At 38.6% G+C, this 288358-nt stretch overlaps 1 protein-coding gene and 1 long non-coding RNA gene across 2 annotated transcripts; both read left to right on the top strand.

The window, feature by feature from the left end:
- The first annotated feature begins 90329 nt into the window (after positions 1 to 90329).
- On the top strand, positions 90330 to 231746 carry LOC140595296 (uncharacterized). The gene is made up of 3 exons (XR_011996793.1): positions 90330 to 90433; positions 152891 to 152951; positions 222970 to 231746. It is a non-coding gene; the product is annotated as an uncharacterized lncRNA (long non-coding RNA).
- A 21447-nt stretch (positions 231747 to 253193) lies between these two features.
- Positions 253194 to 281549, top strand: RGMB (repulsive guidance molecule BMP co-receptor b). The gene is made up of 5 exons (XM_072736694.1): positions 253194 to 253328; positions 254300 to 254375; positions 257539 to 257819; positions 263166 to 263674; positions 278453 to 281549. Exons 2-5 carry the CDS (start codon positions 254371 to 254373, stop codon positions 279119 to 279121), a joined length of 1464 nt encoding a protein of 487 aa, XP_072592795.1. The 5' UTR covers positions 253194 to 253328; positions 254300 to 254370; the 3' UTR covers positions 279122 to 281549.
- Positions 281550 to 288358: the final 6809 nt, after the last annotated feature.

The raw sequence follows: 288358 nt of genomic DNA, 5'->3' as shown, positions 1-288358 counted from the left end.
GAAGGCAAAGACTTAATGGATTGACCCAGCCTGGTGCCCCTGATATGAGAGATTTTTAACAGGAGAAAACAAATAGAGATGGAAAAAAGAGGATGTGCAAATAAGGATAGAAATAGGAACAAAGATAGGGAAAGGCAGCAAACTGTGAAAGTTAGTGGCCTGGTTTTATCTTATTTCTTTAGCTAATTGTTTTGAGGAATACTTGGGATTATGCAAACAAAGCATTTACAGATGAATGGAAGATGTTCTTCTAACCATCCTAGAAATAGAACCAAGAAATAGATATAATTACCAGAGTACAAAGCATCACAATGCCAATGACATAGGTATACATTGTTTAACATGCATATTGACTACAGACAATTATCTTTACTCCCCACCCCCACCCCCACCCCGCCGCCACAACAACTTTAAAATGACAGTAAATAAATTTTAAAAAGAAAGTGGACAAAACAATGTAAAACATATTAGACAAGAAATTGCAACAAATTTTTGCAGGGCAGGGGAAGGTCATGAAACAGACACAAAATTGAGAAAACCTCAGAAATACTATTGAGAATAAGCTGGTATCAGCCACAGAATGCTCAGGACTTGAAGGTATCAAATACACTGAGAATGGATAAGAGTTAGGTCTGAAAATAGTCATGAAAAGCCTGAATAAAAACATGTTTGGGCTTCTATTTTTTTTCCTCCACCCCTACTGGATTATTTATGCTAAACACTACCATCTTGCTCCCCAAAGCGTAGAGTTCCAGCAAATGGTGGGAGGGAGGAATGAGATTTAAGGAAGAGGAGGAAATGATTAAGTAAGGTATAAATGAACAGTGGGACTCTCACCTCCTTACCTGTGCACCAGAACCTAGCCCTCACAGCTAGACACTACCCTGATACATGAGACTAGTGGCATTGCTCACTAGAAAAAAATGAGCAGGTCCAGGTTAAAAACAAATATGAAAACCACAGGTAGATTTATTTGGAGATAAACCTCAGTTAAAAAAAAGCTGATCTTTATTACAGAGATGCCCACTTTTGAAATTTTTTTTTTTTTTTTTTTTTTTTTTTTTTTTTATTTTATGATAGTCACAGAGAGAGAGAGAGGCAGAGACATAGGCAGAGGGAGAAGCAGGCTCCATGCACCGGGAGCCTGATGTGGGATTCGATCCCGGGTCTCCAGGATCGCGCCCTGGGCCAAAGGCAGGCGCCAAACCGCTGCGCCACCCAGGGATCCCTTTTTTTTTTTAAATTTTTTTTTTTTTTTTTTTTTTTATGATAGTCACAGAGAGAGAGAGAGGCAGAGACATAGGCAGAGGGAGAAGCAGGCGAGATGCCCACTTTTGATAAGCACCATTGGCACATTCAAAGCTTACTATATGTTTCCTTACATTTACATATGAATAAGGGGATATGAATTACCAGAGATGTGACCCAAACTTCCACATATAAGACAGAATAAGAAAAGACACAAAAATAAAATATCAAGAAGAAACCAAGACAATGTAAGAAACAAAAGAACATTTCAGAACTTTACAATTAATATTGTGAGATAATACAAGATATTATATCCATTTTAAAAAGATGTTAGGGGGTCTACCTGGTGCAGCTGTTAGAGCATGCAACTCTTAATCTCAGGGTTGTGAGTTCAAGCCCCAAGGTGGGCATGGAGCCTACTTAAAACAAACAAACAAAATAATAATAAAAAATAAATAAAAAGATCTTATTAAAAATAGGAAAAATTCAGAGAACAAAAAAGAGCTTTTGAAAATTTTTGTAGTATATCTAATATTTAAAAATTGATTTCTAAAAATCAAGAACATTTTTGAGAAAATCAGGCAAGAACTCAAATAGATGGAAATATGGAAAGAAAGGATAAGCAAATAAGAGGACCATTTTAGGAACCATTTTACTAGGTTCCATCCAACCAATGGAAGTTCCTCAAAAAGAAAACAAAACAAAAAATGGAGGGGAAAATTTTTTTTTCCTAAAATAGTATAAGCACAGATAAGAAAATTTTCTAAAGCATAAAGACATTAGACTCCAGATTGAAAGGGCTCACTAAGTGTTAGCACAATGCATTAAGAAAGCCCCTAATTAAAAGATATAACTGTGAAGTTTTGACACCAAAATTGGGAAAAGAATTTAAGAGCCTCCACATCCATAACAGTCTCCTACAAAGGATTTGGGAATCAAAATGGCACCAAATTTGAACTGCAAAGCCTGAGGTTAAAAGATAATGGAGTAATGCATTTGAAAATTAGAAGGAGTATTATTTTCAGGTTAGAATTTAACCAAAAGATCAGTCAAGTGAGAGTACAGAATCAAGATATTTGCTGACATGTAAAATATTTCTACTGTAAACGATTAAGAATCCTTTCTTAGGAAGTACACTGTCAAAAGGGTAGAAATCAAAACAAAAGAGATGCAATTCCAAAAAAAATAGGCAACATACAAACGGGAGGGAAACACACTCCTGGGTAATAGCAGTGCAACAAATGTTGAAAGCAACAATTTCAGATTTAAATAGAAGGAGAGAGAGCTCTGTGAGAGAGGGCTTTGAGATAGGAGGCAATGATTAACCTCTGAACAAAGAAATCATTGTTCAAAAAGGAAAATATGAGAAGAAAATGCTATAAAGGATAGTATAGGATCACTTGACAAAATTGGAATATGAACTGTATTTACTGTAGAGAAATTGAAAATTTATGTTCACACAAAAAAACCTGTATTAAAATACTCATAGATGCTTTATTTGTCATAAATGTACTTTACCCAAATGTACTTTAACAAGTAAATACATAAACTGTGGTTTATTCATACAATAGAATCTTATTCAATAATAAAAAGAGAAAAGTATTGGTAGACACAGCAGCTGGTATGGTTCTCAAGAGCGTTATGCTCAGGGAAAAACCCAATCCCAAAAGATTATATCATGTATGATTCCATTTATAAAACATTTTTTTGTTGCACTTCTCAAATTAACCTTGGTAGATGTTACATTCATAATATACTGGAAGAAAAGTTGCTCGGTTATTAAGCATCTGCCTTTGGCTTGGGTCGTGATCTCAGCTTCCTGGGACAGAGTCCAATGGCGGGTTGTCCACTCAGCGGGGAGTCTGCTTCTACCTCTCCTGCTCCTCTCCCTCATTCCTGTTCTCTCTCTCTCTCTCAAATAAATATATAAAATATTTTTTTAAAAAATAAATAAGATCTTTTAAAAAATAAAAGAGGGGCACCTGAATGGCTCAGTGGATGAGCATCTGCCTTTGGCTTAGGGCGTGATCCTGAGTCCAAGGATCAAGTCCCACATCAGGTTCCCTGTGAGGAGCCTGCTTCTCCCTCTATGTCTCTGCCTCTCTCTCTTTGTCTACATGAATAAATAAATAAAATCTTTAAAAATAAGAAAATAAAAAATAAAAATAATGAAACAAAAATAAAATAAAATATTGGAAGAAAAGTTAGTAATCCATGTTGTTTTATACTTTTTAAAGTTTTTGGTTCCAGTTAGTTAACACAGCATTATATTACAGGTATACAAAATAGTGACCCAACAGTTCTATACATCACCCACTGCTTGCTACCAGTGCTCTCTTTAATCCCCATCCCCTGTCTAACCCATGACTCCATCCTCCTGCCCTCTGGTAACCATCAGTTTGTTCTCTATAATTTAGAGTCTATTTTTTTATTTCTCTCTCATTTTTTACCTTCGCTTGTTTCTTTTGTTTTTTAAATTCCACATACGAGTGAAATCATATGGCATTTTTGTCTTTGACTATTTTGCTAGTATTCTCTAGTTACATCCATATTGTTGAAAATGTCAAGATTTCATTGTTTTTTTACGGCTGAGTAATATTCCATTGAGTGTGTTTTGTGTGTGTGTGTGTGTGTGTGTGTGTTTGTGTACGTGCATGTGTTTATACCATTTTTCTTTATCCATTCAGAAATCAATGAACACTTGGGCTGCTTCCATACTTTGGCTATTATTGATAATGCTGCTACAAAAAGAGCTACATGTATCCCTTTGAATTTGTGTTTTTGTATTCTTTGGGTAAATAGCATGATTACTGGTCGTAGGGTAATTCTATTTTTAACTTTTTGAGGAAACTCCATGCTGGTTTCCATGGTAGCTGCACCACTTTGCATTCCCACCAACAGTGTAAGAACATTCACCTTTCTCCATATCCTTGCCAATACCTGTTGTTTTTTGTGTTGTTGACGTTAGCCATTCTGACAGGTGTAAGGGGATAGTTCATTGTGGTTTTCAGTTGCATTTCCCTGATGGTAAGTGATGATGAGCACTTTTCATGTATCTGTTGACCATCTGGATGTCTTTTTTTAGAGAAATGTCTTTTGATGACTTCTGCTCCTCTTTTAATGGAATTATTTGTGTTTCAGGTGTTGAGTTTTATAAGTTCTTTATTTTGGATACTAACTCTTTATCAGATATGTTATTTGCAGATATCATCTCCCATTCTGTAGGTTGCCTTTTAGTTTTATTGATTGTTTTCTTCACTGTGCAGAAGCTTTTAATTTTGACAAAGTCTCAATAGTTTGTTTTTGCTTTTGTTTTCCTTGCCTCAGAAGATATATCTAGAAAAAAGTTGCTATGGCCACTGACGAAGAAGTTACTGCCTATGTTCTCCTCTAGGATTTTTATGGTTTCAGGTCTCACATTTATGTCTTTAATCCATTTTAAATTTATGTTTGTGTATGATATGAGAGTGATCCAGTTTCATTATTTTGCATTTGGCTGTCTAGTTTTCCCAAAGCCATGTGTTGAAGAGACCAACTTTTTCCCATTGCATATTTTTTCCTGCTTTGTCAAAGATTAACTGACTGTATAATTTAAGGGTTTTTTTTTTTTCTGAATTTTCAATTCTGTTCCATTGACCTATGTGTCTATTTTTGTGATAGTACCATACCTTTTGATTACTACAGCTTTGTAATATAACTTGAAGTCTAGAATTGCGATGCTTTCAACTTTGCTTTTCTTTTTCAAGATTGCTTTGGCTATTCAGGGTCTTCTGTGGTTCCATACAAAATTTAGGATTATTTGTTCTACTTCTGTGAAAAAATGCTGTTGGTGATTTGACAGGAACTGCATTAAGTATGTAGATTGCTTTAGGTAATATAAACATTTTAACAATATTTTTCTTCCAATTCATGAGCATGGAATGTCTTTCCATTCCTTTTTGTTGTCTTCAGTTCCTTTCATTGTTTTCAAAGTACACAGGTCTTCCACCTCTTTGGTTAGATTTATTTCTAGGTAACTTATTATTTTCGGTGCAATTATAGATGAGATTGTTTTCTTAATTTCTTTCTACTCCTTTATTACTGGTGCACAAAAATACAACAGATTTCTGTACATTGATCTTGTATCCTGAAACTTTACTGACTTATAATACTTTCTTGAAATGACAAAACTATAGAAATAGAGAACAGATTAGTGGTCACCAAAGATTAGGACTAATTAGGACAAATTAAACTTTAAATTAGCATCAGAATTCTACCCATAATTACCAAATCAATATTGAAATAGATGCCATTAAGTACGCAAACACTAACAGAATTTCAGTTACAAAATTTGGAGGGAAAAAAATCTTAATAATGTACAGAAATATTGACAAATTTAAGCTAGAATTAGCTCTAGGACATTTTATTTTTATCTTAAAAGGATGGATAACTAGAGATCAGCAGAAATGCTGTTAAAACCGCTATTTGCCTAAAGTTGCTCATATTAATGAAAAAAAGATTAATAGTCTCTAAGTGTGGGTAAGAGTGTGGTAATAGTCTCTAAGTGTGGCTAAGAGTGTGGGTATAAGGGCTAACATGAGAGAGTTTTGGGGAGTTGATAGAACTAGTTCTGTATTTTGATGTGGGGGTAGTTACATATATCTATAAAAGGGGATAAAATTTCATAAAATAATACACAAGTATACATGTCAAAGCTAAGTTAAGGTCTATAGTTAATAGTAAATAATAAATAGTTTTAAACATTGTTCAATTCCTTGGTTTAATTATTATTTAGATGTTAGTGGTAAGTAAGATACTGTCATTGGACAAAGCTGAAAGACTAGAACACAGACACTATACAATTTTTGAAACTTGTATGTGAGTCTAAAATTATTTTCATAACAAAAATTTTAAAAAAATACTCCTCCAAAAGACTTTTCCCAGAGATTCTGATTCAGTAGGACTGAAGAGAGGAATAGGAATTTGTATTTTTGCAAGTTCACCAACTGGTTCTCATGAGCTGTTGTCACATTTGAAATACCCTCATAAAATGTATGATGTCCTCAAAAGTTCCTTTGGCAATGAAGACAACAGCAAGTACTATACAACAGTTCCTATAATGCCTCTTATTGCAAACTGAAGTTATCACACCAAAAGACAAATAACAAATCCACGAGGGGCCAAAATAGTGTACATCACATCCCTGTGACATGGCTGATTTCCAGATAGCCACTGAATGAAGATTAGACAGCTTCAAATCTTTCAAGCAACATTCAATAAGCATTATTTTCCTACATTTAAATGTCTCATAAGATGTTTCATGATGCCGATTAAATACAGATGAACCTGATTTGATGTTACACTAAATGGAGAGGAAGGGTGACATTCTTTTAAGAGTACTACAGAAGATCCCTACTTGAAGAGTAGACCTCCCACCTTCAAACACAAGTAGGCTAAAGAAAAATATGTAAAAAGACCAATATTTTAATAAAATCTAAGTAGAATTAAATGAGTAATTGAGGCCTAAAGCATTATCTTTTAATTACAAGGGGTCTATAATGTGGTTTATCTAAGTATCAGACGAGTTCAATGGGAAAGGTCTATAATGTGGTAAAGTCTCAACACTTCTATACTGCTTAGTTAACATCAACTTTTATCATTTTACTACCATGAGATTTTTATTCTGAGAATGACTAAAGTCTAAATATTTTCTCCCAGTTATTTTGTCAATATAAAAATTAGATGGCTAATATTAGTAATGATCTCTTGACATTTTCTCTAAGCATATATATTGTAAGGAAAGAAGACAACTAACCTTCAATAGACCCATTTTTTTAGCATCTCTCCTATATATCAGTTACTATGTTAGATACTGAGATTAAAAAATGAATAGTATATTGTTTCTTTCCTTAAGAAGTTGGTGTCTACTGGAATGAGGAAAAAGTAAACCAACAACTGAATATATTGATTGATTGTGGTATAGGTAGTTTTTGATCTGATTTTTGAAAGCTGAATAGGATCTAGCTACATGATGAAAAGATAGAACATCATGGGAAGAGAGAAGGGTTTAAGCAAATGCATAGAATAATTCAGTATATAATGTGTTCAGGTAACAGTGACTCTATCTAAGGTAAATGACACATTTGGGTATAGGATTGTGAGCGGCCAGATAAGTACCTGAAGCCAGGTCATGGTGAGGATCTTTCTCATGGTAGTCTGGCCACCTTGAAAGTATTCAAGTATTTTGAAAAGAGCTTCCAAGTAGTAGTGTTGACACTGGATTATAGTACGATTAAGTAAAAGGCAAAGAGAAAAATGAAATTATTGGGATGCCTGGGTGGCTTAGTGCTGGAGCATTTGCCTTTGTTCAGGAAATGATCCTGGAGTCCTGGGATTGAGTCCCACATCGAGCTACCTGCATAGAGCCTGCTTCTCCCTCTGCCTGTGTCTCTGCCTTTCTCTGTGTGTCTCTCATGAATAGATAAATAAAAGCTTAAAAAAAAAAGAAAAATGAAATTATTGAACTAAGAAAATGGTTTGGGGTGCAGAAGAATTATCCATTATGATTATTTCCATTGTCATCACAACTTATACTGGTTTTTGCACATTGGAAAGCCACTCATTTTTAAAGCAGCTGAAACAGTCAAAATCCCAAAAGTTGATTACATTTTACCTATAAATATATAGTCAAACCATCTATATACAATAATTTGAAGAAAATTTTAAAACTTTCATGTGTAGCCAAATCTCTTTTAAAAGAAAAACAAGTGTCCTTTGGATTGGAAACACCATCTGGATCACTTCAAACCAACCAGGTACTAAATGCAGCACTGAAAAGCCTGAAGTCTGAAATATATAAACAACAACCACAAAAAAACCTTAAAAGAGATTTCAGATCTTTAAAAAATTCCCTCCAGTAAGGCAGGTTGGCATTTCCTACACTGCACCTGCGTACATTAAAATGTCCTGTGACTTCCTAGAAGGGATATTGTGAAGATTAACAAGATCATGTTATTTAAAGCTCTTTGAGTTCCTCAGAGTGAAGCTCTGTGAGTTCAGGTGTAACATTCATTTTTCACTAAATAGTCATTTGAATCCCAGTTACAAGTAATATCAGAGTGAAGCAGACCCAACTTCCTTTCAAAGATCTTACTACCTACATGAAATAGATAAATAAAATTCAGTAGAGGCTTAGTAGAGGCTTAATTAATGTTTGAATTATTGAGCAAGAACTGTGTTAAATAACTGCATCACATTACTTATAGGTGTCTTGAAAGACTCTTAATCATACAGAAAAAAATGTTTTACCCATGTGAGGATAATGGAGGAATTTCCTCATTGATTATTTAGGTTGAGGGAAGGAAGGAGTAATATTGTAGGTAAGAAGAAATGTAGATTGAAAAATTAACTTTTTAAAGTATGGGCAAACCAAATTTATTTATTTAATCAACTTAAGCAGTCAGTAATATGTATCCAATGCTCCTTGATGCTGGGTATTCTGAGAAATTATAAAAAGTAGTCAATTCAACAAAATAATCAGAGTCATTTTGTTTTTTGAAGAGACTTAATTTTATTGATGAAGACATTGTAATGACATAGGTGCATTCACAATGTAAATATTACCTGGTGTTTGCCAATAATACTGTCCATGAGGTCTATGCCAAAGGCTGTTAAAAGTGAAGATCTGCCCTTTTTTTTCACTTCCATTAATTCATTCAAACAACATTTATTGATTATTACCTGAAACAAATTCTTTTGTAAATGGGCTAACATGGCCTGCATTGTAATTCCTTTGTTCATTCAAACATTTATTAGTACCCACACACAAGGGCAAATACAAAATAAAATAAGCTGTAGTCAATGTCCTTAAGGTCCTTTTTCAATAGTAGTAGAGTCAGATATGTAAATATATAACAAATTCATCTTATATGTAAGGTAGAGTAGTAATTAAGATGTATAAATAATTTAATGAAAGCTAAACGCTAAGTCAAGAGTTCTCAAACCTCAGGACATTTTGGAATCACTGGATTTTTTTTCTTTAAATACAATGCACAGCCCCTCCTTCTTCCAATTCTGTTTTAATTGGGCTAGAATGAAAAACTAGAGTTTTTTTTTGTTTTTGTTTTTTTTTTAAGATCTACTAATTCTAATGTGTGTCCAGAGTTGAGGCGAACCTAATTGTTTGCTTAAAAGATTAGGAAGAGACAGGTAAAATGCAGTGTTGAAATGGATATAGCTCCTGGGAAATCCTATGGGAGACAAGGGAGATAACTAAGTATAGCTATTACCTAAATTGAATGAAATATGGTAGATCTACTATAATGATTCAGAGGAAGATAGAAGGTCCACTAATAATATCCATATAATATCCTCTTAGTCCGTGAGCCCTAAACTAGGACCAGATTCAACCAAAACCTATGTGAATGTTTACTCTTGGTGTCTCAATTTCCCAATTCTTCTAATTCTTCAAGCTCATAACTAATCAAACCCTCCAGGGAAAGCTTCTGCTACATGTTATTTTTGAAATTAGAGTGATCATGTAAAATGTTACATTCAAGGGACTACATTTAAAAGCAAACAAATTCCAGGCATCATGAAGAAGACAGTGGAGATTCTCAGGGTATCATCAATGGCCGTAGGCTTCGAAGTACCAGAAGGCAATAATAGTCTACGCTGACAGCATATCCCATCAGGAACTAAGTTCTACAATTTGGAGTTCTCACTCGGTTTTCCTTAGTAAAAAAACAAAAATAAATAAAATTAAAACACAGGACTGTCTCTATGTAATAGTTTTTCAAAAAGTTCAACTTCCACGTGTTTGTGAGCATTAGATTTACCATGTCTACGGCAATGATGAGAATACAAATCAGGTAAAAGGTGATCTTTTATTGAGCCAAGCAAAGAGAGGCTTAACATAAATAAAACCTCAGGACCAAAATGTACTATATTGAAATTCTCAATCATGAATTACCTAGAAAAGCCTGAGACCAAAATTTTACAGCCTTATAAAAATATTTTCTCAGTAGCATCACACCTTCATGAAATAATTTAAAGCATGCCTCGTAGGTTGGATTCAGCACAGTTGGAGAAAAAGAATCATATAAATGAATAGGTGAGTTTCTCCACCAGTAGGTTTTACACATTCACCGCCCCCTTCACTACTCTTTTTGAAGCTTGCCTTGGATTCAAAAGATGGCTCTGTTTAAGATTCTCTAATTGATAAGCATAAATACATCTTTAGAATGCACATAAAATTTATACACCTTGAATTGTCATCAAACACCCATAATGTCATTTTTCTAATTTAAATATGCTGTGTTCCAACCTTGAGTTAATAAGGTATTTTCTTACTGTTTGGGGTGTTTGAGCAAGATGTGGGATTATGTAAAAATGTACAGATAAAATTTAAGAAGCGTTTTTTATAGCTAACATGCATGAGTAGTCAAAAGAAGTCTTTTAAGTTTTATTCACAGAAGAGATAATAAGGATACACACTTTTTTTTCCTTTTTGATTTTCTAAAAATGGCAAGGGAGATCATTGTATGTTTGTTCTTGGGTCATATTATTTGTCATTGGCCCCCGTGAGGTATTTAGTTTTTATTCCTCATCTGTTGCTATAAACCTCTCAATTTGTTGTTTTGGGTTTTTGCTTGTTTGTTTGTTTTTGTATCACTCATACAACCCCTACTTAGTAGTATGGCACCATCACTACCAAAGGAGAAACTGGAAGGCTGGAAGTCTGTTCTCTAAGCAGTTATGATCACAGAAATCTCCAAGTAACTCAATGCTGCTGTATGAGGAGTCCCATTTGGTGACCTGAAACAGTCTTCTATTTAGCAGAAATGTCAATTCCTTGAAAACACTCAGGGAATAATAGTAATAAGATACAGTGCAATTAGATATGTGAGACATCTTTTTTCACTAGGCTAAATCTAAGCTAGAAAGACTATGTGACTGCAACAAAAAAAAGACAAAACATGGCAAGGACACTTGGTCCCACTTTAGCGCTTTCGATTTCATTACTATACAAAAATAGAGATTACCATCAAAGGTGGCATCTTCTGAAACAAAGGACAGAAGTCGACATCTTCTCGAGCAGGAGGCAATGTCAATATGGTATCTCAACCCCTCTTTTGACGATGGCAAAAGTATTTTCTCAAGCAGCTGCTGAAATACATTTTGCTGAATTTTCACAAAGAACACGATGGTTTCCCTTCCCTGACAACACTCTTTTTTTTTATTTTTTATTTTTTTATGATAGTTACACAGAGAGAGAGAGAGAGAGGCAGAGACACAGGCAGAGGGAGAAGCAGGCTCCATGCACCGGGAGCCCGACGTGGGATTCGATCCCGGGTCTCCAGGATCGCGCCCTGGGCCAAAGGCAGGTGCCAAACCGCCGCGCCACCCAGGGATCCCCCTGACAACACTCTTACATGTGGCTGGCTTTCATCCTTTGTCTTGTCATCTGTGCCCAAGCAACAGTCCAATCCCTCAAATTAATCTTTGTATCCAAAGGGGAATCACAAGGCAGGTAGACACAGGCGTTCCAAGTCATATATTATATTAAAGATTACAAAGATAAGAAAAGCTATATAGCTTACTTAATCTATTTGGGTTGCTATAACAAAATATCACAGACTGGGTGGCTTAGAAGCAACACAAATTTATTCCTCGCAGTTTTAGATGCCAGAGGGTGGAGGATTCCAGAATGGTAGTGTGAGGACCCTTTTTCAGGTCCCAAACTTTTCATTGTATCTCTTTGGGGTGGAAGGAGTGAGAAGTTTCTGGTCTTTTCTGTAAGAGAAGGATATTCATGAAGGCCCCACACTCATGACCTCCCAAGGGTCCCACCCACTGTCTCTTGGGGGTTATGGTTTCAGCACATGAATTTGGAGGGACACAAATCTTCAGACCATAGCCCTATGGCTTCTTAAAGGTTTGGGCTTTCCCTGGCTTTAGTAATAGAAAATGTGTGTCTAATAAAATAGCAGATACAAGATATTTTATATATCCAGGATTGGGTTGGGTTTTTGTTTTGTTTTGTTTTTGCAATCCTAGTGAACAACATTGCCTTGGGTAAGTATGTAGCTTATGTATATAAAATATAAGAAATGAACTGAAAATCCAGTACATCAATTTCATGACAGAGATTGTCTTTGGGAAGGAAGGGAAACTGATAGAATGACAGGGAGTTGTTATAGGAGCCTGGCTAAATTTTTAATGTCTTTTTCTCTAAAAGGTGATGGGGCAAATGTAACTAGAGGTATGTTTTAATATTGCATGTTATGATGGGTGTTTCTTTTTTCTGTATCTTAAGATCTAAAAAAAAACCTAAGAAAACAAGACTATTAGCTGATCACATGTCCATTGTGCTGTCTCTTTTTAAAGGATTTGCATGCAATTAAAACACCCATCCTTGCTGTCCAATTAGCAGTTGCATCAAAGAAATTTTCATTGGGCATTAATCAATTCAAGATCACAATTTTAATGTCACTAGTCATCTGCTTTTAAATAAATACATTAATATTCAAATTCATGTGTAAGTGCCCCATATATCTGATTAACTGGAAGTTAGGCAAGCCTTAATATATGCAGAACACCATTCATGTGCTCTAAAAGCAAATGAAGAAGCTGGAATAAATATATTATGAGTTATATGTGTCTGTCTTTTATGGAAATGAAGAAAAATTCCCTCAGGAAGAACCCAGATACTTGGCTGTTTTTATATTTTACAAGTTATAGTGCAAAGAAGTACTGTACCTGGCAAAGCATCAGTAAGGATAAGAATGAGTACATTCATTTATAATAATAAGTTATGAATAACATTTATATTACATATATGCATCACACATAGTAAGTACATGTGTATAGAATTTCTTTGAGTTCTGTGTTGTTTATAAGAACTTTCCAAAAAGGATCCCAAAATTATTGATGACTGTTTACTTTCAGCCCATGAATCATTTCCTGAAGATATTTTACAATTGTGATTCAGCTGGGCTTTTAACTTACTTATTTATTTTTTTGATTCCTTTTTTAAAAGTCACCATTTCTGTATTCAGATTATTCACAGGTTTGGCCCATCTCATGGGGTAACCACCAGACACATCTGTTGAATTCTTCCAAAACGATGATAGCAACAATAGTGCACTTACAAAATAAAGGCCAGAGAGCGAGTCTTTTCAAAACACAACAGGGAAAATCACCCGAAATGAGAGAAATGAGATAACCAGCAGATGCTCCAGAATATGGAAGTCATCTGTAAGCATTTAGTGGGATGGAGAATGCTCAAACAGTTCCCCATTTGCCAGACGCCCGAAATAGAGACAGATGAGCTATTTCTCTGAACTTCGACAACAGCGCCAGCTGAAAAAGCAGACCCTTTCTGCCAAGGGTCACTTGTTGAAACTGTTGATTGTAAATCAGGGTTCTCCTTTTGGACTTATGGTACCCAGAAAAATACAACCAAAATGTTCATATGTGCAGCTTACCTGGGGCAGGAAGATGATCATCCTCGGTGGCTGAAGGTCTGTGGGGGTGGGGACAAATGGTTTACATGTCTTGAACAAAGATACCTTTTACAAAACCCACATGTTGTACACACTGTTTCTTACCTTTCCTTGACGAGTAAGAAATGTTCCCAAACAAAATAACCCACATTTCAACTGCAATGGTAAATAGTGGTAAGGATATTTAGGTCTGGAAATAGTCATGAAAAGGCCCTTTATGTATTTTTTTCTCCCTAAAATAATAGCTGCTGCATTACACCGTGTCTTTTAACCTGTTTTAGAAGAAAGGAATGCCTTTGTGTGAAGTATATTATTTGGAATCCTTTTCCTCATATTGTTTAGATCATGAGTCTGTTTTTTTGCACTTGCTCCCAGGGTGTCTGAAACATTTAAAAATAACAGTGGGTAGTCAGAACTGCTCGTGCTGGCAGTGGATGCCTTACAGTTTGCCATCATATAAATGTCAATTTTGTTTTCATTTATAGAGCTAAGCAGAGATAAATCCCAGTAGCACTGAAAGAGGTCTCTAGATTTCATAGTTTGCTTCATTTCTGTGTGTGGCCTGACCACTCAACCCCAAGCCTCTCTGTTCTTCTCCATCCTGTTTAAACTCCATTACTCTTTTCCTTTAATTTTTCCAGCTCTCTCAAGAGGCTAGGGGGATCTCTAGTATGGAGAGGATATATTCTAGGTCAGTGGTTCTCATGCTGTGGTCCCAAGACTAGCAGCATTGCTTGAGAACTGTTAAAAATACATATTCCTTATATCTCACCTATTGAAACAGAAACTCTGGAGTTGAGGTCCAATAATCTGTGTTATTAAGCCCTCCAGATCATTCCAATGCAAACCAAAAAATTTTTGAGAAAAACTAGTCTACACCACAATGCAAAATTTCCCCTAGGAACTCTGCTAACCGTCACCTTTGGAACACTCCACCAATTTTCCCCACAGAATTCCCCATATGAAAACCTGAACATTTTCAGAGGCCCTTTTTGCATCTAAACTATACTGGTCTCAAAGTATAAGAGGAGTGCCATTTCAATTAAACCTGGTGTCAATTTTTGGAGTAGGTAGTGCTGGTTTAATTTGCATTAAGAATTTCGGCCAGATCAGAAAACTAGATCAGCTAAACTATAGCCCCAGTACCTTCTAAAAATAACACACTTTCATTTTTCCTCTCCACTAATGTATACCAAAAGGGAGAGTTTAAAGCCTTGCAGAATAGGACGGCCAGCTGTGCAGAAGACAGGCACTCCAGTTGGTTGATGAATGGATTATACCTGCCAGTGAAGTATCCTTATTGGCAGATAAAAATAACTGATTGATTATCTTCCTTACTGGGCTTTGACTGTACTATTCAACTGAATGAGGCTTTACAGGATTTTTTTAGGTTATATTCCAAAAGAATGGTTGGTCAAAATATGCAACTGAGGAACTGCAAAGTCAGAGCTTTATGACACTTAACTAAAAACTGGTAACACTACAAACACAAAGAAAACATTAAAAGGGATTTTATGAAGTGATGAAGTTTAGGAATCACCTCAGAATAAAAGTATTGAACATATATCAAGAAAAGAGATGACTGTCTACTTTGTTGTTGTGCCTCTCAAAGGTATTGTTAAGGTCTGTGGAAAATATGTCCTCAATGTCACTTACACATAATCTTCACAAGACCCACTTCCTAAGATCCATTCCCATGTAGAAATTACATTCTTTTTTTGTCCTCCACTCAGCCTGTAGCCCAGGTAAGTGCCCTGCCCATACCACCTCTGTAACCTCTGGAAGCCAGGTCAAGAAAGATTGCTTCCTAGGGGAAAGACTAGAGTAAAGACTGGGCTAAGGAAATGTCTAGAGGTGGAGAAGGGCTCAGTCATCAAAATCAATCAGCAGTTCCTTGGTTTCCAAAATGGAAACAAGATTTACTATTTATTTATTTATTTATTTATTTATTTATTTATTTATGAGAGAGAGAGAGAGTGGTGGTGGAGCAGAGGGAGAGGGAGAGGAGCCCAAAATGAGGATTGATTCCCAGGATCCTAGGATCATGACCTAAGCTGCTTAACCAACTGAACCACCCAGGTGGCCAACAAGATATACTCTTTATTCAAGAAACTTCACCATCAAGTATTGTAGCAATGTATTTCAAAATGAAAATCCCATTTCATTCTGTATTTCTCATTTCTTAAGGGTTGAGAAGACCAGACTGTTACTTGGCACTGCCCAGATGCTAGCTGAATTCTACAGTTGGTGGTCCAAAGGTAAGTTCACACCCTCTCACGACTCAGACCCACAGGCTCAAGTTGTTTGCTCAGGAATCCCTGAAACTTTCTTAGCAGGAGCCAGCCATGCAGCCAAAAGAATTTCCAGGCTTCCAAGATGATTGGAATATAATATACAGTGTTTCAGCACTGAAATGATGCCCTTAATTATTGAAAATATACTTGAATGCCTGCTATTTGTAAAGATAACCTTAATGCACTGAAAAAGTAAGAAATGCATAAGAACATTCCTGTCCATTTTGACAATAATTTGCCCCTCAACTGGAAACAACAAGCCAATTGGAATGAAATGGCATTGGGATGCTACAAAGGAGTGCAGTCACTTCAAGTCAGGGTGTTAAGTGCCACTGTTTTGCACCCCGTCCACTTTCTATACCCTTCAACTCTCTGAAAGAAGAAAGTATGCTACAGAAACTCTGTTATCTGTAGACCTTGGAGACATTAATGAAACATGAACAAATACAACAGGCATTAAAAAAAAAAATAGGGACTGCCTCATGTTTCAATTACTTTTGACAAAATAGTCTATGCCACACTCTGCTCAGAAATAAGGTCTTTGTTGCAAATACAGAAACATTCCATCCTAATGATTAATCTGAATAGTCATAGAAAGGGGAAAATTCACAGGGAATAATTCATATCCTTCTCTTCTAATACTAGAGGTAAATCAAATATCACAGAAATTCTGCTTCTAAATAAAAAAGTGAAAGTATTTAGCATTCTAATTGTGGTCTTTTTTTTTTAATGATATTTTTTCTCTTCACCTCTGTAACTCGATCCAAAATTCAGAACATTTATACACACACATACACACACACACAATGTATATAGTATGTATATAGTACACATAGTATTTGGTTGCATTTTAGCAACTAAAATCCCTTTTGTGAAATGAACTTTTCTCAGTATGACACTACATCCCCTAGCAATACACCATGGTGTTTCCAGAACATAACAGTATGTTCTGAACTTAGAGCTATGTGAACAAATTCACACTCAGGAAAACCAGCAAAGTACCTGGCTTGCTTCCAGTTTCACTTTCCTCATTGTTTTGCAGAAATGAAGAGCAATTTTGTGGTTGAAAATGAAAATGTCTTTTCCCAACTGTGATCAGCTCTTCTGACCTGGCAGATATGATTTCAAGCCTGTGTCTTTCAGGCCTTGAAATCTGCTTCAAAACAATTTCTGCTCAAGAGGACATTCTCGGGAAGTTTTAATGCATCTCAAATCCTGGCCTACATTTTCTGCTTGATCTTACCTTGCTTTCTTGCATATGCAACTTATTAGAGTATCATAAGTTCTCTTTTATCCCAAGGCTTCCCAAGAAGAAACATACTATCGAAGGATGTGACTTTGGGCCATTTCAGGATGCACAGGTAAGCGTTAAGATTAATCAGCTCTTTAAGTCAAGTACCTCTGGGGCTAGGCTCAATACAACATGGTCCTCGAATAACATATAATTTAGACAGTTCAACTAAGGTCAAAATAAAAAATCCTGATTGGCACCAAAGCTGTTCTTTTGTTTCTTTTACATGTTTTATTTTATTGTCACAAAATAGGGGGCTATATAGGGGAAAGCCACTCTTGGATTACAGTAAAAATTTTTAACAAATTATGTAATCACTTTGACTGATTTCACATTAAATATTTACAAGGCAAGGTAGTTATGTAAAAACAAACGTAACTAAACTTTGGAGAATTAGCTACTAGAATCTCACTGGTGAACTGAACTATTTTACGCTGGTATTATATAAGTAACCTCAAAAAGAGAAAAATAAACAATAGATAAAAGTTACTGGATGGAAGTGTTTTTTTTTTTTTTCTTTAACATGTAGAAATGGAGGAGTGAATTAGTTAAGAGTTCTATGAAAAATGATATAAATATGAATTTAAATTAGTGATAATGCTTTAACCTCTAGTGTTCTAAAAATGTTAACATTATTTCAGTTTTAACAATTACAGATGGAGTTAAGTACACATCTTAAATTCAATTCCATTGACTAGAATTTGAATTTGAAGTTTTCCCAAATCTCTAAAGTTTGAAATCATTCAAAATATATTATATCTTGCAAACTAAACAAAATAAATCAAAATCTATAAATTTTCAAGAGTTTAGGATGAATAAGGTAACAAAAAATTTGCCCCTCTCCCACCATCTCCCTTTTCTTTATATGCCTCTCTCTGCTGGTTTCACCCCTTTCAGTGCTTTATTTATTTATTTATTGAAGTACAAAATTCATAGTGGGTTTTCATTTCTATTTTCATTGGCTTCTCTGGTATCTTAAAAAAAATCCCTTAAAAGGGATATCTTACCAGGGCATGCCTGGGTGGCTCAGAGGTTGACCATCTGCCTTTGGCTGGGGTTATAATCCCAGGGTCCTGCATCGGGCTACCTGCATGGAGCCTGCTTCTCCCTCTGCCTGTGTCTCTGCCTCTCTCTCTGTGTCTCTCATGAATAAATAAATAAAAACTTTTTTTTTCTTAAACAAGGGGCATCTTACCAATTTCAGAGGCTGAGCACTTTGTATTGCCTTCCTACTCCCCCAAATTCATTAATATCATTAAGTACCTTGAGAAATGAAGAGGTAAATTGTGCTGTTATAAATCCAAACACATTATTAAAATCCATTAGATTCTGCTCCTATTAAAAAGGATACAACTGTTAGTTAAATAATTTAAGGAACTGAGGTTGAGTTGTATTAAAATATGCTGAAAATTGTAATAGAATCTATTGGCTTTCTGAAAGAAGGAAGAGCTTGCTTAGGCCTCTTGACTCTCACCTTGATTAGCATATATATCACTGCTGGGCAATGTATGCAACCTACAGAATTTAGCAAAATTTTACCTTGTAGAATAAAGTAGAATCTGGAAGAGAAATAGTGCCTATGAATTTTCTTGCTTTTTATATTATGGAAAACTCAGCCATAATAGGTCCCTCTGCAGTCAGAACAGCCACAAGCGTAAGATGGGAAGAAAGGTTGTATGTCAATCATCTCTCTCCTGTCTTTCCTAAAATGTCAGAAAATTATAGAAATGTGAAGCCAAAAGGGATGTTGAAGATGACCTAATTGAGTTACATTGTTTAAAAAATTATGAGAATATGATCTGCATAAATTAATTGACTTATCCAAGGTCATACAACTACCCTATGAGAAACAGAAATCTCGAGTGACTCAACTGTTCTACCTTATAGAAGCAGAGTAGGACACTTCCCAGCTTAGAGCCAAAGACAGAGAAAATCTAGATGTACTATTTCAACGGGAAATGATGCTTTCAGTCTGTTTCACATCTCCTTCATGACTACCTCAGCTCTTCCAATTGGCAGAAATAGCAAAGCAAGAAGGAACACAAGTCTATTTCTTTGGTCAAAGTTTTTAACTTCTAATTCAAATAATGGTTTCCCTCTCTAGCCTAAAAGTTAAAATTTAAGTTTGTTGTTAATTTAAAAGTAATGGAAAATATAACTTTGTTTCTTGCAATATCTAAACTTCTTACGCAAGACTTATAGCCTCAGAGATAAATTACCAGTGGCTAGATATGTTAGTAGTCTATAAAGTCAAAGAGCTTCACAACAGGATGTTGGGCAGACAAAACCTAAAGAATGTAGCTTTCTTCATTTATTGCATATCATGTATCACATCACAGATGAAGATATTCACTCTGAAGTCAAAGGGTAAAATAATAATACTAATACCTACTACATGCTCAATTTCTATGTTGGGCAGAAGATGAGAGGATGAGTAAGGAACAGACCCTCCCTTCAGAGAGTTTATTGTTGAACAGATGAGACATGATGACATGCACACAAATGACCACAGTACAGAATATGTCACTTTCATTTAAAAAAAAAAAAAAAAAAGATTCTAAAGAGACCTGAAAGATACAGCTTTCTAGGGAACAGGAAAAGCATTACGAATTAAGTGGCCTATGAGATAAAACTTGGAAGTTCCCAAAGGCCTGGGACTGGTAGGGGAGATGGCCACCTCAGACTCTCTCCTATGTTGTCATTTCCCACCTCTGGCCTTTGTTCATGATGTTTATTCTTTAGAGATACCTGCCCTCACCTCCTCCATTGTTTGTGGAGTAGATGGGTGGATGCTTTTCAAGGGCGAACAGCTTTAGAAATGCAAATAACTACTTGCCAAGGGTTAAATCCCTGTCTGCCCTTAGTGGACCTCCTACCACCACCACCAACAGGGCCTAACAAAGCGCTGCACAAAAAGCAGCTGATTTACTCAGTCACTCCTAGATGTTTTCCTGACGATCTATTAAGTGTGAGACCTGTTCTAAGTTAAAGAAAGGATATACACAAAATTAATGTGGTCCTTAAGCAGTTGCAACAGTATCATAAATATGATAACAGTGCACAGGATGGTAATGGTGGTACAAGGCAAGGACACCTCTCCAGATTAGGAGGGTCAAGAGAGTTTTCCAGAGAGAGAATCACCAAGGATGATTAGGAGTTGGTAGGTGCCTTCATGCAGCAGAGGCTTGGAACTGCCACTCCTCAGGAAGCATGTGTTTTTGCAGTGAGGCAGTGAGCAGTGGGAACCTCAGGCAGAGTGATGCTGCTTAACACTTGCAAGTGAAGATCTCACAAATGCAGTGGGGTTATGAGTTTACTGACCTAAGGTCAAAGGAAAGGGAGAGGGAGCTGAAGCTTTCCTAGGCTCTGTGAAAAGAGGGACTGCCATTGAGATTAGAGGCAGGGAATTTATTAAATAAAGGGGAAGGGACCTGAGATCAAGGATGGGGGGATTGCAGCTTTTGAAGCTCTCTCATTGCTAATTATAACCCGAGGTCAATCCATCAGAAGTCAGAACAGATAACGCTTCAAACAGATAGGATTTGTTTTCATGCAAATATCTCTTGAAATGCAAACTAAAGGGGAAAAGAGTGTAAGAAAACACAGCATGAAAGACAGCAGAGTTCAGCAGCAATTTCTTTTCTTTTTCTTTTTCTTTTTTTTTTTTACTGTCTTTTTTTTAGCAATTTCTTTATGCTCAAAAAAAAAAAAAAGGGGGTGGGGGCAACCCTGCAAAGAGAAAAACAACTGTACAGCAGGTTGCAAAGTATGTTCCCTGTAGATTACGTTCATCAACAACTCTTTAAATTCCATCTTTCGAAACATTACTCTTAATTCTGTCTTTTATATCATTGCTCTCTCAAAGAGAATAGACCTTACAAACATCTTCACTTTATAATTTTAGCAGAACAGGGACTTAGAGCCCACCAATGCAAAGGAAATATTCCTTAAATAACAGAATGACGGCTCTGTGAAAACTCTATGCGGTGTCCTGGTTATAGAGCTTGGACAAGAAAAAAAAAAAAGTATATTTAAAGATAGGGTACTTGACTCCAAAAATGGTGCTGTACGACCGAATATTGTGGGCTGAGGAAATGTGTTTTGTTCTGTTCTGTTTAATTCTGAGGTTAAAAGCAGTAGTCAAACCATGACAGCGAGGAGCTTTCTGCTCTGTTATATTACAGCTCACTTATTTCCCTCCAAATATTAAACAATGCCAAAAAAACTTTTAGTTATTTGGGATGCGATCCATTTTCATTTCACTCTTGTCCTTTTTTGGTTGTGAGATGACAGTTTAATATTCCAGGCTCCAAACCAGAGCTTGGCAAATGGATTAAAAAAAAAAAAAAGTTAAATGCCGTAGGGAAGAAAAAAGGTATGCAATTAATTTTCCACAAGAAACTGTGAAGCTGGTGCTAAAGATGACTATGTTGATTATCTATTTACCTCATACAACTCTTGAAATCTTTCAGAATACCAGAGCATGAAAGTAATTTTACTGAAGTCAGTGAACTGACTTGGTTTTATAGTATAAAAATTCACATTTATTATCTTCCACTTCAGTATTTTTTTAAAAAGTTGATATGTAATCATGTGAAATTAACTGCATTTTAATGCAATGATTAAAAACCAAAGTTCAAGAACAGAGTTGAGTTTAAATCTCACTTGTGACTCATAAGCTGTGTCACTTTGGGAATGTTACTTAACCTCTGTTGGCTTTAGTTGGATCATCTTTAAAAGTGATATTAATAATTCTAAATTCATTGTGCTTTTCTGAGGATTAAGTAATATAAAACAGAGCTGATGCATATGAAAGAATGGATACATTATGAGCGCTTAGTAAATAAGAGCTCTTATTATTATTGTTATTGGATGAATGTTCTTGTCCTGAAGATTTAGAAGTTTCCTTGACCAGAGTCACCTTTTAGTTCACATATCATAGTTTTTTAGGTATTTCTGTACATTATCCCATTGCAAATCAGTGTCAGTCCAAATATGTGAATAACATCATAACTGGCTCCAAGAACGAAATACAACATTTTACTCAAATGATGGCTTTTTGAATATACCTTAAGAGCTGGAAGTTGGTCACTCAGCCCACGCTCAGAAATTGCCCTCTCATAATCCTGTATGCACATTTCAATAAATCAAACAGAAAAAACTCATTTTCCCGTTGCCTTGCTTAACACCAAACATGGTAGGGAACATAGCCTGTTAGTGACTAAGTAGCTTCAAGGCTTTCTTTCAAATCCTAGTTTAAAAAAAAAAAAATGACTATAGCTGGGAGAAATTCCATTTCTGAAAATGCTATGTACTGTTGATACACTTACCTTTTACTTATGGAAATATTAAGTAAGTTTTTGAACTACATTCTGGGTGTCATGGCCTTGGAAAATATGTCTAAGATGATCCTCTCATGGTTGTTTCATTCAACATCAATTGGGACATCTTTTTTATGTTTCTGACCCTTGCGTAGCTCTAGGGCTATAGCAAGGATTGAAATGTTGCTCCTGACTTATAGAGCTTACTGTCAGAATTGGGATAGGACCCTATGGGGCGGGGGGGGGGGGGGGGTTAAGGGGGGGGAATGACGACACACAACTAGAAACTAATAGGCATTGCTAATGTAGTGTATATAATACATTCTATAAAGGAGAAGATGTAAGATAATATAAGAATACATTTGCATTTGATATCTGGCAGGATGTTGAATAATGGCCAGGCTTTAATGAACCAGTCAATGTACATTAGTTGAGAACTGATGTTAGTGGGAACAGATAGTTTGACAGTGGGAAAATGTAGAAAAATAACTCTCATCATTTCTACTGGCCCTTGTCCTTGGTCACATCAGGTAAGCAAAAATCCGAACAGAAATTGCAGTCTTTTTAAGCAAATGTGGCTTTAGGCTGGGTTTCCGAATACCTTTACTCTCTTACAGGTTGTCATCTTTAAATCCTTTCTGTGTAATCAAATACCACAATGATGTTGAGACTCTATTATGAAATAAGGAAAATAAATTATTGTAACCCAGAGCCTCAGTCCCCCAAAACTTTTGGTTGTAATTTACTAACAGAGTCTAGTTAAATCCCAAACATGAAATCAAGTCCTCAGCACCAGGGGAAATGGAGAACTCTTGACTAGCTGAATATTCACCATCTCTAACAACAGATTTTTAAGGAAAATATGTCAAATCCTATTCAGCATTAACTTAGTGCTAGCTCTTTGGAACTTGTGACACCATTTGTTTGATCCAAGTTAGTTTCTTAGCTTCTGGTCATCTATAACTATCTAAGTCCATCCTTGACAATTAATTTTTAAAAAGTACTTATGAGATGGACGGGATGCTGTTGCCTGGCTGGCTCAGTAGGTAGAGATGCAACTCTTGATTTCAGGGTCATGAGTTTGAACTCCAAGTGTGGCATAGTTCACTAAAAGAAGAAAAAAAAAGATTGGGTGGGGGGAGAAATCTTAATTATGCTGCTGATCTTTTCCCTAAAGTGCTCTATATAGATAGGTCAAGAAGCTATTCACACAAGTGGAGACTTACTAATGATATCCTTACAATTCTTTCATTAAAACTAGAGAATAGTTCTAACCCCCACCCCCTGCTGCCCCTTGGTTCCTGTGAACTTTCCGATCCCAATCAATGGGAAGAGGTCTTGGCTTATTGACTAATTGCCCTTTATCTGTTATGACAGGAAGGGAAATTATGCACATTATGTAATTTGGTGTATTTGACAGATAATTTTATTTCAATTTAGAACATCTAGCCAATGACAAGGGCTGAAATAAAGGTGAAGTGGTTATGAAATTGATGAATATCTAAAAAATATATATATATATATATATATTATATATATACACACACACATACTCAAAGTATAATCTCCTTAAACAACTTTAAATCTTCTCAGAAATAGGGTAATAGTGAAGTTGCAAGAAAAATTTATACAGAAAATCACACCTACAAACACAAGCACACACACATGCTTGGTGAAGGGCCTAAACTGGGTATGAGAAAAGTAGGAAAAATTAAAGAAGCAGTTACTATTTGTTAAAGCCTCAAGTAAGAAGCCCTCGTAAAGTCCATTACATGAGGGACAAAATATGCAGTACAATGACTAAAATTAACAAGAGTAAGTCTTTAAAATATTTATTAGTAGAAGAGGGCAGTGAAATATGTGGAAGCCCAAAGAACTTAATTTTATTTTCACAAAGGTCCATTTAAAATGAAAGCTTGAAAAACTCTATCTACAGCCATACCATTCTGAACATGCCTGGTCTCTAAAACTGAAAGCTTACTTTGACCTCAACATATTTTTCCACTTTTGTGCAATATTTAGAAAAGGAAAATAAACAATTTTATTTAATAGAGTTACAAAGTACCCTTAAAATACCTTCATAGTTTAAAGGCAGTGTTTGTTTAGATCAAATCAGAGAGTGTAAGTGGGATACATTTTGGGACACATATGAGTCCAAATGATTTGAAAGCTGCAACATTAGAACTGTACCAAAGAGGAAACTAATGCCAGAGGTGCCAGATGCTTATGTATTGGTTCAGCATCAAGGCACCCGTGCGTTACAAGATTATACACAAATGAGATTAATCCAATGTGCCATTTAAATTTCAACCATATTCTAAAAAGCACAAGCACTCAAGAATTTACCTAGTTGTTACCAGAAGGAATATCAATTAAGGACTTAAGATATTTGTTGCTCCTGAGCTAGTTTGAAAAAGAGGGAATTGAGAGTACTCAGGATGAGATTTATTTTTTCATCAACAAATATTCATTTCCTATTAATTTCCAACAGTTTACTTGATGGTAGGGCCTACAGCTGTGATGCTGTGATGCCCAAACATGTTTCTGCCTTCATGGAACCAAAAGTCTCATTTAAGTCTTTAGTAGCACTATGTATATATACACACACACATACACACACACACATTAGATGTGTGTGTAAGTGTATGTGTGGGTAAACCTTAATGCTTTGACTATGAAACTATATCTTATTGGGTGAGTTGGAATTAGAGAATGGCAGTTACTCGAGTTTTGTTTTGTTTTGTTTTAATTAGAAAGTTCGACTTTTTGAAGCCAAATACCATGTGCATGACACTGTGCTAAACTGTAAAGGAACGTTCACCCAAATCAATAAACAAAAAAAGATATATTTTTTGATTGGTTACTCATTAATATAAGTGGGAACCTCCTTTGCTTGCACAAGAAGTAGCTTTTAAAATATTGAACATTAATATATATCATGAATATGTGGCTCCTGGGATAGAGAGGGTCAGAATCTGATGAGAAGGACTAATAACAGAATATGGAAGGAAGGATAAATTTTCCCTAAATGTTCAGGGAAGTTCTCCCAAAGATGCATAGTTTTGGCTGAGATTTAAAAGATGAATTCAGAACCCCATGCGTAAAAAATTAAATAGAATTCTAGGCAGAGCATGGAGGACATCCATAACATAGAGATCCGAAAACTGTGTGTGGCATGACTGAGAAAAGACTAATTGAAGAGAAGAATACAGGGAGAGAGAAAAGAAATGTTTTAGAAATAGTTTCAAGGATAGATTTAAAATAGAATGACAAGCTGAGGAATATGAAAAATGTCCCGGGTTAGGGACAATGAATGCCTCACCTTGGGTCTGAGACTAGTAAACCCTCAACAACATATTTGTGCATGAATGAAAAAAATTGATGTGATTCAGTGACAGTGGAGATAGATTTAAGAGTCATTACTTAAAATAAAACTTACATGATTTGAGAAGAATATGATGCAGGAGGTAAATGAGCAATAGGAAAAAGCAATGACTCGAGGGTTTCAAGATGAGCTAAGAGGGTAGGTTGTGTTGCCATTAACTGAGATGTGGAACTAGGGTGAGAAAGTGGTTATAGTGGATGGTAAGAGGGTAAGATGTTGACATCTGACAGCATATTGAGCTTAGGCTGATACATTTATAAAGATGTACTACACTAGGTAAGACGTCAGTATCTGAAGGTTAGAAAAGAACTTATAGCAGGAGAAAGAGTTGGATAACATCTGAGTTTAGTTGAGGTACAGAGTGTTTGAGATTATATCAGAAAGCAGGGCAGCCTGGTGGCTCAGTGGTTTAGCGCTGCCTTAGGCGCAGGGCGTGATCCTGGAGATCAGAGATCCAGTCCCATGTCCGGCTCCCTGCATGGAGCCTGCTTCTCCCTCTGCCTGTGTCTCTACCTCTCTCTCTCTATCTCTCTCTCTCTCTCTCTCTTGAATAAATAAAATCTTAAAAAAAAAAAAAGAAAAGAAAAGAAAAAGAAAGCAGTATAGCATTAAAAAAAAAAAAAAAAAGATGACTGTCACAGGATGGGTGCCCAAGGAAGCAGGCTCTGAGATGGAGATTGGCAAGAATGATGTTTATTAGGGAATATGGTTGGGATCAACACTTTGGGAAAAAGGAAAAGCCAAGGTGGAATACAGTTTCAACACAAACTTCAGCTAATCCTCCAAGGTTTTCTGAAGGTGATATGACCCTTTACAGTTGCCCCAAGATGGAGCAGAGACTGGGCCTCCCACCTCCGTACCAATCAGCCTTTGGAAATGGCTGCCCATGGAACTAGGCATGATCTCTGGCTAGGTCACCCTCTTCACCTGAGGTAACTGCTAAGAGTGCTAATAGTGGAGGTCTGTGTTCTGGCAGTGCACCTAGCAGCAGGAGTTACAGTTATTTCTTACCCAAAAGGTGTTCTTGGTGGTATATCACATATCTGCCAGGATGGGTAAGCACAAAATATTGTAGGAAAGCCTATATTGAAAGAAGTAGATGGCGAAGGGTAAAATAGAGCAAGGGTTTCTGGAGGTGTAAGAACAGTGGGATACAGGTGGACTTTGGAAGCCAAGACTCAAGAAGGAAAGGAAACACAACAGATATAATATCTGCAGAAAGTTTAACTTTAAAGGACATTAGATTTGGCACAAAAATGATTATTTTTTTAATGTTACTAAGTACTAGGGGAGAAAATAGAAGAAAATTGAGAACTGTGTTTGGCCAAAAGTGATCATTGTTGAAATCAGAGAAACAAAGAGGGGAAGTCAATATGCTAAAGAAGGAAATAACAGGCAGCAAAAGAACGTGCTCTCTTTCTATTCCGAAATTCACCTGCCATTACTAATCTCCTATTCTGATCTGATTTCATCCGACACAAGAAATAAAAATGCTAAAACCTAGAGAAGCAGATTAATTAAATTGGCTCAGCAATATGTTCATTTCATATGAGAAAGCTATCTAATAAAAAGAGTTTTCTTTACTCCTGTGAATTTGCTGGTAACAGTCTCCCTTGAAAGGTTCCAAGTTATGTTTCACTAAAGATGTTCAAGAAATGCTTTCCTAGATATCCACTTAGAGTCCTAAAATTCTCCAAGCAACTTTATGGTCTGATAAACTTCAAGCTATTTTCCAGATTAAGCCTTGGATAGAGTGAATGCCTTTGTCTGGTTGGAAGCCCAGTTCTATGGAAAGTATAAATAAATACCCTTATTTAAAGTCACATAGAGCTTTTCAGCATTCTTGACAGCATAGTGCTAAAAAATTTTTTTAAAAAGCCCAAATGTCTTCAAGAAAGATAAAAGACAAAGAAACATCTATTGACCAATGATTATGCTCAAGACACTTTTTCAGGTGTTTGTATACAATATGCCATTTGTCTTCACTCCAATTCCGTGAGCTATTCCCTGTCTTATAAATAACCTTCCTGTGTTTCAGTTTTCTAAATAACATGCTCAATGTTACATAATCTATAAGGAATAGAACTAGGATTTATTAAATGTCTGAATGATTGATTATTTCATTCATTCAACAAGTATTATTAGACATCTGTTTTTTGCATTATCGGAACTCAAATCTGATAGCAAAGCTCATCTCCTAAATTTTTATCTTCATGATTATTTTCATTATTTTATGTACTTATTTTTATACATCATAACGTTTTAGAAACACATTCTAAAAAATCCAGCGCAGCTATCTGCAGTGGTAACTCCGGTTACATAAATAAAAACGACTTCGGTGGCCACCATCCCTCCACAAGATGCAGTTGTTCCGTAATGCACGTTGGGAGACACCAAGAACAGTGCCTGGAAGTGGTGAAGACTAAGCCATATTGTTTTTAAAGTGACTTCTGCGGCATAAAATAGTCACTCTTTATTTAGCAAAATTGGTAAGGTTTTTTTTCCTCCTTTTTAAAACAATTTTTTTTCAATTAAAAAAATTAGAGTAAATCATGGTATACTAGAAAAAGATAAACCATCCAAGAGAAAACAGAACTATCTCTCTCATTTTCCTACCTATTGGCTATAGAACTGTGACAAAGTAAAAAGTGTTTTAGCACTGAGTATTTATATTCTACTCGTTTAAATTATTGGAGCATTCACGTAGGGCCTGTTAAATTAATTAAACAAAGTGGCCAGTAGACTAAGATGGTTTTAATATGTTAGTAGCCTACATAAGCAAACAAAAACCTAAGTCTATAAATGCCTCAAGTTTAAAAAAATCAGAACCTAAGGACAACCAGTCACAAATAGCCAAATAAGCTTTTCCAAATAATGTCACCTCTTAAGCTGTGACAAAGGCAATCAAATAATGCTATTACTTTGCTTACACATCTTCTATAGACAAGTCTTATGCCTAGCTCCTGAAGATGGAGGGCTCCTGACCACTTCCACTTGAGTGATGTCCCATTCCAGTCAATTTTTGTTCAAATACACTAAAAAAGTTTATATGCCTCAATTTATCTTTTATCAGCTGAATAGTCTCTAATTAAATTCTCTTTTATACTTACATGTTGAGTAACAAAAGCCTATTTCTATTTTAATGTCTATGTAGTAAAACTATATATCTGTCTAGATAATGACGCTTTTTAAAACATATTATTTAGAACCAAATCTGAAGAATGAATTGCTAAAGGAAAATATGTTGTATTTCCAAAGTAGGATTTTGGTATCACTTATTGCAGATGGAAATGAGTTAGCAAAGTCTATTCCTTTTATTTTATTTTATTTTATTTTATTTTATTTTATTTTATTTTATTTATTATTTGAGAGAGAGAAAGAGCATGCACACAGGCATGAGCAAAGGGAGGGGCATAGGGAAAGGGAGAAGCAGACTCATGTGGGGCTTGATCCCAGGATCCAGAGATCACAACCAGAGCTGAAGGCAGACATTTAAATGGCTAAGCTCCCCAGGCAGAGTTAGCAAAGTCTATTCTTTTTTTTTTTTTTTTAAGATTTATTTATTTATTATTGAGAGATACAGAGAAAGAGAGGGGACTGGGTAGAGACACACACAGGCAGAGGGAGAAGCAGGCTCCACGCAGGGAGCCCGATGTGGAACTTGTTCCAGGTCTCCAGGGTGCCCCCCTGGGCTGAAGGCAGGTGCTAAACCGCTGAGCCACTCAGGGATCCCCGCGAAGTCTATTCTTAATAATCTTTATGTAGAAATGTTTGACCTCTGGATATTTATATAGTACAAATAAATTGATAAGTTAATACAATATCTATTTTTGGACAATATGTGGTACATTGAACTCTATTGTTCACCAATGATCTTTTCAGTAACCCCTGAATACATGAAGGTTAATTCCAATAATTGAGAATATTTAAAAAAGAAGAAAGAAAGAAAGAAAGAAAGAAAGAAAGAAAGAAAGAAAGAAAGAAAGAAAGAAAGAATTCTTATGGAAAGAAAGATGAATGTATAATTCTGCATAAACCTGAATTCTCACAAACATTTATATGTTTGTCTACTTTGGATAATATATGAGAATTGACTAGTGTGGATGACTGATTTAGCAAACTAATAGGTTGTACTTATGTTTACACTTTAATCTGCTGATTATCTGTTTTCTTCATAAAAGCTTAAAGTTTTGGTGCTTCGTAAAGGTAAACCAGGAGCACTTGAGTACGAAATAGATTAAGGATTCATCCTATAAATGAAGAGCTATATTTATGCTCAATGTTTTTCCCCAGGAAATGAGAAATATTTGTAGAAATTGGGAAAAAAGTTCTTGAATCTGTCCAATTTGACATAGACAATCTGTCACCAGTACTTACTCTAGGAAGGTAAGCATATCTGATCAGTGCAGCTCTTTCACTATTTTATGTGTAGGCTGACAAGTAGAGGAGGTGACCTCATACAGCTAAAAATTAAAATATATGTATTCTTCTGCAAGGAGTGGTGGTTAGCATTCAATGCATGATTTTTTATAGAGCTAGTAAGTACTAAATGAGGGTTCAAAAGGAGACATTCTAGTAAATAATACTATATGTTTGACAATGTAGACCTAGGACAATCAAATATATATTTATATATTTTGTATCTTTGTGTGTATATGTGTATATATATATATATATATATATATATATATATATATATATATTTGTTTTTTAGAGAAAGGACATGACCAGGGGTAAGGAAAGGGGAGGAGGGAGAGAGAGAATCTTAAGCAGCTTCCAAGCTCAGCACAGAGCCCAATGCAGGGCTTGATCTCAGGATACATGACCTGAGCCCATATCAAGAGTCAGATGCTTAACTGACTCAGCTACCTAGGTGCCCCATAGGACAATTATATTTTAAAAGGGTAAAGAGAATGGGGAGAACAAATGAAAAAAACAATAATTGCTTTTATAAATAATGTTATTGGTAACAGTATCAGAATTATCACCTTGAGACAATAATGTATATGATATAGAATAAAATAAATGAGAAATTGTGGGATACTCTAAGATCCCTTCAGAATTAGTGTTTCCAAGGAGAATATGAAAAGCTAACAGACGGAAAACAGATTAAGTTTTCTTAACAGTAAATAGTTAAACAGATTAAGTAAAACAGATTAAGTAAAAGCTGTATTCTAAAATTTGTATAGCAGATATTGGTATGAGTTCATGAGATATTTTATCTTTAATATGCACTTACATAATATACAAATTATATACATATATGTTCCTGTATGTAATATATACAAAATGTATTGGGCAGCCCACGTGGCTCAGCAGTTTAGCATAGCCTTTGGCCCAGGGCGTGATCCTGGAGCCCCGGGATCAAGTCCCGCATAGGGCTCCCTGCATGGAGCCTGCTTCTCCCTCTGCCTATGTCTCTGCCTCTCTCTCTCTCTCTCTGTGTCTCTCATGAATAAATAAAATCTTTTGAAAAATGTATTAACTGTCCACTAAAAACCTCTAGAAACACTGATCTATCCAATTACAATGAGCAAACCAAACATTGTATGCCTCCCAATAAAAAAAGAGAATACTCATCTGTCATCTTGCCAAAGGATCAAATTTGGGGTAGATTTGGGATATATGTTATGAGCTATGCAAGCTTTTACATGCAATGTGCTACTTAAGTGGAAGAACATAGTAACCATCTGAAAATATACTGAAGGCTTTATCAAACTAGAATAAATATTTGAGGGTCATTTTTATGGTGTGGTAGTTGAAACAATAAGAATTAATGAGTTGTATATTAAGAGAAATAGCAGAGGTCTAAGGTATGAACCATTAGAAATGATCAAGAATCAAAACATGGAGGTGGTTGGGGGGATATCTGAAATAAATAAAGGGGATTAAGAATACAGTTTTTGTAATGAGCACTGAGTAATATATAGAAATATGGAATCATTATATTGTACACCTGAAACTAATAAAACACTATGTTAATTATACTTCAAGAAAAATAAATAAGCAAAACAGAATGTTAAAAAGAAAAATAAAAAAAACAAAAAAAAATTAAAAAAAGAATCAAAACATAAACAATAATAAAGAAAACACATTGCACATCTCAGAGAAGGAGTAAGAGAAGTAAAAAGACATAGGGGTTACATAAGGACAAAGTTTAAAGAAGCAAACTTCAAGAGGCATCAGTTTTCAGCCAAAGACCTAAACATTCAAGATGTAGTCATCACTTCCATAGCCTTATTGTAGTGAAATGTTCATAATAAGTGCACCTTAAAATTGCTAAAACCAAACAAAAAATATCAGAAACTTCACCTGCGCTTTAAATATAAATGACCACAAAAATAAAACCTTTGCAAATGTACATTGTGCAATTATTAACGTTCTCACTTTCCAAAGGAGAAAGCTGACACACACAGCTATCAAGCGACTTTGCAAATCCAAGTTGAGAGTGAACCCAGTTTTTGAAAAATTATTAGCATCAGAGCCTTTTCAGACCATCCGATCTCTATGATTTCACATTTGGACTAAAATGTTAAAGAATCCTCTTATGTGTATTTATCAGTTATCACTGTCTACTTAGGAAGAGATTGCAAATTCATAGCCTGGTTCTATGTTTGGAGGAAACGTAGAATAAGCATCATAGCAAGATGGACAACAGAGGGTGCCCTCCACTTTGTGCATAGGATGCATTGACTAATCATTTCCTGAATCATTACTAAGTGATGCTTCATAAAATTCTTGGCATCTGAGTGTTTTAAACTGCAACAGATGTGAAATGGTGAGTAATATACTTCCGTATTTTTCTCCCTAAAGGCAGTTGAAATTCAAATCATCAAAGTCAAAGTAAAGGCAAACTGACTATATTTAATTAAATGTTGATGCCAATGGAAAGCCTTATACAATATCTGGAGATGTTAACAAAGAAAACCTTGCAAAATGAAGTCAGGAGCTACTTGGTGTTAACTGATTTCCAAGTCAACAGAGAAGGGCACAAGTAGTAGGCAAACTTCCATGCTGATAGTTAACAACTGACTTCCAGGGAAATGTCATTCTTAAATAGTGCCTTTGCTAATTGCTTATTTTAGATTTTTCCGCTGAGCAGAATTACAGATTCCTCCTACAATTTCCTAGGAAAACATTTACTTAAACCCTCCTTGACTTTTCTGTGCAATAACAATAAAAGGCATCACCTTCTGGTACTTAAGTTGAACAAAATGCTTTCAGCAAAGTCATTCTATATTTGCAATAAACTAATTTCACACAAAGGTTCAAAGTCCTCACGTATGGAAAAAGTAACCTATGCTTTGGCAACAGATGCTTTTACAAGCAAAATGAAGCATAGAATCCACAGGTTTCAAATGAAGAACTTAACTGAAAATAATGTGAACAGCTGGCAAACTTTCTGATTTCCCCAAGAGGCACATGCTGAGAAGGCCATTGCAGTGTTTCTGCCAACCCTTCTAACCTTCCTACCACGACCACCAGGCTTCTCACACACATGCTAACCAAGAACTGGAATCTAAAACTTACTAGACTCTCTGACCAAGACCTGATATTTTGGGAGCTCCCTCAGGACTCTTGTTAACAGTTTTCCTGTCCAACCATGTGAATTTAATATTATCGATTATTTCAACAAGACCATTTATACCTCCAGTCCTTTTCCTTTATATTCAAAATCAAACAATGAATTTCTATTTTGTTATTTTTCAGATCCTCCCAGACATATAGCTCTATATACCAGTGATATAAGGAACTCTCCAGGAAATAGAGCAGAGGTTCTCAACCTTTCCATGGATAGGATTTTCTTTTCAATATCAAAAACTGCAGACTCTGCTTAGGATAATAGTTATATTTTTATTATCAGGTGTTGAGGACTTATAATGATGACAAAACATTATAAGGATCCAGTATCATGTTTAATGATTTATATTTCATCTAAAATATCAACATCTGCATGTATTTGAAAAGATATTTATTTCATAATAATGAGATTTATTTTTTAAAATATTTTTATTTATTCATAAGAGACACAGAGAGAGAGAGGCAGAGACACAGGCAAAGCAAGAAGCAGGCTCGCCACAAAGAGCCCAATGTGGGATTCAATCCCAGACCCTGGGATCACGCCCTGAGCCAAAGGCAGGCGCTCAACCACTGAGCCACCCAGGCATCCCGATAATGAGATTTATATCCAAATGTTCACAAATATTATAAAATATAAAAAAGATTTTGAAAATATTATAAAATATAACTCTACCCTCTAATTTTACTTTTCCCATTCTTTTCTTGAGAACACCAGTACTATTTTCCAGAGGATTCATTTTTTTCTTAAAGGTCTTTCTTGTATCAGTAGAAGATTCAATAGGGCGTTACAGTCAGAAGTAAGGCTGTTTCCTCACTCAAGTTCAGTGGCTTCATCACACGTATTACAGACCTAGGCGGAAAAGGCCAGATGATCCTTTAAGCTCCTCCAAACATGCTACTTCTCCCATCATCTCACTAATTGCAAGTAATAATATGCATCATTCACATCCTAGATGCAACCAAGTTCTCTTGATCCACTCAATCCATCTCCAAGTTATGCCTATGACTACTTTCCAGTCAAGCCCCTGGCTTCTCTCCTGAATAATTACTGAGTCGTCTTCCTATTCCTCAGCGTAGGCTAAATTCAGTTGCAGATCCCAATGCACATGAGTCCTGCGCCTCTACCCTTCTTACCTCCTGCAGCTAGTCTTAGCTACCTTGTTGATCATTGAAGACTCAGCAAATGTAACTTCCACTGTGAAGTTGCCTTAGTATCTCTAAAAGTATTTGCACTCATGGAATCTCTTGGATTGTAGTTTGCACGTAACACAGGGCAGGAACTGTATAATAATTAGTATAATCTATTCGATACACGTCCTTCAATGTTTGCCAGCAAATGTCTCCTAGCTTTTAATAGCTCTCTCAGATTGTACAAAATCAAGTTCAAGGAACTTAGGTCAAAACCTTTAATAAATGGCTCCAATCTATTTTTTCCATTCACATCACTCTACCATTGGCCAATAGCTGCCTACACTTTGCCAGTAGTTACCAGACATTTTAGTCATATGACTTTATTTGCTGTCTTTCAAATGTTTATTTTTTTTATTTTCACAGAACGCTATCATAATTTGGTTTATATATTTCCTATGATATATTTACTGATCCTTATACAACTTAGTCCTCTGAGCTTTCTCTTGAGATATTCCTCATACTTTTAACACAATTAAAATATTACTTCTTTCGTAGAAACATCTTTAATTTACCAGTCAGAATTTATTGTTTTTTTTTTCTTCTGTGTCTTAGAATACTTCACGTACACTTCATTTAAAGAAGAAAATACAGAGAAGTCTGCGCCTTGCTGTGGTAACAAATAGAGGCTGAAATCTCAGCAGTTAGCCCAGTAAAGTTGATTTCTTGCTTTATAAAACCTAATGTAAGTCTGGTAACTTCCCAGGGTAGCTGTTCTCCATCAAATGACTTCATTAGTCACTGGGCTGTTTCCAGATTGTGTGTCTGCTAAGGCAACATGAGGCTTCCTCAATCATTTCAAGAGGGGAGAAGAAACTGGAAGGCCGTGGAGGAACTTTTGATGCCCAACCCAAAGTGACATGTTCAGAATCCAGGGGCAAAATTAGGCACGGGATCCAACGTAATGCAAATAGGCATACAAGAGAGAATAATGGGATATTATTGAGCACTCATATTAAGTACCAGAGACACTTACTTGCTTTACAGGTACTGATGGATTCACTTGTCTTCCTTTGCTAGACTGTGAGTTCCTTGAGGGAAAAGGAATTATCTTTTCATTTCAATACCCCAGAACTTCTACCAGTACCATGCTTTGAGAATGACATCAGAATTATTGTTAGAGCTGAATTAAATCACAAGGGAAAGAAGGCTGTGTTTAATCTCTGAGGAGAAGAAACAAAATCTGTTTTTGAGATGCCTGGGTGGCTCAGTGGTTGGGCATCTCTGCCTTTGGCTCCAGGCATGATCCTGGAGTTCTAGGACCAAGTCCCACACTGAGTTCCTCCCTCTGCCTGTGTCTCTGCCTCTCTCTGTATGTCTCTCATGAATAAAAAAATAAAATCTTAAAAAAAAATTGCTCACATGATAGATTCTCTCTCTCATATGCAGAGCGGGGTTAACAAATAACATCCCCTTCCATTCCATTTTGAGCATCAAACATTCTGTTTTAAAGAATAGCAGAAGTTACTATGTGAATTATAATGGTTTTGTTACTTTCTGAATATTTAGATTCCATAGATATTTATACTGCATGAGAGGTTCAAGATATGAACTGTATAGCTCCTATAGAAAGAAGGCTTCAGAGAAGTCACCTACAAGCTACTACATGGCCAGCTTGATTGAGAAGTTTACCCTTATTTTAAAAAATAGCAGTTATATAAACTCATAGATAAACTCATATGAACTACATAAAAAGTCCAACTTATCCAAATTAAATGCAGAGGTGTTTTAATGTCTATCCACTGAATCTACCTCTGTATCACATATTAAAATCTAAAAATTATGATGATTAAGAAGTGATAAAATAGTGTTTCAAGATTGCTAAAAAGATAATAACATATAGTATAGGAGAAAGTGCCCCGAATTAAAAATTGGATGACTCAATTGTTTAATCTAAAACCCATCACAGTAGCTTGTTTATAAAATAAGTATGTGGTGTTTAAGGTCACTTCTTAACCACCAATCTGTAACAATAGGAACTATCACTTATTGAACCTCTATTATACTATTACTAACGTTTAATTTTTAATATAGAAATTTGTAGAGCAGCCTGGGTGGCTCAGCAGTTTAGCGCCTGCCTTCAGCCCAGGGCGTGATCCTGGAGACCCTGGATCGAGTCCCACGTCGGTCTCCCTGCATGGAGCCTGCTTTTCCCTCTGCCTGTGTCTCTGCACCCACCCCCACTTCTGTGTGTCTCTCACGATTAAATAAAATTTAAAAAAAATTGTATAGGTGCCAGGCATTTTTATAGGTGCTATACATATTTCATTTATTCCTTTCACAAACCCTTAAGGTAGATACTACTATTATCTCCATTTTACAAATGAGGAAATTGAGGCACACAGACTTCAAGCAATTTGTTGTTCAAGGTTACATGGCTACCGTTAGATTAAAACTCCATCTGAACAATGTCTGTACTCCTGACCACTATGCTTCACTTTCTTGCTAAGTGCCTCACCATATTATTTCATTTAATATTAAATGTTGTGGTGGTTTCAACTGCAAGTACTAGAGCACCAACTAAAACTGACTTAAACAATATGCATATGTATTATCTCATATAAAATAACTTTTCCAAAATAACTTTTCCAGGGTAGTAATGTTATCAAAGTTTCAGCCTGTCCATCACTCTGCTCTACTATACTCTGTGGGTCATCACAGTTGGAGATGACCATACCAAGCAAAGAAGACCAGCATGTTTGTCCATTAATATATTTTGGAGGGGAGATGACACTTCCCAGAAGAAACTCTTATATTTCCCTTAAGTGACCAGGGCTGGTTTGACCAAAGGAGGGCAGAGAATATGAGAATTTGGTATTTGGAAACTGGAGGAGAGACAGATTCTGATAGAAAATGTGTTGTGAAAGAAAAAGAGAGCATGTGCACTGTGGAAGGAGGCAAGCTGGAGAGGATGATAGGATAGCTATGGGTAAGTAAATATTACTACCTTATTTTATAATTGAGAAAGCAGACTTCAAGAAGTAAAAAACATGCACCAAGTTAGTGAATTGTTACGAGACAGAGTTAGATTTAAATCCAGAGGGTAGTTGGCAGTGTGAACTCCAAACATTATCCTACACTGATGCCTTATTAACCTGTAGCCTTTGCCATGATGTTTGCATTTATCTAATTTACTGGTGATTGCTGCTTTGGTTTGTAACTTGGCATCTTTATAATATATTCCGCTTCCTCTTCTCACAGAAGGCATCTTAGCTTTGATTATTACAGGAAACTTAGGCTACATTTTGTCAATATGCCATTCTATGTTATGGCTCTTGGTGTTTTTTAGTCCTGAAATCATATCTTGTGGTAATTCAGAGAAGATCAGATACAAGATCAAGCTACTTTTTGCCTGTGTAAACAGGACTGATATATCCTTTTAATTTTAAAAGAACACTGTATGAACATGAAACAGCATAGATGGTTAAAACAAGCTTTTTTATTTGTTTTTTTAAATCACATTAAAAAGTTATGTCATAAGCTTGTCATCTTACCTTAGAATTTAAGTGCTTTTTTCAAACATATTGTTACATAATTAGAATCATAGTTTATATTAACACTTGGTATCCCTATTTTTGCTTAATGTCACAATAAAAATAATATGCTTGCCATATGCACTTCAATCAAATGAAATAATGCAAATGAAATGCAAATAATCATTTAAATATGCAATACTTCATCAATTAGATGCATTTACTTAATTACTCCCTAGTGTTGGACACTCTGAGTTTTCCATCATTTTGCTATTACAAGTGATGTGTGACACACGTCTCTGGGCATATTTTTGTATTATTTTCTTAGACCAGATTCCCAGAAGTAGAATGACTAAAAACAAGAACATCAAGGTTGTTTTGTTGTTTTTCTGGGGAGGTCTTCATGGATTCTATCAAATTACTTTCAGAAAAGATGGGTCAGTATACAGTGTGATTAGTAATGTATGGGAGCACTAATTTTCCTGTGCTTTCATCCTCAGTGTGATATGTATTTCTAGGCTGATACATTAAAATAAGCTTTCATTTGGTGATGCCAGAAAGAACTATAGCATTCTGCTTGTGGCTCATAGTTTAGGGGAGACAAAATAAACACAAATATCAATAAAACACTTGTGGATAGAGGTCTTATGTAATGAGAGAAACATGTTCTGATTATTGTGGATGCTCATAAAGGGAAATAGTACTTGAAATACCTCTTTAAAGAGGGAAGAGAAGAAAGGTGGGTGAAAAAGGTATGGAAATTCTGGGTGTGATCAAGAGTACAGAGGGTTGAAATGCCAGGGCATATGGTGAGATATGCAGCTTGAAGTTACAGGAGAATGAGGTGGAAGTCAGAGAATGGGAGAAAGAATCCTAGTAAAGTAGAAAGCATAAGATTTTGGACAACATTATGTGACATAATAGGAAGCTGAGGTCTAATCCCGCAGATTATGGGAAACCACTGTGTGGTTTTAACAAAGGGGTGGATGCAATACAAACTTAAAAAAAAAAACAAAACAAAACTGTGTTTCAATGAGGAGCCTAGAACAGTAGTGTCAGCATTACCTGGGAACATAGAAATGCAAATTTGTGGGTCCCACAGGACTTACTCAGTAAAAACTCCAAGAGAGGGACCTAACATTCTATATTTTAATAAGCACGCCAAATGAGTCTGATGTCCAATAAATAATAAAGTTTGGGAACTAGTGCCTTAAACTGACATTCTGACAGCTAGGTAGGAGGTGGCTTTAATGGGGTGAGGTTGAGTGCAGGAAGGCCAATTAGGAGGCTGCCACAAAAGTTGAGTGGAAAAATAATGTGTCCTGATCTTGATCAGTGAGATTGAAACTAATCAGATTTAAATGAGTTTATGTTGGAAAAAGTAGACAGATTGAGAAATTTCGGCTATGGATCAGATATATGAATCATAAAGGGACAGGCTGAAGAAGAAACGTTCTTTAAGAAAAAGAAAAGATACAGTCAGGGAGGTAGGAAAAGGAAAGAGGAGGTTAAGAGCTACGGAAGCCAAAGCAGTAGAGAGCTTTGAGAGAGTCAGATGGAGAATAGTAATCCAAAAATATAAAGACTCAAAAGCATATATTAGGTTTTTCAATCAGGGCACTATTTTTAACCTTAGAGCAAGCAACACAGTATAGTCATAAAGATAGAATTAGACTGAAGGAAGCTGAAGAGGAAATGAGATTTGAAAGAATGCAAGAAATTTTGGTATCGTATTATGTTGGAGAATGCTGAATGTAAAAAAATAAATAAATAAAAGTTAGCTTTGAGGTTGGTAAATATTTTCTGCAAAGACCAGATAGTAATATTTTTGGCTTGTGGGCACATGATCTCTATGGCAAAGATGCAACAGTACTATTGTAGGGCAAAGAGCATCCACAGGCAATATATATCTATGAATGTGCATGGCTCTTCCCAACAAAACTTTTATAAAAACAGGCAGTCTGCTGGTGATGCATAATTTGCCAGTCCCTGCTGGGGTTCACTGCAGAAAGTGAACAGGCAGAGAGTGATAACACCTGTCATAAAAAGGCAAAGTTTAGATGCTTGCTGTCAGAATGAAGGAAAGTTTTATTTTTCTTCTTTTTTTGGTTTGCTTTTGTTGGTTTTAAGATGGAAGCATAATGCACATATTTATAGGCTGGAAGGAAAGAGTATGTAGAAATGAAGATATTGGAGGATACACTAACTCTTTTATTTAACTAGATTAACTGAAGTGCTACTATGTTCCAAGCATTATTCTAGGTACTGAGAATAAATAAGAGACAAGGTCATTGCTCTCAAGGAAGTAAAAAAAATAAATAAATAAAGTCAACAAATAACACATAAATAAGGCATACCAGATGATAATAATTACCATGAAAAACAATAAAACAGGTAATGTGATGGAGAAAGCCAGCTGGATTATTTTAGGTTTACAATAGGAAAGTCTTCTCTCAGGCAAATGTAGTTAAGCCTTGACATGAATGACTAGAAAATGGAGTAGGGAGAGGTGGTAACTAGTAAGAAAATACCTAACAAGGCAGAAGAAGAGGGGCCAAAATGACAAACTGAATTTTAATGGCGAAGACTACTTATCCTATTAGACAAAGAATAATGGAAAGGCTGAGAGCATTTAAGAGCAGAGATGGAGACAGTGAGAGGTTGAAGATTCATCATGAGATTTCATGATGAACCAAAAGACAAAGTTATCCAACTAGAGTGGTTAGGACGGAGTCAAATAAAAGGTTTGAGTTGATTAGTGAATAATTAGGTGGTGAAGAAAAGGAAATTCACTAGACTCAAATAAAGAATGGGTTGTGGCAGTAAAGGTCCACCCTTATTGGATACATCTATGCAAAACACTGCCTGTAGGAGTGCTGCCAACACTTTCAGGAAGAGAGATGTGTGGCATGTTCTGTAGAGCATGTGGTATACTTCAGACACACTTAGCCCTGCCCAGAGAACTGCATCCATGTCACATTCAAAGATTCAATTGTACAAGGTACAAATTTCCCAGGGTGATAAGCTCACTCAAGAGACTATATTTCAAGAAATGCATTCAAATACTACAAATTATGGAGGCAATTTACATCACCTAGCTTGGCCATTCATAGTTATTAAAAGACAATGCAATTGAGGCCCTATTTAATATTTTTTTTAAAAATACTGGAAGCTGTTGTGGTTCACTGCAGCATTGTCATGGAATGGAGAGAATAATAACATCTGATATAAAAAGGACATACTAGAAAGCTCACAAAATCTAAGAAAGGGGGAAATCAGAATAGGTTCAAAGTCTGGCAAATAGGATAAAGTGGGAAAGCAGGCCTTAGCCAATGGCAGTGAATGTAGCGTTTCATACTCTAAACTTTAGGGTGTCTTTGGGTAGAAAGAAGACACAAACCCTGACAAATGGAACTGAATTTTTTAGCTAAGTGAACCTTGAGAGTTGACCCTAGGTTGTAGCATCCTAAAAATTTTAATTCCAAGAAAATCAAGGTTGAGATTTTATTTTTCCAACTGTTAGCTTGGAAGGAGTTGAAAAGAAAATCCTAGAGATTAATTCTGAGGAAATAAAACTTTGGGCATAGCATCAAAATAAGCCAACAGTCTCATCAATTAAAGGAGAGAAGGGGAATTCAGAAACTGAGCTAAAAAGAAGTAAGACACAAAGAAAAAAATTTTGAGGGGAAGGTGGTAAAATATAAAAGTCACTTCCTGTTCCAGTGAGAGTAGAGCCATTATGGATTTTTCTGGAATGTTTGAAGTTTTGATGTTACTAGGAATACAGCCCTGACTGCATGAGTGGATCCAGGATGCATCCCAACCTCTCAAACATGCTGGGGTCACCGCCCAAGGAATATTTTTACTCCTGGTCATAGAGAAGCCAGAATTTATTTTTAAACCCGACTAGCACATTGAATAAGAGCTACCCCTATACTGTTTTCGTGGTTCCTCCAGTGTCTAGGATTAAAGCCAATGGTTCTGCTACAAAAAATGGATATGAGACCAGGACAAGGTAGTGAATGACAATCAATCACAATGATCACATATTAAGACAGAATTAATTAGGTAAGAATTTCTATTACATCTAGGATTTTCTCTTACTCTATTGAGATTTCCTGCCTATTCTGGACTATTGATGATATATCAAATTGATTCATGTATCAAAAGGACACATTAGGGAAGCCTGGGTGACTCAGTGGTTGAGTGTCTGCCTTTGGCTCAGGTCGTGATCCTGGGGTCCTGGGATGGAGTCCCTCATCGGGCTCCTGGCAGGGAGCCTACTTCTCCCTCTGCCTGTGTCTCTGCCTCTCTCTCCATATCTCTCATGAATAAATAAATAAAATCTTTTTTAAAAAGGACACAATTAAAAATCCTATATAGTCATACAGCATTGATGCAATAGGTCAGTGTATCTAAAATGTATTCAATGGAGTATTGGTACCATGAGATATTAGTGGATATAATGAACAAAAGGATTCTGTGATCAAAATCCATGGGAACCACTAGGTTTAATAAAATTAAACACTTCCATTATTGTAGGACTTTTCAGAGCCGTTGATATGCCAATTTTATCCTGGCTTTCCAAAGGAGGTACATAGAATAGAGTACTTATTGCTATCATTTGACCATGGGACACATTTTGTAAGTGTGGTTAATGGAATTAGTTTTTCATAAAACATATTTTATTAAAATCTTTTACATTGAAGGGGGAAAAAGACATTTAAAATGTATTCCAGTATCACCTTCTTTTCTATAGTGTCAGTGTATTGCTCATTCAAGACAAAAAATCCTAGAGAAAACTTTGCACCTCAACAGAGATATATACAAGGTGTCTGTAAAAGCCTTATTAATAACAACCTTAAAGTCCATCAACAGGAGAATGGACAAATATATTTTGATATATTCACACAAAGAAAAACTATACGGCAAGGAATATCACCTCACACAGAAACACAGGTGAATCTTAAAAACACAACATTTGGTCAAAAAAGTCATGTTTCAGAAAACCATCTTTGTAAAACCATCTTTATAAGATCTGAATATTAATAAAATTAAATACTCTAGGTTAGGATACCTAATTAAATGATAAAACTATTTTTTAAGAAACAAGGGGATTGTAAACACAAATTTAGGGTGGCTAGGGGAGGCAAGGGCATTGAATAAAAAAGGAACACACAGATAGATACAACAATAATGATAAGCCCTAGTTATTATTGGGGAATTATTCATGGGTATTCATTTTATTTTTATATTTCTTAATACACATATGTGTTGCTGTTGCATGTATCAAATATATAATACAATTGCAATTTTAAAAAGCATATATTAAGCACTCAGTAAATATTTGTCTAATGATCAAAGTTATTAAGCCAATAGGGGTAACAAAGCAATAGAGCAGCCAACTAGACTGTTAAGGTGATTACTGATGACCAATGTCCAGAAAGATGTTAAGATCACAGAAGTCTTTGGATGGGCTATAGGATGGTAGGACCTAAAAACACCCAGTAAATTTGGGCAGCCCAGGTGGCTCAGTGGTTTAGTGCCACCTTCAGCCCAGGGCCTGATCCTGGAGACCTGGGATTGAGTCCCATGTCGGGCTCCCTGCATGGAGCCTGCTTCTCCCTCTGCCTGTGTCTCTGCCTCTCTCTCTCTCTCTGTGTGTGTCTCTCATGAATAAATAGATAAAATCTTTAGAAAAAAAACTGTAAATTTTCTAGGATCCCCCAAAATGGAAGACTCAGATAAAGACCTGGAATATTTAAATAAAATTAAGAAAAGTGATATTTCATACAAACCTAGATTCATTGGCCAATATTCTTATTTGACACATGTTTTACTTTTTAAAATAGTCAACTACCGTAGAGCAAATCATTTACCCAGTGATATAAGGTAATAAATCTGACAATAGAATCCCAATATTGGAGTGCTTTCTGAATGTCAACTTTTGCATCATTGTGGTCCATTATGATAAGATAAATTACTGTTTGGATCATTGAATCTTTTCTCCTTTTTGTACGATGGAGATATGTTCAGCCACAAAAAGCTTGTGATGCTGAGACTCCAGCTGTTTACTCAAAGAACCAGAAACCACAGCAGAACTAAATCATAAACAAAGTAAGGACAACGCTTTTGCTATTGCAAGCATCAAGACTTCCAAAAATGTGTTTTTTAAAATTAAGATATAATTGACATATAACATTATATTAGCTTCAGGTATTGGACATATTTCAATAAACATTTATATAGTGAAATAATCACCACATTAAGTCTAGTTAATATCCCTCACCAAACATATTTACAAGAAACCTTTTTGTTGTGGGAAGAACTTTTAAGATCGACTCTCTTAGCAGCTTTCAACGTGAATAGATCTTGAAGGTATTATGCTAAGTGAAATAAGTCAGTCAGAGAAGATAAATATCATGATCTTACTTACTGTGGAATCTTAAAAAAAAAAAAAAAAGTGTTTGGGATCCCTGGGTGGCACAGGGGTTTAGCGCCTGCCTTTAGCCCAGGGCGCGATCCTGGAGACCGGGTATCGAATCCCACGTCGGGCTCCCGGTGCATGGAGCCTGCTTCTCCCTCTGCCTGTGTCTCTGCCTCTCTCTCTCTCTCTCTGTGACTATCATAAATAAATTTAAAAAATTAAAAAAAAAAGTGTTATTCAGTAAGTTGGAAACCTCAGTATTCAGGCTTCCTACCATAGAGGTTCTTTTTTTTTTTTTTTTTTATCATTTTATTTATTTATTTGAGAGAGAGAGAGAGCAGGAGTAGTGGGGAGGGGCAGAGGGAAAGAAAGAAGCAGACTCCCCACTGAGCACAAAGGCTGGCACTGGGCTCAATCCCAGGATCCTGGGATCATGATCTGAACAGAAGGGAGTTGCTTAACTGAGTCACCCAGGTGCCCTCTATAATGGTTCTTAAAATGTGCTCTCCTAGACCAGTAACATCAGCGTCACCTGGGAAATTGTTAGAAATGTAAATTCTTAGGCTTCACTACAGACCTACTGAATCAGAAAATATGAAGACAGAGCCCACCAATCTCTGTTTTATCAAGCCCTTCAGTTATTTCTGACATTCATAAGGTTTCAGTTCTTCTGACCTAAAATAAATGAGAAATCCTCACATAAAAAATAACACTTCATTGGTTAGATTATTATTTTAGGTAGGGTACCTCAGTGGTTCATTTATCTATCTATATATTTTTTTAATTTCTTAATTAAGAGTTTGTACAGAATGGCTTCCATCCCAGCAATGACTCAAAGTTTAATCTGTCCCTTACATATTTTGCCAACCAAACACGAGGGTATGATGTGAGCTTCCCAGGAACCCCTGGGGAGTATCCTACAGAGAAGGGTAAAGTAGAATTTTAAAACAAATTTAACAATAAATTCAAATGCTTGCATGAGTTTTTCCAAAATTTCAGATCTTCTGGGTGGAGGGGAAAATATCTCATTGTTGTGCTTCCCCAAGAGGCTAATGTGAGTGTGAAATTTTCTTTTAATTGTTAATGTTCAGGGTGGGCTATCTACGAGAGAACTGGGTTAGTCTGGGGATGAAGATGAGACTAGCTCAATGTGGTGCATTCTCCTCTCAAAAACATGGAATATTATCCAAAGCAAATACAGACATTTAAGTTTCTTCCATGTGTAAAAGAGATCTCCTTCTTCCTCAAGGAGCCTTGGGTTTGCAGAATAATTTATATAGAAAATTAGGAATTCCATGGGGAAAGGATACACATAATTTACAATAAAGGGAGAATATGGAAAAAAATTCTTGCCCAGGAAAGTTGACTTCAAGGGATCTATAAACAAGGGTTCCTAGCACACTTGAGAAACTATTTTAAGTTTTAAGAAGTTCTCAAAAGTTCCAAGGAACTCAGAAGTTCTAAAGCAAGGACATGAGAAAGAAGCATAGTGTTTGGAAGTATACGAGAGGTAGCAAGAAGGAAGTACAGAATAGTGAGTAGAAAATAAACAAGCGATTTGACAATTAATTATGTATTACTTTAAGACATCTTCCTACGTTTAAATCTGTTGTTCTTGACTATGTTATTGTTTAGTGTCAGTGGGTGCTTGTGCTTTGTTTTCCCACTAAGCTAATAGGCAAAGACAACACTGCCATAGAAATGATCTTTACTTTCCATCACAAGACACTCAGAAAAAGTTGTAGTCAAGTGAATCTTTGCAAATCAAATTATAGTGTTCCATAGCTAAAATGCTATAACTGAGCAATAAATTCCTGTACAGTCTCAACATCAGATACATCATAGGCCTTAAGTTCAGAGATATGATTATCAGCCTCACTGATTCTTATTAGAACTGCCATTTTCTGCAACTTGAAAACATCATTCTTATTGCAGTCTATTTGAATAAGCCCTCTGGAGTTAAATAGCATGCTGGTCCCAGATGATTTAGAAGGCCATAAAACTGTAGGACATTAGAACTAGAAGCTTAAAATCCATCTTATGTAATGCATCCATTGTGCTGATGAAGAAACTGAGACTGCCAAAGTCATACAGTTACCTGAAAAAGCTGGAATTTAAGAACAGATTTTGTGACTCATATCCAGTAAAAACAAAGCCTCTCCCCTCTCTTCTCCGTCATGGCTTTTGCTACTCTCCACCTTTCTCACTATATTCTGGCCACAGTATAATGGCTAGATTGCAAGGGCAGGTGTCCCTAGAGAACCATCAGAAGCCCAGTAGACCTTTATGACCTAGCTTCAGAACTCATAAAGCACCACTTCCACCATAATCATCAAAATTAAAGAAAACAGGGCCAACTCATGAAAGAAATGTCATAGTCACATTAAAAGAAGAGCATAAGGGATAGGAGATGCTGTTGTGATCATCTTTAGAAAACACAATCTGCTGCAGATTGAACGCATATGTCTAATTTTGTTCCCTCTCAAAATTTCACTTGAACGATAATAAATTGATTCCCCACCCAAGGCATAAACCTACCGGCACAGGGAAAATGAAAAAAAGAAGCAAAAGCAACAAAATTTTAGAAGCTGGAAAGCAGATGTTCAACTGGCAAAAGACTTAAGAGAACCCAGAAAATTGAGTCTTAAACTAGCAATGGAGAAAGCTTCAAACTCATCAGATTTCTAACAGAATTTCCCAAGGGCTAAATATATAGTAGCATCAGATACCATTATAAGTGAGTAGAAAGAAAGAGCTAGAATAAGGGGGATTTTAAGTGCAGTCACATTTCTAGATTCCCCTTCCCGGATCTGGGCAGCCAAATGCCTGCACCTCATAAATCTTGCCCAACAGTGGAGGCATGTTCTCTTAAAGGAATGAAACAGGGAGGGTTTAAGACACCTTTCAGGGTTGAAGACAAAGGTAATATGATAAAAGAAAAAGAGGAGTCAAGTATGAACACTGATGACTATGACCTCCAGCTCTCCTTTCCTAGTTGGTTTCCTGATAATGAGTAGCTAAGCCCCCATCCTCTAGACAAAGAACTAGAAACACTTTATCTGGGTATCTGATCCCTTGAGGATATTATATCTAGAGATCATAAAACAAAAAGCTCAGCTACATCATCCTACTGTGATGTTCACAGATGACATAATCCACTCATGTCTCAGAACTTCCAATTAATTTTTTTGGTACTTTAGAATGACCAGATATCTGAAGGAAGCCTGCCACAGGAAAAGTAGGAAAAAATAGAAAAAGCAGTTTGGAAGAAACAGACGGCGTAAAGAGGAGAGAATTTTAAAGATAAATGTTTTATTAATATCCAGTGAGATGTAAGAGGAGATATTTCAACTGTGGGAAAAAAAGAACAGAATGTTATAATAAAAGAAACATCGTGAGAGCCAGAAGAACTCTAGCATATTAAAAATATGATAGAAAATAGGTTTACACAATCTCTAAGACAAAAAAAAAAAAAAATAGAGCAAAGTGTAAGTAGATGGTAATAACTTCCAGGTCATTTGACTTGGAGGGAGCTAATGCATTTGAGCTGGTAAACTGAAAAGCATAGATCTAACAAAATTGAATCAAATTAAAACTTAACAACTAATAGAAATAAAAATGTCTCTAAACACCAATTATAAAAGACAAGAATATAAAGAAAACATTGACTTTATATGGCATAACAAAAATGAGAGTAGCAAGAAATAATTTTAAATAAAGAAAACAAAAATAACAAGAAAATAAGACAATCCAGAAGGATAATACAAAGAAAATGGAAAAAAAAAGTGTTCCAGAAATGGAAAACTGGGGAAAAAAAAGAAGAAAAATAAAGTAACTAAAAAAAAAAAAGAAAACTTCAGGTTGAAAGACTCATTACATGCCTAATGTAGTGGACGCAAACAGACCTGTATCATAGTGTGCCATTGCCATACTTCAGAATACTGAGGACAAAAAGAAAATGCAACAAGTTTCTAGAGAGATGGGTGGGAGGAAGGGAGGATAGAGAGAAACTGGAGTTCACCCAAAGAGGATTAGGAATTAAAATGGCTTCAGATTTTGTGGGGGCACTTGGGGGACTTAATCGGTTGAGCTCTGAATCTTGATTTCAGCTTAGGTCATGATCTCAAGATTGTGAGATCCAGCCCCCCATGGGGCTCTGCACTGGGCTTGGAGCCTGCTTAAGATTCTCTCTCTCCCTCTGCCCCTCCCCTCATCCCACCCCATACATATGCACTCTCTCTAAAAATAATTAATAATAATGATAATGATAATAAAGTGGCTTCAGATTTTTGTTGGCAGCAACTTTGAAAACTGGGAGAAACGAAAGCCAAAAGAGAAGTACCTTCAGATTTCTGATGGAAATTGATAGAGAATTCTGTAACAAGATGAACTATCAACAAGATAGAAGTAATGGCACTTTCACACAATATAAAGCCTCAGAAGTCCCCCCACCCCCATAAATCCTTGTTGGAACTCCTGGGTGGCCATGCTCTACAAGGAAGGAAGAAGGAAAGAAAGGAGGAAGGGAGGGAGGGAGGGAAGAAAGAGAAGGAAAGAAGGAAGAAAGGGAGGGAGGGAGGGAGGGAGAGAGGAAGGAAAAGACAGGCATAGCAACAGGACAGAGCACAGAGAAGAAAATGTGAGTCCCTAGGATGATGGAGACGGAAGATCCCACAACAGCTGGGTAACCGGGCATGGCAGGGCAAGCAGCCCAGATTGCAGCAGGTCAGAGGGCACAAGGAAATACTTCTTCTGGAATACTAAATTAATAGAATACTTGATACACAAGAGTTTGTGCTTGAAGAGATGATCAAGAAAACCAAGCCAAACTAGACAATTTTTCATTTCATAGAAAAATTTTAACTTGCATCAAAAAAGGAAAAGTAATACAGTTTACTAAATGGAGCAGCTGTGATAAGTATTTACATGGTTATAATAATTTAAGCAATGAATATTGATCTATTCGAAATTACCATATAACTTTAACAGGCTGATGGAGACATGGTAAGGGTAACCCTATTTTCTAGAGCTGTTGGGAGCTGTGAAGTGAACATTTTAGCAGTGGGAAGTCGATAGATTATAACCTGACACTGAAAAATCAAGACATAGCATTGCAAGTATATTACTAGCAGCAGGGAGAAAAGTGCCAAAAAAATACGCCAAAAGTGGTTTTTGTCTGTGGAGGATGGTGAGGAGTTGCTGTTTTTCTAAATAACCCTTATAAAAATGTTTGACTCTTTAGTCTAAGTACATGTATAACTTTGATAAAAATCAAGAGGAATATAGGCCTAAAATGAGAGGAGTGATCACACCAGCTGATTCAGAAATCTAGGCATTAAAGCTTATTTCCAAAGTGGTTTAACCATGCAGCAAGGGACTACAAACTATCAGAATTTAGCTTCCTGAGTGCTCTATTATCTGGATCTGTGTTATTCTGGCAGGAATCTTCTTTTTAAAAATCAAAGACACTATTTATATTTTCAACTGCTTTCCAGTCCGTTTCATCATTGTATCTTATTAATTCTTTCTCATGTTATGTCACATAAGCATTCATTGGCAAGCTGCGCCCAAGGCAACCATGAACTTAAAAGCAGCCATGTACAATTGATTATGCAAGTTATAGGTCTTACAACAAGGATGGATTTCCTTAACTAATCATGTAGTTACTCATAAAGTTTCTAAATCATCCTCTAAGAATAAGAATAATGCACTTGAAAATAACACTTCTTGACCATTTCTTGAAGAAATTACATTTCCTTATGTCTCTCCATCACTTAAAGACTATGGCAAATGCCCTTTTCTTTTAGGCCACAAATATTTCTGCTTCAGCATACTTGGAATAATCTAGTTTTTGAACATATTAAGGCAAGCTAGCAAGATATTCAATGTCCACCACATTATAGAAACACCTATTTTCCCAAATAACAATAAGCTAAATGTTACATTGTGGAGTTATGTATTTTGCATTTATGTTTCACCCAGAATAAAATTCCTCTTATGAAACTATCTCTTTGCCATTTCCATTTTAGCATTCTGGATAGGTCCAGTTCAGTATATTCCATTTCTCTTGAAAACCCCGTCAGTAACTGTTCATTTCATGCCTATGAGCATAGGCTTCTGACTGCCTATAGCCCAGTCGATCCATTCATTTTGACCATCTTATCAAAGGTGCAGATATGATAATAAATGCAGCCCTAATGGAAAAGCTGTTTTTCCACCATCTGATTTACCTACAGAGATTAAGCACCCTCTGTGTCAAATAAATGTCATCCTCATTTTCCAAAAGCAGTTTTATTATGTTTACCATCGTGGATATTATGCATTTCTGAGCAACAGAGAATCTGGAAACCTGCTTTAGGTTGATATATCATAAAAATGGGCATCAATTCATTCCCTCCTAAATCTAATCCACTATTGTTGCTGAGACTTTCAACTTTCTTTGCTTTTCACATGACAGATTTAAGTGAAAGATAAGGCAAAGCCACATAAAATATTTCACCACATTAAACTTAACTCCCTTAGCATACCAGGAACTCTTGCATTTCCTAGAACTAAAAACCATTACCTTACACTTTTTGTGATTTATTTTGAGATTATATTTTGTGCACTCCTCAAAGAAAGCATTCAGCTGCTTCTGAAGGCCAACTGGGGTTTGAGAGATTAATGAGTACTGAATCCTCAGTCTTAAAAAAAGAACAGTCACACAGATGTTAAAAACATTTTGGGCATGAAAACTATGCCAAAAGTCTCAGTGATATCATATAAATGGATGCTAAATAGTGAAAGGCTATCGTCCCAGCAACCTCTCCTCTGAAGGATTTGATTATAATCCACATGCATCCTTCAACCTGTAAATTATTAACTATAGCTAAAAGGAGATTTAGGAAATTTCATAGTGACTCATAGTCACTCCTGATATTTGATATTTGCATAAATAAACCCTTGGAGATTTAAATGTCATCTTGTCCATGTGAAACAGGAGGTTGAATTTTGATCTAAATCACTCTATTCCAAGATGTCAAGCAAAGTCTGTACTGGGCCAAAATCTGGTTAATGTGAGGGAAGTGAGAGAAAACAGTAACTGCATGAGTAAACATGCTTACAAGGAGACTTTGGCAAGTTAGGTCTAAAAATGGATGAGAAAAAAATAGGAGCAGGAAATGAGAGCAAAATAGAAAGAACATTGCAAGTTATGGTATAACTCACAAGGTCTAGAAATACTCATTGCCTATCTCTGTCCACTTCTTTCTCAGTGACATGTCTGTGTTTCTAGACAGCTGATGTTGTGTTGGTGGTAGTATATAGATTACACATTAAAGTAAAAAAAAAAAATGTGTTTGAAAAACATTCCAAATCATTGTTAATTTATATGTAAATCAAGAGTGTGTGTGTGTGTGTGTGTGTGTAAGTGTGAGAGCGCTTGTGTAGGTGTACACATGTACATATGCATGTACACATGTATACAGATCCACTGTCCAGAACAAAGTGAGAAATGGATCCTGTAGACACCTGCCATCCCTAAATACAAATAACTAGCCCCACAGTGAGATTCTTAGCCATGAACAGATGCCAGGGAGACGTTACCATGCTCAGAAAATTCAAGTATCTATGCTTACAAGTTGTCTATCATAAATCCATAAACCAAAAGAAAAGAAAATCTTCAGAAATAATCTACCCATGTGAATGTCAGTTTCCAGCTTTATACAGCAGGCATGCAAAATAAGTAAAACATGTATTTTATTTTATTTTATTTTTTATTTTCTTTTCCATAATCTTTTGAAGCTTTCTGTTCGAAATTTCTAGCAAGATCTAGTTTAGGTTTATCCTGACAGTGAAATATTTAGAAATAATTGTCACTTAAATGTTTTCATTTTATATTGAAGCCTAATTATTTAATACATATACTTCATTTTTATTATATTATCAGGAATTAATCCTAATCATATTTCAGAACAAAACATATATGAGAAAGGTCTATGGTTTTTCAGATTTCTGCAATTGCCTTCAAGTTAAATTTTGTAAAAATGATTTCTTCTCGCTTATTTTATTCAGTTTTTTAAATCAGAAGTGGCCTTAACATCGCAATTTCATAAGTATTTTTGAAAGTGTATTGATAGATTTGTGTTAAAGTTTAGCGATAACAGTGTTATATTTAAAAAATATAAAGATTGGTATTATAAATGTGCACACAGATAATAATTCAAGATTTCTGTTTGTTCATTAGTGCATTCATTCTGTATGCCCCAAAGTTTAATTCTTTAAATGAAGTAACTTCCAAGTCACTAGAAAACATTATCATCCAGAACATTCTATTTCCCTACTGATGCTAGTCCTCTACTCATTTGAATAATAACAAAAAGAATAGCTAATAACCTGTGGTAGACAGAATTTTGGTTCTATAGCCTTCACCACCTCATGCTGTGCCTGTAGACATGTGTTTCATGGCAAAGGAGGCTTTACAGATATAATTGAAGTTACTAATCATCTGACCTTGAGATAGATTATCCAGAAGCATCTAGGTATATGCGATGTAGTCACATGAGCCCATAAAGGCAGAAGAGGAAAGCAAAACAGAGAGATGTGATAGAAGAAGATTCAAAGGCAAGAGATTCAGAGCATAAGACAGTCAATATGTCATTGCAGGCTTAGAGTGGAGGGACCCAAAAGTCAAAGAAATAGGGACCACAGTCCTACTATAATAAAGAACTGATTTTGTTGCTCACTTGTATAAACCAGGAAGCAGATTCTCTTGCAGAGCCTCAGATAAGAGCCTAGGCCAGCCAACACCTTTATTTCAGCCTTGTAAGTCCCCCAGCAGAGAACCCTGTAGAATTTTTCCAGACTGATCTACAGAACTAAGATAATGAGTGGCTATTGGTTGAGATCACGAAGTATGTGGTGATTTGTTACAGTCACAACAGGAAACCAATTCCCAACCACAGAGCACTTACCATGTGCCAGACTCTAAGCACTTTATGTATATAAACTTATTAAGTCTTCATGAAAAAGCCTTATAAAATGAACACAATTTTTTAAGCAAAGACAGAGTGAGACACAGAAATCGTAAGTAAATAGGAACACAAGTAGTAAGTGGCAAGGCCAGGTTTGAACCCCACCAGTATGACTCCAAAGACTGTGATATTAAAACTACCATTGTGCTGTGTAGAAATGAAGTTGGGTTCAAGAAGATGTGTGAGATTACCTTAAAAATAGAGAGAGGGGGGGAATGAAAAAGATTACATGGGGAGAAGAGAGGAAAGAGAATATGAAAGGCAAAACAGGTGGCTGTCAGAAAACTAAAGGGAAAAAAATCAGAATTCCAACTGCTTTTGTCTAGCTTCCTGCCACCAGAACTGAATGATTCAGTCATGACTTGCTTGTGAAATTTTGGTTGACTCTCCATGAGTTTGACTATTTTTATTATGGTTTTTGAGTCAATGCATATATTTCCCTGAAATAAATGTATCACAGCACTTGATTCCATAGTAATGTTATATCCGTTCACTTGTCTGGATCCCCTGGTGGACTCACAGCATCTTGAGGAAAGTGACTGACTTCCATATTCATATCTTTAAAATGCCCCATACTTCAATTACTAGTTTGTAGGATAAATATGAAAAAAAAAAAAAAAAACGGAACAAATGTTTGAACTGTAAAGCCTTAGTCTTTTTTTAAAAAAATTAAGCCCCATTATCCTGTTCTTCAAATGTCATTATTCCAAATTACCATAATTCATAAAGCTGTAAAGCCAGTTACCAAACATATTTTGTCCAAAGACTTCTGACACATGCGACTGATCCAATTAGAAAGAGCTCTCAATATTTATTTTTGATGCCTGTATAGAACTTCCTTCATAGCTCCTGTTAATTTAGCCCTGAGCTCTGTAAATAACAAATTTAGTCACCTAATATAGTTGACATCATCAAGGCAAAGGGTAGGACAGTCCCGAATCATTCCATGAGTTTTGCACGTGGCTCTTGACATTCATATGAAACCTACATGTCCAGCATACCTCTCCCTCCAACCAGCAGCTACAGAAAAGAATAACAACAAAAAAGTTTTATTTTAGTTATGAGTTCTAGCTAGATGTCACTGACGTGTAGGAGGTAAAAATGGACATATCTGTGGTGCTTACTTTCTATATTTAAGATGTTAATATATTGGTTTGTGATTTCCATTTCTTACTGGCTTACATACTGCCCCCTTCTGGGTGTATTCCTCCTTAGACTGACTTTCTTTCTTTTTTTGAAGTTCTCAAATATATATATATACATTTTTTCAAATATATATATATTTAGGTTCTCAAAAAAACTTTCTTTTCCATAGAGGAAGGGAGAGAAAAATAAAATAAGACAAAATAAGAGAAGGAGACAAATCATAAGAGACTCTTAACCTCAGGAAACTGATGGTTGCTGGATGGGGTGGGAGTGTCGGATGGGGTCCCTGGGCGATGGACATTAAGGAGGGCACATGATGTAATGAGCACTGGGTGTTACATGCAACTGATGAATCACTAAATTCTATCTATGAAACTAGACATCGTTTCTTGACACAGTTCTTCCATCTTCTCCAAAATTCTTCCCTCATCCTCAGGCTGCTATAATACTCTACCAGTCGACATCTCCTGTTAAATGAATCTATGGATTTATAACTTGACCTAGTTTTTCAGCTTAACTGAATCCTTTTTTTTTTTAATTGTTGTTTTTAGAATCTCAGTCACGCTATTTTGGTTTGTGGGTCTGTAATACATTCTTATCCATTTTTATTATAAAAAGTGATTCTATACAGAGACTCCAATCCAGTTTCATTATTTTTATATAAAAGTTTCATTCTTGTTTTACCTCTCCCGTAGAACATTACAAATTCTGTGTACATATACTCAGAGATGTTCCTAAGCTCAAGGTAAATGTGGTGATATTTCCTACAACCATACTTAGGATCTTTCCTTGCCTAAAAAGCCTTGCATTCATTAGGGTACTGCCAGTAACTACAACAGATAAACCCTGGAATTTCAGTTGTCTGATACAATAGAACTTAATTTCTCTCTAGGTCTAGCCCTGGTACTCTTGATGAGCAAACAGCTTCTCTTTACGTGGAAGTCATAGACCTGCGTTCCATTTATGTTGGGAACTTGCCAACTCTGGAGGCTTTATCATGATTTATATCCAGCCAGCAGAAAGGAGGGTGGAGGGTGGCACATATCATTTCTTCTTCATTCCATTATCGAGAATCAAGCACAAAGCCTCGTCTAGATGCTGGGGTAGCTAGGAAATACAGTCTCTGACTAAGCAGCTGCTTTCAGTGATAATTTTGTCCTGGAGGAAATACAGAGATTGGTGGGCATCTGAGTGATTGAATGAATTAGAAAAACAGAAACTAATGTGGCCTAAGGATCAAAAGGCAGGCACCCTAAGAACATGTTTCCCCCCTATGTAGAAAAGAAGGGTTAGAGAAGAGGACTTTTCAAAAATACATAAAAACAGTCCAGAGAGAGAATGGGACAGGCATAATTTGTGGCTTAGATACAAATAAAAAAATATAGGGATCCCTGGGTGGCGCAGCGGTTTAGCGCCTGCCTTTGGCCCAGGGCGCGATCCTGGAGACCCGGATCGAATCCCACATCGGGCTCCCGGTGCATGGAGCCTGCTTCTCCCTCTGCCTGTGTCTCTGCCTCTCTCTCTCTCTCTCTCTGTGACTATCATAAATAAATAAAAATAAAAAAAAAAACAAATAAAAATATATATATATATAACAGCCAAGTGAAAGTTATCAAGCTGGTCAAATTTCTTAGCATTAAAGAGAGACTTACACAAGTTACCTATCGATACAAATTGTATTGCTAGCACCCATACAATCTGGAATAAGTTGAGAAACTGCCTCACGAGGCAGGCAGTAGTGCTACACATGACAGATTACATAGAAAGAGTGCAGTTGTGGGGTGCCTGGGTGGCGCAGCTGGTTAAGTATCTGGTTCTTGTTTTCAACTCCGATTGTGATCTCAGGATCATGAGATTGAACCCAGCATCGGGCTCCACACTCAGCATGGAGTCTACTTAAGATTCTCTCTCCCTCTGCCACTCCCCCACTTGCACTCTCTCTCTCTCTATCTAATAAAAAAAATATATTTAAAAAAAAAAAAGAAAGACTGCAGATGTTTAACCTTGTAAAATAGCCTGGACGTAAGTGACCAACTTTCTCTATGTTCATCAATAATGTCAGCAGAGTTACCAACGGCAGTTGCTCTACCCCATGGAAAACGTGGCATGGTTTTCTTTTTTTAAATGTATTATATTTAGATGAGTCTGAGGTAGCAAGACAGTGTTCACCTGCTAAATTTGCCTCTTAAGCTATGATCCTGTATACAGGAAATTTCACCCTTTAAGATATGGTGTGTACTTCTTAGGCTCTTCAGACTTTGGGTCCTCATTTAGTTTCTTTAGTATCGGGGTGCAAGGCTGACACAGAGAATGAGTCCCCTGTTGCTGTGAAAAGAGAGCTTCCTCAGAAGATTCTGCTCAGAGATTCCAAAAACATCTAAAGTGAATCAATAGATAAATCCCCAGAGATACTTAGGCATGAAATTGAAGAAATGTTTGTCAAAACTTGCAAATATGCATTATAAATGGGAAGTCCCCATTACAGAAACCCTATTGGTAGGGGCCCTATGAAAAGATGATTTAAGTCAGAACAGTAGGTAGAAAAGTGGTTAGATAAATTTTAATATGAGAGAATTCAAGGTAATGCATTTAGCCATAAATAATGCAAACTCTCAGTACAAAACAAAGAGTTCTGAGCTAATAGTTATGATCAAGAAAAAGGACTTGGGACATGTGGGAAATTGTTTGCATTAGGTTGCCATGGTTTTGAAAGTAAACCAAACATTAGGTGTAATTGGGCAATTTTAGTTGATAAGGGGGGAGAAATCAAGTAATTATTATTTTTCTCATATAAAATTACGGTGTGTCCACACCTGAAATTCACCTGTGGCAGCCTTTGGAATGTGCTGCAAGATCTCCTTTCAAAAGAGAATCTGCTGTTGAGGGGGCTATTCTCTGGCCAGGCTGTGATGTACCATATAATCCATCACGGCATTCTTGCTGAGGCCATGCTATTCCTAGACTGCTATGGCCAGTGACAAGTCACAGAGGTGGTCGTAGAGCTGTGCAATTCTTGCCCCAAGTAGAACCCTTCTAACACGCCATCCTTCCTCTGGGGCTACCTTTCAGCCAGCGCAATGCTTTCTTAGAGCTGCATCACATTGTGAGGCTCTTTGAATCCCATCCTGCTGTTTCCTTATATCCATTTACAGGTATCACACATGCATCATACTCCTGTAGAATCCTGGTCATGGTTTTCTAGCCTGTTTGATCCCTCTCCCTTTTATCTTCTGTGGACCATTCTCAAAATAACTCTTGCACATCTAATTCCATATGGGGCATCTTCTTCCCAAGCTGACCCAGTTGGTACTAGAAATGATCCAATACAACATGGTAAGATAAGGTCTGTGGATTAGATCCCTAAATGCCCAGCTAGAAGAGGGCACACATAGTCTCTGGTACAAAGGGAGAACTCAACTGCTGAAAACTTCACCAGTGGTCACCTGAGAAAACAGCCTAGTAAAAAGGAACACTTTTCTGCTGGTTCAATGATTCAGGCAGTTGAAATGTATGAGGAAAAAAAAAATGCAAGTAAAGACTGAAATTGGCTGGTTACACTAAGTTGTACTGATACCCTGCAGAAGGACAATGAGAAACTTAAGTCAGTTAACGAATAATTAAATGCTAATTATGAGAGCCAGGGGGCATTTTTGGTAACTTTTGAAGATTCCTTCATCCTGTGTCTTGTGTGTGGGTGGTGAAGGCAGACTGAGCTGCCAAGCAGGTAGTCCTAAGAGTTAGGGTTGTGGAGCCCCAGAATCATTTCAAAGACAAGCCCTGGCAAGTCTGTCACACTAAGGTCAGGGCCAGGTTGAGAGGATTTAGGGCACTGAGATGAAGGATGGGAGGAGTGCGGTAGATGCTCCTACCGGTGAGGGCTCAGCAGACTTCCCTGAAACTATGGAATTGCAAGGTGACACCCCTCCCAATAAGAAATGGCCCTCTTCCCATGCAGGAGGTGCTGCAGAGGCCTCTCCCTTGCATGGCAATGAGCGCCCCTCAGAAGCTGCTCTCACTGCCTCTCCTAGCAGAGATGTCAGGCCTAAGTGGGGTCTAAGTCTCTCTAACTACCTCTGTTCCTTTTCTCCTTTTATCTTTCATAGCATTCCCCTTATCAGTCTCTTGCAAGGCTACCCTTTTATTTATTTTTTTACTTTTGATATTGGAAGGCTTTAATCTTTTTTTAAATTTTTTATTTTACTTTATTTCCACTCAATTAATTAACATATAGTGTATTATCAGTTTCAGAGGTAGAGGTTAGTGATTCATCGGTCTTATATAATATAATACCCTGTGCTCACTACATCACATGCCCATCACTCAGTTACCCCATCCCCCCACCCTCCTCCCTTCCAGCAACCTTCAATTTGTTTCTTAGAGTTAAGAGTCTATTTTGGTTTGTCTCCCTTTCTGATTTCACCTTGTTTTGTTTTTCCCTCCCTTCCTCTATGCTCCTATGGTTTGTTTCTTAAAGTCCACATATGAGTGACATCATATGAAAATTGTCTTTCTCTGATCGACTTATTTTGCTTAGCATAATACCCTCTAGTTCCATCCACATCACTGCAAATGGCAAGATTTCATTTTTTGATGACTAAGTAACATTCCATGGTCTATATATACCACATCTTCTTTATCCATTCATCTGTCAATGGACATCTGGATTCTTTCCATAGTTTGGCTATTTTGGACATTCCTGCTATAAACATTGAGCTGCAGGTGCCCCTTCAGATCACTACATTTGTATCCTTGGGGTAAATAGCTAGTAGTGCAATTGCTGAGTCATAGGGCAAATCTACTTTTATCTGAGCTTCTGCTTGCTGTCCAGGGGACCTTAACTACACTCTAGCTTTCCATTTCAGTAATTGTACAGAGGGATAATTTGAGAAGATCTGCATTTGAGAAGGACAACTAGAAGGAGCAAGAGTCAGGGAGACTATGGAATTAGTAAAATGTGGAGATATTAAGACCATGTAGCCTGAGAGTTGATGTGATGAATTCTGTAATACAAGCTGCCTTGGCTGTAAGCTTATCTGAATCTCAGCAGTGGCTCAAAAAGACAGAATGAAGAGAAGAAAGGTGGAGGTAGGAGTAAGACTAGAACAGATCTCATAGAGAAGTCCCTCAAGGCAAGGAACCACCCCCATCATGATATCTTCTAAGTCAAAAAAGATGGTAGGAATGGCAGGTGTTTCACTTTCATAAATTAAACAATTGCAGGTAATAATGACAAAAGTATAATAATCTCAAAATGTTTTGGCGAGGTAACGAATGGCAATAAGTTGTTAGTAGTAAAACCTTACTAATTCTCCCATTATACGATATTTGAAGTGTTGTTAGAGAGCACTGTCCAAAGTAGACTATGCATCTGGCTCAGTTTAGCAATTTTCACTTGCCGTAAGCTCAACACAAACTGTGTGACCCTTTGTCCGTCTTTCTTTTGAAGTCAGTTCATAATGAGAACTTATTTTTTGTTTCCCATTAAAAAGATGCACATACATAAGCCTATCATACTCTCATTCATTTAGTAAATTATTTGAGGCCTCCGCTTAAACCATCAGCAACTTATAGGACATTTTTTGCACTGGTAATAAACTTAAAGCATGAGTTGCTTTTGCATAGGCCACAGAAGAGTCTTCAGGTAATAACTGTTGTTTGCTCCTGAAATTCAAATCTATGACTTAAGGTGACATTGTGAAATGTTTGGAAATAGATTTAAAGAATATCAATCCTGACCAAGGGCTCTGTGAATTTTGTTTTTCCTTTTCCATAAGCTAAACTTAATTTTGTAGAAGTCATAGGTATTAGGGAAACATGAATTATTTACCTAAATCAGCTTCAATTTCATCACCTTTCCATAATCTGACTACATAATTGTTTCAGTTTATTTTTAACTTGTAAGGAAACTCACAAGGACACTTCTTTACTTGTTTGGAGTTGTTTATATGGTCAGATTCAGTTATGAAGGCTTAGATCCAGTTTATGTTCATAGCTCTGGCCTGGGGCTTGCTTGTGAGCCCGTGCCTAATTCTATCCAGGTATAAAGAGAGGCATTATGCTCATGTGATATGATGCAAAACCCCTGAGCTCATCGAAGGTGTCAAACATGGAGGCTGATCCTTGCTTCTTCCTTCCCGAAGTGTAAAAATAAACATCCCAATCTCTGGCTTCTCTGATTGCACCAGTCACAAGTTGTCATATGATTCCTTTGTTCCTAAATATTTTTAATGACTGGAGATAGCAATTTTAGCCTCATCTTTAAAAAGCAACCTACTTCATCCGAACTGTCTTACAATTCCAAATCTGAACATATAATTTCAAGTTTGAGTGACAAGAAGTTAACTGAACTTTTTTTCTTTTTTTTTTAATTAAAGTTGTTAAAAGCAAAAGCCAGATCTTTCTGTCAGACTTCAGCCTTGAGGGGAATTTCTTCCTGTGAATCCCAGGGTAAATATTGCAAATGTAATTCTATGTTATTCTTTATCAATCATCTGCTCACAAAGGAGATTTTCCTGGTCATTTCTAATATGCTAGATACTGGAATTTACAAAACAAGTAATGCTCGATTCCTATTCAAGACTTGAAAGTGTCATGGGAGAGACAACATTAATATGCGTGAAATACATACTGAATGAGTAAGGGTTAACAGTGTGGCACTGAGTTTAAGAGTAACAGGTGTTTGGAACAAAAGAGAGATTCATAAAGATCAACATAATAAAAGAAAGCTTTATGGAGGAAGCGGTGTTTGAACTGAGGCTTGAAGGATGAACTACCAGGGGTTGGCAGCAAGCAAGGTGGTTGGGAGTAACGTTTCTAGTAGTAGGCTGACTTTAGCAGCCCTGCTGTTGGGGAGAGCTATGGAACTCAAAGAAGTGAGATAGCTTACCTTTCCAAGCCTTGTCCACCTCATGTGTGTCATGGGGTTGATGATAACAGCACCTGTCTCACAGTTTTATTTTGTCTTAGGTAATGGCAAGATATCTGTAAAGTGCTTAGCCACAAAAGTTATCTACCAGTATTAGGCAGAGAGATGGAGACATATTGAGGAAAGCGATGCAGTAAGTCCAAGAACAAAGATGGGATAGAGCTCATACGCAGATCTGTCTGGCCAGAGCTCAGGGTATGTGAAGGGGTCTAATGGGATTAAACCCAAATAACTAAGGCAGCATTGTGTCAAAGGCAACTTAAAAGCTTGATATGCACATTAACACATTCACTCAAAAGATGATTAGCATCTGCTGTGTACAAGACATGGTGTTAGATCCTGGAGATTCCATTCCTGCCCTCATGGAGAGTTAGTCCCTCAAGGAATACAAACATTACAAAAAACAAGGGGGAAAAGAGAAATATTAAAGTTTTTTTTTTTGAGAAATAGAAAAGTTTTAAAAGGCTTTGTATTATTCTGGATTTTATAAGAGTTGAAAAAAAAAAGCTTTTTAACCATAAAAATAATTACTACCAGCCTGTATCAGTTAGAGCATATGATTAGATGTGATACACTATGACTCTACCTACATCACACTGAGTAATCAGTGTGATAGGAAAAAAAAAATTGGGCCGGTAAAATCAATATGGAACTTGATCAAACTTTTGATACCATGTAGACACAGCTTCTGTTCTTTAAAGTCCTTTGAAGTCTGCACAACTAGCTTTATCTTCCCTCAAATGATTTGAGTTGGCTTCAAATCATTGTATTCCCATTTTTCTAGTCTGAACCTACTCACATTATGACTGTGTGTGTGTGTGTGTGCACGTGTGTGTGTGTGTGCCTTCCTCAGCCTATGATGCCTTTCTTTAATCTCATCATGATTCTCTCTCCCCACTCCCGCAGTCCTTTTTCTGTGTTTTAAGATGATGTGTGTGCAAAACCTCCTTCTTTGCACACTTGCTTTCTCATGTAACCTCATTGAATTCAAAGAATATCTTCTGGGACACCTGGGTGGCTCAGCAATTGAGCATCTGCCTTTGGCTCAGGGCATGATCCCGGGTCCCAGGATGGAGTCCCGTGTCAGGCTCCCTGCGAGGAGCCTGCTTCTCCCTCTGCCTGTGTCTCTGCCTCTCTCTCTGTGTTCCTCAGGAATAAATAAATAAAATCTTAAAAAAAAAAAAAGAATATCTGAGTACCTACTACGCTTCTATCACTGAAAGAGCCCCTGACATGGGTTTTATTCTTTCCTGGGATATTTATCTTGCCATAAGTATGGAAGTTGCATACAAATAGTCTTAATAAATGATAGAATTACAATTGGTTAAATTTAGCAAACATGTATTTTTATATATCCCAGAGATTTCTAATCCCAGGTGACTGATTCACATAAATAGTGCCTTTTAAAACAAATTATAGTATTAGTCAGGACAGGCTAGGTTATGTGCAGTAACAAAAAAATGCCAACCTTTATGTGACTCTACATGGCAAATGTCTACCTCTCATGCCTAGTACATAACCATGTGGTCAAGCTAGGTTTATGATAGTTCCTCAGAGACACAGGTGGGCAAAGTTTCTGCCTTCCTGTGAGCTTCCTGTGAGCTATCTCACAAAAGCCTTCAGGTTATAATAGGGTGGAGAAGAGAGCAAAGAGAATCATGCGTAAGCTCTTCTGTGAGGTGACCTCAGTCACTTTGCTCCTGTTCTCTTGGTTAGAGCACGTTACATGTTAATCTAATGTGAATGGGGCAAAAATGTGCAATCCTCCTATGTTTCCAGAAGGATTGAAGAACCAGCAATATTAGTGAGTAATACCCATCATATCCTATGAGACAAATTGACTTGCCCATGTGAGAGCCATGCACCACAGAATGCCATGTGTTTGTAGCAGACATCCGAAGTGAACTGAGCTGTAACAGTTAATGATTCTCAGATCGTTTGTCACCTAGCAATGCTCTGTCAACTTCAGTACCTCAGACATTGCCATTTCATAAACAACACTGAGATAAATTCTCAAAGAGCTACCAAATATGGAGAATGTAGTTCTCCAGCAACTTTTAAGAGGAATGACAGCTTCATGACACTGACCAGAGTTCCCCACAATAGCTCGGGAACATCTTTTCTGCTAATTTACGTCAAGAGGCTTCAACAGTTTTTGGGCAAACCCAGTGTCTGATTGTATTCCAGAAGAAATTCCATGATGTTGAATTATTAGGGCTCTCTGATTTTGCATGGGTATCAAAAGGACTGATTTTCATTTCTAGGGGGATTGTTTTTCTAAAAATTGGCATGGGGCTTACTTAGAGTCATGGGTAATTTTAAATGCATATCAGATCTATTACTACCCTGAAAGAGGGAAGGCCAGTAAACAGATCTGAAATGCAATTCTTCTTCTTACCAACAGTAATTTAAGACTGAAGTGTAAACACATTCATTAACAATTGCAAATTTGGGGTGCCTGGGTGCCTCAGTAGGTTGAGCAGCCAACTCTTGGTTTCAGCTCAGGTCATGATTTCAGGGTCGTGGGATTGATCCCTGGGTCAAGCTCCTTGCTCAGCAAGGATTGTACTTGAGGATTCTCTCTCTCTCTCTCTTCCTCTGTCCCTTTCCCTGTTCTGTCGCTCTAAAGTAAATAAGTAAATCTTTAAAAAAGAAAAGAAAAAAAAGAAAAGGAAAGGAAAGGAAAGGAAAGGAAAGGAAAGGAAAGGAAAGGAAAGGAAAGAAAAGAGAAAAGAAAAGAAAAGAAAAGAAAAGAAAAGAAAAGAAAAGAAAAGAAAAGAAAAGAAAAGAAAAGAAAAAAGTTAGGCCCTCCATGTATGCTGGTGCAGAATGCAAAGATGATAAAGCCACTGTGCAAAATATTGGCAGGGCTTTTTAAAAGAGTCATTGTGGGGCTCCTGGGTGGCACAGTCAGGTAAGCATCCCACTCCTAATTTCAGGTTTAGGTCATATTCTTCCTCTGCCTCTCCCCCTACTTGCTATCTATCTATCTGTCTATCTATCTATCTATCATCTATCTATCTTTCTTTCTCTCTCTCTCTCTCTCAAATAAATAAATCTTTAAAAAAAAACAGAATCATCAAATTAGAGGATTCAGAAAAAGTATGTAGGCCATTTTCCCAAAAGGATCCTGCCATTTTTATTGTTCTCTTCATGTAGAGCAGGTGTATTTGCTCTGTCTTGAACTTCTGTCATTTGCATCAGTTTGGGTTATATACTCCTCAGTTTCACACACCATGATGTAAACACCTTTGCTAGTGATAATCACTGTGGGCTTTTTATAATGATTATAAAATGATAAGAATGATACTTTGCACCGCGTACTTATCTTCTAATCAGCCCAAAGCTTATGACACAATCAATATGAAAGCTTTTATATTGCTGTCGCAGGCTTTCATTGACATTCTAACACAAGCAGCTGTCATAAACCAGCCAAAGAAGAATGAGGCCATTATGTTGGTCTTATTGATTTAAACTAAGTGAAAGTGGCCCATATGTCTCTAGGTCCTTTTAGCACAACTTCAGTTATGACTTAAAACTGTTTATTGGGAAGAAAAGTATGAGTGTTAATTTCTCCTTGCATGTGTTTAAAAATAACGTTCCTGCCCTTATTGAAGTACGCAACCACTGAACACCTCTCAGAATGATGAGTTCTCTTAGCGGGTTTTTTCCTAGGAATTGCAGTGCTTATGAGAGGCTAGCTACCCTGCATATAGCTATGATGTTAATTGGTCTGACTGGAGGTTCCACCGATTGTCTCAATCTCAGAGCCTCACTTATTAAGTGAAAAACTCAGATTTCCTAATCTACCCATTGTTCCATTGCTCAGTTTACTTAACTGGCTTGAGACTATTAATTCACCAGGGTGTTGAAATTGTATGTCTTAGTATGAATTCTCTCCATTCAAAGCTTAGACAGGGACTTCGATGCAGGCTCTTTGTTTAGGGGTAGCCTGAAGAACAGGGGTGAGGGAGCAAGGTGATTGAAACAGGGAAGGAGGGAAAGGAAGCAACATAAAAATGTATTCAGTGCAGTTTAGCCAGACGTCTGTGAAGAATGCGGAATGTGTTTCACCATGGTTCCATTAGAAGGATGGGAGGCTGAGGACCCTCTCTAGCTCACCTGGGGTATTAACACCCAGTAAGTTCCTGGACTGAGCAGGAGCTGTGCCTTTGGAGAGAGTCTCTGGTTGAAAATGGGGAGACACAAAGGAAGGCTTTGATGAAGGATGTTATCAGCGTGAAGCAAAGATTGCTTAACAGTATGCCCTGCAAAATCAGGGCCAGAATCAGAGACAGGCCGAAGGATGGGACATGAGACAACAGAAGTATATGCTACACTATAAATTTGGTAATATTGAGGATCCCTGGGTAGCTCAGTGGTTTGGCGCCTGCCTTTGGCCCAGAGCTTGATCCTGGAGTCCTGGGATCGAGTCCCACATCAGGCTCTGTGCATGGAGTCTGTTTCTCCCTCTGCCTGTCTCTCTCTCTCTCTCTCTCTCTCTCATGAATAAATAAATAAAATCTTTTAAAAATAAAAAATAAATAAATTTGGTAATATTAAATATCTAAAATTAATTTGTCATATTTTCTTATGAAGCACATAGCATACTGGCATCACAAACTGAAAGTGCTTTGAAAAATGTACAGTTCAAAGAACCTTTGTGACATATTACCCAGGAATTATAATTTAGGCCTTGGAAATTTTGGATATAGTATGTTATTATAATTAAGGAAACTGTATAAGCCCTTTCCTTCCATCGTGCCTCCCCATTAAAACTGGATTTTGATACCCTTTGGACATAATCAAGGACAAAGACCTTTGCTGGTCTCAAGGACAAACTGCACCTGTCCTCACCCGTTCAGGGCACACACCCTGCAATCCTCCACCTGACAATTTCCAGCAGCACAGAGACATACATGGCAGAGAATAGTTATGCATTCTTCCAGGTTATTATATATATTCAAAACTTCATTTTTCACTCTGGAAAATTGATCAGAAATTATTTCAATATTTTTAGTTCACTTATCTATTTGTGTAAACATATGCAATACCAATATTTGCATTTATTGGCTATTGTGTCTGGTTCATGAATATTGTTTAAGTCCCCCACAGGACAGGGACTATATTTTGTTTACTTTTCTATCTGAGTAGAAGCTGAATAAATACTTATAAATTCAAAATTGTTATCCATCAAGTGTCATGGAGGAGAGAAAAAGACAAAAAGTGTGAGTATTCACTGTGCTGGGACTTACACTAAGTACCTCATGCATATTATCTCATGTCCTTCTCACAATACCCTGGGAGTTTAAGCTGAGGTTTCCAGATTGCTGGTTTCTGCAAGACATCCTCCTAATAGTTTCTTGCTTTGGAGGAGGCTAGAGTGGAGGCGATGGTAATTAGAATTGGTGAGACTGTTCTCTGACATCATGGAGGGTCCTTCAGGAGTTCGCACACTTCCAGCCTTTCGTGCTCTCTCTTCTACTTGTACATTTGCCACTTTCTCCAAAAATTGCATCCCAACACTCAGTATTTGCATTTCCCTGAGCCGCCAGCGTCTCACTTGGCCAGGAGATCAGTGTAGGCCCAGGCCCAAAACACTCTGAGGCTTTTGCACTGACTTGACAGTCTGTTCAAATTCTTGGTGTTCTTTTGTCCATTTTTGGATCAATTCCTTTCCTTTGTCAGATCTAGCACCATTTTCTCTTAATATCCTCAAAAGAGAGCACTGCCTAGAATTACATAAGAGCAAAACGCTGACACAGCAGGGCCACCACGCTCTGATTGCTGTTGTGATGACCGTGTCTTTCCTTCTGAAGCAGCATGAATCAGTGCTTAGGAGCTTAGACTCAGACAGCCTGAGTTCAATTCCTGGCCCTGGTCTGTGACCTTGGGCAAGGCCTTTCAACTTTTCTGAGCCTCAATGACTTCATCTTTGTAATGGGGATAATAATAGTATCTAACTTATAGGGCTCTCTGAGGATTGGATTAGTGATTACTTACAAAACTTAGAGACAGTGCCTAGTAGATAATGTGCTCTGTGTAAGGATCTGATAAAGAAGTATAATCCCATCCAGGAGGACAAATGCTGGATCTTCCATTGGTCCCCATGTAATACCATGCATACATTTTTGAACAAAGAGAGCTTGAACATTCGGCAACAGGCAAAAAATGCTAGGTATAAAAGATTAAAAATTAAAAAAAGTTCCCAAGTTCCATACTCAGAAAGTGGCTCTTGAAAGATAAACTATCTTCAGTGTTGCTCTGAAATGTCTCTCTTGACTCTATGGACCTCCGCTCTCCCTTCCTCCAGTGCCCCCATCCCTCTCTCTTTGCCTCTCTCTCTTTTTACCCACAAACTATTACTTCAAACCTTTACTACTACTTCACTTTCATAAACATCATGTCCAGAGATGATTCTTTGACAGGCTTTCCTGGAAAATGGCCGAAGACAAAGGCCACGTTAGCATGTAGGGGGCAAGAACCGAGTAGTCCACTTCGGGCTGTTCCCTTGGAAACACCTTGGCTCGGTCAGGCCGCACTTGTCCTCTCTTCTTATCTTTTTTCCTTTAACATTGACTGCCCTCGCTGCCTGCAAAAGGAACACCTTGAAAAGATTAATCATTAATTTCAGAAAAAGTTACTTCAAACACTTCAAAAGTCAATGTAGGAGAGGGAAAGCCCCAGCAACTGGTCACAGAGTCACACTTGACATTGGCTTCATCATTTTATTTATTCTTTTTTTCTGTCTTGAAAAACAAAAGGTCAATTCTGTTTTATGGCATCTGAGACATAAATGCATATGAGCTTAGGGTGTGCTATGTTGAAATACTTATTGGTTAAGTCAGACACTCATATTTATAGTCTTATCTCCAAAGACCTGTGAAGTGTATATTATTAAGTGGAATCTATATTGAGAAGTTTTGCTCTCAGAATACATAATGTAGCTGTTTAGTTTCTTTGCACATACTCATTTTAAGCTAAAGAATTTCAATGGCTTTTGGACATTCAGCTATTTTTTTTAAATGTCTGTGGAATTCAACATGCAATAAGTCACTCTGATTGACAGTGTTGGCATCCCACAGAGGTGATTCCCTGGTACTAACTCTGGGACTGAGGAGTTTCGACACAAGGTACCAAACCTGTCAGAAATTATGTTTTCCATTTTTTTCAAACAAAGTATCAGGTCACTTTAGTCCACTACTCCTTCAAGTAGCTGTAAAAATGACTTGAAGATGATCCGTTATCAAATATTTATAGTTTGGGTATTTGGGATCTTTTTAAGCTCCAAAGAATTAAGTACATTTGACAGATATTTTAAGTACCTAAAATGTGCAAGATACTGACTTAGCCTCTCTCAAGATAAAGCAAGTCACTGACAATAGCTAACATATACTGAGTACTCGTCTTGACCAGGGCACTGTTCTAAGTACATTCTGGGCATTAATTCATTTAATTTTCCCCACATCTCTATAAGAAAGTGTTATTGTATATCACAGAGGAAAATAATTTGCAAAAAGTCACACATCTAATAAGAGGTAGAACCAAAATTTGAGCTTTATTCATATATTAGTTTGGCCCTTGAGGACTTGTCAATAAAATGAAGGAAGGGAGGGGAGTAGAATAAAATATATAAATAATCATAGAGCAAGCTATAGGATATAGAAGTAAAAGTGTTATGGAGTTGAGAAAAGGAGGAATTACATACATTTTCATCAAAATGGAAAAGTCTTATTTTAAAAAGTGGCATATTGATTGGAGTATTAGGGATAATTTATATTGAAAGGATTGGATCTGGATCAAGACTTTCTTAAGAGAAAGAAAAGTAAGAGCAGAAGCACAAGGGCAGGATATGAGGCACATTTGGGGATGAGCAAGTAGGTCAGTTTGGTAAGATATGGGATAAAGAAAAAGTAGTAGTGGTAAGTGACACTGGAGAGGTCAAATGAGGTTTAAAAATATTGAAAAAAAAAGAAAAGAAGGAAAAAAAATAAAAATGTCGAAGAAGGACCAAGGAATGTATGGAAGTGTTGAATCACTATATTGTACACCTGGAACTAACATAACACTCAATTCCAGGGAGTATGTTAACTCACTGGAATTAAAATAAAAACTTAAAAAAATGTTGAAGTATATTAAATGCTAGGTCAAAGATACAAGTTTTTGAATTTTTGAATGAGTAAAATGATTAAAGCATTGTTGGGGAAATATTACCTAGCACTGGAATTTATGATATTTTTCATTGATTCAACTTCTAGTTTCAAACTGTATAAAATGAAATATCTATATTAAGAATAAGAAATGGGATCCCTGGGTGGCGCAGCGGTTTGGCGCCTGCCTTTGGCCCAGGGCGCGATCCTGGAGACCCGGGATCGAATCCCACGTCGGGCTCCCGGTGCATGGAGCCTGCTTCTTCCTCTGCTGTGTCTCTGCCTCTCTCTCTCTCTCTCTCTGTGACTATCATAAATAAATAAAAATTAAAAAAAAAAATAAGAAATAACCAGAGGTTATTCTTGAGGTTATATACTAGAGCACTGATATATATCCTTGATATATAACCAGGGATCCCTGGGTGGCTCAGCGGTTTGGTGCCTGCCTTCAGCCCAGGGTGTGATCCTGGAGTCCTAGGATCGAGTCCTGCATCGGGCTCCCTGCATGGAGCCTGCTCCCCTTCTGCCTGTGTCTCTGCCTCTCTCTCTCTTTCTCTGTCTGTGTCTTTCATGAATAAATAAATAAAATCTTTAAAAAAAAAAAAAAGGAAATAAGGAAAGGAAAAATGGAGGTGAGATGTACTTTTGGTAAGACGCAGGAGGAGCCAGTCAGTCACTTGTATTGGTTATCAAGTGAAATCTAAGTGAGTGGTTTGCAGGATGAGCTGGACAGAGGAGAGAGCTCATGACCATTGGTCACTAGTTCCACTCCCTGGCCACACTTCAGAATCACACAGGGCACTTCCAGTATCCCACAGGCAGGGCACTTCCCAGACAAATTACAAGGGGATCTCTGAGATTCCAATTGACATGTCAATATTTTTAAAGTTCCCAGAGAGATTTTATTGTGCCACCAAAGTTGAGAACTATTGCTTCTGTAAGTCAAGGAACGAGGATTTGACCTTCAGGGCTGACAGTGAAAATAGAAAAGAGGAAAGAAAAGAATCTGAAAAATAGTTTGAAAGGAAAATCAATAATTCTTTTGGAAAACGTCAGGAAAATTGTTTCCCTAGCTCCTCCATTCATTCAGTTAAAACAAACAAACAAACAAACAAACAAACCTTCCATATTCAATAAACACACTTGGAAAATTCGACAAGCTTAATCAGAACATAGAGCTCCATTGATACCAAGGCAAAAAGTAGTCCAATATGGGTTATTAATAACCTTAGAATGATTAACACCTCTCCCGTCTCCTAAATAGGGAGTTTAGGAGCATCAAATGCAATAATACAGAACAAAGAACACAAGTGAAAAACCAGCACTATAGTCATGTAAGCCATCACTTTAAGCAAAATCCAACATAGTAGCTTCACATTAAATTTATCATTCCCACTCCCCTGGGATAATAAACTAGTTTTGTGATTCCATGGTATAACCCTTAAGAAACACCTTTGGAAGTTGTTTCTGGAACTTCAATAAGTTGAACCCCAAATTCTAAGTCCATTGGTTATGCTCGGTGCTCCAACAGAGTTGATTCTTTTGCTAACTCTCTTTTCTTTTTCTTCTTCTTTTTTTTTCTTCTTCTTCTTTTTTTTAATTTGAGTATAGTTTCCCCACAATGTTACATTAGTTTCAGGTGTACAACAGAGTGATTCAAAGTGTCATTACCATTTGCTACCTCACTTTAAATAACAACAGCAACAAAAGCTACATACTTTGATAGTCCCTTACAGATTCAGCTGTTACCCTTGATTGATTGAACCAGTAACTGGATGCCAGTAGCCAAAGAGTTGGTCCCTACTGTCTTTGTGAACCTTTCCTGTGTTTTACAGGGTAACATTCAAACTGATTGCAGCAACAAGGCAAGTACAGTTACCTTGTACCCTTTGACTACCGACTGCTATTACTCTTAGAAATTATTTTCAAATAAATTTCAATATGCTACCAAACTTTAATTAATCAAGTTTCAGTTATATTTTTACCAGCATAGAAGGAAAAGAGATTAGAAAAGGAACCAAATGAGTTTGAGCCACTCCCTTTAAAAACCCAATGCAAATGCAACTTGCCTCACACCATTACCCTTTGAAATCCCATCCAGTCTCAAAATTATGAATGTCAGTTATTTTATCCAGTACTTTATGCCCCCAAAATGTTTTACAATCACATTTAGCTAATCCTCATAAAATCTCATTGAGGCATGGTAGAGTTGATATTCTTCTTTCATAGCCAGAGACATCAAGGTTCAGAAACACTAAAGAACCTCTAAGTGATTGAGCAAGCCAGTTGCAAAGTGAGATTGGAGTATGTATCCACTTTCCGTTCTGCAGCTCACTGCCCTAAGAGATTTTCATGTTAAAGTGTTCCACAGGACAAGTTTTCTTGCCTGTAAATCTAGGCCCTTGTTGGGCCAAAAATCTTTATATTTGGTAACAGGCCCACTAAGTAACCAAAGACAGAATTTTTTAAAGGTTACTTAAGTTCTCTGCAATTTAAGCATCTTTGTAAAAAAGTACTGATCCAGAAAACTGAGAAACTAGGTCTAAGATAATTCCTGAATCACACACTGCTTCACATTGTTGAAGTGGTAAGAAGCAGAACACCAGATGACGGGTTCAGGCCAAGGAAAAATTTATAGGTGTGTGTAATGAAGCCAGTTTTCCCTGTTTTGCCTTGTTTTCCTGCTTCTTTCTTCCCAGCTCTATCAGTGTTTAACCAACACAATTTATTTATTCAACATACTGTTAGTGGGAGCCTATTATGGGGCAGGCACTTCATAAAATCCTGGAAATATATTATACAAGGATGAATAATAAATATACTATCCCGGCCCTGTGGTTCACAGCTTAGTAGGGGAGATAGATATATAAACAAGTAGCTCAGGCTACACTGTGCTACACACGGCTGCTGAGTTGGAAGTAAAGGAGGGTGAGAACACAAAGGAAGCACCAATTAACCACCGAGAGGAAGGAGGCTCGGCGGGCAGTCGAAGCCCCCTCTCTGCTAGGTCTTCCATGAGTGTGTAGGAGTTGGCCAAGGAGAAGAAACAGCCCGTTAAAGGGGGGGTGGGGGTGGGGGGGGGAGATTCTTTCTAAGGATACATAATTACATTCTAACAAGATTCTAAATCACAGGTAGAAAGGTCAAGTAGTCTTTTCCTGAGCTGAGGCCTTGTCTGCTCCCCCCCCCCCACCTCTTTCCAAATCAAAATCCATCTTCAGCAGCTCGTTATATGTTCTCTAATTTGCACAGCCAAGCCTAAGTGGTAAAGGGGCTACAGAGACGTGGCATAGTGAGAAAATGGATGGTTTCAGAGTTAGCAACCTCAGACTCAAGGCCACGCCTTGAGTTGGAGGAACAAGAAGGGGGAGAAGAAAAGAGAGACAGGGAGAGGACATAGAAGGAAGAGAAGGGAGACAAGGAGGAACTGGCATTAGTATTTACAAAATTGTTCTCTTGGAAATGATGGCGTCTGGACTGGGCCTTAGGGGGTCATTGTATCAAATGGGTTAGAGATGATGAAAGCAAGTGCTTTGTAAAAGGAAGAATCTAGACATATAAGCGCCATCATCACTTCAGCCTGTAATGGAGATGGGGTGCATTCTCAGGGCCAGCTGCAGCTGGGCTCCAAGGGCCACCATCTCTAAAGAGAAGGCTTTGGGGAGAAGAGTTCTGGAAGATCTGAAAGAGCCTGTGCTCGCTCAGGGGTGTGACCTCCCTGGGCTCTGTTGCACCGCAGAGGGAATTTCCTGTGCCAGCTCAGCCACAGCCTGCCTTCCCTCCAGGGTATCAAGCTCCAAGTTTACAGTTCCTATCAGGGAGTCTCTTTGTTTGAACAAAGCCTCATTTGTTAGGAAGTGTCACAGATCAGCGTGTATCAGATGCAAGATTGAATGTCCCTCAAGCACAAAGACATGCAAAGCTATGCCAGGATACCAGCAATGAGGCTTTTCACCATGAGAAAACAGATGGTCGGAGTGAAAAAGGCCAGCCTTTATGGGAGAGAAATGCGTCCAACCCACCCCCACCCGTTCCCCACTTCCCCTTTCTCCCCCCCACCCCCCTCCCACCTTCTTTCACTCCATTGCCCTGACAGGGAAACATTCGATATGCTGCAACATCATCTGATGTTTGTGTCCTTTTAATTAAACCAAGAGATCTGGAATAGGGACCCCCTTGTCTTTGCAGAGAAATGATTTCAAAAAGAAGATAATAGAACCTCTTTTTCTTCAGGCTGGCGAGAGCCTTGTGTGTAATTTGTCCTTTGCAAGAGCAATCAAAGATAACCGGTGCGCAATTGATTACGGGCTTTGTGTCCTTTTAATTACTTGTTTCTACACACTGGTTTAGTTCCATGCTGAAAGCAGATCTGTCTGGGTTCTCTCTAAGCTGTAGTGCTCTCTTTTGCTTACATGGGTGAATAATAGAGCTATTAGGAAACCACCGCCACATAGAACAATCCTATCAGACTGAGATAGATCTTGAATCTTGCCTTTCTTTATTCTTCCAATAGGCCATTAGATGTTTTTATGGAAAACAAGGTTAAAGAACACTACATCATTGCTCGGCTGCACAAAACTACTCTACAAATTTCAGGAGAGTAAAGGCTTCCTTATTCCCAAAGTAGAGTTTACAAGGATACAAGGACAGAGGGTCAGGATTTATGTAGCAGGTTTTTAGTTTTTGTTTTGTTTTGTTTTGTTTTGTTTTTTAATTGAAAGAGACAGAAATACATTTTTTTTTCTCTATCTCTTTACTGGACACTAATCTATTGACCAGGGTTATTACTGAATTACTTTGAAAACCCATAGGGAAAAAAAAAAAACCTAAAAAGTGATCACAATACACGGATCAGAGTTTTTATTTTTGCATTCCACGTACAGAAAATGCTGTCAAATCAGTAAATGCCAGCTGGAAATACAGGAACGATTTTGTTCTCGTTTTAAGCTCAGGCTAAAAGCAGAGGCAGTAAAAGAGGAGCTCGCTACTGATAGAACACTGACTAAATCTCTATGCCACAGTTTACTGACCTGCTACTAACTTATGCCCTAGAGAGAGAGAGCAGCTAATGGTTGTGACCACATAAAAGAAAGCCATCTAATTTCAATCTGTAGACGCTGAGACTACAGCCGCTGAAATAGGAAATGAATGGAAAGCTTAGCCAAGTGTGTGATCCCCAGTAAGCACACTAGATCCGGGAGCCCGGCCTCCTGCTTTATCAAACGGTCCATAGATGGGAGCTCCTGCAAACAGTGAAACAACCCCGAAGTCTGGGAAAATCTCCTGCCAGGCTCAGGTCCTTTATGCATCACTTCTGCTGTGACATTAGATTCCTCTGCCTTCCCAGAAATGCTCTCTATGAGCAGGCCTCTGCCTTGGATGTGTGTCTGGTGTGTGCCTGGCATCATGGGAAACACAGACGTTTACCCCCTTCCAATTATGGGTCCTTCTGACAAAGAGCATGTAGTCTAGGCAAGGAAATGAGCCTTGGACAAGTGAGCTAGCCCATGAAAAAAATGAACATGATGGGTTCTAACTTAGAGGAGAATGAAATCAATATACAAAGATAGACAGATGAGACCTGGGGCCGCATGTGGGATGAAAGCTGTGCTGAAGCATAAGTGGGTAGAAAAAGGATTGGGGAAGGCAAAGAAAAGAAGAGAAAGCCTTCTCGCATGGCTTCATGAGGCAGTGATGAGTAAGGCAGGAGGATCCATAATGAAAAGTGGAAAAAAGAGAAACTATGGATAAGATCAAGCCAATTACAAAGAATTTCATGTCTCACACTTTTTGTTTCATTTTCTTCCTTTTCTTCTTCTTCTTTTATTTTTTTTTTAACAAATATTTATCCAGCACTCTCTATGTGATAAGTGTTGAACTAAGCATTCTTGGGAATGGAGTTTGGGAAATCTATTCTAATTCCAGAATAGAGAGTTACGCTCTCTATTCCCAGAAAACTCACCCTCAGACGGAAAAGACACATGGAGCCTATCAGCCATCAAAATTTACCCTGAGTCTCTATGCCATTCAAGTAGTTACAGTAACAAAACGGTCCTGTTCATTTGATGTGTTTATCTCCTACCCAATATAACATGTTATCTTGCTGATACCTATAACATGTGTTCCTATGTAATGTTCCTCCCTGTTGATTATTGGTTGATTATTACTTCATGAATCCCTATTCTGTTCCTGGTTCTTCCTACCTTTCGGTCTTCTTCCTTCAGCATTTTGTCTTCATTATCAGAGAATTCATTTAGCTCTTATTGGATCTCTCCTGTGATGTTTCACATTATTTGGGCTCTTCCGCAAAGTTCAGTTATTTCTTGAAACAGTTAAAGATATCTTAAAGCAACTAGAGATATATATGTATGTAATTAAATATATGCTATGGATGTGTATATGTGTTTGTATACATACACACACACACACACACACACACACACACATATATAAAGGATTTCTAGAATGTTGGGATGTTGATATAAAAACAATAGTAAACTGATCTTTGGGAAAATATACTGAGCATTATAAAAATGCAATTTAACGAAATATTTATCTAAGCACTGTATCTCTATGGTTCTATAGTAAAGTTATGAGCAAAGCACTATGGGAGTACAGAAGGAGGGGCCATTAGCAAGTATATGGAGGTGAATTTGATATGGATCAACCCCTTGGAGTAGCAAAATGAGTATTCTATGAGGTATAACTAAAAACGGGTATCATAGATTCCTCATCTTCTCTCCTTCTCTTCCTTTGGTGAATCCTCTCCTAAATTATTTAGAAATGAAGTATTTCTGGTTTTCTTCTCCTACAAATGCCTGCCCAACAGAATGTGCATTGTCGGTGGGCTCTGATGCAAATCGCTTCTCAGCAGCAGCCACTCTGCCATTATACTCTAATTTGCAGCCAAGCTGGCTTTCAGCTGGTGCCTTGTCCTTGGGCTATCGTTCACTGTCAGGGCCTCTCCAGGGCACACCAGCTGTTATCTTAACAACAGAGAAGGAGGAAGCAGTCATATGTCACTGATACCCAAGAAAAGCCTGCCTTGGCTGCCATGATTCCTCCTCGGTTCTGGGACTGATAATTGTGTAGCTAGGATCAGGGCTGCCCGCGGGCAACTGGTGAAGTATATGATTTTTTTCTTAATTAATATCCATTTTTCTCTGGCCCCTACCTTCCTCCAGGCCTCAGGCCAGATTCTGCAATTCCAGAACTTATTCAGGATGCCCTCTCTGGATAAGAATTCAATCTCAATGACAGTGCTTTTCAGTCGACATGCTAATATTTATCCCCAGTATAAACTTCACGTGTGTGAACACACACACACAAATGCAAACTTTTGCATAAATTGTTATTTATACAATTATTTATACAATTATTTGTTATTTATACAATTCTCTCTGAGGCCAGCCTAGGATAAGAACCCCTGTCTCCACCTCTTCTTTCTCTTTGTGATGTCTTTGTCCTTTTCCCCATTCTTTCACACCTCATTCTTTGATAAGAAAAAAAGTTCTAATCTAATTCATAAGAAAGCATTCAATAATACTTTTAATATATATATATATTTTTAATTTATTGACCTTTTTAGAAAAGAGCCAATAAAACAACTGATTATGGAGATGGTTAAAACCAAACTCCAACTAAAAGGAACTGTGGATATACTTTTCCTGCACCATTCACTCAGGCAGCTACTGTTGAGACAACTGCAATAAACTTGTTCGGTGAAACTCTGTGTATGACTCATAAGGAATTATGAAGAGAAATTCCTTATTTTTCTTCTGAGGGTAATTAAATATTAAGTTGGAGTAACTAATGGTTGAAATCCCCTTGCCTTTGAATTCTGAGCGATGGAGATCCAGTTTTAACAGCTGCCTACTGCCTCCCAATGCCTATGTTTTCGAGAAGCACCATCTGTTTTATTTCACAGCTGCATGTCGCGCTTGAGCGTCTGTAGGCAGGATTCTCAAACAGCTAGCTTGGTATCATCACTCCTCCTGGAGGCTTTCAAAATGGCCCTGGCCTTCTCCAGGAAAGGAAAAAATAATAATAACTAGAAAAGTTAGGGAGAGGGATGCCTGGGTGGCTCAACAGTTAAGAGTCTGCCTTCAGCTCAGGGCCTACTCCCAGGATCCGGGATCGAGTCCCACATCAGGTTCCCTGCATAGAGCCTGCTTCTCCCTCTGCCTGTGTCTCTGCCTCTATGTGTGTGTGTGTGTGTGTGTGTATGTGTGTATCCATGAATAAGTAAATCTTAAAAAATAAAAAGTTAGACTGCACCACTAATTAGGTAAATACAGGTGCAAGAGCAATGAGAGCTAAAGGAAGACTTTTTTTAAAAATGTAATTCTACTTTGTCATTTTCTTCCAGCCTACCAAAAAGTAATAGGTATCCCATCTGAATATTTCATAAGAATGAGTTAGCTCTGACATCCTGATTAATTCCTCCTAATAAAATGTTTTCAATGATCTTATCACTTCTACACTAAACTTGAAAAGAATTTAAAAAATGAGCAATTGCATTGAGCGACTCCTTAGCCGAACTGGACTCATGAAAAAAAAGCTAGAAAAACCTTTTGAGGCACTAGGGTGAAAAAGTTTCAGGATACAAAGGAGGATCAGGCCATGTTGGTCCTGTATGCTACAACAGAAATGATGAGAACATGACGTATGCTATTACACACCCCCTCGGTGCCTGTTTTAAACATTACTAATTGGTTATGACATATTTTTCTACTAAGCCAAAACGTGGTCTTGGAATTCTTCTGAACACAATTGTACAAGCATTCTCTATCAAGTGTTTAGAAGTGACAGATGAGATAAAGCTCATTTGCTATTTCTACCCCAGATCATTGATAAGAGTCAGTGGACCATTGCAAATGCCGTAGAGCTACTCGTCTTATAGTGGATAGAGGACAGGTGTCCAAGGTAACTGCTTCTCCTTGCCATGTGACTGGAGCTGGAGCAGCAGTCCTAAACCACAGCCTCTGGACCAAAGCTGACTTGCTGACTGATTTTGTAAATAAAGACTTATTAGAACAATAGCCACACCCACTTGTTTATGTATTGCATATGACTGCTTTACCGACTTTGAATTACATAAACCAATAACTCAACAAGCTAGTTTGAGTTTAATCTTTTCACTTCCATCCAAGGATTACACGTAGTTCAGAACTCTGGATTCTGATTTGGACTCTGTGAAGATCTTTATCTTCTACAAAGAGATCACACAAGAACTTTCTACAATATGGGAAAAAAGACAAAACAAGAACCTGTGATTGGCTTACAGACCCCCACGGCATTTGGGGTCAAGAGCCCTGACGGCGTGCTCCTACCACTAGAAACAGAGAGGCAATATGATGCAAAAACAGGATTCTTTTCCCTTCCTATTTCCTTGCCTTCCCATCACTTTCCCCAGCAGAGGGATTCACGTTTGGCTTTTACATTATCCATGAGGCTTTTTCTAAAACAGAGGACACTGATCCCTGGTGGGTTCCATGGTCAGCCCTTAGCAATGGCCTAGCCCTGAGGGTCACTAATGGTCTGAGGAAGAGGTATGCCTGTTAACACGGCACCACCCTGCAATTAGACGTTTTCATTTGTAAGCTGCTACATGTATATATGTTCATGTTTATGTCAACTCCTATGAACTCTCTGTGATTCTTAGCATTCTCTTCTCAATGTACTGTTTTTAAAGGATCAAAACAAAATAACTCCTTCAGGAGTTTTAAGACACAAAAAAGGGAAAAGGGAAGGTGGACATTAACCTTTCTCAAACACCTCTTCCGTGCTAAGTACTGAGCTTCTTTATGCTTTCCCATGCACAAGTTTATTTATTTCTCCTAACATCCTGTGACATAGAAAGGATTCTATTTATGTTATTGAAAGTTTCCTGACATGGATGAACTCAACACATGACTCTGAGGACTGAATAACGAAAACTCACTCTCATTCTTCAAGAATGTTTTCCTATATTGCTGTGCAATGCCTTAGATTATTTTTCCCCCTGTTGTTCCAAAATTCTGATCTCAGAAGAGAAAGAAAATGGGAGTGAGGATGGAAAAGGAAAGGGGACAAGGTCAAGAAAATGTTGGCAAAGGAGGAAACAGAAAAACATGGGAAAGAAAAATAAAAAAAGATGGGTGCTATTTCTCATCCTGAAAACTACTGTTAAATCATATTCCCGAAGACATTCCTGTCCCTAGAGAAGGAACCAGGCAAAAGGACATGTGTGCCAGCTATGAGCAGATGTGTATTTCCCAATCTCTGCTGAGAGATAATAAAATCCTTTGACGGGAACTTCAAGGAATATGGTGTCAGCCTGGCATTATTTAATCTCACCATACCTGGCAAGCATGGGACAGATTTCTGAGAGGTTTTGCCCTGGCAAGAATAAAAGGAATCCATACAGGAAATTCCTGCAGAGACTCTGTAGCTGGATCTGTTGTCAAGACTGCAAAATCAGTGGAGGCAACGCAGCATTGAAGGATGGCGAGCTGCTCATTTCATGGGTCTTGGCCTTGGCCCCAGTTCCAAAGCCATGACCTACTCACCGCAGAGGACGCCCTTGCTGGGAGTGGAGGGGCAGCCACGCTCTGCCCTGGAGGGGCAGGAGGTCAGCCAGGCCCTGCCTCTTTAAGAGGCAGTTTCCAAGTGACTGGCAAATGCTCACCATTTTCCTCCCTGTTTAGCAAAGAAGAGAGATGAACTGCAACCATATTCTGCTGAGTTTTAAGGGCAGACAGGCTTGGATATCTTGCAGGTTTATTCAGCACACTCTTCCTCCACCAGCTGAGTTTTAAAGCAACATTGTTTGATAAAACCAGCACAGATATTGTGCAAATAATCTGACTGTTTCTGCTTTATCCCACCCCCACACCTTCCAGCAAAGGGCGCATTTAACCATATGATGGTATAATGCAGAGCTTTTCTTTCGTTTTTTGTTTTTTTTTTAAACGCCAATCCAGATTTGATTAGCAATTAAACTGCTGTTTCTTTGGGACGTTTCCAAGTCCTCTTTCTTTAGCAGAATTCACTAACCCCTAACAACTAGGGCTTCTCCACGCTGCAGCTTCTAGCAGTTACAAGGCAGTGGTGAGGAGTGTCAAATCTGTGAAGTCTGAGGCAAGACCACTTGAACACACATTCTGGCTCTGCCAGTGGGTAATCTTAGGTAAGAAAACTAACCTCTATCAATCTCAGCTTACTCATCTATAAATTAGGAGGAGTCCTGCTTTGCTGAGTTTTTATGCAGTTCAATGCACTGATACAGTCAAAGCACTTAGCAGAATGCCTTAAATAGTAAATGAAAAGCTCTAAACTATATCTTTATCTATCCATATATATGCTGCCATTGTAATCATTTGTTCTAATTGTCAAAGTTTTATGATCTAAAAAAAAAAAAAACAAACACCTTGTGGAAACTTGTATTAAAACAGTAGGCAGCTTTTCCTTTAGAGCTGAACAACATACCCCATCCTCTTCCCCCTACCCCATGAACTATGACTTCTGACCCACCCCTAAGGGACTATTTCCTGGCTCCCTGTGATTCCAGTAATGGACTGTTGTTTTTTCCTTCTATCTTGAAATGCAGTATTCTTTCCTCTAGATATAGCAGGGAAAGAATATAAGAGAGGAAAGTACGGGTTAAAAAAAAGGAGGAAGAAAGAAAAAGCAAGAAAGCAAGAAAGAGAAAGGAAGGAAGGAAGGAAGGAAGGAAGGAAGGAAGGAAGAAAGAAAGAAAGAAAGAAAGAAAAAAAAGAAAGAAAACTAGATGTATCTCACACTTGCCTAACTGAAATGTTATATGAACTTTTCCTGGTATCTCATTTTGATAGATGAGATTAACCATCTATTTGATATGTAGGTCATTTGCATTAGAGAAAGAAAAGAAAGGAAAAGAAAAGAAAAAAAAGAAAAGAAAAGAAAGAAAAGGAAAGGAAAGGAAAGGAAAGGAAAGGAAAGGAAAGGAAAGAAAAAAGAAAAGAAAAGAAAAGAAAAGAAAAGAAAAGAAAAGAAAAGAAAAAAGAAAAGAAAAGAAAAGAAAAGAAAAGAAAAGAAAAGAAAAGAAAGATTGTAATTATTTTGTCTTCAGGTTCTATTTTAATGCAGCTCTGCATACTTTTACCCTCAGTAATTGATAAACCTTAAATTGTTAGGTGGCTTTAATAGGAAACTGGATCCATTAAAAAAAAAAAAAAGTCTATCCCTGCAAATGGCACTACCACCTTCCTGAGTCTCCCTTTTTAAAGTGACTTATACTCATAGAACAATACCTTCAGCTAGATGAGTTATTTACTTATTGGTATTCAATATCCCTGCAATTTTTGCTCAAGAAAAGGAAAATGACTGCAAATCAAGATAAGTAGGGAAGAAAAAAGAAAAGAACAAAAAAGAAAGGAAAATGACTGATGTGCTAAAGACATGGGTGTGAAATCCTCATCTTCCTTGCAGTTCACTCTGAATTAAGCAAGCAGTATGTGACATGTGCCAAAGTTGGATCAGCAGTACAAGCTGCACAGATGTGCCCATCTGGTATGCAGGTGTTTGCACTGATACTCCCCAGCCAAACTTCCAGGGGGTAGCTTTTTCGTGGAGCTAGCTCCATACTAGTACAGGAGAAGAAAAAAAGGGGGACCACCCACTGATAATATATGGTGCTACTTCTAGGTTGACCACATACACTCAAAGAGTGGTTCTTAAATTTCAAATCCATCCAGATCACTTGAGCATCTTTATTTTTTTTTAAAAAAAAAAGATTTTTATTTATTTATTTGACAGAGAGAGAGCACAAGCAGGAGAGTGGCCCTCAGAGGGAGAGGGAGAGGCAGGCTCCCCCTTGAGCAGAGAGCCCAACATGAGGCTCTATCCTAAGATCCTGGGATCATGACTTGAGCCAAAGGCAGACACTTAGCTGCCCGAGTCACTCAGGGACCCCTGTTTTTTCAAAGATGTATTTATTTGTTTTAGAGCAAGACTGCACATGTACATAAATGATGAAAGGGATAGAGGGAGAGGGAGAAAGAATCTCAAGCAGGCTCCCTGCTGAGAACAGAGCCTGACACAGGGCTCCATCTCATGAATCTGAGATAGTGACTTGAGCCTAAATCAAGAGCTGGACGCTTAACTGACTGAACCACCCAGGTGCCTCTGAGCAGCTTTTTAAGAAGGTAAAACCTTGAGCCCTTCCCCAAGAAATTTATATTCAGCACATATCTATGGCATGTTTGAGAAGTCTATTTTCAACAAGCAGTCTAGGTTATTCTAATGGAAGTGTTCCTCAGGCTGCAGATTGAGAAACATTACTCTAAAACATAGAATAAAATGGGTAAAAGAACATCTAGAAATTAAAAAGCACTTTTATAAAGTTTGCAGCCTTCCTCCTCATTATGTGCTATTGCCTGCAACATTCACAAACACAATAGAATGCCTAATGAGAAAAACCAGGAAAAAAAAAAGCATTTGATAAAGCAAATTCTGGGTGTTAAGAAACCATTGAATATTCTTTTGTGCCTATCTATTAGGTCCTATACCTACAAAGCGCAACTAAGCACAACTCAAGGTTGGAATGCCAATGATACAGAGTTACCAAGAATGGTAGCCCTGAACCCAGTCATGAGTTCCTAGCTGATTTCACATGATTCTTTGGCAACTGGTAGCATAACCTATATTCTGGTGTTCACTGTGTTGCTGCAACCACTATAAAATATGAATCATGTCCCCTAATAATTTTTCTCAGAACCCAAAGTCCCCTAATAATTCTTCTCAGTCACCAAAAGCCACTTTCCTACTCACTTATTCCAAGATTGGGAGATAGAAAGAAAAGATAGAACTAAGGAAACATTCAAGAGCTCAATTGCGTAAGTAATTTTGAATCATGTTGAGTTTAGACTTTACTCAGCAGGTGGCAAGAATCTTTGAAGCATTTTGATTAGAGGAATACAATGATCACAATTATTTTAGAGATACCACGTGGGTTATAAACCCTGAGGGTTTTGTAATAATGTATATGAAAAGATTCTGCTGAAAACAAAAATGAAATATTTAATAACACGTTGATGTGGTAAAATAATGTCAGCAATAAAATTATCCACATATCAAGATACTCCTCCTTCATCTAAAGTAAAGGGGGGAAAAGACCCAGAATGTAGCCCTTCTTGTTAGCCTTAAGGATAAATTTCTAAGAATAATGTCCATTCAATAAATATTTATTTTCATGCCCATGTTATGTTAGGCACTCTGCTGGGTGTCAGGGAGTAAAACAGGGAGGGTCTCAACTCCAGATGTGTTTATAGTCTGCTGAGACAGTCACTGAACAAATAATCAAATAAGCTATGGGTTTTCCAAATGGCTCTTTGCTCTTCCCGCTGTTCCTCGCAATGCCATGCTTTGATTTCTTTTCACACGTGAGTCCTTTCCCTATTCCACCTTTCTTTAAAGGCTCCTAACCCAATCATCAGGGGTCTCAAACTTGCTGCCTCCAGACCTATTTTTTTTTTTGGCCCACACAATGCTGAGATCTACTTTCTTAAAAAATCTGAATTCCTTGCCAACATAAAATATGAGCTACTAGTTTCTCTTGAATATTTGGACATACTGAACCTTGGTTTCTATAAGACAGCAAGGGTCCAGAGTTGCATAGCGGCTGTCATCTTCAGAAGTAATATGTTCCATCTACATAGCCACGTTTCAGACCAGTCTGAGTCACCTCTTGACGTGCAGATGATCGATTGACACCGATCATCTCCCTTCAGTTGCTATTTTTCCTACACCGGGCTCATCTCACTCATCTACATTACTGGCCAGCCCCTCTTAGATGGTCGAGTTTGCAACTGCCTCTCTAACAAGAAAAACTCAGCAATCCTTTTACAAAATCCTCTTCAGCATGGTCTCTCCCCTGGTTGTACTGCTGGTCAAGTTTCTAGACTGAGTAAATAATCAAATATTGTTCATCAGTCAAATTTATTTATTCAAATATTTCTTCAACTTCTCTCTCCAGCTGGGCCTTTCCTTCAATCCATCGGTCTCTCCAGCAAACCGGATACCTCATTGGTCAGCCCCAAATATGACATGCCATTTTCTGTTTTATTGCCAGCCATCCTACAACAATTTCTGTATCTGGAATTCATGCCACCTCTCCAAACTCTATCCAATTCTGTCTATCCTTGAGCCCAATTCAGATCCTCAACCTCTTCCGTGAAGCCTTCCTGACTTCGAGCTGGATGTGCTACAGCCGCTCTATAAACCCTCATACCACCCCACCAGAGCCTCTGTAAAGCCTTTCAAGCTTCCTGCCTCACAACATAGCTTTCTGCATTTGAGCTCCCTGAAGGCAGAAATCCCATCCAATTTTTCCTCCTTTTCTCACCAGCACAGTGCATAGCAGAGAACAGTGATCATCTACTTAATAAATGAGAGATTTTACTTAAAACTCATTGTAAAGGGAATGGGAAGGTGCTAAATGTGCTAACTTCCTATAGGAGACTGCTAGCTGTTTTCAGGGCTCAAGCAACACAGAGGTGCACTTGTTTGGAGATAGTTCTGCAGCTGACTTATTACTCCCTACTTTTGCTGTTCCTATACATGTGTCCAGTGGAAATATGTTCATCCATTCCATGTCATTTCCTTACTTTGTAATCTAGTCCAAGACATTTTCTCTTTCTTCTCTTTAAAATGTGACACAAAATAGGGATAACTGGGTGGTTCAGTCAGTTGGGCATCCGCCTTTGTCTCAGGTCATGATGGAGTCCTGGGAAAGAGAGTCTCTCATTGGGCTCCCTGCTCAGTGGGGAGTCTGCTTCTCCCTTTGTCTCTGCCTCTCTCTTTCTCTCTCTCTCTCTCGAATAAATAAAGTCTTAAAAATTTTTTTTTAAATTAAAATGTTACACAAAATAACTTTAAGTCTTGGTTCTAGACTCTAAAGCCATAACAAATTTGGGATTTATCTTGTTTCTCCTTGACTGCAAGTCTACTTAAGGGTACAAACTTTTAGCCATCATATCTTATACAACTAAATAAATATTTTTGTTTCAAGTGCCCTTCATTTACATTCAGAATCTGTTTCACCAAAAAAAAAAAAAAAAAAAAAAAACCAAAACCAAAACCAAAAAACAAACTTGGAATCCTTTTAGACATTGAATTCTAGAACTAGAATGTATTCTCATGATTTGAGTATGGATGTTAGTCTCTATCCTTGTAAAGGCTATATGCTTTTCTGTAAAATAAGAAAAACAAAAATACATTCTGAGAAATTAAATTTCTTATGCAATTTCACACAGTTAGTTACTGGAATCATCTGGACTATTTCAGTTGTGAGTGGAATGAGCAGAAAATATAAGTTTATCATTTTGAAATATGATCTTGTCTACCCACCCACTGCTCTAGGCAAGAGTGTCCTGAGGTCACCAGTTATCCATTCAGCTGTTCAATTAGCACCTTTTGAGAGCTGAGAGCTGTGTGCTCAAGTACCTGGGGCACACACACAAAATTTCCCTGTTCCCTGCTTATCAGTTTCACTTCCAAGGTCAAAGGAGATTAATTTTTTTTTCTTTTTATAAGGCAGCCTTTCAATCACAATCTTGATTCCAGCAATCTTGCTCCCACACTTCTGGTCTGTACTTTATGTCAGCTAGCCATTTTAAAATAAAAATAATTAATTAAAATAAAATAAAAACAGTTCTCTTCTGGTGGGTGAAAGATTTCAGAGCCCAGTGCGCCCACAGGCAGATCACTTATAACTACCCAGCTTAGTCATAGAGTCCAAGTTGGCAAATCATGACGTGCAAGCCTGTTTATTTATTTATTTATTTATTTATTTATTTATTTATTTATGATAGTCACACAGAGAGAGAGAGAGGCAGAGACACAGGCAGAGGGAGAAGCAGGCTCCATGCACCGGGAGCCCGACGTGGGACTCGATCCAGGGTCTCCAGGATCGCGCCCTGGGCCAAAGGCAGGCGCTAAACCGCTGCGCCACTCAGGGATCCCCAAGCCTGGTTTTTAGTCCCAACCTGTTTCATACTCGGGCTAGCCTAGCTATTTCCCTTATTTCCAATTCCTTGGACATACCATCCCTCTGGCTCACTCCCAGCCACAGTGCCCTAAACTCAAGGGACAGCTTCACTTCTTTGCCTCAATCTGAAGCCCCTAAGCAGATGGCTTCTTTTGTTGTATCTCTCACTGGACCCTCCTGAATGCCTGTCTTCGCACACAGTCCAGGTCTGTCCCCACCAATTCTGCTCTTAATTCAAATCTCATCTTCTCTCTCTTTGCTGTTTCTGAGCAGATTCACTAGTTCCCTTTCTCTCCCAATCCTGTCTGGTCACACTGTGTCCTGGTCTCATCTCTTGCAGTCAACCAGCCCCAACTCCTCTTTAATTTTCTGGCAATAAATGGCAGGCTCTTCTTATGATTTTTGGCCAAACCCTTGTGTTTCTAATATAAAGAATAAAGAGGTGAAAAAACTTAAAAGTCCTTCCATTAACGTTAGCATAGAATGGGGAGAGAAACAAAGTCACTAATCTTAAAATACTAGGTACTCAGCACATATAAACAAAAAGCAGATAATAAGGCATTGTTTCTCAAAGTGTGGTTCAAATCATTCTCAGAAGGATTTGTGGGAAGAGAAGGGGGGCAGGTTGTTTGCTTGACAAAATCCTGGACTCTTCCCCAGATAGACAGAACCACAATCTCCAAGGACCTACTAGGAATCTGAGTTTTTTACAAACTCCCAGTTCTTCTAATGCACAAACTTAAGAACAATGTATTGTTCTTTACCCCATGTTGGTTCCATGCCAGTCTATAGGTTTCTTCTATACTCAATATGGCGTTAATATATTATTTTTATAGAAACAGGAGATACCGTACAGAATGAATGAGCAAGTTCTTCCTCATGAATCTTACATTCTAGTGGGAAAAACAGAGATCCATGGTCATCATAGCAAGAAAATAAAATGAAATTGATGAAGAGTCCCAGCCACTTCTTGAGGAACAAAGATTATGTATAAATACACACAAGTGCATTTATATATACATATTTTATATGTAAGCATATGTGTATTTTCTATGTATTTCCATAGGCACACAAAATAAGGGAATATAAAACAACAAATTTGCAATAGCTAGGACATTTGAGTCTTGTTCTTTTAATCCCAAGAAATTGCTTTAGTTCCATCTACAATGTTTTTGGAGTATTACTTCTGAGACTTTTGTATAGGCTCTACAAATATATCCATTCTTACTGAGATTAAAAATTTTAGGGGTACCTGACTGACTCAGTAGAGCATATGACTCTTGATTTGGGGGTCTTGATTTTGAGTCCTAGGTTGGGCATAGATATTACTTTAAAAAATTAAATAACAAATGGTAGGAGAGAAATGCTTAGTGATGAGCACAGATCTCAATCCACCCATCAGAAATGCAACACCAGGAGAAAACGAGTGATTTGGCAAACAGGCACCAGAGCAGGGCCCAGAGTATACTCGGCTGGATGTGTGCACATGTCTGATCCCCAGACTTCAAGACAAATAATTACTACAAACCCACCCACAGACTCACTTGAAATTGCTAGGTTCACTATATATATATATATATATATATATATATATATATATATATATATGGAAAGTCACGAATGCCTTTCTGGATTGAAGTAGAAATTAAGGGAGAGAAAGGATGAAAAACATAAAAGCATCTCTGAGCCAAGCTACCAGCTTACCTCAACCTCTTTGCTCTCGCACAAAGATATATTTCATTGGCAGTGTGAATATATGTGTGACCAACATGAATGCTGAGGATTTAAAAATCAGCCAGCAATCCCTGGGCCATTTCAGCTGTGTTTCTACTTCACAGGGCCTCTTGGGGACTGCTGGGAGCAGGTGTGAAGTTCCAGTTTATTAACAAGTTAAGTCAGTGTTGCTATGCATTTTGAGGGCCCTAAAAGGCTAGCCAACTTCAATGAATATAGAGTAGCACTGCACTGGAAAAACACACACAAAAAGAAAATACTATCATTATTACTATTACAAAATGCACCTGTTAGATGTGTACTATTATTCCAGGTACTGTGCTGAGTGATTCAGAAGCATCATCAAGTTTATTAAATTGTTTAGATAAATTAGTAAAGAATTTTTTCTGGATAAAAAATATTAAATCTATAGTTGACTGTGAGGATCCAGCCTGTATCAAATAGAATCTCTAGTTTGTCTTCTCTACATATTGGTCTACTTAATTCCTGGCTTGGCTTTGCCAACAGAGCTTAAAATTTGGGCCATGCCTATCAGCTGAGTGCAGTGTAACCTATGAGGCTTGATTACCCATGAAAAGTTTTCCGAAGGCCATAATCTCCACCATGGCAGGTAGAATGTTAACATTTATTTTGCTGTATTTGAGAGGGCACCAGAAGGAAGAAAGTAGAACATAAAGTATTAGTGTTAGACACAACTTTAAGAACTATGTAATCCAGTCCCCTAATTTTTAATCTAAAAAAAGGAGAATGAAGACCAAAGACATAGTCTGATTTTGTACAGTCTTCCACATTTCCTTATGTGTTCAGGCTTTTGCTCCAACTGTCTGGCTTTCAACACATGGTTCTCTGCCAAATAGAACTCGTCTGCTGTTTTGGTTCTTTCTAGAACTTTTTGCCTACATAGCCAGCTCACAGGACTGAGAGGCTAGAAAAGCCACCAGTCTCCTCATAACTGACAGCCATGGAGGATCATACTGGCATGTTCAGAACCATAAGTAATTATAACTGTGACTGGCTGGAATAGATTTTATAACTCGGAAGTGTTAAAGTTTAGTTAGACTAAAAGTGATGCGTGATGGCACTAGCCACATTAAAAAAATTCAGAAAAAGAAACAGGTGGAATTAATTTTAACAATATTTATTAGTTAACCCCATATAAAAAGGACATTACCATTTCAACGTATAATCAATACAAAAACTATCAATAAGATATTTTACATTCTTTTTTCATACAAAGTCTTCAATATCTGCGTGTACGTATTTTACACATACAGATTTTATACTTACAACATGATCTCAGTTATGACCAGTCACCAGGCCACATACACCTGGTGGCTACTATATTGGGCAGAGCAAATTCTAGAAGCTTCCAGCTTTGATAATTAGATGTCTCTAATGTATGGGTTATGAATATAGTGGGGATAAAATTACATATTCTATTTCTTTGAAAGAAAATATATGTAAATAGTTACTCTCATTATTCTGACTTATATTTTTGTCAAGGGCACCCACATAATAAAGCCTCTCCATTGACAATTATTATTGGAAGATGGAGGATGGGAAATGTGGTCTGCTACCATGTGGATTTCTAATAATTTAGCCCACTATCAAAAACTCTGTAAAATTCTTTTCTAACTCTTTCCCATTCTTTTCACAAATCAGGAGAGTGGTTCAATCCTACGTGTACCGAGGACAGTGATAGAAACCAGGCAACCCCTATGAAAAAGGATTATGGAATTCATTCTGGGAAGACTCAGAAGAAACACGTGAGTTATCTCCAAATATCTTAAAGCTTGTCATGCCGGGGAACAAAGATTTGTTCTTTTGTTCCTAAGGGATAGCAACCCTAAGAGTCCCGTTTTTATTGAGTACCTACCAGTATCAGGCACTGTGCAAGGGCTTTTAATACATTATCTCTAGTTCTTGTAATCTACCTCAAAGTAGATAAGATTATCCCATTTTATAAGTGAAAACAAAGGGTGAGGGCACAGAGTGATTAAGGTGTGTTCCCAAAGTCACACTGAGAAACTGACAGACAGGGACTCTAGTCCAGGACTCTCTCCACATCAAAAAGCCACAATTTTACCCTTCCACTTGCTCAGGCCAAGAAACTTGAAGCCACCTTTGAGTCCTTTTCTTCTCTGACACCCTCCATCTATGCCTTCAGCAGACTAAATCTGCTTTACTTTCAAAATACTCAGAGTTTGAGTAATTCTCACTATCCCTGCAATTACCAGCCTGCTGTAAACCTCCAGCACATCCCATCCATATGATTAGATAATTTCCTCCTAACAGCTCTCCCAGCTTCTGCTCATGGCCCCTTCTGGTCTACATTTGACACAATAGATAGAGTCATCCTAGAAAAGAAAACTTTAAGGGTATCACTCCTCTGTTCAAAGGTATGACAGCCTAGCTCAATATGGATAAAAGCCAAAGTTATTGTCACAGGTGCCTATCTAAGATTCTACTCGGTCCCATTGCTGTTATGTTCCACATTCTTGCCAGTCTGTGGTAAACCCTGGCTTGGAGCCTTTGAACTTGCTATCGCATCTACCCAAAATGCTCTTCTCTGAAATATCTGATGAACTTTCCTCACCTTTACCTCCTTCAGGTCATGAATCAAAGTTGCCATCTCAGTAAGGCTTTCCTAACTACTCAATTTTCAATTGCACCCTGCCTATTGATATATATTTTTTTAAGACAGCACAGATTACCACCTCAGAGACCATACTTTTTAAATTCTTCCTTTCATCTATCTTCTCTTCTCCTAGAACAAAATGAGTTCTATGAGAGCAGGGATTTTTTTTCCTATTTAGTTCTGTCTAGTGTCTAAAAAAGTGGCTGGCACATACTAGACATCCCATAAATGTCTGTTGAATAAATTACTAGGTCCCACAACCATGGGGTCCCGCTGAACCAATCTCTTTGAAGACAGACATCACTGAGCTAAGGCCCACAGCATTATGGGAATACAGACTATCAAAGCTGAAAGAATTACCTGACTTTCCAAGTAGGACCAATGGAGAAACACTAAAGGGAAATGCAGAGATTTTTTTCCTTACAGTGGCTTTAAAAAAGTAGTTGAGCTACATGATGTCAAAATTGACTGCAAACCACATGTGGAAAATTGATGTGAGGGAAGAGAGGGTTAAATTCATAAGCTTAAAAGATCTTCCAAAGCATGGAATTCTGTGGTTCTCAGGTTTGTTCCACCTTAGGATGGGCTCATGTGTCCAGGCCATACTGTCTTCTCCAGCTGGACATCTGAGATATACTGCAGCAGCTATAGGGTATACCGCCATCTTTTATAAGGGACCCTGAATATCTTCCCTTAGCATCAGACTAAAGGTTAAAGACTGAAGGAATAAATATCCTATCCTATTGTGTCCCAGAACCTAGGGAAGGGTGAAAGCCAGGAGCCAGAGTGAGTATTTAGGAGAGTCATAAGCAAGGTACCCAGGACAGTGAGATTGCCTTTTGTGGCACACATCACTACATTTCATTATCTATGCAGTAGGGTGAGCAGGCCTTCCTAGGAGATACTTAAAGAGCCTATGTAATCTCTGGAAGTGCCTGGAAAATTTCCTGACTAATGATTCCTCCTCATATCTAGTACCTTGCAAGTGATCTCAAATTTTCTGAACAGATATAATAAAATCAGATACAATGATGCTTTCACTTATAATACAGTAGACACTTCAACAATATGGGGGTTAGGGGCATCAACCCACCACACCATTGAAAAATCTGTGTATAATTCATAACTCCCCAAAAACGGAACTACCAATAGCTACTGCTGATTGGAAGCCCTACCAGTAAACAGTTGATTAACATATATTTTGTATATTCTATATTATATATACTGTATTCTCACAATAAACTAGAGAAAAGAAAATGTTAAGAAAATCACAAGGAAGAGAAAATACCTTTACAGTTCTGTACTGTTTATTGAAACAAATCTGTGTGGGCCCATGCAGTTCAGACTCTTCTTGTTCAACCATACATTGCTTTTTTAACCAAGGTTTAAACGAAGGAACAAGAATTTAGGAAGGTCATAACTTTTGTACAAGAAGCTCTATACAATTCCAACTTCCATTTAAAGTTTCTTATTTTTAACAGTCATGGCTATCTAAATCCAAAGACTTTGCCATTGCAGAGAATATTAAATATGATTGCCTCTGGTTCTAACTGAAACAGAATTAAAATTCTTAAAATGATATTTCACCCCACACTACAGAAGTTTCCTTTTGAAGTAGCATAACTCACACATCAAAACTTCCAATGAAAAGGTTCATTGGCTGTAAGATACAACTAATTGATTTCAAAAATCTTACAAGGCATGGCATTTATATTTCTTATTTTTATAGACCTGGAAAGAATTGTTCTTAAAACAACTGCAGGGTTCTTAGAGTTACCAATTTAATTACAATGTTTATTATATTCAAAGAATCCTTTGCACAAAGGTGCAAGGTGTCTCCTATTTTCTTTGTCTCTTGTCTTTAAACCAAAGGTAATATTGTCAAAGACAAATTTGAGGCTTGCATGAAAAATAAAGTATATACAAGAAAGTGGAGTTAGCAAGGAGCCCCATGAATCACTGGATTTTTATTATGAAATTATGCAATAACATAAGCTCTTTGCAATAAATAAACAAGTATAAGAAAATGAATGATACAAACATCCAAAAGGCCTATATAACTGGCAATAAGCTGAGACTTGGAAGCATTTTAGATCTTACTCTTTGAATGTGATAAAAGTTAACTGGAAGACCCTCCCTACAAGAACAAAAACATTCTTTTATCTTAATAGATTTCATTGCTTTGAATAGTCATGACCTGTGAATAAGACAGTTGGTAGAGAACAGATGACATATTTGACTGTTTAAGAGCTATTCCTTCAAGTTACATAGCAGGTCTTTAGTAAATGATTCTGGAATAAGAAATAATGTTATCATTACTATTCTTCTGCAAAATACCATTCTCTGCCTACTCCCCACACTGACAAACCTTGTGTGTTCAGAAAGTTCACCTGGAAAATTCTCAGGTTATTACTTTTGCCCATATTTCTGCAAAACTGGTAACTCATTCCAGAACTAGAGAACAGACGTGAGAGTATTCAAACAAATGAAAGATATCAGCATGGCTTGAATTTAAGGTCATTATAGCAAAAGGAGTTCAGGCCAAAAGCCTAAGAATACATATGATCCAAGTAAGGGCCTTTGCTATTGAACTCATCCAGGCCAGAGTTTTGTGTGACTTTTCAGGGAATACCTGGCTCTCCAGCAAAGGGGGAAAGAGAGAGGGAGGACTCTATGCTTACATCAACAAATCCCATGGTAACTTTCTTTAGACAATCAGGGCACAGAAATCAAAGGGATGCAAGACTTGTACAAGAGGAAGGGGTGACAACATCCAAGAGAGATGATTCTAAAACATCTGCTAGAAGTTCAGCTACTTGGACCTACACAGTTACAACCTGTGACTATCACCAGCAGCCTTACCAAAATAACTTGGTACTTCCTTTTACCTTAACATGATACAACAGGAGATGGTTTCCTATTCTGCAAACGCTGGGTTTTGGGGGTTTTGATTTTGTTTTGTTTTCTTTGTTTTTTTTTTTTTAAATAAACTCTAGGAGATAGAAAAAATGCTGAAGACTTCTATATAAATCATTCCTCTTGTGTTTACATTTGAGTGCCTTGCTACATTCATCTAATGACTTTAGTCTGCTTTCCTTTTGCAAACTCAGCATGGTTATAAATACAATAAAGAACAGTATTTCTTCAAAAACAAAAAAACAAAAAAAACAAAAAAACAAAACAAAACAAAACAAAACCCCAGCATTTCTTCCACCATCACCATTCCCAAGTTGAGTTCAAACAGTGCAAAGATTACATCTTCTTTAAAGCTTTCTTATTATCCCAACTTTTTTTTTTTCGACTATTTCTACTAGTAGGAATTAGTAGCCACTCTTCCCTAATTTGGATTAGTTTTATTAACACATGTAGAAATGAATGCATCTCAAAGCAAATAGTATGTACTTTGGATGTGTCTTCCTTGAATGGTTTACCGAGAAATGGCAAATAAAATCTGAGGCCTTGAGTTTTCTTGGCAGAGTAGTCACCTGTTTCCTGTCATAATAAATTGTCCTTTTGGTCTTCAGCTCACTGCTTCTTGACAGCTTATTCCTGTCATGTGAATACATTTTCAGAATAATGATAGACAACTGAGCCACAGTTCACCTATGAAAATCAACGTGTTTTTAATGATGCTTTCTAGAGAAAGCTGGAATATTTGACTTGTCAACATTTGAGATATTCAATTAAACCAGTGACTTACTTTGATAATTGGTGAATTATGGGAAAGATCAAGCTTTGCAGTGGAGAATACATGTTAAGTGACCAAACAGACTCAGTTGTAAGCAAAAGCTCTAATTTTGAAAGAATGCCAGCTAATATATGTAGAAGGAGTGATAGAATTAATAAAATTACCACCTTGTAAATTTTAAAGGAATTATTGATTTAGGCAGGAATTACCATGTGGCATTAAAACCATAGGAAAAATGTATAGAGGGATCAGATGTCTGTGTAATACTAAAGTAACGACATATAGATTACTTTCTGATAGCAAGGAGAGCATCCAATACTATAGTGGATGATTAGGAAGTCCTTAACATATGCAGTCAAAGCAATGCAAATGGTGGGAAACCCCAAGTGTGTGTCCCCTGATGTAGTGCATGACAATCTAAAATCGACTACCAAAATATTTACTGTGATTTAATTAAGTCTTTCCACACAGATGCAAGACAAATCCAGAAAAATGAGGTGTTCTTCAGGATAAATGATTGTCTCTTTTTGTCAAATCAGTGTCATGAAACAAAGAACTCTTCTAAACTAAAACAATTGTATTTTATTTATTTATTTTTAATTACTTTTATTTTATTTTATTTTTTTAGAGAGGGATAAAGGAAGAAAGAGGACAGGGGAAGGGCAGGGGGAGATGGAGAGGATGGAGAGAATCTTAAGCGGCCTCCATGCCCATTATAGAGCCTGACACAGAGCTCAATCTCACAACCCTGAGATTATGACCTGAGCCAAAATCAAGAGTTGGACACTTAACCAACTGAGCCACTCAGATGCTCCTATTTTTTTTAACTAAAAAAATTTTAAATGACACAACCCCCAATAAAATATGTTATCCTAGATTAGATCCTACGATGAACAAACCAGCTGAAAAGGATATTTTAGGGATAATATTTAAAAATTTGAATATTGAATAAATATTATATGATATTAAGTAATTACTGTCAAATTTCTCAGGTGTAATAATTTTGGTTATATAGGCAAATGTTCTTATACTTTTGTGCTTATACACTGTACTTTAGTACTTAGGAGGTAGAATGTGATAATGTCTACCATTTTCCTTAAAATGCATCAACATAGTAAAAATGAGTGGAAAGGAAGGAAAAAAGAGTGAAACATTTTCTTCTGAATAAGTAAACACAACCACTAGAGAATATCTTCAAATGAAATAGTTCTAGACTATGACTTCCCATCATAACTTCTAAGTCTCTTCTGCACTGTTAATATTGCTTTAAAAGAATGAATAATCCTTTTTATAAATGGTACATTTGGTCCTTTCACATTATTCACTTTTTTTTCAGAAAGTAGACAGGAGAACATTCTAACATGAAAACATTTTTTTTTTCCATTTTCTTCCTTACTATGTTTAAAGGTAGTGGTTCTCCAAGAATAGTCCCCAGAAAAGCAAGGAGACCGTCTCCTAGGAAGTTGTTAGAATTGCAGACTGTGGGTTTGGACTCCAGGCCCCCGAGAGCAGAAATTCTGGGGATGGAGCATAGAGACCTGTGTGTGTGAGGACCTCCTAGTGATGATGCCCAGCCATGTGTGAGAGCCCTTATGCTAGAGCTCCCATCTCTTCCTGTGTAATTCACTTTGTCACTGCTAAGTAGGCCTACCCACTGGTGATAAAAAAGAGAGACCAGAGTTGCAGAAATGATGTGTAGTTTCTATTCTTTAGCCATAAAATGAGAAAATGAGAAAATGATACTTGTTATATTGGCTGTTCCATTATGTTGTCAACACAAGATTTTGGAGCATTATCGAAAACAACAAACACATTGTGTGTCATCATTAGTATATACTTTCCAGACTCCAGGAAAGCCCTGTACTACAAGGTAAAATAGGCCCCACTATATGGAATAAAGTTTGTGACAACAACATATATCATCCCTGCCCTCAAACTCTTCACAGGATTACAATTAACGGCAACCTCTAGCATACCTATTTACAGTATTCCAACTCTCTAGTGGTTTGCTTGTCTCCCCACTAACCCATACATTTGGAAGACTGGCAACCATGTCTAAATGCTGTGAAACTCATTGCATCCTGTGTATGACTTCTGGGTACTCAGCAAATGTGGGATGCTGTGATGCTGATGCTTTCCTATTGTCAATGCGAAGTCAAAACCCTAAGCAATTCCACAACACCGTCATTTGAATGCTGAGCTGGAAACCTAAACCAACGTGCCCGACTTTCCATGCAGTGCTTTGGCCCCTGGACATACCTCCAAGTGAAGAGAATGTATAATATAGAATTACAGTCCCATCCTTATGTCAGAAGTTTAGGGACACATTTAGCTATTTGATGTTCATATAAGAGGCGTCCGAGACTAATGAAAATCAGGCACTACTCATAGTACCAAATGGTGTTAGACAAGGTTTGTGTTAAAGCATGACCAGCCTGGTTCCCTATTCCATTTTTTCAGGAATGAGGGTCTCTTAGGCTGCCCATAAACCATAGGCACAGGTCCTCAGTGCCTGGGAATTTTGTGGTATTCGGCACAAACCCTCCTGAGACCACCTGTGAAACAGTGTTCTTTTGCTTGCACATATCCTTCTGTTTTACCACGATCCACTGATGGGAAGACAGAGTAGTTACTGAGGACACTCAACAATGAAGGCAGATGTCAAGAGTGGAAAAAAGAACTCAGGTATGAATCAGTGAAAAGGAAAATAATACACTCACAGGAAATAAGCAGATGATACTGTGAGAGAAGGCCTCAGGCAAAGGATACCAAAGAGAGTGAGGAACTGCTACACATGACAGAAGCCACTGTAAGGTTGTCCTTCCTTTACTTGGTAATCCTCCAGCCTCCAAACACACCCACGTGACAAGTTGTGCCAGGACCATCTATCCCATACCCTCTCAGAAAGCTGTCCTCACCTCTTAAACATCTTGTCCCTATCTGAAATCACAGACTATGGGGACAGTTGCTATGTATATTTGTGTATACATATATTACACACACACACACACACACACACACACCCATCCATAGGTTTAAAGCACAGCAATTGCTTAGGTAGAGAGGAATTTGAATCTCAGATCTACAATTTACAAACTGTTTGATAAATGATAAGCAGTTAATCCATATAAACCTCCGATCCTCCCTCTATAAATGGGCTAACAATATCTCTGTCGGTATTGATCTAAAGGTTAAATTAGACAATATATATTTAAAACTTTTACCAGTTTCCAGCAGAAAGTCAGTACCCAATAAATGGTAGCTATTATTGTTAATATAAATATTTTATAACCCTCTTTATCCATCAAAATTTCTCCACTTGCTTTTCTTGTTTCCTACATTACAAGCATTAAATCTTTAATTTCCTTTACTAGTGCCAAACTTTTGTTTACCATAAGAATATAGAAACCAAATTCTTGTTTGTGTGGCACATCTTTTTTTTTTTCAAACCATCACTCGATATTACACTATAAAAATGCATCATTATAAAATCCCATATTTGATCTTCTTGTCACATCTCAGTTATACTTGGTAATTTGACACTACTCTTCAGACGACAACATTCCTATAAATGAAAGATTAGATTATTTGCCTGTGATCAACATTGCAAAATAAATTGGGTACATTGGTTAGCTTCAAATATAAACCAGAATAGAACTGAGTTTATGTGTGTGTCTGTGTAGTCTCTATGTGTCTGTGTCTGTGTGTCTGTGAGATCAGGAGGAGAAAGAAATGAGAAGTAAGGGGAGACAGAGAAAGAGAGACTAAGAAAAAGGATCAGTGTCATAAAGAGTTTATACTTGGGTAGATTAGTAGAGTGGGTATATATAAATTTCATTTACTTCATTTCTGCAATGATGCTTGAAATAATTTTGCCTTATATGTGTCTTCGAAGTGTTTCAAGTGTAAGCACAAAAAAGGTAAAGGAAAAGAAAGAAAGAATTAGTATTTGGACATTCCTGGCCTTTCTTCCCTCCCCTTCTCCAAGAAGATCCTCATTTTGCCGGTTTCTTACCCCCTTCTTTACACTGGGGACTGAATATGACAGAGATTACAGAGAGTGATGCATAATCTAGAGGTGGAGGAGAAGGACAAAAAAAGAATAATGGCTGCAAAAAAGAGGGAGGAGAAGATTTGGAGAGCCAGGGAGAAGTTGAAAGGGAAATTTTTAACCAGAGCAAGGAGGAGAGGAGGTCCTGTTGTTGTGAAGGAGAGAGAAGCAAGAGAAACATCTAGAAGATACTAGTGGAGATAAAAAGAAATGATTCTTCAAGAAATATCACTGTGAATCATATGTCACAGTATTTTGATAAACTCAGGTTTTTTCTAAAAGATCATTTTATTTTCCAATCTGCTGGTTTTTGCAGTGTGTTTCTTTGACCAAAACATCCCTCTAAAACTAGGTTTAGGTTTCAGTGTGTTTCAGTGTGTTTGCATAGTTTCAATTACTTCTTTTATTTTCGTTTGACTGATAGGTGACTCCTCTAGCTATCCCTGTCCACTAAAGTCTCCCAAATGTTTTCTCTGCATTTGTCATCATTTCACCACCCAACATGTGAACATACAATTCTCCTTTGCTATTTTCTTGAAATCTGTATCATCAGATAATTTTTAAGTAGTTTTCCTATTAAATTGAACAATACATTTAACATATACGTGTGTGAGTGTGCCCTTTCGCATTCATGCTTGTGAATATGTACCCATGGATGAAAAAATAAATTGGCATATAGCCAAAGGAGACCCCAGTCAAATGTCAAAAACCATTAGGGATCATTCATAATCAAGAGAAGTCTCAGCACTTGCCAAGTAACACAATTGCAAATGCTATTACCTGATAAAGATAACAAACAAAGCCAACAGCCCAGAAAAAGATGAGTTGCAGGATCTTGAGATTTCATAAATCTTGCTTTGATAAAAGGAGGAAAAAGGCAGCAGAATTAGTGAACACAATTACCTGTTAAATGGAATTCATTATATAGATTTCGTTAGGTCACTAGTAGAACATGTCCTGCAAAAAGCCCCTCACATCCTGAGAGAGAAGGACAAAGAGAAAGAGAGAATGTGTGGTCAACGTGTTATAGGATAACATGCTGAATAAAATCACTGGGCTGGAGTCTTACTGCTCTTAACTAGGCAAATTACATAACACTGTCAAATATATTAATAAAATTAACTGAGGATTAAATTTGATAATATGTACTAAAAACCTTGACACATTAACTGCATGTAAAAAGCAAACAAAAATATCAATAACAAACACTTAACCTAGCACCAGTTGTGTGTTGCACACAGCATGTGTATACCACAGCCTATTAAATCCTGTGAGATAGTTACCTGTGAGGTGGGTACCATTTTTACCTTCATTTAACCGGTGGGATAGAGGCATGGAGAGGTTAAGCAACTCCTCCAAAGCTATGCAGTTAAAATACGTTAGAGCTGGGGTTAAAACCCAGATCCACTGGTTCCAGAACCTGCATACTAGATTATCTTCTTAACAACCTTAGTAACAATTGTTCCTTAATTGTTATTAATCTTCATTGTTAATGTATGAAAGAAAAGGTGCGTGTTAATATAGGAGCTGATTTCATAAACCAAGCAGCTATATGCATGCACGTATATGGAAGAGATGGATCTTGCACCAGGTTGCCTATAAGCAGACTCACCTATTTTTCTTTATGATGGCCCCATAAACTACTAGTGTGGGGCGCTGGAAAAAATGTAGATTTGAAGCAGTCAAGTGCAAGGCAAACAAAATGAAAGGCCTTAGCAAAGTTTTAAAGTTTCTCTCGAGACACATAAATAACTGCAGCTTTTTGTGTAGCTCAAAAGCAAACTATATAGGTCTTATGGTGTACACCTATGAAGCCTCATTTTTAAGTTGTAATTAATAATATTTGAACCATTGACACTCAGACTATCTTTTGTTAAAAACAGCATCACGGGGTTGGGTTAACAAATTTCACAGATAAAAATACAATATTTTGGAATACTTAAACTGAAAACTACTTATTATTTATCTGAAATTCAAATTTAACTGGATGTTCTGTATTTTATCTAACAATCCCAGGGTCAGCATACATGTCATTTAAGCTTTAGAGATTGGTATATATGCCTGTTTATGAATTCAGCCAGTTATTAGAAGTTTAAGAAAAAAAAAGGCTACAAGTCTGTTCTAAAACAAAACAGAAACAATCAAAACCTTACATCATATGTGTTTCAATAAAGGACACTCTCTCCATATTTTTAAAATAGAAATCAGGAATTATGAACAGAATAAGTATGACAAGTAAAGCTTTATACTTCTTTAATGCTTCTTCAAAAATGAGCTCAATGGGATGGATTAAAAGATAGATTTTGAAACTCCTATCCATGAAGTTGTCTCAACTTGACTAGACCTTTCTGGATATTAAATTCAGTCTTCTCAGTTCTGTGAGAGTCAATTTATCATCTGAAGGCAGTGGGGAAAAAAGCAACTTTGCATATATAAAAATATCTCTGTAAAACAGTACTGGAGACCATGTAGCAATATAAATCACCAAGAAATTTGTTTAAGTTTATCCATGGGAGGAAAAAGGGAGGAGAAAGAGGATAGCAGGATGGAAAATCTCAATTTGGTCAATAAAAACAGAATGGCCTTGAGTGTCATGTTTTCCGTTGAAAAACATAAAAACTAAGCAGAACGTCAATCTAGGCATCTCAAGCACAGTTTTCTGAGTTTGAGATACAGAGCAGATTGTGTATATCTGTTTTTCACTAGTGAAGGTCTGTCACTGGGCCAGAGCAACTACAAGCCAAGACTCCCATTATTGTGTCCCTGTCCTTTCAGTGCAGACATCATCTTTTTCAAAACACAAGGGAGGCACAGTTGGGGCTGCATGTCAGGCAGCTGTTCTGTGAAGAGAGGGTCTCCCGCTGATAAATGACATAAAGCTTTTGCTGCGCCCTCGCAGGTGCCTGTGTGCTGGCAGGAAGGAATTTCTTATTTTTAATGTGTGCAGTAATGGGCTTCGTGTTAATCTGGGGCAGCACCACCAAGTTTCACATGTTGACCATAAAAGGAAAGAACCATGTCTTCACAACTCAATTTGTTTTGCATTCTTACCGTTATTAATGACGTTCGTAATATATAGTCTATTCTGAAATTGTTTCCAGCCCTCTTCCTTTTTAGAATCTTAGTGGAACATATCTGGCAGCATAACCAATCATGAATTATGATAACCATTTTGAGCAATGATTGGCTTTGCATTATCAGAGGTCGAATATATATGGTGCTGTATTGGGAAAACGGATTTATTCAAGCTTGTCCAAATACTTGACAAGCGAAGTTTTCTTCCAAAGGCAAATGTGATGAGAGAAGCATTTGAAATTCAGGTTTTCACTTACTTTTGCACAGTTAATGACACCAAAAAGCAAAGGCAACAAAAATAAACAGAAACAAGTGGGACTACATCAAGCCAAAAAGTTTCTGTCCAGCAAAGGAAACCATTAACAAATAAAAAGGAAAACTACAAAATGGGAGAAAATATTTGCAAAGCGTGTATCTGATAAGAGGTTAATATCCAATATATATAAAGAACTCAATACAACCCACTAGCAAAAAAACCAAACGATTTAATTAAAAAATGGGCAGAGAAACTCAAGAAACATATTTCCAAAGAAGACATGTCTAAGTTCCCAATTGGTAACTTAGGTTACTGAAACCACAGTGAGATATCACCTCACAGCTGTTAGAACGGCAAACATCTAAGAGTCAAGAGATACTACATGTTGACAAGGATGTGGAGAAAAGGGAACTCTTGTGCACTGTTGGTGGGAATGTAAATTGATGTGGCCACTATGGATAATAGAATGGAGTTTCCTCAAGAAATTAATAATAGAACTACCATATGTCCAGTGATCCCACTTCTAGTTTATATATCCAAAAGAAATTTTTAAAAGATTCTCAGAGTTATCGGTACTGCCTTGCTCACTACGGCATTCACAGAAACCTAGATAGGGAAACAACCTGTGTCCATCAGTGGGTGAACCAATAAAGAAGATGTGGCATATCTATTATTCAAACATGGGAACGAAGGACATCCTACCATTTGCATCAACTTGGATAAACCTTGAGGGCATTACGCTAAGGGAAATCAGTCATACTGAGAAAGACAGATATGTGTGATATCACTTATAAGTGGAATCTAAAAAGCCCCACTCATAGCAACAGAGAGTAGAGTGGTGTTTACTAAGGGCTGATGGTGCGGGGAGGGAACTCTGGAAGATGTTGGTCAAAGGGTACAAACTTCCAGGTATAAGCTAAATACATTCTGGGGGTCTATTGTCCAACATGGTGATTACAGCTAAAATATTGTGTTACATAATTGCAAGTTGCCATGTGAGTAAATGTTAAATATTTTCACCACAAAAAGGAAATGGCAGTTTTGCTCCATGATAGCATTGTTGGGTAAGGCTATGGTGGTAATTAATTTTGCAATATATATCAAATCACACAGGGTCAACACATTGTGTTGACAGGTGTCAACACATTGGACACCCTGAACTTACACAATTTTACCTGTCAACTGGACCTAGATAAAGCTGGAAAAGTTCTATAATAGGCAATATTACAGCATTGAAGTGTTATGACAAATAATATTACACCCTTGTAAAACCATGGTAGATATTCTTTATGGGACATATAGATATGGAGCAAAATCATAAAAAATTGCAAGAGAACAATAAGCAAAAATTACATGGTGGTGGTTGACTCTAGGGAGGGCAGGAGAAGAATGGGTTTGGAAAGGAATATACTGGAGCTTCAAATGTGCCTGCGATTTTTAACCCTATAAACAAATATACAAAATATAACAGTAATTACTAAATAAGAAAATAAATGAATAGCTTAATAATTTAAAATACCCAAGGGCAGCAGGAATAATGGAGTGGGAGAGGAGAAGGTAGATGGGGGAATATTTTTTTATAATAAGCTGTACAGAGCTATTACCCTGAAACTATGCTTATGTAAAACCATGATAAACTACAAATATGCTTCTTAAAAAGGAATTAACTACTTAAAAGCTACTTAATGACCAATGGCCAACATCCCTTATTTACGAGGAATCTCTCCAGAAATCCTATTACTTTTTTCATAGCAAAGGACTTCATAGTTTTGATTGTTAACTCACAAATATTATATTTAACAGCAGAGAGCCTGATATTTCCCACCTATAAGAGAGGACACAGAGCTGAGGACTTGAGTATGACATGTTTGATAAACAAAATTTCCTATCTCTCAATTTATGTCTTAAATTTCTTTTTGTCTTTGTCAGGCTGAATTATAACTTTTGTGAGGATTAGTGCTGTGGCTAGCCTATTTTTTTTATTATATTTTCACACCAGACATAGCAAGGCACATAATAGGCATCAGAATGGATGAATGAATGAATGAATGAATGTATGAACGAACATGTATTTGTTTAACACAGGATAGGGAATAGCAAGTAAAATAGACATCTTTGCTACAGAAAGAATGATAACTTGATCCCACTATATTAGTGACCCAGATCATTACTTAGTACCATCAAATGGATATGGGTACAATTATTCAGCCTCAGCAGCCCTCTTTTTTATTTTTTTATGATTTTATTTATTTGAGAGAGAGAGACAGAGATAGAGAAAGAGAGAGAGAGCACAAGCAGGGGGAGCAACAAAAGGAGAGGGAGAAGCCAGCTCTTCATTGAGCAGGGAGCCCAGTGTGGGGTTCCATCCCAGGACCCCCAGATCATGACCTGAGCCAAAAGCAGACATTTAACCGACTGAGCCACCCAGGTGCTCCTAAACAGCACTGTTTAAAAACAGTGTTGAGACACCTGCGGGGCTCAGCGGTTGAGCATCTGCCTTCCACCCAGGGCATGATCCTGGAGTCCTGGGATCGAGTCTTACATCGGGCTCCCTGCATGGAACCTGCTTCTCCCTCTGCCTGAATCTGCCTCTTTCTCTGTGTCTCTCATGAAAAAATACATAAAAAGTCTTAAAATAAATAAATTAATTAATTAATAAAATAAAAACAGTGTTCATCTCAAGTAAGAGTAGATTCTTAAATTTTGGTGCAAGTATAACAACATAATCTACTTTATGGTCAATTTTATGTAATCAGTAATTCTTAAGTCAGATACGATAACACTTTTGCCCATCAATTGTTTAAACCTCCTCCTAGTGTAAGGGGAAACATTTTTAAATATTTGTAGAAGGAAAAAGAGTTCCTTAACCTTTGTGTCTCCTTTAAAATTCTGGTAATCTAATATATATACTCACGTCTGTTCTCCCATTTGACAACGAAGGACTATTTTAGAGATTATCTGTATAAAATATGGATAGTTACTAAGACCGAATAACTCTTTTCAAGGGGAGACTTACGGTTAAATGTCTCCATTTAGGCAAAGAATTGAAACAATTACCTGTTTCACGCAGGGCCTCAGCTTCTGCTGGCTGTGGCATTTTTTTTTTTTTTAGCTCCTTCATTTCAAACTTAACTGAAAGCATGGATGACTCTTAAAATCAAGAATGCCCTCAACAAGACTACATTCACCTTGAAGTTGAGTATGCGTAAACACACACACACAAGCTTTTAACTTTTTTTTAAATTTTAATTTATTTATGATAGTCACACAGAAAAAGAGAGAGAGAGAGAGAGAGAGGCAGAGACATAGGTAGAGGGAGAAGCAGGCTCCATGCACCGGGAGCCTGACGTGGGATTCGATCTTGGGTCTCCAGGATCGCGCCCTGGGCCAAAGGCAGGCGCCAGACCGCTGCGCCACCCAGGGATCCCCCACAGGCTTTTATCAGGAGTAAAATATCCATTTTTTTTTAAAGAGAAAGAGACAAATTCTAAATGTAGAACTTGAATTTTTACAAAGTGAATACATCCAGTGCCTAAATCAAGAAATAGAACATTTTCAGCCTTCTAGCAATGCCCCCCACCCCCCTCTTGTGATGCCTCCAAACACCCTACTCCCCCACCCCTTGAGAGTTATTCTGAATTTTAATATCAGTGGTGAGTTTAGCTTGTTGATGAGCTTTTATTTTTATGTAAATGAAATCACACAGTGCTCTTTTGTGTATGTCTGACTTCTTTTGCTCAACACAATGCTTGTGAGAATCATCAGTGTTCTTTCCTGGAATTATCATTTGTTATGAAATTTTCCATCTGCGTTATCATTTACTTTGAAATACTTCCTATTTTTCATTGTTACTTTTTTTGACTTGTGCTTTATTTATAACCGTATGGCTTAAATTTCAAGCAGTCCGTGAATCTCTAGGTTATTTTTGTTACTGATATCTGGGTTAATTCCACTGAGGTAAAAACACGTACTCCTAATTATTTCAGTCTTTTGAAATTTGCTTTATGATTCATCCCATGGTCAATTTTTGTAAATATTATATTTTCAATAAAGGTATTTTTATTCTGTTTTTATTCAGTGTAGTCTTTTATGTATGTCAAAATGATCCATTGTGTTCATTAGCTTTTCAAATCTAGATCTTTATGAATTTTATTTTGGTGTATTTTATTACATATTTAGAGAGTTTCTTCAGTCCCCAAGGCTGATTGTGGATTTTTTTTCTCTCTTTAGTTCTGGAAATTGTGTGTTTTATGTATGTTGAAGCTACAATATTGAGTACATAAAGATTTAGGGCCTTATACCTTTCCATATTTTTTACCCTTTTGCCACTTGTAAATGTCCTACTTTTTTATCATTTGCCATTATTATCTCTTTTAATATTTCTGCTCTTTCCTTTTTCTCCATGTGCTACCCCAGACACATGCCTTTTAGAACTTTCCACTGTGGTCCAGGCGGATCTAGTGCTCATTTTTAATGTACTTTACTCCTTTTTTCTGTTAGATTTGGTTTATCCTCTTTCTAATAACCTGTCTTCTAGTTCCTTAAGGAATCTAATCTTATCCTCTTTCTAATAACCTGTCTTCTAGTTCCTTAAGGAATCTAGTTCCTTAATCTTGTCTTCTACTCTTCAAATCTGCTGCCAAATCCATCTACTAAGTTCTTTTTTTCTTTTGAATTTTAATTCCAGTACAGTTAATATACAACATTACGTTAGTTTCAGGTGTAAAATAGAATGGACTCCACAATTCTATACGTTACTCTGTGCTCATCATGGTAGGTATACCCTTCATCCCCTTGACCTATTTTGCCCATCCCCCTGCTCACCTCCCCTGTGGCAACCATCTGTTTCTTCTCTATAGTCAACAGCCTGTTTGTCTTTTTGTTGTTGTTGTTCATTTGTTTTGTTTCTTAAATTCAACATATGAGTGAAACCATATGGTATTTGTCTTTCTCGGAGTGACTTATTTCACTTAGCATTATACCCTCTAGATCCATCCGTGTTACTGCAAATGGCAGGATTGCATTCTTTTTTTATGGTTGAGTAATATCCCACTGTATATATTTATGACTCTTCTTATCCATTCATCTATTGATAGACACTTGGACTGCTTCCGTAATTTGGCTATTATAAATAATGCTGCTATAAATTAAGGGTGTGTGTATCTTTTTGAATTAGTGCTTTCACATTATTTGGGTAAGTAGCAGTGTGATTCCTGGATCATGGAGTAGTTCTATTTTAAATTTTGAGAAACCTCCCTATTGTTTTCCAGATGGCTGCCCCAGTTTGCATTCCCACCAACAGTGCCTGAGAATCTCCAACACCTATTGTGTTTTTTATTTTAGCCATTCTGACAGGTGTGAGGTAACATCTCATTGTGATTTTGATTTGCATTTCCCGGTTGATGAGTGATGTTGGGCATTTTTTCATGTGTTTGTTGACCATCTGGATGTCTTCTTTGGAGAAATGTCTGTTGATGTCTTCTGCTCCTTTTTAAATTGGATTATTTATTTTGTGGGTGTTCAGTTTTATAAGTTCTTTAAGATTTTGGATACTAACCCTTTAGATATGTTATTTGCAAATATCTTCTCCCATTTGATAAGTTGCCTGTTAGTTTTATTGATTATTTCCTTTGCAGTGCAGAAGCTTTTTGTTCTGATGTAGTCCCAATAGTTTATTTGCTTTTGTTTCCTTTGCCTCAAGAGACATGTCTAGAAAAAAGTTGCTATGGCCAATATCAAAGAAATTACTTCCTATGTTCTCTTCTAGGATTTTTATGGTTTCAGGTCTGAGATGTATGTCTTTAATATATTTTGAGCTCATTTTTATGCATGATTTAAGAAAGAAGTCGAGTTTCTTTCTTTTGCATGTTGCTATCCTGTTTTCACAATTTCATTGTTGAAGAGACTTTTTCCCATTGAATATTCTTTCTTACTTTGTTGAGGATTAATTGACCATACAAGTGTGGGTTTATTTCTGGCTCTGTATTCTATTCCATTGATCTATGTGTATATATTTGTGCCAGTGCCATTCTGTTTTGATTACTACAGCTTTATAGTATATCTTGAAATTTGGGATTGTGATACCTTCAGTTTTGTTCTACTTTTTCAAGATTGCTTTGACTATTTGGGGTCTTTTGTGGTTCCATACAAGTTATAGGATTATTTGCTTACATTCTGTAAAAAATACTATTGGTATTTTGATAAGGATTGCATTAAATCTATAGATAGCCTTGGGTAGTACGGGCAATTAACAATATCTGTTCTTCCAATCCATGAGCATGGACTATCTTTCCATTTGTTTGAGATCCTCAGTTTTTTTTTTATCAGTGTTTAATAGTTTTCAGAGTACAGATCTCTCATTTCCTTGGTTCAGATTATTCCTAGGTATCTTTTTTTTTTGCTGTAATTATAACCAGGATTGTTTTCTTAATTTCTCTTTCTGCTACTTTATTGTTAGTATATAGAAATGCAACAGATTTCTGTATATCCATTTTGTGGCTATGACCTTACTGAGTTCATTTATCAGTGTTAGTAGTTTTGGGGAGAAGTCTTTAGGATTTTCCATATATAGTATCATGACATCTGCAAATAGTGAAAGTTTTACTTCTTCCTCACCAATTTGGATGACTTTTATCTCTTTTTTTTAAGGTTTATTTATTTGTTTTAGAGAGTGGGGAAATGGTGGGGAGGGGTGGAGGGAGAGGGAAAGAGAGAGTGAATCTCAAGCAGACTCCTTCCTGAGCTCAGAGCCCAAGGCAGAGCTTAATCTCACAACCCTGGGATCATGACCCAAGAGAAAAATCAAGAGTGGAACACTTAACCAACTGAGCCACCCAGGTGCCCTGGATGTCTTTTATTTTTTTCTTTTCTGATTGCTGTGGCTAGGATTACAGTACTATGTGGAATAAAAGTGATGACAGTGCACAGCCTTCTCTTGTTCCTGATCTTAGGAGAAAAGCTCTCAGCTTTTCCCCATTGAGTATGATGTTTGCTGTGGCTTTTTCATATAAGGCCTTTATTATGTTCAGGTATATTCCCTCTAAACCTACTTTGTTGAGGGTTTTTATCATGAATGGATGCTATACTTTGTCAAATACTTTTTCTGCACTGTTGAGATGATTATACTGTTTTTGTCCTTTCTCTTATTGATGTGATGTATCACATTGGTTGATTAACAAATATTGAACCACCCTTGCATCCTGGAAATAAATCCAAGATTTATTTCCTAATATTTTATTGGAGGATTTTACCATCTGTATTCATCAGAAATGTTGGCCTTTAAGTTCTCTTTTTTTGTGGTGTCTTTATCTGCTTTTGGCATCAGGGCAGTGCTAGCCTCCTAAAACAAATTCAGAAGTTTTCCTTTCTCTTGTATTTTTTGGAAGTAGTTTGAGAATAGGTATTAATTATCCTCTAAATGTTTGGTAGAATTCACCCATGAAGCCATGCGGTCCTGGACTTTTGTTTTTGGGAGCTTTTAGATTACTGATTCAACTTCATTACTGGTAATTGGTCTGTTCAAATTTTCTATTTCTTCCTGATTCAGTTTTGAGAAGTTAGGTGTTTCTTGGACTTTATCCATCTCTTCTCAGTTGTCCAATTCTTCTAGGTTGGCATATACTTTTTTCATAATATTTTCTCATAATCCTTTGTATTTCTGTGGTGTCCGTTGTTATTTCTCTGCTTTCATTTCTGCCTTTGTTTATGTGAGTTCTCTCTCTCTCTCTCTGTCTCTCTCTCTCTCTCTCTCTCTCTCTGTCTCTTTATGAGTCTGGCTAGAGGTTTATCAATTTTTAAAATCTTTTCAAAGAACCAGCTCCTAGTCTCAAATGATCTGTTCTATTGTTGTTTTTAAGTTTCTATTTCATTTATTTCTGTTCTAGTCTTTATTATTTCCTTCTTTCTACTGGTTTGGGTCTTGTTTGTTCTTCTCTTTCTAGCTGTCCTCTAGGTGTAAGGTTAGGTTGCTTATGTGAGATTTTTCTTGCTTCTTGAGGTAGGCCTATACTGCTATAAACTCTCTCTTAGAACCATTTTTGCTGCATCCCAAAGATTTTGGACCATTGAGTTTTCATTTTCAGTTGTCTCCATCTATTTTTTTATTTATTCTTTGATTTCTTGATTGACCCATTCATCGCTTAGTATCATGTTATTTAGCCTCCATGTATTTACGCTCTTTCCAGATTTTTTCTTTTGGTTCATTTCTAGTTTCATAGCATTGTAGTCAGAAAAGATGCATGGGATGACTTCAGTCTTTTTGAATTTGTTGAAACTTGTTTTGTGACCTAATATGTGATCTATTCTAAAGAATGTTCCATGTGCATTTGAAAAGAAAGCATATTCTGATGCTTTAGGATAGAATGCTCTGACTGTATCTGTTAGGTCCATCTGATCCAATGTGCCATTCATAGCCACTATTTCCTTATGTTGTTTTTCTGTTTGGATAATCTATCCATTGATGTAAGTGGGATGTCAAAGTACCTACTACTATTGTATTACTAACAATTACTTCCTTTGTGTTTGCAATTAGCTGCTTTATATATCTGAGGTGCTAGCATGTTGAGTTTATAAACACTTAACAATTGGTACATCAATTATTGAATTATTCCCTTTATGACTATGCAGTGTCCTTCTTTCTCTCTTGTTATAGTCTTTGTTTTAAAATCTATTTTGTCCAATTTAAGTATTGCTACCCCTAGCTTTCTTTTCACTTCTATTTGCATGATAAATGCTTTCCATCTCCTTACTTTCAATCTGCATGTGTCTGAGTCTGAAGTGAGTCTCGTGTAGGCAACATACAGATGGCTCTTGCTTTTTTATCCATTCTGTCATCTTACATCTATATATTGGAGTATTTATTCCATTTATATTGAAAGTAATTATTGATAGGTATGTACTTATTGCCACTTTGTTACTTGTTTTATGGTTGTTTTTATGGGTCTCTGTTCCTTTCTTCTTTTGTTCTCTTCTGTCATGGTTTGCCAGCTGCCTTTAGTGATGTACTTGGATGCCTTTCTCTTTGTTTTTTGCCTGTTACTGTTTTTTGATTTGTACTTATCGTTAGGTTTATGAATACTAGATTAATGAATATTGTAATATTGAATATCTCCCCACTCCCCCACGTTTTAGGTGTATGGTGTCATACTTTACATCCCTTTATTCTGTGAATCCCTTGACTGGTTTTAATAGATATAAATGTATTGCTTTTGCACTTCCTGCTTTTCTTACACTGTTTATAGTCTTTTCTTGTCAAAGAATCTACTTTAACATTTCTGTAGGACTGGCTTAGTGATCATGAATTCCTTTAACTTGCGTCTGTCTGGGAAACTTTATCGTTCTTCTGTTCTGAATGATAGTTTTACTGGATAGAGTATTCTTGGCTGCAGGATTTTTCTTTCAGCACTTTGGATATATCATGTCACCTTCTTCTCTTCTGCAAAGTTTCTGCTGAAAAGTCAGCTGACAACTTTATGGACTCTTCCTTGCATGTAACTGTTTTCTTTGGCTACTTTTAGTATTCTCTATTTATCACTACTCTTTGCCATTTTAATTACTATGTATCTTGGTGTGGACTTCCTTTGTTTGATTTTGTTGGGGGCTCTCTGCACCTCTTGGATCTGAATCTCTCTTTCCTTCCCCAGATTCAGGAATTTTTCAGCTATTATTTCTTTAAATCCATGTTCTGCCCCCTTTTCTCTGTCTTCTGTTCCTGGGATTTCTATAATGTGAATTTATGTAATGCGAATGTTAGTATGCTTGTATATCTATGTATCTATGTATTTATGAATTTATGTAATGCGAATGTTAGTATGCTTGATTATTTTCACTTTGTGGTTTTATTTTTTCTTTTTCTTCTCTCTACTGCTCAGCTTGATTGCTTTCCATTACTCTGTCCTCCAGGTTACTTATCTGATCTTTTGCTTCCTCTAGTCTACTATTTAATTCATCTAGTATATTTTTAATTTCAGTTATTGAGTTCTTCATTTCTGGTCCTTTTTTGTGGTCTCTTTGTTAAGGGTCTCACTGATGCCCTCCACTCTTTTCTCAAGTTCAGTGAGTATCTTTTTGGCCATTACTTTAAATTTTCTCAGACATTGCTTATCTCAATGTCATTTAGCTTTCTTGATGTGAGTTTGTCCTGTTCTTTCATTTGGGATGAATTCCTCTGTCCCCTCATTTTGTCTAATTCTCTGCATTTGTTTCTATGCATTAGGAAAGTCAGCTATGTCTCCTGCTCTTGAAAGTAGAAGCCTCAGGAAGAAAAGGTCCTTTAATGCTCTGTAATAGATTTTCCCCTGTTCACCAGTGCCTGGGTGCTTCGGGGTGTCGCCTATGTGTGTTGTATGTGCCTTATTATTGTGGCTGAGCCACTTTCGCCTTTAGTCCAGTTGTCTGCAGAGGCTCTTTCTGCTTGCTATGACCAGGATTTCCTGTCTGTGTTGTTAGTGGACCTGCCTGGGGCCACCCTGGACTTGAGTTGAGTCAGACTAGGTGTTTTCCAGAGATGCAGTAGCACAGAACTGCAAAGCCTATGTTGGTGAATGGGGCCTGCAGTCAGACCAGATATTTGTCCCAGTCTACTGCTGGGGCTACAGTGATACTGGTGTATGTGGTTATCTTCCCCTCTCCCCAGGAGGAGCCATTTTAGAGTGGTGTTGCTACCTGTTAGTGCTGCTTTGTACCATACCAAGCATGTGGCACTGCTTTGGATGGGCTTTAGCCAAGGGCAGATTGGAGGGAGCAGGTTCACAAGAGAACATGGAGGTGAGGCATGCTGCTAGCAGTTAGGTGAAGAGTGTTGGCACAGTGCTGGTTCTCGCAGGTGTCTGCATGTCTATGTTGGGGGAAAAGGAGGGAAATGGTGCTTGCCAATTCTCTTATTCCTGGAGAAGTCTCCCAATGATCCCTGACCCTCCAGCACATGCTCTGAGATTAGTATACACACCTTTCTTCTATATATTCCAGTACTTTTCAAAATATTTTTATGCTGAATCCCCATGGACTTGTTTATTGTGCTGTCTCTTTAAGGGCAGAGACTCAGTTTCTTCTTGTCCTCAGAGCTCTCACAGAGCCAAACTGGCTGATTTTTAAGTCCTGAGGATTATAAGAATTTGTGAAAATCAGCCCCTCTTGTTTTCAAAGCCAGACATTATGGGGATTTGTCTTCCTTATGGGTTCCCCATGAATCGGTGCCTGGAGTAAGGGTCTAGTCCTATACACTCTCTATACTCACAGCATTTCTCCCTCTTGGGGACAGTCTCCTGGGTCCATTTGGCTCCTGATCACGTCTCTGTCCTCTCTACCTTCTTAAATGTGGTTTCTTTTCTACATTTAGCTGTGGAGACTCTTCACAAAGCTGTGGACCTGCCAGTCTTCAGGTCATTTTCTGGGTTATTTATACTGACATGAATGTTATCTACCTGTATCCATGGGACAAGGTGACCTTAGGGTCCACTTACTCTGCCATCTTTCCCAGAAATCTATTCCATCTACTGACTTCTTGTTTGCCCATATTGTGCTTCTCAGTTTGACAATTACCAGTTGATTCTTTTTGTAGATTCTAATTCTCTAGTGAAGTTTGTTTTTATTTTTGATTTTTGCCTTTCCTTCTATCTTATCTATTTCTTAAGCATATCAATAATGGTTACTATAAAGTCCTGTCTGCTAATTACAATATCTGGGTTATTTTGTGTCTGTTTCTATTTTCCATTTTTTCTCTTGATTTTAGTTCATAGCACTGAAGTTTTCATTGACTTAACAGAAAGAGTTGAGGCTGGGTTTAGCTTTGGAAAGGCTTAATATAACCCTGTTCTGAGGACATAGTCCTGAAGGGCTTTCATCTGAGAGCATTTTACATTTACTGTGACCTCTGTCCCTGGAGAGTCTAAAACTTTAATTATTGTCTCCTTGACAGTAGAGACTAACACAAATTTTGTTCTGCTTTTCAGAGTTTTATCCTTGTGTTTTTAGCCTCTATCATTGTATAGTTTCAGAGTTTGATAAATAACTTGAGACTGAAACAGCTCTGTGTTTGAAGCTCCTTTAATCTCTAATTTTATCACTCTATATTTCAGCCTACCAGAAACTCTGCTGGTTTTTCTGATGTCGGTTTTCTGTTTGGTAAATACCCAGTGTATTCATCTTCTTGCCTACACTAAAAATTATATGCAATATGCACCCAGCTACAGAATACAGAATATCAGACTCTATGATTCCCCCCTTTTTTGAGTATAACTCTTCTAGTTCTTGTTCCTTCAGCAGTTCTCAGATGCTTTTAATAGATTAATTTTATATTTCATTTGTTCATTCCAGTTTTTGTTTTATATTTTGTCTATTCACAGGGCCTTGGTTGGCCACAGCCAATCCATTCTACCTACTAGCTTTTAATTTTATGCTTGATTATTCAAACTGGTCCCCACCTTCCCTGAGAGAACATTGCCTAACATTCTTGGGGAAAAAAAGTATATCTTCTGTTTATTTGTAGGCACAAGAAGATCAAATAGTGTTTCTATTTAAAATGTTTTCCTTCTTGTTGACAACAGGTCAACAGGTTCTGTTTTTAATCGTGAACACATCAGAAGAACTATAAACATTTGAGACTATTGACTACTGTCAAAAATTGTATTTGTTTTACATAGGAAACTTTTTTAATGTGGCTAAAGATTGACTAGGGAGATACATTTTGGAGAGTATTATATTCAAGAGTCTAGTCAATGAGACCATAATATGATATAATTAATTCATAATGAAACATGCAGATCAAAAAATTCAGCAAAAACATTAATGAATGTATTGTCACTCAAGATGGAATTGAGATAAAATGGCAAACTACTAATTCTTATTTCTGAATCAGCAGCATTAGCTATTCCTCTCAGAACAAGCAAAAGAAGTAGAATGAGTCTAGACCACCTAGAATTTTCTAGGTTAATAGATCACTGCTGCATGCATGTTTTTTCTGTCAAGAGAAAGATAAAATCCTAAGTTACCTTTGGGCCTCATGACCTGTCGGAAATAGTCATATATCATTCCAAAAAAGATTCAGGACAACTTATATAAATAGAAACTAAAAGTTCATTTTAAAAGAGTAGAGACTATCAAAGCAAAGGAAAAAAGAAAATTAGATGAAGCTGGGCAGAAGTGATGCATGCAGGAAGGATCATGCTTCATTCGGACAAAAAAACCCACAGATTTTACTCATTTTTTTCTTCATCTTTTAAGGTATTATTGAATTAATCAATGGAAGTAGATCTGATGCTCATGGCTCATTTCTTACAGTTTGAAAAGAGAAATTCCTAAATAGATTGGTAGATGGTCTTTACGATTACTTCCAACATTATAATTCTGTGAGGCAGGCCAACTCTGAAGGCAAGTGCAATGAATTATCTATGAAATGTGCTACGAAGAAGGCCTTTCTGTTCCAAATAGTTTTCCCCTACTCCAAAATTTCCTTCTCCCCAGACTTGGCCTACATTGTGGGAGCCATCTAATATTCAGTAATTCACAAAGCCTAAATTAAAAAGTAGGAGATTAAGAGAATTAAGATCCCTGCTAAATGCAGACCTTTGATTTAGAATGATAGTGTTCATTACCAATTTAGCGCTGTTATTTATTAACTTTAACTCAAGTCACACACCATCAGAGTGCTCTATGAGGTGCTTCCTGACTCTATCCTACCAATTTCAGTTGCTTCAGTGAGCCACTGACAAGCTCAGTGCAGTGGATCATATAAGTACCCACTCATCATTTCCAACCTGTTGAAATGTCCTACTAATGTAATTAAGTAATTTGATATGAACCAATATTTTGATGAAGCTATTAAAAATGTTTAGCATTCATCCTCATATAAATATCCACCAAAGTTATAGACTCAATATATTCTGATTTTTCAGATCCATGTGGCATATTATATTTGATTTGGAGCATTTAATTTTAAGGAGATAATGACAAAGTATAAACTGAGAAAAGTGATGAGGAGATTAAGTTAAAAATGTACCTAAAAATATTGAAAAGATTGGAGATGGCAAAAATGAAACATTTGTGAATAGAATCACTATCAGCAATGTTTAAAAATAATCTTTTGGGAGAGGAAATTTATTTCTCTTCTCCTCTTCTACAGAAAAATGAAAGAATAAAAATGAGTAAGTGAAAATAAAAGAAATATCCATTTTGTATCCACTTTAAAGCATTTTTTAACTGTATAGAACCTTCTAACAATAGAAAGGGCTGCTTTATGAAGCTATGCCCTTCTTGTCATTGAAAGTGTTCAAGCAGAGTCTGAATTATCATCCATTCCATGATTCATTCATTTAATAAATATTCATGGAGAGCTTATTATGTTCGAGGCACTATGCTGAGACTACGGGAAAAGCAAAGATGAATCAGACTGAATTCTTCCCCACTAGTGGAGCTATGACTTGAACTGAATAATTAGACTACAAGGTAAGAAAGGAAAAGTGCCCTAGGAGACATACAGATAATTTTGTATAGGAATGCAAAAGAGGGAGGCATGATGTTCGGTTCATGGATATTGGAGGAGTATTCTCTTCTTCTCTATAATCCATTCTCTACAGAGCAGCAGGAAATCAGTTCACATTACACTCCTGAGCGAAATACTTTAACAGTTTTGCATTGCACATACCATAAACCCAGAGCCATCACGTTGACTTCTAAGGTCAGATGTGCTCTGGCTTCTGCCTGTGTTCCCACCCTCATGTGCACCAGCCACAGCAGTGTTTCTGTTTCTGGAACATACCAAGCTCATTCATCCTCAAGCTTTCTTGTCAGCTCATCTGTTGAATGCTCTGCTCCCAGATTTTGGTTTGGTTGACAGTGTCTTATTTTCCATTTTTCATCTCCCATGTCATTTCCTCCATGAGGCCATCCTTGAGCACTCCACCTAAATTCGCTAAAGGTGACTTCTTTATCCTCCATCTCTCCATACCTACCATCATTTTATTTTCTTCCTAGTACTATCAGAATCTGAAACTGTCCTTTCTCTTGCCCACTTATTTAAAAATTCCTTATTCTCTGTTTTTCTCAGCTAGAATGTAGCAAGAATGAGGATTTGCCCATTTTATTTGCTGTTTTGTCTCCAGTATGTAGATTAGAACAATACCTAACATGTCTAACATGTCATAGGCATACAAAAAAATACTTGAAGGTTTACTGAATAGTTTTTTGCAAAGATGAGAATTTAGACAAGAATCTTCAACTCCTTCCAACTCTAGTATCTTATAATATCAATGTTTTATGCTAATTCCTCACCTGGATTAGCCATTTTATCACACCTGGGATTTGGGTCATTGTTTTTATTTTGCTCTACAGACACTCTTTCCAATTTTCCAGCCCAAACGAATGCATGTGTTTCAGTGATTCTTTTCTAGGTCTTTCTGAATCATGATTAACTTTAAAAAAAATTCCTAAAATCTCTAACTAGTCATACTTTTCACATGTTATTTCAATATTATTTTGTAATTGCTTCTGTTTGATAGATATTGGATTGCCTGTTTCGATTGAAATAAAATGCACACTACATATGTCACTTCTCAGGAGCCCCATTGAAAAGATATATAAAAAGAAATAAGTGAATTTAATTTTAATAAAACATTTTAATTTAATCAAATATGTCTAAAATATTTCAAATTGTAGCTATACAAAAATTATTCATGGGGTGGCTCAATTGGTTAAGTATCCAACTCTTGATTTTTGTCTCAGGTAGTGATCTCGGGGTCCTGAAATAGAGCCTCACTTTAGCCCCCTGCTCAGCATGGTGTCTGCTTGTATCCCTCCCTCCCCTTCTGTCTCTCCTCCCTGCTTGTTCTTGCTCTCTCTCTCTCTCTTTCTGTAAAATAGGTAAATAAATAAGATCTTTAAAAAAAATTCTTGGGGTGCCTGGGTGGTTCAGTGGTTGAGCATCTGCCAGTGGCTCAGGTCATGATCCCAGGGTCCTGGGAACAAGTCTCACATTGGGTTCCCCATGGGGATCCTGCTTCTGCCTCTGCCTATGTCTCTGTCTCTTTCTCTGTCTCCTGTGGATAAATAAGTAAAATATTTTTGAAAAAAAAAATAAAATAAAGTAATTCTTCATGAGATATTGTACATACAATAATGGCAAATTATTTTATACTGCTTAAGTATTAAAATTTAAATTTGAAGTAGTTAAAATTAAATAAAATGTAAAACTCAGTTCCTCAGTCACAGTAGCCACATTTCAAATGCTCAATTAACCACATATGGTTAGAAGCTACATACAGGTCAGCGTACAACTACACTGCTAAGTGGTAGATGCTCTGGTACAGGGACTATCTCTCCAATAGTGTACTTCATTTGTTGGGTGGGCAAATTAATGAATAAGACATTATTTAATTTTTAATAAACAAATGAGGAAACATAAGCAAATCATTTGTACTGTTTCTCCAAATAAGCCTTTAATTACTGGTTTTGCCAGGAAATGGCACTAATAATAGCAAAAAGAGCACTGGAAAATAAAAATACTAGTGTAATTAATGAATGTCATGAGACTATGCTGTTGTGGTCAAAATAAGTGTTCTGTGTGCCTTAAGCAAATTTAATCATAGAGAGAGTTAACTCAGGGCTATCCTGAGCTTTTCAAGATTTTGCTTTCTTACACATGCTAAGAGCTCTGTTAAGCATAGTCAGAGGAGCAGCTGGAGGAAAGGCTGCCTGTAACCCTTTATAATAAAAGCAAGCTATTACCACACATGCAGCCTTGCATTTCATGTGAGCCTCTATTACAAAACCAAATCATAAAATAAATCAGTAAATTCATATACACATACATGTATACATCAGTAGAAGAGGAAATGAAGGAAAGGAAAAGGAAAGTAGAATAACAAATGGAAAATGAAATTTTAAAGGAAATTAATGAAATATTTTAAGACGTAATTAAATAGCCATAAGAATTTAAACAGAAAAAGAACTTAAATATGGTTGATTTTTTAAGCCACAAAGAACTTGAATTATCAGTGTAAAACAATTAAAACTTTCTAAAACCTTGAGAGTAATATAGAACAAAACCTAACATTATGGTAAGAGCTAAAAAAGCTAACCAATGAAAATAGAATATTTCTATCATAATAAGAATAGTTACTATTTATCAACCACAGACTATGCGCGCATCACTTTGCTGAATGTATTAGGCTTTCAGCTTCTCCTTTCACAGCAAACCCTGGGTAATGTCCTCATTTTTTCTTGAAGTATTTATGTATTTATTTATTTGAGAGAGAAAGAGAGAGTGCAAGGAGCAGGGAGCCCAAGGCATGGGGCTTGAGCCCAGGACTGTGACATCATGACCTGAACCAAAGACAGACACTTAAGGGTCTGAGCCACCCAGACACCCCAATAATGTCCTCATTTTAGAGATTTAGAAGTTACCTGCAATCCACACTAAGTGGAAGAGCTAAAATTGGAAGGCGAGAATATTCAGTATGATTTCCACTTTAAATGTTTTGTTAAAGGGTGGCTAGACTCTGAAGAGAAGTAGAAATAAGAATTTCTATGATAGGAAAATAAATTCCACCTTCATCCCTGGTGAAGAGCTAAGTCCTGATCAGAAAGAGATTCTTACTCTCCTCTGAGTCTCCCCTGGAATGTAAAGATGGGTGAGTGCAGAATTGATTATTCATGGAGGAGAGAGGAAGTGGAGCGGGATCTACTGAATGACAGCACATTCAGTAAGCTGAATCCAATTGAGTGGCAATACCACGTTCCTGCCAGTGTTACCAGGACAGAATTTACCCAGTCCCCTTATGCTGCAACACAAACGGAGCTCTCTTTTTTTGGTTTTTTGTTTTGTTTTTGTTTTTACTATTTCAAATTTTAAAAAAAAATTTAATGAAGATGAAAGCAGATTAATCAAGATATACATGCCACACCCTGTCAGGAAAGGAAAAGAACAAAATGTTAGCTGTCCTTAGAGAAAATCGATTGAAATGGCAAAATCGGTGCAGGCACAAAATGCACACCCAAAAATATTTTTAAAAACCAGGATAGTTAAAAAACAAAACAAAACAGGATAGTTAGTCAAAGTAGGCCACAAATGATCAGTTATAGTAGATTTGTTTTTTCAAAGAATGTGTTCATCATTTTATAACTTATTTAATAGAGGTCTATAAAGCTTTAAAAAAAAATAAAAACCTTAGTTCTTTTCCATGTTATTCCATAACACTTTTTTTTTTTTCCTCAGTGAGTTTTCAGGGTTTTTTCCTGAATATTTTTCTGGGATCTCCTCCAACCTATCCTCTCTTATACACTAATTTAAATTATGTCTTATGTTGTCTAGATAAACATCAAATTAATCTTGAAACCTTTAATCCTAGAAATGGCAGGGATAAAGGCTAAGAGCACCGTATCAGTGATAGATCTGCTTTCCACCAGCCCAGATACCAGCAGAAAATGATTCATAAGTAACGAGGATCCTACTGTGCTGGTTGGGGAGCCTCTTGTCTTCCTCTAAGGTTTCTCCTGTTTTTACAATTCTATCAGAGCACACGGGAAATGTTCTATCAAATTTTTACCCTGTTTTGCATCGTTTTATCTGTCTCTCAAATAAATAAAAATCTGTGGCTTAGCATAAAGAATACTGCTTTAAGGAAGAGAATGGGTGAATTCTGTAAGAATAGGGATGTTGCTGATGAGACCCCTTCAGTCACTTCAGGGACTCTAAAGAGTTTTTGCCTCAGCCTTCACTAGAAACACAATTTGAAATAAAATCTTCAAACTGTTCTTTGGAATTAGGCAGGTTATAAATTATCAATGAGCTCAAAACAACTCATGAAAAAATAAGCCATAATTTTAGAAATTGTAAAATGAATTTTTTTTTGTAAAGTGAAATTCTAAAGTACTAACATACCCTTTGCTAACTGGTAAGACAAACTGAAAAAGCAATGAACTAGTCTATTTTCTATGTAATCTTTGGTTCTATTCAGGAAAACAATAAAAGCCCAAATAAGTCAACACAAATATTCCAAGTTGGCTTGGAATGAACTCCAGTTTTAGTAGATAGGGTTACATCAGAGTATCATAAATCAATTAGACAACTCGTAAGAACAATCTGACACCTTAACTCAACCTTGGGATTTCTCACACTTGCCTGATCATGATTATTACTTTGGCTTTGGAGCCTCTGCTTTCGTGGCTCTTGGCTGAGATATAGAGGTCTGTATTTGTGAAAAGCAGTCCCAAAAAATACTTAGGATCAGACTAGTTCGAGCAACTCTGTTTTACAGTACAAGAACCAGCAACTTTCTAATGTTAATTTGGTTCCTGAGACCCATCACTACTAAAAGGAATAGATTCCTCAGCTGTCATGAGAATTGTGAGCTGCTTGAAAATCTTCTCAATTGAAAAAAAAAAATCTTGGTAAATTCTTTTTAGCTTTGTTTGTATGAATGAGCACCACCATCCACCCACTTACCCCTGCCTCCCACAGCTAATTTCCCCCTTTGCAAATTGATAAAGCTGATTCCCTCAGACTATACCGCATCAGCCTAGAAGTGACTCTGCCAAGATAATGACTTTGAAATCATCCCCCGACTTCTACCTGTGGATTTGAACAGCTCAAAATTTTGCTGTAACAAGTAAATAATGATTTATGAGTACTTGGGTATAAAGGCATCTTCTATGTGCATAGTCTCCACAGACCAGAGGGAAAAAAAAGGAATACGGTATGGGAGGTGTCCCTGGGGTTCCTTCTCTTCCCTCTGCCCCATTTTCAAACAGGGCAAGACAGCTGCACCCTCTTCTGTGTCAGCCCTTACCCTCCTAGGTGGTTTTCCACTGAAGAGTCTGTTTGGTGTTCTTGAACTTCCAGTTCTCTCTAGGCTCCCTCCACCTCCTCACAAAGCCCTTTCCCAGGGTGTTTCAGCCCTGTGTCCTCCAAACATGTCGTCCTTTGCCAATGTTCTGTTCCCCCCTGACCCAGGCCCTTACTCCAGGCCCTGCCATATTAAAGTGACTTCTAAGCAGTCGATAAGCACTAAATATTATCAGAGGGAGTATTATCATACTTTGTATTTGAAATCATAAAATCTTATCTTTGTTTTCTCACAAGACTACCATTATCTCCATTTTCCGCAAAGGGAAGCAGACCCAGAAAGATCAAGTGACTGCCTCCTTCAAATCCGTAGCAAGCTTGGGACTGGCACTTACACACTTCAACTTCATTATGTTCTTCCGTTAGTCCATGCGCCTGTCGTTAAAATATTATTTCATTCAAGAATTATTTACTCTTTCTTCCAGATCGTTAATAAAGACATTAAACAAAACCAGACCTCCCGCTGACCCTGCAGTCAACACGTTGCCCTGAGTCATTAGGACTTGTCCTCCGGCCAGTTCTCAGTCCATGTGACAGAGCACACAGCAAAGCCAATGCTAATGAGGTTGGCAAATAAGATTTATTGAGATACTGTATCAAATGCATTACAAAAATATAAATATATGTGTGTTAAGGTACATTCATTGCGGTCACGGTTTTTAATTCTATTGAGAAGACTATCAAGACTGTCTGGCACTATTTGTTTTTGTAAATCTGTTCTTTTATTGCAGAGCTCTTTTAGCTCTTTTGATTCCATTATCCTCTCAGTGTTTCAATCTTAACAGTGGTTCTGTTATGTCTTTTAAAGGATTGATTTCACAATGGGAATGCAAGTACAGATTCCTTATTCCAAGAAGATTATTAAGAAAATTAATAATAATTAATCCCATGGAAGAACACTGGGCCAAAGAGAATTGTGGACACCTCAGTAAGTGCCTCTGGCCCCGAATGAATAGTTCTGATTTCCAGATCTCCTCCCTAGCACTAAACAATGTAGTTTCAGGGCCAAAATTGTGACACCTGAGAAAGAACTCAGAGAAGTGTGTCTTCCAAATGGAGCACTTCCCATTCACTTGTCTGATTTTTACACTGAATTTTCTGTGGCTCCACCCCATTACATTCATTTTCTTGTCCTAGAACCCTTGTGCTTAACTGCTACATAGGAACCTTTGTTGATGCACTGTAAAACTTTACCTACACATTTTCTACCTGTTTAAGCAACCTGTTTCAGAGAATTCTTCTATTTCTTCACAAAAACTTGAAATGTCATGAAAGGCAGGGAAATTCCATTTAAACCAAAGTCAAAGTCATCTCCTAATGACTACCCCAAAGCATATTTTATATGAATAGAAATTGAGTCAGCTAGGAATTAAATTAACAACCACCATATTTCCCTAACCACAATTGCATAACCTTATGTCCAGGATATTCACAGCTGAGGACTCTGCCAGTGACTCACCAAAAAATGCTATGCACATACAGTTTTTGGCCTGCCTTACCAAAGGTCCCTTCTGGGCGGGCTTTACTGTTTTCACTATTGGCTTGAGCCGCTTCACTGGGACCATACACCGTACATACATTCCACGTAACATGAGTTTTAAAATTGCAATATCCATTAACTAAATGGCTATACTGGAAAATAATAGCCAATTTAAAATGTAGATATGACATATAAAGCTCTCTGCTAATTAATGGCACTACTCATTGGAGTGAGAGCAATGACATTTCTAATATTTTGATGTTTTTATTACAAGTATATGATATTGAAAAATGTTTGAGATTTGCATGGAAGGGAAATGAATTACCCTTCAGCACCCTGGGTAAAGAGATTTCACAACTTTTACCACATTTTTTTTGAAATATATACAATAAGGGCCACTTTCTATGTAAAATACTGTGAATTCATTTCTGTATGATAATTGCCAGAATTGTTGCAATTTGAAGTGTTGTTTAGTCATCTCAATTGATCTGAAATGATATTCACACACAGAAAAATGCGTGATTCAGATTTGAAGAGTTGCTTGTGGGGTCCTGTTCCATCTGTTGAGTTTGCTTTTATGCCCGAGGGACATTCTGCACAGACAAGTTTACAGTTGTCCTAGACTAAAAGACCAGGGTGCTTTATTATTAGCAACAAACGTATGTGTGTTTTCTTCTATAGATATCAGCTGCTGCAAGAACAAACTTGCAAAGCTTTTTTTGGGTTTACTCCTATGTGGCAGTGAAATAGCTTTCTCCAAACTGATTCCTTTGAGTGATATTATGTCATCACTTTTATTAACTGTTGAAATATAGAAACTGAATATTCATATAGCTGTTTTAAATGCAAACATGAAAGTAATTTCATAGAAATTGGTAATATCAAGACCCGATACAGAATATAATTTACATTCTTAAGTAACATGGTTTCACTATTGATTGATATTTGTCTACAAGTTTCATAAGAGTATGATGTGGAAAGAAAAGTAACTCACATTTCACGTATTATGAGTAGAACTAGCTTATTAAAAATAAGTACTAATATTTTTTAGCATTTCCTTGGTTTTGTTCTGTGCTAAGTGCATGACATACATAGCTTTGTAGCATTTCATCACCAACAACAAATCTCTGAGGCACAATCTGTATAATCTCCATTTCACAGATGAGGAGTATGAGGCACAGAGGGTGTAAGTAGTTTATCCAAAGCACGCAGCCAGAGAGCAGTTTCTGAACACAAGCAGTCCTACGCAGAACTCTTGCTTTTGAACGCATACTACTAGAAAGTGAGGTAGGTTAGTGGTTGGGTAGAGGTCAGAGTCACCTGGAGGGCTCATTAAAACACAGCCGGCTGGGCCTCACCACCTGAGTTTCTGGGACAGTAGGTCTGGTCTGAGGCCTGGGAATTTGCATTTCTATCAAGCCGCCAGGTGATATGCTGCTGCTGTCTTGAGGACCACACTTTGAAAACCACAGACATAGATGACTCAAAGTCAGAACAGCTGAGATGTGCTTTGGAGATTTCAGGAACTGGAGACGCCGCCATGTGACCAGAGAGAGGAAAGGGGGCAATCGGACACTAAGGTAGAGAGCAAAGCAGGATGTTCATGGTGAGGGAGTCTGCGGAAGAGGAGCGCAGGAGCTCAGGGGTTGTGTCAGTGTGCCAGTCTGTGGTCAGGAAGAGAGGGCAAGTGGAAAACCCTAGTATGAAAACGGAGGTCAAATCGAAAGAGGGAACTTTACAAAGGAACACTGAAAGTGCCACGGTAGCTCCTACTTCGAAACTCAACCTTGGGGGAAAAAAAAAAGAAACTCAACCTTGAAAAAATACTTGACTTTTCTAAAGCATAAGAATATAGCAAATAGCAGACAGTAGTGGCAAAGGCATCATTCCTGGAGACAGAATGACACTCAGCCCTAAACTGCTGGTGATCCTGTGGCAGCAACTGTACTCTCTGGGCCTCAGTTCCCTAGATCTTCATCTTATTTATTCCAGTTCAACTGTAAGTCCTTTCTTGTTTTAATGGTCTGAGTTTCAGTTAATGGGGGTATTGAGGTATGACTTTCCAGGATATGTGCTTTACAGACCTACTTCTTTCTTTCATCTACGTTGCTTAGAAATTGATCACGCCATTACCCAGCCTGAGTCAGAATGGAGATGCATGAAGTTATTAATGATTATTTATTAAAAGGGGTGACATTTACATTTGTCTCCGGTTTGGGTTTGAATCTTTAGATAGCACTTACAGTTAAACTGATTTATTTTTAGCAGCCAGAAAAGAGAGGATTGCCTAGTGTTTGTTGCTTTGGGGGCCTGCCTTCTACAGGCAGCAGAAGTCTGCGAAAGCCATTGATAGAGTCGACGAGAGGAGTGAGGTGCTCCAAGCTTGGTTTCTTGGTTATAATTAAAAGAGGCCACTCAAGGGCATGTAGCATTTACTCTCAAATTAAAATGGCATGCAATGTCTCCTGCTCACCCAATTCTTTCTATTAAGGAGTTAGATACTTTTTAAAATCAATAGGCAAGGTATAAGGGTTTATTTCCATGTCCCGGTCTCAGAAGGATCTAAGAGGGAGATGCTCCAGGCCTAGAGACAAGCAAAGAAATACCAGGGTGCTTGTGTTTCCTCGGAACATCACCCTTTAGATGTCCTCTTCTCACCCAGGGTGGACCAGGAATCTTTCAGTCTCTATTCCTGTGCTATTTCAACCGTAACCCAAAAAGCATGTGAGGGGGGGCTTGAGCCTGCCTTTGTGTTTCTCAACCATAGCCTCCCTTTTCCCAGGTGTACATTCACCTTCTAATATGTAGTAAGGCAAACTAAGGGGAATCAGGATGACAATTTGGGGGTACTTCTTGTGGTACAGGCAGTTTATAGTACTTTTCATATAGTCATTTTTCAAATATCAAAACTGTAATCCTAGATCACCCAGTGAGGTGGTAACAGAAACCAAACTAGAACCTGGGTCAATTTGTGTCAAGAGATCCTGTGGTAGGCCACGTCTCTCAGATCCTGCTACCAGGTTTTCCTGTTATGTTTATTTCCCTCTTGTACACATACACACACACATGCTTTCACACTTTCACATGCTCATAGTCATTCGCTTACTTCTTCACTCTCACACTCGAACACACTCATAGTCAACACACACACTCTCTCACACATACTCATTCACTGTCACACTCCGACACTCTAACACTCATGTAGCTTGGGGGCACCAGAATGTCCACTTCCCCATGTGGCCTGCTATTGGAGGCCCAGCTTGTTCTCGTGGAGTCTTTTTGTTGAATCGAGTGGTCCATGCGGGATTTGAGACCTCATGTGAACACCCAGCCAGAGGTTCAAACCAGTACTTGCCCTCCATGGGAGTTCTCTGTGGAGGCTCTGACTCCTGGTTTTTTTAGTGCCAGGTTAGATGGCAGTCAGTGAGGAATAGAACTTTTGATAGAAAGTAGTCAGAAAAGGATCCAGGGACAGAATTCTAAGATGATGTGGTCAGAAGGGATTTGATGTGAGGGAATCAATGACTTCAAGAATAAATTTTGAAGATAAGAATCCAGTGATTGAATAGGACCAGCTTCCAAAAATAAAATCCAGGTACTTAAAAGTGAATTGATTAAGAGGAACTAGATGGTATTGAGGTCTCTCTGGCATTAGAGGGTAACTGGGGTGAAAGGTGGCTGTCCCAAAGCTCTGTACTAACCGTGAGGAAAGGTGTTTGGCTTGTAGCTGAGTTTTACTAGCCTCTATCTGGTGATCCTTTTTGCTTTATTCTGTGGCAACTTCTGATGATACTGAGGGATCTTTACTTCTTCCCTGGACAAAGGGGGCAAAGTGACTATAACTAAGTGACACAGTGGCCAAGTTTAAGAAAAACTTAGGTTTCATAATTCTTTTGAGGCAGTGACTACAGATCTATACCCCTCTCCGTTGCCCTAGGTGGCAGTCTGACAAGTGTCACCCAGGTGAGATGTGACTTCCCGAAAGTGTTTTGAATTCTGCTGGGCCAACAATTAATTTTCTCAGGAAGGCACCTGACATCTGGTGTGAGAACAATCTAGAACATGTTCTCACAACCTCCCAGAAGCTGAATATCAAGTTTATCCAGACTTGGATCACAATGATCCCTATACACAGCTTTTACTTAATCAACAAATTAGTCAACAATATGCAGATAGGTGGGATAATTATTTGGTACATCTATCACCTTCTGTCTCTATTTAGCCCGTTTTATGTCTAGGCAAAGTGGGTGGCCACAGGCCCAGTGGAATTTAAGCAGTACGAGGTATGAAAGGTACTGTCTCAGCTATAAATTTTACCTCTTGTTGAGGCATAGGCATAATCTGCTTTATTCAAGGGTCTAACTATTTCTTTACCAATAATAAAGACAGAATGTTTTCACTCTACAAGAAATGTATTTTCGATTTATCTTGTCATATGCTTTCCTAAAACATGTGCTTGCTAAGAGGCCACATAAAGACAAAAACAGAGCTACCACGTTTCAATTCCATTCCCTATGCCACAGCGGGTTTGCAAGTATGGAGGTCTCACATCTTGACAAGAGAAGGTAGAGACTTCTAGAAATAAAAAACAAGTATCACTTCCTAATGGAATTTGGCTTTCTTTCTGAGTTGATATCTGCACTAATTGGTCAATGAAGGCTTTATATTTTAAACCTTCAAAGGGAGAAATAGTCTAAATAAATTTTATTTTAGGAATGACCTGCTATCCTACCTTTTATCTCCACACAAACCTTCACTTAAGGTTAAATTATGATATGGCTCTTCTTTGATCTTTCTACTTCAGTTGAATCGTGAGTCAGTTCTAGTGTTTACTTTATGGTATCATGATAATGAAAATATTGTAGCAGGTCTGTTTTACTATTCAAGCTTTCTCAAAGAAGTGATCCTAATGCCAAACGCATAATCAAAAACACCAAAGTGTTTTATCCGTTGCTAACATATCAATCACAAGAAAATCCATCTGGAGGAAAATCACCTCTCTATAAGAGAATAAAACAGCAATCAACTGTGGAATGATTTCTTTTTTAATTAGCATGTGACATCTGCATAACAATAAAAAATGTAAGTATCATGTTTTTATGTAATGTTCACTGGATATGATTCTTTCCTATGGTCCCTGATAAGTTATTGTTACAACTCATGTTCACTGTTTTTATTTTGGTTTTTTTTTTTTTGTATTGCCAAAACATATGCTACTGACCATATAAGGTGAAATCGCCCTGTGTGCATAGAACCACATGGTGAACGCTTGCATTTCAATTAAAACCAGATCTCTTGACATCTTTATGCATCTGAGCCCTAGCCATATGAGGCTAGCTTTGTCAGCCTCCCCTGCTCTTGATCAATGTAAGCACATCTATTCTTAGACTATGAAATATGTGCCTTAGGTGTCGAGGGAAGGATGGCTGGCTTGTCACAGCTGCAGCCTGGCGGGGAGTACCTTGTGTGGTCTCTGAGCACGACTTTTCTGCCTTCCTTCCTGGCCGCGCACCTCTGAGTGGGAAAAGATGCACCCCAGGAGCATCTTCCTCCTTGTGTTCTCACACCAAACTAAGAGGTTTGGAAAGAGCATAGAAAAGAGGCCACACACTTCTCCTCAGAGATTGCCTGGAAGAAGACAGAGGCCACAAAATGAATGAATCATCCTTTGGGAGTGGCTGTACCAAACTGATCACTCTGAGTCAAAACTTAATAACTTTAGAGGGGAAAGAATCTGAAAAATGTTAGATAGAATATAGCATGGGGGAAAAGAACAAAATAGCATTTTATTTTTATCAACTGCCGATTAACTTGGAATATAATTGTTTGATGACCTCTAGGGTTGTGTAAATGGTGAAAAGATATTTTTCCAGTATTTCCAATCTAACAAAAAGATAGATTTTTGTATTTCTATACCAGATTGCTCATATGAATCGTTGTAGCTTAAATTTTTTTTTTAAAAAGGCATCCTACTTTTTTTTTTTTAAAAAAAGTCCATTGCTTCCAGAATCAATCAGAAGAAATAAAAGAGTAGATGTGAAATGAGGAATGAGAATTCACATTTGGGTTAAAAATAGGATAAGCTGAACTCTTCTTAGTGGTAGAAACCACTACCAACATGTTCCGTACCATCTGAAGACTAGAACTCACACTGCTGCTCACCCTAACTCAGGCTTCTAATGTTACAGATCATCATGAAAAGTCCCAGAACCACCTGTTTCTAGTTACTTTGAGGATATGACTATTATTCATTTTGTTCATTAAGTAGTCTAAAATTAAAGAGTAGTCTAACATACAAAAATATCAAAATGTGAAAAACAAAAAAGATAAAAATGTCTTCCAATTTTGCTTAACTCTTTCCTACAGTTTATGTTTGTGTAACATTTCTAAAGCTTGTACAACCCAGTTTACCATTCACTAGTACAGAGAAACCAAAATATAACACCGAATATTCTAATGATGATAAAAATGTCCTTAGACTTAACTAGCAATCTTTAAAGAAAAATTCTTCTAACTCAGTTGATTAAGTTTGCCCTGGTAGCTGAAAGGCAGTTATATGTTTGTTGGAATACATATAACTTTTAGAAATAGAAGGTTGTATTTGCTTTTATTATTAGATGAAATAACATCCTTTAGGTGCAAACTGTTCATTTGAAGACCACTTTTGTCTTCCTTACAGAGTATAATTTTTTCCAGATCTGCACCTGTTTTCACAAACATAACATAATCGGAAAGTTGTCTTCTGCTTAACATTAGTTGCTAAGCAGTATATATTTCAGTATGCCAGCTGTAAAATTGTCAATCAAACAAACATTGCAAGTGTTTGGTAATCTGATAACACTTAACAGCCATTCTCTGATATCTAGCAATCAATGCTGGGATATTTAGCATGAGCAGAGTCATGCTTTTTATTGTGTGAAATCAGAAATGTGATAAAAAAAAATCTGAAATTACAACATTTTCCAGGATTTCACTGGGGTTCTTGTTTGTGGAAGCACTCTGACATGACTGGCCATGTTCACAAAGGTAGAAAAGGTTTTTATCAACAGTAGCAAAGGATTCCTCTTAAGTATCAACAGAATAGAAATTGTCTTGTAAAAACACCTTTTCACGTCATTGTACCAAAGACTTAAATTACCAAAAGACATAATTTTGGTCATGTATTCTTGCCCAATCAAAGGCAATATGCAGAGGAGGCTTGCCATTTGTAAGAGTGGTTTTAAGGGATGCTTAGTAAAGTGTGGGGAGTAGAGATTTATCAGAGATAGTTCATCATTGGAGCCAGGATGGTGTTAAATAGAAAGCTTTTGTGCGTGAGTGTTCCTATGAGAATTTCTTTTGAATGTGTGTTAAGCAATCGCTGTGCAATAAAACAGAGAGTGGACCATAGGAAGCTGTTTCCCGTACGTTGAATCCAGAGATACCAATGTAGGGATTATACGCTGGAGCAGGATTTAGCAGAATGGAGCTTGGAGCTGTGTTCGTTATTGCCTCTCCGTTTTCCAATAGATTGCATGTGACTGTGATAAAGAAACAGTCTATGATAGCTAAACAAAGGGGTAGTCATTTCATTTTATGTTTGAACTTCCACTCTTCTGTACAAATCAAACAAAGCGGTATCCAGCTGCTTACTTACTCCAACCATAAAGCACTGTTTTATCATATACTTCTATGCGTATCTATAAATATATTATATAAACCATTGTAATATGAGAAAGTTGAGGTTTCACCTGCATCAGAATCAGGAAATACAGGGTTGGGGTTGCCAAAGCAGTTTAAACTTGGACCCCCCTCCTCACTATCAGCAGTATAATAAGGCCTTTCATTTCATGAACTCAGAGTTTGTTACCCTTTGGATTACAGTATGAGCATCTGGTTAGGAGTGATAGGATGGAAAACCTGGGGAGCACCGTTCCTCCCTAGGATAGTAGCATGTTCCAGTTTATCATTTTACACTGACAGTCCCCAGGTGGTGCAAGCCTGAGATAGCCGTGAGGGTCCTGCAGCGAACGCACCTCCCTCAGTCCCTGTAGCATAAAATGTGTCACACAGCCTCTGAGTTTAAGCAAATCACTGGACCCGGAGAAAGACCTTTGAACATTAGTGAGTCTTTTGTAGGAAACGTTATGGTATGGTATCGGATCACATAAGAAAGCACTCAGAAAAAAAAAAAACTTGGAAAATATTAAAATATATATATGAGAAGAAAAAAAATGTTTTACATTTTGCTGATGTCCTTCCTGCCCTTCTGGTTGCTTCTACATTTCTATTTTCCACAATAGATATACTATTCAAGCAGCTTATAGGCCACATCTTTCGATTGGTAATATTTTATGACATTTTTTTTTCTCCCAGAATAAATATTTTTTTTTTACAACATGGTTGTTTAAAGTGACGTATTTCATTGTATGGATGTAAAAATATTTGTTTAACTACTCTATTTTTGGACTTTTTAAAATATGTGCTGTTATAAATAAGTCTACATTGAACCAACTTTCTGTTTTTTAGGAAAGTTTTTTAGAAATAGATTTTTGATTGCGTGGCAAGCCATTTTTTTTGTATTGAAGTACATTTGACATATAATGTTTAGTAGTTTCAGGTGTACAACATAGTGATTCAACAATTCTATACATTACACAGTGCTCACCGCAATGAGTGTAGCTACCATCTGTCACCCTACAAAGTTATTGACCTACAATATTATTGACTATATTCTCTATTTATTTTATGACGAGAAGTTTGTACCTCTTAATCCCCCTCACCTCTTTTGCCCATCCCCCGCCCCAATCTCCCTCCCCTATGGCAACCACCAGTTTGTTCTCTGTAAATAGGAATTTATTTTTGGTTTTTGTTTTCATTTTTTAGATTTCACGTATAAATGAAATCATATGGCATTTGTCTTTCTTTCTCTGATTTATTTCGCTTGACATAATACCCTCTAGGTCCATCCATGTTGTCACAAATGGCTAGATTTCATTCTTTTATATGGCTGAGGAAAATTCCATTTGTGTGGGTGTATGGGGGGGTGGATATATACAACATGCGTGTGTATGTGCATATGTATATATACATATATATGCCATATCTTCTTTATCCATTTATCTATCAGTGGACGTTTAGATTGCTTCCATACCTTGGCTACTGAAAATAATGTTGCAATAAACATGCGATGGTGCGAGGGGGTACATATATCTTTTTGAATTAGTGTTGTCCTTTTCTCTGGGTAAATACCCAGAAGTGAAATTGCTAGATCATACAATAATTCTATTTTTAATTTCTTGAGGAACCACCATGCTGTTTTCCATTGTGGCTGCACCAGTTTACATTCCCACCAACAGTGCAGCAACAGTTCTTTTTCCTCCACATTCTCACCAACACTTGTTATTTCTTGCGGTTTGAATACCAGCCATCTGACTGGTTTGAAGTGGTATCTCACTGTGGTTTTGATGTGCATTTCCCTAATGAGTGATGTTGAGCATTTTTTCACATGTCTGTTGGCCATTGGGATGTCTTTTTTAGAAAATGGTCTATCCAGGTCCTCTACTCATTTTTAATTAAATTATTTGGGATTTTTCTAGTGTTGAGTTCTATGAATTCTTTATATATTTTGGATATTAGCCTCTTTTAAAATATAATCATTTGCAAATACTTTCTCCCATTCAATAGGTCACCTTTATGTTTTGTCGATGGCTTCCTTCACTGCAAAACCTTCTTGGTTCGATGTAGTCCTGATAGTTTATTTTTGCTTTTGTTTCTCTTGCCTGAGGAGTCAGATATAGGAAATGTTGGTAAGGCTAATGTCCAAGTGATTACTTTGGAACAAGACAATTTTAAAGGTGAAAGCTATTGTCATATTGCCTTTCAGAAAATCTATCCTGTACCAATTTATATATCTAGCTCAATATTTCTCTGAGTATAACTATTTATGAAAACTTCAATGCTCATATTTTACCAAGAAACTTTTTTCAAATTGAACAGTTATGTCTAGTCCCACATTATAAACAAAATTATAAAAACCTAGGGTTTTATTCTTAGACTGAATGAGGGCAACCTGGCAGCTGCAATTTAAGAGTGTACCTCTCTCAGCCATGCTGATATGATTTTATTCTCTGCCTTAATATCCCGACTTTTAGATGCTCTTAAAAGTCCTCTTGAATTTGTAAAGGTTTCATTGCTGCTCTAAGTGTCATTTCCTATGCTCATTTCCTACACTGAAGTCTGCATATGATGGAGATGTCTCTCTTCCTTAAGCTACCTAAACTAGTAGCATGGAGCCAAAAGTATACAGTTTGGCAAAACTACCAACGCTCAGTTGGCATTCATCGTACACACAGGGAGGTGAAGCAGACAGGTGAGTTTTAGCTCTGGTCATGGGGTGTGCCTTCTGTGCCCTGCATGATGTACAGCAGTCTCCCTAAATGGTGTGGGGTAGCTGTGATCTTAATGATGGCCTCTCTCTCTCATTCTCCTTTCCACTCCCTTTCTCCCTCCCTTCCTTCTTCTCTCTCCCTAGCCCTTTCTTTCTTCTTCTCTTCTATGATGAAAGAGTCAAAAGAAGGAATGCAATCAGTGAGAAAACATCCAGTGAAGGTAGATGACAAGGAGCTGTTGCCTGGTACCCAGAAATCAGGCCCAGCCTTGTTTTGCGTGTGAGTTTGGATGGATCACAGCCTTTGGCATAATCATTTGAGGATAGTGTTTCTTTTTTTTGAACTTTTGAATCTCTCAGTAAGTGAACAGTAGAAGGGAAACTTGGTCACAAGATGTTGCAGAAAGCCTCAGTGTGTGTGTGTGTGCTCACCAGCACTTGCCTGCCCCTACTCATATTTGTGGGGTTTGCTTAACCCAATCAAACATGCAGTTAACTGACTGGTATCTCAATGGTCAAGAAAATAGAAAAGAGAAAATACAGTGCAATATTTGAAATATTGTATGACCATGATCTAATTATCCTTTTTACTGAGTGTAACTGAGATACAGATTTATAAAAACTAAATCTTCTGATTTTTAAGCAAATGATCCGTATTTCTGCTTGAGTGCTTCCATCGGCATCCCTATACATTTCGTTTTGAGAAATAGCATTTATTTCCCTTTGTCTTACATTTCAGCCACATTCCCACATCCTTTCCTTTTTATTAACTGTGGATGAATTCCAACCCATTCACCCCAGTAAAGGAGACAGATTTTTCAAGCTTGTAGCAACTGTTTATCTAATTGCATTTTAATGGGCTGCACATTGTCCTTGGGTATTTTTGCTGCAGCACCATTTTAACCCTTACAGCGAGTGGGTCTTGATTTGGTGTGCTGTTGTCATTTATTAAGCCCAAAGGTCTGTATACACACACAGACACATTCTACATACAAAACCATGGGAAAGTTAAGGAGAGCTCCTGTTGAAAGGAAAGGCTGTGTTTAGACAGGGAATATCCTGACTCAAGAAAGCCAAAGTATTCAAAAGCCAGCAGTTTTCTCAGGCTCCATCTCTCTTCATGAAAATTCAGTCTCAGGAAAACGCATGCACACACATGACACACTCACTCACACCTGCACCTGGGAATCCTAGGCACTCCATAGCCTGAAGCATCACTCCCTGGTGTAGGAAATGAGAAGGGCTCCCCTAAGAACCCTACATACTCACACCCTGTTTCAGTTTCGGTGGTGGTGGCTGGTTTGTATTGGACTCCAGGTGCAGAGAGTAGATTTAATCACCAAGAGTCTGGATGAGGCCCCTGGTATGTATGTATTTATTCCCTTTTGGCCCCGTTTTCTCTCCCCTACAAAGATAGCCATTCTGGTGTGCTTGAGATATACCTTTCATTAGGAAGGGTGCTCTGCAAGACATTTCGTGCGTGCCATCATTCTGTTAAATTTTAAGAGACAAAACATCCACCGTTTCTTTCCTCTTTTAAATGTTTCAAAGTGCATATTTGTAAAAAAAAAAAATAAAAAATAAAAAAGCCTCTTCATCCAATACTAGCACTGTTAGAAATGAATTAATGCCCCTGAGTGATTTCTCTTTCTAGTCCTGGTCCACCTGCTACTCTCCTAGAACAAGTCCCACAGATCTTCCTCCTGCCTCTCTTCCAGCACATTACCAAAATACAACCAAAATTATACTCATTATTTGTAGGAATATTAATGCATGGATAGAATCAGGAAGTTTCAAACAGATTTTTCTTAATAAGTCATATTTGTCCTGCCTTTTTTATTTTTGTGTCCTTCCATAGCCTTCCCCTGCACACTGTGGTTTGTGGAAAGAATACAGACTATGGCTTATGTGGAATCTGTGCTAAGTGCTTGGGAAAACAAAGAAAAATGTTTCCTCTCCAATCACTGCATTCTTCTTACCATATTAAGAATTCAGGGAAACACATATTAGAATATAATCAGAGCAGTTTTTAATTAAGAACCAAATTTTCTAGATCTTATTTTTTTAACCTTAGCATTGAGGTGGTCAAACAAAGCTTCACTCTAGGCCTCTTCCCTTCTTGCCACAAATCCATTATTTGCAGATCTAACCCTAATATACAGATGAGGGAATTGAGACTTCAAGACTGCCTACTCATGGCCATACAGATTTTCAGGACTGGAATCTATTTTTTTTTTTAACCCTAAAGTCCATGCACTAAAATGAGCCTCTCCAGTAGTTCATGGCTATGGTCAAAACTTGGTGTGACATTATAAGTGTCCCTGCCTTACTCTGTAATCTTCCTTATTTGGTTATTCTTGTCCCAAACCATGTGCCACGTGTTGTGCTGAGCATTGAAGGTAGAGGGATTGAGCATTAGAGGTGGAGGGATTGAGCATTGGAGGTGGAGGGATTGGCTGACATTGAGTCTTCTCTAGTGTGCTCAAGGTCTAAGCCAAACCAGCAAAGTGCTCACCTGTCTAAGCCCAGACCTTCTTACTCGAGCCTAGTTCAGTAAGGTGCACACCAAGGGCATCCTCAAAAGAGCAGAGTGTGATAAGGAAGCCTAAAGAACAACGAACACACAACTGAATCCCCTTATGGTTTCTTGCAATGCCAACTGCTTTTTCTGCAAAATGAGTCTCCCGCTCTTGACTGCAGACTCGCCCCTGACTGGTTTCTCACATATTGGACTCAATATTGGACTCAGTATGTGAGATACTAGTACACATTTATTATCCTGATTACCCGAAATGGTGATTTGGATGTTAGCATCCAGTTCCTAATTTTATAGACATAAAAACAGAATATTGGAGTCTACTTCTGATCAAAAGAGGAAGATTTCCTAAGATCCATGTAATAATCTGCTTGTTCAATTCTTCAAGAAGCTGTTCACTGAAGCCCATAAAGCAACAGATTAAAGTTAGGAAAGCGCCATTTTGAAAGTCATTTCCTAGAATTTTGTGCAGGTAATGCAGAACTTACTTCCCGTGAAGCCGTAGTTTGGATTCCTAGCCTGTCTGATGCTACTGATCAGATCATCAAATACTATAAGCAGCATCCTAACACAATAGACACGATATGGAAACAAATATGGGTCAAGAGGCTCACACAGGTCACCTCCAGGTCACTCATCCACATGAGCAGCATTTTATGATTTGGTTCAGTGCTGCCTGAGGTATACATTAACTTTAACTAAAGCGAATTGCTGAAAATTTCCTCAGAAATGAGTCCAAGCAATTTCCCTTCTTTCTTCATTTATAATGTGTTGACATTAATTAGTACCTAATTCCTGGAGTGTGTTCAGGCTTCAGTGACAGACAGAAAGGAACGATTTCTGAGCAGATTAGGCACACAGCCTCCTGGCCTAGTTCCAGGGGAGAGAGGTACACCTGCCTGCTCTCAGGGGCAGGTCCTCATCAGCCTGGCCCACATTCCTCATTAGGACCTGAAGATCTTAAATAGAGTGGAGAAAATGGTCCTACTTAATAGTAGTAGTCACTTTTCCTTAAGAAACTCAAGATACTCTGAGTTATTGCTAGGATCTATGAAGAGAAAAAAGGTACAGTCATTTAATGACCATGCATGGTGACTGAGCAAGCCCATGTTATAAGCGGGTCTGATTCCAGCACCTTCTGGCTTTCTGTGATTTTAAATTTATGTATTTCTTCATGCATCCCTGGTCCCACATCTGCGCAAGTAGCTTCTATGTTTTGGTGAAAATGAGCGTTCTAAAAGATACCTATATAACATCAGTTGAGCTATTTTTAGATTAAAGCATGGGGACACTGGAAGAGCAATACAGGGTATTTCGTGTTTATTATGTCTTCATCTAATAAGGGAAGTCCTCTCTTTGGTCAGAGAGCTGTGATGTCCCTGTGCCATTACAGAACCTCACTGGAAAATTAAAGGATACCGTTTGCCCCCATTCTGGTGTGTTAAGATCTTCATCTACAAACTGTATTTGATTATTAAAAAGATAGAGAATGAACACATTGATAAACAGTGAACATCAGGGAAGACAATCAAAATTGTGCTTTGGAAAAGTGAATGTGAGTACTACACAAATCCTAATAACTGATACAACAGTGAGTAGCCTGGAGGAGCAGAAAGATACCCAGCAACATAGATAGAAGCAGAGTGAAACAAAGAAAAACTGATTGAGATTCATAACCTAGACCCACTTAAGAAAATAAAAAGACAAGTATGCAAAACAACACACATTTGACAAGAGCACATACAGATACATAGCAAACACATAAGGTTATTTTTTGGAGGAAAGAGAGAAATACACATGGCAAAGGGGGACAAGATAAGGAAGAGGGAGCTTCCCCAAAAATACTAATTATAATGAGCTATGAGATATGGGATGTGATTAGCTCAACTCCACACCTGAATTTGAAAAATGTGTGTACACGTGTGCGTGTATATGTGTGTCCCACTAATGTCCTAAGCAATATAGAGAGCTTAGAATTCTTAGTCCCCAGTTTTAATCCCCTGCTGTGCTTTATGAAGATATGAGGCCTGTGAACCAGCACATCACAGATGATCTCCTTGCTGTGTATGTTCAGGACTATCACTGTTCATATGGTATATTTTAAATACACAAAGCCATTATATCGTGACACTACAGCGACATTTGTAGGAGAGAAGACTATGGTTCTGCTGTACATGTTGTCTTCTCAGATGTGATCCAGGGAAAGCACAGCTTTCATTCAGTAACAGGAAGAAGCAAGTCTTTGAGTACAGATGATTTTCTTGCATTTCTTTGAGCTCTTTTAATTTGTTATCATATGTTAGAGAAGTATCAGCTAAACTTGACCAACATTCAGGCAAAAGTAAAATTACCTAGTACAGTCCATTCGTTTCCCAACCAAGAAACACAGTCACAAATCAGAATACACACACACACACACATACACACATACACACGCACACACTGTTATTTGCAGCAGGATAGTAACTGAACATATGTTCACTTGTTACCTTAGCCCATGCTTCAGAGTGTGAGTGCCCATATTCACGCACAGTCTTTAAGAATAGTCTAACATTATGAATAACCTCCCCAGAGAAGGTCGAAATAGTGATACTATTAAAGCAAGTCTTCACAGCAATTGTAAAAATAGAATCCTCCTGCAAATTAATTTTTAAAACATTTAATGGAAATTTTAAGTACTGGCTTTTTGTTGTCTTTTTATTTTCCATGATTTACATGAAAGATTTAATACTTTAGAAGGTTTCAGATTTTATGGACCAAAACATTATGCATATGAATACACACCCATGGAGACCTCCAGCCTGAAATTTCCTTTCAGAGAAAAGCCTGAATGTTGAAAATGTAGCAGATCTAGCTTTTAAATTGTTGAGTTTTTCAAGGGGATAGGTAATCTATTATAATGGAACATGAGCTTCACTTGAAAAGTACACACTATGGTTCTCTTTTTATGATATCATTCACTCCTAGTATTGTTATTTTGTGATCACACTGTGAAAACATCACAGAAATAAGTGACAAGAGAGTTCAGTAGCCAGTTAGTTAAGGTTGTAAAGTAGATTGGCCATTATATTTTTAAAACAACATGAAAAGGAGGTTATTATCAATCATTGTCAAAGAAATGTAGGCTGTACTTTATGTAATTAAAGTAATTTCTAATTACATGAGATTGGAATTGCTTTCTCCATAGTTCGTTTCAAATGGAATGAGTCAAAGAAAAAGAGCAGAATGAGTCCGCTCTTTTTAATATATATATATATATATCATTAGATTTGTGCCTTTTTCCTGAACAAGATATATGACACAGCTAGGATGCTGTGTGGATCAACCTAGTCACACGCACAGTGAAAGAAAGCCCCAGCATTACCTCTTCCCAAAGTTGGAAGTTATTTTAGGGTGAATGAATAAGATTCTGGGCCTTTCTCTTTCTCCTAATGTAACTTGGTATACACAGATTCTTTCCATTTAAATCACTGATTCATCCCTTGAAATCTTTATTTATAAAGGAATCTTAATTATACAGTCAATCAAAAAATATTTATTAAGCACTTACAATAGATCAACCATTGTTCTAGCCTCCAGAGGTGTGTTTCTCCAAGTGTGGTCTCACATCATCTGCAACTGAGTTACTGGAAGTGCTGCAGATAAAGTGATAACCACTCCCCATCCCACACCAACTAAATCAGATCTTGAAGGGTGGGATCCAGGATATTAAATTGTTAAAAGAACTAAAAATTACTTTGAAAATCCTGATAAGAAAATTTAGTCCCTGTCAACAAGGCCTCATGAAAAGCTGGGAATGCAGATAGGAAAGAGCAGATCCAGACTTATAGTCAATAAAATCTGAGCAATGATTTGAGTCATTTCTGTGTGAAACCATTTAACTGACAGTACTCTACTATCTATCTCATCTTCTTCTGACATGGCAAACTTGAAATCCCATGTTGAGTTGGCAGCATCACGAAATGTTAGCATCTCTGCAATGAGTAGAACTTTCTTGCCAATCCACACTGGCCATGTACCCTGAGCAAAATGGTACACCTTTGTTGCTTTAAGCCCCTGAGATTTGGGGGATTATTTGTTACTGCAGCATAACCAATTTATCCTGACTGAGGTAGGTGATACATCTTCCATCATTTCTCCTAAAGAGAGTGTTGATATCACTTCAAGAACCATATTAAAAGTTTTCCATGTACTGACTCTCCCCCTGTTCATGCTCTCTCTCTGTGCCTAATAAATAGAATCTTTTTTAAAAAGTTTTCCATGCTATAATCTGCAGATAGAACTTGCCAAACAGAGGTAACAGCAAGAGCAAAGATCCTAAGATCACAATGAAATTGCCTTGTTTGTGGAATGGAAAAGAAAGAACTAAGGTAACAAAATATGGGAGCGTAGGCAAAAGTGATGGTGGAGAGAGGACAGAAGTAGGAACAGAGAATTTGTTAGGAATCAGATTATAGAGGATCTGTGAATCATGATAGACATTTAGATTTTATTCTTTGTGCCAGGGATGCCATTGGAAAGGTTTAAGCAAGAAACTATATGGTATGAATTACATTTCCAAAATAATCACTCTGACTACCTGGGGAACGGTGTAGTGGAGCACAAACTATCAAACAGAGAGAAAAAATGAATTTCCCCTTGAATACCTTTGTGTTTATCTTCCATCTTTGGTCCATTTCATTTCTGTGCCCAATGCAGTTCATCAAATTTAATCTAGGTTTTTTTAAAGTATGATTTCTCCAAAATTGACGTTTAAAAAAAATGCTTGTCTTTGTGGTGGAATCCCAACAATAATTCTTGCTTCATTTAACAAACATTTGTAGGGCGTTTTTATGTGACAGACACCGTGGTGCAAAGATAATTGGGACGACATATCAAGACCCTGTGGGGAATCTCTGCAGGGTGCCCAGCCCATACTTCATAAGACCATTTCATCTTCTTTCCAGTGAATCCTTTGTTTGTCTTCAACTACCATCAATCTTCTTTGTTTACAGACTTAGCTGTAAATTCCTCAACTTTCTTGGTTCCTGTCCCTCCACTCCCTCCACCCAATATATAACACCATTGACCTGACCTTGACTTCAAAGACGTATCCCGTTTGAACTGTGACAGAGACTTGGCTCTATAGGACTTGGGCCTTTTTTGGTCCATGAGGTATGAGGGGGGCAGTGCAGGGGTATGAGAATCATAGGAAACAATCAGATCCTCATGTCAGATTGAAATCTTCCCTGAGCTCTGCTGTGCTGTGACGTCAGAGGAGGAAAAATAGTTTCTACATCTTGTCCCATTGCAGCCAGTCACCCCACCAGCCTGATTCACCCCTTTATGGGGGATGCTAGTTAGAAGCCTAAGTGCAGCCTTATCCTTCAGCTTCCATAAAACCAGCATTGCCCCCCAGATAGCTTGGGATGGGGAGCATACTGCCATTCACAGCCTATCAAAACCAGTTTGGAAAGCCATCTCCTTCATTCACTATTTAAATATTATTTAAATATTAAATATATACAGGCAGTCCTTGGTTTGCACAGTTCCAATATGCACCATTCAGTTGCCATGGTTTAGTTCAATTACTCTGATCTCTGACAACCTGGTCCACATTTCTATTGCGTGGTCCACAGGACATTAACTGTGAATAATTGTAAAAGTAAAAATTTTGCTGCTAGTATTTTAGTCCATAAATCACTACGTGAATAGCAGAAGCATATCCTGGTCAGTGGCCAATCATGTCATTTCTTTCAAGGCTCATCAGTGATTGGTCACTGCCTGTGTTACTCAATTCACCCTTTGTCTCCCAGCAATAAATCCCCGTGAAATTTTATAAAAATGGATCATTGAGAGATGGAATTGGCCAACAAAGATCAAAGTACAGTGAAGAATGAAAAGTAATAATGTACATGCAGCTTGATTCTAACATTCATGGAATTTAGGAGAAATAGCTGATGGTGGTAATCTTGATACCATCACTCTTGGAGACACTCAAGATGTGCAGTTAGAGGAGTTTAGGGAAGGCCGACTTATGGATGGATGTAAGGAGGAAAATCGCTGTGGCAAACAGGAGGCAGGTGTCCCAGAGGAAATGCCTGATATTGGCAAAACACTTCACGTCAGAGGCACTCTCAGAGGCACTCTCAGAGATACTACAGGACATTGAAAGAACCAAGGATTAAATGTCAGAAGCTCATCAAAATTTGCCAAGGCATAGAAAAGAGGCATTGAATACATCATAACTTTCTTACAAGAATAAGGCAATCACTGTTCAAGCAACTTTTGAACAGTTTTTCACAAAGAAATAAAACACTGAATTCTCAATATTTGTACTGTTTTACATTACAATGTACTAAAGAAACATTAGTTTTGCTATTTTTTTCACTTCACTCTACAATCCTTTTATAACTGATAGGGAATTTCCAATGTTTGATAGACATTTTTAAAGGTCATGAAACAACCTTATATTTTCTCATTCACTGTGAGTCTTACTTTGCACAGTTTGAGTCTGCATGGTTGCTTTCACAGTCCTGCATTCCTGTGCAAAGTGAGAATTGTCTGTACAGAGAAACTCAGCGTGCATTCATATTATCTCTTCTCTCTATTCCGTGAAGCTTGTAGCTTCTGGTTTTTTTTTATGCATTTTGTCTTAGGAACTTGTTTTTATTCTCTTTTGTTGTTCTCTCATGCTGGTAAGTGATTTCAAATACAGTAATTTTATTACCTTGCTACAATAGGTTGGATATGCTACTCCCTCAATTCCTTGCAAAATTTTCTCTTTTAGCTAAAAGCTGTTTAATAGTCATTATCTAGTGGCAGTAAGGTTGGAAACTAACTCTCAAAAATTAGGAAATTAAGGAAACAGCGTTTCATTTCTGTGACGGATTGTTTACATCCATTTAAAAGAATCATGAAGAAAAACACTAAAATGATGTAAAGAATTTTAGGAATATCTCACAAACTGGGAAAAGCAGGTGACAAAATACTTTCCAGTGTGATTCCATTTTTTGCAAAATACGCATCTCTATGTGTACATGGGTATATATGCACATATGTGTGCATATATGTACGTAAATAATCACGATGAAGAATGTAATCAAAATGTCAAAGGTAGTTATCATTGAGTGGGAAGATAATGAGAAATTTTTCTTCCTGTTCTCTGTGTTTTCTGATTTGTTTACAATGGAGATATCACACTTCTGTGGGTAGGTCAAAACCTCTGCTCTTACCTCTATATTTTCTTAATATTATAGTAATAAAAAAAGAGCAGTGAAGCAGACATTAAATTGTGTTAATTCTCTCCACCTTTCTAGCCTGCTTCCTTCCTGTTACAGACTCAGAATATTCCTTAATGAATCAGGCAGCCCGGGTGGTATTGACTCTGTAGAAGTATATATATCTAGAAAGATCAACTTTTCCAGTATCAGAGGTGAAGCACAGAGGAGTTTAAAAACATTCCAGGAGTCTCATGATTCGAAAGCTCAAATTACCTTGCCTCTAACTTTTAATGTGCCCAGTCCCAGCATTGCCAAACCCAGGCATGGCTGATGGATTGAAGAAACCATCTGTGCAGCATAGACAGCATTGCCTGGGTCTGATTAGTTGAAAATAGTTGACAAAATCCACATGGTTAAATAAATCAGGACAATGGTAACCAAGGCACAGATGTTTACGATCTTCCTGCACAGTCATATAAACATAATCTGTCAGAAAAGCAATGCCTGCTGAATTGCTTTCTCACATTCGCACACTCAAACAAATTTTTGAACTATTTATTGAGCATTTACTATGCACCAACCAAGTCCTATGCTTAACACTTAATGTTCATTTTCACATTTAACCCTCACAAGAACTCTGTAAACAGAATACTATTATTTTCACTTTATAGATTTTATAGGAAACTACAGCTCAGAATATTGGGTAACTCATCCAGGGTCAGACACCAAACACGTAATAATAACCACTTAATGAACAAGAATAAAGGGTTTTATTTCAGGCTCAGGTCTATTTATTTAGAACTATTTTTGGCTTTTAACAAAACCTTTTCTCTGTAAACAACCAACAAAACATCACAGGAAAACTAGTTGTAAAATAAACAAGCGACTATGTGTAAAAATGTTTCCTAGGAAAACTCACATATATACGTGTATTTCATTAACTTCTTACATAACTGCTTAAAAGAAGGACATAGATTTTATTTAAAGCATAAAAATTTTAGCACTGTTTTTAAAAGCAGCTTTGGATAAAATTTAACAAAAATGTAATGAAAAACACTATGGGGAAATTAGAAGAACTTTTTTGTATTGCTAAATAAGGAAAATTGTTTTGGATGGGCCAAAAATACTATTTTAATTAGAAATCATATGACAACAACAAATTTAACAACAACAAAAACAAAAAGTTCCTTTTAAATACTTTGGTGTATCTGCTGCCCTCTCAAATAGACAAAACTCTGTCTTGTTGATGATTCTTACAGAAGACATCACTCCTAAGCAACCATAACTGCCATTCTTGCTCTGATTGGCGCTCCTCACTGCAGAAGCTCAAAGCCCTTTTTATTCCACCTTGGCCTTCCATCTCTGACCTTTCAAGTCTTCCTGAAATCAAATTGCCAAATCCTGTTTTCTCTTCGCAGAGCATCTCCTAATCCTCCTAATGTAATTTAGACTGACAGGACTGAGCTACAATGTTCAATAATATATCTGCAGATGACACGAAGGGTGGCCCGAGGGGTACTCCAAGGAAGTCTCCAATTGGACAAACCAGACTAGAAAAGGCCTGTGCCTGTCCCCATCCCTGTGGGTGCCACAATTGCTACCCATTTGTAACCGTGACTTGTTCCTGGCCTCCAGGGCTGGGATCTCAGGCTTCTGACTATATGGAGACAGATTATTTTTTAAATAATAATGTCTTTATTTATAGAGTGCTTATTATGTGCCAGGCACCTTGCCAAGTGATGTGATATGTCTTTATAGGACTTATCTAATTAGATTCTATATCTTTCTGCTTTCTGCATTGAGGGAGATTAGCGGGCTTATTCAGGGGCCAAAATCGTGATTAAGAACAAAAACAGTACTTAGTTTGCATCTTATTTTTTTGCTAGTAAATTTCTATTGATCACCTACCATGTGTTAGGAATTGCATTGAGTGTAGATCTCACCTTTATAGAATAACAATTTCTTGGGAGCAGAAACATACAAATAAACTGTACGATGTAAATATGTTAAGAATTACATATATAATTCATATTCTACCAAATTCACCTTTTAAAAATATACAACTGCATGATGTGGAAAGTTTATTTACAATGTACAACCAACTGATTCTAGAACATTTTCTTCATCCCCCAAAGGAAACCCTTTACCTATTACCAGGCATTTCCCATCCCCCTACCCCTAGAAGCCACTAAATCTATTTGCTGTCTCTATGGATTTGCCTATTATGGACATTTCAAATAAATGGAACCATATCAAAAGAGAGAAAGAGAGAGAGAGAGAGAGAGAAAAAAATACGTAGAAAGCAATCATATTTAAGAAATGGAAGTTGCCTAAGTAAATTAGTTAAAAAGATTTTTTACCTTCTGTAGCCTTCTTCATCACTAGAGTCCCATAATGGGGTGGCCTACAAAAGAATTTTTATCACCTTGAGTCAGGCTCCTTGCTATAGAGCCATCTAGAAAGATTTGAATCACAAATATGTGTAATGACTCTCACGTTTAGAACAGTATTAAACACACTACTCCTAGGCTCTTTCATTGTCCAAGGTTACTGCCACTCACACAGATAAATTATGTTTTTAAAGAGTATTTATGAATGTGTATAAATGATCAATACATAGGAAACAAGGAAAAAATTATATGAATTATGATCCCACATTAAAACAAACAAACGAAAAGCCCACAGATAAACACATATATGCAAAGAAAATGTGATACAGTATTAAAATAATTGGAAACTTTGTTTTACTCTCTATATCATTCTATTTTGTGCATATCTATAAATATAGCCATTTAGGAGTTTTATAATCAGAACAAGTAAATACTTTATACAAATTAAAAGCAAAAGAAGAATGAGAAGTCTGCTTGGTATAATGTGTCTCTAATTATTGTTTTGTTGAGTTTACAAATGAGGCAGTTTATGATTTTAAGTAGTATGGTCATTATTTTCAAATAAATTTTTATAATCCAAAAGAAAACAAAAGCAAACAGGTTTTCTTTAGGTAGGACTTCCTAACTCTAAACAAATTCTATTCACTATCTTGTCACCAGACATAAGTTCACACAAAATGGCCTCTCATTAATTACCTATTAGAGAGAAAATGAGAAGAAAGATGACTGGCTGCTCAGATTGATAGTTTCACATATTCCTTCTTTGGAGACTATCATTTCTTTCAAAGTTCTTCAACTTCCTTGAAGAAAAATTTAGCATCGAGACACACATGCATGTGAGCACACACACACTAAGAATTTATATATTTTTTTAAAATTCCTTTAAAATATAAAAAGTGCAGGGCTGGTGATGAGAACAGGAAGTAAGTAGAAATGGGCACATGAAATCTGTGCGGAGTGCTGGGTATGTTTTGGAACTTGATTGTTGTGGTGGTTGCTTCCATAACTCTGTAAGCTGAGTAATACTCGTTATACCGTACACTTAAAACAAGTGCATTTTATACCTCCAAGCAGCTTACAAAATAAAAAAATATATAATTACGTTGGATGTAGGAAAAAATACTATAGCAGAAGAAAATGTTTGAGGAATCCTAAAAGCAATTAAGGAATCAAGATTGTGATGAAAGCCATATTAGACAGGCCCAGCTACATGTTTGAGAAGTCCCAGTGCAAAATGAAAATCCAGCACCATTGTTTAAAAATCGTTAAGAATTTCAAGATGGCAACATTAAACTTAGCAGAGGGCTCTTCTGAGTGCCAGGCCCTGTGGGACCATGTAGGTAACGTGCCCTGAGACCAGCCATGAAGATTGGAGAAAGCATAGGCTGAAACATGGAAAGTAGAAGAATTCTATGAAATTTGAAGGATGCTCCAAATGAAGAGGACACAGATCCAAACAGTGGACAGGGCTTGGTGGTGATCACCAAGAGAACTGGGGAAGATGAATTTAGCAACATGGTAGGGCAGCCCTTTTCTCCACTTCTGCGTATGGTGAATAGTTGAGAAGTAAAGAGTAGCATTTACTTCTGGACTAAAGCAATGAATGCAGGAAATGGGGTTGCAGAAGCAAAGGAAATCGTCAGATTCATGGTATTTATCGGATACAGGGCAAATTCACAAAATGAAAAGACACCCTGCCTGCCCTTCCCATCCAGGAGGCAGAAACTTATCTTCCTTCATGATAGCAAGAGGGAAGTTGCTGTAATCAGAACCTTCACTGACAAATGGGAAATCAGGAAGTTTTAAATGCCAATGTGAAATGAACACGCAACAATCCTAACATTTACAAAACCCAAACATAATGAAAGGAAGAAACTCTGCAAACAGAAACATGAAAATCCATGAAAAAATGGAAACCATTTAAAAATTGACATAATTAACATTTGCCAATAAATGCAAGGGATGATCCTGTCTAAAAAAAATAAACAAAAGAGGTGTTTAGGGAATAAAAACATTCACAGATCTTGATTTTTTAAAACATGGACAATGGCTTACCTGTTCAGTCTATGAAAAGGATGTTTTGGTGGATGTTTCTAATTTCAATATATTTTAATTTATCAATCTTACCCCTTATGGTTAGTGATTTTTGCAACTGAGTTTAAGAAATCTATGATTATCCTAGGGTCAAAAATACACTCGCATATTATCTGGCAAATGCCATCTTTCTTAGCCTTCCACAATTATAATTACAATCCACCTGGAATTGCTCTGTGTGCTGTGTAGGGTGAGAGGAGATGAGCTTGTCAAGTTCCCGCCCCCACTGTGCACAGATACTGAATATACCCAGCACCTCATTGAAAGAGCAGTTCTTTCCCCACTGCTCTGCAGTGCTGACTGTGTCACATAGCATCTGTGTGCGAATCTTTCTGGTTTTTCTATTTATTTACACTGGGTTTTCGGGTATAATTTGTACAAGGTCAATGTCTTAATTGTTCTAACTTCATGTTAAGCCTTGATGTTCAGTAGCTTGCATTTCTCAGCTTTGTCCTTCTTTAAAGATTGTCTTGGCTCTTTGGGGACCCTCTGATTCAGCATATAAATTGTGGAATCAGCTTTTTAATTTACATACACACACAGAAAAAATACTGAGATTTTGAGTGAAAATGCAATGAGTCTATAGATTCATTTAGGGGAAATTGATATCTTCAAAGTATTGAGTCTTCATCGATGAACATTCTTCCACTTATTTAAGTCTATGATCATCTCAATAATGTTTTTTAGTTTTCTTTTTTGAGGATTTGCCTAATACTTCTTGATGCTATTTGTAAAGGACATTTCAATTGGTTCGAAATAAAACTGATTGCTTTTATACTAACCATATCTATAGACGAGATTTTCTATATGAAGAAATGCAACATCCACTAATAGTGACAATTTAATTTATTATTTTCCAATCACACTTTCTTTTTTAAAGCTTATTTCTCTAGCTAGAACTATAATATAAAGTTGAATAGAAGTGATGAGTGCAAGAATTCTTGTCTCATTTCTAATCCCAAAGGTTTTATAGGGAATGGCTAGGTCAACTTCAGTATATTATACTATATGATTTTCCAAAGTCGTTTTATGATTTTGTACTCTCAAAGGCAGGCCAATAGTTTTAGTGGGAATACTAAGCATCTATGTGAATCCAGACTTCTAATAGTCTGTTTTACTATTTCTCCATTCTCCCTTCTATTTCAAAATTCAACCACTGGAACTAAAATCAAAGCCATTCCAGAGATTTGCTTCTGAGTATGATGTAAGAGTGAAGAGGTTTGAGGACAGGGGTGGGGTTGGACAGAAAACAGGATCCAGAAGGAAGTATTTAGTTTACTCTTTATCCTCCCATATTATTACATTCTTCATATCACTAGTATATTCTTGTGCATCGTTTTTAATCCCTAGGGAAAAAAATAGAAAAAACAAAGGTAAAATAAAAATAGTATTTTAAATGAACAAACTTGAAAACATTAATATTACTTAAGTGTACATAAGCAAAAATGCATTTTTATTTATACTTCACAAGATGTTGGCTAATGACACAGAGAAAGACCAAGTCTGGGTATGTACTCCACAGATCTGGGTACCATTACATTCTCCCACAGCCCTCCTGGTCTGAGGCTCTCCTTCCCACCCTAGAAAGGTTTATGGCAGGATAATATATGAAGAAGACAAATCTTCACAAACTTACACTTCATTTGAAGTTTTTTTATTTTATTTTAGCTTTTCTACAAATTATTTGGATATTTAAATATGGGTTTTATAACATTAAATAATTTTCTGGATCTGAATGTATTGGGAAAAAAATTATTTTATTTTATTTATTTTTTTTTTAAGATTTTATTTATTCATTCATGAGAGACACAGAGAGAGAGAGAGAGAGAGAGAGAGAGAGAGAGGCAGAGACACAGGCAGAGGGAGCAGCAGGCTCCATGCAGGGAACCCAACGTGGGACTCGATCCTAGGTCTCCAGAATCAGGCCCTGGGCTGAAGGCAGCGCTAAACTGCTGAGCCACCTGGGCTGCCCAGAAAAAAATTTAAAAACTGATTTTTTTCCAATACAATTTCATAATGATTTTCCACTGATGAAAAGCCACATTCACATTTCCTTACCTACATATTTTGAAAAACGAAACTAATGAGACTCTGAAAACCAGAAAGTATGTAATCTTCAAAACTGCTCTTAAACATGATTATATTCAGATCTCCTCCACATTTTTACCTGCTTTGAAGCTCTCTTCTACAATGCAAATATTATATTGGAGGATATCAGAGAACTTATCAGCTGGCATACTGTTGATTCTATCTTGTCAGTATTGCTTTCACTGGTGCAACAACAAAAAAAAACTGAATGATATTCCCCTTTTTTAAGTCCAATTCTTCTTACAAGTTTGGTGTACCTCCCTCTTCCTTGGCAAAAAGTTTTCTTTTAAAGAATGCCAAGTTCTTCAGTGAACCTGAATACAAGGGTGATGAAAATAGTGTTTGAGTGGGTTCTTGGACTCTTCATCTGAACAGACGAGATAGAAGACTGGCCTTTCAGTGCAGGAGGACACCTGAACGTGTCCTTTTAGTGTGATCCTTTCTCTAAGCCAGCCCTTTTTATGAAGGGATGAGCCACTATACTATTGTTCTATTTTTAAATGGCTCCATGTTGTTATAAAACCAGAGCATGTCATTTCATTAACATATTGAAGAGAGAACTCAACTATGCTCCAAAAACACTGGTTTTAATCTTGGTTGGTTTCTACTCATTGGCTAGATGATTCAGAGCAAGATGCAACTTCTTGAGACCTGTCATCTAACATGGAAATGAGGCATCTGTATTTGATGATGACTAAAAGCCATTCCAGTTCTAATAATCTGCATAAAGCTTAGGAAGGGAACTGTTCTATAATTTCTTAATAATGCAGCTTTAAGTTGTATTAGAGGGAGAAATAAGGTGGTTTTATAATTTTTATTTACATTTAGAATGGAATCAAACAGTTAGGTGAGAATATTGATATATAGCAGTGATATATTTTGTGATACCTTTTGTTGAAAGAAACAGGTTAGAAGGATGTCACAAGTTTGCTTTCCTCACCTCACTCCTGGGCTTTCTACATGACCCTCAATTTCTAGAAATAAGGGGAAGAATAAAGACTTTAGCAATTGATTTCAAACTAAGCTTATAAAACCCTAGGGTTCTACATAGCCCTTCAGAGAGTTTGCAAACATTTGACATGAATTTCACTTTTTAAAATAAGTACTATATATTTTATATATAAAACATGCATATCTTTATTTTAAAGTATAGTATTCACTAATTTAACAAATATTTCCAGAGTGCATATTATATGTTGAGAACAATTCTCAGGTCTCAGAATTCAGGAATAAACAGAAACAGAAAAATTCCTTGCCCTACATTAAAGTTACATTCCAGTAGTGGTAGCGAAAAGAAAAGAAAAAAAGAAAAGGAAAGGAAAGGAAAGGAAAGGAAAGGAAAGGAAAGGAAAAGAAAGAAAAAAAGAAAAGAAAAGAAAAGAAAAGAAAAGAAAAGAAAAGAAAGAAAAGAAGAGAAAAGAAAAGAAAGGAAGAAAAGAAAAGAAAAGAAAAGAAAAGAAAAGAAAAGAAAAGAAAAGAGAAAGAATGAAAGAAGGAAGGAAAAAGGAAACATAAAAGGTAAAATACATATAAAAATGTTAAAGGGTAACAGGAAAATTAAGCAGAGGCTACAAAATCAATCACGAGATTAGAGTACATACATCTATCTGAAAAGATGTAGTTTACTAAAGACTTGAAGGAAGTAGGCTAGGGAGCCAGAGGGATAGCAGATCCAAAGGCCCTGAGGCAGGAAGGAGTATGCCTCGTGGGCTGAATCAAGAGGGAAATAGAAAGAAAAGAGGCTAAGGAAAGAATAGAGGCCTGTGGGCCATCACAGGACTCTGGCTTTAACACATCAGAAACCTTCAAGCCCTTCATCAGTGCTACCTGGTCCAGTACTTTAATGTGAAGCTAACCTGTATTTTTTTTCATATACATTTGAATATGGTGCTGAACAAGAATAGTTATTTTTATGTTAATCTTATTCAAAATCAGGCCTATAGCAGTTGATCCAAACAAAAACTATACATTTTTATGGCAACAAATGTGGTTTATGTTCAATTATATGCCAGACAAAACTTAGGTATATCTGCTTATGTCACTTTCCCAACAACAAGCAAATTCATAACACATTGATAACATTAAATTATAATTAGCTCTAACCATCATTTTAGGTTTAGATTACTCCTAATCTATCACATTTATTGATAAGGAATACAAGCTATTTTAAAAATATTGTTATTCCATGCAACTCAAAAAAAAAAAAAAAAAAAAACACGTCATTTACATCACTTTCAGGCTTCCAGAATGGTTTATTAAAAACATCTTGACACTTCACAATAATCTGCTTTTACAAAATTGGTATTTTTGTTTTTCTTACCGGATAACCAAACAAAATTCAACTATAAATTGGGTGTTAAAACTGAATAACTGCAAATACCATACAGAGACACCATTAAGACAGGCTCGTGGTTCTCACAAATTGGATTAATAAAAGCAAATGCTATAATTTTGAAATTATAAAATAAATTTATATTAATAAAATTGCCCCTTTATCTGGTTAATCTTTATAATTCTTACAGACATGATGCCTAGTGAGAAGTGGACGGAAGGTGATTCTGGAGAAGTCATAAGTGCAAGCAGGTAAGGGAATGTATTCTCTTCTTTAAGTCTTTATCCCCCCATAGAAGTAGAAAAATGAGTCTATATATATCTCCATCTTTATCATTATTTGGGGGCCCATTCTGGGTAAAGCCATTGATGCTAAAATCATTTGGTGAAAGTTTTCTAGAAAACAGAATATTCACAGAATTTATATGATGACAAAGAATTACCACAGGTTAGTTAATTCATAAAGGAGAAACATGCCTTTATGAAAAAGAGAGCTTTCATAAACTGCCTTAACTAAGTGATTAAGTTTAATATTATGTGCTTCAGAAATGATGAAAGGGCAAGTATACAATGCCACTTATGTAGTATTGTCAACAAAATTTCTAGAATCTAATCATGAGGAAATAATCAGTGAAATCTGAACTGGGAGCTATCCAAAGACAACTGGACTATATTCTTCAACATGTTCTATCATAAAAGACAAAAAGTGGTACCGGGGAAGCATGTTCTATCATAAAAGATAAAAAGTGGTTACTCACCTCAGTTTGTTGAGCATCTGACTCTTCATTTCAGCTCAGGTCATGATCTCAGGGTTGTAGGATCAAGTCCTGCATCAGGCTCCACATTCAATGGGGAGTCTGCTTGAGATTCTCTCTCTCTCTCTCCCCCTCTGGCCCTCCTCTTTCTGCTCTCTCTCTTTCTAAATAAATAAATAAATAAATAAATAAATAAATAAATATTTTTTTTTTTTTTTTGTAGAAAGTGATTTCAAATTAAGGAAGACTAGAAATATATCACAACTAAAAGTAATACATGAACATTGACTGGATTTTGAAAAAGCTATAAAGGACATTGAAAGGATAATTAAAAATTTTTAATCTGTATTCTATCTAAGAAATTATTGTGTATTACATCACTTTTTAAATTCTTGGGAATGAAAATGGCATTGTGATAATGTAGGAAAATGTCTGTTCTTAGATGACTAATACTGAGATATTTAGAAGAGGAGTAACATGATGTTAACTTTATTTTCAAATGGCTCAAAGAAAAAAGGAAATCGGAAAGGATATATATTTATGTAGATAAATAATAGATAGATAGATGATAGATAGATAGATGATAGATAATAAAGATCACACAAATGTTATCAATTTAACCATTTGTGAATTTAAGTAAAGAGTTATATGAGTGTTCATTGTGCTATCTTTCAACATTTCTGGAGGGTTGGAATTTTTCAGAACAAAAGGTTGGGAAAAACAAAAGAGAGAGACTGGTGTCACTGAGCAACATAGTCTGAATAATTCTGACTTCTGAGTCACTTCCCACATCAGGGGGATGTTTGCCCACACTGGTCACCAAATGAAGCTGATAAGCAGCATTAGTCAAAAAAACCTAAGTCAGACTTAGGAGGGCTGTAGACTAATTAGTTAGACTCACCCAACCTCAGTCTAGTTAATTTTATTGCCTCAATTCATGTATTTAAGGAAAAAAAAAAGGCAAAAAAACAAACAAAAAACCTGCCTGAACAAAAAAAATGTAAACCTCTCTACCCGAACTCAAGAAAGAGCTTTAGAGCACATGGAATGTAGCACCGAAGGAATTATGAACCGATATTTGCTCAGATTTGTTATGTTTATTTACTCACCCGAAGAAAAATATTTGCCTTTTGTAACAAGATTCTTTGAATTCATGGGAGAGCATAGCTGATCCTGCACATTTGGTGGCGGGGAGAATGGGAGAGAAGCAAACATCCATTTTGGAATCCTACATCATGGCCTCCAGGAAATAGAGGCCCTTTGCTTTCTTACCCTCATGATTTTATTCTCAAGGTTGAAGGCAAAGGTTTCAACTGTTGTCCAAGTCCCAACTGCCCAGAGTTCAGCATAAAGGGAGCATTTGTGTTTATAATAGGACTCTGGCTTTCAATTCTGCTCTCTACGAAGTGTCTGGGCTCATTGGCAGCATTCTAGCCAGCCTGTTAGTATTCAAAGGGTCTTGAACTAGAGCCACACCAGAAACAAATGGGATAGGCAGTCACCTCAACTGTCATTTGTAAGGCTGAGATAAACAGTGAAACTATTGAACAATAGAAAAGGGGTTTTCTTCCTCTCACCAGTGAAACACATCTTAAAATATGAAGATCAAGGACTGCTAGAGATAAGAGCCACCAAAGAACTGAAATCTCTTAACTGCAGGTGGTAACAGTGGGGTCTGTCTTTTGAAAAATGTGTCAGATCCTTTTAGGACTGTATAAAGCACTTCTGGTCCCTATGGTGACACTGATAATTCTTTGTCAATCATTGTGATACAGAGATCTACATTAAGCAGTTTAAAGAGCAGCACCTTGAAATGCTTGAAGGTTAAATTAGTTTCTCCTCTAAATTGCTTGGTGTCGATTTTAGTTGTGATAATTGGAAGAAATACACTTGGTTTGTGAGAAATACTGACCAATGTGTCTTACCTCTTACAAAGCTCAGAAAGGGACAGAGCCATAAACTGCGGGTCCCCTCGCAAACAGCCCTGGACACTAATCAAAGGACATGTCTCCGAGTGGAAGAGACTGTGTAATTCATTAGTCGTCAGGCTGCCCTTCTCTGCAGTCCTGTCCGTTCCGAAGGATAGCAGTTTATTTGTCTGGTCTTTCCTTAATTAATTAGTTTCTCAGGAAAGGGCATTCTCTAATAAAATTTGGTGGAAACATTCCACGACTCCAAGGCAGGGCTCCTGCCACTGACCCATTATCAAAAACTGTTTTTTTGTGGTGTTAGATTAACCATCAACCACAAATTTTCTGCAAGTCGGGAAACGATGGATGTGCTGGGTTTTTCTCTTTTACTGGCTTTTGCACGTGATTCTATTAACAGCAAATATAATTTTGCCAAGTCGTGAAATAAAAAACTCAATTGCCCCGGTAGACAGATACCCAGAAGGTTTCTTATCCCCATTCTTTCAAAAGTCTAGGTTTGGTCACTATTATAGTTTACGTACCACATTCCAAACCTCTGCAGGCTTCTCGTTTCCATGGGGCTAGACTGGCTGGGGGGACCCTTCCTCCCCAGGTTCTGCCCATTTCTAACACAACATCAGTGTTCCAACAGCTTTGACTGGAACATAGGTGTTCTCCACATGCCTTAATGATTATCCGTTTATTGTGTGACTTGTGTCACTTTCAAGAAGTTAGTTGCAATGAGTTTGCAAATATCTTGCTATCAAAACAGATAATTATTCTTCAGAATAAGGAATATGTTATTAGGTACTTACCACACCATCGGACCTACACTGGGGAAAAAAAAAAGCCATTTTAGTATACTATTAAAAAAATTGCAGAAAAATCAACTATTTCTGCCACCAATACAATTCCAAAAGAAAAAGAAAAACTTGGTTTCACTTGTACTATTAAATCAGAGTTGTAACAAATCTTTTATGAGTATGGCATTTCTGATTTTAGTTTATGAAAGATAATAAACACATCTGTTCATTTTCGGTACATGAAATTGACGCAATGTTTTGTCTATTTTCATTCATAGTAATAGTAATAATAGCTAATATTAACTGAGCACTTCAGGGCTTGCCGTGACTCTATTACACAAATGATCAGTCTCATTAGGAAGAATCCATTACTGTTCCAATTATGCAAATGAAGAAACTAAAGTCTGGTGAGGTGACAAAACAAGGAAAATGAGAAAGCTGTTCTGAATGACTCTAGTGTCTGAGATCTTAATTACCACACTGATAATGTGCCACAGCCACCCTTGTCCCTAAATTTCCTATTTTCTCACATTTCATACAAGTTTACAGGTGTAGGAGCCTGCCTGGAGCTCCAGAACAAAATATCATAGACTGAGTAGCTTAAATAACAGAAGTTTATTTCTCGTAGCTCTGGAGGCTGTGAAATCCGAAATCACAGTGCCAGCAAGATAGGTTTTCTTCTGAAGAAAGAAAACACACACTTCTTGCTGTGTGCTCACATGACCTCTTCATTCTACGTTTACGCAGACAGAAGGAGAGAAAGGGAGAGAGAGAGAGAGCTAGCAAGCGCTCTGGATTTTTCACGTGTCTGTTGGCCATGTGTAGGTCCTCTTTGGAGAAATGTCTGCTCATGTCTTCTGCCCATTTCTTGATTGGATTATTTGTTCTTTGGGTGTTGAGTTTGATAAATTCTCTATAGATCTTGGATACTAGCCCTTTATCTGATATGTCATTTGCAAATATCTTCTCCCATTCTGTAGGTCATCTTTTAGTTTTGTTGACTATTTCCCTAGCTGTGCAGAAGCTTTTTATCTTGACCAAGTCCTAAGAATTCATTTTTGCTTGTTTCCCTTGCCTTTGGAAATGTGTCTAGTAAGAACTTGCTGTGGCCAAGGTCACAGAGATTGCTTCCTGTGTTCTCCTCTAGGATTCTGATGGATTCCTGTCTCACATTTAGATCTCTCATCCATTTTGAGTTGCTTTCTGTGTAGTGTGTGAAGAAATGAATGGTCCAATTTCACTCTTCTGCAAGTGGCTGTCCAGTTTTCCAGCACCATTTGTTGAAGAGACTCTCTTTTTTCCACTGGATATTTGTTCCTGCTTTGTCAAAGATTAGTTGACCATAGAGTTGAGGGTCCATTTCTGGATTCTCTATTCTGTTCCATTGATCTAGGTGTCGTTTTTTGTCCCAGTACCACTCTGTCTTAATGATTACAGCTTTGTAATACAGCTTGAGGTCCAGAATTGTGATGCCACCAGTTTTGGTTTTCTTTTTAAACATTCCTTTGGCTATTTGGGGTCTTCTCTGGTTCCATACAAATTTTAGGATTATTTGTTCCAACTCTGTGAAATAAGTTGAGAGTATTTTGATAGGAATTGCACTGAATGTATAGCTTGCTCTAGGTAGCATAGACATCTTAACAATATCTGTTCTGCTAATCCATGAACATGGAACATTTTTTTATTTCTTTGCGTCTTCTTCAATTTCTTTCATGACTGCTCTATTGTTCTCTTTTTCTTTTTTTTTTTTTCTCTTTATTGTTTTCTGAGTACAGATCCTTTGCCTCTTTGGTTTATTCCTCAGTATCTTATGGTTTGGGGTGAAATTGTAAATGGGACCAACTCCTTAATTTCTCTTTCTTCTATCTCATTGTTAGTGCATAGAAATGCAACTGATTTCTGTGCATTGATTTCATATCCTGCCAGGTTGCTGAATTCCTGTATGAGTTCTAGCAATTTTCGGATGTGGCCTTTTGGGTTTTCCATATAGGGTATCATGTTGTCTACAAAGAGTGAGTTTGACTTCTTTTCCAATTCAGATGCCTTTTATTTCTTTTTGTTGTCTGATTGCTGAGACTAGGACTTCTAGTACTGTGTTGAATAGCTGTGGTGATAGTGGACAATCTTCCTGTGTTCCTGACCTTAGGGGAAAAGCTCTCAGTTTTTCTCCATTGAGAATGATATTCACTGTGGGCTTTTCATGTATGGCTTTTATGATATTGAGGTCTGTTCCCAACCCTTGGTGTCAGGGAAATACAAATCAAAACCACCATGAAATACCACCTCACACCAGTCAAAATGGCTAAAATGAATAACTCGGGAAATGGCAGATGTGGTGAGGATGCAGAGAAAGGAGAACCCTCTTACCCTGCTGGTGAGAATGCAAGCTGGTGTAGCCACTCTGGAAAACAGTATGGAGGTTCCTCAAAAAGTTGAATACTAGTCAGCCATCAAAAAAAAAAAAAAAAAAAGAAATCTTGCCATTTGCAATGACATGGATGGAACTAGAGGGTATTATGCTAAGTGAAATAAATCCATCAGAGAAAGACAATTATCATATGATCCCACTCATATGTGAAATTTAAGAAACAAAACAGAAGATCATAGGGGAAGAGAGGAAAAAATTAAACAAGAGAGGGAGACAATTAAATCAGAGAGGGAGATAAACCATAAGAGACTCTTAATCATAGGAAACAAACTGAGGGTCTCTGGAAAGTAGGGGGGTGGAGGGTTGGGGTAACTAGGTGATGGACATTAAGGAGGGCATGTGATGTAATGAGCACTAGGTATTATATAAGACTGATGAATTACTGACCTCTACCTCTGAAACCAATAATACATTGTATGTTAATTCATGGAATTTAAATTTAAAAAAATAAAAAAAATATTAAAAAAATAAAGATACTGATTTTATCTAAACCTATCAGATCATGACTCTTCTCCCTCATGATTTCATTTAACTATAATTATTTCCTTAGAGGTCCCATCTCCAAATACACTCACATTGGAGGTTAGAGCTTCAACATGTGACTTTGACAGGTGAGGGAGACGCACAAACATTGTGTCCTTAATAACAAATAACTTAGTGTATTTCCAAAAGAAAATTATTCCAAGTTCATTAAAATGTTAACAAATAGGAACTTCTCAACTCCTAAATTTCCCCTTTAAGAAATTTGCAGTATCACGTGTAGTAGAGACCTCATATGGACAGAAAGATTGGAGAAGTGAAACTCTTCATTGTTCACATTGTCTTAGCTAACTGGATGATGATAGGTGACCCCCGAGAGGGGATTATATCGGAGAACTAAAGCAAAACTTCACACAAAACAATGAGGCCCTGCCTGAGTCTTTGGGAAGACTGCTCTGATCAGGCTGTAGATTAATTAGCCAGCCAATAGCGTTAGTGGATACTTTTCTTCCTGGGCTCTGCTCTGCTTTCACTTATTATGACAGAAAAAAAATGCATTAATCTAATCACATGCTATAATCCAACCACATGTATATTTATGCACTTAGAGATTAGCATACAAATTCCAAATAACAAAGTAAGAATGTGATCATTTTTGGCATTTTCTAGAAACGTAGTTTGTATTTCTTTTTCAATTAACCCTAGTCATTGAGTGATTTATGTGGAAAAGCAAGACTAAGCATGTATGTTATATACAGTTGTTGATTCAATAAAAAGGAAGGTATCTAGAAACAAAGCTCTGCAGCCTCTGTAAAAACATGTGCTCTGTGAGAATTTCAATTGTCTGACATGGTTCAGATCCTACTCAACTCATTATGATGTTCACGGTCGATATTTTTCACCAGCACAATGAAGCATGCCACAGTATTTGAAACCACAGCCTGTAAACATTACTGTTACACAGCCTTCTGCTCCCACAATGGCGAATCAAGATAAATGCTATGGATTTTCTCAGATTTATTCTTTCCAGTTTATACAGTAGCAGGCTGGTCAGACAGAGTCACCTCTAAGAATCTATGCAACAAATTTGGGACTTTCTAGGCAGCCACAATATCTATTAGCAGGTGCCAAATTAGAGTATTTCACCAGAAAGATGAATATAGTGGCAGCTTCCTGGTATCATAGAATTTCAATGTGAAGGAAAGCAAGTTGGCTGAAAGTGCAAGTCATTTACCAAGCATGTAATTAAATAGACGGATGAAAGGTAGATGACACAGGAATGGATAGGTAGACGTTCTTATTAGTCCACCAGACTTCCAATTCAATGGCAGTTGGAAAAGTTAGCATTTTGTGTGTGTGTCGGGGGAAAACGGGCTCGATTCTGAATTTATTTCTTTTGGGATTTGCACATTTTTTTTCTTTCTCCCTACCTCTGCGCCTCACTACAGTGTTACTTGTGAACCAGAGCAGAGTCAAGAAATATTTAGCCGAGGAAAATAGAGTCAAGAAATTTGAGAGGAGGAAAATCATTCACACACGTCTAAGCTGCTAATTCTTTCCCAATCAGACTGACAAAGCACTTTTCTCTTTGGAATAAATATGTTGGAATCAAATGAATTGCCAGAAAAGGGTGTTGTGCTTTGTTCTGTTTTAATTCCATTGCTCATGGCTTGACTTTTGTTTGTCTTCCTGTCAGCCTTCTACACTTACCTTGGCATTTCTCCTAATCAGCAAGCAGGACTGCATAGGAATGTTGGTCTGTACAAGTCAGTTTAGGTAAACCTGGCCACCTGCCTCCCTGTTAGGACTTTCTCACCAACCATCAACTCACATTATTCAGTGCCAACCAGACAGAAATAACCACAGGATTCTAAACTTGCCCTTCCTTAGGGAGGGTCACTCTCCCTTTTCCTACTCCTTTCTATTGGCTCTTTGGGAACAGATGGCTGGCTTCTTGAGTATCTTGCTCCTTTGGCAGAGGAATATTTTCCATCACTAGACCACTGATCCTGAATGAGACACTATGAACAATATTATTTTTCTATCTTCTGAAAACTACATTTCCTATAAAAATAAGATTCCCAGATTCTACCCAAATTCCACAGATACTTAGTCTGCAGCATATTAATGGATATAAGACATAGTTCCTCCCCATAGAGAAAACTGTGCATACATAATAATACTGTAACACATGGCAAGTGGAATATGAAAAGTAAAAAAGTTCCAGAACAAAAGAAGAGATTAATTATAAATGGGAGAATTACCACTATGGGAAGAAAGACAGCATGTGAGCTAGTTCTCAGTAAGGATGCCTCAAAACTTGAATGGGAAGAATGAGGAGTAATTAAGAAGCTTGTAATTTAGTAAAAGAGAATGCTCAAGGCATGGAAGAAGGAATTTTCAAAATGTATTCGTGAAACAATAAAGAACTGTATTTTGCCTACACAAACCAAAGCTTCCTATAGGATTGGGTCTCAAATGCTATGCTTAGAATTCTTACTTTATTCTGTAGGCCAGTAATTTCTAAAATCTGGCCATGGACCAGTGATAGTTTAAGTCTAAGTGTTCACCAGACTGGGGAGAAATAAGAAAAAGAAAGTCAATTTGTAAGTTTTTTTGTTTTGTTTTTGTTTTTGTTTTAATGAAACAAAGTGCATTCAAAGCAAAGGTCTTTCCTTTATTATGGGATTGTATGTTTCCCATATTTGGAATCAAATGCAATTGCTATTTTGAAATGATGGTAAGACTAGATGGCTAAGGTTCTTAGTTGGCAAGATAAAAATTGGCAACACTGTTTTGGGATCCCGAGTATATTTTTATTTTACTTGGTCCATGTGATCAAAAATTTGGAGGCTACTTCCAAAGGTAATGTGAGTCCTGGGAAGGGAGATGAGGGGATGGATATTGCTCTCTGGGAGACGTAAATGTGAACGTAATAAAATAAAAAGAGATAAATAAAGGAAAAAGAGAGAAAAGGAAGGAGTGAAGGCAGTAAGTTAGACAGATCTAAGGAAGGTAAGAATTCAAGGAAGCTAGTTAGAAACTAAAGCAAGAAGCAATGAGGATCAGGATGCCTAGGTGGCTCAGTCAGTTAAGCAAGCATCTGCCTTTGGCTCCTTCCTCAGCTGGAAGTCTGCTTCTCCATCCTCCTCTCCCCCTCCCCCAATTATACACATACACTCTCTCTCTCTCAAATAAATAAATAAAAATTTTAAAAAGCAATGAGGGCCTAATCTAGGACACTAACCCTAGAGAATTGAAAGAAAGCAATGGATGCAAGGGAGAGAATCTACAGGATTGGCAAATGTGCAAAAGTACACACTAAGATTATATTTTGGGCCAAAAGTCTGAGCCACTTGGCTTCTTGTACAGAAAGGAGAGAAAGAGCCAGCAGAGATTTGGAAGAGACTGGAGATGCGACAGACTGGGTCTGGGAAATTGATAAAGCTTAGAGGGATACACTTGGGAATCGTCTCCGTAAAAGTAAAAGCTGAGAAAGACTAGTCAAAGAACAGATGGTGGAAGAGACAATTCTGAGTAGAGAACACCTCTATCACTTGATTCTCCTTCATTAGTTTAGGTCATCTGTTGAGAATGACCAACCTTGAAATTCACCTTTTCTAGATGTACCATGATCAGTGAACTTTGATATTTACTAATCATCATCGCCTACTAGTCAACCTCTGATACTATCATCTTGAAAATTTTCATATTTCTCAAGATCCTCTCTATTAGCCCATTTCTCTGTTACCACAAACTTCAATGAAGTCAACATCACATATGCTGGGCGAGCTGAGAAGTTAGGAAGTAGCGATTATTGGGCCCAAGGAATTTAGTTCTCCCTATCATATATAAGGAAAAGAAAGAATGAAATTTATACTACAATAACCCTTCAGCATTATAAGGAACTGTAATATTGACAAAAGAAAGACACTCGAACTTTAAAATGCTTTGGAGATATGTTTTTGTCCTGGATAATACTGTTGTGTAAATTGTATTTATTTTTTGCCTGGCAACAATAGTTAATATTTATTGAGCATTTATTATAGGCCGCACTTGACAAGCACAACCTCACTTAAACTTCAAAAAACCCTATCAAGTGAGTAATTTTAGTATGCCTTTTTTCTAGTAATAGAAGTAATATTGAGAAAAGATAAGTGACTTGTCCAAAGTGACCAAGTAGCAAGTGACTGAGCTGGATTAGAATTCACTTGTGTCCTTTAGGCTTCATTCTTTGGCAAATGACAGAAAACCCAGATATAACCAGTTTAAGGGAAAAGGGCCTTTATGAGTTTCCATAACTAAAATGTCCAGAGCTAGGCAGAGGCTAATTCCAAAAGGAACATAACAAGTAACTCACACCATGTCATCAGCATAGAGTTTCCCTCTCTTTATCCTTACCCAGATGCCTCTGTGTTGACTCCATTCTCAAACAATCCCCTCCTGTTGTGGTGTCGGAATGTCTCCAGCAGATCTGGCCTCATAGCCACGCTTAGCCAAGACCAGAAGAAAATCTCTACTGTCTCTAGCCCAGCAGTCCTAGGAAGAATCTCGTTAAATCCTTTCATTGTGATTGGGTCAAAGCCTGACCCTGAAGGAATCACGAGTATCTGAGCAATGTTGTACACTAAATGGCCAAGCTTGGAGCCAAGGGTGCAATAAACCAGGATGCCATTAACAGAACAGATGCTGGATGGCACTATTAGTAAAGAACTCTGACAACGGAACTTTCTTACTGAACAACCTGAGGTCTAACCACTGCATTTTTCCAGCTAAACAGTGAAGATCCACAAAGAACAGAGATGAGACTTTGAGCATTAAAAAGAAGGCACTACTCTTTTTTATATTAGGGGTCAAAGGCACATAGGAAGAACTAGATCTATTTCTGCTGTGGTAACAATATAAATGAACACATCCCTCCAAAGAGACTTCTTCCTGGGGGCCAGGAAGGAAGGGAATGTACATTATACATTTGTCCCAGATTGCTCTTGAGCTGAATGAGAGACACAGGCCTCAATTTCTCCCTTCTAAGCCAAGTATTTACACCAGAGACCAACTCCAAACTCCTGTCCATCTAGATTTTCTTCCATTTTATCTCTAATACACTGGATTTAGATTGAGGCAGTGCGGCATTAGTACCCATTGCTCCATTTATCCTTTTAGAGCCTGTTGAAGATCCCACAAAAGAACCAATCTCATTTCTGTAACAAGTTCCTCCCTAGGAGAAAAGGACAAAAGAGAGAAAGATCTGATCCTATTTATGATGGTCTCTTTCTATTTCTCTAGGAATATTAACTTGCCGGTTGCCTCTTCGTCTCAAAACCCTTTTTTCCCCTTTAATATTAGCTGACTCTCTGACATATTATTGAAGGAAGAGAACAAAGCACATGGATGCTTGTTATTTCAAGGATATGTTGATGAAATGGTTTATAATGCAATTAAATCCTAGCTCTTTGTGTTCAAAAGAAAGAGGAAACACTCTATTGGGCCATCCTCTAGCAGTAAAAATTCAACTGAAAGACTATTACTTCCTTTTCTTTAAAACTCCAACTTCCTAGCTGATATTGCCAGACAAATGAAATAGTTCATTTCTGTCCTTTATGTTGTAGTGAATGTAGAAGAGCCTGCTTCAATGGGGTAGGTTTTAAATAAGAACTGAAAAGCCTGTGTGCATTTGCAGTTTCAACACCTCATTTAACGCTTTGCTTACCTTCAAAAATCCTATAGGAATAGTGAATATATACCCTGTGATAAAGGGCAAAAAAATGTACCTATTGAAATTTAAACATAAGACCACTGGTGAACTGGATCCAAAAAGAGAACTGGGTTATGATTTCTCCTTTTCCCAGAAGGCTGTCAGATACAGTTGCAACAGTTTGGTAAAATATTACGGGGGCCCCTTTATTCTTCCATTGTTCACTTTTCTCTTCCTAGTTGCTTTTTTTTAAATATTTTATTTTTAAGCCATCTCCACACCTAATGCGGGGCTCGAACTCACAACCCCGAGATCAAGAGGCCCATGCCCTACCAACTGAGCCAGCCAGGTCCCCCCCACCATATTGAAAATTGCTTCCTAATATTGAAAAATTAAATTGAAATTTCTCAAGGGAAAAGAAAAAGGAAATAATAGGCAATCCTATTCTTCACTTCATTGTTTTACTCTTAGATAAAAGTGGTAGGTAAATAGGGAGCCTGAGTCCCCAGACTGGCTTCATCCAGCTCCCATCCCAAACTACACCCCAGCCGAACTAACCAACGCCTCTCTAGGTCATACACTCTGACTTGCCCCCGCTCTGTTGCCTTCTGTGACACTAACGCCTACACCACAACATTTATACTTGTTGAATGATAGGTAGAGCTTCTGAACAAACGGGAGGTCCAATCAGGAGAGGGCTTGCTAAATCTCTGGCATTGTCAGCAGGCGTTCAGGGCTCCTGCAACACTGGGACATTGGACACAGAGACAGAAACAAAGAAAGCAAACATTTCTGCCTTGATGAATCTACTCACAATTCTAATTCCTGCGATCAAAGTATCTTTAAGAAGCTATTTTAATTTCCACATGTATATAGTTTTTCATGACATCTGGAAAATTGAACTCTTCTATATTAAATATGAGAGGATACTGTCATCTTTTTGGAACCTCTAAGTCAGGATCTTCAATGGGCCTGTTGGCTCCATTGCCAAAAGCCAATGGGCAGCTGTTGCCTTGACAATATATAGAAAGTTGCAGCCTTCCTTTAATCCCGGAGAGAACTTCTGGAGAGGGAGGATATCTGAAACGAAGTCACATTTGGGAGCCCAGCATTCTCTGAAAGCAGCTTTTCTGACTTCCTGGGCCCAATTCCCAGGGACCCTCTATTGCATCATCAAAAGGTTAGGATCACTTTCCTTGCTTTCAAAAGTAACACCTACGGCAGGATTTCTCAAAATGGAGTATGAGTCACTGGCCTCAGAATCACCCAGAGTGCTTATTTTTAGAAGCCTGACCCTCCGGCTACTGCATCTCACTCTACAATTGGGGATTGGACATCTGCAATTTTACAAAGTACTACCGCACCATACTAAATTTTGAAAACCACTATTTAGGGATGTATGTTCATTCATATAAAAACACATTTGGTATAACAATTTAGGTATAAGGAAATTATTAAAGGCATGAGTTCAAAGAAGTCTGTGACACAACCATTTAACCTTGCCAGAAGCATCTCTCACTTGAATAAAACTTAAAGCAGAAATCATGATAATTTAACCTCAGAAAAACTACTTAAACCTATCAACAACTCTCCTTCTACCCACCTATGTATCTCCTACTCTTTAGATTCTATTGGTATAATTAAGTAAGTCTTACATGATGTTGGCATTGTTGTTTTAAGAAGCACATTTTATTTAAACATACTAGGGAAATTGTATGGCATTTAAAAAGTTTTTAGTAGAAGAACATAGAAAATTGTATGGCATTTAAAAAGTTTTTAGTAGAAGAACATAGAAAACTGGATGATAGTTATATGACAGTGAAATAGAATTCTTCTATGCAGTGACTAAATTATAGTGACCAAATTATAAGAGTAAATAATTTGTCTTAAGTGATGAACTATCAAGTCCAAGCCTGAAAGCAAAAATATAATTTTTGAATATCTGATTCTCTTTCCACTGAATATAAAATTAAAAAAAATAATTCCATCCCAATACAGAGACATTTTCTGTTTTTCCTTCAGAATCCAACCAGCTAGAATATTAAAATATTTCAAAGAGCTTTATTTTAGATGCAGTTCAAAAGGAAGGAAAGTTAACAGCAGAACCCTTTAGGGGAGCAAACCTTATGTGAGAGAACCTAATAAAGGATGCCATGTATTAGTAAGAGAAGCATGTAACCTGAAACATTTTCAGTGACACAGCACACAAAGAGGGACAAGCAATCATGGCATAAACAATCCATACTGGTTAGTTTTCACTGTGGAAATACTGACATGTTGAGGATACATGATATTTGACTATGATCACCCTGTCATCCTGTGGATTTGAGGTCTCCAAAGTCTTGTGTGGGTAACATGCCTACTTTTGCCTCCTAGAACACATCTTTCTCTCACCGATATTTGCTACTATATTTTCCTAATATCGAATTCACTTCTTCCCACTAAATAAAAAGACCTCAGGCCAATGAACAGATTTTTGGGATTTTTTTTTCTTTAAAAACATACTCTAACAACTGCATCATATAGATCAACTCCTCACTCAGGTAAAAATATTGGTGATATCTACAACTTGCAAAATGTGGCTTGTGAAGTTCTACTATAAAGTCCTAGTAGATGCATTTGATTTTGATCACCTAGGCTGTTATGTATATGAGATTCACTTTATGTCAAAATGTTACCGGCATGATAGAGCATGGAGCTCCAGTTACAGAAGCAGCAACCGTGCTCAGAGAGTCCTTTGGCTCCTGCCATTCATTTACTTCTTACCTGTTGTTGAACTGAGGTCTATGTGACAAACACTGCCTGGTGAACAAGAAGGACCCTGACTTCCCAACCTTATTTCTATTGGAGTAGATTAATGAACAACAACAACAACAACAACAAAAATAGTAAACAGAAAAAATAGGGATGCTTGGCTAGCTCAATCAGTTAAGCATCCAACTCTCAGTTTAGGCTCAGATCACGATCTTCTGGGTTGTGAGATTGAGCCCCACGTGGGCTTGGCACTCAGCAAGAAGTCTGCTTAAGGACTCTCTCCCTCTGCTCCTCCCCACACTCATTCTCTCTCTCTCTCTCTCTCTCTCTCTCTCTCAAATAAATAAATCTTTAAAAAGAAAAAAGAAAGAAAATAATTACAAGTGATAAAGATATTATGCAATAAAGACATAAAAGCTACCATAGATATGAAGCTGTGAGGGGCAGGGAAGGCATGGTTAAGAAAGCCTCCCCGAGCATGTGCTATTTCATAGACGTGTAGAGATGCTGGGAAGACAGCCATATGAGGACAGGGTGGACGAGGTTTGAGACTGGAGACACAGCTTGTGCAAAGAGCCTGCCGCAGGAAAGAGCTTGGCATCCTTGCCTAATGTTTCTGAAGTACAGTGAGTTAGAGACAGGCACGAGAGGAGATTGAAGAAATAGTTGGGGGCCTGATTCAGTGCTTGGAAAGCCATGATAAGGAAGTTGGAACATATTCAAGTGTCACAGGGAGCTATAGGACAGTTTTTTTAACAGAAGCTATTTTTAAATGTTCAGGTAGAGTAGGTATGAACTTCATCAAAAACTCTTGCACTCTTCCATCGAAATGCAGAGGACAAAGCTTATCCTCACTGCCACCCTCCCCCTCTCCTGTTTGTAATCCCTTACAATGAACCCAATCCCACTTATTTGTCTAGAGGTCCTATCTATCCATATGCCCAGGGAAAGACTCCCTACACTCTATACCATTCTTTCACAGCCCATCCTTAAAAAGTTATTCTCTCTGCTTATTTCTTCCGGGTTACAACCACTTCTGTTTGACCCTCTTAATTTGTGTCATTTTTCATAGCATGATCACAGTTTATACTGTCTGCTTGCTTGGTTTTCACTTATTTACTCTTTGTTTCCACTATGAGACTATAAACTCCGTGAGGGCAGGAATCACATCTGATTTGGGCAAGAATATATCTTCATTCCCCTGCAAAGTGACTGGAAGTGTTGCATAAATGAAAGAATTTCTGAATCTTCACTTCAGTTATGAAAATGGTAACAGCAATTTGGGTTACGTTGATAATGTTGGCAGATTTTTCATCTGCTATTGTACTATCAAACTCCAATAGAAACATAGAAATTATGCATACAATTTCCACAGTAGCCCAGTCTTTCTTTCCCTTATCAAGGCTTCTGGACCCTTTGTCTTCCCTGGAGCAGGGAGAGTAGACTCTCCTAATCAACAGTCTCAAAATCTCCAAGAATCCTGTGCTAATGTACCCATCATTGGTATTTCAAAACCAAAGATGGATAGGAATATGAGAAAGGAATTAGCAAAAAGAAAAAAGCATATACTTTCTTATCAAAGCATGGAAGGCAGTGGGAAGATGTAACATAAAATATAGATATATATAAATTCCTTTCTAGTCAAATAAAGCAAACATCCTCTTCTGGATCAATATTTTCTTATCTTTCTCAACAGGAAAACAACAAAGGAGGACAAACAAGAGCCCATGGCTTTCCAAATCCCCTAACTCATCTGGCTTTTAAGATACGATAAGAAAAACAGCTACAGTTAATACCCAACTATCATTTTACAACTTTTAATCAATCATCAATTGTCACTGATCTTTGAGAATAATGAAAATCCACATATTTAGTTATTTAACCCAACAATTTATATTTTAATTAATTTTTCAATGAATAAGTAAAATGAGCATGCATTTTTTGCATATAAACTGGATAAAATACTCCCAATATGCATAAAAATACATATTATCTGGTCACATAAGGCAGCTCTTGTACACAGTTGGTATTCAATAAATACGATGTAATAAATAAGGAAGTGGTTTAATATCTTATGACATAAAATTAAGAATCTAAATATTTTCAGGGAAGCCAGATATACATTTACGTTGGTAATTGTTCTGCAAGTCAGTAGGACATAATCCACATATGTATCATCACAAATTGGAGCACACAGGTATACTTACTCCAGAAAATATTTTTGTAAATTTTTTGTTAATTTTTGTAATGACAATTCTGTACCATATGGACCAAAATTATGAAAACAATTTACACACACAAATAAACTAAGCCTATTTGCATGTCATGAAGCAATATTTTCCACAGTTGGTTCTAAAAGAAGTGAGACATTTTCATACTGCAGCAAATCTATCCAGAAGGTCTGATGAGAAAAACTTTCCAAAATGTCTTCAAGTTGCCATCTTTCTAGAGAAATACAGTGATTTAAGTAAATCTGTCTTTGTAGTTTTCAGTGTCCTTCTTCCTAGGAACATTCACTCCTGGAAGATTTTCAAATATCAGGTAGCAGCAAACAGGTCAAGGTGCATAGATGCTTACAAGTTCTTGCTCAGATTCAGCACCAAATAGATGACTGGCAGCAATTAGCTGCAGTTCAAGATTCTGAGATGTAAAAAGTGCCTTAAAAAATTAGTTGAAGCTTGACATGGAAGGACTTCCTAAAATTAATGAAGCATAGGGCCTGAGAGAGAGCTTTCCTTTGTAATTTAACAGGAAAAACCTGAATGTAGGATATCTGTATGCGCTTTGCAAGCCTTTTTGAACTATTTTAGCTAGTTAGCAATAATTTGATTTGGACATATTAACTGCTAATAAGGTATGAGTGGGGAGAAAAAAAAAACCTCTTAAGAACGTTGTTTTCCATGATAAAACAACATTTGAAAAGCTGAGTCAAAGCTCAAGGGTAAAAGAAAAGTGAACTTCGGAACGCTGGTGTATTTTCTCCTAAAATAGTTGGGCTTACCCAGTAATGAACCATGAACAATATTGTGATTTGAGTTACTTTTTTTTAGGATATCTATCTTGAACTGTTCCCTACCTTACATAAAAGCTACAAATAATTACTAAGAACTTTTTTCCAAAACTATCAAAAAGTAAGATGTTGATCTGATGCCCATGCATTCTCAGATGCTTTAGTGGGTAGTGCCCGCAAAAAAGGACCTTCCTCCACTAGACAATCACAGTATGACCAGCAGCCTCAGGAGATCACACTGACGTATTACTGCCATCTCATCCTCATATCCTATTCATGTTTTTCCCATTGTCTCAATAATATCTATTACATTAAAAGAAACACACATCACATTTATTTATGTCATTTCAATATCCTTCAGTCTGGGACCATTCCTCAGTCTCACAATCTTGACAGTTTTGAAGATATAGGCCAGTTATTTTATAAAAAGCCCTTTAATCAGAAATTTTTGAAGTTTCCTCCACATAATTACATTAGATTATGGATCTTTGGCAGGAATATCACAGAAATGATGCTGTAATTCCTTTTCTCTTCGTAATTAGGAATTAATTTTGTGAGAAGCTTCTTTTAAACTATGTAAGAATCCCATTTCTCATCATATTTTCAATGTATTAATTTATTTATATCAGAATAGACTCATGCATTCTAATTTTATTAAGTGGATTACACCCATCATTACAATTATTTACATTGATGTTCCATCTGTCCCAAATTTAGTTAGTGAAAACCTCTTTCAGCTGGATCCTACATCCTTGTGATATGTCCCTGTCAGTCTTTGAGCACTTCCTTAGTTTATGGCGCAAGATGTTCCAGCAGCATCTGGTAATCCCCCCATCAAAGCCCTGAAATTAGCCATTCTTCCTTTCATGTCATTCCTTTAAATAAATTGTATTTAGAAATCAAGGTCTAGATATTAGATGGGCCACTGTCCATTGGAGAGTTGCTGCTCCCAAGTCCACTTTGTGGACAAATCTAGGGAAGACATGTATGTGTGGTGCCTGCGCACATTCATTTACAGTGCTATTTATTCCTATATCTGTCTACATACTGAAACCCATGTATTAAATGGTTTTTTACACCAATTCCAATCTAATACCTCAGGTTTGCTCTAGTTTCCTCCCTTTGCATGGTTGTAACTCTCTCCCCTGACAGTGAGAAACTTGGTTTGTGTTATCCTTAACATTTTTATTTGATCAATTCCTCCATAATTGACTGGTTGTTCAACACCACTGCCTCTTCCCCCCTTGCTTGGGAGCTCTCCTCATCCCTTTTGGGCTTCACCTGCTCTGAGCTGCCCCCTCCATTAGAGATGTCCTCCTACTTGCCATCAACCTCACACATCGTGTGAAGCCGGCCCTGTGCACCCATGCCCTCTTCTCCAAGCTCAGGCTCCCATCTCCTACACTGTGCAGAAGTCCTCAGACTCACAAGCTTTGCTTGCTCCCAGCCACTGACACCCCTCCCAGACCTTTCTAGTTTCCTTCTAGCACCTCTCCCTGCTCCCCAGCTACACCCCTACCTTGCTCTGCTCCTAAAGGGCTTTTAGACCAGTCGCTGAAGAGAAAGAAAGAGAAAAGAAAGGGGAAGGAAAGAGCCACTGCTGCTTTTTAAAAAAATCACTTTCCAGCTTTCCTTGTGGGGACGGTGCAGTGAGAATATTTGTGGCAGATTTGATGACAGAAAGTCTGGGTTCAACTTACAGAGTGCATAGTTCTTTTACCCTAATTGAGAAAAGACTATGTACAAGTTTTACAGCATTATGTGATATATTTCACTCTTTAACAAATTATATGTTAAATTAAGTATTTCCTAAAGGGCAGATTTAATAATGCAAGGGGGACTCTTTTTATCTACTTAGACTAGGATCATTAAGGTGGCATATTCACACAGATAAAATGCAGTAGAACAGTGAAGAAATTATTTGGAGATTTTAAGACAAAAAAATTCATATTAGCCAGATATGGACAGAAGAAGGATTATTTTGCAATGGGGCAGCCAGATAATTGTTTTAATCCTCATATTATAAAGTGTCCTTTACCACCAGAATGTCTTCCCTAATTAATTTAAAGTAATTATCCCTTAGTACAGGCTCTGACAATTTGCAGTACAAATATTTTCTACCAACCCCAAATTATGACCATATTAGGATTCTAAAAACCAGCATCTGAGAAAAAGAAAGTAGTACTATAGATGCAATGTCTATAAGAGTAGTCCATGCATTTAATCCCAGAATAGAGAATACAAATGATTAATGGTTTCTTTTTAATTGGGCATGAAAAGTACAAGAATTCTGGAAGGTCATTGGCCTTGCATCTGATTATCAGCCAGAACAAGTGCATCTCTTTCCAAAACACACATATACAATATTTTATGGTATACGAAGTTGTTTTTTCCAAGGAAATATCATCACCCTATCAGGATAAGTATTCAATCTCTAAGAGAATCTTCATGATGAGATCTTTTGTGAACAATTCACTCCATTTTTTCCATCTAATAAAGCATTTATTAATACATCTCATCCATTTTGTCCCTATGGACATTTGTTGTGAAAAGAAAATGATGCAGGGAAAGAAAGTAAAAAGAGGCACAGGGGATGAAAACAGGAGTGTACACCACTGTTCTCATGAAGTGAAATTGTACTATAATGGTGAAAGATACAGTAAGCCATAACTTCCCAGGGATCCTTCACTAAAATATCCAAAGAACAAATGATGTTTTCTCAACTCTTCTTTTTTTTTCCCCTCTCACAAGTAGAACATTTTTTCCCCTGGTTTTGGAAAAAAAAGCCTGAGAAAGGATTGGTTGTGGTTTTGTTTTTGTGTCCTCACTAAGCAGAGTCAATTGTTCTGGATAATCTCTTTCAGCACATACTGCAGTCCTACCAGAGATGCAGCCTCCTTGTAATATTTCCTACCTTTGAGCCCATTGTGTTTCTCTCTAGATAAGCCTCCCCTCAGCACTCCTATATTAAAGCAATACAGCAGGGCTCACACAGAGCCTTCTGATTTGCTGAATCACGTTTCTGAAACGTAGTACGTGGTTACAAATACCACTGAAATTTTTCCCCCCAGTTTAAGTGTGAAGCTGAAGTAACTGACTTTGTAACTTGAATGATTAACAGCCTCTGCAGGTGAATTAACTTGTTTTCAAATAATAGAAAATGACTTCATGTATTTAATCTTGGAGTTATTTTTCCCTAGAATCCAGTCTCCTCTGTCTCTCTCATCTTCCACTTCCCATCTGGTCCTAGGTCCAGGTCACTCTATGTTCTGGATATCTCTTGACTATGTCCCATCTCCTTTATCCTGTCTTAGAATATCTTAATATTCTATATTTTAATACATTCTATCCCCTCATCTCTAACTTGACTAGGCTCTCTGCATAGCATCCTTTATTCTGCTGCCAGAACAATCCTTTAAACTACAGGTACAGTATGACAATTCTCTAAAAACCATATCTCTATTACAAGATATCACCTATGTGTCTATGAGTATGAAATGATAAATAATAATAATAATAATAATAATAATAATAATTACTCTAATTTAATCCTAGGCTGCTACAGTTAGAAGTTATATATTTTTATGATACAGAGAATTACTCAGTTCAAATTTCTCCAAATTAAAGTAGCTTTTTTCAACTTGGACTATGTTTGGTAGTTTTCGGACTTTCCAAAAAGCAAAAATAGCTGTCAATCTCCTTTTCTCTGACGTGGTACAGTAAGAATGGAAATAGTAGGGTGCTCAAATTGAATGATACAGAGCTATAGAACTATGACATAAAGAGGGAAGCTCTTCCCCGGGCAATAAATAACTTGAGGCAGACATTTATAAATTATGTTAGAGGCTAGTAAAACCTCCCTGGAAAGATCGTTGATAAAAACTGTTCTTAGCAAAATCATATTTATGCAGCCCCAAGCTCTAGGACTTCTATAAAAGACACCAATACAAATAAGCAGTCGTTTCAGAGCGTACCACCCTGGAACCTTCAGAAAAGCCCAAAACACAGTGTTTAAGACAATTATCATGTGGTTTCATTTATATGTAGACTATAAGACACAGCGCAGAGGGTCATAGGGTAAGTGAGGGAAAATTGAATGGGAAGTCAGCAGAAAGGGAAGAAAACCATGAGAGATTCTTAACTCTAGGAAACAATCTGAGGATTGCTGGAGGGGAGGTAGGTAGGGGGGTGGGGTAATTTGGTGATGGTCATTCAAGAGGGCATGTGATATCGGGAGCATTAGGTATTATAAGCAACTGAAAGATCATTGCACACTACATCTTAAACTAAATATATACTTTATGTTGGCTAATTGAATTTAAATAAAAAATTTCTTTAAAACAATCGTATAGAAATTACAGTAGAAAAGAGACATTTTCCTTGGTCATACCTAGGTAAAGTTTTTGCCAGTTCTCTAGCAAAATAAACTAAAAGTTAATGCCAGTTTCATATGTACTATATATGTATAAAAGTACAGCATATGTATTATATACACATATGTATTATATACACTTGGATTATATAATAGACTTCATAAAGTTCTCATTCCACAGTATTTTAGGAACTGTTAATTAATCTTCCGTTGCTTTCATAAATTACATATAATAAAGTCATTTTAGTTATTGTTTTGGGAAGATGATTAGACTAGATAGCCTCACATGGAAATTATGTGAAAAATTCTGCCCAGAGTGAACAGACAAGATAAGCGGATTCCCTACTGAAGTAGGCCCCATACATTCTCTGTGAACACAGAGATCATTCAGATATCTATGCCTCTGCGAATACTATACCTTACGCCAGGAAAATTGTGCCCACTCATAAAGGCCACGCTCAAAAGTCGCATGGTCTCTGACTCCTCTCTGAACTGCCCAGTCTAGTTTCATTTTCTTACTCCCCTCTCCTCCCATTGACCTCTGTACATTTCTCTATAGTTTTGGTCACAATGTACCACAAATACTGGTTTATTAGGTTAGATTGGGAGGATTTTGAAAAGTGTTCTGGGTATTATCAGTTTTAGATCTTAGGATAAATAAATTTGGCTCTTTTCCTTCTGGTAAATAAGACTTTCTCCTCAAAAAAATCTCCTCCATGTTAAAAGTGATTAGATTTTTAGAAGAGATGCAATCCTAGGATATATGGAATTTGCCCTTAAAAACCAATGGGCAGAATGTAAAACTAACAGTAAAGTGAGTAAAAACTAAATCTATGAACATTTTTTAAATTATGCCCCTAAACACTTCTTTAGGTTAAAAAAAAGAAAGAAAGAAATTGTAACAGACATCTTGTGCTTTCATAGTCTCTGGGCACCTTCTCTTACTACAGCCTTACCTGGATCACACGTGCATTGGGGATATTGAACGCATAAGCACCTGGGAGTTCCATGACCTTGAATCACAAACTATTCATTTCTCTTCTTGCTCTGGGACTTCTCTGATATTTTGGTATGAGATGCACATAGGAACCTTTTCTATACTTGGATACGTTCAGTCTTGAAATGCAAGAGACTTAAGACCCATAGAACCACCCTTGAGCTATTGAAGTTTGGGAGCCAATGGATGAGAATATCCCTAATTTATTTTCCAGGTGGACAATTGTAAGACCTATTTCAAAAGTCTCCTCAAAAAGGTCCCATGAGATTTAACACCTTTGCCTGTGTGGATGAGGCATCCTGGTCTTGGCATTTCTTTCTTCCCTGATCATTCCCACTGTCCCACACACCTGATGCCTAGAGTCATATTCCCAAACTACCCACACACAAGCTTTTGTCTCAGGCATTGCTTTCAAGGAAACCCAGACCAAAATGTAAATCAAAACTGCAATTAGCATCTATTTAGAAATGAATGTAAATAAGAACACTATACATCAAAAAAGGTGGGAGATGGCCAAAAAAGAACTCAAGAAAGTCTACAGCCTGAAGTACATATGTGAGATAAAGAGAGAATGAAAATAAATTAACTAAACTTTTATTTCAAAAAGCTAGAGAAGGAACAACCAAGCAGACCCAAAAAGGTGCCAAAAAAAGAGATTATTTTTTTTTGATTTGAAAAAAAGAGATTATTAAATATGAAATCAAAATTTAAAAAAAGAAGGGGGCACCTAGCTGCTCCATCAGTATAGCATATGACTGATGATCTCAGGGTTGTGAGCTCCAGCCACATGTTGAGTGTAGAGATTACTTAAAAATAAAATCTTTTAAGAATTTTAATAAGAAAGAAAACAAGTGTAGACACAACCAACAAAAGTCCTAAATTAGTAGCAAAAATCAAGACTCTAAATATAAAGCTAGCTCTTTGAAAAGACCAAGAAACTAAATAAACTTCTGACAAGTGTAATTAAGTCTAATCAAGCTCATTTAATGATTAAAGCAAAGAACTAAATGGGTTTCCACTGTTTTTAATACATTCATTCTTCTAGAAAAAGAAAAAAAATATGCATGCCCCCAATACCCACCTAGACTCAAAAGAATACTAGTAGTGAAATGATGTGCATGCTATTTATGCTTTGTCATATCTAACCCTGAAAAAGTAAAAATATCTGGACATTTCTTTGGAAGCATAACTTTCATCTTTATGGTAAGTATGTCTTTGAAAATCGCTTCCTGGAAAAAATCCACTTTTTAAGTTTTAAGTGATAGATTATTTTTCTCTTTTCCCTTAGTGAAGTGAAATGTTCTTCTCTATTTCAGCAAATGGCACTAGGTACCTAAGAGTGAGGAAAGACACTATAGCTATCTCTTGACCATGTCCCTACCAGGTGAGGGATAAAATGAACAAAAACTAGCAATAAAACAAAATGAAAACAAATGACATTCAATCAGATTGTACTTTCTCATTGTCACTGAAATATCAGAATTCAGTAATCAATAGGAAATAGGAAAATGTCATTTTGAATTTATAGGTTAATAATTAGTGGGCCCTCATTTGACACTGTGGTAAATTTTATAGATGTGTATATATTAAAAGCTCTAAATTAAGACAGACTTCGAACTAAAATATGGCTCCCGCCTGCTACAGTGCAACATTGGGCAAGTTTATTAATTTCCCATAGTCTCAATATCCTCATTATAAAATAGGAGTATTAATAAAGAATTCTTGTTTCTGGGGCACCTGGGTGGCTCAGTCAGTTAAGTGTCTGCCTTTGGTTCAGGTCATGATCTGGGATCCTGAGATCAAACCCCGCATCCGTCTCCCTGCTCAGTGGGGAGTCTGCTTCTCCCTCTCCCTCCCCCTGCTTGTGATCTTTCTCTCTCTCTTAAATAAATAAATAAATAAATCTGAAAAAAAAAAAAAGAAGAATTCCAGTTTCTGTACAGATAAAACTATGAACCCTGGGGGGGGGGGGGGGGGGAAACAAAAGAAAACTAAAGGCTTTAGAGATTTTGGAGAAAAGTGTAATATTAAATAAATGACCAGCATATGGTAAGTTTCTAATTTTTATTCCTTTCTATAGAAAATCTGAAGGAATCAACAAAACCACTAACAGAATTAGTAAGTGAATTTGTCAAAGATATAAGGTTAATATACAAAAATCAATTATATTATTACATATAATCAGCAGACAGCTAAGATATAAGATAAAAAATATTTCTATGTACAACATCAAAAATGTAACACATTTAAAGAATAAATATTTCCAAAAAAGTGTAAAAAATTTAACAAAAATTTGTAATAAATCTAACATAAGACCTCTATGCTAAAAACTAAAAAAAAATTGTAAGAGAAATTAAAACCTAGATAATTGTAAAATTATATTAGTTTTGGATTAAAAGACTCAATATTGTTAAGATACCAATTCTCCCTTAAATTGATCTATAAATTCTATGCCATCCCAATCAAAAATCCCAGCAGGCTTTTTATAGAAATTGTCAAGTTCTTTTTAAAACTTCTATGGAAATGTGAAGGATATAAAATAACCAGTCATTGTTTTTTAAAAAATAATGTCGGAGGACTCCTTCTACCTGATTTCAGTGCTTTGTATGAAATTGCAATAATCAAGACAGAGTGGTTGGTGAAAGAGTAGACCTATATATCAGTGGAACAGAAGAGAACTTAGAAATAAACTCACATGATAAATTGATTTTGACAAAGGTACTAGGGCAATTCAGTGACAAGGGGAAACTTTTCAACTGTACTGGAACCACTGGTTATATATATGGGGAAAAATAGACATCACACCCTACCAAAAATTAACCAGAAATGAATCATAGGCTTAAACGTCAAACCAAAAACTATAAAACTTCTAAAAGAAAGTATAACAGAAAATCTTTGTAACTATAAAGCAGGCAAAGATATGTTACATACCACACACAAATAAGTGATAGAAAATTAATATATTAGACTTCATCAAAATTTTAAAAATTGCTCTCTAAAAACCACTGTTAAAAGAATCAAAATTCAAGACAAAGACTGAAAGAAAATATTTGCAATACATTGTATGAAAGGATTTATATCCAGAACATATAAAGAACACCTACAACTCAATAAGAAGACAAATGGCCCAGTAAAAACTGAGCAAAAGCCAAACACTGAGGAAAAAATAAAGACCATCAGCAAGTGAATGAATAAACAAAATATGACATTTGTACACATCAATAACTAATTGATTGATTAACTCCTCAAACAGACAACTGTATGTATAAATTTCAAAATCATTATGTTGAGTGAAAGAAGCCAGACCCATACAGTATGATTCCATTTATATAAAAACTCATATAAAATTCTAGAAAATGTAAACCAATCTACAGTAACAAAAAGGAGACCAATGGCTGCCTTGGGCTAGAGGCAGAAGGAAGAATGAACAGGGAAGGGGCACAAAAACATTTTACAAGTGACGGAATTGTTCTATATCTAGATTATGGTTGTGGCTTCACAAGAATATCTATCTCCCAAAACTCATTGAATTTATTGCACTTAAGTTATTCCTCACTAAAATTGATTTTTAGAAATAAATAAATAAATATAAAGTTGGGATGAATAGTACCTACTTCATAGAGTTTTTGTAATACATGAGATAATGCACTTAATGCATTCATTATAATGACTAGCACATAATAAATATTTAATGTTTGCTATTTTTATCATTATTATTGATATGACTAAGAGTAATCAATAGTCTTGTTGTATATGATGAGAAGCTTAGTAGGTTCTCATCCCTCCTTATGATGGTACTGATCTGCATATTAATCCAGCCTCCTTACAATTTTCTTTAAAAAATATTTATTTATGTGAGAGCGAGAGAGAGAGAGAGAGAGAGAGAGAGAGAGAGAAGAGATAGCAGAAGGAAAGAGAGAATCTCAAGCAGACTCCACCGTGGGCACAGAGCCTGACTTGGGGCCCCATCCTTCGACCCTGAGATCATGACCTGAGCCAAAACCAAGAGTCAGATGCTCAACTGACTGAGCCACCCAGGCACCCCTGAGCCTCTTTATAATTTTCTATTTAGTTTCAAAACTGAAGTCTTGAGCTAAAATGTCCTTAGAAAGTCGATTCTTTTCTTTTAGCTGCATTCATGGAGAACTTGACCTAGTCAGTAGTAGAAAAATGAATGAGTAGAAGTCCCATTTTGCCCACCCCACCCCTGCATTTTTTGTTTTTGTTGTTTTCATTTCAGAAGCAGGGAACTTATGGGTCCCAGTTTCTTTACCTTCAAAGGAAAGTATATGTAGATCTTTTTCTGGCATTTTAAGGTTCTTGGTTGCTTGCTAAAAAAAGCTAAATAATGCCAAGACTTCGCCCACCAGTTTTTTTCTCCACCAGATCTTAATTAAGAATGAGAGTAAAGGAAGTACTCCATATTTTACACTGTATCAGCTCTAAGCCTTCTTTATGATAACCACCAGTAGACCAAGAACAGAGAGATTGCATGTCAGAGCGATCTTGAAACACTTCTTTGACTCCAAAGCTTAAATAATTAGAAGACATGATAGAGCTGCTATCAGAATCATAAAACCATACCTGGATTTTTAAACTCTTGAACATTACAACCAAGCCCTGAACAACTAAAGATTAAAAATCTTAGAAAGTAATTAGGGGCACCTTGGTAGCTCAGTCAATTTAGCATCTGCCTTTGGCTCAGGTCATGATCTGGGGGGTCCTGGGATCAAAGCCCTCATTGGGCTTCCTGCTCAGCGAGGAGTCCTCTTCTCCTTCTCCCTCTGCCCCCACTCCCCTGCTCGTGCTCTCCCTCTCTCTCTCTCTTCTCCCTTAAGATAAATAAAATCTCTAAAAAATACATATTAGGAAGTAGTTAATTAACCTAATTAAGGAGAATACATTTTGTAGATTTTTATTCAAGATGGAAGGGTTATTTGTTGTTTGTTTTTTTCTTCTTAGTTTTATAAAGATTTTAAGTTCTGTTTATTTGCTTATATGTTTCATTCAAATTTTACAGGCTTTAGGAGTTATGACTTGAGTATTTTTGGAAAAATACTTTTAATAAATTTATTTTTTATTGATGTTCAATTTGCCAACATATAGAATGTCACCCAGTGCTCATCCTGTCAAGTGCCCCCTCAGTGCCCGTCACCCAGTCACCCCCACCCCCCGCCCACCTCCTCTTCCACCACCCCTAGTTTGTTTCCCAGTTAGGAGTCTTTCATGTTCTGTCTCCCTTTCTGATATTTCCCACTCATTTTTTCTCCTTTCCCCTTTATTCCCTTTCACTATTTTTATATTCCCCAAATGAATGAGACCATATAATGTTTGTTCTTCTCCGATTGACTTATTTCAATAAAGATCCAAAGGAGCTATAGTCAGTGACTCGCCTAATGGATCTAAAATGGATCCACAAGAATACTCAAGACACTTTCTGGAGAGTTTTCTTAGCCCAGTTTGGGAAGCATCAAAAATAAACTATAGGACCAAGAATGCTTTGGAGATAGACAAAATCCTTGAGCACAGGACATGTGGGAATATTTAAGAACTGAGCACAGAAGTAAAGTGTGTATAAGTGAACGTATGTTTCCTTGTGTGTATGTGGACATTTATTACAAGGTTATCAGTGGCTGATTGATTTGGGGAAGGAAGATTGGAGAGGGGGAAAGAGGAACATCTAGAACCTGGAGAAAACAGAAACTTTTGAACTGCCCTGCAAGCTTCACTGTTTTTTCTTGTGCTCGGGCATTGCTTTCAGAATAAGATATTGTTCAGGGATGGCTTGTTTATCTAATAAGAGTACAAGTGGGTCCTGTGCCTTCTTTTAGTATATGATTAATCTGTTTGCTTTTTGAAGACTTTCAGTCTGGAATCCATCCAAGGTATTTACATAATTATCAAGCACTTCATCTGATGGATAAGAACCCATAAACATGAAGAAATATTGCTGTCTTGGGTTAGCATAACCAGAGCCATGAGCGTCTTCCAGAGAGATGTCTGTGCTGAAAGTCAGGAAAACATTCCTGGATGTGATAGTCATTAGGCTCTGGGCTCTCCTGAAAGGAAAGCCTAAGAAATTTTGCCAATTGACTCATTTAAAACCAGACTGCAACTGGCTCTGGGGGACATGGGCACCATCAGCAAAGGGGTTGAACAACCCCAACCAAATGGGCCTATTCATCTCCAATTCCTGGATTCTTTTTGGACATGTGTTCTTATTGTTAAACTAAAGACAAGAAGCTACAGAAAATACAAGATGATTTGCAGTCTAGAGACCTGATTTTCTTGTTGATCTAATGAAATTCAGTAATGTTTCTCTTCTCTGAAAGTCCTTTATTTGTATAGGAACAAAAGCTTTTGGCCAAAATTGGAACATATGGACTGCTAGTATTTTTTTAATATTTTATTTATTTATTCACGAGAGACACGGGGAGAGACAGAGAGGCAGAGACACAGGCAGAGGAAGAAGCAGGCCCCATGAAGGAGCCCGATGTGGGACTCAATATCAGGTCTCCAGGATCACATCCTGGACCGAAGGCGGCACTAAATCGCTGAGCCACCCATGTTTCCCAACTGCTAGTATTTCTAACTATGAGACCAACTGTTTGAAATCCAGGCATTATGGTCACCATAGATAGCTGCTAAATCTGGCTACACAACAAAGTTAAAGAAAAACAGCAAAATAAATTTGAATGCCACCATGTCCATGAAGAAAACCCTAGTACTTCACTCACAGAATATTCCTCAGGCTTCTTCCATAATCATTTCAATTATTTTAGATCTAATTCTAACAGTCTAATGGGATACAGTGATATAATAAGAAATAGATATTTGGTCTTTGTCCCCTACTCCTGGCCTAGGGCTTCTAAAACCCTTGTTAATTTCCTGGGTAATAGGGGGAATAGAGTCATCTTTTGTTATAATTAATATGTTATAATATAATTAAGTCAGCCAGAAGTACTGGTGGCCCAGACTTGCAACTGGTGTCTGAAGCATACGCAGTCTGACGTGACTGGGGTTTGCACTGACTCCTGAATAGTTAGTGTCCAAACTGAACTGAATTGCAAGGACACCCAGTTAGTGACTGGAGAGTTGGAGAATTGGTTGGTGTAGGGAAAAAAAAAAAAACCAAACCCACATATTTGGTGTCAGAAGTGCTCTTTGTGTAAGAAACAGAGCTGAGTATCTACTTAAACTGAGCCTCAGGCCCCTCAGTAATCATTAGAAGCAACAAAAAGGGGCACAGAAAGAAAGACTCACAGAAGCAGGCACATGGACAGAGAGAAGCGACCCATCACAGATTGATATTGGAAGGGTATTAGAAGTATCAAGAACTCCAAAAATTTATGGTATTTTCATTGTATTTAAGTGTCTAGCATAGATAGACAGAAAAAAAGATCTATGTGACACAAAAATCCTGAAGAGTCTCCCAGGATGCAGTACTGCATTGTGGTTACACGCATAGACTCTGAGACACACAGCCTGGATTTGACCGCTGGTGCCTAGGGTCTGTCTCAGTTTTCTCAAATGTAAAAGGAGGATCTTGGTAGTATCAACCTCAGAAGGTTGTTGCATTGGTTCTATGACTTAATATATGTAACATGCTTTGAACAGTGCCTAGCATATTGTGAGCCGTACGGAAAGGTTAGCTATGATAATTATGTACGTGCATCTAAACTGGAGAGTCTGGAGCATAATAATAATTATATCATAACATTGCAGAGTGCTTCAGAAGATCCCTGAGAGGTAAGCAGGACAGACATCATTATCCCAAACTCCCCCTCATTTTGCAGATTAAAGAAAGCAAAGCTCATACCTTAATTAGCATCTTCTCCAGGTCATGAAAACAAAGCAACGTGGTGAGATTTTTTTTAAATGGCGAAGTTAGATGGTTCTTAATCCATTTTTTAGAAGTAATTGAACTAAGAGATTTTTCGTTATTGTGGTTTAAAGGAATAAGATGGACATATCTGGAAAAAGTCCTATGTGTAGATTTCATCTCCTCACGTGACCGGATAAAAGAGGTGGCTCATGTAGAACCCTTATACACTGTACACTTTATTCTTGATTGTATTGTTTTCTGAAGTCTAAAACCAAAATAACGACAGAAAACTTCCCACTTCTCTATCACCTCTCTTACACAAAGATCATTCCCCTAAAAACTCAAACAAAATTTTGAATTTTGATCATTAATAGGCGATCATTGGCTTGATTATTTAAATAAAACACTCGAAGGAAATGGAGAAGCACCAAAAATCTGTACTAGAGCTTGCCTTCTACTCTTCCTTCAACTTAGTCATTCTCAGTTATGTCATATGCGTAGATTTGTAACAGATTTGTTGTAACTGTGAAAAAGAATGTCTAGTAAATGGCAATATCTATAACATTCTAAATAACTCTCATTAACTGCCACACAGGAATCCCACACACAAAGTTCCTGGGACGAGATTTTTAGATCTAACCTAATGATTAAATAGATGTACTAGGAGCTGAGTTCAAGTCCGAAATCTATCATTTCCTAGCTGTGTGGCTTTCAGTTAAGTTTAAACCCCATAAGCTTCATTTGTTCCATTTAATTAATAAGGAGGCTTTGAAGCCCACACAAGCTAAGTGACAGTCAAGGTTAAATAGCTAGGAAGTGGTGGATGGAGTGAGAGGCGGCCAACAATAATTGCCAACATTTATTGAACGCTATCCACATTCCAAGCATTGTGCTAAGCACTTTACCTGCATGGCATCCTTATCCTTCAGAATAGCCCATGAAGTAGATCATTATCAACCTCTCAATTTTGTAAGTAAGGAACTTAAAACTTGGAGAGATTGAATTTTTCCAAGGCATATTGTTAGCAATTGCAAATGCTGTAATAATAGAGCGGTGCCTGGCAATTTAGTAAGCTTCCAAATAATGTTCACTGTCATTACAATTATTTTGGCCTACCACAAGGAACATAATATTTCTGGGCCTTACCTATAAAACTTGAACAATAATAATGTCTGGCCTGCCTATCTTCCAGGCTTACTGTCATGATTTAATCAGAAACATGTGGAAGTGCTTTGTAAATTCAAGAACGTATAGTTGCCAATTTACATTAATGGCTTTAGAAGCAATTATTAATGTTTTCTGTTCAAAAGCATGTGGTTCTCAAAACGGAGGTAAAGAAAAGAAGGAAAAGATATAGATCTCCTGTCCCAAGGAAACCAACATGGAACGTGCATTATAAAGTCACAGAGTTAAAGAAAGAATTGAGGCACTCAAATGGAAGCAGGGAACTAAGTCACAATTTAGAGAATGCCCAGTACTGATTCTCTGTTTTGATGGCTTTACCAATATGATTACATTTGCTGTCTCTCTTCTTACAGGTTTATGTCTGTCATCTTCTGGATTTTTAAGGATATCGTAGGGTTTGATATAAAGATACGTAGATAAATATATATGTGGAAGACAGACAAGAGAGATTGAGAGATATACCTTTTCTGTCATCTAAATTGGAAATTTCTAAGGGTAACAGGTTCAATCTATAGTTTTCTATCAAGTATTTACAATATTAATTTCTATATTTCCATAATAAAGAGTCAGTTGTAACCGAAATACCAAGACTTAAGTATAGTACCTCAAATTATAAATGCAACCATCCCAAAAAAGAAAACAAAACAAACATCCAACCCCATTCATATGGTAGAAGGGGAAGAGAAAGTACTGTAGTTGTGCTAGATCCTTCATCTTTTTTAATAAGAAATGTAATGGCCTTGTCCAAAGTGAAAATTCAAGGAATAGAGCATATATGGCACATTTTTACCAAAATAGACACTGACAGTAGCTGTGTCTTCTAAGAAATAAAAGCTTTGGTTGAAGGGTAAATAGTAGCATTGGAAAAAATACTTTTCTTTCTTATATTCATTCTTCTATACCATTTTTCAAACTTCTTGAGTGAAAGAAAATTGGTTTATTTAAGCCATGAATCATTTTAGTGATTCCTTGGATCCTCGGGATAAAGTCCAAACTTCTTGGAATGCCTATTAGTCCCTCCATACTCTGCTATTTCTCCACGCTTCTCTGCCTGTAGTCTCTCGTACTGAATTTTTTCCTCCCCCTCTTAACAGCCTCCGTGTAGTACATTTATTAGCATTTTCTCCCTTTCTTCTGTGCCTTTTCTATTGACTATGATGCACAGTAAGACATATATTTGATAATATGGCATATGTATGACATAGACATATTTAAAACAGATTTGCTCAAGACAATACTTAGCCATCCCATGCCTTCTGGTATTGTTTGTTCCATTCTATTTTACTTTTTAAATGTCAATCTTGATTTTATTTTTATTTGACATTTATTTCATGAACACTGTGACCAGTGTTTGAAAACCACTGCCTTAGCACATCCTGATCCCTTGACCTACGTTCTGATCACTTGCTCCCTCTGTTAGATAAATCACTTTCAGCCTCCAAGTGTCAGGTCAAGTATCACCTCTTCTTAGAAGCCTCCTGTGACCAATAGCCAGATGGATTAGCTATTTCTCCCCTATGGCCTTCCTCTGTATCCCCATAACAAATACTGTGGCACTTTCCATTCTGCAATAATGTTCTCCGCTCTCTCTTCCATTAACTATAATTTCTTTAGTGCGGCCTCATTCAGTATTAAACATCCAATCTGTGACATATAGTATGTGCTCATTAAATGCATTATTTTAGTATTGAAGGAATGAATCTGTCAGTTTAAAAGCAAGTCAATTTACCAATCAATTTGCCAAATAGCAACTTCATCAAATTCACTAATTTACCAAATATGTTGTAATGAACATTTTTAAAGTGCATTTAATGGCTATGAATGTATTATTATTCTTCTTATTCAAACTATTGTTATTGAATTATCGTTTAGGGAATTGGCTCATGGAAAATTAGCTTTCGGCAAATTGGTTTTAGGAAAATAGTTTTATTAGCTAATTGATCTAGAGTCCATAACTTTTCCTATTTAATAAATAGTGACATTGATAGCCCTTCTTCCCAAGAATATTGTACATGGTGAAATAACTTATGTGAAAATTGGATAGGAAGTACTTTGGAAATGTCTATATATTTCAAAGAAAATAGTATTACCTATTTTTGTTTACACAGCTAATATGAACAAAACTAATTCTACCTGAATTGGCTATATGCTACTCAGAAAAATGGTTTTGCTTGTCTCACGCTCAGAATCCTTCTGCTTAAATACAAATAAACACAGAAGTATTTATATCAACTTGTAGCTGCTCTATGTGAAATCCACCTAGAAAAAGAGACTATCTTAGTCTGTTCTGCTGCTATAACAAAATATCATAGCCTGAGTAGTTTAGAACTAAACAACAGAATTTTTTTTCTCACAGCTTTGGATGCTGGGAAGTCCAAGATGAAGGCACTGACAGATTCAGTGTTTAAGAACTTATTTCCCGGGTTATAGACAGCTGTCTTTTCTCTATAACTTCACATGGCTGAGGGAGACAAGGGAACTCCCTGGGGTCTCTTTTATAAGGGTACTAATACTATTCATGAGGGCCCTGTGTTATGATCTAATTACTTCCCTATGTATGCCTTCACCCCCAAAACCACCACAGTAAAGATTAGGACTTCAGCATATGAGTTTGGGGGAATTACAAGGATCCCATTTATAGCGGATCTTAAGGTAGGACTACATTGAGTATTGAGCACGGAATATGCCATCCTACTAACCAATTGAAGTAAGCACGCTCTTTCACCACTATCTTTTAGTATTATCCATGTTTTGTTCATAGAAGGTGGCTTCAGAAATTGCTTTTTTTTTTTAAAGATTTTGTCTATTTATTTGAAAGAGAGAGAAAGCATGCACAAGCATGGGATGGGGGAAGGGGAAAGGCAGAGGGAGAAGGAGAAGCAGACTCCCCACTGAGCAGAAAGCCTGACTCAGGTTCCATCCTAGGACCCCGAGATCATGACCTGAGCTAAAGGCAGATGCTTAACCAACTGAGCCACCCAGATGCCCCTACAAATAACTACTTATTTTTAAAATTCCAAATTAAACCTCAGGAATTTAGCACAGGGGCAAATAAAAGCAAATGATTTTTATTGTTATTATCATTACTCATGTGTGACTTGTGATTTAATCTAATATTTTGAAGTAATATAAACTAAAGTTTAAATCAGTCATATCTCCTGTAACATTTCCCAATAAAATACGGCACAAAGAAGTGACTGCAGTTCACAAATCCATAGTCACTTAAAGAAATGTATCGCCCTTCAAGGCATCAGGATCTTTTCCTCCCTGTAATCTTCAGATATACTCTTCTGATATTCATTTATCTACACTTTATCCCCTAAAGGAGAAAAAAAACTGAGGAGCTGAATATTGTCTTTAGTTAGCAGAACACACATAATACCTCTACCGACGGAATTAGAAAATTCTCTCTCAACCGACTTTTTTACTCTGCTGATCGTAGATATTTATGCTAAAATCCGTCTAAGTAGTACCTCTGTCTACAATTCAGCTCTACCATTTCTTCACATTTCCTTATTACCTAGTAAGAGGAACAAAGAGGAGGTATATTTCTCCTCCCTACAGGGTCTCTCCCATGCAAAGTTCTGCAAAGATACCCTAGGTCTGCCCGAGAGAACAGAACAAATCAGGGAAAGGTATACCACAACTCCTCTGGAGGAGAAGATGTGTATTTTCTCTATAGTAAAAATGATTTATTTCGCCAATGTATCTCACACTCACAAAATGTGTGAGCTATTTATGCAGTTGTCAGTTCTGGAAATATGGAAATAGTTCAGAAATGGATAAATTCTGAACATTCATAACCATCTCCTATCATATTTAAATGATTTAATTAATATTCATTCTGTAGCAATAAAGCTGTTTGGAAGTTTTTCTGTACGAACATCAACACCCTGCTTCAACAGTAGATATTCTCTGTGCTTTGTCATTATGGGTTTTTTTCACTTGCGCATACTTTCATTGGGTGTTTATTATGATGATCACCTCTTGTATGTTTGTTGATGGCAGAGACCATGTCCAGTCTCCTCGATCCTCATCCACTAACACAATCATTATCTGTGGATGTTAAGACAATGCTCATTGACTAAACACGGTGCAATGAAAGGTATTCCCTAATAAGTATTCTAATGATGTAAAATAAACTGCAGCTTTAGGAAGCAATAATACTTGCCTTGTTTTTAAGAATGGTCCTTGGCCTGCCTTTCCTGACCTGAATGTGACCAGGATGTCATCTCTGGCTGTTCTCTGAACAAGACAGCAAGGCAAAGACCTGGGGAGGAGGATTAGAAGGGCAGAATGGCTAAGATAAGGAAAGTCTTTTGTTTTAAAGTGCCTTAATATGTTTACAAGAAGGAGCCATGTTCCAAAAACCCAAGCTGAGCAGTGAAAAAAAATAATAGATATTTTCCAACTGTGAGCACACCCAGGGAAGGGATAGAACTGAAACCTCCGAGTGTATGGTTCCCATGAAAAGTGTGAGAGTCGGATGATTCAGCAGATTTTAAGTGCTTATTTCCTTAGGAGGAGGTTAAACTTAATGTCAAGTGTTGAGTGAGGTTTGACTGCTTTTCCAGGTGTCCAGCACATCTTTGTAAACACGAGAGTTAGAGATGAATACAACTCATTTATTCGTGGTATTTGCATGACTGAAACCTTTTCACATGTGCCTGGAACAGAGGAGCCCTGAAAGGTCTGAACAAATCCCAGTGTGATTTATGGAGAGGCTTCCCGTCTCACACCAAGACCACAAACATTTAAATAGATGAAGTGGCAAGAGAAGCAGTTTCTTCTACCAAGTTGGAGCGATGGGTGTGGGACATTCTAGGAAGGTCAGGAAAGCTATGCACTGCTGAAAAGATAAGCTGCTTAATAAAAAGCTTGAAAAGGCTCCTGGTGGAAGAAGAAATCTTTTCTTTTCCTGCTGATGCAATTGCACACCTGAACACCTGGGTGTATAAAAATAAGAAATTTTGTATTTGTGTTCGGTATAAAAGAGAATAAATGACATATCACAGACTTGGCAAAAGGTAATTAGGAGGAACAGAGAAATGGGTTAGAATACGAAATAGGCCTTTTTCCTCCAGTAGAGTATTTCTGAAACAAAAGATTTCTCTTCTAAGGAAGATTAAGCCATTCTTTCCTCTTAAAGTTGGCCCATGGATGAGCTAACGCTCCCTTTAGCCTGACACAGTCCCCAGTCTTGCAAGCCCGACCAAGGAACAAAAGTTGAATCCTTTTCCTCAAAACTTCTACTTATGAGTAGGGCAGTATTTGTTTTTCCAAAAACCTTTGAAGGCAGATCCTCTTTTTCATAAATTGCCAACCATTAATTCATTTTCCATCATGGATGTCCAAAGAAAATAACTTTTTTACGGTTTTTTTATTGTAAAATATATAGAACATAAAATTTGCCACTGTCACCATTTTTAAGTGTATGGTTCTAAAGCAGTTTGTGTGCAAACTGGTGTGTAGCCATCACTACCATCCATCTCCAGAACTTTTTCTTTTTTTCCCCGGCTTTATTGAGATTTTATTGACATATAACATTGTGTAACTTTAAATTGTCCGATGTGTTGGTTTGGTACCTAACAACTCCATAAGGTCATAGAATCAACATTTCTTTTTTATGGTGAGAACCTTTAAGATCTACTCCCTTAACAACTTCCAATACAATATAGCATTGCTAAGTATGGTTACCATGTTGTATGTTGGACCCTCAGAATTGAGTCATCTTGTAACTGGAAGTTTGAACCCTTTGACCAACATCTCCCCATTTCCCCCATCCCTCTGCCCCTGGAGACCAGCATTCAACTCTGATTCCTTGAGTTTGGGTATTTTAGATGCCACATGTAAGTGAGCTTATTTGTATTTATCTTTCTCTGTCTTACTTAACTTAGCATAATGTCCTCAGGTTTCATCCATGGTGTCACAAATGGCAGGATTCAGAGGAAATAAACTTGTGATTGGCATCAATTGATGGGGAAACAATTTTAGCAGTTTAATTGTGAACAATGACCATAATATTCTGAACAATTTCTTTTCAGAGAGTTTTGATGAAATACATATTCAAAATATCTAAAAATATGGAATGGAAAATCATCTATAAAATACTAAAAGCCTTCATTTAATTCCCAAAGTCTGTTGTAATGCCCAAGACAAAAATAAACACAAACATCAATGAAAATGTATAAATTTGTTGCTCACTTTGAACATTAAAAAACTTTTTCTTAAGATGTACAAGACAAACTTAAACGTTAAGGATCAAACACTCCAGGAACATTTCTCCAAAGTCCTTGTTAAGATGGGTAGGAAGAGCCACTCATCTGTATGTAACGAAGACTATGGAAATTGTCTTAGGGCAACTAATTTTCCTCCCTTGCTATGCCAACTCCAAAGGTCAGTACAATGGAACCATGGCCCCATCTCCACCCACCTTCCTGGAAGGGCACTGCGGTGGGAGAAAACCAAGTTAATGAGGAGTGGGGGAAGGCATTAAGGACCAGCTGAGTCCCAGAGGCGAAGCTAAAAAACCATCGGAAGACGTTGCCAGGCTAGAATCATAATTCAGCTAGTTCCTGAAAATTTTTGAAAGTATTTTTTAGGGGACGAAAAGATCATTTCAGAGTCAAAGGATACAATCCAGTAGGACCACCTGTGGCTGAAGTGCTTTAAAGCAAACAACAGTAGGTGAATTGTCCTTCTCTGCCAACTCACTTTTGACATTGAGCAGAATCAAGCTGTGTGAAGGACTAATCAAGCCTTGATGGGTATGGGACTGTCTTGAAATAAACTCCTCCCCTGGGTTTTTAAGGCATCAGCTCTGGCAGATGAGACCTGCAGTCAATCAGATGTGTGATTGCATCATGTAAACGACACCCGCTGGACTTGCCTTATTTGCTTTTATGAAATTCCTGTCAGTTTTGAGACATAAATAATTCAAGCAAATGGCTTGGACACCAGAGACTGTCAATTACTATTGTGTCACCAACTCACCACCATTTGTTTTGGTCACCAGAGTATTTATTTGGAAAAAAAAAAAAAAAAAAAAGACTTCTGACACAATAAGTTCCACCTTAAAGCAATTTCCTTTTCCTGCGATTTCCTACAAACTGGTTTTATTTGTATTTTGAAAGAAGAAATGGAAATTTATCATTTAGAATGCCTTTTGTGTCTCTTTGATTCCTCTGCAAAAGTTCAAATATAATAGAGTTGGGAATTAAATAGTACAAGCAATTACATCAGAAAAATGGAGCAAAGCACTTTCAGTATTTTTAAAAGAACCATAAAATTCCCAGAGTACAATCAACACATTTAAGAATTCAAGAGAGAGAATTACAGTGCTTACATCAGCCTAATAACTGAAATGAATCCAGCATTTCCATTTTAAAGCCACTAATCCAAGAATAAAGGGGAGATGAAACAAACTCAGACAGCTATAAAAGAGCTATGTTTGGGACTGAGCATTGTGGCTTTGCCTCAAGTTTAGGGTTTCCTGTGATAGAGCCAGAAGCTGCTAGGTGGGCTGCAAAGTCATGCTGCTTTCTTGGCCCTGTCCCCTCCATCATTAGCAGGACGATGAACAATGGCATTGACGTCGACATCATTGATTTTACCTAACACAGATGTTATTATGGCACATGCTCTTCTCTCTTTTCAGCTCTGTGCTGTACATTGTAAATCACCATCAGAATATTTTCCTTTTTATACTTTAAAGTATACAGCCACAAGTTCTGAAGCCTCAGGTAGCTGCAAAAACCCTACTAAAAATTAGGAACAGTAGCATGCCTCATCCTTGAGCATAGGCGATTTCTTGAATGAAAGCTCCTTCGTTTGGGTTCTGCTCTTCACACTTCCATAGGAAGAAAATCCAGACTCTGAATTAGTCACTGACCTTCTGTAGTTTAAGTCACTGTTCTGTGGTGATTAAATGAAGCTCCGCGAGGTACTCAGCCAGAGCCATCAATAAGTCATTCGTCCCATCAACACTCTTTGGCCAGAGCTAAGGCCCAGATTCAGTGATTATTCCCATCATTAAAGTCTTAGTCACTCCCAGAAGAGCATATTTGGTATTTCTGAAAGATGAACCACACTGTTCAAATGACTTGTGATGCCTTCCCACAAACTTTGAGTTGCATGAGCATTTTCCTCACTGCTAAGATTTGAGGAGAATGCTCCTGATGTAGGATGGCCAGACCTGGCAAATAAAAATCAAGGCTGCCCAGTTAAAATTGAATTTCAGATAAACGACAAATAATTTTTTAGTACAAGTATGTCTCATGACAATGTGAGATGTATTTAAAAATTATGTTCCTTATAAGTATGAAACATACTTACACCGAAAACGTACTCATTATTTATTCGAAATCCAAATGTAACCTAGCATCGTGTATTTTAGCAGACACGTCTACCAGATGACACCACGTTAAGGGGACCAGTGACACAGTAGATGAAACAATCAATGACTCCAGCTGATACTACAAGCTAAAAGTCAGGTAGCACATGACTTTAAATATACTTTCTTCCTGCAAGCAAAGGGAGATTTGCCTGGCAAGGTAAATGAAACTAGGTCCTGGAGAGAGGCCAAGCCCTGGGGAGAGCAGGGGCCAACAACAAAGGCCTCAGCGGTGCCCAGGGGCTTGGAATAAAGGACACACACCTGCTCCAAATGTGTTGTCACCGTAAGGTGGTTTCCCTGTGAGTGCTCCTTTCGAGACTAATGATGTGCAACCAAAGTAGTCAAGCAAAGCCAGGAAAAGACCTTAAGTGGAGAAATTAGCCATCCGGCTTATTTTCATAATCACCTCCTCTTCTTTTAGGAGTCTCTGTTCTACCCAACCATTCAAAGGAATCAAAGGTCAAAGGGCAATCATTTCTGACTTGAAGCTGACTTTGTTTTGAAGAAATTTCCCGAGAGTCTTTCAGCACAAATCCCAGATACAGTTCATGTTGAAAATGTATTAAAATAGTAAAAAACAAACTAAGTTTATATTACACATGTAATACAAAAAACTGTGGATGAATGGAGAGAGATGGTAAAAGGAGATAGGCAATGACTAAGGCTAATTGATAATTCAGAGATCATTTTTGTAATTTCCCTAAAAACCTCAATTCTTGGGGTACTTGGGTATCTCAGTCAGTTAAATGACGAACTCTTGATTTTGGTTCAGGTCGTGATCTCATGATGGTGGGATCAAGCTCCTGCATTGGGCTCCATGCTGAGTGTGGAGCCTGCTTATGATTCTTTCTCTCCCTATCTAAACAAAACAAAACAAAACAAAAATCCACGGTTCTTAAGTTTATCTTCATCTTGGTGACTTGAAGCCCCACTGGGTCCAGTGCCTGTGAAAATGCCTAAGCATGGGTTTTATGGTCCCCCAACTAATCTATTTTGTGATTCTCTTTGTGACCCTTAAAAATATTGTTGGATAAAAGAAGCACAGGAGACTGAGTCTACAGATTCCTCCCTGGTGTGGTTTCTCTCTCCTTCCTGTCCTAATCTTTATCTCTCCTTTAAATCTAGTCATATAGGAGCTAGTGACAGGTATAATTATAACTAATGAAGTAATGTGCATGATTTCCATAATAAATATTAAGATGACCTTAATAAATGACTGGCTCAAGACCTATGCTGCCCAATATGGTAGCCGCTAGCCAAATGCAACTATTGAAATTTAATATAAAATTAATTATAATTAAATAGAATTTAAAATTCAGTTCTTTAATCACACTAGCTACTTTTCAAGTTCTCAAGAGGCTCACATAGCTAGTTGTTCCTATTATTGGAGGGTGTAGCTATAGGATATTTCCATAATCACAGAAAGTTCTATTGGGCAGTATGGTTCTATCAGTTACTATATTATTATACAGAACCAGGAGGGATATGCTTGTTTTTAGGTACCACTGTGTCTACCAGTCATTATGGGGAAGTAGAAAAACAATAAATAAATTTTAAAAGACATAGTTAAGCAATATAGTTGGAGAAAACTTTCTAGATTAGGCAACAATTTCAGGACAGCTTTGAGCAAATGAAGGCAGAAAAACAACAGATATGTAAGATATTTAAATACACATTTCCAAAGTGAGTAAGGATTGCAACTGCACCTGTAATTAAAGATAGGTGCATTGGGAATATTCAAACAAGACTGCCAGAGTGAATCTATTTACCACTTACTAGCTGATCGTAGGCAAGTCATTCGATCTCCCTGTCCCATTGTTTTCTCATCTACCAAATGGGATAATGAAAGTATCTGCCTTTTCAACAAAGCCACCTCATCTATGCAATCAATGCATACTGATGTACACAACTCCCCCTGGAGTTGTGTAGCACATGTCTTGTGCAACTATCGAAGCTGACTCTCTTCATTGGAATTTGAAGGGATCAAAAGAGCAAATTCATCTAAAGGACTTAGACAGGGCTTGGTTGGCATATACTAAAGCACTCAGTAGACGTTAGCTATATTTAAACTCTTTCCCAAAGGAAATTTCCCAAAGGGAAGAATCAAATAGTAGGATGTGGAAGTCATTCATGATGAGGGTTACCTACAGAGGTGATTTGCTCTGTTTCTTAGCAGTTTCTTAGCATGAAGAAATTTCAGGTGGAAAACCAGGAATAGCTAGTTACCCATAAGAAAAAGAGGGGGGTGCCTGGATGGCTCAGTTGGTTAAGCATCTGCCTTTGGCTCAGGTCATGATCCTGGGGTCCTGGGATTGAGCCCTGAGTCAGGCTCCCTGCTTAGCAGAGTCTGTTTCTCCCTCTCCTACTCCCTCTGTGTGTGCTCTCTCTCAAATAAACAAATAAAATCTTTAGGAAAAAAGAAAGGAAGGAGGAAAAGAGGGAGGGAGGGGAGAGAGAAAGGAAGGAAGGAAGGAAGGAAGGAAGGAAGGAAGGAAGGAAGGAAGGAAATATATTTCACCCCAAGAAAAATCCAGAAGTGGATAAAAGTTATTCACTCTATCCACTGATTACCAATATTAGTAACAGCATCTGGCTAAACATTATGAATTCTTCAAACTAAATATAAGGGTCAGGGGATGAACAGGATTAACACGGTTCTTCTTTGCATCAATGCAGAGATTTGCATGAAAGTCAAAATTGTCCAGCCCGAGCAGAAAATAGCACAATCCCGGTGGCTTGTGGCTTTAAAAATAGCAGCACTGGATACCCCAGCATGTGATCAGATGGCTGAACTAGGACTGCCCTTTATTTTTTCCTTTTCTTTTTTGACTGAAGTGAAAAGGTTTGACTATCCCTCTAGCCTCTAGCCCTGGAAACCTCAATTCCAAAGGAAACTGCTGACCAGAAATGTTTAATTGCTACAGGGTAGCTTGTTGCGATGCTGTGTTTTTTACAGACCACAAGAGAGGAACTGCATTCTGTCCCTAGCATTTATTACATCACCTTTGTTCAAAATTAATCTATACCTTGGAAAGGAGGATAGCTGTGATGTTGGTAATGGTCTTAATTAAATTAACTATTTATGATTTCCTCTAAAGCTCTTTATTCAGACAGCCTTGAGCAAGAACACAACAGACGAGCAGCAGTCAAATCAGCGGAAGGGCAGGTAGAATCAGCGTGGTGATCCTAAAACACAAGTTGCCATCTTACTCTACAAGTTTCCCTTCAACTGAGCACTAAATTGGATTTTATTGGGCCAGCCCCAACTCCCAGTGCTTTTATGAGTCCCACCAACCACAGCCTTATTGCTCATCCGCACTGCTTTGGAATGCTGAGAGATAATAAGAGAGGATAATGGCATTCCAAGTGGAGATTTTCTTACTGTACAGAAGCTCAATGAGTCCCTTTTCAATGGGAATTCTTCTTGCCTAATAGCTGTATTTCTAAAGTGGCATTCAGGTGAGTGCTCAGTGTGAGGTCCTGGGCATGAAGAAAGGGAATATTATCCCTGACTTCCAAGTCAGCATCTTTGATCTTTGTCCTTATAAATAGGTGTGCAAAATTTTATACCAGCCCATTCCTTTATCAGTTCATGGTTATTATATGAATCACTAAGGGGAAGGGGGGTGGCAGGAGTGGTACCGGAGAGAAGGAAGGATAGAAATAAGTGTCTGAAAGGAAAAATAGATGTCATTTTTATTTCACTGTAAATTATTTGAAAGAGTTCGAGAAGGCACTGAGGAGGAACGGAAGTGTCATCTTTTGGATGATATGTCACCAGGATCAACATTAAAATGGGTTTTCACTTCTGAATACTAATTGATTAGCATATCAGGTGGATTAGGAGAGCACTAGGGGACAAGAGGAGTTATTAAATCACGTGGCAGATACCCCTCAACGTAAAGTCTCATGTCTGTAGGAGGCAGATTACCATGCAAAATTATTTGGCTTTGAACGCCAATAGATGGTTTCACACTGCTAATACTTTCAACCGTCAAGTTTGTATCCTGTAGCTCATATAATTTTAAATAATAGAACAAGGTTTGAGTCTTCTCCATGGAGTCCACATCATTAACCAAGCTCACAGGATTAGTCTTCAGCAAACATCCTTACAAATCTCAAGGCAAAATACTAATCAGGCCAGGTGCTGGTTCTTTCAACTCCGTGTAGGAGAACCCTTAAAGCAAATGAAGTTTCGTGCATGGAATAGATGAAGAGATCCTTGCATTGGGATGGAAATAAGACTGAACAAGAAGTTGACAAGTGAGAGATTTTCTGATTTGATCGTGAGTTGAATGATTGACGTCTCACCTAGCTATTCTGCTAACTTGTGATGCAACATTATACTTTATTATGTCCCTTGGTTTTCTGTCTGTAAAATTAGGAGTAATCCTCATTGACATGTGGAGAATTCCAGGTTATCTCACCAAGTTTTGCAAATTATAACAGACACTCAGGCTTAAAGCTTGAAAGAAATTGGGCCATATCTAAAATAAGTCACACCCCAAGAACATAGTTGTTTCACAAAAATTAAAACTATTGTCCTTGGCAACAGTACTAGACTTCTCAAAGCCTATGATATTCACTGGAATCAGCCTGATACTACAAGTAAGAGAAAGACTGTGAACAATTTTGTGGATTAGTAATGTTTCATAACAACTAATTTTTTGTTTAGTCTGTCTGTAAAATAATATTTAGAGATACCTCTTGGATTCAAGATGGGAAAGTAAATCCATCTCAAAATGGAGAAAAACTTTTTCTGTAAAGAGTCTATAAAGCAAATTCAATTGACAAATCCAAGCTTCCTATACATTTCATGTAGTTGTTGAAATAAATAAGAAAACTGAAGATAAAGCAATTTGCTAGTATAAAGTACCACATTAATATGAATGCTCATCTTAACATTGCAGAGTGGCTCTACCAGTGGTTTCAAACCTACCAGGTCTGGTCTCTAGAGGTTCTATATACCTTTAACCCTCTGTTTTTCAAAAATTGGATGAAAGTTTAAAACTTGTCCCTCAAAAGGAGGTGTTAAGGGGATTTTCAAAATTGAAAATTCTTTTTTTTATAACTTCTCAAATTTTAAAAGCAAAAAGTAAAAGTGTAGTTTAGAAAAAGCAAATAATTAATAGCTGAGCTGGTAAGAATTTAGCATTCTGATATTAGGCAGATACAACTGGGAACTGGTTAGATATAGAAATGTTATTCTCAAATGGTTCAGAAATATAAACAATCAGGAATCTGAGTAAAGGGTATAGTGGAACTCTGTTTTTACTACAACTTTTAGTAAATTTGAAATCATTTCAAGACAAACACTTTTTAAAAATAGAAATAGGTTTTAAAACAAAAGAAGAGTCAAATGTTTTTGTAGACCAGTAATTTCCAAAGGGTGGAGTGTAGACCAACATCATCACATGAAAATGTGTTAGAAACCCAAGTGTCACATTTAATGAAGAATCTGCTACTCATTGTGAGAGAAACTTTGCCAGACTCAGAAGCCAAAAGATAGAGACAATAAAGAAAAGGATCCATATGTAGATAGACTTCCTGGTTAGTGGGGAGACATCTCAGGTACTGGGGAGAGATAGCAACCCAAGGAGAATAGCATCTGAGGGAGTGGGTACGCAGGCAAACTAAAGTTCTGGGCTCTCTTTGTCTGAATCTTGATGTTGGGGATGACCTGGCCTATGTGAATGTAGAAATCTCATTACGCAGGGAAGCTAAAAAAAACAAGAACCTGGTTCTGGACATGTGGGCAGAGAGGAGATAATGTACTAATAGTGGGTTAGTCCTGGAGAGTAAATGCTCCTTGAAAAACTAGTACATTCATACAGCCCCACAATAGCACTTTTAATATCAAACCAATTATGATGACTTATAACGAGCTTTCACTTTAAATCTAAAGTCTGTCGGAGCATCTGGGTGGCTGAGTCAGTTAAGCATCCCACTCTTGATTTTGGCCTGGGTCATGATCTCAGGGGTCATGAGATCAAGCCCAGTGTGGGCCTCCACACTGGGCACAGAGCCTGCTTAAGATTCTCTCTCTCTCCCTCTCCATTTGCCTTCCCCATCTTACTTGCTCTGGAAAGAAAGAAAGAAGGAAAGAAAGAAAGAAAGAAAGAAAGAAAGAAAGAAAGAAAGAAAAGAAAAAAGAAAAGAAGAAAAGAAAAGAAAAGAAAAGAAAAAAAAAGAAAAGAAGGGAGAGAGAAAGAAAAAAGTTTTAAAAAACCCAAAGACTATATACATGCTGTCTTCATATAACTCACAAATAGCATAAGAAAAGTACACAGCAGTGATTTTTCGGCAAAAGAGATACAAATCTCCATAGCATTTTAGTGGAAGAACAGTTATTCAGTTGCGGCAGAAGGTCAGAAAAGATAAAGTTGAGTAGAGTTTGACGTGGAAGAGAAAGCACAGTCTTGGAAGACAAACTGCATATTTCTCTCTTTGCGAATTCTAACGAAAAGCTTCTAGTAAAGGGAGAGCCAGGATGGGAACTTTTAGAACAGGATTTGTATAGCAGTGGTTTGAGGAATCACGATAATGAACCGGAATTGAGAGCCAAAATGGAACCTGAGATTTTAGGAATTCATATAGGAAAAAAAAAAAAAAAAAACATTTCAGGTCTAGAGAGTCTATGGAAAATAGCGATTATAGCCGAGCAGAGAGAGACTTTCCCAGCCTAGCACAGTGCAGAGTTCTCGACTGGGACTCAGAACATGAGACTCTCCTCTCAGCAAAGCCATTTGGTAACCGTGTATTCTGATCAACCCATTTACTCTTTCAAGACTTCAATTCCATGTATAAAATAGGAGGCAAGAGGGGGGTGGGGGGCTGGATAATTTCTAAAGTCTTTTCCTTCCCTGAAAGCAATATGGTCTCCAGGACACAGAAGCTCGGAAAATACGGATTGATTTGAAAGACAGGTGAAAAACCCCCCTTTCCCTCCCAGGTGCCTTCAAAGATGCTCTTGCAGAAATAGAAACAGAAACAAAGTTACCAGCTCAGCCTGGGCCTGCACACTTTGTCTGCTCTGGTCAGCACGTCCTCATACCTGGACTACCTTCAGAAAGATGGCTAGAGTCTGCCATTTTGTGGAGAAGTCACTGTAAGATGAAATCACCATCAAAATATGGCCTCCTGAGAGGAGCTATCCTTTCAGTCCACTAAATCAAGTAGTTTTACTTTCAATTATGAAGTAAACATTTTTAAGCCAACCCGCCTGATCCACACAAATTAATAAGCTGATTGTAGGGAGAAATCCACAGACTAAAATCTTTTTTAAGCAGTTATGGCCTAAGGTCCCTAATTCCGCCTGGTGGGATGCAGCTAAGGTGAACTCATCCCTCTTCATGACCTCCAACCAAGGAATATCAAACTGGAACACCTGCATCCAATTAGAACCTACAGCTTCCTTACACAGTAAATTTTATTGTCAAAATCATTGCTCCAGCTGTCCAATGTGCCTTACCTGGCTCTGGGCAACCAAAGAGACTTAACTTGGAAATTACCTGTGAAATCTCCATAGTAGGGACAGATAAAGGATCCAGGTGTTTCTTGTGACAAGCAGCACTGAAGCCTGCAATATTGATTGGTTGCCTAACTTTACTAAGAAAATTGAGGCAGAGCAAATTTACTTGAAATTGATATGCCAGTGAGTGCTGGAAATTGTAAAGAGAAAATTCCCCCATTAGTGATAGGACCTTTGAATTTAGAAACCAAATTACTGGAGACAGAGGAACTACCTATTGGCCAGAAAAATAAGTATGACCTCCTGTGCATCATTACCAAGCTAATATCTTATATCTAGTTCTCTTAATGAGCAGTTTTCTTAATAGTATCTGTTACTAAATACAAGAAGGAAAATAGGCCTCATATCCAGAATGTTTATAAACACCACTGGACATGTTGTTCTGATCTCAGTGGCTATCTTTCTATTCTAAGAGTATAAAAATAGGGGAACACAGCACTTGAATGAAAGTGCTCCTAATCAAATTTGGCTTGAAACAACCATTCTCCCATCCCCCGACACATTCTTGAAGGTTATACTTTCACAACAACCCCACCACCAAAGACTATCTCATAAAATTTCTAAGAACCAATTATTTAATAACTTTAATTCATGTTTGTTGAATTTATTTTTATTTTTGTTATCAATTAGACAAGTTAGCTTGCTCCTCTACAATTTTCAGAATCTTGTGTGGTCTTTGATGGGTTTAAGTTGATGCTTTCGTCCCTCGTAACTAGTCCCCGGGGACCACTTGCTGGTGCCCTCTTGAACAGCAGGAAGAACTAAGAACACAGTTATTCTGGTCTATGATGTGAAAATACAAAGAGTGAATGCTCTTTAGGAAGAAATTTGCTTAAAGAGCCGGTCTAATTAAATAGAGGATTACATGTGATGAACTAGAGATACTGTCTGCTAGGTGAAGAAGCTGTGCTTCTAGAAGCCAACAAAGCATCAAATAGAGTGACAGCCCCATTCCGCATGTTAGTCTAGGCTTCTTTATTAGCACTGGAAATACATTAATAGGGATAAAGGAAAGTATTTTACGCTCTTTGCTTTCCACGTATAAGACACAGATTATTTTTCCAGAGCATGGATAATGGACTACTGTCTTTCATAATATAAAACAAACATAAATTCAAAATTTATTTTACAGAACTGTTACTGACTCCTTTTTTCTCAACATTAAACAAAGTTGGATGATTTTATTCTCATGAGATAAATATAGCCAGCAATATGAAAGGCTTCTCCAGTCTGCATTGGAACAGAGAAATTGAGCCATAAGTTGTAGAGGTGCTAATCATAGAGGCCTATCTTAAAGGATAGGCAAAGGACCCACATGAAGGTATGAGAGAATGAATATATTAGGAGTTGAAGGAATGGCAAGATGAATGGAGGGGCAGGGTTTTCAGAGATGATTCTAGAAGGTAAAAGTTCTGAAGAATGAAGTTCAGAAAAAAAAAAAAAACCTTGGAGCTTCAAAGCTCCAAGAAAGACTAATTTAATGCAAATTTAAGGCTATTTGAAGTAAAATAAACAAAGAATCGAAGAGAACAATCAACCTGGGACTATCATAGTAGAGTATGATGCTGCATTCCAAAACAAAGACAAGGCAATGTGAGTAAGATTTTTTAGAAACTTTGGCAGATCTGAATTCAGTTCAACGTATGAAAGGAATTACAAATAAAACTGGATGTTGTGCCTTGAAAAAAAAAAAGAAGATTCTTATGTATGAGGATATAAATAAATTGTAAGTAAGTTCCACAGTGATCTGGAGGGCAAGATGGTTAAGAAGTTAGAGAAAAACTAGGCATGTCCAGAGGAAGCTAGTCAGTTTAAAGGGATGTAACATGAAGGTTTGAGGCACACAAGTAGTCTTTGGAGAGAAATCCCTCCTCCTTCAGCCCACATGTACTCATGCATGTATGCACACTCATACGCACACACACAAACTCACTCACATACACACATTTAAATTTAGCTAAAATTTAACACAGGGAACAGTGACCAAAATCATTCTTGGATGCTGCCCTTTAGTGAAAGACTTTGACATGCCCCTTCATCAAAGAAATGAAATGTGACATAGACAGGATGTTAGCTAACCTTTGTGAAAATTTTTATATTGTTTGACTCAGCTCTTCTTGAAGAAATGGATCTCTTCAATAAAGTTAATCACTTGAAACTAGAAAACTAAAAGAAATTTCTTCATCATTTCTTTTGTCTCTGCATTCCTCATCAATTTTTGTATCTCCTAAATTGAGGCAGCTTTATGGGAAAACTGAATGAGAACTTCTATAGCAACTATGCCTCTTGTCAATAAATGTCTGCTGTAACATCTGACTTAATTATATACAGAGAGAGCCATCATCATTACAATAATTTTTTTATACTTCAAAATCAATTCATTTCAGGAATGAATATAGACTTTCGACCCTGTTGTGTCTTGTCTTTTGAAAAGTAAGAAACAAGGGGTGCCTGGGTGGTGCAGTTGGTTAAGCAACCGACTCTTGGTTTGGGCTAAAGTCATGATCTCAGGGTCATGAGAACGAGCCCTGCTCCACTGCAGAGTCTCCTGAGACTCCCTCTCCCTCCACCCCTCCCCGTGCTTGCTCTCTGTCTCTCTCTCTCTCTCTAATAAATAAATAAATCATTTTTTAAAAGTAAGAAACAACTTTTTGAAAGAGAAAAGGAGGAGAATATCAATGCTTTGTTTGATAATGATTTTCACTTTGAATTCCCTTTTTAGAAGCTAATATCTTACTTTAACTGAATTGTCTAAGAATTTGTCCCAGTGTCATTAAGGCCTATATGTTTTAATTGCTTTATAATCAAAGCATACCATCAAGGGTCCTGTGTCTCAGGAACTTTATTTCTTCATCTACTAACATTTCCTGGGCACATATTTTTTTTTTGCCAGGCATTGTGATAGGCACAGAAAATATAGAGACAAACCATCCCACGTGCCTACCTAAATTTCAGTGTCTCCTGGAAAAAAGAGATGAGTAAGACATAATTACCAAGCAATATGATCATTGCCAGGATTCAAGAAAGATGTTATGGGTTCCTCAGCGCCTAAAATATCAAGCAGCAAGGTGAAAAGGAGAAGTTAGTGCTCTGGGCAGTAGCACCGACATATACAGTGGTGTAAAGGCAGGAGACTGCTGGTGCATTTGAGAAACCACCCTGTGAAGAGACAGAAGGAGAATGGTGAATGGAGAGATGAGATCAGAAAGTGGCTTTCCACTTAGTCTTGTGTGATAAATTAAGGAGTTTGAACTGAAGTCTACCTCCAGCAAGTTGAAGAAAATTTCTGGAGCATTATACATGGAGTAACTTGAACAGGTTTTCATTTTAGACAGCTCTCTCTGTGAACAACATGGAAAATGAATTAGGGGATAAAACCATAAGAAGAGTTATGCCACAAGAGTTACGTGGGCCTTGCCGAGGGTTGGGCAAGCAAACAAGTTCATTACTGGATATTTTAATTTGCAATTGAATAAACTTACATGAGCTCATTTTAAACCACAAAGAAAAACACCTCATATTAACAGTCATAATGGGAAAGGTAAGAATGAAACTGGATTTACTCAAGGTTGAATAAATAGGATCAAGACATGTCATCAGAACTCACACCATCCCCTCTACATCTGCCCATGGTTTGATCACCTTGTCGGGCTCCTCTGCGTGGTGAGAATCCTGTCTTTTGAAGTCAGAAAACATAAGTAAAAAAAGACAGATCCCACTCTACCTTCAATTCAGAAAACTCTGGAGGCAGATGCCCTGGCTGGATCTTGTGCTTTTTTTCACCAAGCATTGTGGTCAAGAGGATGGAGCTGGTGCTCGTCTCCATGGCCACAGGGGCAGAGGACTATGATAGGCAAGCCCAAAATGTCTGGAAAGGTAGCAGGTCAGGATTTTTTACATAAAAGAAGGTGGAGGTACTATATGCAGAAAGTGTACAGAGATTTTATAGAGACAGAAATAGCAAATGTCCACTATGGTTTAGCACCTAAGTGGAAACTGACAAGGGCATGAACTAATTTGGGAGATTGTTGGTTAAAGAACAAAACTAGGAGATATTCAGGAGGAAAATTGATAGGACTTGGCAAGTGGCCAGTAGGATTGTGAGTAACCAGTTTTGAACCAGATGGTATAGCATTTAAATTTTCTGTCAGGAATAGAAAGTGTGTAAATAGGAGAAAACTCATCACAAAATGTAGGTGTGCCTGGAGTTTTTTTTAGCAGATATTGCCACTAAAAGAAAATTTTAGGGGGAGGTGAGAAAGAGAGAGAAAATAAAAATCGCCTCTATTTATCTGTTAGAGAATGGTACCATTTACCTGAATGGGAAACAAATGATCATTGGGAAAGTTGGTCTATTCTGTTCTCATCATGACCGGAACATTTATTAGAAGTCTGATGCGTCATCACAAAAAGGGATAAAAGGAATTCATGCCAAACTGTCATCCCATGAGGTATACTGATTGAGTAGTTTCAGAGCAAGATAAGCCTGAATTTGGACCCAGAGCCCAGAGGACTCTAAGCAAGTTGACTGTCCACTAATTCTTCAAATATAAAATGGGAAGAATTGCAACACCCACATCCTATATAATGTACATACGTGGTCTGGCATATATAAAGAACTCAGTAAATGCAAGTTCCCTTCTGACTAGCACCCAAAGGAAGTAAAGACTAAGTACTAATTCAGAGTGCTTGGAGGCAACACCCTTCAGAACTGGGGCCTATTCTCCAGAATATAGCACATACATTGAATCAGCAACTGAAATAGATTAGTGCATCCCCAGCACCTAAAATACATGAGTCCAGGGACCAAGGTATGCAAATAGGGTAGCCCCTTAAGCCATCACTCAGAGTGAACCAGTTGCACAAGTTCTGCTTCTCATCCCTGAAAATGTGAGCTCTACTAAATAAGACGTTCTGGTTCTCAAAGGGACAGTGCTTCCACTAGGAATAATTCCACCACAAGACTTCCACTGACTTGAAGACATGACTACCACCTCTTCTTATGGCTGCCTGTGCCAGTGGGAAAAGGGGCAAAAAAAAAAAAAAAAAAAAAGTTCCTGCATAGCATCATTGTTAATAGCTACCAGACTGTCGTAAAGAACTAGAGTTTCTGTAACATGATGAGAATGAACTACTTGTGGAACCAGGGGGATTCAGGGTGGTACTTGGTGCTTAAGTGCTCAGTGATAAACATTAAGTAGGAAATTACAGCTTTCCACCCAATGAAGGTAAGGCACATAAGGGCTCTGATGCCTTGTGGATGAGGGAGGGTCTGTGTCTTCCCAACTAGGTCAACAACCTAGACCAGTTGAAGAGCTAGGTGTGAATGACAGAAATCTAAGAGAACTAGTGGAGGACAAAAATAATGAATAACAACTACAGTCAGAAAACTGTGTGACCAGAATCATAGAAGGTTATACACAGATGCACACACAAGTGACCTGCCACAAGTCTTTTAAAGAGGTCATAGCTGGTTCTACCACTGAAGATTCTTGGCTGATTAGATTCAATGGAGAACATGACCAGATATGAGCAATTCAAGGGATAGACACCTCGGTTGCCCCATCTCACATCCTCTTAGCCACTTTTTACTCCAGCCATTGCTGCAGCAAGGAGCTTTGCATAGGTGTAACCTGGACATCTCACCTCAGCTGTCCAACCCATCTCTTGCTTTCTGCCCCAGGGCTTCCCCTAACTCTGTGATATAGAATAGATGCTATAGGACCACTGGTAATCATATATATATATATATATATATATATATATATATATATATACACAATCCATATGCAAAGAAATTAATACCTCATAGGACAACTCTTCCAATGAGGGAAGAGAGCTTGTCAATGATATCTGCTATATTCTGTCCCTGGTGGAATAAGGGGTAAGATCTGTGATGTAATCCATAGAGCTCCTCAGAATATCAAGGATCAAGCAGAGTTGATCACAGCACTGTTCAACTAAATTTGTTTTTTAAGCGTTTATCTATTTATTCATGAGAGACCCACAGAGAGAGAGGCAGAGACATAGGCAGAGGGAGAAGCAGGCTCCCTGTGTGAGGCTGATGCGGGACTCGATCCCAGGGCCCAGGATTATGACCTGAGCCACCCAGGCACCCCAAGAACACACCATTTTGAATTGCCTTTGGCTTTCTTTCTTTCCGTTTCATTCACCCCTGTCCTAACCCCTATACCCTTAGATCACCTCCCCAAATAAATAAGCACTTCTCTCTAGCTCTCCTTCCTAATGACTCAGGCTCAGACTCAACATTTCCTCTAATCCCCTTCCTACTCCCTATAGATTATTTTTGCCAGTTCTGTGCATTACTATCCAGAATGTTGCTTGCAGATATTTTTAAACATAGCATGATGCGGTGTGCGATTTGTAATGATTATATAATGAACTCGACCCTCATACCTTCCAGTAACACATCAAACACGGCACAAAAAGTTCTTTATTTTGGATGACAAATTTTGTGACATTTAACATGAGATGTTCTTCGTTCAAGCTGAGCAACTTAAGTAGAAATTTTCCTTTAAAGGATGTTTTTGGATTACAGATTTTGAAATTGCTCTGAAACATAGTGATTGAACATTGGCCTCTGATCACTCAACGAAAGATTGGTACTCTGCAATGAATTCTCAATCATCCATATTAATTCACATGCTACTGAGAGGCTCCCTTTTAAGTCTTTGAAGTATAACAGGTATTATCTCCAGATTATTAATGTTCAAGAGAGCTCACTGTTTGCCAGTCTGTGGGCTTAATCTTACACAAATATTATTTTAATATCTGTTAATCCTTTAAGTTGAATGATTTTTTTTTTCTTTTCAGCAGCAAAAGTAAATTTACTCTTGTTCCTGCGATAATGGATAACTGTTTCCCTAGACGAGGATTTGGGGAAAGGCTGATATGGTGGTGCCAGGCTACTTGCATTGTTCATGCAAAAGCTTGAGGTGCACACAATATGTTGGCTTTGTATAAAGATAGAGGCTTAGGAACTGGAAGGTGTGAAATGTCTTTCCTCAGTGTTGTTTGCTCACATCCTGGAGAGACCCACAAGGCTGATAAAGCTGAGCAACCATTCATTGGGGGGTTTGTACAGGTTTCTGTGTGGGAACACTGCAAACTCAGCATGGCTATGAAAGGATGTTACAAGATCTCCTGAGAGAAGTCTCAAAGCACTTCCTGAGAGCATGCCAAAGGGAAACACTGAAGAAAAGAACTGTGGATTGTGCACAGTGGATGAAAATTCAAGACCCTTGAGTCAATTCCCATTAAGTACACTTGCCCTTCTCTTGTTTGGCCATCCCCTAGAGGCATCAATTGTTTGCACCCCAAGGTAGAAGATTTCCTGCTTTCCTGAACAAGAGGTCTTTGGAGAACTTAACAGAGATTTTCCTTTTACTTCCATGGCTTTAGCTCTTCCTAAATTGTACATCTTTGTTTCAGTTATTTTGAAAATGGGAAAATAAAAGAGCAAACTACAAAAAGACCTATGAAGGTGCTAGCTAAATTCAAAACAACTTACTATTGCAGTTTCCTCAACTAAAAAGCCTCCATACCTTGAAATTAGGGAAACTTTACTCTTTCCAAGTAGAGCTATGGTTGGAGAAATTTGTGTAATCCCTCTGGATAAATTGAGAAGTGGAACTGAGAAGACAACTGCAGGGATGTCAGAACTCCAAAATCAGGAATGACCCAATCTGACTCATAAGTGATGAGAAGTACCGATTGAAATCCTTTCCTAATAGCAATGCCAGCTTTTTAGAATCTATTCTTAAGTGAGTCATTATTTGGGAAGTAAAGCAGTCACCATGGTGATCTTTAAGCAAGTTCTCAATATGCTTAATGGGAAGTTTGCCCTTATAAAATGACTTAAGACAATAGATTTTTCAAATTGCTGTGAAATCTAGAGAATGCCTGAACATGGGCCTTTGCATCTTAGTATTAAAATCTATTTAATGAATTGTTGAAACACTGGTACCAGATTATGATTTCTTAATGTTTTCTTTCCCCAAAAAAAGTCTCGAGAATATATGAAAGTCAAACTTAAACCAGTTTATGTGTGACATATTATTTGGAACTCTATAATTGTACTTTTGCTTTTATTACTATTATTATTACAGGTAATAATACTAATTATCACTAATATTATTTCTCCCTGGACACAAAACAATTTACCAATAGGCAAGTTAAGGGCCAATTTATGCCCAGCAAAAAAGGGGAAAAGTGTAGACTCTACAGTTTACTACTTGTTTATTTTTAGAGAAAGAATGCAATGAAAATTTAGGGCAACTGAGTTTTAAACACATTTTCATGTGTTTAAAGTCTGATTTAGTCTGATAAGTCTGATTAGTTTTAAAGCAAAATTGGCCTTGGAGGAATACAAAATCTCTTTGTATATTTAGGGGAAAAAATCAGTACCCTTCATGATTTATCCAGTGCATGGGCCATACAGGTAAAACATAATATGTTAGACTAATCATTGTGTTTTGTTCATATTTGGCTCCTTCTTGGAAATTTGGGAATACAAATAAGTGGGGGATAAGATCAAGTTATTAGAGTAAGTTCATATGGAAGCAATCTTGAAAATTCATTCATTCACTCAAAATACAGAACACCTACTATGTGCCAGAGCATGATTTAATAGTGATGTTGTCAAAACATTTCTAATTCCTCCTGGCACTTTTTTTAAGCACATGACACAGAAGCTTACACAATGTAGATCCTCAGTTAGAATTGAATGAATGAATGAATGAATGTGACAAAGAGAACAGTGGATCTTTTTATGCCTTGTAGAGAGTAAAACCAACAGAGATGGCACTGTTTCCTAAAGGATATTATTGTTTACCTAACGTTTCAGTTTTTATTTAATTTTTATTAAATGTGATATTATATATTATATACTTTAGCCTGTATATTACCTAATCTCTATTTTATTTAATGATTTAGACTTTATTCTGAAATCAAATGAAATTATTTTATTAACGCTGAAAGTGTATGAGGTAAATAGAATTAACATGCCTAGAACAGGCTAAAGACATGATTACAGGCTTTGATTATAAGTTGTTGTGTTAGGAAACGTTATGGACTTATGACATATTTGAATCCACATAAGTCAAAAGGAGGATCTAGGACAAATTTTAAAAGATGTGTAAAAACCAGTTTTATGCATACTTGTATCTCATTAGTGAGATAAGACATGATCTTTGTTGTCATTCTAAAAATAAAATATTAATTAAAATTAGGTTTAGGAGAAAAGAATTAAATTAACCAAGAGCCCAACAAATTTTGAGAAACACAAAGAAATCAAAAAATAAATCATGCTTCTGTAGAAGGGGAGACAGTGGTCTTGCCTGTTTATGTTTATTTTTTTTAATTTTATTTATTTATGATAGTCACAAAGAGAGAGAGAGAGAGAGAAAGAGAGGCAAAGACACAGGCAGAGGGAGAAGCAGGCTCCATGCACCGGGAGCCCAATGTGGGATTCGATCCCAGGTCTCCAGGATCGCGCCCTGGGCCAAAGGCAGGCGCCAAACCACTGCGCCACCCAGGGATCCCTTACCTGTTTATGTTTAAACTAACTCAGAGAATCATGACAGTCCAATCTTAACCATACAATCCTGCCTGAATTTAACTCCTGATTTTTAAACCTTTTACCCTATTTGTATGACATCTGATATGAACAGTGCAATTTTTACTTTCATTCTAAGCGTAATGTTCCCAGATTCCACCATCAGGAATCCCCCCTGTCTTTCGCTGCCTTATACCCTTTTCTTGTCCATCTTCCCCACTCCCCCCATCTCGCCCCGATAACCCTTTGGTCCTACACCTCCATCACACAAGGGCTTTTAGAAATCCCAGGGTCCTTGTCCTGTCCTTCAAACCTTCTGTTCCAATCTGCACTGTCAACAACTTAAAGGAGGTTAAAAATGGTCAAATTCTTCCTCGGGATAGGAAGACTCAGAATTACAGTCCTTGGAACCAAAACTTCTTTGCTCCTCATGACTCCCTCTTTGCAGAAGAGTTAGGGTTATTGAGGGAAGATTCAAAAGGAAAGAGTGCTACAGCCTGTTTCTTAAAGCACCTCTTATATCCTTTAAAAAAAAAAGATTTTATTTATTTATTCATGAGAGATACAGAGAAAGAGGCAGAGACTTAGGCAAAGGGAGAAGCAGGCTCCCTGCAGGGACCTGATGTGGGACTTGATGCCAGGACCCCAGGACCCTGGGATCACGAGCTCAGCTGAAGGCAGGCGCTCAACCACAGAGCCACCCAGGCACCCAGCACCTCTTATCTCCTTATCTTGCACTCCACCCTTCCTGTCCTGACGACTATATATGACCTAACTGATACCCAGAAATGAGGTCTAAGCATCTTCTACTGCAAGAATAATATGATCAAGGATCGGGGAGGGAAAAAAGGGTATTCTTTGGGAACCACTCTGCAGCATTCACAGCAGCATGACAATTAATGATTAACGAGCTATCCTTTTATTCAGGAGGATAATACCACTGGCCCAAAACTGGACATTCCCTTCAAATTATTTTTTGGAAGTGGGGAATGGCTGTACAGAGTCTTCCACAGCTCACTGATCATTTGCATTTTATCAGGCAAGTTGTAGATTGGCTGCCCAGAGTAAATGTAGGCTGTGACCACACACTTGCACATCGAGACTCTCTATTTTTTTAAATGTAAAGGTGGTGTTGATTCAACTTTTTTTTTCTGGTTTCCCTTTTGTATTTCATCCTTGGAGACTCTCAGCCACTATCTTTTCTTGCTTGCTTGCTTGCTTTGATTTCACTTTCTTCCTCTCATCTTTGGAACTTATTTGTTCATTCTTCATATCTTGACACCACCTCATCATATTTTCCCTACTTCATCCAAAAAGGATTAAAGCTCTCATAACATCTTTATGATAAGTGTTGTTGCATCAAATATTCCTTATTTGTATACACAGAATTTCCTTTCAGTGGATTTGATCAAGCAAGGTGGTCTTTAAAACTTTATATTATGTTTCACAATCAAGTCTTGAATTTTTCAGTTAATCTTGACAGACAGAAATCCCATTCGTATCTTAATACTCAATGTGAAAGTATTATATTACTAATAATTTTGCACCTGAGCATACTATATTAGTATTGAATCACACAACTGAAGTATGAAATCCTATTAAAGCTTGTTTTCCCTTCATTACACAAAAGGCAGCATTGACAGCGTATTTTGTCAACATTGAATACTGTGGACAAAAAGTACTAAATTACCTTTTTAATCCATGACATCACCTTGAATAACACAGTGTTCAGAATTCATCTAGATATTATGGGGAAATAGTAGAATGCTGTGAACAATGTATATTAGTGAGTAACTAGTGGCTGAAGTTTCAGGTGGCGGCTGTAACTAGAAAAGCTTTTCTCCTGCTGTCCATAATACAGTGATTGAAACTCTCTCTTTCAACTGCAGACCTCCCACCCTCACTTTAGCAGTCTGTGAAATTTCCTTTGCATCATTGAAACGCACTCTAAATGGGGTTTTCTTTGAAGACCACCCAGAAGTTATAGCTGGCGTAAAATGCAGCTGATTGGTACAATTTGCATTCATAGTTAGGCCAGAGTGGAACTAGGCTTATGTGGCTTTACTTAAAATTACCTATTTCCTGAAGGTCAAAATGACAAGAAGAGCTGAGAGATCGATCCCTCAGCGTTCTCTCTCCAAATTCTCTCTAAAGTTATGATAGCCATATAATTTATCAACCCAAGCTGGAACACTTTCCAGAATAAAACAGGGTGCTACTAATAATTATACTCCAAGCAAATTGAGTCTGTCAGGGCAAGAAACAGGGCAGTAGGGGTATCCCTGAAAGATCAACAGTCATAGACCCGTTTGCCCTCAATGAACTGACACCAGTTTACTGGCCATCACCAAGTCATTGACATTTCACTGGTAACACACTAATCCATATTTCTGTGGTTTACAGATGCTGAGTAATTGTTATTAGCATAGGATTGCAACCTGTCTTAGTCTATGTTTCCCAAGCCATAATTTCGTTAAAAATGTATAATACAAACATTTTTAATACATATTAATTTCCGAATACTTTTTTTCCATAGCAGAGCACTTTTGCCTATATATAAACCCTACAACATTAATTAAGAATAAATTCTTTCTCACATTTTTCTCTTTCCACTTGTATATAAAGCTATGGCTAGGAAATACCACGAATTAACCATAGCTTTAAAAAAAAAATCTCTTTCCTCTCTCTATCTTTTGCCTTCTTTTACAATGTCTCTTCAAACACCTTATATGTTGGTGTTTTGTTGTTTCTTTGTTTGTTTTACAAGCCAGAGGGAATTAAATTATTAATGAATCAGTTTAAAATGTCAACAGAGAATTATTTTCCTTCCTCTTCATTGACTCTGTGTCTTTTCAAACCTCATCATCCAAAATATTTTTGCATACTTCATTTTCTGTTGTCTGGAATGAAATAATTGGACTTGAGTTTGACACTAACGTAATGTAATTTTAACACAGAAATAAATAGAAATTGTTAGCAGTACAGGAAGCTGTTTTCTTGTGATAATACGCTGCTGCAAGAAAACCATGAGCATTGTGCTATTGAGACACGTTAATCGATCAAATCTTTATTGAGCAACCCATATGTCAGCTGACCTGATGACGGAGGGTATTGTGGCCTGACCAGGGTGGATAGGATATCACATGGCAAGGTGGCCAGTTACAGAATGTCAGCTCAAGGGTGGAATGAGGAAAGCCTCTGCATGTGGGAGGAGCTGGAAAGGAAGATTGATTATTGATTGATTATATACAGGGGACATTGGTCTAATAATTTTAATGACAATGAGAACCAAGTTTCTCAGTGTTAGGGAAGGAAGTTACAACAAGAAAAATGAGAAATCTAGAGAGAAGCCTAGAGTTTGATTTGGAATTGGAGGTATCAATATAAATTTATGGTTTTAAATATATACATATAGATTTTGAAGTAAAGATAAAAATGTACTTATTGCAGGATGCCTGGGTGGCTCAGTCGGCTAAGCATCCAACCCTCGATGCAGCTCAAGTCATGAGATCAAGCCTGGTGTCAGGCACCATCCTCAGCTTAAGATTCTCCCTCTGCCTCTCCTTCTGCTCCTCCTCCTGCTCAAGAGCACCCTCCCTCTCTCTAAGATAAACCTTTTTTATAAAAAAAGTGTACTTACTAAACTCTTAACTCTGTCCACAGAGACACAAGCAGCAGCATCCCATGTCAGGTCTTGGTTTCTAAAAACCATGGTGCACTGAAAGGAATAAAGACTCCTTGCAGAAAGGACTGATTCCTGGCCTCGACAGCTAGAAAGGATCCCTCTAACCTCTGACTCTTCATGGAGCTTTTTGCTAATGCTGTGATAATAATGATGCCTACTTTGTGCTACAGGTATTTGCATACCCATTTCCCCCAAGACATAAACCATGTCATTTAGATCTTTTACATCTTTCTGAATGCTTTAGAGCTCAGGGCTTCTTGAACAAAATAGGTTCCCAATAAATGACAGTGGAAGGAAGGAAAGGAGAAAAGGAGGAAGGAAGAAAGAAAGGGAGACACCTGGGTAGTTCAGTGGTTGAGTGTCTGCCTTTGGCTCAGGTCATGATCCCGGGGTCCTGGAGTGGAGTCCCACATTGGGCTCCTCAAAGGGAGAGCCTGCTTCTCCCTCTCTGCCTATGTCTCTGCCAATCTCTCTCTCTCTCTTTCTCTCCTTCTCTCTCTCTGACTCTCATGAATAAATAAATAAAATCTTTAAAAAAAAAGGAGGGAAGGAAGGAAGGGGAGTTTTCCAGATTTATATATTTTAAAAATATGTATTTAATAAAATGTATTCAACAGAGTTCTTCTCATACATTGGATATTGCAATAGAAATAAAATATTATTGCCAAAAATATGACATACCATAGCATAGGACAAAAGTTTCCAACTAGTACATCAGGCTCTTCAGTTATATCTTGAAGGCTTACCTGGTTGATCTCCAGTCACACACCGTTCTTGGTATCATTTGACAATAGACAGAGAACCCACAAAGGTACCTTTTACACTATTTTACTGAAAAATTTCACTACCTGCTTTCCCACTTGCCCAACCGTCTAGCACCTTTTCATCCCCCTGAAAAGAGATTTCAAATCTTCATGGAAATAAAAATTAGCACTTCTCAAAATCTTTGAGAAAGTCTAGTATAGATTGGGTCTTAGATACACCCATGCATTACTCCTTTGATTAAAAAACAATGAAGATAAGTAGCACCAGGCTAATCACAAATGGTACGGTTTTCCCTTTTATTTGCTACTTTATGCTTGTGACAATACGCTGCTGCAAGATTACTTCTTAATCACAGTTTTATTCAATACAATGACCACAAAGCATTCAAACAAAATTGTGTTATATCAGGTATAACTTTTATTTCTGGAATACTGAGTACAGATGCTACATGAACTTCCAGTCACTTTTAAGAAATGTTTGTATTTCCTTCTGATGTACAATAAGATGATCCATTTTGCCCAAGTTTCTGTAAAATTGCAGAAAATATTGGGCAAGAAGTTTAGTGTCCATAATCTATGGGTTAAAAAACAAATAAAGGGAAATTTGATAGACCTTACGATATTATAGTTCTATCTCTGGCTTCAGGCCATGTTTGTAAAATGTTGATCTAAGAGACATTGGGTATTACAAACTCCTTATTTTATAATTGGAGAAACTGAGAAATGGCAAGTTTCATCATCACAAAAATAATTTAGTGCAAAGTCTAAGTGTGCCCATTATTCTTTCCACTATGTTACATATTTGGTTTCATACTGGTTTTACATGTGATATTTTTATGTAGCACATGTGAATCTTTTCATTTTGATGGCAGCTATACCTCATAGACAAATAGCACAGAGAAATGCATCATAACACAACAAAAATTGATTTAGATTCATGGTCACTTGATAATTCTTCATCAACATAAAAAATCAGGACTGACTTGTACCTACTATATTATATAGATTATTTTACATGTAGAAGGTCTTCAATAAATACATAATTATTTGACTTTCCTGTTTAACTTGAAGAAATCATTATATCATCATGGTTGATATCATGTTGGTTAAAGCTGCAACAGAAAAATTATTCAAAGCTTTCAACTTCTAAATATTTTATGAAATGATCAATATACTTTTTGTGGTGAAATATAGAAGGCAATGACAATCTGACTTACCAATGAACAATTTTACATTTTACCTTAATTATCACTCACAAATCTTTAATTACAAGTAGAAGGAAGAAATAATTGCCAGCACTTTCCTTTTGATTGTCTTGTGTAATTTAAATCAATGTTAACAATTAAGTTATATTTTAGAAATGTAAAACATCTTGAAAAAGACAGTCATCAAAAAATATCTTGCAAAAATGCTTTGTTAAGCACTTTGAGATGTAATTGATACTGTCCTCTCTGCCTACTACCCTCATTCCTGTTGCCCCATGGAGGGTTTAATAAAATTATGGAGACAACCAATCTCTGCAGAATTTCCTATGTATCTATCTACTCAGCTACCAGAATTATGTGGCTAACTTAAGGCCACAAACATGATGTAAAAATTTAAATCATGAGGTTGTCCTGAGGACTTCTTTTCAACTACATAAAATGGAACAATATATCCTTTTATTTAAATAATAGAAACATTGGGATGCCTGGGTGGCTCAGCAGTTGAGCGTCTGCCTTTGGCTCAGGATGTGATCTGGGGGTCCCAGGATCGAGTACCACGTTGGGATAACTGCATGGAGTCTGCTTATCTCTCTGCCTCTCTTTCTCTCTCTCTCTCTCTCTCTGTCTCTCACAAATAAATATATAAAATCTTTAAAAATAATAATAGAAAAATCATACAGATATGCAACTATTTTGCATCAGTTTCTTGTTTCTACATAAATGAATTTGAAGCTTTTTGCCTTGAAATTGTCTGTTTTTATGTGCTTATTGTGATATACCTGATTCTAAGCCCAGTGTCTAGCACAGAATAAACATAAAAGACAATCAATAAAATAATAATGAATGTTTATTTCAGCATTTATAATCCTCTTGATATTAGAATATGTGTATCAGTATTCGAGTGCTGGACAGTACTGGACAGATAGATGAAATGGTAGATGTTTGGGTAGATAATTTATATATCACTGATCTTTGAAAATATGTGAGGCATCAAACTTCTATTTGTAATTAATTAGCTCCCATAGTTTAAGTGAGTTCAACGATAATTTCACACTACTGATAAATATTTTAAACTCCAGCCTTCTTTTTTTGTTGTTGCTGTTTTTTAAAGATCATATTTATTTATTCATGAGAGACAAAGAGAGAGGCAGAGACATAGGCAGAGGGAAAAGCAGGCTCCCTGCAAGGAGCCTAATGCAGGGCTTGGTCCTTGGGCCCTGGGATCACACTCTGAGCCAAAGGCAGATGCTTAACCACTGAGCCACCCAGGATTCCCAAGCTCCAGCCTTCTTATTTTAAGCATTAGTAAAATTTCAGTGCAATAAATAAGGTGTACAATTTGATGGAGGGGGTTCATTGTACTAGTATTTGATTTGGACTCCCAATTGGCTTATGGTTTTCAATATTACATTTCTATTATTATATTTATAATAATATGAATATTATATTTAAATAGTACACTTAGATATTAAAATGGTAGCATACCTAACATGTCTTGGAAAAAGTTCAAATAAGGAAAATTGATTTTGAATATTAATTCCCATTCTATTAGTAACATACCAGATGATCCTGAATGAATTAGTTTGTTTCTTGCTGTTGGCTGGTACCATTTTGGAGTCCACTTGTATGACACTGTAAGAAATAGACAAGCCTGTCTTATTTATTTGTCATAACCACATGTATATTAAATCAGAGAGCTAAAAGATAATAAAAAATTCTGACAAACACTGATATTCATGTTTTCTTAATCTTAGGGTCATGGATGATTTTATTATTTCAACCATTTTTATTTAAAGTCCTTTAAAAATGTATTAACATTCATGTTACCTTAGTCAATAGAATGTAATAAATATCTTATAATCATTCTTTTGATTTTGTATGTGCCAGGCCATCAGGCTCATCTCTGTCAACATCAATGATTTAGAAGAGGTAGACATAAAAAAAAAAAAGGTAGACATGTACTGATCATATAAAAGTACTGGACATGTAAAGAGCAAGATACATTCTAGGTTGATATTTTAAATTTAGCTTTCTAATAGAAGCTTTCTTGAGTTGATTCTTTTCCAGAAAAGACAGTTACACTTTTAAATGCCAATTCATTAAGAATCTGGCTAGATAAGACCAATCGATGTCTTATTATAAAAAACTATAAGTATGATTAAACCTGTGTTATTTTAGTTCCATTTCCCTTTAGTTTTGTAATAAGTTAAAGTAACTATAATTAACTAGGTAGGATCTATAAAGACTCCTAAACTCAAATGGAATTTAACCCTGGATATTTCTCAGGCTATAAATAAAAAAATTATTCTTTTTTTAAAGCTCTTATTTATTTGAAAGAGAGAGAGCCCAAATGGAATTAGGGGCAGAGGAGAGAGGGGACTGACAAACAGACTCCCCACTGAGCATAGAGCCTGACGTGGGGCTCCATCCAAGGACCCCAAGATCATGACCTGAGCTGAAGTCAGATGCTTAACCCTCTGAGCCACCCAGGCGCCCCAAGTGAAAAAATAATTCTATGGGAAAAAAAAATGTTGACGAACCAGCCTATTTCTTCAAAGAGAGGGTATCTATTAGAAAATATTATGCAGCAAAGTATATGTGGCAAGCATCTAAAGCATGCCTAGCTACAATTTTTAGTATTCTGGGTATGGCATAATTTTATCCAAGTCAAAATATAATTAGTAAATTTATTTTTCACACTATAGAAAAGAAAAAGGAAAATCTCTGGTTAACATTTCGAATCAACATTCAAATGCATCTTCCAGTACCACTTGGTTTTTTCTGGATCATTTCTCTTCCCCTTACACGTGCATGGCTCAGCTTCATCGCAAATGGTCTTGAAATCAATGACTTCTGCACACTAAGGAAGCAAAACTGGGCCTTTGGTCACAAGTATTCACACTCACAACAGGGAGAGACTAAAAGAGAAGGGTCACACAGCTGCAGAGGGAAACGATTTTTGTAATTCCAAAAATATGTTGAAGAAATTGAAATAAAATCACCTGATTCTGTTTTTCAGGGTTTTAGTTATCATCCTAAGATCAGTACTGAAAAATTATTGAACTGAAAGCATTTTTAATGCATTTTTATCATTAATTCATGTTGAACCACCCGAGAGAAATTCCTCAGAATTATCTCCTTTCCTGCTTGCCCAGGAAATACCAGTTGAAGAAAAATCAACTTCATCAATAAACATATGCATGCATGTGCCAACATAAAGGTGGCAAACTATTCAATTCTCTCAAATCTGTACAAAAACAACAAAGTTAACAGCATACTGAGCTTCCTAGCAGTCTGAGTTTCCCACACTGGGGTTCTTTTACTGACAAGAAGCTATGATTTGTGTTACCAAAAAATGTCAGCTCCTAATTTGGACGAAGCTGAGATGAATTATACATAGGTCATTAGAAGCGGTGTGGTCGACCCTGAAAGGGATCTCAACAAAATTCAACCACTGACATGCTGAGTGCTTTGAATAAATCAATCATTAGCCATCTGCCTCAATTTAAGCATTAAAAAAAATGGGAGTATGCAGAGAACCAATTATTAATGTATGCCTGTAAATTATTTTGAGCTTCTTTTAGTAAAAACATCAAACAAAAAGAACATATTCCTGTTCATCTACAATAACCATTTTTAAATTTTCTTTTGGTCTAATATACATTTCTCTTACGTTGTTACTGGTTCCCTAAGTCGCTGTTGCCCAGCTGTTCCTGAACAATTTATTTTCTAAATGATCGCTTCTAATGATTTTTTGGTCATCTCTTATAGGATATTGTGTATCATTTCCCCCCTAGAAAAGTAACAAAAAAGAAGTAGGGGATTGGGAAGTGGGAGCGGGTGGGGGGTGGTCTGTGTCATTATAACATTTATGTCAAGCAGCAGGGAAGTCCCAGTTAAGGAGGGCACAATTACTTCTCTTTTTAAGAAATCTTACACTTTTACAGAGAGATCTAGGCACAGGCTAGAACTGGGACTAGGAACAGAAAAAAAAAAAAAAATGACACAGAACACCGTATAACCATGAGACAGACTGTGGTAGATATTTCTGCTAAGAATCCAAATAGCCAAGTGTTACAGAGTTCTTAAATTCTAAGTGGAGGACCCACTAAGCTACAATGGCAGTTACATGAAATCTAAAATCCTGAAAGTAGTAAAACCAAAGAGAATCAAAGTCACCTGTCAAAAGCAGTGGTACTGAGAACGCCAGGAATTGTAGACTCGCATGAACACAAGTATCTTACAAACACATTCTACTGGTAACAAAGAAGGGCAACTAAGAAAAAATGTCATCTGTTCTATAAAAATTCATCGTCTCCCCTGAGAAAGCATCTGAAAGGCATACTCATTTATATTGTTTCAATCTATCATAACCAAAAGCTCCATCTTGCCTATATCATCAAGCAAAATAAATAGGTTTTCTTATGATACAAACTGCATAGGAAGGAATAATATAGTGAAGACTGGCAATAATATGAGCCCACTGGACGTGAGAGGTGAGTTTGTTCCTCTATTCTCAACTCTCAACACATCTCCCTCAGAGAGCTTTGAGGGAACATTTTATGAGGGAATAGAAACCATTAGAATTGACCTTGCTGAAGAGACTCCAGTAGCAAAGACTATTAAACACTAAGCCATAAGAGGGGAAACTTAGTCTGAGCCACAGAAGAAAAATAAGACAAATAAAATTCTCATAAACCAAAGTCTGCTTGTCTTGGACATTTTGCAAATGGAAAACATTATGTTATATTGAATCTTAGGCTATTTCTTTAGGGTCCACACTTTACATTTTGAATTTACACCACCAGCATTTCATAACACTAAACCAAGTCTGTTTTAACCTTTTCTTCCCTCGTCCTCCTACCAACATAAAAGCCAAATAGGAAAAACCAATCTGGCCAACTATAGGTAAATTAATTTATTCTTGCCCATGTTTCAGTATGAAATGTCAGGATTGCGGAGAGAGAGAGGGAAGTGGGGGGAAAGAGAAGATCTCAAAATTAAGAGTGAACAATGGCTCCCTTTGAGGATCTGGTCCAGAATGCCCAGCAGCTGATCATTAAAGCTGCCACCCATAACTGAAAATATTGAAGTTGCCCAATTTTGAGTACTCTCATCCATAGCGAAAGCCCATGGAATGCTAGCTGTCATTGTTTTGGCACAGGCAGTATTGTTTCTTCTCCTGCCAGGCCCACACATCTCATTTGCTTCCCCCAGTTATTTTTGCAAGCCAACCCGCCCCCCTGACGGCTCTCCCTGCTGTACCTGAGGGGCAGTCCTTTTGAGATCTCCTACCTCATTTATGCGTCAGTGAGAACAAGCTAAAATGTACTGGACATTAGAAGACATTTCCTTTTGTTATTGTTGTTTTTATTGTTATTATTCTAAAGGTAATATAAAAGAGACTCTAAGGCAGGGCATCCCCATGCAGTCAATGTGACTTAGACTACATACAACTCCAGGGGGATCCCTGGATGGCTCAGCGGTTTAGTGCCTGCCTTGGGCCCAGGGTGTGACTTGGAGTCCGGGATCGAGTCTCACGTCGGGCTCCCTGCACGGGGCCTGCTTCTCCCTCTGCCTGTGTCTCTGCCTCTCTCTCTCTCTCTCTCTCTCTCTCTCTCTCTCTGTGCCTCTCATGAATAAATAAACAAATAAAAATCTTAAAAAAAAATTTAAAAAGTCTACACACAGCTCCATAGGACGACATTCCTATGAACTATGATGTCAGTGGTGCCTCTGGAAGCTGTAAAATGCGGTGGCTCTGTTCTGTGGGCCTATTACAGTATAGAGAGTTTAATAATCGGATAAAACTGGTTCTCCTCAAACATCTTCTTAGTATTCTTCTTAAAAAGTTGTATAAATCACTCTTTTATTTTCAAGTCATACAGAGAATCTCTGTAGAATACAATGTCCATCTTCTCCCATGATACATTATTAAAAGAACTAAAGAGAAAATTTAGTTAGGAGAAAAATCTTAAATATCAAATTTTCTTTACCAAAGAGAACATTTCAGAAAGAAGAAAAGTTGTTTAGTTTGGTTTTTAGCTGTTGTATTCATTCACCAGAACTCAACAAGAGTATTCTTTATTTTAATGTGCAAATGTTTTAATCGCATTTTCTGGAAAGAACATTGTAATTCTGTGAATAGTCTTCACTAAGTTATTATGTCGAGTGGCAATTTTAATTCATCAAGCTAAATAATTTTAGGCTTAAATGGTTCTATTTACATCTACTAACGTTAAAAGGACAGGAAAATGATTGCATTTTTATTAGATTTAGTTTGCCTTTTTCCCAATCATTAAATGTGGGTCAATTGTTTACAAGTGCTGTTGTAAATCTAAAAATGTCGATCTTAACGATGGTCCCTATTATCTTCGAGAAAGTAAAGGCCTTTGGGAATGATGTATCGCCATTTCCTATTCCCCCAAGCAGTACTGAGAAGAAAAAAATTCACAAATATATAGAAAGTCTCATCACTATACCTCCTCATTTAAAGGATGTGTTCTGGTGAGGACGAAAGCATGAGAAGACAGAGGATTTAGAATGTCCTTCTAGATTTGAGACCCTTTGCCCCACAACAGAGAGATCATAACACCTCAGAAGCCAAAAGAACTCCTCAAATCACTCGTCTGTTTTTCTTAAAATTAAAATTAAGCAGGAGCGACTCACGTAGTGACTTACCGAAAATAATATTTAGCAAAATTGAATCAGAAAATGGGAAAATCAAAAATATGCTACAAGGTTAATCAATGTGGTAAAAGAAAATAAGAAAGCCTATGTGGAGGTCATCTGCTTTGTTGCAATTAAATAGCACCAGAATTAACTGGAAGAATTCTGTACAAATTCAAATTTGTACAAATTCAAATTCAAAATTTGTACTTTTACTTTCACCTCCACAGATGAAGAAAGCAAGGCAGAGAGACCACTGGAAAAAGAGAGATCGATGAGAGCTGTCAGAAATGAAGGCTTAGTAGAACAGCATCTGGAAGCCAAGGACATTTGCCAAGAGGTAGGGATAACCAACTGACGCCAGTGATCTCCATGGGGCACACTGGAGGGTTTTTCACATATATCCGGTGGCCCAGTACACTCCCCTGACCCGGGATCTTCTGTTGTGTGTCTCTTGCCCCAACATTCAGCCCCATTGGACTGGGGCCTGAGAAAACTCAAGCCAAGTTGACTCCCTCATGTGCCCATTGGGACTGCAGGAAGACTCCTGAATGTTTGATTCTCACAGCTTAACCAACTGCTGGCGCCTCAAACCTTGCCTCACCAGCAGAGGAAACATGCCAGCCTGATTCCTGCCTTCAGGGTTTTCCAAACAAAAAGTCAGCACGAGCCTCATTTTGCAAACAGCTTTAATTTTCTGGATGGTTCTTTTGAGTCACTTGGCTTAAGGAAAAGGGAATGAACTACCTTCTCCCATCCTCTTTCCTCCTTCCTGCGAGTGAGAAGAAAAGAAATGCCATAGTATTCTCCACCCCAAAAATTCTCTTTAAAGAACTCATTTGATAGCTCTTTTTAATACAGACTAGAGCTGAGTGATGTTCACAGACTATAGGGTCAGCCATTAAGCACATGCTGCAGAGATGTATCTAGGACATCTATTCAGATCATGAAGTACCCATCATCCGTTGGTCTCAACTTTGAGATTTAGCCGATTTTCTGAACTATCAGGATACCCAATTTACTTTACTAACCTACTTACTTTATGTTACCTAGTATTTAAAATATTTTGTTTATAACATTCGTTTGGGGCCACATATTTGGGGTTGGCCTAATTCACATTTCCTAAACTAGAATGTCTTGCTTTGCTTCAAAGATTGGGAAAAGTGACGTATCTACCTACACTTTATTCTCACAGGAGGGCCATGATTTGATTCTTTTGGTTCAATGGCTCGCTGAAATGTCAAACAAAAAATTTTCTTTTTTTATTAGTTAAAACAACCAATTGTTGTTTAATTTTAATGTCATGTAACTTGAATCTTCTTCCATAATTCTAGATTTTCTTTTAAAATGCCAGAAGGGGAGTGAGATCTTTTGAGCGCCATGCTTTTCTCTCAAAACTAAACCAAAGGGCTGGCTCTGGAATGCAGGATGGATGCTCACAATCACAGACTTGCAGATAGTTTTGGAGGCAAAAAGTAGAAAGCATATTATTGTAGGGAGAACTTGAACTCCACGCAGTTTGACTTTTGGCAAGACATTCAATTTCTCAAGACCTCACATTTTAAAATACACAGTAGATATGTCATATGCCCCTCAAAACCAATGTTTCCCTCTTCCTTCTAGATACACAACTAAACTACATTTCCCAGACTCCCTTGTAATTAAATGTGGCCATGTGGCTGAGTCATAATCAATAAAATGTGAACACAAGTGATGCGTACCTTGGAGGCCTATCCTATAGAAACACCCCAGATGCACTCTTCTACGTTCTCTCTTCTGGATGTCTAGAAAGGAGATGACACTCAGAGAGACTTTGGCAGCTCTGCTTATGGCCCCAAACCTTTGTGCCTTCTAAGAATGTCTGATTGGCTCATTCTTTCCAAAGATATTCTTTCCAAACAATCACTGCCTGGACCACTCTCTAGCTGCCTTTACTGGTGTCACTGGTAAGTTCTTCAAGTTAGCTCTGGGTGAATTTCCATGGCTGCGTGGCCCTATGGTCCACTCATGCTCCTTATGGTTAGGTCAATCTCTCCACTTTTGCATGAAACGCCACACTGAATCTGTAGTGGCTGGCTTCCTGAGTGGCCACCGCAGGGCAGACCGTACAACCTAGAAGTGCTAAGGAGTTAGAGCCTTAGCACATGAAGCTTGACCACTGAGAAACATGAGATAGGAAGAGCAACCTTGGTTGGAGAAATGGCTCCACATTTAGAAAAGCCCTCTCTTCTGATTTCCTTTTCCTGTAGCATGTGTTGAAGAAAATGTCCAAAGAGGGATTTTCTACTTCTCTCCACTGCTTTTCCTTTCCTGAACCCAACTGCCTTATGCTTTTTCTACTTCTCCATTGTAGTTGATGTACTTCTTTACTTTTTTTTTCTTGTTTCTAGGGTCCCACCTTCTTGTATGGGCAACCTCTATCCCAAAGTGGCTCTTTTCTAACCATGTATATTTTAGCATAGTTTCTTTCATGGAGGGAAGTATTACATATTATATTTCATGAGTTAGCTCTTTCCCTATGTTTGAAGGGTCAGTTGGTTAGCAGTAAAATGTTGGAGAATGTATCTATCTTAACAATCAGACTACTTGAAGGAAGAAGAATGTAATGACAACTCTAGGTCAATAGCTTTAAAAACATGACCCTTAAATGAATGGAAACTTCCCCTGTTGTTCGAAGGGGATGAATTTAGTTAAAAGAACAAGGACATAGATAATGTGCTATTCTGCAAAAAGAATGACTGAACTGTCCAAAAAGCACTCCAAGCCGATTTGATTCCTCACAGGTGTGGTGGTACCCTTTGCTTTCTTCCTTGGCCCTCTTTATGTCAAGCCCCTATGTTTGTTTTGTGCCCAAATTAGCAACCATCTCAACTTACTAATCATATCATTTTCAACAGATAAATTGTTTGAGTTTCCACCTTTCACCATAAAATGTGAATGTTATTTACTTGCATAGGTTATTGGGAGGATCAGATATGATAATGTGCTTAGAACATACAATCTGTCACATGGTAGGTACTCAGCGTAGTATGTTGGGCCTCTCCCTTTCCAGGGTCCTCATCTCTCTGCATGCAAGTGAAACTGTGAGTCAATGCTGAGCATAGTCAGGAAAGATAGATCATATCTGACCACAAGTTAGAAAATTAAACTATTCTTGCCATTTGTGTGTGAGGCTCCTGAGGCAGGAGAGATGCCTACTTTCTGAGTAAATGGACTGCTTACAAATGACTGCTTTGATAAGGCCAGTGCTTCTCCTAGGAAATCAAATCCTGCATTAATGGGTTTGCCTTCTTCCTAGGTCTCACAGGGAAGTATAGAATCTGGCCTGGAAGTTTCTCTAGTCCTTTAAATCACTGCAAATTTCTGTATTTATCTTTCAAAGACAAAACAGAATGCATTAAGTCAAGCAAGCAGAAAATAAACTATACCACAACATGCTTTCTCTTCATTGACAACTGCGTGGAGATTGAAATAAAACAGAGGTAGACAATTTAGTCAAATGATAGGAGTGTGATTAATGTTTTAAGCCATTTCTAACCAAGTCAGAGAATGTATTTTACTATTTGTTAACAGATCCTAGGGTGGTTGGGTCAGTTAGTTTTGATAGTCTCCCACCAGGCTCTTTAAAAATAAACAAAAACCCACTTCTGAGGCTAGACACAAAGGATTTAAGTAAATAATAAGGTAAAAGTTAATCATTTTTGTCTTTGTATATTTTATTTTTTTCTTTTTTTAATTTCTTTTAATTTTTTTATAAATTTATTTTTTATTGGTGTTCAATTTGCCCACATATAGTATAACACCCAGTGCTCATCCCATCAAGTGCCCCCCTCAGTGCCCATCACCCAGTCACCCCCACCCCCCGCCCACCTCCCTTTCTACCACTCGTTTCCCAGAGTTAGGAGTCTCTCATGTTCTGTCTCCCTTTCTGATATTTCTCACTCATTTTGTGTATATTTTATATCCATTTCAATCTCTGATTAGGTTCATTTCTCTTAAATACGTCACAAAGTGTCTCCATATATATAGTTCAATCTTCACTTGTAAAATGGGATCATATAGTCATTTTACCAAAAAGAGCCTCCAAAGATTCTGTGGAGTTCTGTCTCCACGATCTTTTTTTATATAGAAAAGTCCTAAATCAATGCGTATCTGACTTTTTCAAATAGTTAATTCCCTCATTGGTCACCTACTTTAGTATCTAATAATCCCAGTAGTGGTAAATAAAAAAAAAAACAAACAAGATTTGGATTTTTAAATCTATATTTGTGCCCATTTAATTCAGGTAATATTGACAAATACTTATTGCTTATATTTCTTACCATGTCCAGACAAGAATATTAGGTACCACATCCAGTTTATTCAGGTTAAGCATGGTGCTAGTGAAACCACATTTATAAAATCAAGCTCCCAAATGATCCAGTTAATATAAATCTATTATCTGGTCACAGAGCACTTACTGAATCCTGGCACTAAAAAATTAAAGATACCCTTTCCTTGGAGAAAAGGAAAACCAAGCAAGAGGTTATGGCTCCACTAGACATAAGAATCAAGGCACAAACCCTACAGAAAGTGAGCAAGTACCCTCTAAGGGAAAGACACAAGTCATCTACCAACTATCATTCCATCAACTTCTTCCCCTCCACATACCCCATAGAGAAATTCTGATCACTAATTAGGTGCCTATAATTTTAAGCCTTTTTAAGCTTTAATCAGATTAAAATTTATTTGATTTACTGCCACATTCTAGCAGTGGTGCATGTGGTAGGACCTAGGAGTTTCATTTCTAATGCTATTCAATTTCTTACTCCTATGTTGACACCATTTAAACAGAGGCTTTATTACATCCTGCCTTACAGTTTACCCTAAAAACACCACATATAAATCTTTTTAAAAATAGAGTGTTCACCATTGGTGTAAATAATTTTCATGTTGGATGAATCTTTGCTGCCCAAGAATAATAAAAGGGAAGAAGAAAAGTGCCAGAACAGTTGATAGACTTGGCTTGCCGAAGTTTTAGAAATAGGATTCTTTCTCTGAAGTCAGATACCTAATACTGTATTTTTTATCACTAATGTTTTTAAATTGTTATTTTTTTATGTGGATGTTCTATTTTTGATCCAGTCATTTTGGTCTCAATTGTGGAGTTAGATAACTGTTTGACTTTCTTTGAAATTGAGAGTGTGAGGGAATAATCTTCAGTAATTGCAAATTTTTATAGATACTGTTAGTAATGACCATAGTTTCATAAATGTTTTTAAGTGCTCAAATTTAAAAAGCAATTGTGACTTTGGGGAATATAGAGTAAAACTAATTTTAATGTACTGAATTACTCCAGATTTGTCTGCAAGTTTTACTTAGTTAAAAAGAACTCCTAAGTCTGTACATTTCTGAGTTTTAAATTTTTTTAGGAATTTATTCCATTAATTTTCTGGAGGAGATGCACATTTTTCATGAAAGCAAAACTTCTAAAAGAAGCAGAGTTGCTAAACTGCTCCTATTTTCTCTAACTAGGTTTTAAACAGGAGTATATGATTAAAGATCATGTTTTATCTTTTCTCTTTTCATTTGGAATATTGGGAATACAACTGAGGATTTTACTGTGACTGCCAAGTCCTAAGCGCATATTGATGCCTGTCAAAATTAAAATGCAGGCAATCTTCACTATTTATGGGCTCTGTACTTATTAATTTGCCTACTCACTAAAATTTAGTTTGTAATCCCCAAATCAATACTTGTTGTGCTGTTGAGGTCACTCACAGACATGTGCAGAGCAGAAAAAAAAAAATTGAGTTATCTGAGGGCTACATTCCTAGTTACAGTTGAACAAGGTGACACTCTGCTTTCTTGTTTCAGCTCTCATATGATAAACAAACACTCTTTCTGTGGTCTATGTAGTGCCACAGGTATTTCACATTTTTGTGCTTTCTGATGGTCTTGTTGCTGTTTAAAATAGCCCCCAAGTAAAGTACTACAGTTCTGTCTCATGTTCTTAAGGACAAGAAGTCTTGATGTGTCCTTAAGGAAGGCTTCTATCTTACACAGAAAGTACATGTGTAAGATAAACTTCTTTCAGGAGTGAGTTATGGAGCTGGTGACCATGAGTTCAATGTTAACCTATCAACAATCTATGTTAAGTATGTGTCTCTAAATAGAAACACACATAAAACAAGGTTACGTATTGATCAATCATAACACTGATCAATGTTGTGATCAGAGGCTCACAGGGACCTAACTCTGTTTTCCCTTAGTTCACTAATCATTAATCCAGTGTTTTGGGCAACTTTAGAGAACATCCCTGCTCCAAATAATGAGAATCTTCTGGAAGTACTTGTGGTCAAAATTAGTCTATGAATGATCATATAGTGGGTATAAGATGCCTTCAGTTGATCTTTAAAAGAGTTCTTCTCTCTTTATCTTCCATGCCTACCTCATTTTTGTGACCACTTGTTAACCTGGGATCTCCTGATTAAAATATGAAGCCCTCCTTGGGATTTCTGTAAATACCCGGTGATCATATGTTTTCTTGTTCACCTCTGGGGCTCCTTCCACTGGTTCTGAGGATTTCGTTCAATCTATGGACTGCTTCACCAGACCATTTCCATTAAAAATTATAAATGCAGAAAATCTCATATAAGCCATTGATGAGGTTCGTGATATTGCCTGAAGTTTGGGAAATATATACAAATATTCAGAAGCATTGTTGCATGTAGCAGAGAGGATAGAAGAACTTGTCTTGACTTCAGGGTCAAACTTGTGCAATGGGATCATGCTTTATAAATACCATCCCCTCAAAACACATAGCAATAACGGATGAAACTTTTTTTAAAAAAAGGTGGAGCAGAAGGAAAGGAAGAGAGAGAATCTCAAGCAAACTCCATGCCCAGCACGGAGACCTATATGGGACTCCATCCCACAACCCTGCAATCATGACCGGAGCCAAAATCAAGAGTTGGATGCTTAACCAACTGAGCCACTGAGGTGCCCCCAATAATGGGTGAAATATTAAGAGAAACCATAAAAGATGCATTCAGGCTCTATAAAAGATAATATCCATACCATCTAAAGAGTTAGATAGGGGCTAAAGTGTCAAGTGTGTTACCATCCAGGTCAGAAGGGAACAATTACCACTGGAAATTTGACTTCTGTGGATGAAGGGATGCTGAAAGTTTTTCGTGCAAGATGGGAATAGTAGTGTCACTGATTAAAATCGGGGCCTTATGTAAGTTCCCTCACATGTAAAGGAAACTTCGAAAAAAGGTGGCACACCTGCTGATGGGGACTTTAGCTTTATCAGTAACAGTCAGCCTAAGGAAAATTGTAACCTAAGGGCTAGAAGCTAAGCTAAACTGCTTACTGGGTCTTCCATCCTCCTACATATCAGGGGAGCAGATTATAAATCCCAGTTTTGACTGGGGGCCTAGAGTACTAAGTGGAGGCAACCATAAAAGAGGTCACTAGTACAGGGGCCAGAGAAAATAAAAAACAAACAAAAGCATTCAAAATAAGCCTGCAAGCTCTAAAAGAGAAAAGAGAAAGCGACGCTCAAAACAAAACAAAAACCATGAGGAAAATAGATTACCCCAGAGGTGAAATTTTATTTCACAAAACATAAAAATGAACTTGAAATAATGTATGGAGTATTTCAAAAAGAAATGAAGGTACAACATCCATTTAGAAATAATGAGACATCATGAAACCAATCTAGGCAGAAAGGATACAATAATATCAAGTTGATATTTAAAAGATTATATGCAGGGATCCCTGGGTGACTCAGTGGTTTAGTGCCTGCCTTGGGCCCAGGGCATGATCCTGGGATTGAGTCCCGCATCAGGCATCCTGCATGGAGCCTGCTTCTCCCTCTGCCTGTCCCTCTCTCTCTCTCTCTCTCTCTCTCTCACTCTCTCTGTGTGTGTGTGTGTGTGTCTCATGAATAAATACATAAAATCTTTTAAAAAAATTATATGGGTCTGTAAGTTCCTACCACACCTTACTTTCTTGCAAATAACAACTATGAACTCTGAACAAAATACAAAAAGCAACAATCTGAAGGTACCAGAGAGAGAACCAAAGCAAAGTCTGAGGTCCCTATTTTTTACAGCTGTTAGCCTAAAAGCAAATAGAAGTTGATGCTGTACAAGGTGGCTAAGACTTCGATAGGAAAAGTCAAAATCTTTTTCACCTGAAGAACCTAAGGACAGAGTTCAAAGAAATCACAAATAGTAGAAAATTGAAAGGAGGATAATTCTGAGAAAAAGAAACCAGATAAGAAAATTCCTAAATTTTGTATATAGACTCTGCACAAACCTCTGCCTAATTCCTGAACCACTCATGCATTGCACAGACTCCACTAAAGATAGAAGAACCCAAGTAAGATTTGAGCTGCTTCCCAATAGCCAGTTTGCATTATGAATCCAACCAAATTAATGTCTGCTAAAATACAAGAGTTAACACTCTTTGGAGGAATATAACAGTTTCCACAACATAACATTTCACAATATCTAGGATAAAATCCCAAAATTACTCAACCAGGAAAATATGATCCATTTTCAAGAGAAAAATATAATAAACAGTGAGCAATCCTTGATGATCATAAATTTGAAGTAGCAGACAAGGATTTTAAAGCAGCTAATTATAACTATGCTCAAGTACATAAAGGAAAATATGTACACAATAAATTTTAGCAGAGAAATATATTAAAAGATGGAAATTCTAGAACCAAAAAATATAATATCTATAATTTTTAAAAGTATATTTGGATGTATTTAATAGCAGAATGAAGACAACAGAAACAAGTCAATGAACTTAAAGGTAGGTCAACAGAAATAATTCAGTATGAAAAACAAGATATAAAATTTAAAAAAACAAAAACAAAAACACAACATTGAAAAAAATAAATAGAACTCCAGGGACCTGTTAGACAATATGAAAAGGCCTACCAGGTGTATACAGAAGTGGAGTCACAGCAATAGACAATAAAATAGAAAAAAAAAAATTGAAAAAGAAATATTAAAAAATTTCCCAGGTTTGATAAAAATTTAAAATTAAAGATTCAGAAGAAAACTATATATGAATACATGATAAACTGCTGAAAAAATAAAAATAAAAATAATAAAAAAATTTAAAAAACTGCTGAAAACCAAAGATGATGAGGAAATCTTGAAAGTAGCCAGAGGAAAATGACACATTACATGTAGGGCAACAATTTGAACTGCCATTAGCTTATTAAAGCTTCTGACAGCCAGAAAACAGTGGAAAAACATCTTTAAAATCTGGGGGGAAAACATAACCGCCAATTCAGTATACCATATCCAGTGAAAATTTTCCCAAATATGAAAGCAAAATAAGGACATTTTTCCATAAAATAAAAGAAAACCAAAAATATGTATTGCGAGCAGACCTGTACCACAAGAAATACTGAAAGTAGTTCTTGAGGCAGAAGAGAAATGATAGCAGATAGAAACTTAAATCTTCAGGTAGGAATGAAGAATACAAGAAATGGTAAATATCTGGATAGATACTGAGAGTAGTATTTCCTTTTAATTTCTTCAAAACTCAGGATCATTTAAAGCAAAAATTATAGCAATGTCTTGTAGGTTTCAAAAGTATAATGAAATATATAATGACAACTGTAGCATAAGCAACAGGGGTAGATAAACCTATAGTATTGAAACCTTCATTTCATGTGAAGTGGTATAATATTAACTCTGAGAAGATTGTGAAAAATTAAGGATGTAATTATAGAGCACCCATAAAAGAAATAATGCAAAGCTATAAATTTAAAAAATAGATAAATTAAGATGAAATTCTAAAAATATACAAATGATCCCATATAAGGCAGAAAAGAAGGGACAGAGAAATAAACAAAACAAAACAAAACAAAACAACCAAAAATATCAGAAGGAACCAACAAAAAACAAATAACAAGGGGTGCCTGAGTGGCTCAGTCAGTTCAGGTCATGATCCCAGGGTCCTAGGATCAAGCCCCAACATTGGGCTTCCTACTCAGGGGAGAGGCTGCTTCTCCCCCTCCCTCTGCTACTCCTCCTGCTTGTGCTCTCTTTCTATATCAAATAAATAAATAAATAAATTTTTAAAAAATAATAACAAAATGGTAGACCTAAGTCTACCATAATAATTTAATTAACCATTAATGTATTAAACACTCCAACTAAAAGGCAGGGATTTTCAGAATGGATTAAAAAATCATATACAATCTAAGATGCACATTATACTAAAAAATGAAGATAGAAAGTAAGATGTAAAAATGTAAAATCAAAGTAAATGAATGGAAAAGATGTACCATGCAAACAGTACACCTAAGAAGGCTGGGGTGTCTATATTATCAGGTAAAAAAGAAAACAAGAAAAAGATTACTACAAAAGCTAAAGAAGAAAGGGAATTTCATGATGATAAAGGGCTTAATTCATTAGAAAGACACAATAGCAGTCCTTCAAAATATATAAATCAAAATTGACAGAAAAATAGAAAATTGCACCATCTTCATTGGAGATTTTAATACCCCTCTCCATCACTGATATACCAATTAGACAAAAAAAAATAAAATATCAACTTAGAAGCTTTTACATAGTTGAAACCAATATTTAGCAGTGAAAGTTACACACACAAAAAAATTGTGGACATTGAAAGACTACAAGAGCTTACTGTCCATGCACCTACACTAAAAACTATTAAAGAAAATACATAACAAAAAGAAATACAAACCACAGAAGTTGAAGAAATGTCAGCTCTTTTAATAATATTAAAATAGAAATACCAAATTGGTAGGGTTAAACTGGTAAAGACAAAAATCTAAATAATAAGATTGCAGAAGAATTCCCAATGCATACTTAAAGCATATTAAAACCTTCTTATGTTCAGGAAAAGAACAGAAATACTGAATAATAGAAGCCCTGTTTAGGAGAACTTATAATTAAAAATGTGTCTTTACATTTAAGAGTAACACTAAAACAATAAAAAGAGAAGTTATAGCTTTCCAATGATTAAGAAAATTTCATCAATTTAAAAGAAAGCAAGGAAAGTAAAAAGAAAAAGAACAACAACCACAAAACACAAAGTTAAGATAGTTAGAAATAAGTAGTATCTGAAATGCCACCAAAAAAGTTTAATAGTTCTAATTATAGCAATTATCAGTTGATTTTTCTTTAATTTCGACTCATACCCTGCTTTCAAAATATCTAACTAAAACAAAGAACAAACTGAGGGTTGTTGGAGGGAAGATGGGTGGGGGGATAGCATAATTGGGTGGTGGGTAAGAAGGAGGGAACTTGATGTAATGAGCATTGGTTGTTATATGCAACTGATAAATCACTAAATTCTACTCCAGAAACTAATACTACCTTGCATGTGAACTAACTTGTATATAAATAAAATTTTGAAAAAAAAAATACTAGTCTCATAAGAAGCTTGAGTAACAATATCGACATCAGGCAAAATAAGGTCAAAAGTCATTAACCAAGAAGAAGAAATCTATATAATAATAAAAGAAATACTCCACCAAGAAGAAATAATATTCATGAACTGTATGTACCTAATAGCATAGGTATAAACATAGAAATTAAAAACTTTTAATTACCTTTATTAGGAACATACATCAAGAAGAACTTTTCTACTGTTTCCCAAGGAGCTGACTAATTAAGAGATTTCAGACCAATCAGTTAAACTCTGCTCCCTCTTTGTGAAATGGTGGTGTTCGAGCTTGTCTTTCTAAACTCAGTGCTTTTGTTTTAACTAGATAAAGCTTAATAGACAAATATATACTGGCAAACATGTATCTGTATGTAAGTAGGCATGTGCATATGTATACTTATACAGATAGACACTAACAGACACGAGATGAGAAGAAAAGAGGAAAAACAGAAGACCCCAGACACACAAAAATTCAGTTATCACCCAAAGGCTGACACAAAAGGAAATGGAAAAATGAGGAGATAAATGAGGAGGGAGGAGGATAAGGAACCACAAAAGTCGGGATCCCTGGGTGGCGCAGTGGTTTGGCACTTGCCTTTGGCCCAGGGCGCGATCCTGGAGACCCGGGATCGAATCCCACATCAGGCTCCCGGTGCATGGAGCCTGCTTCTCCCTCTGCCTATGTCTCTGCCTCTCTCTCTCTCTCTCTGTGACTATCATAAATAAATAAAAATTTAAAAAAAATTAAAAAAAAAAAAAAAAGGAACCACAAAAGTCATGATGGACGTTGGAGAGAAAGAGAGCAAGAACCATTTACAAAGACCTGGATCTGGGGAGCTACAAATAATAATTAAGATAAACAGAAAATACATTTCCTTTGGGACCTTGCATTGTTTAAGTCATATAGTAAATAAGTCAGATTCTTAACTATTTCATGAGTGAACACGTTATCAACATCAAAACAGACAAAATCGTTGACTCTAATGTGTTTCCTGAAGTCCCTTTAAAAATAAATAAATAAATGTGATTGAATTGCATCAGGAGGTCATGCTACAAGGCATTTGCTTTGATGGAAGCTTTTTTTAAGCTTTAAGACAAAATGGGCTGCATCACAAAAATATGTAAAATCTGACCATTTATATGACAGATGTTGGGTTTTTTTTTTAATTAGGTACTTTAAGAACAAGGAACAGAGGTGCTTTAAGAACAAAGTAGTTAAATAGTAATGCAGTGCATGATGAAGGTCGTTGAGTTCCTTCGCATTGCTTTGACCTGTCACCAATGTGTGTGACACTACTTGAAGCTAAGAGATAAACCTGATGAATTCCCAATGTCCTCTTCGCTCCTGGGAAAGCAATGTCCATTGAAATCCTCTTCAATGAAAAGCAGTTGCGTGAAAAGCTGAGACCTACTACAAAACGAGCTAAGAAGAGCATGCTCCTATGAGCTTACTGTCTAAAGCAGACAATACTGATGAGGCTGGAGATTAAATTATGTCAACCAAATACAAGAAAATGTAAGTTAGTCATTTAGAGATAAGAGAGATTGCTTTCTTGCCTATGAACTGCTTGAAAGTAGGACCCGTGTCTTTTTCAGCTGTTTCTCCAGGGCCTAACACGAGGCCAGGCATAAAACAGGTGCTGGGTGATGGATTGTTAAATGGAATTGAATTATGAAGGCATTGGTGCCTCTGACTGGATCTGAATTGAAACGGGAACATGAGACTTTGCAGAACAATTACTTTGGCAAATGGCTGTTTTTACCACCCAGCACCCACTGGTGTTTCTGCTGGTGTCGGTGCCCTGGTGATAGTTCCCCTCCCTCTCAGCACGTGGGTTCCAGGGGAGCCTCCACAGATAGCTTACAGATAACGTGTGACACAGACTGAAGCCAGTCAGCATGGCACCTTACCCTGGCCAGTACCAATTTGTTCAGTGATGGGAACCTGGCCCAATTAGAGATGAAGATAATTCTAAGAATCAGGGGTCAGAGGTTCTCACTCTCTTGCAAATAGGATTTGAAAACAAAAGATTAACAGCTGCTGCTGATCATGAGGGGAGACCCTCTTAGAGTCAAAGTCAACCAGAAACAATGCAGAACTGAGAGAAAGGGAAACCCCAGCTCCAGTTGACATTAGTTGAGCCCCTGAATCCAGCTGTGTCTGCCCCACAGTGTTATTTTGACACTCAGCTTTCAGCAAAATAGAGGGAACTATAGCATTTTTCCCCATATCACACAATCTTTCATTTTCTCTGCCCTTGTGAGTTCTTACTGATAAATCTCTTGCTTTTCTCTTCCCTCATCTGTGAATGCTTCCTGGTCCTCTGAACCATCCTCCTTATTTTCTAAGTCTGCTCATTCTACTTTTTCCTAAATACTTGTACTTGTGTTCCAGAATGGTCTTATTTGTGTGTAGGCCTGTTTCCCTTCTGAAATATGAGGTCTCCCAGGTAAGGGATTATGTCTTATTCATTTCATACACAATTTAATTTCTGGAACATAGTAGGCACTCAATGTAATCGTAAAGATAGTGTGTGTAGTGCTGTGGAGAGAGCTGTAAAGCAAGCCCAGCTGGGTTCCAACCCGCTACTAAACCACAGTATAGAATACGCTGGCATCTCAGTTTCCCTATATGTTAAATAGGAGTAATATAACTTTCACGATTATGCTGAAAAGTAAATGTTAGAACTATGTTTCTATGATGCCTCGCTTACAGAAAGTCCTCAACAATTATTAGTTTTTCAATTCCATTCCCAATAAGTTTTGAATAAGTTAATAATTCATGCAAGTGGTAATGAGGATATAATGGAAAACTGTAGTTACACACACACACACACACACACAAAAAAAAAAAAAAAAAAAGAAGAAGAAGACCAAATTCAGGATATAAAGTAAAAACAACAAATTTTGGCCAAGGACTAAGTAGAGTGAAGAACACAGATAATTAAACATAACCTAGAAGATAGAAGGACTCAGAGAGACCACTGATAATTTCATTCCAGTGCAGAAAAAAAGGACATAGCGTGTTATCAGCTAGTTTAGAAATCCTCCTCCAGAGTTCTAACAACGTAACTGACAGTAGCAATGGTAAACTATAATTTAACTGCTGTGAACATGTTGATTAGCCAGACTCTAATTCTCTGTTAGTGCTACCATCAGCCATTTCAGTAATTAATTGCCCAAATTAGTTGCCAGCATTGAGCTCATTGATACACAATTTAATGATAACAAAGCATATGGAAACGACAAAAAAGAAACAGCTGAATATCCAATGTAGGGTAGAGCTATCTTCTAGAAATTACCTTAATAGTTAGTTGGTACCATTCTCTCACTAATTACTTAAGGTCCTAGGCCTTTCTGTGGAATTTCTGCTGAACCTTTCTGATGAGATTTGCTGACTGGAAACATCAGGAAAATAAGTATCAAATGAATCGTCGAAACATGTTTTTGATGAATACATACTGTACAGATCAATGAGTGAAATATCTTAGCCCACTGATCTCTTTTTTATTACTAGAAAAGAGCGAAGTTTAATTATGACAATGCATTTCTGCTGACAGAGTGGACAGCGCCGATAAGGCCAATGAGATTATATGTAGATTATCTCAGTATTAACCATTTCTGTTCAAGTAATATAAATTCATGTACACAAATGTAGACAGCGAGGGGACCCTTGGTGAATAGATATTTCCAGATGGCTGGCTTTTTTTTCTGAAAGTTGATTTCATAATTTTATATACCCAAACTCTTAATTATCTTGAGTGGAATTCTTTCCAAAATAAATCACTTATCTAGCTGATTCCTTATACAACGAATATTGATTCAAGTTTTTCATTATAAATAACAATTATTAAAGTCTTAAATATCTGAATACCCTTTAAGTTAACATTTGCATTACTGGGAATTTGTCTTTATAGCATAGTCATAAAGGTGCCCAAAATTTTACTACAAGGATACTCATATGTTTTCATAATTATTTATAGGATGTACACTCAAAAGTCATCAAAATAGTACAGATAAATGATGAATAAATATGCAACATTTACAATATTTTTACAAAATGTAACATGACAAGGAACATGTCACACTTTTTAAGAAAGGACCATATGTCACTCTGAAAATATTAATTGTGATATTGTACAATGACAGTGGTGATGAGCATAGAGCTGTTTGCTCTAACACACACACAAAATCAGGTTCTAGTCTAGTCCTTTTCAGGTCTTGTGACTGAGTTCTGATATGTCTCCGCCTTTCTCCACTGCAATACAGCGATGTTCTCTGTCTTCTCAATATTGACAATACCTCTGTCCATAGCAGCCCTCCTCCTTTCTCATTCTCTTGACTCATGAGATTGAATAAGATGTCAGCGATCCTTGAAACCAATGACCTTCTGAATGCTCAAGTCACCTCCTTGACAACTCTGTCAAATGCCACTCAGCTGAAACTTGTACTCATGCACCTTAGGACAATGTCTCCCTCTTGCTGCCTCTTGCTCCTTTCAGTTTTCCAAATTTCTTTTCTATTGGCTCCCCTACAATGTTAACGTTTTGGCTTCAGGGATAGCCTTTGAAGCCATTCAAATCTAAACACCTTTTCAGTTACAATTCTTGAAACTTTTAAAAATAACTATCATGGTACCCAAGGTCTTCTCTATTCCTTCATTTTTCATTAAGTCAGTGAATCATTATTTACCCCCTACTCGGTGTTGGGCACTTCTCTAAACACTGGTAATATAGTAATAAATAAGACCAGTAAGATCTCTGTCCTCATCAAATCCACATCCTAGGGAGGAAGATCATAAACAGAAAATAAATAAGTAAACAGGATAATTACCAATCACAGCAGATATCCAGAAGAACCCAAGTAGTCTTTTGTTACAGAAAGGTTTTGGGAGAGACTGAGTACATAGGGAAGGGACCATATCTGAGTAAACATGAAAGTTGAAGAATTGAGAAAGCCAAGGGGAAAGCATTTTAAGCAAAAAGGAATAGAATGAATTCACTCTTAAATAAGAAAACTCTCAAAATGATCAAGGAACATAAAGGAAGCAACTTGACCCAAGAGAGTGAGAAATGGGAGGAGCAGAGGGTTATGAGATGAGGTGAAAGAGGTAGGAAGTACGAGATCATGTAGGGACTTGGTAAAAGGCTTAAATTTCTTTCCAAGTGCAATGGCAAGTGACAGGCATGAGAGTGATAACATCTGATTTATGATTAAAAGAGCCTTCTGGCTGCCTAAACTACAAATTCCTGTAACCTTTTCTCACAGGAATGATTTGCAGTGCTTCCCTTGGTCCCACCCCTCTGAACATGCTCTAGTTTTTCTACATTCTTCTCCAGAAGGGAGCCCACAGCTGAAGGCAGTGCTGTGAGTGGGATCTGATTGTTCAGAATAAGGTGAAATAATCACCTCTCTTACCTGGGATCTTCTATTAATTTAGCTCAAGATTAAATTCCCCTACACTGTTGGGAATCCTATAAAGAAACTTATCGGTAAATAAACTGTTTGAGGGCTCAGAGCAGTGGTTCTCAACCTTACCTGCCCATTAGAATTACCTGCGAGCTTTGAAAAAATCCCTGGTGTCCAGACAAAATACCCATTAAATCAGAATCTCTGAAGGTAGTCTTAAACATCCCCAGGTGGTTTTGCTGTGCACCCAAGGCCGAACACCAGAACAGAAGGGCTAGCCCTTCCAAACATTAATGAGCAGAGAAATCATCTAAAGATCTGATTAAAATGTATATTCTGATTTCATGGGTCTGAGGTCTGTATTTCTTAATAGCTTCCAGGTATACCTTCATTGCTGGGTTAAGAACCACACTGCAGGTAGCAAGAGGCAGCCTGAAAGTCCTCATGCACCAGAAGCACTAGGAAGATTTGTTGGAACACAGGTTGCCGGACCCCATCCTCAGATTCTGATTCAGTAGGTCCAGGGTAAGACCTAGGACTATGCATTGTTAACAAGTTCCCTGTTGATGCCGCCGCTGCTTGTTCAGAGATCCACTTCTGCTATTCAGTGGGGAGGAAACACGTCAACTGTAGGCTCTGATGTTCAGAGCACAGACTCTAATTTCGTCTTGCGTTATGCAGAAAACTTTTCATCTCTTTTCATTCTCCCCTGAATCCCATCTAAGCGCACAGTTATGTATGGTCTCAGCAGGAAAATGCCAGCTAAAAGGCAATTTATTTCAGGAAGGAAAAATATGACAAGGACAAGCCAGCAAATTAATCTGGACCATTGAAGCTAGCCCTGATATGTTCCATTAAGAAAAGCTGTTGTTAAATTTTGCATTGTCTCCTTCTCATAGGTTTCAGCTACAGCATGTAACCAGTCTATTTAGTAAGATCTTGAATATTCCGAATTCTCTCTGTCTACCTATCCGCTTTCCTGTTTGCTTTGTTTCAGTGAATCTTTGTGTCTCTGGCTTGTGAAAATGCTGCATAATGCAAACTAATAGAAATACATGCCACTAAAGAGTAGAGAGCTGAGTATCATAAATAGAGAGTAAAGTGAATTGCTCTTCCGGCACCAAGTGTTTCACAGTGAGCATTTTTCTAAATAATATATTTCCTTCAGGCTCATCTGCATACCAAAAAGCTGACAGATATATTATACTTCATCTGTTACAGATATATATATATTTTTGATGTTACATCATTTATTTCCTTTTACTGTTTGTCATCCTAGGAATGATTATTTAAGTAGTTTTATTAGTGAAATGTGTTTAATAAACCAAAAAATTGTTCCCCTATATAAATACTTATTTACTCTATAAATAGTTTTTGTTGATGTCCAGGACCTACAAAAAATTGATGATTATAAATTATAATAAATGATTAATAAATTATCAGATTATCAATTATAATAGATTATTATTTTTATCTATAATATTTATCTATATTATTTGGATAGATAATGTTATTTAGATAGATAAGTATTATATACTTATCTGTATTATGATCTATATTATAGATAAACATAATAGATGATTAATAAATGATAATCTATTATCATTAATAATCTGATAATTAATAACCATCTATTATTTTGTAGGTCTTGGACAGCAACAAAAACTTTATTTATAGAGTAGTTATAAAAAACTACCAAGCTTAGAACTCTTCTATGAAGCAGTAAAAAAAGTCACGGTTGTGATATAACGAAAATCTTTTTAAAAACCTAAAACAACTATGGCATCATTCACCTCAAAAATAGCATGGATTCTTACAGCTCTAAATTATAATATGAAGATGCAAACTGCATATTGTCAAACCAGACGTGGGAGGTAGATGATTGGAAACTTCCACGTGTTCTCCCAATTACCTGATATTCTCTGAACAAAGGACAGTAATAAAAGGTACTTAACACACACACACAAAAGGTACTTAACAGAAATCCTTTTCCTACTTGATTTAAAATGTCAAATTATTTTTTAACCCTTCTAATCAGGAACAGTCTCTGAAGAATCACAAAAAAAGGAAAGAAGGGAAGAAGGAGGGAGAGAAAGAAAAGAAAGAAAGAAAGAAAGAAAGAAAGAAAGAAAGAAAGGAAGGAAGGAAGGAAGAAGAAGAAGAAAGAAAGAAAGAAAGAAAGAAAGAAAGAAAGAAAGAAAGAAAGAAAGAAAGAAAGAAAAAAAGAAAGAAAGAAAGAAAGAAAGAAAGAAAGAAAGAAGAAAGAAAAAGAGAGAGAAGGAAAGGAAAAAAAGGAAAGGAAAGGAAGAGGCTTCTGGGCAGCTCAGTCTACCTTTGGCTTAGGTCATGATCCCAGGGGCTGAGCCCCACGTGGGGCTCCCTGCTTAATGGAATCTGCTTCTCCCTCTCCCTCTGCCTCTCCATCCCCCCACCCCCACCCCACTGCTCATGCTCTCTCTCAAATAAATAAAATCTTAAAAAAAAAAAAAGGGCGGGGGTGGGGGGCAGCCTGGGTGGCTCAGCGGTTTAACACTGCCTTCAGCCTAGGGCCTGATCCTGGAGACCCAGGATCAAGTCCCACGTTGGGCTCCCAGCATGGAGCCTGCTTCTCCCTCTGCCTGTGTCTCTGCCTCTCTCTCTCTCTCGCTCTCTGTGTGTCTCTCATGAATAAATAAATAAAATCTTAAAAAAAAAGAAGAAGAAGAAGAAGAAGAAGGAAAGAAAGAAAAATTGCATTTTATTACTTTTAAGAAAAGAGAAAGATTGACTTGAGAACTTACTCATAATAAATCTATTCTGGCAGAAACCCAAACAGAAACTAGAAGTTTCACATTAGAAAATGGCATTTCATTGACATTTTGCTTGCCATCAGTCTTAACAGTTTAAGAAAAATCAGTGAGGTAAAATGGAGTGCCTTCCAAAGAAGTAGAGAAAAACCAAAAGATATGCCGAGGCTCAGATTCCATGCAATAAGTGTTAGAAAGGCAAATTTGAGGGGATGATTCCATGACATGTTAAATTATCTCTTTCTCATAAATTTGAGCTATAGCATGCAACCAGCTTCTTGATTTCATTGTTGACTCGGTGGATTACCCAGTGTTGACCAGTTCCAGGATTCATGGCTGGAAGTCACCAGGTTCTGAGTATTGCAGGTATACACAGCCTGATATGTTTCTTAAGTTAGCTCTTGCAGGAAACCCTTGTAGGCATTTAGCATTTTGGCAGCTGGAAAAGAAAAGTGACCAAAAGCCCCTTGATTTTGGCCAAAATAGCCAAATAGCTCTACCTATGAATTACTATTCAAGCCAATATGTAGGATATGTAATTTCTTCTGTGACAAGAGATGGGAGAAATTGAAATTGAACTACTGGGGAGACAATATTGCTAAAAAATACATACATAAATAAATAAAATTTAAAACTTTAAAAAGCCATTTCAGGAGAAAAAAAAAAAAAAAAAACAAGCCCAGAAAGTACTTAGAAACGTAAGATATCCTGATTGGGAGAAAACACTAAATAGAGTTTCATGCAAGTCCTTTAGAAGCTAGTATTATTTAGCACTTTCATTAAAAGTTGAGAGTGAAGAAATTAATTGTAATCAAACTTATAAGTGATTGGAAGAATTGTGCTGGTTTTGAAAATTAGGATTAAAATAGAATATGAGCCTGAGAACTTGGGAGAAAGAGGTGAAAAACAATAAAAATGATTTATTCAATAAAGGAAAACAGTGACGTGGCTCACATAGAAAGCAGTGAAAACCACAAAATACTAATGAGAACAGAACACAAAAGAACATGAGAAAAATGAAAGATGTCAATAATGTGTCACCAACACAAAAATTCAATAATACATTTTATCCTTCATTAAGTATAGTGTTTAACACAATTAAGGAGTTTTATTTGCATTGCTCTGGTTTAGTACCAACTGAAGTTCATTCTAGGAGTATTATGTAATAAAAGAGACATTGATTGTAACATTTCGAAGAGAAGAATTAGTAGAAGGCTAGGAAAGAAATGCCTCCCATACAAAGGCTACAGGAAGTTGTTAGACAAAAGACAGCAAAGTAAAAATGATAAAACTCTTAAATAATACATAAATAGAAAGTAGTACTCAGTGTGACGGCCAAGAGATTTTATAGGCAGAGAGAGACATGGGTCAGAATACTATATTCCTCAACTTCCTACTGTTCACAGGAAAGAGCATGACTCGGGAAGTTACCCCACCTTCTAAATTTCCTGATATGTAGAATGCAGAAAATAATAATATCTAAGTTTGTAGGATCGTTGTGAGAGTGAGACCATATATTAGTGAGAGCTTGCACCAGTTTCTGAGCCTCATTTCCACTGTTAATTAAGAAAATTTAGTTATGGGGCACCTGAGTGGCACAATCCTTGAAGGACCCAACTCTTGGTTTCTGCTCAGGTGGTGACTTCAGGGTCCTGAGATCGAGCCCCATGTCGGGCTCTGCACTCAGTGGGGAATCTGCTTGAGATTGGCTCTACCTCTCCCTGACCCTCCCACTTGTGCTCACTCGCTCGCTCTCTCTCATAAATAAATAAACAAAAAATAAATTTTAAGAATATTTTCTTACATTTCACACAAGTTCTTCCTACAGTTTGATCTAACTCTTTTTGTCTTTTGTGCCTTAAATTTAACTTTTAAGATTTCTACATATAATGTATTCCTTCCTACCTAAAACTTCTATATCCTCCCTCTCTTCTCATTCCTCATACATATAATTTGAAGTCTGCAATTTCCAGTCTCTTTCCCAAAAGGCAGCTACATTTCTTGTTATTTGCCTAACTACTTTGATCAAGTATTGGATGCCTGGAATTTCATATGAAATGTGAGGCACTCCATGAGGGGTAGGATGTTTGGTGAAAATCTAAATCGATGACCTCTAACACTATAACCAAATGTACCATTTCAAGTCTTTGATTGTATATAGTCATCAAAAAGATTTTCACATATCTTTAGGAGACTTTACTAAAGAAAGCTATGGTTTTCTCTAATTCTACTGGACATCTAAGTGCACACAGGGGAGAGAACATGTGATACATATGAGAGGTGGGAATATGAAATCAATCCTGACGAGCACCCAGCAGTCTTTCGTGATTCATGAATCCTATCACCGAGACCCGCAATACTTCAAGTGTCAGACAAAGGAAAACTTGGCTCCAATTTCATTAAAATAAATCGTTCAGTAATACGAATGCTGTTAAAGATGAAAATGCTTGCATAAGAAAAAACATAATTCAGAGACTTCCTCTGCATTCTGAAATAAGATTGATTATTCAATCACATATTTTTACACGCAGTATGAGGATTTAGGGCTAGATATAGCAAATATCTTGAGGCAGACAAGAAAATATTGAAGAGATTTTCACGAGGAATTCTAACAGAAATCTTAAACCTAATAAATCCAAAACTGGAGTCTTACTTTTCCCCCAGATAAAATTTAACTTTACCTGAGCCCCCTGCTCCCACTCTTTTGCATCCAAAGAAATGGATAGGGGCACCTGGGTGGCTCAGTGGTTGAGCATCTGCCTTTGGCTCAGGTCAGGATCTAAGAGTCCTAAGATAGAGGCCCACATTGGGCTCCTGGCGGGGGGCCTGCTTCTCCACCTGCCTTTGTCTCTGCCCCACTCTCTGTGTCTTTCATGAATAAATAAATAAAATCTTTAAAAAAAAAAAAAAAGAAGTGGATAACAACGAAGCACCACCTTGATATCAAACATTCCGAAATAACCCACCTCCACCCTTCCTCAAGGACACGGATAAGAGCCCTCTCCATCCCTCCTCATGCCTCCCATAAGACAGCCTGATGACTCTCTTGCCTACCCGCATCTCCCTCAAAGTCTCCCTCAAAGCCCCTTTCTTGTTATTTATTAATAAATAATAAATTATTTATTAATAATCTTTCTCCCTATTGCAATAGGCCGAATAAAATCAGCTCCTTAATTGGTGCATTTTGTCTCTCAGACACCAAAACTCCATTCCAACCTTTAGTTCAAGTGATGCTCATCATTCTTGATGTTCCTCAACCCTTAGAGTCATCCTTGGCTCTTCTCTTGCTCTCAAACACCCTCATATGATCTATGAAGAAATCTTTTTTATTTGAACTCAAAACATATCCAGAATCTAGCCACTTCTGAACAACTTCTTCACTACCATTGATCTGAGCCACTGTCATCTCTTCCATAGATTACTGAAATAACCATCCCATGGACTCTCAGCTTCCACCCTTGCCTAGCGGCTTTCGTATATTCTCAACAAAACAACATGAGATGAGCAAACTCCTGAACTTCAGATAATGTCATGCTCAAAGGTTCTCCAGAGGCTCCTAAATGGAGTCAGAATCCTTACAGTGGCCTAGAAGTTCTCTGCAACCCAGGACCCCATAATATCTCTGACTTCATATCTACCACTCTGCCCTGCTCACTCTGTTCTGGCAAACAAAACTGGCCTCATTTCTTTTTCTCGAATATGTCAAGCATGCTCCCACCTCAGAATCTTTGCCCTGGCTTTTGCCTCTGCCTTGAGCTCCCTTCCTTCAGATGAGATATGTAGGTCATTCGAATAACTTCTCCAAGGGTTTGCTCAAATGTCACTTACTCAGTGAACCCCACCCTATCCACCCCTTAAAAAACTGGGCATACAAACCAGCCTTCCACATTCCACTATCATGTTCTATTTTTCGCGGAGTACTTTACTCCTCTAAATACACTCTACAATGTCTAGAATGTCTCTTCATACTTATGTATACTCTCTCCTTCTCTCAGAGGGAGAAGCATTCTTATGTTTTATTCATTGGTGTATTTCTTAGTTCCTCACTCTTTTCTCTTTCATTGATATATCCCTAGTACCTAGAAGAGAGTTGGCACATAGCAAGGAGTTAAATAAATATTTGTTGAAAGATTGATTGGCCAGATAACCAACTCGACTAATTGAGTAAGTAGACATAACAAGGCTAGCTATCTGTCTGTAGTAGTAATGAGTGCAGTAATGAAGCTGCACACTGATTTCCTGGATTATTTTACATCATGACTCTGTCGGACTTTTGCCACGCCATGACCCCCAGTTCTCTTTCCAGGCTCTGAATGTGGTAGGAAACACTAGTATTACTGTGTATCTGGCACCACGGACACTCCTGATGCATTGCCATAGTCACATGGCCCCGAACAGTAAGGAAATGGCACTAGCTAAGTTGTAAAACAGGCAAGAGTATGTCCACAAATTAATTGTTTGTGAATTCATTGGAAACTTAGAGGCCTCCCATTGAAGGAGTGTTTACCAAAACCTGTACTTCCGAGATCAAGCCATAGGCTACGGGGCATCCAATGAAGCCAAGAATTTTCATTCAAGTCCCCTGGTAAGAGCTGTACAGAGTAGCAGAGTGTGAATTGGGGAAATTAGAGACTCTAGCTCCCTGCCCTATTGAGGAGAGATTCTTGATCAGGCTAGAAGATGACCACAGGTTTTATTTTAAATTTCTAAGAATAATTCTTTTAAAAAAAAAGGAATTTATTTAAGAGAGTGAGTGAGTAGGAAGGAGAGACCGAATCTGAAGTAAACTCCATGCTGAGCTCAGAGCAGGATGGGGAGCTCAATCCCACAATTGGGAAATCATGACCTGATCCCAAACCAAGGGTCAGACACGTAACTGAATGAGCCACTGAGGTGCCCCTCTAAAAATAATTCTTAAGTTTTTTTTTTTTTTCCAACCAGTTCATTTTCAATTCACCTATTAATGACACCAATTTGATTTCTCAGTGGCTCAAAAACTTTAGGATGAATCTGTGGGTATTCTAACAACAAAGACTGTCCAGTAAATAATGCAGAACAATGAAGTCCAAAGGATACAGCTGGAGCTTAGAATCAGACTCAGTTTAAAATCTGTACCAACTACTTATTATGTATCTTTGGGCATGTTTTTAAATCTTTTAACTTAAATTTCCTCCTCTAGAAAATGAGAACAATAATCTGTGCTTCAGAGAGAGGTTGTAGGGATGCAGTTAGATCTCCAGGGAGCCAGATACCCGATGTCAATCCTATTCATAATTAAAGAAATGCTCCCTCTGTTTTGTTTTGCTTTGTTCTGTTTTGTTTAAAGATTTTATTAATTTATTTTAGAGACAGATAGCGGGAGTAAAGGTTGGAGCAGAGGGAAGAGGAGAGAGAGAATCCCAAGCCGACTTCACGCTGAGCGTGGACCCTGATGTGGGGCTCAATCCAAGGACCCTAAGGTCACAACCTAAGCTGAAATCAAGAGTCAGACACTTAACTGACTAACCATCCAGGTGCCCCTCTACCTCTTTTTTTTTTTTTAATCTTTCTGAGGTTTGGGACGAACCAAGAAGTCTCCCCTATTCAAATGCCAACTGAGAATTTAAAAACTCTGCGTAAATTGCTAAAAATTCTCCCAGGTGAAGGTACTCTCTCTGCTTTAGGTTTTTATGTTCCTTGAACACTCCAAGACTGGTCATGCCTTGAGATTTTGACCTCTGCCTGGAACTCTTTGCCCCTTTTCCTTCTGGGCCTTTATGGCGGGTGCGGTATCTCAGAGAGCCCTTCCACTAATGGTGGCTTCTTTTCGGCCTTATTACTCTTTGTCACAGCACCCTATTCCTTAAACTCTGTAGCATTATTAAAGCTATTTCTGTTTGTTAACTTTTAACCTCTTTATTCTTCCACCACCACCGGAATGCACATTCTTAAGGGCCTTGTCTGAATTGTTTACAGCAGTATCCCCAGGATTTAGAAGATTGCAAGGCTCATTAGTGAGTACTCAAAAATGGGTTGATTAATGAAAAAATTAAAAGGCAGGATTTGTATCTAGTCAGTATCAGATCCTTTCTTTAACAAGGAGCAAGTATCCTGGATGCTGATTGCTTAAACAGGGGGTCTGGGGCATGCATCTCCTCTCCCCCATGGACCCCACCCCAGGGCACAGGGGACAGGGAAGCTTCTTCTAATTCACATAGAGCCCTACATCGCTCCTCCATTCCTCACATTCCTTGTTGATGGACAGTCCCAACTGGGACAGCTGAAGAGTCATTAACTACTACTCAACAGCAAGAGCCTGACCTCTGAGGATCCTTTCCTACTCCCAAACTAGCCTCTTCTTCTGAAATGAATCCCACTCCTGAATTCAGTCAGATTCATTTCATTCAAGCTTCTGACAAACATGCAGTTTTCATCCCTGGGTTCATTCTTGGGCTTGAGTCTAGCCTTACTTCTGGCACAAACACTACCCAAACCTCTTTATGTGGCTTGGACAATTTGAAATGATGGAATGATGAAATATGAGAACAGAAGGAGGGGAAGACTTATTATTTTTGTATTTGTGATTATTTGAACAGATTCCTCTGGTCTCGTTATTGTTCCAATTTATTAAATTGAATTAAAATGTATATTTTTGGAACCTTCCCTAATATTGGTGAAGCATAAACATAATCATCTATTATATTAGAACACAGCAATTAAAATTCTTAATTGGTAGTATTAACTATCAGGATAGAGGGTATCCAATTTCCCATAAATCTTAAATTTCATGGAATTTCAAGGATAGTAGTGTATTCCACTCTGTAATGTTTTCATAATGTTTTTGCCACTATGTATACAAGTGAGCATCTGGATAGAGATTTTGCCTCTAAAAGAAACTATAAATTACCATGGTAGGTCTAAATTGGTTCATAGAAGAATAACTTTGCAGTTATTTACCTCTCTAAAAAGATAATTTTCCAACTTCTGGAAGTTTGTTTTTTATAGAGCAAATGTAATGTAAAAGAGTGGATATATACTTTGCCTCTTAAAACTTATATTACAAGACCTAGAGAAGATACTGTGTGTGTGTATAATGACTGCAATTGAAATAATCAACAAATATAATAGGGAAAAGGCCAATCCCTGCAGTTTCATGTTCTACTATTTTACACTGAGTGGCCAAAAGGTTCACGATGAAAGATTTTCTAATAGCAAGCAGACAAAAAAATATGGCTTTCATCCTGACACTTCAAGGAGATTATGGTCCATTTTTTATTGTATTTTGACTTGAATATTGACTTTATTATTTTAATATGCATTCATTTACCTATTTTATTGTGTACATATATAGGAATACTTTAGTACTGCAGGATTTCTCTAGCAAACTAGGCTTATATCGCTGACAGAATGAAATAGTTTTCATATTTTGATATTCTCTTGTTTATTTATTTTCTTTGTTCAATAGCTATGTGTCCAGAGATTGCATTTTTAAAATTTGCAATTTACCAGAATTCTTTACCTTAACCGTCATATGAACTGATAGTTCAAGACAGCAACCTTACATCTTTGTATAGAGGGGAAAAGTACAGCAAATTTTCATCCTTTTAAAAGTAGGAGTAGGTCTTGGATCCTTTATGATGTTACTCAATTTAAACAATGACCCTCTAAAATAAAAGAGGTCTTGATGAACTTCAATAGCATTTACCTAAATAAGCTATTTTTATTAATCCCTTGTAGAAAGTAGCATTTCTCCTAGCATTCTTTTATAAATAAATATTCTATTTCTTCCCAAGCTTACTCTAAGTACTATTAATATTTAAAATAGTATATTAGGGACACCTGGGTGGCTCAGCAGTTGAGCGGCTGCCTTCCGCTCAGGGTGTGACCCCAGAGTCCCTGGATCCAGTCCTGCATCGGGCTTCCTATGGGGAGCCTGCTTCTCCCTCTGTCTGTGTCTCTGTCTCTCTCTCTGTCTCTCATGAATAAATAAATAAAACCTTTTAAAAAATAAATAATAAATAAATAAAATAGTGTAATTTATTAGCAGTAATTTTGAATCTCAAACATTATAAGTACATAAAGGAATTGTCAAATTGTGAATCAATCTGAAACTAGAGAAGAATTTCAACAAAATATACAAATAAACCAAAATAAGAAATACTAGAAAACAGATTTGTATCTTACTTGATAATTGAGATGACTCCCCCCCAAATTGCAAAAGGAAAAATTTAGAAACATCAAAAGTAAGCAAACTATGTATGTATGACCTTAACAACTGGAAAGTTGGATGTATACATTAGCTGAACATTTTGAAAACTGAAGTTCTATCACAGTTAAGTGGAAATTCAGAAGATGGTACAAATACACGTTGCATCATCAGAAGACTCTTAACAGTCAATAGACAAAAACTAAATCGATTTTACTGAAAAGTGATTTCTTGTCCCTTTTCTATTGCCATCTTTGGATTATATTGGGTGGTATGAGAAAAAAAAGAAAGATTAAAGAGAGATAAGAAAAAAGGAGTGGAGCATTGAGCAAGATGAAGAATTTTGGAAGAAAAAAATTAGCTACGTCCTTTCACTAATGGAACATCCACGTTCCAATTAGAACAGTTTTTAGCATGTATGAATGGGACTGTGGGCAGGGGTAGGGTGAGGGAAGGTGGGTTACTAATACAAATGAAAGCAACCAAATTAGATAAGCTCAAAGTATCTTTTCACCGCTACTGTCTAAAAAAACCTTTTTTCCTTAATGAAAGTATGCTTAAGAGTTCCCTTTAATGGATAATTTTTTTAAAGTGTGCATTGCTATGAAAGCTAAGCAATTCTGAAATTCTTGGTGACATTGAAGAAGCAAGAGATTTGTTGCTTAAGGATTAAGACTTCATTGTGAAATTTCACCCTTTTTGTCTTGGTTTCAGAAAAGATCCCAAGAAAACACACAGCCCGGGTTGCCCAGAGGAAGAGCTAAGTCTACAGGTTCCAAACTGGATAGGGAATCAAAAATCCTGGAAAGTATCATGAGGCTGAGGAAAAGGTAACTATATTGATTTAATGAATGCATTTACACGATGATTGATAAGTTAGCATCCAGGTTCCACTGCCTAATAAAAATTTATGGGAAGGGGTGGAAGAAGGGGATTGTGACTCTTTCTGTGATGTCCAGGGCCAGTTTAGCAGAGAATTGCTGGAGGACTGGGTCTGCTTTAGGAAATGGATCACTCGGCTTGCTTTGAACTCTTGTTCACCACTACTTTTCGAGTCAGCTTGTCTTTGTGTTGATAGAAGGAAAAAACAAAAAAACAAAAAAGAAAAACATAAGACTGGTCTTTAGGTTCTAAATCAAAGTTCTGCTCTTCTGATTGCTGGTGTGGCTTTTCAAAGGCAAAGCAAGTGGGGGCATTAAAATTCCTTGTTTCAAAAAAAGAAAAAAAAAAAAAATTCCTTGTTTCTGTTGACCAGGAGCTGAGGGGCTTTGGTTTTGGTTTGAGTTTTGGTTTTGCGTTTTTTTTTTTTTATTCTAAGTACGAAGATAAGGATTTTTCAATGTATTTTAGATTTAACTTAAAACATCCCCAATATTTTTTTTTTCCAATTTGATTGGCACTTGGAGAGGACAAAGCAAGGTGAGAAAACACTTTAACAGGGAATCTATAGAGGGTGAGAGGAGGCGTCCCTTGTCACCTAATTTCGGAGCCAGAAGGAACCAGACCACTGCCCTTAGCACACTCTTTCTTGGTAGTGACCCCTAAGTTCAAAAACATTAAATCGGTTGCCCCAGAGTCCTGCTCGGAAAGTCAGGACAAGCCTTTCCCACCCCGGATTGGCACTCGGTCCTCTTTACGCTGCCCTATGCTGCCTCTAGCGTTAGATCGGGAGATTACAAGGAGGAGTGGGGACCGAAGAGAAGAAAAGAGATGGAGAGGGTCAAAGATACTTCCAAGGAGCCAAAAAAAAAAAAAAAAAAAAAAAAAAAAAAAAGTGTAATACCTAAGTCAAGATGCCTGGACCTTTCCCTGGACACACACACACACACGCACACACACACACACACACACACACACACCCCGGGAGCTCCCGCTCAATACCTGTGATGCTCACGTCCAACTCGGAAGCTGAGCCTATAGGGGAGAAAGCTAACTGCTCCCCTCCTGCTCGCCACACCGTCTACTCTGATTCAAGTGACTGTCGTTCCTCCAGCATGTCGCGGGCTTGCTCCTCGTGACACACGTCCTCACCCGGGTCTTAGACGTCTCTTTCAATCCCCACCGCACCCCCCCCCCGCCCCCCGCAATTCGCACATCGTTGCGCTGGGCATGGGTCGGCCGTCAGCCTCCACGCTGGCCCCCGAGGCGGACAGGGAGGACCCCGGGATTCCCTATTTCAGCGACAGTGCAGAGCCGGTGCCCGCCGCGAACACCCCCGGGTTGATGCACACCGGGGAGACCCCCAGAGGTCACTTACGGGGGGTTGGGGGCGCCCTTCGTGGCCGCTGGTGCACAGCGGGCGAAAGGCGTGCAACGGCGCGGGGGCGGGGTGGGCCGCCTCTGTGCAGGTGCCGAGGCGCGGGGCGCGGGGCGCGGGGCGCGGGGCGCGGGGAGCCCCCACCCCCACCCCCGGGGGGGCCGGGACGCGGCCGCTGCGGCGGGAGCGCACAGGGCGGGGTGGCGCTGGCCGCGTGCAGGGCTCTTTGTGCGGGACGCGGGGTGACGAGGTGGGAGAACCCCGGAACCGAGCGCGATCCGGGGGGCGCCGACAGGGGGCGGCGTCCGGGCTCGGAGACCCGAGCGGGGAGAGCGGGAGGCACGGGGCGGCGGGGGCGCGCTCGGCGGGCGCGGGGCGGGGCGTGGGGCGGCCCGGGGGCCGGGCCCCCGCCGCGGGGAGACGCGCGGCCGCCGCGCTGCCCTCCCCGGGCCCCCGCCGCGGGGCTTGCGGCTTATTTTCCCAGCTGGCAAGCGTCGCGCTGCAGACAAGGGAATGCCTGTGGTGAGCTGTTTATTTTGTCGGAGTTTGCGGTGGGCCGGGGACGTGGGGGCGGGGGGCGGGGGGCGGGCGGCGGGCGGCGGCGGGCCGGGCTTGCGCAGGTCGCGGTCCACCTGTGTGGCATCCATCCGCCGGCCTCGGGGCGGCGGCGCCCGGGGTGAGCGGCTCCCCCGCGCTCGCGGGGGCCTCCCCGTTGCCGCCCCTTGCAGACCTGGAACCACGTTGACCGTCGGCTCCTGGAAGGGGCTGGCCCGCAGCCCGCCCTCCGCCGCCGGCCCCTCCCCGAGCGCCGCGGGCCCGGCTGGGGCGGGGGACGGCAGGCAGCGCCCGTGCACCCCCGGGACCCTGCCCCGTTGCTTGGGGATGGGAGAGCTGAGGCCTGGAGCCGAGGGGCGCTCTTGAAACTAGTGGGAACTTGCAGGGCTCCTTCTGCCGTGCAGGCGTGACCGGTCTGCAGAGCACCCCAAAGTGGGATCCAGATGGGCCGGAGTTTCCCTGACTTGAGGCTGGGGGGTGGAGGGGGGCCCTAAGCGGTTGGCTCCCGGGGGAGTCCGGAGGACCCCACACCCCTCCTACACCCCCCCACCCCCCCCGCAGGGCTGATGACAGTCACCACCGCGGCTGCGTTTGCCTGGAAGAAAAGCCTAAATACATTAGCGAGCTGGTAAAGCTTTTAAGGCCTTCTCGGGAGTGAGTGGCTGGCTAATGAGAGGTTAATTTTGTTTGGAAGAGAAGGCTGCGCTGGTTTCCTGAGATAAATGGACAGGAAGCGCATTACCTCCGCGCGCTGGCAAGCGGCTCCCAAATGCTTTTTGCACCTGCCGCTCTGAGCGGTGCGATCCGCCGCGGCGCCCGCGGGGATCGGGGGGCGCAGCCGGGGGTGCTCGGGGGATGAGCCCCGCTCCCGCCCCGCGCCCTCTCCCGCCCGGGGCGCCGCGCTCACTGCGGGCTCTGGGGTCTTCTCTCGCACCCAGGTCCTGCGTGCTCCAGAGTTCGGGGGCCCCCTGATCCCGCCCAGCCCCCTCCAGGAGCGGAAGGGTTAAGCATGATGTAAGTACGATCCGCTCGCTGCTCGCTGCGGGGCTGCGGGACTCCGGCGGCTTCGGCCCCCGCTTTGCGCGCACCCTGGGCCGGGGGACAGCGAGCGCGCCCCGAGAGGGGGCTGCACACACCGCAACCGCGGTCTGAGTCCTCGCTCCCCTGCGCTAGGGCGATCTAGGGGGACCGTCGCGTTAGATTCCTGGAAAGGGGAGATGTGTTAACAGGGAACTAAAGACGGCGCGTATAGGGTCAGCGAAAGAAACCTCTGAGTCTTCTTCAGAAGCCTTTCATGCTGCGGGCGTGTGTTTTGATTCTGTTCATTCGCACGTTCAGACCGTGGGATGCTCTGCCGTGTGTCCCCTGATTGGGATGCTCTGGCCTCACCTTTTCTCCCTGAAAACAAAGATGAAGGGAGGGAGAGTACAAGTGGCAGGAAATAGGGTGATCTTGTGAGTTGGGCAAGCTGTCACTTCACGATTTTTTTTTCCAGATTAAAACGTAAAACTTTTAGAAGTCATTGATTTTATTGGGGTGGGGAGGGGAATCCCCAGATCTTTCGTTATAGAATCTTAAAATCCTCCTCACTTGCAGCATTGGAGCTGGGGGTTGCAGGGGGGGGGGGGGTGGATGCGCTATGAGCGACCATTCGCGACGCTCTTGCCCTCCAGGCCGATTCAGGATCTTGCTAACAGTCCGAATTTACCCTGTGAGTGTGTCGAGTGACCTAAAGTCTTGAAAACAGGAACCACCTTGCGGTTTAATTGTGAAAATTAACATTTTTACTCTAGCCGGCCGAACACTTATGTGGTAATAAAAAATGAATTGTTAGGCTTATAAATCTTGAGCTTGTCAAATTTTACAACAGATGAGCAATAAAGCACCTTCGGGGGGGGGGAAAAATTGAAGTTTTCCCTCTAAAGAATAGTACCCTGTCGATACCAGAATTTGCAGTGACTCGAGGACGCCCTCTATTGATAAGATAATTTAGAGCACCGCGTATTTTAAGGAACAGGATACGAGGTGGGGGAGAAGTAGTGGCAGGGGGAGAAGTGATGGAAAGCGAAAAGAGCCCAACTAAACTGAATTTGATCCTTAACTTTCGGTGATGTGTTTTGAAGTATGGTCGTGGTGGCATGCTTCCTTTATAGGTGTCGAATTAAATCTAGGGTTAGGGAAAAGGAAACACCTTACTCTTTGTTAGAAAAAAGAGCCGGAAGAACGGTTTAGATTTGGTGATTTTTGAAAAGATGTCTACCAGGATTTCACTGACTTTAGTTCATCGATTCATGTATAGTCGTTGCAAGAGAGTCAATGTTGGGTGTCGTGCTATTCACCCCCCAGTACTACCTAAAAGTCGTATCAGATAACTCGGCCGGCAAAAAGTCATTTCTCCAGGCAACTCTGAAGCTATTATTAAGCATATTTATGGATATACCCAGGGCCTGGATTATATCTTGGGCAGTGAAAGGTGTGTTTACCACTTGAGTCATCATAGTATGTAATAGGTAAGTAAAGAAAAGTTACAGTAAAACTAGATAGGCATCCTTCATTAGGGACCTAGTGGTTTGCACAGTTCATAATGTGTCTAATGAGTGAGGCCGAGTGATCGAAGGTTTGCCCTCGATTATCCTCGTCCATTGATTAGCACATTGTAACTTGTGGACTATCGATGTGTCCGTGGCTGATACGAAATTACAAAGCAGGGATTATGAGCAGGGCAGGGGTGCAGTTGCGAGCTGCAGTTTGGCTGTAAGTGAACTAAAAACGGCAGCCCTGAGCCCCTTGGAGGAATGGCCAGGGCGGGCGAAGCCGCTCCCCGGCCTCTGAAGCCCTTCCTGAGATTAGATACCACTTCACACCTACTGATAACAAATTGGAACCTATCATCGACCTCGCAACGGGCTTTCCTGTGGCTGCACTCGGCAGCCTCCTTGCTGGCACACAATTGGGCTCCCCCCACCCCCCTTAGAGAAGTAGAAAGTGACCTGCTAAGAGAACTCGGAAGATTTGTGGGAAAGCCACGGAGCAACCAGAAGTGATGGCCTGATTACTCCACACTGCATTAAAAACTCACCATCCTCATTAATCTAATTACACTGTAACCGAACACGTTGAAGTTCGCCCCCTCTCAGACTCCTCCCCGCCGCTTTCAGGAAGGGAAATGTCAGAGGAACAATAACGCCGGGGCCTCGCACAGCTGCCAGCGAATTCCGCCGGGAGCTGGGGGGCGGGGGGGGGCTTCCCGGCCCCTCCGGCCTGCTCGGGACCGCGGGTCACGTCGGGGTCTCCAGCGCGGCGGGGGGCCAGCCCTACCGAGCGCCCGGGGAAGGCTCGGGACGCGGTTCCGCAGACGGGGTTGGCTGCGGAGGGACCTGCCGCTCGGAGCCGGAGCCGGAGCCGGAGCCCGAGCCGGAGCCCGAGCCGGAGCCGGAGCCCGAGCTGGGGCGGGGGGAACCTCAGGCACCCACACACCTTAGGGGGCGGTGGAACCCAATCACATTAATGGAAAGAGAGGTCCAAGACCGGTTCCCTCGTGACGCCGAGACAGAGTGGCCGTCGCCAGTTTCTGCAGCGCACGGGGACCCGGGAGCTCGCGGCGGGGAGGAGGAGGCTGGGCCCGCGCGCCGCGGACCGCACTCCGCCGGCGGACGCGGAACTCGCAGTACAATGAGCGAGCGGAGGGCGGGAGGAGGTGCGGGGGGCGGGCGCTCGGGCCCTGCGAGGGGCGGGCCGGGCCCCCGCGGCCCCGCGCTCACAGCCAATGGGGCTGGGGGGCGGGGCTTGTCCGGGGGCGGGGCCGGCGCGGATTGGCGCGCGTCGGGGTGGGCGGGGCGGCAGTGCGGGGCCGAGATTGATTGACCGCGGGGCGGCCGCACGCAGACCTCGGGGCCGCCCGCGGCTGCTCGCTGGGCCTGGGCGCGCCGCCAGTCGGTCCACGCCCGCCGAGCCCACGCTGGCCGGGACCGGGGCGCCCGCGCTTTCGGGGCCGGGCTCGGCGCGCAGCTCACCGTCTTTGTGTCTTCTCTCCCGCCCTCTCTGCCCCGCCCGCCGCGATGCCGCTGCGCCCCGCCGCCGCCGCCGCCGCCTCCGCCTCCGCCTCCGCCTCGCTCCGCCCGCGGCGCGCTTCCCGCTGCGGCGGTGGCGGCGGCCCGAACCCGACGCGGGCCTGAAGGAGGAAGAAGAGGAAGCGAGGCGCGTCCCCCGGCCCATGCCGCAGCCACGGCCGCGACCCCGCCACGGCGCCCGCGCCGCCGCCCTCGCCGGAGCCCACGAGACCTGCATGGACGGGCATGGGCTGCAGAGCAGCTCCTTCCTGCGCCGCCGCCGCCGCCGCCGCCCCCGCCGCCGGGGCTGAGCAGCGCCGCCGCCCGCAGCCCTGCCCGCCGCCCCGCCCGCCGCCCCCGGCGCTGCTGCCGCTGCTGCTGCTGCTCGGCCTCGGGCTGCTCCACGCAGGTACGCGGCGCGCGCGGGGGGAGCCCGCCCGGGGCCCCGGCTTTGTCCGCAGACGCTCCCGGGCCGCAGGCCCCGCTGGGGGGCGCGGGGGTGCGGGGGCGGGCGGGGGGCTCGCGGGCTCCCGACCTGCAGCTGCGCGGGGCTCGGAGCCGCCCTGGGGCGCACCCGGGGCGCAGGGGACAGGCCGCCCCTCCCCCGCCCCCTCCCTCCCGCTCCCCGCCTTCCCTCGGCGGGGACCGTTGATCACTCCCCTTCCCCGCAGCCTCTTATCAGCGACGGGGCGGGCGGGGACGGCGGGGGCCCCGGGACCTGCGCTCCGGCCGCCTGGGGATCCCCGCGGAGCAGGTTTCCGCGGCCGCCGCCCCCTTGGAGGGGAGACCGCGGGCCTTGTGCTGCTCCCCCGGCGTTGGGGGGTCGGGGGCCGGGGGGGGGGGCTGCAGCCAGGGCGAGGAGGGCGCACCAGAAGTGCAGATTTTCACCGGGATTTGAAAACCTGGGGCTTGCTCTCGGGGTAACGTAAGACACCCGCAAATGCAGCTCTCTTCCCCTCCCTGCAAGAGCTGCTCGCAGCCCCTGGAGAAACTGGTGCCCTGGGGCCGAGCCGCGCGGGTTTGAGGGTCCCGGGAGGGAGGGGTCGCCGGGTGGAGGTCGGCGCAGGGCGGGGACCCCGCGGGGAAGCCGGAGGGCGTCCTCTGTGCTTAGGGCACTAGGCCTGCAGAGGAGCCTTCCAGCAGGTGATACTTATTTTCTTTGTGAAATAAGTTGCATAGCTCTGCAGTCACTTGTCAGCTGTAGGTCAGCTGGGGGGAGGGGGCGGGGGGGGGGGAGATGTCTGGGACGCTCCCTCTAAACAAGTACCAGGTCTAGGAGACTGTCTAAAGGATTTCCTTAATGCCAGGTTGAAAGATGAGTTCTCTTTTAGTTTGAGAACTAGAGCATCAGGTAAGTTTTCCTTGGAGACCTCTTTTGTGTGTGCGTGTGTGTGTGTGTGTGTGTGTGTGTCCTGCAGTTTATGACCACAGTCTCTGATCTGGAGAGTCCTGAACACTGATCGGTTCTCAGCATAAATCTGGAAAGTCCTGAACACTGATCAGTTCTCAGCGCTGATCTGGAGAGTCCTGTGTGGAGTCCTATTTATTAATTAAGTCCTGCCATCCTTGCTGGAGACCTGGGAGGTCTCTTAAGTAATGGGGGGGGGGGGGGGGGAATGTGGCATTTTAGGAAACTTAATTTTACTTTTCCTAACTCTGCATTGTGATGGAACAGCTGCATTTTTAACACCCACTTGGGGAAACATAGGGTGTAATAGTAAGTTTTACAGTGATTAAGGCTTTAAATGAGTGGCTTTAGAGCCTGAGAAAGTAATGTCAACCTGCTTGTGGTCACATGGAAATTTTTAATGACGTGTCAAAAGATACGTTCAGGAGTGTTTTGGGTGAAGAATATGTGTCCCTAATGTCAAGGTGTACGCCTCTTGAAATGGAAATTGAAGCGCTAGAGGTAGGACTGTGTGTCCCTCACAGCTGCTTGGAGATTGCTTCCCTTCGTTGCCAGAGGGTTCTAAGGCAAGATTGGAATGTGGTCCTTGAAGGTTTCTTTTCTGGCCAGTAATGAAAAATTTCAGAAGGTGTTTTAATGTTTTGCAAGAGTAAGGTGCCTTATTTCAAGAACTTGTGTGAAACTCCTCTCAGTGTCATCATGTGTCCACACTGAAGTCACCATCAGGTTCTACTTAAGAGTTTCCGTGGTGAGTGGTATCTGTGGACGACCTGTTGGAGTGATTAATTTGGTTACAGGATTAAAAAAAAAAAAAAAGGAGGGCCTCCTTTTGAAAGATTTCTTTAAAGAGTGTAGCCATTGAAACGCAGGGATTGTTTCTCAGAGAAGAGAGCCTAGCAGAGTGCTCTTTGCAGATGGGCTACCATATGTTTTAGGCCCGGATCCATATAATTTGCCTCAGCATCCCATATGGCCCTTCATTGCACTTAATTCAGCTTCAGCATATCTTATTTCTTTTATTATAAACTGGCGATTGTGCTGCAAATTCACACGTGCAGTCCTGGCATCAAGGAAATGTGGTCTTGAATGGTGAGGTCTTTGAATCATTAACGAAAGCGGTAGACCCACAAATCCTTTAGCGCTTTCAGTAACTGGAATGAAAACACTATCACACCAGTCGCAGGTCACCTGACTTGAAAAATGGAGACATCTGTAACTGCAGATTCTGTTTCCTGCCCTGGGAAATGAAAAAAGTCCTTTCATACTTTTTCACCCCCTTTAAGCAGACTTCCATAATTCTTGAATGGAGATCCCAGTATGGGAGTTGCTTGCTTGCTCATACTCTTCATGGCTTTGTTGGCTACATCCTTGAGATTGTTTCTGCTCTGCACTGTCTTGGCATTTTGACAGGAAGCTTACTTTACCGCCTGTTAACAGGCAAAGTGTGCGCTGTCATTATAAATTCATGAAGCCTGGATATTTCTGGGTATATGGCACAAATTAGTCATTATATAGGAAGGAGCCTGTGATGAGGGCCGAAACTGCTGACCCAGATGCTCTCTCTGCTTAGCTCTCCTCCTTCCCAACATCTCTGTTTGAAACCTCATCCCAAACAAAAGAACCCAAGGAGTTCAGTTTGCTGTGACATTTCTCAAAAGAACAGGCACCTGCCTGCTAGGAAAAAGGGTAGGAAGGCGGGGGACAAGGCAGGAGAAGGAAGGTGGGGATCTGCATTCTGCTTCTCTTCTCAACGGTTGCATCTGCATCTATGCTCTCCTTACTTTGGATATTTTATGACTATTTAAAATAATTACAAGTAAATGTATGCTCGAATAGATTTTATAGACCATAAAAAGAACAAATAGGCATTGCAAGTTTAGCGGAAGGTTCTGGTGCTGTCATTTATTCATAGTCCAGGAGCTCTTCATTTATGAGTGGTCTTGGCCCAGTTTTCATTACCTTGCTTTCTGCTTGCTGTGACTCTCATTCAAAAAGAAAAAAATAAAAATTGATATGATAGTGAAGTCTTTTTTTCTTTTTTTTTTTTTTTTTTTTTTTGTTATCAACTATTGTGAGAGTCAGAAATTTAGAGGAGATGTGACCCGAGGAAGGAAGGCAGGGATTTGAAAAAAGGCACTACATCTTGGGGCTCATTCTTGCTATTTATGATCCAGCCATGACAAGGCCTTTAATATCCCTTTGTCTTGATGTTCCCATCTGTAAAATGGCTTTAATGCCTTTTGGGCTGTTGATTGGTTTAGGGGTTTGGGGTTTTTTTTTATTTGTTTGTTTTGAGTCAGAACAGTTGAAAATGACTTGATCTACTTTGGAGAGAGGAAATCTGTAAATATAGGAGCTGCTTTTGTCAACTCTAGTATGAGCCAGTGTAAAATAGGCCAAACACATGAACGTGTTTTGGTGTTTTTTTTTTTTTTTAAATTGTGATTTAGTGATAGCTATAGGTCCATAGCCCAAAACATTAAAATATTTTTAATATTTTAATTTTTTACTCGAGTTAAAGTAAATCAATACACCATCTAGACTACATTTTTCCCTTGTTGGTCTTTGAAATTTAAAAATACTGGGGGAGGTGTCTAGAGAGTTGTCATCCCCCAGTCTTTTCTGAACTCACTCCAGAAACAGAGATTACCGGCTATTCCATTCAGGTTTAAAAGCACTTTAGTACTGAAAAGATTAAAGTATCTTTCTAAAATGATACTAGGGTTAGTTTTAAGTCTTCATCAGTGAAGTCAAAAATCTTGATAGTATCTTGAAGTTTATGTCCATATCTTAAAATAATTACCTATTTAATAACACTATGATTCCCCCCCCCCCCCCCACCTAGAATAAGAATTGTAAAATATTTTATGCCTGGCGAAGATCACAAAAACAACCTCCTCATTTCTCAGCTGAGGAACCTAAGACTTGGAAGTATTGAAATTTTCTCCAGTTTAGGGACCTTAAAAAGAATGTTTAAGTAACACAAAGTACGTGTTCGTTTTTCTAAACTTGAAGTGGATGATTAGAAAAGTATTTTCCTTTTCAGTATTTCTACTGTTCCCACTTTATGGACCAGAATATAAAACTGGTGCACACAATTGACCTACTATTGGCAATTCTTGCATCTTTTTATGCTTTGAGAGGACTTTAATTTTTTTAAGATTTTATTTATTCATTTATTTGAGAGTGTGTGCACACACTTGCTCTCTCGCTCTATTTCTCTTTCTCAGATAAACGAAGCTGGAAGCAGGGGGAGGAGGAGCAGAGGGAGGAGGACCAGCAGACTGTACACCAAGCCCAGCGTGGGGCTCCATCTCATGATGATGAAATCATGACCTGAGCAGAAACCAAGGGTTGAGCTCTCAACCAACTTGAGCCGCTCGAGCACTCCTTAATTTTTTTATATGAGAAACTAATGGCAAAACATCACTTGAAAATTGACTTTTAGGGCAGTAATAGTTGGTCTTTTATTCATTTTAGCTTTGCTTAAATCATTAGGTGTGCCTGAACTGTCGACCTAAGAAAAACGTCATGTATATGGACTCTCGGAATTCTGTGTGTTGTGGTTCCCTGGTTCTGTTTCTGATACAACATAGTCGGTGGAATCACGTGTCTGTGCAGCATGATTTCAATGTGGTGTCCGTTTTGAGTCCGTGTCTCTTTCCTGATGAGCTGCTCGGGATCTGGGATCCCGTAGTGATCGATGTTAAGGGAGCAGTAAATACACAGTTGATCAGATGAGTCAGGTTATTTATTTTAAGAGAGCAGTCCCCTTTTGTAGCATCCAGGAGGTTGGCCGTTTCTACGTACAGGTCATGAATAGACATCCCTCAGGAAATGCAGAATAACTTAGTGCCTGGATTTTGTCTTCACATTCTCCCCCCGTAGCTTTACTAGGAGTGGGTGAAGGTGTTTTAGTCATGCTATGATTTTAGGGGCTCCTACCTGGGGTGCGAAGCTTAATCGTGGTTTTGTGCATAGACCCAGTGCTCTCCAAAGCAAACGACTTGGGCCCTTTTCAAAATCAAAACCGGGTCCACACCTTTGGGTCGGCCCTGGAACAAAGGAATCTTCCTCAAAATCTATCAACAATAGCCAAGTGGGTGAAGGATGCTCCCCATAGCCCTTCCCTTGTGGTTCTAGCCCAAAAGCCCCGAGCTGGACTCGGGGTCCCTCCCTGTGGCTCCTGACCCATCCTAGGGTCCCGGCCCGCGGCCAGATTTAGGCCGCATGGCCTGGTCCTGAGACGCCCGCCCCACGCAGCAGAGGACAACGTGCTCTCCGCACGGAGCTCAGGGAGTCGGGGGGCAGCTCCCAAACATTGGGTCTTCTCTTCTGTCCCCGTAGGTGACTGCCAACAGCCGGCCCAGTGTCGGATCCAGAAGTGTACCACGGACTTCGTGTCGCTGACGTCGCACCTGAACTCCGCCATCGACGGCTTTGACTCGGAGTTCTGCAAGGCCCTGCGAGCCTACGCCGGCTGCACCCAGCGGACCTCGAAAGCCTGCCGCGGGAACCTGGTGTACCATTCGGCCGTGCTGGGCATCAGCGACCTCATGAGCCAGAGGAACTGTTCCAAGGACGGCCCCACATCCTCTACCAACCCTGAAGTGACCCATGACCCTTGTAACTATCACAGCCACGCGGGAGCCAGAGAACACGGGGGAGGGGATCTGAGCCCTCCCAGTTACCTTTTTTGTGGCTTGTTCGGAGATCCTCACCTTAGAACTTTCAAGGACCACTTTCAGACGTGCAAAGTGGAAGGAGCCTGGCCCCTCATAGACAATAATTACCTTTCAGTTCAAGTGACGAACGTGCCTGTGGTCCCTGGATCCAGTGCTACTGCTACAAATAAGGCGAGTATTCTTTTGTCCTCCTTGCTTGTAACTTGCAGATGTGTGATCCTTCAGAACCCCCCCCCCCTTTTTTTTTCTTCCAACAGTTTTGGAAGTATGATACAAAAGATCTAGTTTAAAAGGAACTTTTTCTTGTTCTTGGCAAGCGGTTAGCAGGGTGAATAGAGGGTTAAATGAAAATTATTTAGTGAAGAATTTCTCACTGGAATCCTAGGGCCTATGTAAAATGTGGGTCTAGGTTTAAGCAGTCCTATGAAAAATTTTAAAAATTAAAAAAAGACAAGTTTTATGACAAGGCAGGCCTGTTTAATGGGAAAATGTATACTTGTATTTTTCCCCCTGTGATGTCATTTTTGAACGTGACTCTTGTCCTAGAAATCCGTATTCCACTTTATCAGACGGCTGAAGTGGGTGTTCGAAGTAAAGAGAGCTCTGAAACCAGGGGCAGCAGCCCATCAGGAAACCTACGGTATTGGAAATTCAGAAGCGGTAGTAAAATATAAAGGCTATAAGCCAGCTTCCTAGTGGCAAACCCACGACTGTGTTTTAGTTATTGATCGTGTCGTGACTGAGGCATTTTAGAATTGGCAACTGTGGAGCAGAGATGTATAACCCCCATGTAATCTCAGGCTGACAATTTAATTAAGAAGCTGAGGGGAGACCTGACAAAATTAAGCTTTGTTCTCTGCCCCCATCCCTGTTCTCATTTATTTGTATGTATGTCTGTTTTAAAGAAACTAATATCAAATAGAGATCATTGAAGCCAACTTGAAGGCACCAGTGTCAGTGCAAGTAGGTGAAGGGCTGGGAACTAGGATCCCGGTTGCCAGGCAGTGCTAATTCAGGCATCAATAAAATAAGTGTAGAGGTCAGAAAGGGTTTTCTAGAGAAAAAGACTGTCCCAAGTAGCCAGCTCCTTCCCGGTCTCCTCCAGTCACAGAAGTCGCATAGTCTCCTCTTGCTCAATGTCCTTTATTCATCAGTTGGTTGAGACTAAAATGGAATCGACAGGGATCAAGCTTTTCTAATACTTAGAAGTGTTCTTGTGACTCCAGGACAGCCTTCCTTGCCTGCAGACATGTGTGGCATATTTTTAAGTGAATTTAAATTATTTTACTTGGCATTCTGAGGAGGTAATTTTACAGGACCTCCGGAGATATGTGGAGACACCCGGGGGTGTCACAAATCTAAGATTAGAAGTCATGGCTGTGAACAAAGAAGTCTGTTACGTTAGTCCAGACATCTTAGGGGAACTCAAAAATGTTTACGCTTCAACTCCCAATAAAAGCCCAGGCTTGCCTTTCCAAATCCTGCATCTCAAATAAACTTTCCCTCTTCTGGTTTTTATACAAGTATGCAAATAATTTTTTCTATCTGTATATTAAAATATGTGTTGGCTCTGAGTCATGGAAGAAAGTTACACCATTATGAAGTTATAAAACGAACCGTGGCCAAAAATCCATCATTGCTGCAGCGTCATAAGGCATAAAACCTGGGAATGGTCTTTGGGAAAACGTGAGACTGAAAATTCAAGAAGGCAGTACCAGTGGGTTTGGAGAAGGTCATCATCCATGGTGTAGGTACTTGAGGGCTTGGAGGGCATCTGCAGTACTTTGGAGATTAGCAGGTGTTTTGTGCATGGGAAAATACTGGTTCTTTGCACAAGCCCTAAATTTAATTTTCCATGACTTCCATCCAGTCACGTGTCACTTATACCTGTTAATCGGCCTTTTAGAATTGTATGCTTTTTATTGATCATGCTGGAGTTATTTGGGAACAACCAGTTACCTTATTGATACCAATATTCTATAAATGGAACATCTGACACTGAGGTACCTTAGGTCGGTCCATTTCAGTTGCGATCGGGTCGGTCATAGTTTTTAGCCAATGAAGTAGTACAGCTTTGTTTTCCCCCTCAGTTGGTAAGGATGAAAAGTTTCGCTCTTTCCAAAAAGGATGTGGGAGCAAAGCTGTCCTCTGACTTAAATTCCATCAGACGATGAGAATGCTTGGTCTTGAAGTGCACTGTTGGAAAGAAGTTCCCCACATCTGGTGACCATGCTGTTCAGGAGCAGATGACTCTATGGCTTCATGACCTCTGGTAGTTGTGGGTTTTTTCCCTTCTACTTTTCATAACTCTCCAAAGCTACCAAAAGCATCTGGAAGTTACTGCTAAATACCTATCACAGTGTTGGTGAAACACAACTAAAGGCCTAAAATTTTGCAGTGCCATTTCCTTTTTACCTAGACAGGGCCAAAATAAAACCTTTAAAAAAAAAAATCTAAGCATGAAAAAATGACGGTAATAAAAATAAAAACGCTCTGAGGCAAAAAATACTTTCCCCAAAAGATCTGATTTTTTTTTTTTTAATGCCTACCGCAATACTTCTTTAAAAAAGTCTTTCAGAAGATTTCTTTTTTTTCTTTTTCTTTTTTTTTTGTAAGAGTCTCGGCTCTGCTGAGACCTCAAACACATGCACAGACCGGCTGCTCAATACCTTAGCACTGCATACGGCAGAGACCGTATCATCCTTGGGGTCGACCGTGTTTAATGACCCATGTGCTCCGTGTCACTAGATGGAAAGCTGACGGTGCCAAGGTGGAGGCTGGCCAACGGCTACTAAAAGTGTCGTGTGTAGGCCTCCCTCAGCTCACCTCTTTGAGCGCTGAACCAAGTCACTGAAGCCAGGAGTTAGGCTCAGTGAGGTCCCTGAAACAATTGCTCAGTCCTGGGAACCTGGTTTCTGGAGCAAGCCACCTTCAAGGTCATCTCTGTGATCTAACTGCCCTGAGTACCTCACCCTCATCACAAAAAGATGAAACATTGGGGGGTGGGCATCTGAACAGAATGAAAGTCAAGTCCTCTGTGTTCAAGGGGGACCATTTGATCACTAGCCTTTTCCTTTGGCCACGGAGGAAGCAGTGTGAGGTTGGGGCAGCTCTAGACCTACAGGGCTCAACAGTGTGGCCTCAGCCCACCCGCCCCCCGGGCCTTCTTTCTGTCCCCCTTCCCTGAGAAACATAGTGTGGCTTTGCCCTGGGTCCCGGTGTGCACGGCTGTGCTTCCCCATGGGACCCTTGATGGTAGGCCCTCCACCAGCCTGTTTGGCTCCCCCTCCTCTGAGAAGCCTCGTGGGGCCGCTCCCTCGCCCAGTCTGTGTGTTCCTGCAGGGGAGGCCGGGGCTAGCTTTGTATCTCCACACCAGGGCCTGCAGGGGTTTCTTGCACACCTGAGGCCTCGGCCAGCCGGGATGCACACCAGCCCTGGGCCAGCTTACCCCCCTTTGGCTGTGCGTGGCGGCTTCAGGCCTGCAGGCCCTGCAGAGAGAGAGGAAAGGGACAGGCTGAGAACTGGGAGAGTTGGCTCCATAGGAAAGAAAAGCAGTTTTTGTCTTGTGGGGAGGAGGGAACCGTTTAGGTTCTGCAGAGGACACCGTCCGCAGCTCTACTGGGTCTCAGAACGACAGGCTCAGTCTTCAGTGCAGATGACGGTCTTCCGCACCGTTCCCTTTGCCCCTTCATCCTGTTCACCTCGCTCCATGTACCCCCGTGTTTCTGTTTAAGGGGACTCAGTAGGGATTTGTATGTACCGCGATTACAGAAGGTGATTTTGGAGTAAATTTTCTGAAAAGATTCTGTACTTTACAGAAGAATTACTAGTAGCCTGCATAAAAATTGCCAGTCTCTCGGATACATTTAAAATTATACCTTTTCCAGAAAATTTCAAGACTGCATTTACTGTACACCTAAACAATGGGGATACTTTTTAAAATTATATTTTTTTAATTATATTTTCGAAAGTATTTTGGATACCTTTGGCTTGTTTTTGTTTGTTTTCCTGTAATCACGTCCTTGCCCGTCACTCCACCTTCGTCATCCCGTCCTTTGATCTCGGTAAAACAAAATAATGAGTATGAGGGGAGATTGGGGAATGACGGCAGGTTCTTTTGTAGATGTTATCCCGTCCTGTCATCCCATGTCCCAGGAGCACCAGCGCATGGGATCCACAGCATGGGAAGAGGCTGTGCCCGGCAGTTACCCCATTTCTTAAAGCCCGTGATTATCCCTAATTCCCAAGCTCCAGCTACTTTCTGGGAAATTCCTGAAAACTTGCACTGGTTGATGATACTAGAGGTGTAGGGAGCCTTAGATTGGTTCATTCCTGCTTTCTGTTTCCTTCCAACTGTGTCACCCAGGATGTTCCCTTGTGATAAAACAGTCGCCTGTGGGGTCCTGGAACACCGGTTAGGTCCTCTCCTCCTTTCTGATGTCCCTTCGTATGTAGGCATTGCGGTATGGGCATATAAACCAGTGTTGTGGATCATTCTCTGTTGGTTACAGAAGCAAGGCCTGATACACCTGCATTCCAAAGGCTTTCAACTGTCATTTTAAGCAATCTCCGGATCAAAGTTGGGGAAACCATCCTCTCTCGACCCAGGCCTGGCGCATTCTCTTTATAGCCAAGTTTTTGTCCCCCATGAATTTTTAGTATCTTTACAGAGATAATGTGAGCTACACAGTGGTGATCATTTTTATTTTTATCGACTAAGGAAGATGCCTCATACTCCCAAGGCAGGTTTGTTTTTTGATGCACGGATGGTGTTCATGCCTGCTGCATTGTTATAGAGGGGACACTGGCGTTTTCTTTAAGAATACAGAGCCCTGGGCGCCTGGGCAGCTCGGTCGGGTCAGCATCTGCCTTTGGCTCAAGGTCATGATCCCAGGGTCCTGGGATCGAGCCCCGCATCAGGTTGCCTGCTCAGCAGAAGCCTGCTTCTCCCTCTCCCAGTCCCCCTACTTGTGTGCTCTCTCTGTCAAATAAATAAATCTTTGAGAAAAAAAAAAAATAGAGATATGTATAAGCCCTTTCTTTCCAGAGATCACAAACTTTCTTGCAGATACATTGAAACTAACTTGTAAATGCTGAAATTGCTCTTTATTTTGTTAGGATTATCTGTTATGCAGGTCATTCTTGCCTTCTCTTTAAAATTGCTCTTTGTCCTGGTCCTCATTTTTGCAAACATAGTCACCCAAAAAAAAAAAAAAAAAAAAAGACCAACTGAGGCATATTGGGGAACAGATGGGGAAGAAGTTTGCAGTTGGAGTTTCCTGCTCAGTGTAATCATTTCTATGATAAAAATGTGTGATTAACTTGGTGCTATTTTGGAACCACAGAGCGTCACAGGGCCGCGGGGGGGGGGGGGGGGGGGGGGGTGCGGCAGTGAGGGAGATGCTCAGTCTCTGTCTCAGTCTTGATACATAACAAACCTATAGCACTTGGTGGAGCATTGTGGGGTTTGTGTGTAAAACCAGCCCTTCACAGTTTCTTTCTAGAACATCGGTGGCCCACATCCATATGCTGGTTCTAGGTGTTCCTACTTAGCGAGTTGTCACAGGCGTCAAGAAGGGCCGGAGAGATGGGCTGATGTACCCAGGGCATACCCTTCCCCCTGGTCGCTCTCACAGGTCCCTATTTGTATTCCTGGGATTTGGCACAGTCTCCTTTCCACCTGCCGTGGTCATGGTGGCCCCTCACTGACACCTGGGTTTCCTGATCCTCCACGCACCCTATCAGGGTCTAGAACTCTAGCAGCCACTTTTGAAAGATTGTTGGCCTTTAATACCAAAAGATTGTTGGCCTTTAATACTGTGACTGTCACAGTCACCAATTCTCAAATTCATTTTTCGGGATCCTAGCTCACTTTTAAATGCCACAGAAGCACATAGTCGATAACTTTCTCCTCCCTGAATTTATTTACCGTAGAAACAATATCAAAGCAGTAAGAAATAGTTCTTAGAAGTCAGCTTTCGTTCCAGGTGGTGGTGGTCTCACTTTGTGCATTGCCTGCATAGCTCCTCCTTGTACTGGATGTAAGGCTTTAGGCCCAGGAGTGACTCCACTTTATTTCATACAGGTTCAGCCAGAGTTCTGGAAGTAAAAGATTTCCGTGTATATTGGTGGGGGGTGGGGGGTTGGCAGAAAAAGGAGGAGAAATTATGAGCTGTGTGGTATCATTTGGTAAGATGAATGAGCCTACCTCGGTTATTCTTTATGTTATACTTTTTTTTTTTTTAAGTTTTTATTTGAGAGAGTGAGTGAGAGAGCTCATGAGCATGGGGGTGGGGGAGGGAGGTGGCAGGAGAAGCAGACTCCTCACCGAGCAGGGAGCCCAACATGGGACTCAAACCAGGACCCCAGGATCAGGAGCTGAGCCAAAGGCACACACAGACCTGAGGGAGCCACCCAGACACCCCTAAGCCGTGCTTTCGGTACAAGCTACAGCATCATATTGTCCATGTGCGTTCAAATACTCTGGGTCGTGAGTCTTTTACCATCTTAATTCTCTAGGATGAAGAGAACTTAAAGATGTTAGTAGAAACCATCTACAATTGTGTAAAGTTTCTATCTGCGAATCTAGTAAGTCCTGCATTTTGCATTGTCCTTCACTGTGCCCCTCCTTCCATCCCAGCTGTGGTTTCAGAGGAGGAGGAGGAGGAGGAGGAGACTTTTAAAATATCCTCCATTTGTAAATGAAAATAACCCAGCTCCTGCCCCAGCCAGGCCAGGCAGGATTCCACGCCCGGGCCTGGGCTGCTTCAGCACGGAGCCACACTCCTCCGTAGTTGAAACCAGAGGCCCGGGCCAAGTCTGATAACACAGCTGAGGGTTAGAACCTCTTTTACTGTCCCATTTCCAAACGTCTCTCTCTCTCTGCCCTATTAAATTTTCTTTGAATCAACACTTTGAGAGGAAGGGGCGAGAAGGGAACACTGGAGGGTTGGTACCTTTTTGCTGGCTTCAGTGAATGCTAACCAAACACTTTCTGCCTGTGTGGAATGTGGCACGTAAGAAGTCACCTGCGGTAGTGAACAATGACAAATCCTGCCTTACCCATTTTGTCCTTGTTTGTTTTGACTGCAGCAGAACTCGCTCTTCCACTGTGTTGAATTTTGTGTTCTCGTGGGTGGGGCCCCGTAAGGACCTTCAGCTGCTCCACTCCCGAGTGATGAGGTGGGGAGTTGACCTGGACGAGCCTGCAGTGAGAGCAGTGCTGTCGCCTGCAGAAAAGAGCTTTCGGTGAACCCGGGTCTGTGGCGAGAGCAGCTCTTTGTGTCCTAGTTAGCTGGTTGTGTTAAGAGTGGAAGCCAAAAGATTGTTTGGCTAATTCTGGTGGGGTTCTTTGAGTGTTAGAAGACAGGACGGGACTGTGGGGAGATTGATAGGACCGCATTTGCTCCTGAAAGGTAGGGGGTCAGGGTTTCATCTGTGCACCCGAAGGGGTGTGCGCTAGTGTGCATTTGCTGTCTTCCTCTCGCCCTGCCTCCGGCCCCTGACGACCAAGCATGCAGCTTTGTAGCATTTCAGGTCACTGGCTTCTTGAAATATATGGTCATCACCTCTAACACCTCTTTCGTGAATGGGCTTTTCTTCCCCCCACCCCCCCAAGAGCCCTGGGAACTTGAAATTGGACCTACCAGTGGTAGAGTGTGAGGGTATTGTAAAGACCTTCAGGCCCTTTTGCTTTTTAAGTCGCCTCTCAAAACTGAAAAATGATCAGAGGCCCTGATTTCCTAATCCCCATTGCTTTGGGCGACAGCTGTGCTGAACCGAGGCCTAGAGCCCTTGCCAGAGGTCCTGCTCTAGGGCCCCAGGAGCGTGGCCCTGCCCCCTCCTCCGAATGTGAGAAGGGCCATCCCTGAAGGCAAGACCTGCTGGGGCAGATCCCGGCCCCGGAGTCACTGCCTCTAGCCCTGGTTCTCCCCTTTTCAGAGTATTTCTGGTCCGCAGCACAGTGGCAGCTGAAGCCTGTAATACTGTCCACACATGCCTAACGACACATCTAGAAGCAGCGGGAGTTCCTACACTTGCCGTCCTCCTTATAATGCAGGGTGTGAACACAGCAAACAACAGACGCGTTCAGTGCGGAGTCTTCTGAGTGCCTGGGAGCCGAGGACTGGAGGCCTTCTGGCCTGTACAGGAGCTGGCCAGTCTCACGGCCTCCGAGCCTACTTGGGAGAGCTGCCACCTTCCTGAGTGTGAGTGTGCAGAAACTGCTCTTTGGAAGTCGACATTTCGGTGCCTCTTTCATGCATCGTCCCTGGGCCTGCTTCCCTCTCACCGCTGCCCATTCCTTCCAGCCGCCGAGCTTCATGCTTCTCCCTGGACCACCCTAGCAGCCTCGGCTGTGGGTGTCCTTCGCCTCTGCTTTGGTTTCTTCTTTCTCCGTCTGCTGCCAAGAAGCCCTCCCGCAGCCTAGGCAGCCCTTGTTCCTGCATGTATTACCTGCGGCGGCGCTGAAGAATAAATAAGGCTGATCCATTCCATTTCTCTGGAATCCTGGAAGTGCTCCTAGAACAGAGCTCTGTGCAAAGAGTTTTGGAGGGTAGGGAAACCTAATTGGAGACCTCGTTGGAAGGTAGCAGGCCCTTAAGCGCTCTTTCCAGCCCCAAGAGGGAGTCTAGGGTAATATGTTCATGTGCTGCCCTCCCCTTCAACACGAGTGCTAAAATACACTTTGTTGGAGCTCAAGTTAAGCCTTGCTGTAGGGGGATCCTTGGTATATAGGTTAAGTCGTAATTGTAAAATTACATTTCAGTTAGTAACCATATTTATATATATAAATACTGTTTATATTTATCTTCCCTAAATACTTTATTTATATAAATACTGTTGTTTTTTTTAATTCAAGTATACTTCTCATACGTTTTATCAGTTTCAGGTGTGCAACACAGGGATTTGACAATTCCACACGTTATAAAATGCTCACTGTGCTGTTGTCACTAACTATACAGCGTTACTACAGTCTTATTATTTCCCCTTTGTTATACCTTTCCTCTCCGTGAGTTATTTTATGACTGGAAGTTTGTACCTGTTAATCCCCTTTATCTCATTCTCCCATCCTCCCACCACCAGTGCCTCCCCCCTGCCCCCAAAACCACCAGTTTGGTCTCTGTATTCAGAGTTGGGTTGTTTTTTCAGATTCCATGCATAAGTGAAATCATCTGGTATCTCTTTATCTGACATGACTTCACTTAGCGTAACACTTTCTGCATCCCTCCCTGCTATTGCAAATGGCAGCACCTTGCGTGTGTGACAGGTGTACACATCTTTATCCATTCTACTTTCAGTAGGCATTTGGGTTGCTTCCGTATCTTGCAGATTGTAAATAATTTTGCAGTTAACATAGGGATTTGTGTAGCTCTTCAAATCAGTTTTCAAAAAAAAAAATCAGTTTTCATTTTCTTTGGGTAAATACCCAACAGTGACAGTACTGAATTACATGGGTTCTATTTTTAACTTTTTGAGGAACCTCCATACTGTTTGCCACAGTGGCTCCACCAGTTTGCATTCCCATCAACAGCGCACCAGGGTTTCCATTTCTCTCCATCCTTGCCAACACTTGTTATTTGTCTTTTTGGTACTAGCCATTCTGACTGGTGTGAGGTGATATCCATTGTGGTTTTCATTTGCAGTTGCCAGATGATTCGTGATATTGAACATCTTTTCATGGGTCTCTTGGCCATCTGTAGGTCTTCTCAGGAAAAATGCCTATTTAGACCCTTTGCCTATTGGTTTTTCTCCCAAATTTTTATTTAAATTCTAATTAGCTAATTTAGAGTACAGTACTGGTTTCAGGAGTAGAATTCAATGATTCATCAGTTACATACAATACCTGGTGCATCCTAAGTGGCCTCCTTCATCCCCATCACCCATCTAGCCTCTCCCCTGGCCCACCTTCCTCCTTCAGTCCTCAGTTTGACCCTCAGTCCGTGCCTTGTTGTTAGGAGTCCCTTACAGTTTGCCTTCCCATCCTCCTCTTCCCCCCCCCTTCCCACACATTCATCTATTTTTCTTAAATTACACATGAGTGAAATTCATTGTTACTTGTCTTCCTTTTTGCTTTGGTTTCCTTCACTATGCAAAACTTGGTTAGTCTGGTGTAGTCCCAGTAGTTTATTTTTGCTTCTGTTTCCCTTGCCCAAAGAGACCTAAGGAGAAAAATGTTGGTGAGGCCAGCGTTCCAGAGACAACTGCCTAGGTTTTCTTCTAGGAGTTTTACAGTTTCCCGTCTCACATTTAGGCCTTTCATCCATTTTGATTTTATATTTATGGTGTAAAAAAGTGGTCTGCTTTTTCCCAATACCATTTATTGGAGAGACTCTTGTCTCCATTCTGTGTTCTCGTTCTCCTTTGTCGTAGATGAATGAGCCCTATAAGCCTAAATTCCTTTCTGGGTTCTTTCTGTTCCATCTGTGTGTCTCCTTTTGGTGCCAATCCTGTGCCTTTTTGATCACAACAGCTTTGTACTATAGCTTGAAATCAGGGATTGTGATGCTGCCAGCTTTGTTCTTCTTTCTCAAGGTTGCTTTAGCTCTCCAGGGTCTTTAGTGATTCCATACAAATTTGAGGATTATGTGTTGTAGTTCTGTGAAAAATGCTGTTGGTGTTTCGATGGAAATGTCATCTAATCCACAGATTGCTTTGGGTGGTATGGACATCTTCACAATATTATTCCAGGCCATGAACATGGTATATCTTATTTAGTTGTGTATCTCTTTATTCCCGTCTTAAGTTTCTTTCATCGTTATTTTATAGTTTTTGGAGTTAGAGGGTGGTCACCGAGTCGGTTAAATGTAGTCCTAGCTATTTTATTCATTCTGATGCAGGTATAAAGGGAATAATTTTCTTAATTACTTGTTGATATCTTCTTAGTGTATAAAAAGGCAACAGATCTCTGTCCATTTTGTATCTGGTAACTGTCCTGGATTCATTTATTCTAGTGGGTTTTTGGTGAGGTCATATCAGTGTCTGTAGATAGTGACAGTTGTACTTACTACCGATTTGGAATGATTTCTTTTTCTTGTCTGATTGCTGTGGGAAACGTTGACATCTTGTGAGAGGAAATTGTCAGAAGTAAAGACCGGCTGTTGTAGGCCTAGAGCTAGAGCATGTGAAGTTTTTCCTTTGCAGCACATACCCTTATTGGAATGGTTTATTTTTGCTCACACTCGAGGATTTAAGATAGAGGCTGGATCCCACTTACCTGTGTAAGAGTAAAAGGGGCTGTGAGCAGTGTTCCCTTATCCTCCCAGAAGTGCCTATTTTTTTCGACCAATAATTGCACCCAGAGGATCTGATGCACTAGACAGATCTGATTACATGAAAGAGAATTCATTTTAGCTTCCTTTAACACAGCAGCATTTTAACCAGGTACTTGTCAAAATTGTGTTTCTCTCTGTTCCAACGTAATCTCTGTGGCTGTTTGAGCTTAGTTGGCCCATTTTAATCCAAGAGATGGAAGTCCCGTAGATCTGAGAGTCCCGGTCTGGAATCTGAGGATTCTGGTAAGGTGCTGCACGTGCAGTGCCAAATAGCCTGACAAAACACCGGTACTTGTTTCTTCCAAATCACAAGAAGCATAAGTAGTTAAGCGTACAGCCTTCAGGGACTTCTGTTCAAAAAACCTATGCACAGCACTTTATAAGGCTGTCGAGCCTAGGGAAGCTACCTCTTGGCAAAGCAGTACCTGGGTTTTCCTTTGTTGGCTACCTCGATTTCTTTGCATGCATTTTCTTTTTATGGTGGAAAGGAGAGGCAGGTGTGTCTAAACTTTGATTTTTCACAGCAAACCTTCAAATCATATCACACGTGGAAAGGTTGATTTGTAGCTACTATCTCTGTCTTCCTAATAGACCTTGTGGGTGGTAAAGATCTCAGGGAGTGAAACATTAAAAATGGATGAGGAGAACTAGAGTAGTTTGTCTGAGGTACGGGTTGAGAGGGACTTGGTGGGAAAGGTTTAACAAAAGGCATTGATGTTTTAAATGCACAGAAATGCCATCCATCAATAATAAATGGTGTGGCGTAGAATAGATGTGCCAAATTGAGTTATTACAGCATATGGATCAGTTCACGGAAGGGGAAAGTAAGCAGCATGGCTGGTGTTTTTTTAAAGTATCTGTTTGAGACCACTGGAATACAGGTCAGAGCATAAATAGAAGAAACATTTAAAATTGCCCAAAATTCTAGGTTTTGATTTTTTTTTTTTTTGATTAATAAGAATGAACTAATTTTGTTTTCCTGAAAACAGGAAAAGGCACTACCCAGCTGAGTGCCTTTTTTAAGACCTTGAGTTGTGATTGTAGGAGGAATGAAATTTTAACATTACAAAGCAAAAGTCGTGTACAACTGCTGCCTGGTGTTTTGTACACGGACACCTCGCGTATATCTCTAGGTGTGTCTGCACTCTTACTTAGGCTCAGAGGGCCACTCAGGAAACCCCTCTCTCGGTTGGAGAGCGAGTCATCATCCCCCTCAGTATTTTGATTCAAGAGCTAATTCTGTGCCTCTGCCCTGTGTGAGAATGAGGGAAATCCAGCCTCACTGTCTCATGGAAAAAGTTACTCTTAGAAAATTGGCCAGAAATCTTTTAGGTCAACTGGGCTCTTTGGTCGCATGCACCCTAGGACGGAAGTCAAGGTTTGCGCGTTCTTTGATCTCCTAGAGGTCTGAGGGTTACTGGTAGTGGCACAGGCATAGCAGGGGACTGGAATGCAGGAGGTGTTGGAAAGGACCCCTGAGTTGGAATCAGTGTGCTTAAGGAAAATGCTAGGCTTGGTAAGGCACGTGGAACTGGTGCGCTCATCTTACCACCCACCCCTGCGTGTGCCCATTTGGCAACTTGTGTGGAATTGGATCTGTTTTGTTGTCTCAGCAAAAACTAATTCCTCTTTGTGTTTCCTAAGATGAACAAAAAAGCACTTAATTCTTGCAAATAATGTTAATTTAGTTTAAATTTGAGGTTGGTTTGACCAGAAAGCCAGTCTTTGAAAAGCGTGACCACTCCAGTTGAAAATGAGGACAGTGATCATGTGACAAGTCTCCCTCGCCCTCATTGGAGCCATCTGCCAGTGGCTCTCAGCTCTCTCAGGTGCACAAGTCACTTGAGGTAATCTCTTCGCGTCTGAGGGATCCTAGCTGGCCTTGCAAAAAGCCCTTGTCAAAGTGTCTTTAGAGCCACCAAATAAATCTGCTTTATAGTCCCATTAGATACCGAGCTCACAATCCCATTCGCTCTGGAAGGTCGTCCTATGGTTGGATGCACAACACATTTCCTGCCGTCATCTCTGGTACACCTCCTTTGGGTTGTTAAGAAGGTGTTGAAATGTGAGAAGGCTGGTAGTGAAATTAAGTGGTGGGTCAGGGTAATTAGGAGGGGAGAAAACCAAGCATTTTCGTAGTACATTGTCTGGCTTCTCGTTGCAGCTGCAAACAACGGATATGAACTTAACCAGTTGCTAGAGTGCAGCTGGTTCAGATCTAGCTTTATAACGGGCTGAAGTAAAATGAAATGGCTGGAAAATTCCAGTCAAGTAACACCAGTGGGAACATGTGGAATTAAATAGTGTGAGTAAATGCTGCCCGGGCGGAGGGTGGTGGTGAGGACTTGTGGAGAGGGGTGCGGAGGGGGCGGCCGGGCTCTTTCTGGCCTTTGCAACAAGGGTCTATTGTTTGGATTCGTTCCCTAGCGGGAGGGAGGGCCGCCTCCAGCCCGGGAGCTGGGGAGGGTGGCCCGCCTGCCTTCGCTCTGATAGAGGGAGAGAGGGATCTATTTTTTTTTTTTAAGAAAAAAAAAATTTAAAAAGCCATCACTTCAGTTCCTGACAATAACCCAAATCTCAAAACATTGCGGTCTTTTCTCGGGGCCACTGCTCCCAGCTTCGGTGACCCAGAGGCCTGTGTCCCCTGGGAGCCCGAGGATGTGGGGCGGGCCAGGGAGGCGCCCTGGCGGGGGGTTCCAGCTGCAGTTGGGGAATCCGAGGTGGCTCCAGAGAAAAATTTCTGCGAAGTTCAAGGGCCGTTCTGCTGTTTGGGGAAAACAGTCGCTGTAACTAGGCTGAGGGCAGGGAGGCCCTGCCAGGGCCTGGGAGCCGAGTTTGCCAAGTGGGCTCCGCGCCACCTCCGGGTTAGCCCGGCAGCCGGGACCTGCCGGGGGCGCGGAGCGGGGCTCTGCGGGGGCAGGTCGGTGGCCCCGGAGACGCGGTGCAGCTGCTGCCGCCCCGGCGCGGTCCGGGTGGGGCTGCGGGTCGGGGGCGCCTGAGGTCTGTGCGTGCGGGGGAGATCCCGGCCCAGGGGGAGGTTCCCTGGACCTGCAGGGCTGCTCACCTGGACCCCGAGAAGCTCGCCTGGACCTCGCAGGGCCGGGCCCCCCCTTCCCCACCCCCGGCCCCGAGCGGAGGTTCCCCTGGACCTGCAGGGCTGCCCCCCCCCTTGCCCCCAGGGGATGCTCACCTGGACCCTGCAGGGCTGCCCCCCCGCACCCCGAGGGGAAGCACACCTGGTCCTCGCTGGGCTGGGCCCCCCCATCCCCGGCCTCGAGGGGAGGTCCCCTGGGCCCTGCAGGGCTGCTCACCTGGACCCCGAGAAGCTCGCCTGGACCTCGCAGGGCTGCCCACCCCCCCGCACCCCGAGGGGAAGCGCACCTGGACCTCCCCGGGCTGGGCCCCCCATCCCCGGCCTCGAGGGGAGGTCCCCTGGGCCCTGCAGGGCTGCTCACCTGGACCTCGCAGGGCTGGGCCCCCCCCCCCCGCACCCCGAGGGGAAGCGCACCTGGACCTCGCCGGGCTGGCCCCCCCCATCCCCGGCCTTGGGAGGTGCCCTGGGCCCTGCAGGGCTGCTCACCTGGACCTCGCAGGGCCGGGCCCCCCCTTCCCCACCCCCGGCCCCCAGCGGAGGTCCCCTGGGCCCCGCGGCTGACGGCGCTGTGCTCCCCGCAGGTGACCGTCATCTTCAAGGCCCACGGCGCGTGCACGGAGCAGAAGGTGTACCAGGCGGTGAGCGACGACCTGCCCGCGGCCTTCGTGGACGGCAGCACGAGCGGCGGCGACGGCGACGCCAAGAGCCTGGTGGTGCGGGAGCGCGAGAGCGGCCGCGCCGTGGAGATGCACGCGCGCTACATCGGCACCACCGTGTTCGTGCGCCAGCTGGGCCGCTACCTGACGCTGGCGCTGCGCATGCCCGAGGCGCTGGCCATGGCCTACGAGGAGAGCCAGGACCTGCAGCTGTGCGTGCACGGCTGCCCGCTGGCCGAGCGCATCGACGACGGCCGCGGCCGGGTGTCGGCGCTCCTGGGCCGCCCCGCGCCGCCGCCCGGGCCCGGCTTCTCGCTGGAGGCGGCGCACGCGCGCTGCCGGGAGCGGGTGCCGCTGCAGGACCTCTACTTCCAGTCGTGCGTCTTCGACCTGCTCACCACGGGCGACGCCAACTTCTCGGCGGCCGCGCGCAGCGCCCTGGAGGACGTGGCGGCGCTGCACCCGCGGCGGGAGCGCTGGCACCTGTTCCCGGGCGGCGGCGGCCCCGCGGGCGGGGGCGGGGGCGGGGGCGCGGGCGGGGCGCGGGCCCTGGGCGCGGGGCTGGCGGGCCTGCTGCTGCTGCGGCTGCTCTAGGCGGCGGCGCGGGCTGGGGTGGTTTTTTTTTTTGGTCTATAACAGAATTTTAAAATATATATTGTCATAATATATTGAGTAAAAGAGTATATATGTATATAGCGTGCAGCCGCCGGCGCGGGGGCGTGCGGAGGGGAGGGGCCGGCGGCGGGACGGGAGGCAGCGGGCCGCGATTGTACTGATTTTTGTTTTGCAGTTTTGTGAAATATTTTATAATGTCCCTCCCTGGGGACCTGTTAGAAAGCACTTTATTTTTTATATATTAAATATTTATGTGTGTACCTGGTTAGTACGTACAGTACCTATACGCAGACCCCCCCCCACGTGCCCTTGGAGAGGACGGGGTGGGCGCTGCCCCTCCCCCACCCCATCCCGCGGCAGGTGGCCTCACCCCGGCCTGTCCCCCCCGCCCCCCTCGAGGCCGTCACTCTGCGAGGGGCAGGGAGAAGCCGCCTGCGGGCCCTACGGATCGTTCCACTGAGCACGTCCCGCACGGGAGGTTGAGCCACACAAAACTGCTGTTTCCATAGGCCCGAAGGGGCGAGAGGTGACAAGTTCATGGAGAGGTACCAGGCGCTGTGCTAGACACCCCCCCCTCCCCAGAGCGCTCAGACTTGCTCATCCAGGTCCCCAGTCCCACTGTCCCCCCCCTTTCTGCCCTCGCCTGGGTGCAAGCTGGGGCCTCGGGCCGGGGCTGGGTACCCTGGGAACCGCGCTGCGCCCGGGCCCCACCCCCGGAGGGCCCTCCTCGGCGCCCCCCCCCCCCAAGCCCGGAGCCAGGCTGTGTTGGACGCTTGCCTCCTGGCAAGGCCCGGGCCGCCCCAGAGCAGGGCCTCCCTGATGAGACTGGCAGGGGGGCTGGCTAGTCCAGGCCTGGTGGCGCCCCCAGGCCGCGTGTCTGTCGCTGGCATCAGCTCCTCGGGCTGCTAAGAGAGGCTCCTTAGGCACCTGCTCCTGGAACCTGGTTAAACTCCCATCAGGTACCTCCTTGCCGCCTCCCTTTCCCCGTTGGCGCCCCGGTGCTAAAGGAAAGCCCCACGCCCCAAGGGCAAGAGCGGCCAGGAAGGGAGTGCTAGGGGAGGTAAATTTCTTGCTTGTCTATGTAAGTGTTTAGTCCCAAGGAGCAAGGACACAATTTTTACCTTAGCTCAGTGCAAAAAAAAAAAAAAAAAAGAAAAGAACTTGAGCGACCACAGCAGTGTGCATCCAGAGCGTGCTGAGCCGTGGCGGGCCAGGCCTGGCATTCCTGCCTTTCGCCACGTCCCGTTGGTGAGGGTCACTGCCAGAGGCCCCCGACTGGCAGGAAGAGAGGATTTCGCTTTGCGGAAAATTCTATTTCGTCGTGAACTGATGGGTCATCCAATCGCAGGATGGAGCTGTGGGTTCATCTAGAGGTGGCGACCGTCCTCTCTTTCTGTGATCTAGGACAGAGTCGCCTTGGCGAGTCTGGGAAAACCACAAAAGCATCCGGCTTCTGACGTGATAGAGATGCACCACCAGAGAATTGAAACCTAAACCAGTTAACCTTTTATAAAAACTGGACTGGGGGCCTACCTGCCATCAGCTCTGAACTGGGGCTGTGTTTGTTCACCTGGGGAACCGTGGGCCAGGTTCAGAAGCTAGAGTTAGCTAGTAACTTTGTTATGTAACAGAGTAGAACAAAGGAGGGAAAATAGAGTACTTATAACCACTATTCTTGTGCAAACAGTATAATGAAAGTGAAGTAAAAGCGGTAGAAACTCCTACAGTATCTGGCCTTAGGGCGTAGATGGTCGATATAACCTTTGTCCTTTTCAGGGAAAGCAAAACCACCACCTCTACTAACAGTTGGGGAAGGACAGACCCTTAACTCAGGCCACGTTGCCCTATTGGAGAGCTGGCGAGGCCCCTGCCAGGCATTCTGTGTCACTCGCATTCTTACCAGTGTATTTGGCTCTTGTGCCTTTACAATCCGAGTCCCTATACGACCTTTCCCGTCCCCACAGGTAACTGAGACATACAGATGCTTCTCTAGTGGAAGACCAAGTTATTCTTGTTTTTGTCCTAGCACTTCTAGAGAAAATACTACTTGTGCATTTGGGTTCTTGAAATTCTCCTTAGCCCAAAGTTTCAGGTTCTACCAACATCTGGATAGGCTGTAGCTATTCAGAGGTCTCCTGGGGGAGCTTAAGACTGGGGGGGAAACACTGGTTTTCACAGATGCGCCACATGGCTGTCTTTTAAAAGACTCAAAGCCTATTTTTTTTTTGTCCTTTCCTTCTCTTTGTTATGCTTGGAAATTCCCAGTGTGTCGAGTCTTTGCAAAGAAACCTTTAGATGTGGTTCATAGGTATATGAATAAGTATCTGTGTAAAACAGTGAGTGTGCAGTGTGTAAATACTTTAAATTATTATGCTAGAAAAATAAAGTTACATACCATGCTGTGGAATGTTTGTTCTGTGATTGTAGTGACACCTGCTGGAGGAGCTGCAAAACACAGGAGCTGAGAAAAGGGAGCCAGAGGGGCTTTGTGCAAAGTCCTTCCTTGGTGATTACTGACAACACGTTGTGCAACCTGCCCACAAACTCACTCATTTTCTAAACCTCTTTAGTGCAGTTTTTCATTTTTAAGTTTAAAGCGATTTCAAGTGATTTGGTCCCCTGGAATCCTCCCAAAGGTCTGTCTTTAGTAATAGTTGAGGTCCCTTGCAGACATGGGACCTGCACTGTGGTTCCTGAAGATAGTGTGAACTGCAGCAACTTCCTCTGGTGGGAAGGACCTGGGGCAGGGCTTTTCTGGCTTTGGGAACTTGTAATCCCCTTTTCTTGGGCGTTCTAAAAAAAGATGTCACAAGATCTCAACTTGTTCTTCCTTCAAGAAACATGCCCAAGGGTAGCAAAATTTGAAAAAGAATTAAGCCCAATCTGAAGGCAAAGGCAATCAGTTAACTCCTATTAAGTCACATGCTAAATGAGACAAATTCCAACTAAGGGAAACCTACATAATCACTTAAGTAGGTTTAATCCATACACTCAGTGTTTATGAGTAGAGTTCAGAATTGTTAAAAAAAAAAAAATGTTATCTGAAACACATAAAATAGGACGACTGTGATAAAGCCACTGAATCCCTAAAGCATAAACCGGCAGTAAATGAACACTAAGAAAAATCATCCACATCACAATGAAGTCCATGCTTAGAAGTCAAAATTTCTCTTTCGGTGTACTCTATGTCCAGACCCCCGACTTTTCAGTAATTGAAACCTAAGTGACTGTCCAAAAAGCTAAGAAGTCTTACTGTCTTAAACAATAAGCGATGATTTCAACAAACCTTAAGAATCCTGTTAGTTACCTGATTTTTTTTTCATCACAACATCAAGCATCAAATGCCTGAAGGCAGTTGGAGTAACACAGTCTCAGTCTTGAATTGCAGTCCTTTCTGAGCAAAGACACTTTGTCTATGGGAACAGCAGGAGAAAAACTCAAGCAATGTCTTTGCACGTGTACCCAGGAACATATCCCTGCCTCAGAGAACGTAATTAAGACATTACAAAAAGAGCAGTTGAAAATTCCTCATCATCTGACTGCCTTGCTTACTATATTGTTTCTCCTTCCATTCATTTTCTGTCTTCCAAATGGATAAGGCATATTCACATTATTTAAATGGTATTTTCCTCTGAACTTACTACTCTACCTCCACCAACTAAATAATAGGATATCCACTATATGTGTGAAGTGTGGAAGTACCGTGTGTTTCTTACAAGTAGCATACAGATTTATAAAAAAAAAAAAAAAAAAAAAGTGGGCACCTACAGCCCAGGAGGATATGCAAACAGGTCCTACACAGATGGAATGTGCACCCTTGCCTGGTTATGATGATGTTCAAACTAAGAGAACAAACCAGTCTGGTTAACTAAAATATATTAAAGTAGGTCCATCAAATTCCAGCTAGAAGAAAGCAACAGGGCAAAGTTTTCTGAGAATTCTTCATGGATCACATTTCCATGACCCCCCACTTTTTTTTTTTTAATTACAATACTTAAAACTCCAACTCCAGAAAAAGGGCAGAAAAAAAAAAATGAAAAGGAAGCACTCTACTATCAGATGGAATACACAAGGCCAAACCATACACAAACCAGGTAGGAACTACATTTGCCATAAATGACATATTAAAAAAAAAAAAAAAAAAAAAAAAAAAAAGATCATCTCAATCCCTAAAGTAACACTAGCACCTAAATATGTAAAGCAAATTTTACCAGACATAAATGGAAAATGGACAGTAATACAGTAACAGTAGGGGACTTTAATAAACCCCACTTACATCAATGGATACATCACCCAGACAGAAAATCAGTAAGAAAACATTGGCCTTAAATGACTCATTGGACCAAATGGAATTAATAGAGATATAGAGAATATTTGTTTCATCCCAAACTTCCAAGTAGATACAGTTTTCAGGTGCACATGGAACACTCTCCAGAATAGATTCATAATAGGCCACAAAACAAGCCTCAATACTTTCAAGAAGACTGAAACCCTATCCAGCATCTTCTCTAACTACAACATCACGAAACTAGAAATTAATTACAAGTTAAAAATGAAAATAAAAACACACCAACACGTGGAGACTAAACAATAACTGCACAACTAACGTGTCAGTGGATAAATCAAAGAGGAAACCAATGGGGCGCCTGGGTGGCTCAGTGGTTGAGCATCTGCCTTCAGCTCAGGGCGTGATCCTGGAGTCCTGGGTTCGAGTCCCACATCAGGCTCTCCATGAGGAGTCTGCTTCTCCCTCTACCTATGTCTCTGCCTCTCTTTCATAAATAAATAAAATCTTAAAAAAAAAAAAAAAGGAAATCAAAAAATACTTGAGACCAATGAAAATGGAAGCATAACTTACCAAAATCTATGTAAGGCAGTAAAAGCAATTCTAAGTTCAAAGTGATACAGATCTACCTACCTCAAAAATCAAGAAAAATATCAAATTATCTAACTTTATACCTTAAGGAACTAGGAAAAGAAGGGTAAAACTGACAATAAAAGGAAGGAAATCATAAAGATCAGAGTAGAAACAAAAAAATATTTTTTTTAAATAGAAACATCAATGACACTAAAAGCTTATTCATTGAGAAGACCAACAAAATCGATAAACTTCTATTCAGACTCCTTTAGAAAAAAGAAAGGGCCCAAATAAATTAAAAAAAGAAAAAGTACTTACTATTGATACAAAGGATCATGAGAGGTTACTACTTAAGCCAACAAATTGGAAAATCTAGTAAAAAAAAAAAAATAGTTAATTTCTACAAACACACAACCTTCTAAAAATGTATCACAAAAAAATAGAAAACCTGAATACACCTGTACAAGAAGCAAAATTAAATCACTACTTTTAAAACTAACAAGTAACATTTCAGGATCAGACAGCTTCATAGGTGAATTCTACAGAATATTTAAAGTAAAAGTAAAGTAAAAGTATCCTTCCAGAAATATTTTTTTAAAAATGAATAGGAAGAAATGCTTCCAAACTCATTTTACAAGGCCAGCATTATCCTGACACCAAAGGAAGTCAAAGACACCACAAAACAGAAAACTATAATATTCCTGATAAACACAGATGCAGAAATCAACAAATTATTTCTAAATTTAACAATACAAAAATAAATAAACAAATAAATAAATAAATAATTTAATAATACATTAGAAGAGTCATACACTCTTAGAGTGTATACACATACATTAGAAGATAAATCAAGCAGGATTTATCTCAAGGATTAAGGATAGTTCAACATCTGCAAATCAATCAACAAGATACTCCACACAACAAAAAGGATAAAAGTTCTATGATCATCTCCACAGATGCAGAAAAAGCATTTGAAAGTTCAACATTCATTTGTGATAAAGACTCTCAACAAGTGGGTATGAAAGTAATATACCTCAACATAATAAAGGCCATTTATGATGAGCCTACAGCTAACATCATACAAAATAATGGAAAGCTGAAAGCTTTTCCTCCACTATCAGGAGCAAGACAAGGATACTCAGTCTTGCCACCTTTATTGAACATAGTATTGGAAGTAAAGTCACAGCACAAAAAATGGACAAATTGGTTGCATTTCTGTACACTAATAATGAGCTATCAGAAAAACAAATCAAGAACCCCATTTGCAATTGCACCAAAAAGAATAAAACATGAAGGAAAATATTAACCATGGAAGGGAAAGACCTATAATCTGCAAACTAGGAAACAACAATGAAAGAAATTGAAGACATCACACACATGAAAGGCATTCCCATGCTCGATAGGAATAGTACTGTCAAATGTCCATCCTATCCAAAGCAATCTACAAGTTCAATAGAATTACTATTAAATACCAACAGCATTTTTCACAGAACTAGAACACATAATCCTGAAATTTGTATGAAACCACAAAAGACGCTGAATAGCCAAAGCAATCCTGAAGAAAAACAAAGCAGGTCTCACAATCCCTGATTTCAAGATATATGACCAAAAAAATAATAATAAATAAAAAGAGGTATACTGCAAAGCTACAATAAGTTAAACTGTATGACACGGTCACAAAAATAGACACAAAGATCAATGGAACAGAACACAAAGCCCAGAGAGAAACCCATACTTAAGTGATTAATCTACAACTAAGGAGGGAGGAATACACAATGGGAGAAACACAGGCTCTTTAACAAATTGTTCCAGAAAAACTAGACAGCTACAGGCAAAAGAATGAAACTGGAACACTTTCTTGCACCCTGCACAAAAATAAATTCAAAATGGGTTAAGGACCTAAATGTTAGACTAGAAACTGTAAAACTCCTAGAAGGAAACCTGCACAGTAATTTCTTGGACATTGGCCATAACAACATTTTCCTAGATATGCCTCCTCAGGTAAAGGAAACAAAAGCAAAAATAAACTGTGGGAGTACACCAAAATAAAAAAACAAAACAAAACAAAACTTTTGCAACGCAATGGAAATGATCAACAAAATGAAAAGGCGACCTACCAAGTGGGGGAAGATATTTGCAAATGTTATGTTGGATAAGGGATTAAGATCCAAAATTTATAAATAATTTATACAGCTTGACACACACATAAACAATCCAATTAAGAAATCCTACACCTGATGAAATCAGCTACATGGTGGAATCAAGGCCATTTGTTTGGCTAAATAAATGTGTGACCACAGGGCAGTCCACATTGGCAATTTACTGATATTGCCACAATGTTTCTGTAATATATTTGGGGACCAATTTATCTTACAATATAGGTGGCTGTAGCAGGATTATGCCACAGTGGGCTATGGGGGAAAAAATAGAGGACCTAAATAGACATTTTTCTAAAAATATCCAGACAGACAACAGACACATGGAAAGATGCTCAGCATCACTAACCATCAAGGAAAAGCAAATCAAAATCACAATGGCCTATCACCTTAAACCTGTCAGAATAGCTAAACTAAAAAAGACAAGAAATAATTAGCATTGGCAAGATAGTGAAGAAAAAGGAACCCTCATGCATCACTGGTGAGAATGTGAGTTGGTGTAGCTAATATGGCAAACAGTATGGAGGTTCCTCAAAAAATTAAAAATCGAAATACCCCATGATCCAGTAATTCTACTACTGTGTATTTACCTAAAAATAACAACAAATTTCAAAAAGATAAACACACCACTAGTTTTACTATAGCATTATTTATAATAGCCACAATATGGAAGCAACGCAAGTGTTTTTCCATAGATGAATAGATAAAGCAGCTTTGGGATCTCTCTCTCTCTCTCTCTCTCTCTCACACACACACACACACACACACACTGGAATATTAGCCATAAAAAATGAAGACATCTTCATATTCACAACAAAATGGATGGACCTGTGGTTTTTCTTCTAAATACGTGTCAGAAAAAGACCAATACCATATGGCTCTGCTCCTATGTACAATTTGTGAAACAAAACAAAGAAAAAAGAGACAAAGAAAAGAAACCCAACAAGACTCTTAAATACAAAGAAAAAATACTGGTTGTCAAAAGGGAGATGGCTGTCAGGATGAGCGAAATAGATACAGGGGATTAAAAGGTACAAACTTCCAGGTATAAAATAAGTACATCACAGAGATGAAAAGTACAGAATAAAAAGATAAAAAGTACAGAATAGGGAATATAGTCAGTAATATTGTAATACCTTTGTATAGTGAGAGATGGTGACACACGGTGGCAAGCCCTGATGTATAAAATTGTTGAATCATTATGTTGTACACATAAAGTATACTATTAATTGGACTTCAACAAAATGAAACATGGAGATACCAAAAAATAAATAAAAATGAAGGTGAACAATCCATTGCTAACAAAATAAAAAATAAAAAAAGCAAAGAATCTCATTTATAATGGCATCAAAACAACAATCTAGGACCAAATTTAACCATGAAGGTGAAAAACCTCTATGCTTCAAAAACTCTAAGACACTGATGAAAGAAATTGAACAATGACCCGAATATATGGAAAGATAGTCTGTGTTCATGGATTGGAAGGATATTGCTAAACGTTCATCATATCCAAAGCCATCTACAGATTCAATGCAATTGAATGGCAATATATCGATGGTATTTTTCACTGAACTAGAATAATCTGAAAATTCATATGGAACCACAAAACACCCCAACTAGCCAAAGCAATACTATGGAAGAACGAAGCTGGAGGTACCACAGTCCCTGATTTCAAACTATAGTACAGAGCTACAGTGATCAAAACAGTATGGTTCTGGCATGAAAACAGACACACAGGGCAGCCCCGGTGGCTCGGCGGTTTGGAGCCGCCTTCAGCCCTGATCCTGGAGACCCGGGATCGAGTACCACATCGGGCTTCCTGCATGGAGCCTCCTTCTCCCTCTACCTGTGTCTCTGCCTCTCTCTCTCGGTGTATCTCTCATGAATAAATAAAAGTCTTAAAAAAAAAAAAAGGAAAATAAAAAAAAAGAAAACAGATACACAGATCAACGGAACAAAATAGCCCAAAAACAAACCCATGCATTACATGGTCAATTTGTCTATGACAAAAGCAGCAAGAATATACAATGGGGGAAAAAGTCTCTCCAATAAATAGTGTTGGGAAAACTGGACAGCTACATGCAAAACAATGAATTGGGACCACTATCTTAAAGCATATAGAAACATAATTTCAAAATAGATTAAAGATTTCAATATAAGACCTGAAATCATAACATTCCTAAATAAAATAGACAATAAGCT

The sequence above is a fragment of the Vulpes vulpes genome, chromosome 14 (assembly GCF_048418805.1).
Source record: "Vulpes vulpes isolate BD-2025 chromosome 14, VulVul3, whole genome shotgun sequence".
NCBI classification, from domain to species: Eukaryota; Metazoa; Chordata; class Mammalia; order Carnivora; family Canidae; genus Vulpes; species Vulpes vulpes.
The sequence above is the reverse complement of the archived record's forward strand: the minus strand, read 5'-3'. Positions and strand labels throughout refer to the sequence as shown.

Bases quoted from the DNA above. Each gene is read 5' to 3' on its own strand.
- RGMB (XM_072736694.1), top strand. The intron at 257,820-263,165 runs GTACGCGGCGCG...CTGTCCCCGTAG, and splicing joins CCTCGGGCTGCTCCACGCAG to GTGACTGCCAACAGCCGGCC. The intron at 263,675-278,452 runs GCGAGTATTCTT...TGCTCCCCGCAG, and splicing joins GTGCTACTGCTACAAATAAG to GTGACCGTCATCTTCAAGGC.